At 40.7% G+C, this 239,060-nt stretch overlaps 6 protein-coding genes and 2 long non-coding RNA genes across 22 annotated transcripts in view; 5 read left to right on the top strand and 3 right to left on the bottom strand.

Moving 5' to 3' along the window:
- The window catches only part of RNF150 (ring finger protein 150), a 126,391-nt gene extending 93,120 nt beyond the window's left edge, over positions 1 to 33,271 (top strand). The window contains exons 6-7 of the mRNA XM_085057484.1: positions 2,734 to 2,944; positions 27,728 to 33,271. Of these exons, the coding sequence (XP_084913610.1) occupies positions 2,734 to 2,944; positions 27,728 to 27,846 (330 nt within the window). The 3' untranslated portion in view covers positions 27,847 to 33,271. The remainder of the gene's footprint in view (positions 1 to 2,733; positions 2,945 to 27,727) is intronic.
- Positions 33,272 to 65,702: 32,431 nt separating this feature from the next.
- Positions 65,703 to 114,300, top strand: TBC1D9 (TBC1 domain family member 9). Of its 4 annotated transcripts, none has more exons than XM_085057467.1 (21): positions 65,703 to 66,152; positions 79,932 to 80,042; positions 84,846 to 84,964; positions 86,619 to 86,847; positions 87,818 to 88,079; positions 89,193 to 89,400; positions 92,224 to 92,430; positions 93,916 to 94,086; positions 94,533 to 94,683; positions 96,217 to 96,431; positions 97,884 to 98,001; positions 98,907 to 99,192; positions 99,900 to 100,029; positions 103,553 to 103,651; positions 103,772 to 103,840; positions 105,119 to 105,359; positions 108,471 to 108,536; positions 109,809 to 109,895; positions 110,788 to 110,862; positions 111,001 to 111,101; positions 112,060 to 114,300. In XM_085057467.1, exons 1-21 carry the CDS (start codon positions 66,026 to 66,028, stop codon positions 112,780 to 112,782), a joined length of 3,795 nt encoding a protein of 1,264 aa, XP_084913593.1. In that variant the 5' UTR covers positions 65,703 to 66,025; the 3' UTR covers positions 112,783 to 114,300. The 4 variants fall into 4 exon arrangements, with proteins under 4 accessions (XP_084913593.1, XP_084913592.1, XP_084913595.1 ...); XM_085057466.1 differs by having other exon boundaries at positions 110,998 to 111,101; XM_085057469.1 differs by lacking the exon at positions 110,788 to 110,862.
- A 5,446-nt stretch (positions 114,301 to 119,746) lies between these two features.
- ELMOD2 (ELMO domain containing 2) lies at positions 119,747 to 130,447 on the bottom strand. The gene is made up of 8 exons (XM_085057465.1): positions 130,132 to 130,447; positions 128,944 to 128,972; positions 128,243 to 128,337; positions 127,331 to 127,460; positions 126,373 to 126,506; positions 125,740 to 125,808; positions 124,501 to 124,634; positions 119,747 to 124,090 (listed from the first exon to the last, which is right to left on the bottom strand). The coding sequence occupies exons 1-8, from the start codon at positions 130,274 to 130,276 to the stop codon at positions 123,933 to 123,935; spliced, it is 894 nt and encodes a 297-aa protein (XP_084913591.1). The 5' UTR covers positions 130,277 to 130,447; the 3' UTR covers positions 119,747 to 123,932.
- Positions 130,448 to 133,836: 3,389 nt separating this feature from the next.
- Positions 133,837 to 172,490, top strand: MGAT4D (MGAT4 family member D). 4 transcript variants are annotated; one of them, XM_085057482.1, is made up of 15 exons: positions 133,837 to 133,945; positions 147,431 to 147,592; positions 148,038 to 148,178; positions 149,189 to 149,322; positions 151,426 to 151,472; positions 153,140 to 153,253; positions 154,605 to 154,680; positions 159,580 to 159,691; positions 160,242 to 160,372; positions 168,078 to 168,185; positions 169,035 to 169,228; positions 170,538 to 170,616; positions 170,727 to 170,805; positions 171,101 to 171,213; positions 171,741 to 172,490. In XM_085057482.1, the coding sequence occupies exons 2-15, from the start codon at positions 147,445 to 147,447 to the stop codon at positions 171,765 to 171,767; spliced, it is 1,503 nt and encodes a 500-aa protein (XP_084913608.1). In that variant the 5' UTR covers positions 133,837 to 133,945; positions 147,431 to 147,444; the 3' UTR covers positions 171,768 to 172,490. The 4 variants fall into 4 exon arrangements, 3 of the variants coding, with proteins under 3 accessions (XP_084913608.1, XP_084913607.1, XP_084913609.1); XM_085057481.1 differs by lacking the exon at positions 133,837 to 133,945 and adding an exon at positions 136,704 to 136,983; XM_085057483.1 differs by lacking the exons at positions 133,837 to 133,945; positions 147,431 to 147,592 and adding an exon at positions 147,631 to 147,878.
- A 4,049-nt stretch (positions 172,491 to 176,539) lies between these two features.
- On the top strand, positions 176,540 to 200,788 carry CLGN (calmegin). Of its 5 annotated transcripts, XM_085057477.1 has the most exons (17): positions 176,569 to 176,681; positions 178,593 to 178,720; positions 180,946 to 181,124; positions 181,924 to 181,994; positions 183,699 to 183,757; positions 185,832 to 185,973; positions 186,162 to 186,243; positions 187,007 to 187,199; positions 189,036 to 189,225; positions 189,860 to 189,973; positions 190,541 to 190,697; positions 191,621 to 191,836; positions 193,335 to 193,454; positions 193,624 to 193,762; positions 195,566 to 195,643; positions 198,045 to 198,181; positions 199,781 to 200,788. In XM_085057477.1, the coding sequence occupies exons 3-17, from the start codon at positions 180,963 to 180,965 to the stop codon at positions 199,853 to 199,855; spliced, it is 1,935 nt and encodes a 644-aa protein (XP_084913603.1). In that variant the 5' UTR covers positions 176,569 to 176,681; positions 178,593 to 178,720; positions 180,946 to 180,962; the 3' UTR covers positions 199,856 to 200,788. The 5 variants fall into 5 exon arrangements, with proteins under 5 accessions (XP_084913605.1, XP_084913602.1, XP_084913606.1 ...); XM_085057479.1 differs by lacking the exon at positions 178,593 to 178,720 and having other exon boundaries at positions 176,540 to 176,677; positions 199,784 to 200,788; XM_085057476.1 differs by lacking the exon at positions 178,593 to 178,720 and having other exon boundaries at positions 176,540 to 176,677.
- A 1,736-nt stretch (positions 200,789 to 202,524) lies between these two features.
- SCOC (short coiled-coil protein) lies at positions 202,525 to 213,618 on the bottom strand. 5 transcript variants are annotated; one of them, XM_085057470.1, is made up of 4 exons: positions 213,422 to 213,618; positions 205,602 to 205,676; positions 205,422 to 205,505; positions 202,525 to 204,848 (listed from the first exon to the last, which is right to left on the bottom strand). In XM_085057470.1, exons 1-4 carry the CDS (start codon positions 213,483 to 213,485, stop codon positions 204,706 to 204,708), a joined length of 366 nt encoding a protein of 121 aa, XP_084913596.1. In that variant the 5' UTR covers positions 213,486 to 213,618; the 3' UTR covers positions 202,525 to 204,705. The 5 variants fall into 5 exon arrangements, with proteins under 5 accessions (XP_084913596.1, XP_084913597.1, XP_084913598.1 ...); XM_085057471.1 differs by having other exon boundaries at positions 205,602 to 205,673; positions 213,422 to 213,616; XM_085057472.1 differs by lacking the exon at positions 213,422 to 213,618 and adding an exon at positions 206,279 to 206,360 and having other exon boundaries at positions 205,602 to 205,673.
- LOC146437630 (uncharacterized) lies at positions 209,225 to 210,841 on the top strand. The gene is made up of 2 exons (XR_014851451.1): positions 209,225 to 209,498; positions 209,990 to 210,841. It is a non-coding gene; the product is annotated as an uncharacterized LOC146437630 (long non-coding RNA).
- A 19,911-nt stretch (positions 213,619 to 233,529) lies between the features above and the next one.
- On the bottom strand, positions 233,530 to 234,679 carry LOC146437628 (uncharacterized). The gene is made up of 3 exons (XR_014851947.1): positions 234,399 to 234,679; positions 234,027 to 234,285; positions 233,530 to 233,705 (listed from the first exon to the last, which is right to left on the bottom strand). It is a non-coding gene; the product is annotated as an uncharacterized LOC146437628 (long non-coding RNA).
- Positions 234,680 to 239,060: the final 4,381 nt, after the last annotated feature.

Below are 239,060 nucleotides of genomic sequence, written 5' to 3'. Positions count from 1 at the left end.
TCAGCGGCGTCCTCGTGGACCACGCTGATCGCCGGCCCTGGGGACTTGGGATCTGCAGCATCGGGCCGCTGCACCTCCACACCTGCCAGCTGCATGTTTGTCCTAGGGTTGCTATTAAAGACCTGGCTTGCATGTCTGTGGATATATTGTGCTTCATTTAGGAGAAAGACTTGGGATTTTCCAGGAAAGGATTGGTTAAACCCCAAATATCTAAATGTTTCCACCCAATTCACAACTAAACTCTCCATTTACTTTGTAATATAGACTTCAAATATTATCTACCCTAAGCTCAGATTCCCCAGGCAGCTGTGAGAAACCAAAATTCCTGAACTCATTTTCATGGTAGCTGAGCACACCAACATCTCCACTGTTCTCTGTGGCACTCTGCAGCTCCAGAGGGTTATTAACTAACTATATATCAGCAAATGGTTGGCCTAACCTTTTCCACTGTCTCTTTTCTGGCAAATCCAGCTCAGACTATACCTGCAATATTTGAAATGAGTTACCAGTGAAAATGTCTTTCAAAGAGCTACATTGCTATTGGGGCAATCATATCATATACAATAGTTTCCCTCTGCTTCTCCCCTTTTTCTGCAAACATCTGCTGGATATTCAGCCAGCTGCATTTTTGGCAGCAGACTATATGACTTGAAGCTATTCACTAAGAGCCTTAGCCAAGCCCTCAGAAGTCAGTACAAAGCCTTCCCTTGACTTTAGTGGAATTGTGCTCTCAAAGCACTTACATGCAGGGCACGAATGAAACCAATATAATTAAACTTAGCAAATGTATCTGAGTCACTCTGGCAGCCAAAGCCATAATGTTGTTTTTTTTCTGATCAGTCTTTCATATCATTAGTTTTACACCATGCTGCTTAGTTTGAGGCATTTTTTCCAACTAAAATAATTCAGGAGTAAAGGGATTAACTATATCAAGCAATACTATTTTTGCATCTTTAATGTTTGGCTTGGCTTTCAATTATAATCCCTCTTTTTAAACAGGTTTAAAAATTTGTGACAAAACCCCATTCTAGGAATAACTGGAATCAGAGCAAAGGACAGACAATTGATCCCCTGAAAAATCAAAATAGTTTGTTGAATAGGAGAAAAGAAAAATAGGCCTTTTGTGGTTTTAATGTACACTACCATCAGAGGCAAATTAAATTAAAAATGAAATTCTGAAAACATTGTTTTATAATAGCTAAAAGTGAGGGAAAGAGTGATAGATCTAAGGGGTAATTTTGGATCCCTGTCCTACAGGTAAGTGATTGATACTTCACTTGGAAAAGTACAGATTCAGTGAGTTTCATTAACACCTGGTATAGCTGAATGTGCCCTTTTTTATCCCAATTCTGAGGCATTCTTGCTGCTTGTGGATTAAACTGGAGCCAGACAACAATTCTAGTTTTCATTCCAAACTTCAGTTTGTGGATACAAGACTGCTTAAATTGCCTTTCTTTTTCATTAGGAACATTTGTGAAAAATGTACGTAAGAGGTGACAACAATCAGACAGGGAATGTGTGGGAAAAGAGAAAACACGCTAAGTTCCTGATTCTGGGGGGAAAAAAGTAAACATATGGTAACCTTCTCTGCCTGAATTCAAGGGAATTTCTCTTGTGCTTAAAGTTAAATCTCTCTTTAAGCCTTTGCTGTATCATATTTTGCTTAGTTTCTTGGTGCCTGCTATTGGAGATAGGCAGGTAGTGAGATTTTCCAAAGTGCCTTGGCATGTGAGACAACTAAGCATAGAAAAAAATCAGATTCAGCAGAGTACACCTCCTCTGACACTGGCCATCTGGATGTTGGATTTCCAGTCTAGCAGCTTAAGCCCTTTCTCTGCTTAATGCTGAGCAGAGGGAAGGTAGAGGGAGCAATTCATACCTAGGGGTAGGGGATGAATCACACAGCAAAACTCTCTCAAACCACTGAAGTTAGAGGACACCTAAGTGACTGATCCAGACTAACTGTCTGGTTCCTGGAGAATAAAGAGAAATGGAAACTAATTAAATTAACATCTCCTAATTTCACAAGTAGTCTGCATATTGCTGCTCAGTCTTGCTATGTCTCTCTGTCACTGGTCTTGCTTCACATAGCAAGAAAGACTATTAAGAATAGAAAGAATAATTATGTTCAATTTCCCATTATTGTCTATTTGTTTCTTTTCTCATAATTGTATTTTGTAGGAAACACAGTATTAGCAAAGGAAATGATCTTATGATGTTTAGAAACTTGTCTTATAAACACCTTTAGCTTCTATTTTTGCACGGCACACATAGATGCACCCACAGGCAATTCCCTTGAATTCTCATTCCTGTAAGCTCAGATATTGGCTCTATAAAATGTGTTTTTCAGGAAAAGATAATCATCCCAATTCAGCTCCAGTCTCTGTTTACATTTGAGATCTGACTCAGCAATCTGCCTATGTTGAGTAGATCATACCAATAAGTGAGTTACCTTTTTAATGTGCACTCTCCCCAACCCTTTAAAAAATATAAACAGGAATATTTAGTAAATGTAGGTGACACAGTTCGATATACAGTATTTCCACAGCATTGGAGTTCTCTTCCAACAGATTGTATTAATTTTTAAGTACATTAAGACAAACTCTGTTTATTCATTATATGTTGCCGTTTTCAATACTGAAATAAAGTGAAAAGATCTGAACAAGAGGGAACAAGTAAAATCAGTCTTTTTATTAGGTAGAAGCTTGATTTTCTTCTTTTTCTTCCCATTAGCCAAATGCAGATTGCATGGATGATATACCTCCAGACTTGGAAGCATCCATAGGAGGTGCACCAACCAACCAGATCACGGGAGCCAGCGACACAACTGTGAACGAGAGCTCAGTGGCCCTGGATCCCCCAGCCCGGGCCGTGGGAGTGCTACAAGTCATCCAAGATGTAGACTCCTTTCCCCAGGCTGGTGAGGGTATCTTCACAACAAACAGTAAGTTCCAATCTCTGGCAGGATTTGCACTGAAATAAAGGTCTAGAAACCCCAGCCACAAACCCATCTCTAGTGCGTGACCTTTGAGGGCTTATTTTAAGCCCAGCAGGAGTCTCTTACTTACCAGCAGGTAAGTAAATTTAATTATCATGTGTTCTGCTGTCCTGGATTGATGGTCAGAGTTCCTGTACTTGAAAGCCTGAGCGGAGTGAAACAACACTGTCAATTTGTACAAAAACAAACGGAGAATTTTATATGTTTTCAGTGTCTTTAGTTTTCACATGTGTAAAGGGTACCATTTGAATAAGTAATTCTCAAAATGTCTGCGTGTCTCTCTGTTCCTTAAAATTATGTTCTCTGTTGAAAATCTGCTTCTGACAGTTTAAAAGGAATGTTGTCAGCTTTTTTGAGTGAGGACTGTGCTAGTCTAAAATTCTCATTTTTAGGTAAAATAGCAGATCAGTAGAAAACACCTATCTGTTTGATACCAGGTGGTGTATTGACAATACTATTATAGAAAATCATCAGATATTCTTGAAGGGAGGTAGAAGAATGTGATAAAATATAGGTTTGTTTATGGAGTTCTGGAAAAAAATTATAGGTTCTGGAAAAAATATACATTTTCAGTTATTTCTTGATACTGCTATGGGCCTGGGCATGAAAAAGAAAAGTAATAATATGATGTGTAAAAGGTAGGAGAGACATGATGGAACTAGGCTGAAATGATTTTACATTACTCTTCTTACTCTGTGGAGAGACTTGATAATCCCATTTCCCCTCATATTGTAGCCAGTGTCATGGCAGTGAAAATAACTTCTGGAAATGCTGAACTTGTGACCTTAGGTACAGGTGACCCAGAAACAAATTTCTATGTTCTGTTTTGTGGGCTAGGTTCTTGTTTCAGGTTTGGTCCTTTTGCGGTCTGAGTCCTAGGTCCAGTGAGGGGTGAGCAGCCAGGTTCTAATCCCAGCCATTTTCCATGGCCAGCCTGTCAGATGGGGGCATTCAGCTTTCTCAAGTCTCCTTGTGTCGCTGTTGAGCCGCTAGCAGAGAAATAGAAACCCAGGTTCTCAGGCAAGAAAAGAGAGCTTTATTATTTTGATTTCCATATATATAGACTTTTCACAGGTCACCCAGATTGGTCAGTCAAAAACCTCCCCCTAGGCCTAATTTGCCAGGCCTGAACTGCCCAAATCTCGAGATCCAAACTTTATCTTTGTTTATAAAACACAGCAAAATGTTCTCACGAGAAAGACCTGTGCTAGCCACATCCTTGAGTGCTGGCAAGAGCTGTTCGGATCAAGATGAGATTTTGTTCCTTCCAGTAATTGTTTATAAATGCATTTGAGGCTGATTTAAAACACAAAGGAAGGATGGTACCACAGTGTAATAAAGACTGGGCTAAAGCTGGTCTCTGCTGTGCCCTTTGGCACTCCAGAAGCGAGTGGCTCCTCTCACGGATAGTGGTCCTTGTCCTGCGGTTCTCTGCAAGATCCACACTGCTAAGGTTGGGAAGGAGGGCTGTGGGGTGCCCTCACACACACAGCTGCATGGCACATGCTGGGAAAAGCCAGCAGCCTGGTCCAAAGCCCAGCATGAGAGGCAATCTCTGCTTTTCATCCAAGGATCTTGTCAAGCTGAGAAGCAGCTCGTCTGGTTTCTCAATGGTTTTAACAATGGTGTTGAGGCTTCCAGGGAGCACAAGAGCTCAGTAATTCTCCAGGCACTCTTCCCTCCAGATTTGTTTCAAGAGTCTGCAGAAGGAACAAACACGTTTTTAATTCATTTTCCAAGTTGCCAGCTAAGTTAAGTAAGTGGGTGAAAAGCTTGCTCAGAGCCAGCGGAATACTGCAAGGCCTACAGAGATGCTTGATTTTGCCTTGGTACCCTTTGTTTTCTGTGGTTAGCACAGGTTTTCCCATGAGAAGTTTTCTTGTGTTTTGTAAATAAAGATAAAGTTTGGATGTTTTTGGAACAGTGTCCCAGAACTTGGGCAGTGCAGGCCTGGCCAATCAGGCCTGGGGGAAAGCTTCTGACTGACCAATCTGGGTGACTTTTGAGAACTCTATATATGTGATGAAATCAAAACAATAAAGATCATTCCTTCTTGCCACTGAAAACCGATGCATTCATTACTCTACTAGCTGCTCAACAGCAACAGTTTTCCCCCTCACCCTCCATTTTTCCCATTACCTTAGATAACATTGGACAATAGACCTGAAAACTGGACAATTCTGAGGGCTGACAGCAGAGCCCTGGGACAAGGAACTCGCACCAAGGCCAAGCATACAGACAGCAAACTGCAGAGCATCAGGAGATGTCCATCACCTGAAGATACTGGCCATGCCTAGGGAAGGACTGTGAAAAGGGCTTTTCCCTGGTTATGTGAGAAAGAGCAGGACAAGAGCACAGCGCAAGAAAACTGGCAGATGGCCCAAGTTCTGTGAAGGTTGTGAACCTCACACTGTCAGAATGGTGGCTGGGGAAGCAGGCTTTTCCCATTGTTTTGTGAGGAAAAAGTCTTGTGGGGAGTTTAAAGCACCTTGGGACCTTCCAAATGCAGATATATACCCTCCTATGCTGTGGCTGTCACACAATCACTCAGAGAAATCTGGTTTAATGCTTGGTTAGCTGCTGTCACTCATTCATCATTGATGTATAGGCATTAATCTTCATCTGGATTTCTCATCTAAAGGACAATGCAATACTTGAATATTTGTCACTGATGGATGTGCAAGTTTCCCTGCTGTCATCACCACATCCAGGGTGGTGCATTTTGCAGTAGTTCCCAGAAAAGTCACTTAGTCCCTTTTTGCAGCAGAGCTGCAGCAAAGAAGAGGTCTTTGGTTGGGAGTTAGGGGCTGAGTTCCAGCAGTCATGGGAATTTGACTCTCTAGTTGTCTCATGAATTTGGAGAGTTCAAGCACTCTGGAAGGCAGAACTTGGCATTGTAGGCAACCTGAACTCTTAAGCCAGTGAAAGGGGAGCATCCAGGACCATATATGTGGTATGTTCATACCAGTTGTGGTATGAATCCAAATGCTAACTGAATCAGAGGGCAACTGTAGGCTAAATAACTGGGTCATAGCTGTTAGAGGAGATGGAACTTTATAGGCATTGTGTGTGTTTTTTGTATTTCTCATGTGCAGAATGCTCAGTTACACAACTGCAGAGCTTGCTGAGCGTGCCCTTTCTGTGAACTAGCCTGCCTGGGAATTTGTAAGTGATGATGCTGATTGCTCCTAGGAATCTTTGCTGAAGTTGCTAGGCTCTGGCCTCTTTATATAGCATTAGTGACAGGAGCCTACTCCAAGGCTGAATCTGCACTACAAGTTTTTCTTCCCCCTGTTATTGAGTCTGTGCAGACTCCAAGACTCCGGTGCAGCCTTGAGGTGGCCCCCTGCACCCGGCACCACAAGTCTTTGCATCCTTCCTTGTTCCTGGCAGAGTTCAGTGGTCCAGGAGGTAAAGGATTTGCCACCATCTTTCCACCCACTTCTGTAACACTTTTCACTTCATTGTTGTTACATTCTTTTTTGTCTGTTAATTAATCATTCTGGTATTGTTGTCTTGGTTTGGGTTTAATTTCCCTTTCTGTGTTTCCAGTGATTATTCAGAGCCAGAAGAGCTCCTACACTGTGTCTGGAGGGAGGGTATTACCAGAATACTGTTCACATTGGGTGAAATTCTGTATCTGTGGTGGCAAAGCTTCTGCCTACTTCAGTGGGGCCAGAATTTAATTTCTGGAACACTGCCAGAGCTTTTCTTCTTATTTCTGTGTGTATGCTTAGCAGACTTCTCCCCTTCTCTACCTCCCTTTTGCTCCCCATGCTCCTGATGTCTGTAGGACCCTGGGAAATGTAGTGTATGATGAACATCTGGATGGGACTAATCCCTAGGGTTCCTTGCCAAACCAAGAATCTCCTGTTAAGTAGCACTGAGCACTTATAAATGGACCAGCAGTTTCTCTCAGCTGCCTTTAACCAAGATCCAAGGCCTCATCAAGTCCTTTGGATGTATCCACAGCCCAAAGTCTGTTTGGTGTTTAGTCTTAGTGACTGTTTGCTCTCTGTGGTAGGATTTTGTGTAGGATCCTGGGATAGCAGCTTGTAATATATTTCTGTATCCAGTTGCAGAAAAGATATTGATGGAAAAAGTGAAAAACTGGAGTTTGGGAAAAAAGGGAGAGTGAAGGGGGGAAAATTTTGTGAAACACATAGTTCATCTCAGCTGAGTTTACTGCTCTGACTTTTCAGCTCTCCAGAGCATATGAAAGAAAACAGCCTACGGATCTTATCCACAATAATGCATCACAGCAATCTATGTTGCCTAATTTTTAGTAATGAGTTATGCAAAATGCTAACGGTTTTGGAAATCTCAGTGCAGGTGGTATTTCCTGATCTACACATGATAGCAATGTGAGCTGGACTTGGCTAAGATCTGAACTTTGAGGAGCTCTGAGCTACACCAGGTTTGAAGGGTGGATTTGGGATTTAAGGAGGACATTGCAACATTCTTTGGGTCAGGCTCATCTGGGATTGAATGATATGGCTAAAAAGGTAGTTTTCTGGGAAAGTAGCATCTAGATATTATAAAGGTATGGTGATACTGGCAGCTGAAAAGTAGTTATTAATTTCTTATTCTTTTATAACATTCATGGTCATTTATCTCCCTTAAGCACTTGCTAATTTCTGCAGTAAATGATGTGCACTGTCTTTTCCATCTCTTCATAAATACTTCTGGTTTTTCAGTTTAGACAAGCTTTTATATTTCATTCACTGGGATGTCTCATCCCACTGCAAAAGCCTCAGAAATCCCACTAGCACTATCTTTGTAGTTGGAGGAAGATCCATAAATAATTGTACTGCACACATGGGCAGGACTTTCACTGTGGAAAAACCACAAACTTTCCCTCAAGGTGTCATATATCACCTGCAAAGTCCACAGAGCTTGGCACAGTGTACAACAGTATGGGCAGCCTAGAGAATACCATTAGTTCCTTGTCTGCCTCTCATTTTGTTCCTTCCATAAAACCCTGCCAACATACAGCTCATCGTGACTGTTAGGACCCTTTCAAATGTCTCTGATAGCTCTTCATTAAATCTATTAATAGAACTTTTCAAGTAATTATTTTGATCTGTGTATGTCTAAAATCTCTTTTTGAAGAATAGTCAGCCTTTGGAAGTGCATGAAAGTGCATGATAAGATTCTGATCCACTGTTGTCTTGTAACCACTTGACTGTTCGTCTTTGCTATTAATAGTGGGGGGTTTTAGGCAGAATGTAAAGGAGGAGGGAAAGGTGGGAAAACTCCCTAGATATGTGTTAATACAGAAAATTATTAACACTTGCATTAGTAAGTCCTAACACTGTCCCAGCGAGAGAATGCTGATGGGACCTATGTAAAGACTGAGGAGACTGGGTCCCATGTGCCTGGCATGTGATATAAGTCCTGGTAGCTTTGTTAAAATCTTGTGTGGATATTGCACTAAATAGTTGTCATGGACTGAAACTTCCAATGAGCTGAGTTCCTAGATTTGTTTTGGGACTAACACTGGCACCAGCATAGCATTGGTGGTTTGAAAGAGTCACCAAGTGAAATGTAGCTGGCACTAAAAATGTGCCCTGGATTATTGCATACAGCTATGAGACTCCTGCCAGACTCTGAATGGACAGTGAAGCTTTTCTGTTATAAAACTGCTCCTCCTTTCCATATGTTGAGATGTGAAATACAGAGTGTTTCTGCACAGCAAAATGCAAAAAAAGAGTGTACAAACTGCTGTGAATCAAGGAGGAAATTTAAATTATAATTTGTTTGTTTGTTTTCTGTTTCACATCTTCTGTATCTATTGACCCTGTGTACAGAGCAAGGATGAAGCCTTCAGATCATGAATGTCCCTTGTCCCCACTGAGCTGTGATATGGCTCAGTCGGAGAGCACAGTAAGCACACACAGCAGTCTGGCCTAACCTTGGGTGCCAAAAAGGCTGCAGATGCCAAGAAAGTTGCTTAATAATTGAGTCTAGGAAGATATTTAGAAGAAAGTACTCACCTTCAGTAGTGGAAGCTCCATTTATAAGTCTGTCTGTACATCTGAAGTCTGTGAAGTCCCTAGCTTGCCTCTCTCTGTCCCAAATCACGTTCCTGCCTCCATGTTGCTTTTATGTTGTGCAGCTGCCTTGGGAGTCCAGTCCAGAAGCCAAGCAATTTCTTTCTGGTGGTTTTGTTTCATTTGGATCAGTTCCCTGATCCAGAAGTTGTTGTGCCAGTACAAGAGAAAGAAAGAAATGTGGAGCACAAGAGAAGAGAGGGACATAGAAAACAGCTTTCACAGCACGATTCCCAAAAGCAAGCACACTGTCCCCAGCACAGCTGGACCCTGCACTGCTGTCTGTTTTGCTTAGAAATCAGAATAAACAACAAGGCAAAGGAAGGATGAAATTTCAAATCTCATTTGAATGCTCACATCTGAGCATATAAGCATTTTACTAGTGTTCAGGGAATGCAAGAGATAGAAGGGATTTACTGTCTATGATGGTGAAACTAAGGAAGGAAATGTGCCCCTCTAAAAACCATGGGTATTTGGTTTGCTTGGGCAGATTTTGGTAGCAGGGTAGCTACCAGCGGTGGCTTCTGTGAGAAGCTGCGAGAGGCTTTCCTTGTGTCCAGTGGAGCCAGTGCCAACCAGCTCCAGGATGCTGGAGCAGCCTGTTCCTTAAGGACTGCACCCCGTGGATGGACCCATGCTGGAGCAGCTAGTGAAGAGCTGTGCCTATGGAAAGGGCTCACCTAGGAAAAGTTTGGAGGCCTGTTTTCCACTGGAGCAGCCCCATGCTGGAGCAGTGGAAGAGTTTGAGAAGTCCTCCCCCTGACAATGAAGGAGCGACAGAGGAAACGTGATGAACTGACCACAACCCCCGCTCCCCTATGCTGCTAGGGGGGGAAATGGGAGACTTTGGGAGCGAAGTTAAGCCCAGAAAGGGTGGGGAGACAGTGTTCTTAAGATTTATTTCTCCTTACTCTACTCTGATTTGATTAGTAATTAATTAATTATTTTTCCCCCATGTCAAGTCCCTTTTGCACTTGATGGTAATTGGTGAGTGATCTCTCCCTGTCCTTAGCTCAACCCACTTGCCCTTTCTTGTATTTTTTCTGTCCTGTCCAGTGAGGAGGTGAGGATAGAGTGACTTTGGTGGGCTTCTGGTGTCCAGTCATGGTCCAGCTGCCACAGCGTGTTGGCATGGGAGTGTGTCCTTGGATGTGTCATTCCCAATTGCTCTGAATGTGAATTGCATGTGTGCAGGGGAAAAGGGAGGTCTGAGGTCTGGCACCAGTGGTAACATAGCTTCTATCTTTCTCTGTATTGCACTGTCCAAAGCAGATAGCTGGATAAAACACTGAACAAAAAAGCTTTTAAAGCAAAAGTGACACTGTAAAGTAAAATACAAATCTGAACTGCAGAGAGACCAGATGACTTCATACTAGCTGATCTCTTTGAATTATACTTCACAATGAAAGCCTTGCCTTGCAAGAGATGTTCAGTATCTTGCATACAACTGACTTGATTATTTAGGAGTCATGTTCACATCTGTGTTGCCTCTGGAGTTTTTATTCTCATCAGTTTTTACTCAAAAGCCTCCACAGCAATCATCAGAAAGTGCTGTTTAAAATACAATGTGCTACTGTGATTCTGAATTTTTTCTTACCAATTCAACAACAAAACCAAGTGGGAGACACAAGGATCCAGCTTGGGTGAGCACCTGAAAATAAGGAATAAGAAGTACAGCCGAGCAGTGGTTCTGCAGTAAGGCAGGCAGAGGAAGGGGAGGATCCCAGGGTCAGTGCCTCTGGTTGCTACTTTCATTTCAGATAGGCAAGGCAAAAGCAGTCCTCAGCTGTACTGTGCAGACCCCAGAGACCCCCAGCAGGGTCAGGCTCAATCAGTGCATACACAGACAGTAGCAGATGGACACACTCCAGAAACCTGACAGGTAAGAGAAGATTACACCAAGCAAACAGGTCCTGTAAATTTAATGGGGAAAGAAAGGCAATGAAAAGGCAGCTGTGCCTCTGGGAGAGTAACAAAAAGAGGTGAGGTGCAGGAGGCACACAGAAAGTAGTGGCATTTCTGCAGCACTCACTCTAAATTCTGCTTGCATGGATTTTGTTCTGGCTGCATTGCTTCATAATGAGTGTGCATTTGCCTTAGTGCTCCACAGTGAAGGTAACTCAAATGAAAGAAGTTGGGCAAGAGCTCTGCTGATAAAATATTTCCAGTCATTGGTATATAATGTTTTTCTCCTTATTCATCCAGGCTGTGTGCCTGTGAATGTGCAAGAGAATCATTTGCACAAGGAAGCTGTCTGGCTTCTCACAAGAATTTAAAGGATTGTGTGCATTCTTACACCAGTACTTCTTGTGTTGTAACCAGCTGTTCTGCTTTCTCAAGAAACATGAGAGAGTTGCATTTAGAAGAGAATAAGGCAAAGGCGTGGGGTGCTTTTTTTGTACGGTAGAAAAACATGTCTTGCAGGAGATGTTTGGCCTGCAAGAAGCATCCAGAACTGCTCTGCTCTAAGTTTTCTCCAGACTTCTGTAGGGGCAACAGCTCAAACTTTCACATACAGTCCCTAAGACTCAGTGATTTCAGCCTCAAAGAAAGTCCGTGGTATTTTCTCATAAAATACTAGTGAAGTCCTACTCATTCTTTCATCACTTATCTCCAACTCCTGCAGAAATTTGGGTGCCTCAGGGATCCTCTGGGGTTCCCACAGTAACTAGGTCACTTCACCTAGAAGTGAGAGTTCTCACTAAATCCTTCATACCCGGACCTTCCCTTGTTCCGAATGTGGGCAGTTTTAAGTGAAGATAGGGCCTGAAGCTGATGCTTTGAGACTGATAGGCCAGATGGAGAAACTGGCTTATGAGGTTCCATTTGTAGAAAATGGGAATGATCAGAAGAGAAGGAGCTAACAGGTCAAGCCCAATATCCAAGAGCAAATACCCAATTTCTGGCACACGTGTTAGAGGATTTTCTCCTGCCTGAGAGCCTGGGGCCGGGAGAGGTGCGTCAACCCTCATATTTTGGGATGCTGAAAATAGGACTCACATGAATATATTCCTGCACGGCTAGATGAATATATTCTTGCACAACTAGATGCCATCTTTGCCACTCCAGTGGCAAGGTTGATATATGGGGAATATACTGGGGAATATACTCAGGCTGAATTCAGCACAGTGCGCAGTAGCGTCAGAGTTGCGTTAATGAATGTCCACCCAAATTGGCTTTTTATTGTCACTGTCTTTTGCAAGTGCCAATACATTTGACTTTTCATATATCTGTTCTTCTCACATGTCTGTGGCATTCACGGAGTAGGCAAGAGCATATCCTCCATTGTGTGGCAGTAATTAAGCCTTTTATTAATGCACACAATGCGCAACAAAATTTACCTGGAGATCTCTGTGAATTTTTGCTCTATTTGCACTCTCTAGGTAGCATAGTGCTATAAGACAATGAAAAAACATACCCTTACAGGAAAAGTGCATATAAAATATATAGAATAAGGTGCCTCTGGCAAAGTCAGAATATGAAAATCACTTAGCTGAAGTAGCTTTATTAAATTTATTAAATAGTAGCATCTTAGCATGGGGGGAAAAAAAAATCACACAAATGGGGTTTAAAATCTGCCAGCTCCTCGACAGGTAATTAAATAACAGTTTTCAGCTACTAAGGTTTCCTTGGGAGACAGCCACCAAATGTGGTGTGTCACGTATGCATGAGAAACCTGGCTTCAGATTTTGCCCCTGAGTGCACAGGGTATTGAATTCAGCTGAGGTGTTGCTAAACTTCATTACTTCTCTGTAATTGCATTTTGAAAAGGTAGTGGCACCAGCAAATCGGCTTTCTGCACATGGACAACTGTCAGTCTGTAAGACCTAAATACTCTTAAAGTAGGAAATTTTATAAAAATTACCCTCTGCCGACCTCCTCTGGGAGAGGGAACGTGCTCCCAGCTGAGGAGAAACCTACAGCCTAAAAGTGCACTTCCTAGGAAACAGTTTTGGAGTAAAGCTTTGGTAGAAAAATTACGGTTTTAGTTGTTAAACTACTGGAATGACTGCATATTCTACAGGGCAGAAACAATTACATTTGTTTGCAATAGTTAATTCCTTCTGTCTCTTTTTTTCCCCCTGAATTAATCCTTCAATTTTTGCTTGGTTGTGACTGCAAGATGCAAGTCCACCTCCCTTGTAAAAGCTGAAAATTTACTGTAAATTATATTCAACTTCTAAAAGCCCTTTGCCCAGACTAGATACATAATACAATAGTATTTTAATATTTTGTTTTCTAAAGGCTCCTGAGCTCTAATTGTTGTTCTGGAAGTGCCTGGGAACATTCTGGAAGCTACCTCTTTTCAAAGAGAGGAGTGGAAAGTGAAAAACTTGAATAAAAAAGGAATGGCAAAAGGGGTTAAAACTGAGCTTAATGTCTAAGAGTTTTGATTATAACTTTACAGTAGTGTACCCAAGAGAAATAACAATGACCAGTGCAAAGGCATTTGCATTTTTTGAAGTTACATGGTTGTTTTCCAGGCTTTTAGAGCAGTTTTGTTGCTTTTGTTTTTCTAGGGAGGTCTCAGTATATAGGGTAATAACTCTTTCTTCTGCCTCTCTGAGAAGTGTGAATGCTGAAAACAAAAGAAGGTGGAACAGGAGTGTATATTAACGCAAAAAATCGAAACAGAGGCAAAAAGTTTTCATGCAGAGAAACAGTGTTTTAAAATTATTCTGTTCCAATTTGAGTTTCACACGTAGAACATTAGGGAGGTTTTGATGCTAGTGGTGGTGTCCAAGTGACCTAATGAACATATTTTCCAGTGAAATTCCAGATGCAATTTGTTGAAACTTATATTGACCTTTCCCATCCACTGCTCTGAGAAGAAACTCTGAAAATGGATGTCTTGGGTTTGGCCTTTCTCATGTTCCCATAAGCGTTTCAGCAAGAGTCCCTGATAAAAGCTGTGGTTTGGAGAGGATTTTCTGATGTCAGAAGTTGTTCAGTTGAAACTAGATTGTGACTGGAGGCTTATTTGAAAGGAAATGCTAAGTGGCCCTAGATTTATATAGCCTAAAACCAATTTCTGTTGCTGTCCCTGCAGGATTTCCTAGCAGCCAGACCCAGACCCCCAAGGGCACTTGGCAAGGGAGAAATTATCCTCAGATGCCCTTTAAACCCTTTAGTGGCCTCTAGGTGAGACTGACTTCCCTCTTCAGTGTTAATTTCACTGCTTTTTGTCCTGGTTGCCCCTCTCTGGATTTTGTCACACCCAGCATTTTGCAATCCAGTAAATGGAACTCACTTTTTTGTTGTGTTACTTGTGTGAACCACAAGCAAGGAAGCAAAAGGAGGTAGGTAAATGAGGAGGGAGCATGTGTGCACTCTTGCTTTAGGCTGGAGAGACAAAATTCTTGGTTTCAAATCTCACATCAAGAAAAACAGTGTACGTTCTTTTTCATAAGGGCTCCTTTTGGACAGAAAGGGAGACAGGAAGGAAGGAGACTCAAATTAATTTAAATTCTTTAAATCAAAATTTTCAATTTGGTTTCAGTTGTTGTAAAGGCTGATTTTTTTTTTCTTCCTTACATAAAGCCATTTTCATAAATGTATTTTCAGACAAGATTTGAATGTAGCAGGCCTGGCCTGGAACATCAGATTTATTTTTAGTGGGGAAAATAAAAAGTTGAACTATTGCAGTGTTGCGGTTTAGAGGATGTTACAGCAGACTTTACCCTAGAGCTTCTCTACCCAGCCCGGTTCAGCGCCTCAGTGCTCCAAACCCTCTGTCCCAGGGCTGCACACTGCGCTCTCACCGGCCGGGGAGCCATAAGGCTAGCTCTGGTTCGTCTGCTTCCACAACCGGCGGTGATAAAGGAGGCGAGGAGGGTCTATGCGTTGTGTCCATGGAAGATGTTTATTTGCATGGTGCAGCAGAGGCCAACGACCTCCCCGAGGCAGAGATGCCTCGAGGGCGAAGGCCTCACATGCACAGACACATGTGGTGCATAGACGGCAAGATGGCGGAGGGTAAGGGGTTTTATAGGGAAACAGAGAGGGGCAGGGACAGCACACAGGCCCAGTGACCTCTGGGTACAGGGGAGGTACAGGGGCGGAGTTAGGAGTACAGGAACCAATAGGGGAAACCTGAGGGAGTGGCCAGGGCCACGTGGGGTTAGGGTACAGGAACTAATAGGGAAAACTGGGGGCGTGGCTAGGACTATGTGGAGTAGGGAAGGCAGGACAATAGGTGACAAGTAAAGTCGTTAAGAAAGGGGTGTGGGGAACTTGCAGCTATTATCACAGTATTGCAGGTTTGTCAAAGGAATGTTCCAATTAAAAGGACATTGGCTTCAACTGATTTAAATTTTCCAAAATGAACATATGAGATAAACAGTTCACCTCTTCCTTTATGAGAGCTTTTCTTGATTGTTGTTCTATGCTCATGCATTCTCTGTGAGTGTGCATTAATGTACACGAGCTTGTTACAATTTTATCTGTGCACTAGGCCCTGCCACAAGGCAAAGGTAAGATTTTGGATGTTTCTGTTCCAAACAAACAGTCGTTCTGTACATGTCCAAGTCATATTTGAATCTTCATTTCATGTGCTAGTGATAGGGTTTAAATGTGCTCATTTTTCTTTCCTGTGGAATGCTTCTCATTAGAAAAAAATATTGCTTAATCCTCTAAGTAAACTGTGGAAGCAACTTAAAGAAGATGTAAAGGGCAGTAAAGAGGTTTACTTTTCCAAAAGTAAAGGTTTTGATATAACCTCTGGGTTTGGGGTTTTTTTATTATTTCTAAACTAATGAAAAGAGATGTGTTTCTTTTAAAAACAACCATACATGAACTAATTAAACCGGGGGTTTTTGCATAAGTTTTCAGGAAGTCCTGGTGGAGATGTTTCTCCTGGAAACTATGGGCTGCTTCAGACTGCAGAAATCTGCTTTACTTTTCTGGCTAGTTTTCAGTCACAGTTATATGAAATTTATAGATTTCCAGCTGACAATGACATCTCCTACCTGCCAACCCATGTCAGCAGGAGTCTGAGTCATTCTGCACCCTCTGCACAAGGCAGACCCACAGACCTAATAGCACACAAAGACCTTCCCAGTACCCAGACTATCCAAATAGTGAGAAGTTACAAACTTTTAGGTATAGAAGTTCACATTCTGCTCTTGGGGGTCTTGGTCAGATTCACTTCTCAGTCAGAGAACAACAGGCCACGACTGTAGGTACATTACTGATAGTGAAACTATTGAGTAGGCTGCAGGGAAGATCAGAGCTGGGATAAAGCTGTTCAAAAGCTGCATAATTACACTGGAATATAAAATGTGTTGCCAGATTTGATAGGCTAGTGAGGTTTAAGAGAAAGGAGAATTTGCAGCTGAACTCAACTGTCACTGTAGGATGTTAAAAAAAATAAAATTGAATCTCTGTGGTTTGGTGTTGCATGAAGGGCTCTTTTGAAAACCAGGTATTGTGGCTTTTAGCTGCCACCGGTCTGTGGCTCTGCGCTGGCACAGAGATGAATGAAGTAGCTGGGGAGCTGGTGCAGTGAATGACGCTAATTGCTAGCAAATCTGAAAGGGATTGTGTCATGCAGCCATGACAATTGTGGAGAGGAGACTCAACTACCCAGGGCATCCCTTCCAGAGCAGGTTTCCTACAGCTTCCACTCTAAGTACAGAATAATACTCCCTTGTGTGAAAGATACTGTTTCACTGAAGCTGTTCTGAAGCCTGATTTCTGCACTTGTCCACCCTTTTTCCTGTTGTTGTTTTAAAACATCTCACTCCAGAGAAGATGAAAAATTGGAGAATAGTGAAGTATTTGAGGTTAATTATTTCAAATGAGACATTTTTGATAGCTCCAGAAGTTGGTAGTAACTCATCTTAAGTGTTTGTCAGTGGTCAGTGAAGGTCAGGACTGTCCTTTCTGTGTGTGTATGAGAGAGGATCAGATACAAGTACCTACAAGAGTGTATCTGAACAGGGGGCACTGGATGTTAAGTATACACTGTTTACAATTAGGATTAGAACTTCCTTCTGTAAGGATTCTGTGAAACTGAATGTTCAAGAAAGCTTCCTTGCAGAATTTTTAATTTAGGGGCTTCAAAAGAGGAAGTGTATGGATACTGTAAGAAGCCCATGGGGAGGAGATTTAAATCAGCAGAATGTGTTACTTTGTAAGCACCTAGAATTTATTTTAAAAAAACACTGTAATTCTAATGAAATCAAGGGGTGACACTTCAGGTTGTCACATTATTTTGCTTCATTACTAACAGACATATAAACAGCAAAGATGGTTTCTTCTGTATGGCAAACTGGCTGTTCTTACTTAATTTATCATTCTATAATCTGTTTGCCTATGTGACCATCTTAGAAGGGAAGAAATAGTAAAGTCGTAGGGTATGGCTGTAGTGATCTGTTCAGGTTATTACTTTGTTTCAGTATGTGCTTCAGCTCTGTCTGCAGAACACTGTGCTATTGCTGATGCCACACCATCAAGGAAGACTACATCTACAACCTGATGGAATTTGGGAGACTTAAAAGCATGTTTTGTGCTTTTAAACTGGGGTTTTTTTAGAGAGTCACTGAGAAATTGCTGAGGCTCTGTGATTTTTGTGTTGTTGGTTTTTTTTCTGTTGGTACAAACTGGTCTACAACTGAATTGCACTTAATCTTTATCTCTTGAGCTACAGTAAGTAGGTAAGCCATGTCCTGTGACAAAATATATAATTAAGCTGTCCAAATCAAATCACGTTAGACAGTCCTGTAAAGTTCAAGAACATATTTTCTCTGAGTTGTTGTGCCATTTCTGTCAAGTGTTCTCCATTTCTATGGACTTGGAAGAATTGATATTTAGCCTAAGTGGTGTACTTTAGTCCAGTGTCCCCCGGTTTTTTGGGGACATGTACCTGGCAGTCCTGTGAGCCTGTGGCAGGAGACTAGAAATGGTCACATTCTGCAAGTCCACATGTGTGAGCTGGTGGGAGTGGCACTGATTTTACTGTGAGGTGTCAGAGGGTAAAAAAAAAAAGTGACATCCAGTGTTATGGTGTCTGCACATGTCTTTTGTTTGTGGGCAGCCCTTGGGTAGCATGGAGGATGCTGAAGGGTGTGTGGATGGATGACCATGGAATGCTGTCCTGATCTGCCCTGCTTCAGGCACTGGAGCTGCTGCTGCAACAGAGTCAAGCCCATTTTCAGGCCTGTTGTTTCCTTATACTGAACAAAAAGGAAGGCTGCTCTTCCCTTAAAGGAAAAGCTAAACTTCAAAGTTGGTAACTGTTAAAAGTTGTGTTTTGCTAGTGACAGCAGTAAAAATTACTTACCCAGTAGGCAGGTTCTTCCACCACCTCTCCGGGGTTTTTCTCTTTTGGCTTCATGACTGTATTTATTATACATTATTATATATTATTAAAAGTACTGTGTATTTTTTTTTTTAATTTAATGAGAAGACATCCCTGGGTGAAATTTTTAACATGGACATTTCTAATGGAATTTAATTTCAGCCAACAATGACTGTCCCCAGTATGCATGATGAGGAAGGAGTTCCTACCAACATGCACAAAGTTAAAGCCCACAAAGTTCTGGGCTGACGACCTGCCCCTTTGTCCTGGAAATCCTCTGAGCATCTCAGGTGGAGCCTGGTGTTAGCAGCATTGGATAGGAAGGCATGATCATGTATGAGAGAGGCGAGCGAAGATGTACACACACTTCATTCAAGTAATTCCACCACTGTTGAGCTCTTCAGCCACCTCCTTGTGCATTTGCTCATTAAATCCTTTAATATATGCACAGGTATTTTTGTGATGCCTTTGCTCAAGGGTGTTTGGTGTAACTGCTCTTGAGAGTTTAGTATCTGATTGCTCAGTACTGTGCTTTGCTGGTGACGTGGGGCTTTCAAGAGCTTATGCAGTAGAAGGTATTTAAAGAGACAGATTGGGAAATCATGCACAAGGTGCCATGACAGACCGTCAGGCAGACTTAGGTGACCTTTTCCAACCCCTTCATTCAAAATTAACAGGAGCTGTCTTTGAGGCAAGCTGTTGTTCTCTGTTATAGCTGTGTGCATACTTGTAATTGAGGAGGCAGTTCATAGGGATTAGGCAGAAATATGGGGGATTTTGTTTGTCACAGAACTCTCATGTTTTACATCAAGTTCTCAGAATTAATTGCCCCTGTGTGGATTTTCACTGTGTAGCAGCCACCTTGTTCATGGCCTGAAGTGGGAGTGAGAAGTCTCTAACATCCTATAAAAAGCTGCAGGTCCTCTTCCATGTCCTAGTCTCTTTCTGTGCCTATGGTAGGTTGTTCTTCCAAGCAGCAATCACTATTTTGAATTTCCCTGCAGTGCTGAGGAGGAGAAATCTCAGCTGGTTTTGTGCAGCCGCTTTCTGCCATGGAGTCTCCCAAGGAGAGGTTACAGCTCTACAGCATGATTAGACCAGAGAAAAAGGTTTTGGAAACCACCACCTTACATTGAATCTTCTGGTTTAATATTGTGTCCAGCTTGGGAGCATTGTGATACCTCTGCAGCATGATTTCTCTGCGGGATTTGTGTGGTGTTGGCCAGTTAATCTCTAAATTACCCCTTCAAAGGATGTTCTTCCAGGTGTTCCTTAGAAACGCAAGAACTGAAATTTCTCTCACCCTTACACTCTTGCTCATTCAATCCATTATCTGAGAGGCTGTAATTTCTTCTCCTTTCAGGCTTGCTAGAAGCAGAGCACACTGCTGACACAGGTTTTTAAAATACAGGTAAGAAAGTTCAGTCACAATAGCAGTCTCCACGGTAGCCCATGGAAGCTGAGATGCATGGGACTAAGTTGTGGGATTAGATTTATTAGATGTAAAAGTCGCTTTATTCTGCCAGCCTGCCAATAGTCCATGTGTTGTATAACATGTGCTAGTACACACAGCATTTAGCTCTACTTTTGTCTCACACCTGCTGTCCCTTCAGAGTCTTGAATGGCTGCCAGGATGACTAAAGGTTTTGGTTCACTGCTGAAAGGGTGTTTGTCTCTCCATGTCTCATCTTGGCTACTGGGATAATCCTTGCAATATCCCTTACACACCATTAACATGACAAAGCATGATTTTTCTGTAACTTTATCACTTCATGCTCATTGTTTTGCAATAACACCAAAGAGCCCTGGTCATTCAGCAGCTGCTAAGAAAACCAAGTAAAAAGTAGTCTCCATACCACACCTGATGTTTTAGATGTATAACAGCATGGTTACTGCAGGGACAGCTTGCAGATGTTGAACGCAATAGTACATTACCAAAGGTAGCTAACGTACTTGAGAATCAAAACTGTCATGTACTTCTTTTTTAATCTTTTTCCTTCTTGTGGGAGATGTCGATTTCTGATTTTCAATTAAGTACATGAATAATTTTGCATGTTCTAAATAGTAATAATTTGTGCCAGTTGGTACTTTGGATTAAATATCTCACATTTATTTATGAAACATCCTGTGGGATCAGAAGAACATGCTGCCCTGATCAGAGGTGCACCTAGTGCAGTATTTGGGCACTGAAGATGACCAGTGGTGAACAGTAAAGGAGGGTGTGCAGCAGCATCCCACTGTCCCTCTCTCCTTCTAGACAGTAGGAAGGCCTCTAGGGAGAAAGGAAAAACACTTTTGCAAAGGTTTATGAGCCTGGATGTCCTGTTGTGAAAGAAGTAGAGTGGTTCTTGTCTGCCAGTGAAACAAGAAGACAGTGACTGAGGGACAGGGGTCAAGAGGAATGGGGTCAAGAGTGAAACAAGAGGACAGGGACTGAGGAATGGGGTAAAAGATGGAATAAAACACTTTGTAGTGAATAAGATCTAATAGGTGGCATCCCTGCCTATGGCATGGGGTTGGATCTAGATGATCTATAAGGTCCCTTCCAACCCAAGCCTCTCTATGATTCTGTGAAGACCAGATGTGCAGATAAACTGTGAAGGAACTTGAATATGGGGATGAGCTGATCCAAGAGCATAGAGGTCAGTGCAAGAGACAGTGCCATGACTCCATTGACTGTTTGGGTAAACTCTGTGACCAAATTTTGGCTGAGTTTCCACTGGGAAAGAGGAAAAACTAGTCAGGTAAAGAGAAAATTATGTAGCAGTATCTAGGCCACAGAAGAAATTTCCCTGCTGGTCCCAGGGCAGGAATATGATGAGCATGACCCATAAGAGTAAAGACAAAGAGGAAGTTTTACCAAAAGCAAAAATACTAGGTTTTCTTGTATCATACCTGGCAGGGGCATGTTTGCTGTATCATAGAGAGGGTTGGAAGCTCCCCACCAAGACAGCTGATCAAGAGTTCTCAAAATGTCAGCCAGTCTCTCACAGAGAGGAGACTGATCTCCGGAGTGTTGACTCCTATAATAATGTTAATATATGCTGTGAATTTCAAAGGCTGAGTGTTCTGATTCCTGGGTAAAATCCCAAGGATTTAGTATATTCTCATTAAAGATTCATCTACATATATATACAATGAAAAAAAGTTTTGCTTTTCCAGCCAGTTGGGCCCAACTGCTTCCATAAAATAACATCTGGGATGTGTTCTTCCCTTTTTGGTTCAGCTTTCTGTTAATGCATTTGCTGTCTGCTCCTTGTGTTATATGTCCTTATTTGGACAGATCTTTTTTTCTTTCTTTTGGAGAAAGCATTTGGGTGCTGATACTTTCTGTGCTCTCTCTGAAAATAATTTATTGGTCTTGACAAAGCACAAAATGTCTTCTCAGGTAACTGGTGTTAAAGTTTATTGCCTAAGTACAACATGCTCCAAATTTAGTTACATTACTAATAAATTCTCCATTTTGATGCTTGACTTGAGATATTGAGGTCTGATTTCCAGATAATGGTATGATGATGTAAAGCCCTTCATACTGCAAGATTTTGGAAGACAAGGAACCATGTCTTTGGCTGTGTTCCATTAGGAGATGCTGTGTGTTGTCCCAAACCACATATCTTAGATAAAGATTAAAGGAAAAAATGTTATTGCCCTTTTATTCAGTAATAAGAAAAAACCCCCAATTTTACTTTGGGAAAGTCTCTAGTGTTTTATGTCATATGCAGACCCATCTATCACATCTCTCAACCACTTAGCGGTTTGGTGCAGGTAAACACATTTTTGAAGTGTCATCTTGAATTAATATTGCCAGGTCACAGCATGTGGTTCTTTCCCTGTGTGCTGATGTCGAGGTATTCTCTGCAAATTGTTTCAGATGTGATCCACTTGACTTCCTGGAAGAAGCCTTGTTGCCACTAGTACATTCAGAGAGCTCTGGCTTGTTATTTACGGAAAAGACTCGAACCTTTCCTTCCAAAAGCAGTTACTACGCTCAAGTACTTGTTCCCTTTGCCGCTCAGATAAATCTCCCTCTGATGCTAGGGAACAGCAATAAAGTATTTCCCCAGTGCTCTGTTCTCAGTTGTAGCCAGCCAAACTTCTTCATCCATTTTACTAGCCTCTGTGTGCAGAAGGACTGCATTAGTAACAGGGGCTTTTATAACCCTTTCTCCTCAAACATATTCCCACTGCTCCTTTTGCATTAGAGTTTTGATAGGCATTTTTTTTCCGTGTATTCTATATTATGTTATGTTAGTGCAGTTATGGTCCATTCTAAAGTGTCACAGTTCTCAAGATGATATGGAAGGAATTTTAGATTTACTTGTAAAATTATCCAAGGAGAAGTATGGGGTGATTATTTTGAGAGTAATTTTAACAATCAGTAATGTTTTTAAAAGAAGGGTCATAGTGATAAATTTCATTGGTATTGTTGTGAAAAGAGTTGCCATTTGAGGTAATAATTTCATAAGATGCTCTTCCCCTTAGACTATAAACAGCAAAGTGATGCAGTGGCAAGGCTGCAGTAGAAGGTAGCAATAAACTCTGTAATGGTAAAGTGCATTCTTAGGCAGACGAACTAAAATAGAGGACTCTAGATATGTCTCTTTCTCTCTCATAAATCAAATGTGATGAATTGTGTCCTGGTTGTTCTGATACTGGAAACAAAACCTGAATAGCACTGCTTGCATTGGTATTTCTCTGTGGCTTCAAGCTGAGCAGAATGTACTTCAATAAAGATCTTATATCAGTGCCTCTAATGACCCTGGATATATTTTCTGATCAGGTCCTCAAAGCTCTAGGAGATGGTCACATTTCTGGTTTCTTCTGAAGCAAAATCCTTCTAGACACATCTGAATGTTTTCTTAGAAGAGATGAGCCCCAGACTGGAATAAGGTTCATGGTAATGCATGCATTCTAGATATTTTTGTAGATCTGGGAGCACAGCTGACACCAGGGATTTAATGATTTTGTTTAAATCTGTCTTCACAAACTGAAGACTTCTGAAATAAGGTATGTTTCACCATAGTGAGGATGTGAAATGAGTAGCAGTACTTCTCTGCTAATTCACAAATGGATGTAATAGCAGAGAGCTACCCAAAGGAAAAGGGGGAAAGTGCCATCTTAGACAAACCTTACATACATTCAATGCCCAGAGCTTTTGTTATTAACATTTTAGTGTGGTCTCATTTTTCTGCTGATTTCCTGGATGCAAATTGCTTAGGGACCTTTTAGCCCAGTCATGGGATTGTACAGTTTTTCCAGCTCTGTGAGCTTGGGGGAAGTCTCAGCCTCTGAGGCAAGCTGGAGCAATTTTAGGAGAGCCCCATGGCACTGTCTGTGTCCTAGGGACATCAGAGGGCAATATGGGATATGGCCTCCTTGGGAGAAGCACAGTGGTGAGCTGAAGTGAGGCCTCCATGAGTGAAACTCCACCAGAGTTCCATTAGCTTGCTTCTCATCCTTGAGTGGGTCGTTGCAAGTCTATCTCAGCTGGTGCCCATGCCTGTATGCTTGTCAGAGGAATGGGTTTGTAAGTGCACTTTTCACTCACTGTTCAATGCTTAGCTCCCTCCCAAGCCTCTTGCAAACAGTATCAAATTCTTAGAAACCCATCATCTGACCTCTTTCCTTTGTAATATTTATTAGTGTACAGTGGCTACCAACTTACACCAAGCTCTAGGAGTAGCAGCAGCAGTAGATAACTATTACTAGTGTGCAGTCTTACTGTTTCTAAAGCACTAGAGTAATTAGCTATTTTCATTCTTGTTTGATTGCAGTAATACTGACATAAACATCACTCGATACACTTTTCAAGGAGCATGGGCTGTACCACTTTTGCGTAGGCCACTTTCAAATCTATGTGGTGATATTCTTCCTGCACTAGCATAATTGAATTTAAAATAATATTGGCTAGAGAAGGAGTTTGGTTAATTTCAGCTCTCAAACAAATGTCTGTCAGGAAATACAAGTGAGTGGAAAAAAGTCTGTCTGATCAGGCAGCATGCTGTGGTGTATTGTGTTTCACTGACATGAGAGGAATGTGGCAGGGAGGTCTACAGTTCCCTGCTGTAGGCACTAACACTCCGGCTAGAAGGCAGCTTGGGATGTGCCTTTTGCTTCATTAAGCAAAAGACTTCCGGCCTATGGCATGAAGAGCTGTAAAACACAGTGGAAGTATTATAGAGTGTGTGGTTAGACAGGATTGCCAGTCTCAAGCATCTAAAATCACAAGTCAGATATTCCAGCATAAAATCTGTCTAGAAATTAGAGATTTAATTTTTAAAACTCTATGTTTCCTTTTCCCTTCTTAAGTTTCATTTATTTTTTAAGTGAAAGCTGAGATCTTCGCTGGAAGTTGAGATCCTCACCTGACTTCAGGGCTTTAAGAAAAACAGCAAATTGGAAAAAACTTGCAAAAGGGTCATAAAGGTTGTTAACAGTGAGTCAGCCATATTCTGTAGAAGCTGTGTGATTGTATAAGCTTTGTCATTATAAATGGGGTCTAAAAGGCAGGGATGCAAAACCAAGGCTAATCTCCTGGCACTTGCAATGTAGTTGAGGTTTGCTTACCTTTAACAAATAGCAGTAACTTTGCTGGCCTGTGTTATCGAGCAGTCAGCCAAAGAAAAGCCAACAGAACAAACCAGCAGAGTCTGGCAAGCCTGTGTTGTGCAGGGGAGCCACGGTGAGGCAGTTTGCAGACCTTGCAGCCAGAGTTACCTACAGCTGATCCCTGTCTGGTGCAGCTTCTGCAGCCTCCCAGAATTTCTTCCTCTGTGTGTTGGGGTCAGTAGTAGGATTCCTGTTTACAGGAGCCAGCAGGTAATGCTGAGGGGTGCATTCATTTCCTTATGTTGTCTACATCTTCCAAAGAGATGCCAATGCTGACACCTTCCCTGAAAGGAAGGGTGTAAGCCTGATGATGTCCAAATGTTCTCCCCACTCTGCTGAAGCTGTAGCTTTAGGGTTTTGAGCTGCGGCACTCGTAGCAAGCAAGGAGGGTGTAGTGCTCCTGTTTCTAGGCACTATCACCGTGCTGGAAAAGCAATGCCAGAGCGCAGGCATGGGCGTTTTTAGGATCCTTCCTTTGTTCCTTGTTCTGCCGACCTGCACTTCAGTTCCAAAGAAGATAAACTACAAAGCTCACACTTTGCAAAGACTAAGATCCAAGAATTTGAATAATTGTATAAGGATTTGTAATGTAAAACTCAAGTTTGCTGGTTTGGAAAGTGGGTGGTGCTGTACCTCCATCAGACATTAGGTACCTGAGCTGCAAATCTGGTTCTGTTCCATCTGCATGTCTCAAACCCAGTTGAGATTTTTTTCTGCTGTGCAATTCTGGAAGAAACAACAATTCGTGAAGTAACATTTCAGCACTATTAAACACTGCTCATTTGATGCTCTGACGTTTGGTGTTGGCAGCTCTGCCTGCCTCTTCAGCAGGCATCTGGCTGTCACCATTCAGGCAGTAGTTTTCTCCTGCATGGCTAGTTCAGATGGAAAACACCTTGGCTCTCAAGAGTGCTCCAAGTGGCTGTTCAATGTGGCTAAGCTGTCTTGAAAATGTAAACTTGCTCTTAAGCATAATTTCATTGTTTTTAAGAATCCTATTAATTATAGAGGAATGATAAATAATCCAGTCATCTGAAACCACATTATTCTGGCTCAGTGAGCTGTTGATGCTTCAGGTGTTGGAGGTGTATGAGATGCCGTGATGTACTCTAGGATCTAGCAGTTCACCTAAAGGTTCAATATCATTGAAGCCCACTGAAGTCTGCAGGATGTATCATTCAGCATTTAAATACTTCCTCCACCTCCAGTGGAAACATTTATTGTCAGAAGCAGTACCTTCAAATGTTTACTACTGTCATATTGAAAGGGCAAAAGAAGATAGAGATGTAAAGATGTTGTGTGCATTAATTATTTATCTTGCAATCAAGAAAGTATAAAAATAATCCAGGGTGAAAACTAGGAAGAATTGTAAAGGAAGACACTGACTCTTTTGATTTGAATAATGCAGACTCCATTCAAGCTTTCTCCACAGAACATGAGGTCTAATCCCAGCAAAAGTAAACACATGTGGGGGGGCATTTCTAGAAAAGATTTAAAAATCATGCAGCTCTTGAGAGGTGACCAATTATGCTCACTTAGCTTAAAGTGAGTAATTAAACTGTGAGGAGTTATTATTTTCCTGGTTTCTCTGTAATGTTTCTTACTTATTAATTCTTAGATATTCAACTTTTAGACTTTTTAGCATGAATCAGGCTCTGCTTCTATTGTCTGAAAAATAAAATATGTAAAGGAAAAGCTGACACATTTAAATACATTGTGTTGTTACAGTATAAATTCCATCATTGTAGTTAAACCACTTGAAAATATGAACCATCAATTTTTTTTCTCAGGGACTCAGCCACATATGAGGGTTTCATGCCTTTGAAAATCTCCCCTAGGGTGCTTTGTTTCTCCTGATTATTCTTGGAAGAAAATTGTATTTTAGTCCTTTAAAATCTGTTGGCTTTATTTGCTGCTAAATATACACATGGTAGGTGCTGTGGGATCAAAACAAAAACAAGTTGCTCTTCCTACATTTGTAGTTTCGATGTGATTTGCACTTTGGCAGAAGTCAATAATTCAACTCTTAGTATATTTGGGGTCATGGCGCATTAAGGTCCTTTGGCCTGGATCAAGAACCTGCGAGGTATCTTCAAATCAGAGGAAAGAGTGAATATAAAAGAGACTGGAAAAGGATGAGAGAAGGCATTTGAGAAGGCAGGTAGGCTGGTCAAAGTCCTGGGGCAGAACTAACAATGCCTATGTTGCTACTTCCCGACATTAAACTAGTACCCTCTTTAAAATGTCCTCTGACAGAGATTCTGTCACCTGATGAGGGTTTGGGCAGATTTTTTCCTGTTAGGAATGTTTTCCTGATGACTGAGTTGCTCCATCAGGTGCCTATGGCTTTATCCTTAACTTGTTCTCTTTGTGGAAAGGGTAGGATGATGCCATGTTGAGGAAGTGAAAGGGGACAGGGAGAGAAGTTCTCAGGTGGTGGGAGGAAGGTCATGAAGGACCTGGATGGAAAGCTCTGGGAGGGTTAGGAGAAGAAAGTGTTCTTCATCCAGGCTCTTTTTCAGCTCTGGGAGGGTTAGGAGAAGAAAGTGTTCTTCATCCAGGCTCTTTTTCATCATGTTTTTCACTATGATGGCTTGAATTTTGTGATATTTTTGAAGTGTTTTAGACAGATATTGAATAATAGCAAGGTTTGGAATCTAATCACAATCTCAGTGGTGGAGAGACCTCTGGGTTCCACCTGCAGAACTAATTAGTAATATGTTAATGGAATGACATGACCTTTTCCTGTCTTTTCTACCCTCACAGATGAACAGGAGCCAGCAGTCAGCAGTGATTCAGATATTTCATTGATTATGGCAATGGAGGTTGGACTGTCCGATGTGGAACTTTCCACTGATCAAGACTGCGAAGAGGTGAAATCTTGAAAAACAGACAGAGATCCAGCACTAAACTGCAGGGGAGGGTCACAGGGAGGGACCGAGTCAGCTTTCTAGGATTTGGACCACTCATGCACATGCCTCCAGAGCACTGTCACTCCTGCACACTCCATTCTGGGATGGTAATGAAAAGCAATAGCAACAGTTGTGTCTGCCTGGATGTGGTTTCATCATCTACATACCTTCGTTTGGTTCACAAGGGAGATGGGCACTTCCAGTTTACCCATGTGCTTGAGAGCAGTCATGAAACTCTCCAGGGGCTCATAAACACACAACTGAAATGACAACTTGAGTGTTTTCTACACTTGTTCAATTGAATTTTTGTTGGGTTTTTTGAAAAGACCTATGTCTGTTTTGTTTGGTTTTTTGTTTATAGTTTGTTATGGATGGACACTCTGTTTTTGTTGACTGACCCCAGCTTTTTCAAGAGTTCAGTCCAGAAATCTGAGTTCCCGTTTGCTGGTCACTTCATGATCTGACCAGGATCTATCGTTGCCTTGCTGTTTCTGCATGAAGTACACATGGCTTCAGAAGAACGGTGCACCAGCACCCTGCACTAATGTAAAGCCTGCTTTCACTAAGTTGGAGGCTTGGAAAGGGTATAGTCTGAAGGCCTTTATTTGTAAGAGAGCTCTGAATTAGCAGAGATTTGGGTTAACACTGCATTAGGTTGTCTTTTACTAGGGCTGTGTTCTAGACAAGTATTGTACAGTGTGAAGGAGGGAAAGAAGATTTTAAAGCGTCACTCCATTCATGTAGTCCTGTCCCGTATTTTACGCTATTAGCAGGTATCAGTACATTAGTGGCCTTCCTTCAAGTGACAATTCAGTAGCTGGAAAAAAAAAAAAGATCTAGTATATCATGTCTTTTCTTAATTTTACAGACTAAAACCAGATCAGTAGGCTAAAGGAGCATCTGAGAGGTTTTGCTTATGAAAGCTCTGCATTAAGCAGGTGGCAATATTCTTACAAAGAGTGTGGAGATACTGCTGTCAGTCGGAAATTGCTAATGGAGCAAGAGGCAGCTGGTTGAAATGTTTAATTTCTGTTTCGCTTTGGGTCTTTTCCCTTAGCATGTTTAATTTCTTAAGTTTTGACTGCAGTTTTTGTCTGCTTGTTGTCTAACACAAGAATTTAGGTGGTTTGACGCCCTCCAGAGACCTGCCAACATTGTTGGAAGCATAACAGAATACTTGCAACTTGTATACAGGTACAAATACCAAAATATGTTGGGAATTTGAAAATAAAAGAACTAACATAAATCAAAACACCCAAATAATAATGACCTGACATAATCATTTCGTTCATCCTGAGCTCTGCTTTCCAGATAAGAGCTTATTGTTAATTGTTCAGTGCATGATTTCATTTTTCAGTCAAAATACTCAACTGTGAAGAAGCATTTTTAGCTTACTGTTACACAAGAGTACATGGTTTCTGTTGAGAGTCAGATGATTTGAATCACATTACTGCCTCCTGAGTCAGTCCACAGAATCAACAATTCATTTTACATTGAAATTGCCTGCAGAGGTCAAACATTTTGACTTGGTGGTGTCATGGCAGCATCTTAAAATGCAACTGTTGGGGCTCTTGCTACATGTAATCTCCTTGTGGATTTGCTTGTTAGATGTGGAAACCAGCTTCCAGAGAAAATTTGTGTTTGTCAGATTTAATTCAGGAACAAATGTATTTAGAACCACCCCTAAAATTTTGGCTGACTTGCTGCTTTAGTACAGAAAGAAGGAAAAAATATTCTTCATGCTCTTTTGTCCATTTAGAACTAATCAAGCATTTAGTTTAATTTTGTTTTACGTTCTTAGTCCCTAAATTGCAGGGTAATCTTGAGGTGAAGGTTTTAAACTGAAAGAGGGCAGATTTAGATTAGCTATTAGGAATAAATTATTACTGTGAGGGTGGTGAGGCACTGGCACAGGCTGCCCAGAGCAGCTGTGGATGCTCCATCCCTGGAAGTGTCCGAGGCCAGACTGGAGGGAGCTCCGAGCAACCTGGTCTAGGGAAAGATATCCCTGGCCATGGTGGAGGGTTTGGAACTAGATGATCTTTAAGGTCCGTTCCAACCCAAGACATTCTGTCATTCTATGAAAATGACCCATAAATGTGCTGTTACATGTTTAGAAGCCATTTCAGTTAAAGAGATAGAGGCAGCTGGAAATCTTGTTAAAAAAGAAAACTACAGATTGTTCCAGTGGGTGCACCTAGGTCAGTCTTGGCAATATTTGTGGTTCTGTAATCTTGTTTTCTTTATTCTTTTATGTCTTTTTTCTTCCTTGCTGCTATGGAAAAGGCCTGACACATCAATGCTGAAATTGATTCCTACACAAGAGAGTTTGCACAAGGTACTGCATCAGCTCCACTTAAGCTCTGTAAATAAGGCTGAAATGGGATTTAAGTGGTGCTTACACCAAATTTTGGCCTAAGAATGAAATTCATTTCAAATTATGCAGGGGAAGGAGTGAAGCTGGTTGTATACCAGCTCCTTTCAGGACTCCTTCTAGTAAGTACACACACTGGTACAATTTCTTCTCCAGCACTGGAGCCTGGGTGCTACATGTCACAGGAAAATCATGAACATAATGTCTGAGTTGTCAATGATCGTTTCTCATACGTCCACTGTAGCTCAGCACTCAGGCAGAGAACTCCTGGCCAAACTGCTTGGGTTTCAGAGGAGCTGCCGCAAAGTCTTCGTTTTATTTCACAAACTGCATTAAATTGATCTCAATGGATAGATGGACCAATTAGCTGTTGCGATGGCAGAGCCACCCACAGCACAGCAGAGTAAGCAAGGTCTGTGGAAAAGCAAGGCAGGAGGGGAAACTCCTAGCTGATACTGAGTTGGGTCCTTTGCCCAGCAAAATCATTAAAGGGAGCTGTGCTCAAAAAGGCATCACAGTTACGGTAATTGAGACCTTGCATGTATTCCTGGGAGTTTATGAAGGATTTCATGGAGGTCTTGCGCTGTGCACACTCTTTCCCTGAATATCCCATACTAGATCTGATCCCTCAGGATCCACGGGCAGCCACTGGCAGAGGCAGGATGCCAGGCTGTGTGAGAGGTTTTGACTTACCACCAGTTAGTGATATGCCTTTCAGAAGAGGCATCCTAGCCAGTCTGGGTCAGGAGTCTTTCTGCCTTTGTTTTCCCAGTTCAGCCTGCAGGTCTACTCAGGGAAGATGTCATTCCATCCCTGTCTTCAGGTGTTCTGCAGCACTGAGCACCACTGAGTGATGATGAGGGCAAAGCCAGGGTACACATCACTGAAGCCTGAACTTAGGAAAGCACTTAAGTAAATGTTTTATTCTGTCCTTCTTCAGAAAAGCACTTACAGACTTGTACCAAAATCATGTTGTTTTCAACAAGTCTTCTATAAACATAATTAAGCCCCTGTGTCAAAAGGAGATGTTTTCCTAAAGCTTGACCTGAGTGATAATATTCTTTGCATATATAATCTGTGAACTGCCTTGGGAATTTGAGGTGCTTTATAAACATTCAGACCCCCTGATGTGTGTTTGTAACGTGTGAAAGCCTTAATTCTGCAGATCTGCATGCCCATGTACACCTTGGTACTGCTGCCCACTAAGCTTGGGCATTAAATACATGGGTTTCAGCTGCCAGGGACATAGTGCTGGCTGTTCAGAAGGGAGAACAGGCTTTAGCATGCAGGCAGGAAGGAACAAAATCCTCTGGAGCCCTCTGATAAGCAAGTGCTTATGGATTCAATTCTGCAGGCTGGCGCCATGACTGGGCAGGGAGGCACCTCCTGTGCAGGGACAGTGGCCAGGGGATTGTATGACTCCCAGGCAAAGGCACTCTTGTCATTAAGCTGATCTGATGCTCTTCCAGCAATTCCTGTCTTGTCATCTGAAGCACTTTTCTTTTCCATGAGCAAGTGGTAGGTGGGAGAAGCATTTGCCTTAGTGAGGTTCACCATCACTTGGGCTGGGTTGCAACATGAGACTTGGTCAGACAGAAACTGCACTCGGAGTATACTTGGATTTTCTTGGGTTTCACTAAGCTGCCTTCCTGAAAGTCTGTTCAATAGGTAGGATGCATAGAAAGTTATACAGGCAGAGTTTTGCACTCACAAACAACCTGATGTGTGCATGCAGGTGTGCAATGCACCAAGTCTACATCCCCTCCCCACAGCTCACCTATTCTGGGGTGGGGTTCAGATCTGGCACTTACTGAGTGTGTGGGGGTTTTTATTTTCTGACTGCTTTACAGCCTCAAAACCAGGATCAGGACTATCATAGCACTGCGGTTCATTCTTTAGCACTCTAGAATTAAATCAACATGTATGCATATAATGCATTGATGTGAGTATGGAAACTGTACTGTAGTGACAACAGAAGCAGTTGTCATTTTTAGGCATTTTATTTGAGAGAGACACACTAACGAAAAAGGCTTTAGAGAGGCAATTTGTAAAAATAAATTATTGAAACCACATATGATAATCAGTCCCTTGGATCTCACTAATGGCCCCTGGATCAAATCCCAAGGAAGTCATTACAGGGAGGGCATTGCTGTTGGGGTGCATTCATTTCAAAGGACTAAAATGGCAGAGAAGTCCAGCCTGTTCCTTCCCAACCCATCTCACAAGTGTTTGCCCAAGCGTGAGCCTTTGTTGCAGGGGAAGGAGCTCGTGGGATCAAATCTGTGTGGTGCTGCTGCTGCTACTGTGTTTTGTGCTGCCAGGATCTCTTGGAGCAGGTTGGAGAAGAGATGGAGGTGGCCCAAGTTAAGCTCCAGGGCTTGGTGAAAGACAGGCCGTGGGCTTTCAGCAGGCTTGGGGCAGCCAAGCTTCTTCATGGTCAGTGCTGACCCCAGGACTGGAACTTTGTTGATGAACACTGAGCCCATATGGACTCATTGGGTTTAGAAATGCCAAATGTGTGAGTGTTTTTGGGGCAGGCAGCGTGACTGCAGTGAATTGGCTTGGTTAGCGTGAGCAGGGAAACACAATGTCATGGAATATTTTAGGGCTGAGGGAAAAGGAGGCTGGAGGTGTTGCTTTCACAGGCTTCTTAAATAGGGGTAATTGATCCAAAACAAGCACTTCTTTCATTTTAACAAGCTGTTACCTGAACTAATTGATAGTTTCAGAGAAAGAGGAACGCCAGATGGACTGTTCAGTGAGGATTTGTTTGTGGCAGATGGCAGCTGTGGGTTGGGACAGAGAGCGAGGGCGAGGGCTGCCCCTCTGCGGTGCTGCTTCCCCCGCTGGGCTGGACGTCCACTTGGCCCCTTTATCTGCACATTTCTTTTTCAAGGAAACACCCTTCTGAGCAGGAGCTGTACTTCAGAGGGAGAAATAAAGAAATGAAAGATGTTGTGGATTTTGAATGAAAAGCCAATGGATGATTTTTCCATCTGAAATTAATCTTGCCTCTCGCAAGTATTTTAATTGTGAATTGGTGGAAGTTATTTCTTTTTGTAGTGAATGGAAAAAGAAATTAGAGGGAAAAAAGGAGAAAGAGTGTTTTCCCTTTCTTGTTTATTTCTTCAGTCCTGTGTAGCATTAAGTACAATAGCCAGATTAAGATGCTTGTTTGCTCTGAATGTATACAGTTATTTCAGATGTCAAATATCTAAATGTTTTGTGTGGCTAGCACAGGTTTTTCCCACGAGAATTTTTCTTGTGTTTTATAAATAAAGATAAAGTTTGGATGTTGTTAGAACAGTGTCCCAGAACTTAGACAGTGCAAGCCTGGCCAGTCAGGCCTGGGGGAAGGCTTCTGACTGACCAATCTGGGTGACTTTTGAATACTCTATATATATGATGAAATCAAAACAATAAAGGTCATTCCTTCTTGCCACTGAGAACTGGTGACTTCATTACTCTGCTAGCTGCTCAACAGCGACAGTTTTGTGTATGTATGTGATGCCATCCTCACTTCTTGTTTCATATTAGGAACCTGAAATGACTGTACCATTTTATAATTAGAAGTGTAAAGAGGGGACAGTGGGTGGGAGGGTCTGTTATTTTTATACCAAGATGTTCCTTGTATTTAGTGAATATTTAAAACGGTTTTGTACTTGTCAAAATATACATTCCATCCATTTCCGGAAGAGAATTACTTCTATTTGGAGCAGTTTGTAAGCAAACAAAAAAAAAAAAAAAAACCAAAAACAAACAAAAAAAGGGTAACATCCCACTTGTATACAGCTCCTGAACAGAGCAGTGGTATCCTGGTTTTCCGTGATGGCTACAGAGCTTTTTCCAGCCATGTCTCTTCTCACATGCAGCAGAGACATACCAGCAATTGCCAGTTTTATAAAGGGAAGAAAAATCCCAAATGAAATAAATACCACATGGATCAGTGCACACTTTAACGAAACAACTTCCAGTTCAGAGACAATGGTTTGTCCCAGTGAAATTCTCCAAGGTAATCAGTCCTGCTCTGGACAGAAGGAGCAGATTTACTGGGAGGCTTCAGCCCTCTGTCCCTGCCTAGCAGGGCCACCAATCCCAGCAAGCTGAGGGGACACAGGGTTGTCACACTCCTGCACTGTGGCTTTGGCTATGCTGCAGCTTCGGTTTGGGAAATGCCTACCAAAAGACCATGGCAAAGTCACACTGTGGCATTTCCATGGGCCATTCTTTTTCTTGTAGTTGGCTTTTTCATTCCCTCCCTCTCTCTACTACCTGTGACTTGCTGCCAAAACTGTGCAGTAGCAGTTTGTGAAGCTTTTCTTTTTTGCCTTTTTTCCTTTCTGTACAGTTTTGCAAATAAACTTTTAACTCCTCGCTGAAATTTTATAACACGTACATCTTCCTCTCCAATGCACTTTATCTCTCTTGAAAAATGTGGGAGTCGGAGAACTACCATCTTAAAGGGATTTGCCTGAAATCATGAGACACGTACTTGTTACTATTTTGTGTCCTTTTTGCTTTGTTAGATACTGTAAATGCTAAAGAGCATAGACAGTGACTCAGCTGGGGGAAGTACGGAAATGTTGAGGCTAATACTTGGAAGCATTATTCAGTAGTACAACATGGCTATTTTTGTTATATAGAGGATTATAATGTAAATATGTGAGACTGTGTTATTACGTACTAGTAAAATATTGCAACTCTCAAAGTTAAGATGATGAATTCCAAGGAATTTTATTGCAAGTTTTTTAATAAAAAAATCTGATTATTGTGTCGTATGTATTTTCTAACAGCCTGTGTAAACCTGGAGTTTCCTGATGTGTGAAGCTTTTGGGTTGTTTCTTCCTGCACTCAGCCTCTGCAAACTTTGGCATTTATGGGAGGCCGAAGGTACATTGGGAAGGGACCCAAGTGACAGCCTGGCCTTTGTGACATCTCTCCAGCTCTGGCCCTTCTGCCCTTCAGTTGCTTCTAATCAGAAAGCAGCAGCTGAGTGGGAGATAAGTGCCTCTGCTACCCCAAGGGAGAGCTGCAGCCTCAGCCCAAAGACTGGGCATGATGTGTTGAAAAAGCTTTAAGGTGACTACTCTGCCATGCCCCAGTGGAAATTGCACCAGTGTTGTGGGGGTCATCCAGCTGCTCTTCCCTTGCCTGAGCAGCTGTCACTATGATCCCTGGGAGCTGGGGGAGAGGGACAGCCCAGCGCCTGTTGTGTCATCAAGCATAGGTATGCTGCTTGCAAGAGGTTTGAGGCACAGTAAAAATCCTGCCTAAAGGTAATGTAAGAGACTTACAGAAAAGTTTCCCAGTGATGCAAAAGGCAGAGAGAAATCCCTGAAGGAGCCAGCTCCTGGCTCAAGCTGTAGCCCTGCCAGGGGTCCTATCCTGACCACATTTTGTGCTTTCTGGCTGGTGCTGCCAGCGCAGACACCTCTCTTTTCCAGCCACGGCGCTGCGTTCGAGGTGACAGCATGCTAAATGGGCAGGAGCCCTAACTTGGATTCCAGCCGGGAGGCGGGAAGGCAGCAGCTGTGGGCCAGTTCGCTGTCCGCTCCCCAGCCCCTGCTGCCTCCTTGCTCCTATGCACCACCCCGCCCCATTCATCTCTGCTCTGCCCACGGCAGAGGGGAAGCAGCTGCATCAGAGCAGGAAAACCGCCTGCGATTTAACGCGGCTTTATCAGCAACGCCGGGAATTGCTTTTCTCCTCCCATCTCCTGTCAGTCAGACAGCAGCACAGCCTGAAGTCCCATCCCACCAGCCCCGCTCCAAGGGCAGAAGCCCTCCAGAGTCCCGGGCTCTCTTTGGAAAGAGGATTTATGTCTTGCTAGCCAAGGAATCCGGTCTTGCTCTTCTCCACGCATCTCCCTGCCTGCCAGCTGCTTTTTTCCCTGGCTGGCTCGGGGGTGGAGCGGGACGGGTTTTGCTGGCAGGCAGCCGCGCACAGCTCAGCACAGCTGGCGGGAGGCTGAGCGGCAGTAGCGCAGCACAAGTAGCGGAGCTGCCCGAACGGAGCTGCCCGAACGGAGCTGCCCGAACGCCACCAGGGCTAGAAATAACGAGAGGCAGGCAATTCATTCCAGGATTCAAACATACACTCGGGGCTCGTGTTACGTCGCTCTCGGCTCTATAAGGAATTGATTTCTGGTCAAAATATAGAAATAAAGCTGTGCTGCTCTGTGCTCTCGTGGGTGTTTTTTCCAGAAGGAATAAGGCAGATTCTACTCGCTCCTTTGATTCAAGGAGGTCACTCTCAGATGCATCACAGTCAATGGAGAGGATGTGGGATTCAAAGGGAATTTATCCAGGTTTGCACTGCACAGCAATATGTACAATGCAGGATCCCATGATATCCAAACTATGCTAAGAAAAGAAATGCACTTTGAGGGTGTCTGAAATTCACCTGTGCTGGGTCTGGGGAAGCCACTCTGGAAAAAACACTGAGAAGGCAATTCTCTTACACAGGAAGATCAGGTTTGGGAGCATCCCTGAGGGTATAGGACTTCATGGCCCAATACAAATCTAATAGGTTAGTGTATTTATCAGAACTCAGCTGTAGGACATCAGTGCTTAATAGGTGAGGCAATAATTTTGCAAAATGCTCGTTCTTCAGCTTTGATCTCCGTGCAAAAAAGTTGCTGGCAAGTTCTGGCAGCAGTGGAAGTGGGCAGGGTCACCACCCTCACGTGCCTGGGCCACTCCCTGCCGCAGGCTGCCTCGTGGCTCCTCTGGACATCCTCCTGGACATCTGTATCTGCAGTTTGATTGTTTACGGTACATCCTCTCACCTGAGAGCAAATGTAAGCTTGCACAGGGAGGCCAGCAGCAACTCCTGGTGGCTGAAGCCCAGGCAGATGTCCCTTCTGCTCCAGCTAGGAAGCATGTCACTCCTAGTGGAGGGACTGAGCAGCCATCTGGGAGCAGTAATGCCTTGGATGTGTTGGCAGAGCCCCAGCGCTTATCTGGCAGAGCCCAGAGCTCAGGTTAAGTTGTTCCTCTGTCCCTGCTTGGGGCAGCCATGCTGGGTCCAACCAGCAGCCCACTTAGTCTGACTCAACCAGGACTGGGATCATACACCTACAAAGGATTAACACTGGGTAAAGTCACCTCCCTCCATGCCACACCTGGATTTAGAAATATGTACTATATTATAGCATCAGAATTGTTAAGGTTCAAAAACACCTATAAGAACATCAAGCCCAACTACTGAAATAGGTGTCAGTGCTGCCTGGCTGCAGGGGCTGAGCTCACTGAGTTTTACTTTGTGGGATGCTGTTCCTTGCCTTAGCATGTGTTCAGTTTTGGGCTACTCACTGCAGGAAAGACATAGAGGTCCTGAAGCACGACCAGAGAAAGGCAATAAGGGTAGGTCTGGAACACAAGTCCTGTGAGGAGCAGCTGATGGAGCTGGGGGTGTTTATCCTAGAGAAAAAGAGGCCCAGGGGAGACCTTATTGCATTCTTCAACTCCCTGAAGTGAGGGTCTAGCCACGTGGGATTTGGTCTTTTCTCCCAGCAACAAGTGACAGGACAGAGGAAATGGCCTCAGGTTGTAGCAGAGGTTCAGACTGGATGTCAAGATAAATTTCTTTGCTGAAGCGGTGGTCAGGCATTGCAATAGGCTGCCTAGGAAAGCAGTGGAATTATCATCCCTGGAAAAGTTCAAAAAGATGTAGATGTCCCACTCAGGGACACAGTTTAGTGGTGGGCTTGGCAGTACGGGGTTAATGGTGGGACTTAAATATCTCAGAGGTCTTTTCCAGCCTTAACAATTCCATAACTCTGTGATCCTATGTCCTCACTGCCTTTCTCCAGACCTCACTGCCCTTTCCTCAACTGCATTGCATGGGGGGCCCAGTCAGAGCACAATGTCAGGAAAGGAGGATGGAGACAAGCCCCAGGCAGTAACGGAGCGAAAGTATTGCCCAGCACTGTGTCAGGGAACACTCCCCGTTCCCACGGGTTTTGGGTGTTATTTGCACACCCCAGCCCCGAGCACCAAGCGGTGTCCCTCAACTGAGCACCCTGAGACTCCTCCAGAGGTGCCCAGGGGTGCCAAGCCTCAGCTCCTGGAGGCAAAGGAATAGGAGGAGATGGAAAGAAGGCAGGGGCACAGCCTTAAGGACTGAGGAGAAAGTGGTTCCGAAAATGAGCCGTAAAAGGTGTTTGTCGCTCCGTGGGGACAGCGGGCAGAGGCAACTGCACGTATGCTGCATCCCACATCTCGCGTCCCGCATCCCGCGGCCCGCTTCCCACATCCCGCATCCTGCATCTCGCTCCGTGTCTCTCCAGCAGGAGGCTCTCCCGCCTCGCGAATCCACCGCCCAGCCCCGGGCGGGCTACCCGCGCCAGGGTGCCTCTGGCACCCACCCGGGCCTGGCTTTATGTGTTGAGTCGCTTCAGTGAACAGTTACCGTGTTAAACAAGTGAAAAGTTGCACTGTGCGGGGCTTCTCTGCTCTCCCCGGAACGTTTCCCCTAGCGCACAGCCGGGTTACCCCCCGTGTCCATCGCATCGGTGGGGAAAAGCCCCCTCTGAGCGTCTCAGCGGGGGTGAGGCAGCACAGGGGGCCCCCAAACCATCCTCTCCACGTTTGGTGCTTGAGTCGCTGAATATTGTGCAGCAGCACAGCACCTGCGGGATGGGGACCGAGGGCTGCAGGTCACTGTATCAAAAGGCTGGAATTAGCCCTTGTCAGGCTCACAGAGAGATCCCCCAGACACCCAGGGTCTATTTGAAGGAAAGCTGTGTGTTTGCCCAGTATTCAGCACATTTGGTGGAGGGGAGCAGGACACCGGGAGACTGGATTCAGTAGGAGGTGAGCAGCAGGACAGGGACAAGAGTGTGGAGACCAGCACTGCAGCCCCCACCACAGCCCGATGCCATGGGAGAAGGCGATGGCACATTTCAGCAACTCTTTGGCTAAAAGATGTTTTTAAAGTAAATTGATTAAACTTCTGTTTGTACATGCCCTTAAACCGTTTCAAAGCAGGTTATTTTGGCATGGCTTGGGCTATGGATCAGACTGTGCAGGAGCAGATCCAGGCATGAATTGCCAGTTACCCTGCATTGAGAATTGCACTCAAATGGGAATGGAATTTTGAGGTGGGAAAAATCCCAAATTAGAGCATGATGGTCATTGTAGGATCTCAAGTCCTATTTCAGCCCAACCCGGAGGGGCCTCCATCCGTACATGGACACTTTTAACTGGACACGATTCCACCAGATCTGCTTCAGAGTCGTTCATCAGCTCAGCCATCACCCCGACCTCTCCAGGCTGTTTCATGCCCCCGAGGTACAGGGCAGGCTGGCGTTACAGCTTCAGGGTGTGAATTACTTCATCCCCCAGCCCTGGGGTGCACTCATTCACCCGTAGAGACGTGCTTGGCACCCGATCTCTCCTCTCAGCAGCGCTGCCTGGGAGCAAGGGAGGTGGTTCACGCCCAGGGAGGCAGGAGAGGAGTTTTGCTTTCAGCCTGGCTTGAGTGTGAGAGTCAGAAAACACCGAAGAGCAGGTGAGGAGAACTGCACAGAGATGTGTTGCTTACAGCACTGCTTTGATGAGGGTGGTGTCTTAAAATTAGTTGTCCCAAAGGACAAAAGAGATGAGGGTTTTCCAATGGAAAATTGACCCCGACTGACTTTCAGCTGTGAAGCTGCTCCTGAAAAGGATCATTATTCTGAAAAGGATCATTAGTGCTAAGGGGAAAAAAAAAAACAATCAAACCACTTCTTGCTTTGCTTATGCTTAGCAAAATCTTAAATAAAAGCAGCTGCCCAAATTCCCCAGATGCATGTTGGCAATGACTAGCTGGGGCAGTTCCTGATGAGCCAGGAGTGTGGGAGGGAGATGCTCTGCAAGCTGCAAGACTATTTGCCGTACCTCTGAGGGCTGCTGGTATAAACCCACAGAGCCTGTAAAAGGGGAGTACTGCTTGCTTGTTTACCTTTTGCTTGCTAAGCCTAGGCTTTGGTTGCCTTCTTTTTGACAGAAGAAAAGAACTCAGAGTAATGCTGGGGCCTTGTTCTTCAGGGTGTAAAGGACTTACCTGTGCTTTGACTGGTAAGATTTTTTTTTTCCTGGAGCTGGTTGTCCCTTGCTGGAGTAGTCTGCCTAGCTGTCCTTGTTTCACCTGGGATAGAGTCAATTTTCTTGTTAGTAGCTGGTACAGTGCTGTGTTCTGGATTTGGTATGAGAATAATATTGATAGCACACTGATATTTGACTGTTACTTAGTGGTGCTTATCCTAAATAAAGGACTTAGGAGTACTACATCCTCTGCCAGCGAGGAGGTGCATAGAAAGCTTACAGAGAGCATGGCTAGGACAGCAGACCCAAACTGGTCAAAAGGATGTTCCTTACTACAGAACATCATCCCTGGATATAAACTGTGAGGAGTTACACAGAAAGGGGCTGATCACCCTCTGGGAATGGGACGGGTATTCGCCAGTGGGTTGTGAGCAATTGTATCATGCACCACTTGTTTTTCTTCATTTTTTTATGTATTGCCATTATTATTTTTATTAGTTACGGTTATTAAACTGTTCTTATCTCAACCCACAAAGGTAGGGGTGGATTACTTTTTTTTACTCTTTTTTTTCCCTGGTTCTGTTCTCCAACTGGGAATGAAGGGGAGTGAGCAAGAAGTTGTGTGGTACTTAAATGCCAGCTGGGGTTAAATTATGCCACCAGTTCATGGTCTAAAATGCTCCCCAAGTGCACCTGTGCATTGCTACCCAGGACCCTTTACTATCCTCAGGTTTGTTTTGCATTCCTCATTATTTAATAAAAGGCCAAATTTCTTTTACCTAAAATAACTTGGGGTGGGGGACTCTCAGGAGGTTGCCTCCTTGTCAGGGTGAGGGGAGGGCATTACACTGAGCTGGGATCCTGCTTAGTTTGGGCAAATTGCGGACAGTGTCTAGTGCACCAACCAAGGTATGGAAACAGGGATGGCTGGGGGTGATGGTTATTCCCTGAGTGTTGTACGTGTGTTTTTTGGCCACCAGGCTCCATCAGTGGCAAAGCAGCTTCACTCTGACCATGAGGATTTCCTTCTCTCCAGTGCTAGAGATGCTAATTGTGTGCAGCAGTGAGATCTTGCCTCTTGAGATGAAACCTCACCAGCAAAGGAACAAGGCAAATCCATGGTACTAAATCTTGCTCCTCAGGCACTGGAGATATTAAACAGAGCAATTCAGAAATGTATTTGACCCTCTCAGGAATGTGAAGTCTGACTTCACACAAGTGACAAATTAAATAAAAACTGCATGTAAAGCATAAATATGATTTTGACCTTCTAGCAGAAGAATGTCAGCTCATTTTGGTTTGTCCTTGGTTGTAATGCCAGAAACCTTCCCAAATACAGCTGTTCTCGTTAGCATTAGGAAACATTATCTGTCTTGTTTATCCTCTAATGTGGATGGAAATAGGGATTTCTTCTGCCTTTTTATTTGTAGTGTTTGCTGATAGCCAGAGAGTCAAAAGTTTTTCCTTTTTTTTTTTTTTACTTTTAATACTTTACTGTAAATGTTGTCAGCCCTGTTGCCCCTTTCTCACTGCATTTGTTACCCTCTTTCAAAGGACTATCCCTCTGACACTGAACAGGGGGTATAGAAGCTGTACGCATTGCACTGCAGGACCTGATTGAGAGCTTGTATTAGCTTAAAGCTCAAAGAGTCCACGCTTCCATTTTTATTTTTCAGAAGGAGGTGACACTGCTGACCTCTTAAAAATAAGAAAGAAGGAAGAAAAACTTTTGAAAGCAACATGTTAAAATGCTTTTTTTATGAAGACTTCAGGGGGCAAGTTGACTGAAGGGAGGATTCAGTGTTGAGCATGGTAAGTGGGTGTGTTAAGGAAGAGGTGCTTGAGGGTTGTTTTTTTTTTTTTTATGAAAACCATTGGAACTGGGAATTGATTGCCCTAGACCATGGGTATGAGCTGTGAGAGCACAAGCTGCGCAGGGCTGTGTTGGAGGTGCTATTTGGGACTTTTTGTTGGAGGGATGCTGGTGGCCAAAGGAGAAGACCAGCAGCTCAGTCTGGGGCAGCATCTCAGCAGGACAGACCCCCTCTGGACAGATCTGTGATCTGCCTGCAGACCTGCTGGGTACCTTTCTTTCCGACACATGTAAGACAGATGACAATAGATGGTGTCTTCTAAATTTCCAATCCTTTCTATGATTTTTTTTTTTTTTTTTTTCAGCCTCCAGCCTCTTGGTCAATCCCAGTTTGCTGTTCCAACCCCACAGGCATTATTCCTGACTCCCACTCAGTGAGGTTGCAATCAGGTCATCTGTTCCTTGGGTTATGCTTGTATTTTCTTTATTGCTCACTTCTGCAGAAGCCTTAATGCTCAGGAGTATTTCCCCTCCTTCCCTGCCTTTTCTCCATTACCGCTGTAATTCCTTATGTTTACCTGACTTTGGCTTGTCACATGGCAAATCATCACATGAAAACAGCTGCAAACAAGATGTGCTTTAAAGAATTGCTCCTTAAAAATAGCTACAGTGGAGCAGAATATTTGTAAAAACCTGATATAGGTATGTTTGATACCTGATACGAAGTTGTTCAGCTTGCAAAGCAGAAGCAAGGAGGAGGAAAGAAGGGGCAGGACCTGCATGTGGCAGCTGTTGTTGCAGGACAGCTGACTGAGGAGGGAGAAGAGGCTGCTGAGTCGCATGTTAGTGTTAGAAAATATACCAGTTTAAAAATTTTGTATAACTTTAGTCAAAGGGTTCTGTTTGTCTTTACCCTGGGAAAAGGAATTTTGGGTTTCTTTCCAGGGCATTTTTCTGCCAGGTGAGGTCTGGTAGACTCAGCATATCGACAGACTGGGAGTAACCCAAAGATAAAGATCAATCAGCAGAACAGCAGCAGGACATCAGTGGCTATCTACAAACATCTACCCCAGACCACCTCCAGCAGGGGTGAAAACGTCTGATTCGGAAAGGACTGATAGGAAAAACTGAAGAATTAAAAATCTAACATCAGAGGCAAGGAGATTTGGCTCCAGTGGGAAACTGAATACTGGGGGTTTGCTCAACTTTGGACCAATGAACACTGACCCAATACTTTTCTATGTATTTTTACTGTATAAAATATCTAAAAGATCTAGTAAAATCATGTGTTATGGAATGATTCTGCACACTTGGGCTATATGTGGATGAGATTATTTCTGTGGTACATCCTGGCCAGATAATAAAGTCATGCCTTGACTTGCTAACACCAAAGATGTTGGAGAGTTTCTGTTTTCCTTTTCCCCACAGTTTTGGTGACATTAGGAGCAGTGGCTTGGATAGGGGAAAATGCAGGAAGCCCAGGCAATGATGGCTCAGCCTGCAGTAGCCCCAGAGCTGTGTGCTCATCTCAACAAGTGTATGGCTTTGTGTATGCAAGGGACTCTAGAGTGATTCTGGACACACGTGTTCATGGAACACGTGTGAAAACAAAACTGGGAAAGGAGCTTAGAAAATGTTCCTGAACAGCTGTAGCTTTATGGTGCCAGTGCTAGCAATCCCAGGAAGCAGCCCAGCTTGTTCCTTGTGCTGCAGAGGAGTAGCGCTGCAGTGCCTAGGGGCCCAGAGTTGGTGCTGCTGATGCACCACTGAAGCTGGAATGGAGGTGCCAGCTCCTCCACGTGAGTCCTGAGGCCACCATGTGGAAAGGTTCCTCTTCCCACTGCTGTCCCAGTGGCAGAAATTCCCCCCACCAGTCAGGTTTCTTGATGCAGGTGCATGCATCTGGGGAACCAGATAAATATGAGCATCATCTAAACCAAGTCAACAGGGAGTGTCAGGTACTGCATGGGCCTCCCAGTGCCTTTTCTAGCCCCTTCAGCAGGGTGCAGTCCCTTGAAAGCACCTTAGGCAGTCCATGAAGAATAAGGGCAGGAGTCCTCTGCAGTGTCCTTTGGAGATACCCTGGGCATGAGCACATTGCTGGTCAAAGGCAGCCTGTCTGCTTTGCTGTATTTTGCAGTGCACTTTTCTTCTCTCCTTTCAGTGCAAGTTCTCAACTCTTCATATTCTGATCAAGCATGAGGAGCTATTTTCTGCAGCAACATCCTTCTGTGCAGGCAACTCTGGCCTGGTATTTGATTATCACAAAAAAGGTGGAGAAAAAGATGTTTCTCTAGGATATATGTGAATGAATTTGAAGCATGGTAGGGTTTTCTTACTTGGAATTTGTTTTGCAACTTGTCTTGGGGGAGCTGCTGTGGGCAGAGAAGCCCTGGCTGCCTTCAGAGCTGGCTCCTGGGGTGGAGCTGGAAATCACATTGGAGTTCATGTTAGCTGGTGTTCTATGTCTGCTTTGAGCACTTCTAGCCAGTCCTCAGAAAACCAATAACTCCTATAAGAAGCACCCAGAGAGTCATAAATACTGTAGGATACTAAGCACTTTGTACCCCCATTAAAGAGGGATAGGAAAATGGGTGTTGCTTTGTTCTGTAGAGAAAGCTTAAGGGCTATGTAAAATGCCATTGCAGAAAACAGTCATGTAGTTATTTACTTCTGACTGAGATAAAGGTGTGGAAAGTGTGAGACCTAAAAGCAATGAAAGGAAATAACATAATGCAATATCCTATTGATCTGTGGGATTTGCTACTGCTTAAGATGATGGCGCCACAAGTAATATTTGTAGCTATACTAACTAGAATAATTACAGGATGGATACAAACCTAGACACAAACTCCTTAGGGCTTAAAGCTTTCTGCTTCTCACTTGTTGGCTGATGGGGTCCAGAGGTTTCTGCCATTTCTGTATATTGCTGCAGTGCCCAGTTACATGTGCTGTGAGTGTTTCATGTCTCACTCTGGCGTCACTGGTAGCATTTCTCTGGGCAGGCTGAGTGCCAGGTCCTTGGCTGATAGAAATTCATGCAGTGCCACTGACTTTGGAGACAGCCTGCCCCTGCCACGGGCTCAGCCAGCTCCCTCCCAGCACCAGTAGGGTGCTCACACATGAAATAAAATCAGAATATGTCCAGGTAAGAGGAAAAGAAATTAAGGAAAACCTTGCTTCTGCTAGGGGGACAAACAGCCTGGCATCCCAAAGCAAGCCTGGGAACAAGGTGCTGAGACTTGGATAGCACAAGGTAGCGGGGAAGGTGTGGTGTGATTATGAGTACTCATGAAAATAAGTACATGATTTCTTTTAATTATGGTGTGTTACAGAGCTGTAGTGGAAAGCATTTTTCTTAATTCCAAGCCCTAGTTAATACATGGGTGAAATCACTGGCCCAGCAAAACCAGCTGACACACAGAATCAGTGTGAGAGGTGGAGGACAGGTGACAACTAGGAGACAGCTTGATGTTTCCCTAAGCACAATTGCTGTGTGCACTAGAACAGCTTACTGTGGTGGATGTTGCTAAAATAGCTTTTATTTCTTCCTTTTGCAGAGTAAAGAGAGGGTCAGGTTCTTCAGAAGTTGGGGGGTGGGCTCCTGGCCTCACCATCCTTGCAGAGCTTCCAGGGTACTCATGTCCAGGCTGGGTACTGAGATGCCTTGCTGCCTATTTGAAGTAATAGGTAACAATTTAGATTATTTCTTTTCAGGATGTAGCAAAGTTTCCACTACACTTCAGGCCGGATATATTTTTGGCTATTAGAAAGAAAAAAAAAGTCCAGTGACTGGAGGAACCAGGGAATTATTTTTTCATGGGAAGATTTGACTGCTTTGACTTGCATTAAAGCTGATTGATGAGGACTCAGATTGCATCATCCTTCATAAGAGAAACCTGGCTCCCAGGAATACCTTCTTCTCCAGTGATGTGCCACTTCAACAAGCAGGTCTTTGAGACCACACAAGGATTTAAAAACAAGCCCACTAGTTTTCCCTGCCAGCCTTCTGTGAAATGATGCATAATGATTGTTAATGTGAGACCAAGGCATTCCACAAAAGACTGATGCCTTTCCTCCTGTATCTCCATTCTTCCCCCAACCCCAGCATCCTTCTGTACCCTTGGACCTTACTGAACAGTCATTAATCAGATCTGTGGGTCTTCACAGTAACAGCCGGTCAGGAGACCAGGCTGGAGCTGAGACTTGCGCCATGGACTTTCACACAGGCAGAGAAACAGGTTTCAGTTAATTACTCATAGGACTGGCTGTGGAAAAAAAGCCTTAAAATTTGTCATCTGGGTTTTGAGTTACAAATCTAGGAGCAGGCAGCACATCTAGGAGCAGGCACTCCTAAGACTCTGTGTTTTTATCTAGCCCAAAAATATGTGATGGAAATGTTCCTGTCAGAGCCAGGTAAGAAAATTTCCCTTTCAGTTCCTAATATCCCCTTACGTTTCCATAGTACCTTATTTTCTGTGTTTAGATGGGAGTCCCAAAGGCAGGTGAACAAAACCCTTTGCCCATTTTGACTCCCTTTCCCTTTTGTGTGATGCTTAAGCACAGCTTTGAATGAGGCTCTGGTATCAGCCCACAGGGATTTCTGCAGGCTCTATAGCGCAGTGTCTGAGTCATACTCTAAAAATAGCCAGGAAAATGTCAGCCCAGCCAAAGTCATTGGCTGATTAACAAGGAAGCTTCATGATTCTACCTACCTCCAGATATACTCCTGGTCTTAACTACAGAGCTGAGCTTTTTAAAAATAAATGAATATATAAGAAATTATGGGTAGTGAGTTTTAAAAAATCCTGACTGTTAGAAGTAATGAAGAAACAGCTTACCTTATTCTGCCCAGTGATTAGCAAAGGGCTAGAGAGACTGTTTGAAATGCAGCAAGCACCTTCTAGCAAGAAGAATGAAAAAGAAGTTTAAAACTGCACAGGACTAAAGATGAAGCAAATCTTTGGTCCTTGAGGGCTATGTAACTGGTCTGTGTGGAAGTAGGAATGGTCTGGGGACAACCATAAGCCAGGCTCTGGGACATGGTGGAGGATCAGTCATGGTGCCTGTCCCCAGCTATGGGAGCTTGTCAGGCAGAGGAGTGTGGAAAGCCCCTGGCCAGGAGGAGTTGCACTTGCCCAAAGGGGCAGATCTGCTTTACCAACCTGATGTAGCTAAAATCTCCCTCCAGCACCAGTGTGCAGTATCATCCAGTGCCTGTGGATGAGAAGCTGGTCTCTGAGCTGTGCTTAGGCATGGGAGCTGGGCCAGATGTTCTGATGGAGGCAAGGGAGAACACCACAGTTCCAGAAACATCTGTCTGCTGCAAGGGCTGAGGGCGTACCTGAAAGAGCACCTGGCAGCAGCACCATCAAGAGCCTTGGAAAATAAATAAAATGAAACTTATTTCTCCAAGAGCCAATGTGGTGGCAGAGCAGGGGTTGAACCACTGCAGCAGCAGCACACATCCCTTGGGCCTGGCACACCTAATGGCTTGTGGCCCAGGTGTGGTACAGGCAGACCTGAAATACCTCATCTGGAGAAACAAGGGAATGAACTGACAGTGCACAGATTGGGCACAGGAGCCTGACAGCTAGTGCCAGATAATGCTTTGCTGGCAGAGTTACCTGTTCCAATTAATTAATTCTGGAAAAGTATTTGCTCCTTATTGCTGATTTCTTATATGGGCCTTAGCCAAAGTCTGCTATCCCCAGGGGCAAGGGGAGAAGAGGAGGCATGCTCATGTGTGGCCAAGCTGTTGGAAATGGCAAGGACAAGGGTGGGGATGCCAACACATTGTCTGGTAAATTGGTCTGCTTTGTGTGCCAGGCAGGGAGCACTGCTTTCCTGCAGCAGCTTTGGCAGTCCCTTCACATCCTCCTGTGGGCTCCTCAGCAGCAATACCCAGAAGACTGGGGGTCAGGACCACAACAATAAAAGTATGAATGAGCACACTGCCCCTGCATGCAGTCCTTAAGTCATGCAGTCAAGTAAATAAGCTTTTCTATACATATTTTCAGTCAGTGTGTATGTTACTTTACATGAAAAGATGTCTTGCTAGGGCAAGTAGCTAAACAAAATTGCCATCAATGACAAGGAAGGGAGGGAAAAGCTTTTAGCCTGATATTTCTCAGGAACTTTTCTTTTAAAAGAGGAAGGAAAATGACTCTTTGATAGACCTCATCATGCTTGATGCAGCACAGTAGTATGCTCTCTGCAGGTACATCCTGCAACTAGCTTTTCCACCTTGGAAGTCATCACCTTCTCCCTGCACATCACAGCTCTGGTGGAAAGATGAGGGTGAAATCACATAAAAGAAACAGTGCTGGAGTGAGGTCCCCCTGTGAGAGGTCCTGGTGCCTTCACAACATGGATGTGCCTCTGCATCCAGCTGAGCAGATGCTCATGGGGATGCTGTGACATACCTGGCATCATTCCCTGTGTTGATGCTTTAAGGACTGACCCAAGGTATTGCCTGTCTGGGTCAGTGGGTGGGGGGGCTAGGGGCACCCATGGGCAAAAGGGTGACATTGACACCCAGTGGTGCTGCAGGGGTGTCCTGACTGAAGGCTGAGGTCTCTGTAGGAACAAGTTCTCTGCCCCTACATAGGTTCTTGTTCCTCCTGAGCTCACTGTCTCACTCCTTTGAAATTTAAAGTCACTGACCCATGCAGGAGTTACCTTCTTGTCAGCTTGCTGAGCCTCACGGATGAGCGAATACTGCCTCCAATGCTGCTGGGCATGCACAACAGTGAGGATGTGCAACGTGCTCTCCTGGATCCCTTCTTTGCCAGGTAAAGGTTTCCATTTCTTGCTCCAAACTCCTCTCCAAATACATCTCCCTCACTGTGCAGCACAAAAGGCTTTATGTGCCTCCATGAGGGAAGGGGGCAGAGCTTGGTTAGCTCTGTCTTTGGGTATCCCTGGTTCACAGTGCCATAGAAAGGAATATTTTCAAGCTAAGTGGAGTGGCACCCCTTTTCCAGCTCCTACCCAGACCCAGGTTCTATTGGAGATTCAAGAGAGGTGGAAGAACAGCAATGTGTTTCACAAAGCGGATGCACAGATGGGGGTGGGTAGATTGCTTAATGCACTCTGAAATCCAGATCCATTGGAGCAAGGGCGAGGCTGTGGATCAAACAGCACTGCAAAGCCCATGGAAGTGACCTGGCTGTTGTTGAACTAATGTAATTGTTAAAAAGAGGTTTAAACATTCAAAGGGATGAAGTGTTTAAATCTTTCTCTGATGCTACTTACCACTGACAGGTATGCTATGAAAAAGAAAATATTTCTTCCAAGTGACTTGTAAATAACTATTCTGTCATGACCTCTAAGCTTTAGTGAATGCATTTTCATAAGCTGGATAAATGCAAATTAGCAGTAATGTTTCCCTGATTTGTCAGTCCTTCCTCTTGCACTGAGGACAATAGAAATGCAGCAGATAATGGAGAGTGCAGCAGTTTCTCTCTGCTAGAAGATGCCTCTTCCTTAATAATCAAAGAATAACTTGTCATGCCATGCTGGTGTTGTAATATGCTCCTACCATCCATCAGTGTTCCCCTGCACTGTAGCCCTATCTGTCATCCCTCATAAATAAATTTGAAAGATGTAATTTGTTATGCAGGCAGTGGAGCTTTATCAAGTAAATATTTCAGGTCCATAGACAATAAAGCAGAGTGAATAATGAATGAAAATTTCCTCCAGATATCATTATTCTGGCCATTACCAGACCACTTTCCATGTGACCATGTGGGTGAACACCTGGAAACAAACATGGGGGCACCCATGGCTCCCAAGGCCATTAGCAGACAGGGAGACTGGCCATGTTGGCACATGTGGACACAAAACACCAGGTTTTAAATATAGATCATGATAGTCCAGAGACACATCTGAAATTCACCAGCATAAATCTGTTGATGTGCTGATTTGCACCAGGTGGAAGCCACTGTTATCTTCTCCATAGTGTCACTCTTGTTTTCACCCTGGTCTGGGTCTGCTGACCAAAGCAATGATTGGCAATCAAAGAAAAATCCCCAAAGCTCAAAATTATTCCTGCTCCCATGCTCATGAACTAAGATGCAGCTGCTAGCATCACTTGAAAATACTTTTAATAGCAATGATTTTTAATTTTGTCCTCCCTCAAAACACAGGTCTACACATGAAAATAAAGGTAGGTCATGGGAGGTGTGGATTTATACTGTAATATTTGTATCTTAAGGATTCCTTGGAGCATAATCATATTCTGGGAGGAAAAAAGTAGTCATTTAATCCAAATCAATATAATTTACTTTCAGAGTTAAGCTTGAAGAAGGTGAATTTGTTCTTAGATTTGTCTGAGGAGTTATTTTGGAATGATTACCCATGTTATCCAGTACATTTTGAGCCAAGCGAGGACAACTCTAAGTTTAAATAGAGTTTATTTTTTTGATGGTCATCTATTACAGATGATTACCGAGGGTGGCTCTGATTCACAGATCTCTTCAGTTTTGTTCTTACCCCAGATTGTGTTTAAATGTCTGAAGATGTCAAAAGTTTCCTTTATATTTCTGGGGGCACTGAGGACTCTCACAGATTTGAACAGAGGGTGTTAGATACTTTTGCAGGCGTAATCATAGGGGTCTAAAGCTTACAGCCAACTGTTGAAAGTTGCAGGTTTGGTTCCAAGAGGCATTTTCAACTACATGATCCATTTTTACGAGAACAATCACAGAATCAGAGCATTTTTAGGGTTGGAAGGAACCTCTGGAGGTCACGTAGTCCAAGCCCCCAGGTGCCAAGGCAGGGTCACCTGGCACAGGTTACTCAGGAACGTGTCCATGTGGGCTTGGACTGCCTCCAGAGAGGATGGCTCCACAATCTCCTCGGGCAGCCTGTTCCAGTGCTTTGCCGCCCTCATGCTGAGGTGGAACTTCCTGTGTTTGAGTTTATGGCCTTTGTTTCTGGTCCTGCCACTGAGCACCACTGGAAAGAGTCTGGCACCATCCTCTTGGCACCCGCGTTTGAGATATTTACATGAACCAGAAATCAATCTGAATGAGAAGAAAACACTCTAAAATGTAGATAGGCATGAAGGCCTGTGACTGCTTTGCTGAAACATGCATGCAACAGCTGGGCCTTCTGTTACCCAGAAATCATAGAATTGTGGAATGGCTTGTGTTGAAAGGGACCTTAAGGATTACCTAGTTGTAACATCTGGGTACGTGTTTGTGTGAGACTGTCTTCATCTCTATAGCGATTTCCTTCTGTATCAAGAGCTTCCTTCTTTCCTCCTCCTTGCTTTTTTTAGGAAAGAAAAAAAAAATCACTCTGATCCAGGCACACATGTATTTCCAATCTTGGGAAAGCTCCGTGTCTCTTCTTGCCTTGAGAGCAATTACACTTCATCTTTTCAGAGCAAGCCACAAATTAAGTAAGTCAGGAAGCTGTGCAGAGAATGAAAAGTATTTCTGGCTGCTTCTCTCTCAGGTATCAACAAATTGATTTCTGAGGTTTTTCCATTCAATATATATATATGTGTGTGTGTGTATATGCATTTTGAAATATGCTAGGGCTAATGATTATTTTATGTAAAACTGAACCAATCTTTTCTTCACCTTCAATACTTTTCAACCTAAAGTTTTCTCATTAACTTCCTTGAATTTCCACAACTCACATTCATGGCTACGGAAGTATAACTTCTGTGTGTAGACAGGAAGCCAGAAATGCTGAATTCTGAGATATAAAATAGCTATTTCTGCTAAATTACTTGTAAAATTTTTAGAGATTGAATGCATAAGCCTCCACCCCACACCACAAAATATGCAATGACACAGACTTTGGTCTTTATGTGAAAGCCATCTGTATGGCTTCTATGGTGGAGGGAAAAAAAGTACAATGTTTTGCAGTCATTATTTTCAATCCCAGTTTTCTATTGTCTGCAATCGCTGATTAGTAAAGAGCTATGAGCTGTGGACTTCTGAGCGGGGAATACTTCTGAGTGGGGAAGAAAAAATCCACAGGTCATCAGGTATTTCTTTAGCATTTGACAGCTTCTGGAAGGGGACAAACCAAAGTCATTAGTATGGGTTTACAAAGTTGGTTGATAATGCATGTGCATACAGTAGAGTAATACATCGTAAATTAACTCTACAGAGAAACTAATGAAATTTACCAGTGGGGGATCTTTAGAACAGTACAGAGAATCATTTCAGAGCTTCCAACTGGTAAAAATGTTGACTTGTTAAAAGACTGGCTGTTGTTAATAGAAAATTTCAGTGTTATGTACCTAAACTTGTTTCAACCTTGGAATCAGTTTAAAACACCATATGAGTTACTTAGGAGTTTTTTCTTTTTGCATGTTGCTGCATTTATGGACTGCTCTGCATAATTCATAGCTGATATTTTATGGGATAGTGTTGTATTTTCAAAACTGTGCTTAACTACCCAGCATAGCTAAAGACTAAGTAACACCTCTGGTGCCCTACCTGTTGTGAAACAATTTCATAAGTTAGTCATACATAGAAAAACTAATGAAAGTGCTGAAAGTGGTTTCCTGTTGTGGTTATGTGCCCTTAACAACTCTGGTCCTGGATGCTGCATAGAAAAAAAACCACAAAGCAGCTTTTTTTTAATTTTAGTGGAGTATATAATACTACTTGAAATGTGTATGTCTTGACAAATTATTTTGAAAGATTCACTCAATACATCCTACTTTTTTCTTTTTAGGACAAAACAGAGATTTCAAGAATAATTAATTTCAGTAAGATAAGTCTTTCTGTGTGTGAAGTGATCTCTTCAGAAGCTGCTCAGGAGTTTTTGGTCATTTGTATTTTGGGTTTTTTTCTTACCTTGCAATTCTGCAGTGAAATTAGGCAACTTCATTCTGCTGTGGTGGAGCTAGCCTGACCCTGCTCACATCCCATCATGATGGAGAAGGAGGAAAATAGTGCAGTGATAGAGAAGACAGTGGCATTCCTTTGATGCGGTGGGCCTATGCAATCACTACCCAAAGTACTGAGATTTGCCTTCAACTGAAATTGAAAGAGCAAGCCAGAAAGAAACCTCCCTGACAAAAAAGGAGTTTCCCAGAGGAGCTAAAACAAGGAGATGGATATATCTTTTTCCAGTGCCTTGCTTTCTGCTCATTGCCTGCACTTGCCAGGATCTGGCAGTGTTGATTTTGCATACACACTGGCATGAATTGCAAGCATGTTTTTGTTGACTGAATTCTCCTGTGATGCATGAAAGCAAGGTAGCAAGACACTGAAAGAATCTGCCAGTATTAAAACACTGTGATAGTTTGATGTGCTGCCTCAGTCCTTTAATTTCTTCCCCTTTGTTCGTCAGTTCTTTTCCACCCCTTCTTCCATACATTTCTATTAGTTGTCTCTTTCTCTGCCTCTATTTCTGTATTTACATATCGTTTTCTCTTTTTTTACCTTCAACCTTAAGCCATTTCCTTCTCCATTCTCCTTTCATTTCTCTCATCCCTTTCTTTCACTTTCATTTCATAGTAGCCAAGAACGGGTTGAAGAAATGATTCATCTTCCTCTCATAACCCTGGCACAGATTATCAGAACCGCTCCAAGGTATAGTTTTGCCCTGAACTCTGATGCTAGCAAGTGATGACTTACCACCAGTCATAGCAAATATTTTGCATATTTGTATCTAGACAGGGTATGAGCCTCCATAAGGAACATTTTTGTTGGAGTGCTTTTGCTGTTTCCACATGTGTGATTGAGAGTAGGTACCCTGGAGCTTTATACTAATATGCTTTGATCCAGAGCCATTGATAAGGGAAAGCCTGGTTTTGCCTTGATAAGGGAAAGCCTGGTTTTGCCTGAGAGGGAAACTGTGGAAAGACATCAGGATCTTTCTGGATGTCTGGAAAGCAGGCAGCTACTGACCTGAATTAACCTGGAGCTGGGCAGCTTACAGCCACTGAGGATATGTTAGGTCTAGCTCCAGCTCCAAACAGCCCTTATATCAGAGGCTGGCTGTGTGATGGTAAGGAGACTGGTGAAGAAGCTGTCTGAGCATCCTGGCTGCCACTGCTGCCAGGAAAAGTAGGCATTTTGTGTGGAGACAGAAATGCTGATCCCAGATTCTCAGCAGCTGCTTGGTGAGCAGCCAGGAGGAGTGGGATGGGGAGAGAGCAGCAGCTCACAGCCTGCCAAAGAGCTGCTTTTATTTGTTTGTTAAAATTGTGTGGTTTAATGTGGCCTAATTAACCCAAATGAAGACAAGCTCCCTGCAGCTATGGCTGTGCAACTTCTGGGCTGCATCAGCAGGACTTCTCCATCATCAGAAAAAGTAGAGGGATCTGGTTTTTCCTGGTGTGGCAGGACAAGGCAGCAAGGTAGGAAAACTGTGCTGATTATGAGCAGAACAAAATTACAGCTATTAACCTTTTAATTGGATTTTACTTTAAAAAAGAGCTTTAATTTGCTTTAGATGTATCTCAGTTACAATGGTAGTGTACACGCCTTGGAAATCTCTCAATTTTTATTTTTTTGTTTTGTTTTGTTTTTACATCTTGACCTTGATCTTCCTGTTTGTCTCAGTTTTCAGAAACCTCTGAAGTGACAAGTTTCCCCAAAGTGTTGCAGTTCAGGACTGTTGGAAATTTTACTGTGGCAATGTGACCACAGTATATATACCGATATTTTCATTTGGAAATAAAATTGCCAAATGATTCACTGCACACTGACTGTCACGCTTTAGTACTGGCATATGCTTCTTATACATTGTCTATAAATAAATGCATGTAGATAAATAAAATGTGTATCTGTAATTTACAAAAATTTATATTATGCAAATGAAAAAGTAATACTGAAGTAAGTTATTAAAATTTTCATAAGCTCAAAATCCTTAACACAAAGGTTGTTTGTGGGTGTCCACACCCCCTCGAGTGTAATGTGTAAAATTATCGTTTAAATCAATACATAAGGTTCTACAGATATAGCTTCATGTGCAGTGGCAAACAGGATGGGAGGGCAGCTGGGAGTATATCTATCATATATATGAGAGTTCTGAAAGGTTTAGAAAGAGATTTGGACATGTGCAGAATAAAGCACAGACATGATCCTCTCTGATACAGCAGATTTCATTTGTATGGTGTTCTAAAGGCCTTCTTTAATACAAATTTCCACCCTTAAAGTTAGAAATAAAGCTCTTCGTGCAGACATACTTCTTCCTGACTATTGATTTCTAGCATACCTCTGATACATTGCTCTCTAAGCTAAAAAAAAAATGTAGTGGGTGTTCAGAGCAAAAACTGTTTTAAAATATCTGATGTGTTGTCCAAAACATAGCCCCATACTCTCTGATGTGAAGAAAATTAACTCTCCCCCAGCTGAAACCAGCACACATTTTACAGACGTTTCTGGTCTGGAGCAGATCAACTTGTACATATCTTTTCTGCTACATCAAGGTAAGTGAGTAGAGAAGGGTAACTGAGATACATCTAAAGCAAATTAAAGCTCTTTTTTAAGGTAAAATCCAATTAAACGGTTAATAGCTGTAATTTTGTTCTGCTCATAATCAGCACAGTTTTCCTACCTTGCTGCCTTGTCCTGCCACACCAGGAAAAACCAGATCCCTCTACTTTTTCTGATGATGGAGAAGTCCTGCTGATGCAGCCCAGAAGTTGCACAGCCATAGCTGCAGGGAGCTTGTCTTCATTTGGGTTAATTAGGCCACATTAAACCACACAATTTTAACAAACAAATAAAAGCAGCTCTTTGGCAGGCTGTGAGCTGCTGCTCTCTCCCCATCCCACTCCTCCTGGCTGCTCACCAAGCAGCTGCTGAGAATCTGGGATCAGCATTTCTGTCTCCACACAAAATGCCTACTTTTCCTGGCAGCAGTGGCAGCCAGGATGCTCAGACAGCTTCTTCACCAGTCTCCTTACCATCACACAGCCAGCCTCTGATATAAGGGCTGTTTGGAGCTGGAGCTAGACCTAACATATCCTCAGTGGCTGTAAGCTGCCCAGCTCCAGGTTAATTCAGGTCAGTAGCTGCCTGCTTTCCAGACATCCAGAAAGATCCTGATGTCTTTCCACAGTTTCCCTCTCAGGCAAAACCAGGCTTTCCCTTATCAAGGCAAAACCAGGCTTTCCCTTATCAATGGCTCTGGATCAAAGCATATTAGTATAAAGCTCCAGGGTACCTACTCTCAATCACACATGTGGAAACAGCAAAAGCACTCCAACAAAAATGTTCCTTATGGAGGCTCATACCCTGTCTAGATACAAATATGCAAAATATTTGCTATGACTGGTGGTAAGTCATCACTTGCTAGCATCAGAGTTCAGGGCAAAACTATACCTTGGAGCGGTTCTGATAATCTGTGCCAGGGTTATGAGAGGAAGATGAATCATTTCTTCAACCCGTTCTTGGCTACTATGAAATGAAAGTGAAAGAAAGGGATGAGAGAAATGAAAGGAGAATGGAGAAGGAAATGGCTTAAGGTTGAAGGTAAAAAAAGAGAAAACGATATGTAAATACAGAAATAGAGGCAGAGAAAGAGACAACTAATAGAAATGTATGGAAGAAGGGGTGGAAAAGAACTGACGAACAAAGGGGAAGAAATTAAAGGACTGAGGCAGCACATCAAACTATCACAGTGTTTTAATACTGGCAGATTCTTTCAGTGTCTTGCTACCTTGCTTTCATGCATCACAGGAGAATTCAGTCAACAAAAACATGCTTGCAATTCATGCCAGTGTGTATGCAAAGTCAACACTGCCAGATCCTGGCAAGTGCAGGCAATGAGCAGAAAGCAAGGCACTAGAAAAAGATATATCCATCTCCTTGTTTTAGCTCCTCTGGGAAACTCCTTTTTTGTCAGGGAGGTTTCTTTCTGGCTTGCTCTTTCAATTTCAGTTGAAGGCAAATCTCAGTACTTTGGGTAGTGATTGCATAGGCCCACCGCATCAAAGGAATGCCACTGTCTTCTCTATCACTGCACTAACAGTTCATGGGAATTGCAATTCAAATGAAGAGCAAAATAAAATATTCATTGTATTGGAAGCTCTTGAGATAGCCCACATTGTAGTTCAATTGCCACTGAAGCTGTCATCCAATTTCCACAGCTCTGCATGTTCATGACTTGTTGGCTGTGTGACTTTCTCAACAGATTTCTGGTATTTTCCATGACTGCCCTCAGTGGCTGTTTTAAGCAAAGAGGAAAAATTCACAAGATCCCACTTGGTTTTTAAGCTCTACACCACTTGGAATATTCACCTGAAAATGATCCAAAATATAATTTTCTCTAGAAAGCTACTGCCCATACATGTAGTCTGTTGAAACATCTGATTTATTGTTGATAGATTTTCCTAGGCAGTGGGATGGAAGGGGAATGATTACAAATCACTGATGAATCATTTGTTAGTATTCCTCAGGGGAATATTCCTTATTCTTGCCAGTACCTACTGGTTCTTAATTCCCTCACTGCAAATTCTTCCCATACAGCTCCCTCAGGACAGGTAACTCCTGTAACCGGTAACTGAGCAACTCCTTCCATAGGAGCCATGACACAATCACAAGCAAATATGAATTAATTGCCCAGAGCCCACAGCAGAAATTTCTTTTAAGGGGAGAGAAAGCTATGAGTTGTTGTACTCTGAAGTTTACCACAAATTTGCATTTTTATGTTTAAACAGTCAACTTCTGTATTTTTCTGAAACTTGCACAATGATATGTGCTGGTACTCAGCCAGGAGCTGTGCAGAAATTGCATCCACAGTGTTGGTTCCTACATTCTTTTGGGTAGACACACTATTGTAATGCCAAAATAAACTATCACTCTCTTCTGCCTACAGGGAGAAGAGAGGGTTGGAAGAAAGTAAAGAAGATTCTAATGAAGAAATACCAAATTTTGCAGCTTGCACTCTAGAGGTGAGAATGACCAGATTTAACAAAAAGGCTGAGGGGTGAGTTGTCACTAGATCCCCTCCTTAACATCCACTAGATCATGGCAACGTCCCCCTCTGATGATCTCTGCAACTTCAGGTAGCTCAGGAGCCAGCCAGTGCTCAATTGAAGCAACATGCCTTCTGACTCATTTTCCCTCAGCTACCTCCTTGGAAGCAAGAAAGTTAATCCCACACATCAAATGGAGATGGGAAAGGTCTGAATTTCAAGCAAGGGAAGGGTGGGCAGTTGAGGTTTTTGTTTGGTTTGAGAGTAAGCAGAATAGGCCTTCCATGCTGCTTCACAAAACTGATTCATACCTTTTTCCTTCCTCTGATAATCAAAGACTTTTTTATCTCCCTCTGCCTAAATATTCCCTTGCAAAATTCCCAAGAAACTACAGATTTACTAAGGGTCCAGTTGACATCACACTGGGTACCACCTCACCCCAAAGTTACAGACATACAGTTCAAAGCCTCCGTTGTCCACACCTTTCTGGTGAATTCTGAAATATATAAGGGTTTTTTGATCTACAAAGCCAACAGTAATAACAAGGAAAATTTGCATTCTTTCTTCTTTTAGGTTTCAGAGAGCTCATGTATTCGGTGTGTGTAGCAGGGTGGCTTCAGTGGGAAGCTGCCCAAAGCTTCCCCTGTGTCTGATGGAGCCAACATGGATCTGCTGCTGGCCAAAGTAAAGCCCATCAGCACCAGTGGCAGAACCTTTGGGATAATAGGTTTAAGACAAGGGGAAAAAGCCCCTCAGAAGCACAATTGCAGCAAGGGAGAAGAGTGAGAATGTGTGAGTGAAACAACACTAAGGACACCCAGGTCAGTGAAGAAAGAGGGGGAGGAGGAGGCACCAGGTCAGTGTTTATTTGGTTTGGTCAGAAAATTAGCAGAAACCAATTCATCTACTTGGGTTTTTGCAAGGCTGTGTGGAACTACTCCAATGGCAATCCTCTCCTAAATCAGACTAAGTATAATGGCATTATTTATGGGGGATTTAAACGTATTCCACTGCAAATGATGCAATACTTTCAAAAGAATTCAGCTCTTCAGATTTCAGTGTCTTAACTAACCTTGATGCTGTCATGTTATTTTCAATAAGCAGGCAAGTAAGTGGTAAACTGTAAAAATGTGGTTTTTGAGGATTCCATGTGGCTTTTCTTTGTTCCCCTGCTCTGTATGTTATTGGCTGTTTCTGAAATATGCACCCTAATTTATCCGAAATCTATTGGTGTGTTCCCCTGCCTGTCTTCCCTTCAGACCTCCTGGGATAGGCTCTGAGAGAGCCAATCCTTCCCCCCTTCCCTTCCCTTAAAGGCCGATGCCGGCAGGAGCCCGGGGTCTCTATCTTTGAGCCTGCCAGCCCTTACTCCTTTCCCCCGCTTTCCTACCCCTTTCACTTCCCTGCACCCCACCTAAGGACCCTAATAAACTTCCCTGGCAGACCCGGAGATGGCTTCCAGCACGTTCTTTGCCTCACCTTCCATTTCCTGCTAGAATTTCTGTGGCCGGAGTCACATGCCAGGCGGAGCGTGCCCCAGGGGCCACCCAGCCCGGACTTGGTGGAGATACGTGACGGGGGACCTTGTTTTGGGAGGCTGCCGCTTCCTGCCATCCTCCCGCAGAGGGAAACATCAGTAAACAGTTTATTACCCGTCATTTAGATGTCAAACCAAGCATATTTTATCAGCATTTCAACAACTGTCTAGTTCCTTAAAAAACATGTAACAGAAAGTTCTAAGTGTCATTTCAGATGCCAGCTGCCACATAATAATTTTTTAAGTATTTAGTCACAGAAAGAAACATCAAAGAAGAATCTAGCTTCATTGATTGCACTGGAGTTGCATTAGGAGTTTCTTTGGTGCCACATACTCTTACATTTTGTAAGCAAGAGGAGGACATCTCAGAAAGTTAAAAAGAAAAATAAAATAAACTAGATAAAAGGAAAGAAAAATACACAGCACAATAATTTGTGAAATACTTAAGGTAATGATTATTCAACTATACCCCATTTGTCCCAATAACTAACTGCAAACTGAATTAACTCTGTAAATCCTTTAATACACGAATGTGTAAATGGACAGACCAGTATCTTGGTTTTCACTTGTTTCTGCAGGTAGGTTTGTTCCTCATTTTTCATGGAGTGTTGCTTCTCTAAATTATTTCACATCAGATGTGCACTCTATTTTAGGATAACATGGATACCAAAACCAGTGTATAGAAAAGCAAGGAACATCATCCAAGGGTAAACAAAATTTATTCTGAAATTAAGGATAAACAAACCTAACCAGTTTATGAATGGGCAATGCTAATTAAGTCTTATAACACATATCAAAGTATTTAAATTCAGGTAGTAAGCATAAATAATTAAAGAAGATATTCTGGGGTAAGTAATTAGTGAGTATTAACACTCTTAAAGCCAAATTAAGTCCAGCATTTTTTGTTGTCCGACATAGCTTATGTTGTTCCTCAAGAAATCTGACATCTCCAACTGGTTAAAATTGTTAATTACATGAGCATGTAATGAAACCATCAAAATCCTTGAAAGAAACTTCATTCCTTGTCAGTATTTGTCTTCAAACTTTCTCACTCGTGTCATGCTGAAGAAGCAGTGCCAAGGAAGCTGTTTGCTGAACTGGTTTGGTGGCTTCTCATCTGCCTGGCTGCTGGTGGCTCCTGAAGGTGCCAAAAGGAAGCTTCAAGATGGATTTGGGTCACTGAATCTGAGAAAAAGGGCCAGTTCTGCTGTTACCAAGATGTAACCTGCCTTTCTTTCCTAGCATCTCACTGAAACATGGTAATTGTGCCTTTTCCAGGGCACTGTTACATTAAAATATCAGCTGCCATCAAAAGTTTTTTGGCTTTCCATTTGTTAGTGACAGTGGCTCAGCTGTGTGTCGTCTCCTAAGGCATTCAAAGAGCTGGTTTTCTTCTCAGCTTTATCATTATGCCAGCTTTGTTATCATAGGAAATGTAATAACTTCTTTGTAGTTTTCATTCTTAAGCTTTTTCTTATTTCATTCCACTGGAAGATAGCAGATGTTGAAATTCTTATACATTTATCTGTATGGCGATGAAGTTCCCACTTTTAAAAACAAGCAGCTCTATTAATTAGCTAATTACACTTAACAAGCTATGGACTGGTTAATCTATCACTGAACTTTGTTACAATAACAGAATAATTAATCTTCCACAGTATTAACAAATAGTTCCAGGAAGAGAATATAATTGCATTCATTCTTGCACAGTTAAGGTATGGTTTTGTGAAAGCAGGTCCTGTCAAATAAAGCTTGTTTCTCTTTTGGCAGGGTGAAAGCTTTGGTCAATAGAAATAGTACGGTTGGTATCATATGTCTGGATTTTGCTGAAGAAATTTTAATTGTAAAGACAGATCATACATAAAATTAACTTGGTCATAATATCTGAGCATAAAACAAACCCACAGAGATACTGGAGAATAAGAAGATAACAGTGAGTGAAAAAGCTAGTAGGAGTCCATGTATAATTTTAATATCCTACATGATCAATTCTGTGCTGAAGAAACTGTGACAATTTTTCCAAATTACCTAGGGTTTGACGAGATAATAAAGAGTGATGTAAGGGCACTGCTATATCAGGACTCAGACCACCCTACTAATAGCCCAGTGCTTATGTCCGTAAACCAGACATAAGGCAAAGGATGTCAGTTATAACCAAAACAGGGATCACTACTTTAGAAAGTTTTTCTGCATGAGGATTTTGGATAAAGTGCTCAATGTGTCCCTGGTGCAGTGCTGTGAAAAAAAAAAAAAAAAAAAAAAAAAAAATTCAGACATAATGTCTCCAAACTAGCAAAGACTTAGCTTTTGTCAAAACAAAACCAAAACTGGTAAAGCTCTGACACCTACACTTCAGAAATTATCAGAGTTCAAAGGATAGGAGAGACATGAAGGAGAGCTGGAAAGTGTGAGTCTTATCCAACACACCTCAGGTAGCAGGGTAGCCCACAAAAAGATGTGTGGGCTGTGGACAGACACGTGCCTGAGCCACGGAGAGCCTGGAACACCAACAGGGCTTTATAAAGATTAAAGGGGTCAGTATGACACCTAAGGAGAGTTAAATATAGGGTAATACTTTTTACCAACCAGTTGCAAGTTGTTCCTTTGTAATGAAAGAACAGTAGAACCTCACATAAAAAGAACAAAAGCCTAAAAAACCATCATTCACAATGAGAGAAAAAGTTGTAAGTGGCATACTGAAGAACAGCTGTCCTTAATTACAGAGAATTGAAAACGAAACCTAATCTCAGAATATGAAACTGTTTTATTTAACCTTCCTAGGAAAGGTAAGTTCCTCTGAAAGGACTTTCCACACTGAAAGCTTGCAGACAGTTTGTTTCTCCTGAATATATACACCTCTTCTTCTAACCTAAGTAAGGTGTGTCTTTCTCAAAGCTAATGTTTCAACATTTTGATATCTTATCTTTGCTCCCAGTCAACTAAATGGCTGTCCTGAATCACTAGCAAATGCTAGTTTGCTGTGTCTAATGAAGAAATATATTGTAAGAAGGTCTTCTGGGGAATAAATGGTAAAATGTCTGATTTATTTCATCATTTTCCTGCTTAAGTAGTGTTAATGTCCATTAGTCTGATAATATTACACAGAATGGTTGTTCTTCTAGAATCATGTTTAATATCTTCCCTGAGCGGTTTATGTTATATGAAATAGCTACTCAGTTTGTATTGATATCTGCTCCTGATTTCTTTAATATATTTTTCAAGACTGAATTACGTATGTTGATGTTTTAAATCTAGTGGCATAGAGAACTTTAAACAGCCCAATTCAGAGTTAAAACCACACTGAGGTTCCAACCTTGTACAGTTTTTTCAACCAAATATTATAAAATGTCCAGGGGCAAATATTCTTTTATTTCCACTTCAGATTTTTTAAAATCCCTATTATATTTCAAGGACTAAAACCAAATTATTTATTTTGTTCCCAAACTACATGATGAAAAAAAATTGAAATTTTATAATTGAGCATTAAGATTAAAAAAAACCAAAAAAACCCACCAAAAACAAACAAAAAAACCAAACCAAAAAAACAAGCCAAACCACACAGACAAGCATTTTGCATGAGGGATAAAAATATGTGATAAGCATGCAGGAAAAAAAAATTTACATTGGTTTCAACAATGTGGCTTCAACAAGTCAGCCATGATAGCACAAGACCTATTCATTGCAGTGAAAGCAGATCAGGTTTCCATTTAAAAGTGCCTTGATACTATCTAAAAAAACAGCAGCAAAAAGACACAAAATGCCTTCATTTTCAAAGCCACTTACTTGACTGATGACATTTCATTTCTTTCCAGTTGTATTCAAATGTTTTATAATGCTCAACGGCAGATAAATAGAAAAGATGTTACAAATTATGTTTTTCTTTATGCCAGTAATATGTTACCCTACTCACATATAAAACTACCTAATTGGCACTAATGAGGTGCTTTCAGTACTTACTTTTCAGTACTTACAGCTTTCCATTCATAATTGTCTGTGCCCACTGCTGAAAAGCAAGTTAGGAGTGCTCAGCAGGAGTGCCCAGCTCCTGATAAAGCTTTCTTTCCTTCTTGAGGGCAAGTGCACTGTTTACAAAGAAAATTAACTTCATCGCTGCTTTTGACTACAGCAGAGTACCATGTGCTTATTCTTTCCTAAAATGTTGGTGTGGCTTTAGTAGTTCTGCTGCAGTTTGTTGGAGAGATGATATCACCAGTAATGCCATCACTATTCCTACAGGAACACAGGAGTCTTGTGTGTCCTGCCTTTACTAAAGGAAGTTACATGGAATTTTTGCCACTACTTTTAGCTGGGCTAGAATTTTACTTTCAAGCTATTTGACATATAGCTTTTAACTAGATCTGCTTTAAAAAAACAAAAACAAAAAAAACCCAAAACAAACAAACAAAAAACCCAAACAAACAAACAAACAAAAACACCCAAAAAACTAAACCAAACAAACAAAAAAAACCACTCTGAAATTTATTCTCGAAGCTATAAGAAACTTGCTTGTTCAAAAATTTTCCTAAAACATACTACCTCTAAAAACCCCCTTAAGAGCAAGGTCATTTCAACAATACAAATATTCAAAATAACCTCATTCTGTGATAAATTCAGACAGCCTGAAGAGGCTCTTCTGCATTCCTATTCAAGGTGCAGCTGTCCTCCTTGGCGATGACAATGAACATTCCCTGTGGTGCAGTGGAACTGAGAGCAGAACTGGCAATTTTTAATTGTACATCAGGGACAGACATTTCCCTCTCCTGAACTTTTTACCTACACAATAACAACCACATGACTGCTACCTCAGATGAAGAGTTATTTCTCCCAGGAGTGTGTCTCTGTCTCTGCAGGATGGACACTGGGTACCAACTCCATGCCAGCACCAGTTAATGAAAGGCTGAACTCTGCTATAAAGCTACAGCTTGCATGAGCAGTTTGAGCTCAGAACGTGGGTTTATGTTTTCTTTGGGGCTTAATTTAGCCTTATCAACATCTCTAATAGAACAAAGATACGTATCTGATTGGAAAGTAACAGTTTTACAACTAAAGGGAGGTCAGCGTGTCCAGTCCTTTCCTGGCAACTTGGAAATCAAATAGCACTCAGAGCTGCAAGGGTAGAAAATGTGTTATCTATACACACTAGTGCTCCCTTTGAGTGTGCTTTATTCTAGGGCTCTTCAGGTCCTCACTAATTACCCCCACCTTAAGCAGTTGGCACAACATGGTCTTCAGCAGCAGAGGTGAACTTCAAACATGGTGTGGGGCATGATAGAGAATGGGTACAGAAAAGGGACTGTGGCAAGAGGGCAATGTCACCCCCTCTGGTGGATGGCTTCCTTCCGAGTTGAGACCAGAGTCTGCTCTTCCTTTTAACACCCAATTTTACAAATTTCTCTGAGCCACGGGATGAAAAGGCCAAATCTTTCCAGGCAGGCAGTTAAAAGGGGAATCTTAGAATGGTTTGTGTTGGAAGGGACCTTAAAGATAATGGGCAGGGACACCTCCCACTAGACCAGCACAATCCCACCTGGCCTTGAATGCTTTCAGGGATGAGGCAACCACAGCTTCTCTGGGCAACCTGTGTCGGTGCCTCTCCTCCCTCCTACTGAAGAATTTCTTCCTTGTATCTAATCTACACCTGCCCTCTTACAGTGTGAAGCCATCACTCCTTGTCCTATCAAAAAGTCCCTCTCCATCTCTTTTGTAGCCCACTCAGGTACTGGAAGGTGCTGTAAGGTCTCTCTGAGCCTTCCCCTCTCCAGGATGAGCACCCAGAACTCTCTCAGACTGTCTCTCGAGGCGGCTGGGGACCCCAGAGCTGATGCAGCACTTCAGGCGGGGTCTCACCAGAGCAGAGGGACAGCATCCCCTCCCTCACCTGCTACGCACGGCGCTTCGGATGCAGCCCGGGACACACATTTGGTTTTCTCGGCTGCGAGCGCGCACTGCCGGCTCGGGTCCAGCTTGTGGTCCAGCGGCACCCCGAGACATGCCGGGCAGAGTGGCTCTCGGCCCGCGGCCCTTGTCCGCAGCGGCCGTGCGGAGCGATGCCGGGCGCGGCCTCGCCGCGGATGTGCCCGTGCCCGTGCTCAGGTGCGGGGGCGCGGAGCGCGCTCCCCGCGCGGCGGGCGGAGCGATCGGCGGCGCGCACGGCGGGTGCACGGCGCGGGTGCGCGGCGGTGCCGCGGGCTCGGTGCGGGAGGGAGCGCGGAGCGCGGCGGGGCCGGGCAGGGCCGGGCCGGCGCTGATGTCACCGCTGCGGCGGGAGCTGCTGACGCCCCGGGCCGCTACAGCCGCCCCTCCGCGCTCGGCAGAGCGCCGGTAGGCGGCGGGGGCCGCGGGGGGCATGCGGCTGCTGCCTCGGCGCGGTGCCCGCCGGTGCCCGCGGGGCTGCGCCGTCCGCCGCGGCGCTCGGGCATGGTGGCGCCTGGCGCGGGCGGTGCGTGCCTGAGCCTCCCCTCAGCCCGCCGGGCACGCCTTTGTCCGCGCCGGGAGCATGTGGGTGAACCCCGAGGAGGTGCTGCTGGCCAACGCGCTGTGGGTGACGGAGCGGGCCAACCCCTACTTCATCCTGCAGAGGAGGAAGGGGCACGGCGGCGATGGCGGCGGCGGCGGACTGGCGGGTAAGGGCGGCGGTGGGGCCGGGGCCGGGCGGGGCTCTGGCGGTTCGCGGGGTCCCTCGGGCCGGGCACGGCTGCGGCGGCGCTCCCCGAGCCTGCCGCCCGCCGGAGATCGGGCGCCTGGAGTGCGCCAAGGTTCCCACGAAGATTTACGCGCTGGAGTCTTGTGTGGGAGACCACCGGTGACCGACGGCTCCGTACGTCAGGGTGTGACTTGCCCCAGGTTCTGGGGGCGTTTTGTTGTCGAACCTTTAGCACGCGTTCCCTAAAATAAGACGACGTTGTAATTCAGAAATTTACAAAGAGAACAGATTTGCTTCGGCTTTCGTATTCTCCAGATGTCCTTGTGAAGTATGTTCCTGAATGCTTTGTTTCCGACTGCTGGCAGCTGGAGACGCTTTTGTAGAGGTTTGGGTCATACTCATCTAGGTCTGAATAATACTGTGCATATACATTCGTCCGGACCTTCCACCTTTTTTAGGCAATGTTTACGTATTTATATGAGATTGGAGAAACAGAACCCAATAATATTTCCACTGATACTTCTTGAATTGGTACAGAATAATCAAGCTCATTCTCCTGAAACCTGTGCTTTCTTCTTTACTCACTTCCATGACAACTAATACTTCAGGCTAAGCAAAATAAACACACGGACTACATCTGTGTTTGAGTCAAGGTTCTGTACATATTTGCTGGGAGATTAAGAGTTTCTTCAGCCCTTCAGTGCTCTATGGACTTGTAAATAGTTCATAATCTAAACTAAGGCGCTGCTCTGAAGTGTGTTTTCATGTAGTCTGCTGAGATCTTCAGTCTACTTCAGTGTTGTGTGTTGATAAACCACCTCATTCTTGAGTGGGAAGTGACCAGCAGCCGTTCCACATTGGCTGTAGATTTAAATTTTTTTTTTTATAATTTTCTGGAGTGGAATGGACAGGATTGGCAAATCCGTAAAAAATGTGTCTTGCCTCAAAAGTTCACCCCTGCTCTACTTACTGAAAAATTCTTCTCAGGCTCTCCTTTCATGGATTACCCCCTGGCCTCCCAAGGTCTGACAAAGCATTCTTCTACCTGACTTTGTTATCTTTGAATTAGAGATGGTTTGAGATAGCCATCAATCTTCCAGTCATTTCTCAGTTATTGGGGAAACATTTTGACGATTTAGGGTTCTGTTCTTCGACTTGTTTACACAGTGCGTACATACCTAATTCTTGTTGCAGTTGTATGTGTAATAGTCTGATTGGTGATACCACTGTACAGATGGAGAAAACACTTTTGGAAGATTTTTGTCTTTGAATGGAAGTTGAATTCATAAATGTGCACCCTTTTTTTGCAGAGGCTAGATAAGACTGCAGCATTTAGTAGAAGTTCAGAATAGAGGAATAGTTCTTTGTTTCTGCATTGCCCCCCTCCCTTTTGGAATTTAAATATTTGTGCATTCCATCCGTTATTTTAGTATGTGAATGAAGTCTGTATAGGGAGTATTATTTAAAAGGTGAAATTCTGCACATACTTTGAAATCTGCTTTCCATGTAGCTCTTAAAAGTGCCTGTGCTTTGCCTGGAATTGCAGCTGCATTGAGGTAGTAGCAACAAGTCTGTTTCCAGGCGTTTTGTTTGTTTTCACAGAAAAGGGCCGGTAAAAAGTTGTAGTTTGTTTCAGTGTGTTGCCAAAACCATGATTAATCAAACGTCTGTAACTAACTAAGTTATTAGAGTTGGCAGTATTTGAAGAATGTATGGGAACTTTTCAGACCATGTGCTAAAATGGTAAGGGTTTTTGACGCAGTATTCAACAAAAGTGGGAGAAGAAGGAGGGAATAAAGAAAGAAAGGGATGTAAGGAAGTCTCCCGGCCATTCCCATCCTTAACGGCACAGTAATAAGTGGAACATAGGTTTAGGTTTTTTTCATGTAAATACTGGAATTTTCTGCTGGTTCTTTTAACAGCTGTGGTCTGCCCATTGAGGGACAAAGAAGGTGGAGAAGAAAGCCAGTGGATTATTCTTGGTAGGAAAGACTGATTAAAAGCAAGGTATTGAGGGACCTAGCTGATCCTGAGTTAAAGAATAAATAAATCCACTGAAATGTTAAACAGGATACATAATTTGTAGTAATTATAGCATTTAGGATGACCCTGTGTAAGCTTTGTAGATGATACTGATCTTGTGACAAAGGTGGAGGTTACCTGGTCAAAAGTAAACAGGGAAAAAAAGAACCTTTAGTGTGGTGGGTTGGCTATTTTAATTGCCTTTCTGTAGTGACATAATGCTGAAATTTGCTCAGGTATAATCCAAGAAGTCAGCCACCCATTAATATGATACAAAATTTGGCCTGATTGCTCTGTGGGAAACCAACTTACATGTCCTTGAAGTTGAAATATTGTATACAAGATTTTTACCTGTCCTGGGGATGATCTGAATTCATATTTGCAAGAGAGCATGTAAATACAGCTGTCCTTTTTTTTTTTGTGATCTAACTTTTGCTGACTTGCACTTCCTCATTATTGACTCTTGAAGTAATTTGTCTTGAATTGTAGAATGAGAGTTGACTTTCAAATTGATGAGGCTGCGGGTTTGATGACATCAGATGGCTTCACCATGTAACTTAAGCAGTGGCTAGACAATGAGAAGCATTGATTCTCTGGCACTGCCCTCAAATCCAGGTTTGCTGTGAAATTGTCATCAGCAAACTGATCAGGGTAAGTGTAATGCCCTTCTCTCCGTCTGTGATCATGCCAAACTTTTTTTGGCATGTTTCAGTCTAAAACCAAGTATTTTATGTGGCCTTGGCGATGGGTAAAAGTAATTCTTGTTGGCTTTATGTTGGAGCAGAAGAAGTACTCATGTTACCTGTTCTGGATCCACTCTGAGTGCCCCAATGCTTTGCAGGAAAAGGAGTATCAGTCCCTTTGAGGGAACAGGTGACAAAGCAGCCCTTTCTGCACTGGTTCTCTCCTCTTGGCCTTGCTTTATGTAGCCGCTGAGCAGAGAAACCCTCTTATTTAAATACTTGTTTGGACGTTGGAGACATTTTCTTCACTATACTGTATTGTAACAAGTTAGGAGAATGATGATGATCCTGCTGTGTGTTAGGGCAGTGCTGGTTAGCAAGTCCATAGAAGTCATCTCTGCTAACAAGTTGTATTTGACCAATAGTATACTTCAGAGATACAGCTTTTCTAATAAGCAGTGTGGATCCATTTTTATACTGAATTAACCTCTGGACTCATTTAAATTATTGTATCTATGTCAGTATTAGTCACTGGGACTTTTTAAGCATGCTTTAATTGAAGGGTTGTTTGGGTTTTATTTTCCTTTTTAACAAAAAGAAAATAGGAAAGATTCTAAATTGGATTTTAAATTGGATTTTCATAGCTGTTCTGTGAACTCACATTATCGTGCATCATTGCATTAATCTTCCAGGACAAGACCAAAAAATGTACTTTTCTGCTTTAAAAGTATTTGATGGTTGGTGAGCTTTCTCTGTAATTAAATTGTTTCATGCCTTGCACATATTGCCATGCCCGTATTTTGCTTCTGTGTTACCCTTGGTCAGGTGTTTCATCTTCCTTTTGTTCACCAACAGGGAAAAAAGTATTTTATTTCTTCTTATTCTTCTTGCTCCCCTGGGCAGCCTGGTAGTTTGGCCTGTATGAAATAATTCCTTCTCCACAGGAATGTGACGTATTTATTTACTCAGCAGCCCACATCAGCTAAAGCAGAGGCATTTGGAGAGAACATGAACCCAGATCTGTACCATCATTTGGGCACTGTGCCCTGTATGATAGTATTACTTTTATGGATGTAAGGAACTTGAACGTGTCATAAAGTTTATAAAGAACTAAAAGGCTCATGTTACTAAGTCTATCTTGCATTCAGGTGCAACAAATAGGTTTAAAAATACCTTAACTGCTTTCTGCTATACTGTGATAATGTTTGCCAAACTCATCTACTTGGAGACCTTACTGTAAGGAATTGTGTCTGGCAGTGGATGGCAGAGCAATGTATTCACTTGGAGCTTACAGGAAGAGAGACTGAGGGTATGCTACAATTAGCTGTAGCTAATTGTACACAGCTGACTGCTGTGCTCCTCTTGCCTGTGTACATTTATGTGTGTGAAGTAGAGATGAAATTCTAAGTGATTTTGTTTAAAATACTATTATGAGATCTTTGAATCCCAAGGGAAGTAAGTTGTTCTTAGTTTTCAAGAACTGTTTTAGGAGTGAATTATTTTGCAGATAGGGTATATATGCTTACAGCTGGGACAATGCATGTGTGAGAGATGCAGTAGGAGTTGTAAGTCCATAAGATGTTGCCAAGGATGATTCAAATGTTTAAGCAGAAGAGAGCAGATGGAAATTTGCTGACTTTGGGTGATAAAAGAATCTGATGAAATACTATTTCTCCCCAGATATTTTTGCCAAAGGAGTTGTCTTTTAATTTCCCCATTGGAAAGGCAGAAAGGAGAGGTTCTGAAATTGGCTGGTTGATGTGAGCTGTCAGTGTCTGATCTAATATAATTTTTAATACTGTGACAGTGTTCTAACTTGAAAGGCTACTGCAGCCTTGCTGGACAACACAATTAGTAGCTCACATTTGGAGCTAAGATTCTGTCTTGCTCTCAGCCTGTCAATTCAGAGGGTTGATGAAGAGATTGCTTGAAAACCTGTTTATGCTTAAGATTTAGAAAAGCTTTTGGCCAGTAGATCATCTGCCTGAACAAAGAATGGTCTGTATTTTAACAAACGTCCTTGTTAACTTGAGCAGTTGGGATTTTGCGTGTCAAACTTGGTACACTTGAGTAGAAAGCACGTGTTTTCTGATACTTGAAATACAGTGTTTATCAGAATGGATGCAACTAGCATAATGGATAGGGGTGTTCAGTCTATCCATCAGCTGTCCATGATTGTTTTGGCATGTGGAGTGGAAACTGGTCTCTTCTGCTCAACTGTCATTTGTCAGTACACCAAATCTATCTTGATGCTCCTTAGGATCTGCTGTGGGTGTGTCTGCTTCTCCATACATTCTCCATGCATTTCCACTTCAAGAGAACATGCAGATGTCTAGGGCTGAACTGCTGTTTGATTACCCAGATTGACTCACAGCCTTTCTGTTGAATTCCCTGATGCTTTCCCATTTCCTCAGTTGGAAAGTGTCTCACTTCCTGCCTAACGCTTCTCTCCATCTCCAGCTGCTGCAGCAGTCCAGCTCTTGTTGGCGCAGACAGTGCCTGAGGTGTTGCTTGGTGTAGCTTTGCCTTCTCTCCTCTAATACTTCTTGGTCAAAGACTTTCCTTGAATGATACTTTATCTTCTACACTGCAAGTAGTGTCACCCACCAAGGCTTCTGAGCTGAGCTGCCTTTTGTCATTTTTTCTTCTGAAAGATCTGTGTTTGTTGGAAACCCTGCTGGAAATGTCACACAGGATCATGAGATAGTAAGCAACCAATGTTTAGGCCACTTAGTAATTTTCTGCCTTTTACTAAAGTTTGTATTGCTTCCAGGATTTTTGTTATTTCTTTTTGGCCCCACAGTGAAAGGTATAGAAGAAGTAGCATTTCTTCACATCAGTTTCCGTATTTCCATCACTCCACTGTCCAGTTACGCATCCTTGTAAGAATGTATCATATTTGACAGAGGTTTTGGCCCTTGATAGTTTCAGTTAGGTTCCGGCAGAACTAAAAAAGGTTCCACAAAGAATATACTCAAATGCTTTAGGAACTTAATTAAAACATGTGTATTCTCATATGGTATTTCTTCTTGTAAATATTTGGTGTAGGCAGAATCTAGTTGTTTTTATCCTTCAGAGTATCACACTTCATATGGCTTTTCCTGTATTAGACAGGAGTTGTCTCTGCCACTAATTTTGCTAAAGTATTGATGATACAATACGTAGAAAGAGCTGTGAGCATTTGACTAAAATCTTGCTTTTCTTTATTTCATTGACCACTAATCATACTTCTGTTATCTGATCAATATTGATATTCAGAAATTACATTTACGTGTTGACTTTGAATCTGGTGCTGCAGTGAATTTAGGTTCTAGAGGACTTCTGAATCTTTCAATTTGTTTTCTTTTCAAAAGAAAGGTTATATTTTCTGTGCTGGATTTGTGATTATTTTTTTTCCTGAAGTTTCCAGATAGGGGTATTTGAATTTCTGCCACCATAGCAATCTTAGTTTCAGCTACTATATTTTTAATGTTTTGGGTTTTTCTGTTCTTCCCTCACAGTCTGTCTTGTTCTTACCTTCTGCTTTTTCCAGTTTTTTATTAGTCAGGGTTATTGGGATTTTCTGTTCAGCATTGTTCATTTCCCAGGTAAAGTCCCTCCTCTAAAAGTTTATTGAAATCTGCTCTATCTGCAGGTATTCAATCAGAGCTGTGAGAATTTAAAATTCTCTTTTTCTGAAACTATTCCTTCTTTTCAGATTTGCCTTGTGTTTCAACATGCTTCAGAACCGTTCCTTCTGAGTTCAAGCTGAGTTTACTGTGCACACTTCAGTTCTCAGTTGATTTAATTGACTAGATTCAGTTTACTAGATTTAGTTCAGATTTTTTTCAGAAAATAATTTTTCTTAGGTTAACAGTGGTGATGTTTGGGGGTATTTTTCTGTTTTGTTGGGTTTTGTTCGTGCTTTTTTAAAAATTTGCTCATACTTACTTGATTTGTTCTTTCATCTTGTACAGTTTATCTGAATCTTCTGTTGGCGCTGATACAGATTTAAATTTTCCTGTTGGATGAAATCTGTTTAATTTGCTTATGCTATTCTGACAGAATCAAATACTTAAAAATAATTAGTTTTGAGTGAATTTTAGTGACTTCTCTGCTGTTCTGGTCTGTGACACTTAATTATGCTTTTCCTAAGTGTTTTTAATAAACTTATGAGTAATTGTTTATATCTCACCTAGAAGGCATTTGATAACTCCATCTGTCTTTTTCTCACTGTTTCTCCATAATTTCACATAGTCTGGTGTGATTGATATATAATAGAATTTTTTCTTTTTCAGTAGTGTGAGATAATTTGTTTTGGGTTTTGTGCAAATATCAGTTTTCTCTGTGTTGTAAGCCTTCACAGACTTGTAAATATGGCGTGTTCTGTCGGTGCTCATCTCTCTCTGTGGGCATCAGCTTAGCGGAAGTTACAAAAAGTTCTAAGAGCTGAAAGTCTAAACCAAATCAGATTTAGGTTCAAGTGAAGATACAGATTTTTTATGGGCATGGTCACCAAGTTGTTTGGACACCTTGACAAGTACAGCTGATCACTTTTAAATTAACATATTTAGAAGATAATCTGATTCAATCACAGTTGTTAAACTTGAAGGGTGGATGAAAGCTTTCTTGTTTGTTGCTGCTTTATCCCTCAGTAATCGGGCTTGATATCACATTGTCCCTTTCCAAGCTTTTTCTTTAAAGATTAGTGGTTAGGTTTTCAGTCTTCTCTCATTTGTGTTCACCAGCCTGAAGACAGAGAATGCAAGTCCTGGTTTTGCTGCTTTTCTTGCTAAGTATCAGTAGAGTGATGGTTCTTCCTCAAAATCAGTTTTGCTGAACATGTTTGAAAACTCATGTGGAAAGGAAAGGGTGGCTGGACAAATCAATGCTCTATGGAACTTTGTTGGTAGGAAGAGAGAACAGCAAAGGCAGACATTGGGGAAAACTTAACAAATCATAGTTTCAGTGCCTTAAGTTCAGAGGAAGAATATGGATTTCTTGATAACACGTTAGATGCCAATATAAGCCACATGGGAAGACAGTTATAAGTATTTAGAGGTCATTTTACCATCTTTTATATTAATGAACACCTATTAAAAAGTGTAGCCCATCATAAAGTTTTAGAGCCGGTGTTCACAATAATGGGGTTGTATTCATACTTTTGTGGGTATTATTGCCAGTATTGGAAGTTTAACACTCTAATTATTTTTGATGGTGTATACTATTTCTGATTTATATAAGCTTTCCTGTGAAATTAAATCAAGTAGAATTGACCCTCTCTTTTGAAAGGATTTGTCCCTAGTATTACACATGAGTTCAGGTTGTTGCTCTAGGTTGAGTTTTGACAGACAAGTAATGGAATGATCTCATCCTGTAATAACAAATGAGACAGCTAATCACATGAACTGCCTTGAGAAAGAATGGAAGAGTAATGATTCATTACAGTTACTACGAAAAACAATACCTTGTACTGTATGTTTTAGTTATGTGTTGTTATGAGTTACTGTTTTTGTAGCTCAGGAAGTAACACTTAAACTTTAGGAAGAGTTTATTCATTGTCCATTAAATCAATATAAAACTGAATGCTCAGGGTGCAAATATGACTTAAATCAACCCTATTGATTGAGGCTTCCTTGAAAATCAGCTGACATCTGCAATCTGAATAGGTTCCGTGGGTGTTTCAGGTTTATGACCAGAGCTCATTATGTGTCCATCTTACTTGAGTGGAAAGAGGAGTCATCAGCATACTTTAAACACTGAGGACCTTTTAAGCAGTATGTTTGTGATTCGGTGGTGGAATGTCATAGCACGTGTTTTGAAAAGTTCTTGCTAGTGACACATGTGACCATTTCAAGTTTTCCTGGTTGCAGTGTTGAGCTCCTACACAAATAGGCTGCTGACATCCACGGGACTGTTTGAGTGATAGCTCATGAGCATAAAAAATTTTGTTTTTGCTCTGTGTGCTAAAAACACATACACTCTTTGTTTAGACATATTTAGATAAAAATCTTCTAACAAAGGTGTTTTGAGGTATGCAGTCGTGTAGATCTGGGAGGAGGATGTGACAGGGCAGGGCTCTTCTCTCAGGAGCTAGGTAAATAGCATATGTTTGTACTCTGGCAAACTGGGGCAAGGGAGAACACAGCAGTGGCATCAACTGCAGGGTGACGTCCTTCACCTCGAGGCAAGATGTGACACAAGTTGCCTTTGTCACTGAAGAATGGATGTGTCACAGGCCCCCTGGTGCATGCTGAAAGCACCTCTGCTCTGAGATTAGAGCTGACTGGGAAGCATTACAGTCTGATACCATCCCAGGCTTTTTTGGTGGTGCTTTCTGTGCAACAAAAGGCACGGCTGCTGGCAAATCCTAAGCTTTGAAGTGTCATTATTTATTAGAATTCATTGGCTTCAGTGTTTTATTAAGGTGCACTAGAGGTAATATATAATCCAGAGCCTCACTCTTGAATATGTAATCCAATTTACTTTGAACAGGTAAAACACAAAGGCTCTCAAATATAATCATAATATTGCCGTGAGGGGGACTGTAGAAAGGTGATAAAGACTACTTAATTTTTTTGTTTTATTTAAATGAAAGCATAGCTTTCTGTGAAAGAGGGTTACTGTTTGTCATAAGAGAATCCTTTGCTAATAAATTATTCATGTGTACAGTGCATAAACTTGCTTTTCCTTTAAAAACACCAGTAATTGATGTTTCACAAAGACACTTCCAAATTATTATGAAAGATTAAAGAATAATCACTAGTTATATTTTAAAAGAAATAAGAGGGAGAAATATCCCTGCAGCAAAGATCTGTGCTATGCAGTCACAGATATTTTGACTTAATACAGGTGTTTCAGTCCATGTAGACTAAGGCGTGTGTGCTTTCAGTGGTAACTTAAAATGTACCAGGTTGATTCTACAAGTCATCGCTTGATTTCATTATTGTTTGTGGGCAGTTTGTAATCAGTCTGGACTGTAAGCCATCTGGAATGCTGGTCTCTAAGGAGCAAGGACTGCAGTGGTGCTTGGAAGAATCTCACCTGACTGAAGTAATTGGCTTAGTTTTCAAACCAACATGATGTTCCTTTTTGAAAAATACCCTTTGGTGAGTTAGGAATAATTTGTGAAGGGGGTCTGCGTTATTCAGGAGGTCAGGCTTCATATGGTCATAATCCCTTCTAGCAAAAAAAACCAGATTGGAAATTGGTTGCTGTTTTAAGGATACAAGTAGAGCACATTATAAATTTCTTAATGAGTAAAGATTATTAATCTGTATGTTTTCTGCAAGGCTTATAGGCTCCCCCTCCATCTTATGACTAAATATGAGCCACCACTGAATGTGGTCAGATAAGTAAAATGTAGTGTGCTTTCCTCCTTCAGCACGAAGTGCATCAGATAACTGAACCCCTTTCCAGTAATTCCCTCTAGTGCATTGTATGTCCTTCCAGTAACATGATACAACAGCAATTGCCCAGGCCCCCGGCCAATTGTGGCTTTCTATTCCCTGGTTCCAGATATTACATATCCCTGTTTTTCCTCTGCTAAGGCCTATCTATGTTTTACAGAAAAGAAAGAGAATACTGAACAATCTTCTGGACCTTCACTTTAGAATTCAAGTTTGCAAAAGAGGAACCTGACTTTATTAAAAAAGTTGTATCAAGCAAAGTGAAGGCATTATTCCTCCCTTTTCCTCTCCTGCCCCCTTGCATAGGTATGGTTGCTGCAGAAATTTGGCATGTGTATGTGGTGGGACTGTTCCTACATACATGGTTACTCATGCTTGAGTGCCTTCAGGATCAGGGCTGCCATCAGTTAGCCAGATGCTAATCCTACAAATTGTATCATGTGCTTTAAACCTTTTTTCATGAAAACCTCTTGCTTCAACAAGGACTTGCAGATTTAGTGTTCTTACATTGGAAATTTCTTCCCTTATATCATTATGCAACCAGAAACCTGATGAAATAACGGGAAAAAGATTTGCAATTGGTATAGTCACATGATTTGATGCCTGGGTAATTTACTGGCTCTTGCCCAAGGGCCAGTCTAATCTAAGGAATACGATTCTATGTTGCCTATTCTGTTTCTATAGAAACTCAATTACTTAAGCATGTCTGAAAAGTTACTTGCTACATGAAGAATTAATGAACAAATGAACAGTATTAAAATGCTCTTTTTATTATTTTTTTTAATTTTCATCTCTACTTCATGTAGAAAATCCTCAGATTATCAGTATGAACTGCTGTGATTTCATTCTGGTTGCGTTACGTGTCTGCATTGCAAAAAACCCCAAACAAACAACAAATAACCAATCCCAAAACAGCCAACACTGATCTAACAACACAAGAAGGAACAGTTCATGAAGGAGAGAAAGCAGATGTAGCTGCATGATTGCACGAGTTCTAATGTATAAAAAACCTTTTTTTTTTTGTGTTTGTTTTAATATCACACCTATTGTCTATCAAAACGGCTGTTGCACAGTACAAATGAAGTGTAACTGGTAAACTGTCAGTTGCAATTATCTTGGTAAGCTCAGATTTGAATTTCTGTGCAGTCTTCTGGAGGTCTGTGAATTTTGTTCCTTTAACCTCACTACACGGTTATTTTTTCAACCTGTTTCCATTTCTGCAAAGCCCCTGGGCAACTCCTAGTTACTGCATCATCGGAAAGTATTCTTTGTTTATTTTTCCTTTCCTACCTCCCATATATTGTTTCAGTTAGTGCTGGCTTCTCTCTTTTGTTGCTTTTTGTTTGTTTTTTTTTTAAATAGTGCTCTCCACATTTCTTGAATACATTGCTCTGTCTTACAGTGTTTGGTGGCATAGGGGCATGTTTCTCCCCTGTGTATTATATCTGAGGGAGAAGGGGTAGGATGAGAAACTCCTTTGAGCCTGATGTTGTTGTACAAGTCAGTAGGTTTGTTCCGACTTTCTGATCTTACCTGCATATCCCAGTTTTTACAGCGCTCCAAAACTAGGGGCAGAATTGTTTGGCAGGACCACCCATGTGCCAACAAATCTGGAAATACAGCAGGAGGAAAGAAACAAGCGTATTTTTAAAGAATTCAGGGAATGAACAGTTTTTCTTTACCTCAGAGAAGATTGCATTTAACCACCATACAACTTTATTTAGATATTACATCATGCCTATTGCATATTTATTACTGTCAGTAGTCATGTGAAATGAAAAGCACAAAGAAAAGATTCCTACTGTATTTGCAGCAAACCCAGATGATGAACAAAATGTAGTGTCTGCCTTGATCCCTACCCCAGTTAAGCAGTACTGGCAGCTTTAAGTTTTGCCCTTGGTTGAAGTGGCTTGTGCTTTCTGGACCAGGGCTGTGGTGTGTTTGTGAAGCTCAGATTGAGAGTATATTTAACAGGAAAAAAAAAATTAAAGGTACATTATAACCTACTTCATTCTCCTGAGTTTGGAAGGACCCAGGGTGTATCTAGAAGGGCTGGTGGAGGATCGTTCAGAGGCAGCTTGTCAGTGTACAACCAGTAATCAAAATGCGTATGAGAGATGAAGAGCAACTAAAGCTTGTGAGACTAATGTCCCTCAGGATATTTTACATTCATATTTTGTGTTGGTATTCTATAATTGTCAGATAGCTTTGGTAACACACCTTACTAAGGACCTGATGTCATGCGCAGACTTGTTTCTCATGTATTTCAGAATTTTTGCATTAAGTGATGGATGTTAATTCATTGAGCAGAAAGAGATTACAGTTGATCCAACCCATGAAGATCTGTATAAAGCAAAATACAAATAAAAAGACATACAATGGGGGAAATACAAAATCACTGGTAGGTGGGATATTTCTCAGTACCAGTTTCAGTTCAGATTTGAGGGATCTGCTGAGATGGAAAATGGGTAGTGCTTTTATATCTTTATGATGCACAGCAATATCTGAAAGAAGAACAGCGAAGGAAGCAGTATTCTGTATACCAGTTATGACGTGAGGAACTAATAAAATGAGGAACTAATAAAATTATGACAATAAAAGATGAAAACATGAGACTTGAAAGGAGAAGAGAACTTTTAACAGGAAGGTTTTAAAATTTTCTTGGTGTATGCAGTTTATTTTATTTATTTATTTATTGTTTAAAAAACCCCTAATTTCTACCCCAATAAGTATTTTCAGAAAAAAAAATCTTTGAAAATCTTCATCCATTTGTTCTCAATATACTTTATTTTTTTTTTTCAAACAAGTGAAACAATTTGCTGAGAACTTCAACGTGGTAATTTAAATTTGACTCCGGAGGGGAGATGAAAATTCTTTGTCGGGATGACAAGGGGAAAAACTTTTACACAGTTTAAAAATAAATAGGTCTTTCTTGTGGGAGAGAGTTTGGGGGACTAGAGTTTTGGTTTGTGTGTAGTTTATTATAAAAATAGGGTCTAGAATTTGTGGAAATACAGTTAGGAATTATTGGTAGCTTTTTGTATGCAACTGTTGGTGGCTTCCTCAGTAGCAAAGAATTTTCAAAGCTATTTCTGGAAAACAGTATGGCTTTGTCTTTCCTCAGTATCCTTTCATCTGAAAAACAGCTTGACTCTAAGGCATTTTGATCCTTCCTACCCTAAAGAATCAGACTGTTAAGTAGCACAATTATTTTTGCTGGGAGTCTTTCGTTTTTCCTAGCTGACATTTGGGTTTTGAACCTTATAAAGTGTATTGTCTGGGATTTGTTGATGATGTTGGAGGAGGGTTTGTAGTTGGTGGTTTTACTGTTAAGGGCTCCAACAGCGTGTGAAACACAGGAAAGAGCTAAATAACTTTTAAACTTGATTTTATGACACGACTACCTTCTGCTTTGCTTCAATTTGTCTGTCTTTATGTTAGCATTGATGTACATTTAAGAGCTGAAGCCTTGTTGAAACTGAAGATGTTTCCTCATTAAATCATTCTTCCTCTTTACAACATGAGACAGCAAGCATGGGGATGAATATATAGGTCTGCATTTTGCTGTGGAGGGTGAAATGGAATGAGGAGGGGCTGCAGAGCCCCCTCCTGTGGGATATTGGATTGTCCATCACTGTGTGTTCATCAGAATTTCCTCTTCCATAGGTCTCCTTGTGGGTACTCTTGATGTGGTGTTGGACTCCAGTGCCAGAGTGGCGCCATATCGAATCCTCTACCAAGCACCAGACTCCTTGGTGTACTGGACTATTGCCTGTGGTAAGGACAAACAACACTGACATGTGGATTTTTATTCTTCCTGGGTACTGTGTCACATAACTAAGAGAGCATCCTTCCTGCTGAGCACAGTCATCTCAGGACAAAAAAATGGGTCAGGATGAAAACCTGCTTTAGTGGTAAAATTCAGAAGCTCCTGAGCTTCTGATAGTCAGACCTTAAATGCTAGCATGGGGGATGCACATTGAGTGAAACCAGAAATGGCCATGGAGCAGGAACAAAAACATCTGTTATTTCCCACTCTTCATGTCCCAAAGGTGTTCCCAGACCAGTTTCCATTCTCCTTCTCACACGCTCTTCTCCATGCCCAGGGCACACTCCTACAGCACTTCTAAGTGCAACATTCCTGAGTGATGGGGTGTGTCTAAAGAGGGACGTGGGAGGAGTAACTGGGTTAGAGCACTCCAGTTACCCAGACAGGGCACCTGACTTCCCTTCCAGTAGTAACCAGGAAGAAGGGGCAGCCCCAGCACTCACCTGAATACTGAATAGCAAGCAGTGTGGCATTTCATGTCTCCTCTAGGAATAATACCATCTAGATTCCAGGAATGCCCACCTCCTGGGTGTTTATTTCAGACAGTGTGTTCTCTTTCTAAATATGTACTTAGAAATTCAGCAAGATGCTAGCTAGATTCGAATTAATAACAGAAGTGTATGTGCTTAAATAAATGCAACAACTCTTTAGAGTTTTGGTCTGTAATGCTCGAGCTTGGACAGATCTAGCAGTAAGACTGTTCCTGTTGTCACTAAAGCAGTGAAAACAATTGAGTTGGTATTTTTGTACATTAGATAGGATTTTTGCATGCATCAGATCCTGTACTAAATGCGTATTTCTGTGGTCAGGTACCTATTGCAAGTAGCATAAAACAGAATGGAGTTAGTATCTGGTTTTTTTGCTGTCTCGGGAAATAGCGTCTGGAGCTAAATGCAGAAGATCCAGGTCATTTCGGCTTTGATTGGCCAAGCTTGTCAGGTCAGATCCTTGGTTTGATAGTGTTGCTTTTCAGTCTTAGCAAATGGAAACTTTTCAATGCAGCTCCTCCAGTGCAAAACTTTTACTGGCAACAATGTTTTTGGCAACAGCCTAAGCTCTGTTCATTTGAAAGAAAATTGCGAGAGAGAACAAATGAGAAGTGCATACATGTCTCTCATCTCTTTAATGGCCTGGTAACTTCCAGCACCCCCAGTGCTGCCTGACTTTCAAAAATACTGGTTAATGAAGCTATAAGCTTCTTCTGGCCTAACTGTGCCACCTCATCAGTGCCCAGTCTCCCAATAAAATTGGACATTAGATTATGTGGATGACTTTTCCTCCAGAAAAATCCTCGTTTGGCAAGAGAAGGAGGAACAGATGAAGGTTTGCTATAGATCTAATAACTTTAGTTCAAAGCAGGCTCTGTTGTTAGGAGCATATGATTTGTGTGTCTGACAAAAGTGATATCAAAGCTGTGTCACCTTCTCAATCCAACAGAAAGTTTTTTTTTTAATACCTCGTAATAGCACAAGTATTTGTTACTACTTTTGATAGGATCAGACCTGAAAGAAGGTATCAGTTCAAACAACCTTTTCCCCCTCTACAGCTGTTAGTACCAACTCCCTGAAGATTTTAAAATCCACATAACATAATTTGCCTTTAGTGATGGCTAATAGTCAAACCAGATATTAATGAAGTTCTCAATATTATGAGGGTTGTTCCCAAATCTGCATTTAATAGCATGCTTTGCACTGTCTTCTATTCTTCTGTGACCATAATAATGCATGTCAGCTTTCCATGGATCTCAAAAGAGAAAGAAGGGTAAAAAGACTTGCCTGAATGTTTATTTATTTTTATCCAGATGTCAATGCACAGCAATTAGTAACCACCCCCATCCCATAAACTTGAAAAGGGGCCGCTGAGGACACAAGTTTTCTTACTCTTTGCACACTCCCTTCCAAAGAAAATAATGTGTCACAAAGCTCTCAACAAAACAATGTTTCTTCTAAGACCCTTGTACTGTGCATATATTCAGAAATAATTTTTAAGACTTTGGAAATAGGCCATGTGACTTCTCTTTAGGTTTTTTTGCATTACACCTGTAGATAATTGTGGCTAGCACAGGTTTTTCCCATGAAAAATTTTCTTGTGTTTTGTAAATAAAGATAAAGTTTGGATGTTGTTGGAACAGTGTCCCAGAACTTGGGCAGTGCAGGCCTGGCCAATCAGGCCTGGGGGAAGGCTTCTGACTGACCAATCTGGGTGACTTTTGAGAACTCTATATATGTGATGAAATCAAAACAATAAAGGTCATTCCTTCTTGCCACTGAGAACTGGTGCCTTCATTACTCTGCTAGCTGCTCAACAGCGACAGATAATGGCTGTAATTTTATACCTACAGTGTGTGTCCTCAAGATAAGTAGGGGCATAAAAGGCAGAGTTATGGTCCCAGAATAAATAAATGTAGCATACATGTAGAAATTTATGGCACTACTGAGCTGTGAGACTCTTGTTCCCTTCTGAGACAGATATTGTGGATTTTATGTAGAAATAATATTCTGTCTATATTTAAGCTAGTATTAATAAACATGCTCTTCAGTTATGAATTTTAGCCCTAACTGAGGTTGCTAATTTGGTTAATGTGTATATCTGTGATTCCATTTTGTTGAGTGTTCCTTGAATTTTTAGATTCCTAATACCTGGTTGATGGCTTAGTTGTTTTTGTTAAATTGTAAGACTGCATTAGCATAATCATGTCACCTGAGGGGGATAGCGTGGAACTTACAGGGAGGTAAAATTTTACAGAGAGCAAATATCTATGCAACCTTGAAGCTGAGCAGCCCAGCTTTCCCTAAGGCTCTGTGCTGTGGTTATTTTATGAATTTGCAACTAAAGCACTTCCTTCTGAACTGGTCAAGGGTTGTTAAAATTATACAGGTTACTAAGGGCTTTGGCTGCATTTAGCTATGCAACTCTGATTTGTCCTGCATTGTCCCTCCCTGTTCCCTAAGGGTAGACTGCTGGTTATTAGGTACTTGTAATCTCTTATTTTTACAGAAATTTTTTTTTCTTCTCTGCCTGCAATAAAGAAGTAATCTCCATCTTCAGTAAGTAGCTGTAGAGAGTGACTCAAAGAAATTGGATTGTTTCATGGTTTATGACATTTGGTCTTGCTCAGTACAAGACTATTCTGAGGGTGAAAGTAATCCAAGGGGGTTTGTCTGCTCTAAAATGACTGTTTAGACCCCAGATTTGTTCATAATTAGATTTGGATGTGAATTTTCTTGGATAATAACTCTACTGGTCTAGGCTATGTGAGAACTCTTGCTGGTAGATCTGAAGCATTACAGTTCTGCAGAGGAGTCTTGTTAACAGCCAGCTAACAGTGCAGTGTTGGGTTAAATGCGTCATGGCTTAGAGTTCTGTCTGCTGGAGAGTTGTTATTGGTAACCTTTCAAGAACAATTTAAAGCATATTAATGGTCTAGGAATGCAAAATGTTGTACACAATCAGCCTTTCATATTGTTATAGCCCTGCTGTGTCCCATGCCAGTGTCTGCCCCCCCCGCCCCCCCAGTCTGCTAGTGCTCATTTGAAGGGGGAAATGGTGGTATATGTAAACTGTTTGTAAATGAACAAGTTTTTTAGATCCTTCTCCACTTCAAAAATCAGTCATTCTTACAATGGCTTTGTGTGTTTTCAGGTATAGAACTGCTGTAGAGTTTTTGTGGTAATGGTGATTGTATGCATTTTCATGCAAGTTTCTTGCAGTGTTGTAGCTATTTTCCTTTTTATTTCCTGCTAGTCTTTAGGACTCTTTATGCCAAAATGCAGTGTTTTAAGTGTTGCACTGTATTTTTTCCCCTTCCCTGGGAGTCAGAGGTATTGCTCAATTTGCCTAAAAGGCCAGTGATGGCAAAATGGTGAATACTTTTAGTATCTGATAGGCAAAAATTTTCCAGTTACAGAGATAAAATAACCTGTAATTTAAAACATTGCAGCAAATGGGTATTTTAATTCTGAGTGAACAAAGCAAAGAGAAAGACCTAACCTGTGATGATGAATTGTTGAGAATTGGGGTGTAGGTTTTGGGCTGATTGCATGACTGGGGAGAGTGGGAGAGTATGTAGTAAGATAATGGAGACAAAAAAGCAGTGGGAAAAAACAGATGTATTGTTACAGGTTGAGAATAATCAACCAAAGCAGTTCCATAAGAAATGATGAAAAATAACTAGTGAACCACAAACCAGAAAGTGACAGCTTAAAGAAATAATTCATCATGATAGTGTGTCCGTGCTGCTTGTCACTGCTCTTACGAGCTAAGCAATTTTTCTGATGACAGTCTAGTTTTATATACATAGCTCATGCATTTCATCATTGCTCTTTACGGCAGTATAAAAGCCAACAAGAAATAAAATAGTGTTCAGATCACCTTGAGTTCCAGACAGGAACTAGTTGCATCCAGTAGTTTTAAGGAGAAGCAGCAGTGGTGATCATTTGTTGTTCTGAAATATTGATTACCTATGCAGGCTGTTCGGCAACACAATTTATGTATCTGTACTACAACCAGAATTGCAAAATTCCCCTGGAAGCTTCACAGAATGTTGCATTCTGTTGCCTTCACTGGACTTGTTAAATTAAATACAATGGGAGAAAATTTTGGAATTTCCAGAAGGACAGCATCTAATGAAATAGTGCATCTCCATTTACTGGGAAGTTTTCTTAGAGTTTTAGGTTTTTTATAATTAAAAGGACATTGACACTGGTGAATTATTTCTTTTGTGACTTTTGGTTTGTTTTCTTTTTATATAGGTTGCTCAAGGAAGGAAATCACTGAACACTGGGAATGGCTGGAACAGAATTTGTTGCAAACTCTTTCCATCTTTGAAAATGAGAATGACATAAATACATTTGTCAGAGGAAAAATACAGGTAGTATATATATCACTATCAATGTTGTTAATGTTAAATATGACTGTAGAAGGAAAACTGATGTGAATTTGAAACTAATTGGAACTGGTAGTCCCCATGCTGCTCTGCATTTTTGAAGGAATATCAGATGCTAAATAGCAACGTGTGTATAAAAATAATGGAAACTGGGATTAGTGCTCATAGCTACAGCAGTGTGATTTTTTAGAAACCCCACATAAATGTATAGGCAGGGCTTCAAGCATTGAAAGTTCTAAAATTACTTGCACTGTTGACTCTCTTAAACTTTGACATTTGACTATGGAAGTGTTTTTCCAGTGCAAAGCTTAGTTTTAATTTTTTTTAATGCACTCATAATGTTTCCTTCCTCTCTTCTGCGTAGTTACATCCTGTAGTATTGGCACTGACACTTCATATAGGTGTTAGGGGTTGCTGGTTCATTGATTTGTTTGCTTGGTGAAAAGTGGGGGTTGTTTCTTTTCTCAATTTTTTTTATAGGACAGATAATAGCTATACTGGTAAAAAGTACTTTTTCTGTACTAAGAATAATCTAAAAATAGATATGTTGGTAAAAGATTGATTGTAAGCAAAATTACTATATTTACTGGGTGTGTTCAAAGCATTGGCTTTGTCTCACTCCTCTTAATATTTCATATAGCAAGTCAGCTCTCTTGAGAATCCCGCAGTTGCTTGTATTTTACCAGTGAATTAGATATGAGAGCTCTAGATGGTCATGGAAATACCTCACATGTGAAGACATCTGTGTTTTGAAATATAATCCTTTAAGGACATTGTTACTTCTCAGTGTCGGATAAATACTAAATCTGAACGATGCTTCTCTGTCTTACAGTCTGCTCTTCAAGTAAATATGTAGCAAATTGAAGGCAAAATGTCACTTTCCATTTTATACCTTTAATATAAAAAACAATAGAGATGATTGTGAAGGAGCTTGGGAAAATAAGTAAATAAAGCAAAGCTTCAGTATAGAACAGAAGGAACCATAGTCTTTGGGATATCAAAAACCATCTTTTTACCCGTTGCCACTTCAGATTTCGGGAAGGTCATCTGCACCTGAAAGTGGGAATGTTTTTTCCTTCCTGTTAGTTAATCTAATAGAAGATTTCTTTTTTTTTCTACTTCCCTCCCCCCCCCCGCCCACTTTTGCTGCTCTTCTTTGCTCAAGGTCCAATAAAAGGGGTCATAGAAGTAATTTAATATTTTCCCTAATGAACAACTTTTCTCCTTTTTACTTTTTTCCTTACCTTAAGAAAAATTTCCTGAGAAAGCCTATGTCTGTCTCCTCAGGGAGCATATTTACATGGAAGAGGAAAATACTGCAGATTATTAGGTGCTTCACGGAGCTGTTAAGAGTATTTGAGTTAGGCTGGTTAATTTAAAACAAGGCAGTGGCAAGTGGTTGGTGTTTGGTTGCTTTTGCCATAGGCATGGTAGGGAGGAAGGTCATCAGAAAGAAAGCTGTGAATAAAGTAAATAACTACATAAGCCAAAGGATGAGCAGAACAATAAGAGCTCACTGGAAGGCTTCCTCGGCATTGCAATAACTGTTGTGGCCTGTAGCTTGGACAGCAATGGGAATTATGATATCTGATAGCCCATGGCCACTAACAGGATGTGTCCTTCTTTCATTTCCTACCAGGGCATCATTGCTGAGTACAACAAAATCAATGGCATCAAAGAGGATGACGACACAGAAAAATTCAAGGAAGCCATAGTGAAATTTCACAAGCTGTTTGGGATGCCAGAAGAAGAGAAATTAGTGAACTACTACTCCTGCAGTTACTGGAAGGGGAAGGTTCCCCGTCAGGGCTGGGTGTATCTCAGCATTAATCACCTTTGCTTTTATTCTTTCCTCATGGGCAGAGAAGGTATGTTTTCAGTGGGATGGTAATTTGTGCATCTAAAAATTGTTAGGAAATCTCCTGTAGTTTGTCATTGTTCATGCACTGATCACTGAGGGTACAAAGACACTGCTGAGGAAAAGTGAAGCAGGGAGCAATTCCCTGATTTGTCACACTGCTTAACTGTGTGCTTGTTCCCTTGTTTGTTTAGTCTTTCTCAAAGTCGTTCTCTGTAAAACAGTACCTGGCATTGTCTAGAGACATGGTTCACCTCAGGGACTGTGCCCAAAAGGGAATAGGGACGAGATCACACCAGTTCTGGCTCCTTCTTCTCTTACACAATCCTGCAGTGTACTCTGGCAGACTTTCCAACCTTAAATGACACATCTATGTTTGTACAGTGCCAGAACATCAGAAAGGTCTCAGAGGAGACCCAGAATAAAGAAGTGCATAGTGTGGATACAACCAATCTGCTCTACAGGGAGTTAATTCAAAGCAGGGGGGAGGTGAACAATTCAACAGTGTTTGGTTATGGGCAATGGATCAGTCCTGGGATTTAGCCCCTGCTTTAAGGACACCACTTGCATTGGTGTTGGAAGAAAAGCCAAAGATCTATCATGGCTGTAATATTTGAAACATTTTACTGTATAAAAATAACACAGTGTGTTATTTGTCTGATGTGTTTCTGTAGGAAAAGGGGACATCAGAGTCTGAGCAAGTGCAGTGACAGTGATAAGTCACGTTAGCTCACCTAGCTTTGTAATGCTTGTGTGGTGTTCTGTAAATGAAGTAAATGATATTTAAATTCTTTTATCTGCTGTTTGTCAGGTGATAGTGGTTTGTTTGTACAAACTGGGTCTATTTATGCTGTGCTCCCAAGTTTTCAAGATGCAAGAAAAAGTTAGCTGAATGCATTTCATAGGAAGAGGAAGCTAAAAGCTCCTGAATATGCTCATTTTTGTACTGAATCTTGGTTTCTTTGTTTGCCCCTGTGCAGCAAAGTTAGTTATCCGCTGGGTTGATATCACTCAACTTGAGAAGAATGCTACACTGCTCTTTCCTGATATGATCAAAGTGAGCACAAGGTCAAGTGAACATTTCTTCTCAGTATTCCTTAATATCAGTGAGACATTTAAATTAATGGAACAGCTTGCCAATATAGCTATGCGACAGCTTTTGGACAATGAAGGATTTGAGCAAGACAGGTCATTACCCAAACTGAAAAAGAAATCCCCAAAAAAAGTATCTGCTCTAAAACGGTAGGTAGCACGGGCTCTTACTCTTTTATTCTTCCCCAGCCTTTTTACATGCAGGATTTTTTCCAAAAGTTTTCTGATGTTGCTGCCATTTACTGTAACTCCAAAAGGAATGATTGATTCAAGCAGTGGAAAAATGTGAATAATTATTTTAAATACAATTACTTGGTGTCTTGTTGAAATAGGAAAGGGAAAACACTTGAATACGAACATGATGCAAAAATAAACATACTTGAGCCAAATGCTCATTTGTTCAGAAACTCTTTAGTGTATTTCCTGACACTGGCTGCATTTAGGTATCTCTTGTAAGGCCATTTTATGTCAGTATGGGAAGGTAATAAAGTGATTTATTTGTTAGTAAGAAATGTGCCTAACATTCTTACTTGGTCTTATCACTGGAACTGAGAAATTACTCTAGACTATTAATTCTATCTAGAACTTAGTTTAGGTAACAGCGAAATAAAAAATGACATAAAATTCTATGGGACGAAAAGTTATCTGGAAAATATTTCTACTTCTTTTGTGTCATACTTCAGCTTGTTAGTTTCTTTTTAATTTTTTCTTCATATTGTACATGTTGGTGAACCATACAGAATTATAGCCAGTGCTTGTTTATATTTCTCATTACTTAGTGACATCTGTCATGCATTTTATCACTTTTGTTTGTCCTTCTTACTATTGAATGTTTTGCACTGAGTGCATTATCAAGACTAAGTCTTGAAATTGCTAACAAACTCTAACCCTAAGGCTTCCATTGTGTTAATAAATAAACCTCAAAGGTGTATTTTTTATTACTATTAGCAAAAAAATGGATTCTCTGTATATATTCTCAGAAAGTAGGGCTGGATATTAGGATCACTCAGTCTTTCCTCTCTGAGAAGTCAGGATGAATATCTAAGTCATTCATGGCAGGTTTTTTTCTTCATGTAGTTTTAGAGCCTTCTGAAAGTGAAGAATATACTTCCCCTGCATGCAAACTATTTCCACCTTTTTGCCCTACACTCCTTGCTTAGCTGAGTTATATGTTGCAGGAACTTGCAATGACTTGCATAAAATGGATCTTTAAATGTATTACATATTTCTTAAAACAAGAAAATCTTTCTGTGGGCTTTTTAGGGATCTTGATGCCAGAGCAAAGAGCGAGAGATACCGTGCATTGTTCCGACTTCCCAAGGATGAGAAGTTAGATGGACACACAGACTGTACTCTTTGGACTCCATTCAACAAAATGCATATTTTGGGTCAGATGTTTGTTTCTACAAACTACATTTGCTTTACTAGTAAAGAAGAGAACTTGTGCAGCCTTATTATCCCTCTTCGAGAGGTAAATATATGTATTTTTAAATTTATAGGGCAAGTAATAAAGCAATATCTTATTGGATATTTCAGCCTAGCTTTGATTTTTTTTTATTTCGATGGGGTTTTTATTATTATTATTAATTTTTGTTTTGTTTGTTTCTTTTTGTTGATTGTTTTTGGAAAAAAACCTCTTTTCATCCTTTTCATCTCTTGTGAGCATGCTGGTTTGATGTGTTCTAAGTAATATTTAATGACTGTATATCTTAGTTCACAGTACCCACTACTATAATTCACAGGGAGTTTTTTCCATCAGTTTTCATAACCTTTGTGAGTTCTTCCTCTCTCATACTTTGTATTCTGATTTACAGCCCAATTTTACATTTTCTGTGCCTCAAAGGGAAGAGTGGAGGGTGAAACTTCTTAGATTGATGAGTGGAAACTCTGTTAAAGAATCTGTTAGATAAGATTTGCTTTTGTCAGATGGAAAATTATTCACAATCTTGAAGTTCTGAATTGCCTCATCACACAGACTTGCAATTGTTTTTTCTTGTATATGGAAAATATTTTGTCAGTGTTTTTCACACTGGTGTGTTTCCCTTTTTAAAGCTGGTTACTTAAAGCAGATGTTCAGTAAGAAGAGTTTGTTTGAGCAATAAAAAAATAATTATGTTGGGGGGGGGTTTCATGGTTGACTTGATTTGTGGGTTAATGGAAAATTGTGTAAAGTAAAATTTGGAAGTACTAGCAAAGCTGATGTAACCAAGGACTGTTTGGCTTGACTGAAGAACCACGGAATATTTCAAGGCGCTGTTTTCCCCCAAATCATTAAGAGTAAAACAATACTTGTTCATAAAATTTGAAGTACAGCTTCTCAGCAGCATATTGTGATGGCTTTAGTTGTTTGGGATGAGACATTCAAGTATGGTGGCACTGTTGTCTGGAAATCAAAGGGAATGGCAGTCTTGCAGGTAAAGTGCTGGAGGAGAGCAAAGTCTTCATTTAACGGGACCTCTTTTCCTGGATGCAGATTCAGCAACTACTTTTGATAGCCACAGTCACAGCAGCATGGAATTCAGAGCAGCTCTAAAGCTTTGAGAGAAAGAAGTAGCTGAGGGAATAAGTGCTTCTGTGTGAGCAGCTTTAAGTCTCAGCACCAGCAAGGAGAACAGTAAACCAGGGGATAGTGCCAATCGTCGGAACAACAGATCAATGCCATTAGTAATTAAAGGAAAGCTTTCTATTTAATTAAAGCTTTGGGTTAAGACCTGAAGTTAATTCCAGTATTCTGCAATATCCTGGAGGTGTTTTGACACCTCCAGGTGTCATACAATAACAAAGTATTGATTCAGAAATTATGATGAGGAAAGATACTTTTCAGTGGCTGACTGCACTGCTCACTGCACCTACAGCAGGTGCCCTCTCCAAAACAAAGCACTTCAGATGTGTGTGTCTTTATTAAATAGGAAATAGATGGATATCAGCTCTCATTATAGCAGAGCTTTAATTAAGCTTGCTTTAATAATGACTGTCCTGTGCCTTTAGAACTTGTTTGTCTTTTGTGATGATTGCAGTCAGTTTTTAAGTGGAACAGACAACATATGGAACACTTCTTAGCTGATTTCAATATGCTATAGTGAAGTCCTTTAAGTTAACAAATAACTAGTAGATTTGTAGTTAACAAAAAAATAAAAGGAAGTGAAGAGAACAGAGAAGTGGTTTAGCACCTGAGCGGTGCACTGCAGTGTATAAATCTTCAAAGAAAACACATGAAAAATGGTTACCCTATCCATTTAGTTGGAGAGCTATTAATGTTATAACACTCATGTCTTACCATTGATTTCTGTTTTAAAAAGGGTTAAAGGAGAAAAAGTAAATGTCCTAGCAAAATTAAATGTGCCACTTTCTATTCTGAAGGCAGCAAGTCAGTTTTCATTACGTAAGAAATCATCCAAAGTTGTAAAGCAGTGGTTAAAAGTATTTACAATTGTGATCTGTGTTTTGTTCAATGTATAAACTGCACAAACTTGATGGATTGAATTGTTTTTAAGGCTAATAGTTGGTAATGTTTAGAACACACAACTGTTACGTAGTTCATCAACACTGTATGATTTATCCCCGAGACTGCTTTGTGTTAATGTGCCTTACCGAAACCTCAGGGAACTAACTGGTTCCCTGTACTCAGTAGATTGTGGTATGAGTACTCTTTACAGGTTGGAGTTCAGTTAGATTAGTGACCACTTCCCTAACAACTGAAGGCCATACGGAAGCCTCCACCTCACAAGGTTAGATGTTTTCCTTTGTAAGGGAAGACATGGGGTTAGTTTCCCTTCGTTGCATATTTCTGTGTACTGTGAAAATGCAGTTAAAATAATAGTATGCAACTGTTACCACAGTATGCAACTATAATATAGTTGTACAGGAGTGTCATCTCAAAAACTGTTTATTCACATGTATTGGCAGTAAAAGGTAAGCAAAAGTTTCTGTGGGTTCAGCCTGTGCTGATGTGTGGAAGCAGGAGAGGGATTTGGAAATCCTACAAAAAAGTCGATAGATTTGTGTCCCACAGAGGAAATTTTGTTTTACTGATTATTTTAAAATACAGCCTGAGGAAAATAAACTAAGTAGTGCAGGGCAGTTTTACTAGAGAATGTACTGAAGCCAGTTGTTTGATGGGTGACAGCCTTCATCTTTCAGACTTGTATGCAAACCATGTTTTCTGGCAGAGGGGTGTCCATAGGAATTTGATATAGTGCAGAAGGAACACGAGTTAATTGTATTGTGATGGTTTCTTAGACCAAACAACTTGATTAACTAAAGATCTTAAGCTGTAGCAACTGTTTCTCCCTAGGTGACGATAGTGGAAAAGGCAGACAGCTCCAGTGTGCTGCCCAGCCCACTGTCAATCAGCACGAAAAACAGAATGACATTCCTCTTTGCCAACTTGAAAGACAGAGACTTTCTTGTACAGAGGATCTCAGACTTTCTGCAACAAACCACATCAAAAATATACTTGGATAAAAATATTTCTGGAAGCTATATGAGCTCAGATGATGAGGTATGTGGAGGAACATTAATAATTTACTAGAAGAAGGGGATTTTAACTAGAATTTACTAGAAGAAGAAGGGATGTGAAGAGAGAGGAGCCAGAAAACACCTTTAAGTTTTTGTAAAGCTAAACCTTTGTGCACAGAAATGTTACCTCTTTTGTGTTAATGCCTTTGAGCTGAAGTGTTAAAATTTGTCAATTAGGATATCTATCTTTTTCATGTTAAACCTAAGAGAAGTCATCATTGCTGAAGAAGAGCTACTCTAATTTTTGCTGCTACATTCTGAAATTGCAATTATCTTGTTGTAAAGCTTCATAGTTAATTAACTGGTTAATTGAATAATACTTTTAATATCTATTAACTTGTCCAACTCAAGTGTAATTGTGGAATTTTAAAAACTTGAAGAAATTTTCAGTTGGTATGCAACTCCTTTTATTCAAGACTTTAGCTGCTAAATCCCATCCTTTGATTCTTCTGTAAACAATGTCTCAGCTGAGCAGGTTTGCACATACACTGCTAGTGAACTTTGGAACATTTGAACTAACAGAAAAAAGCCAGCCTGGTCCTGGACATCAAATTGACCCTGTTCTGAACAACCTCCTTATTTATGTGTACAAAATAAATGGCTTTTAAAAGATATTATTAGATACACTGTCCTTAGGCACTTTGAATGTCAAGCCTTCTGCCAAATTCCAGCTTTTATGTATGAAATTCAAATGCTTCATGTAACAACCTCATCAGTTTTGTTAAACCCAGTAAAGTTTAGTAGCTCACATCTCAAAGCAGAAAATATTTTTGTGGTGTATCATTTTGGTTTTATGTAGGTAGCTCTCACATTCCAAGTCTATACTAAGCCATACCTTAGTACTGTCCTGAGTACCCCTACCATGTTTGCCATGCGTGTCATAAAAGAATTTTTTTAGCTTGCTTTGTTGATGATGTGGTATAATTGCTCTGTTGTTGTATACCAGAACACACAGGCATGTACAGTGCTGGAACGTCTGCCCTAAATGGATCTAAGTATTCTCCTTACTGAATTATAAACACAAATTAATAATTGCAAGCATTTACTACATTTTGTAATATGACTACATATCTAATATGCATGACTAGTGCTTGCAATTTCAGGCATTTGGTGTGAGCTACTCTGTGAGATTTTACTGTGATGCAGTTTCAAAGCTGTCCAAGAAGTCAAAAAATCCTTCTTCTTCAAAATGCTTTTCTTCTAAATCACAATCTAATGGTCCTAGGATGTTGACATACCAAAGGAGCTGGTTCAGTTGCCCAGGGCTATTTTAGGTTAACATTACCTTAGCAGTTCTAGTTCTAGAATTTGTTTGTGTTTCAGGAAAACTATTGAGAAACTTGAAGCTATTTCATTATTCATATTTTTGTTAACTGTTAGCATGTATAAATTTTGAAGTAAAATGAAGTTAAAAGCCCAGATTCTGGCTCACCCTCATGCCTGTATTGCTTGTGACTGCTTTCTACAGGTGTTTTCAAGGTCAAGTAGTTTAATTTCTGCCAGCCCTCACAAAAGCCTGAGCTCCGCGTCAGAGGGAGAGCGCCAATTCAACCTCAATGACAATGGCATTCCAACAGCAACTCAAGCTTTAATGACAATGTATCGACGCAGGTCACCCGAGGAGTTCAACCCTAAGCTGGTAAAATACACCTCTGAGTGCTCCACCTGACTGAAAAGGCTGTTAAGATATGTTTCCTTTAAAATCCCTGGTTCTGACCCAGAAGAGCTTTGTTCTGCCAGACAGTTAAGAAGAGGCAATACTTTTCACAGAAGGAAAGGGTTGAACATGTTGTTTTACCAATACAAGTAACTTGACTACATAAAAGCAAAGTTGGATGTAGATCAAGGAGAGGTTGTATTTCTGCTCTTAAGTGTAACTGCTTCTCTTAACAGCAAGGTCTACTGGCATAGAAATTAGGAAATGGGAGGAGGCAGCTCGTTAAGAAGGTAACTGGACTGTGGCCAAGTTATTTCTTGCTCACTTGGAAAGTTAGAACATTGCAGGCTTTTTAGCACTCATGATTTTAGTGGGTCAGAGTATTAGAAAGAAGCTGCATCTTTATGCCTGCCTTTCTCTGCTTTTAGGCCAAGGAGTTCCTGAAGGAACAGGCCTGGAAGATTCATTTTGCTGAATATGGCCAAGGGGTCTGTATGTATCGTACAGAGAAAACCAGAGACCTTGTGCTAAAGGGCATTCCAGAAAGCATGAGAGGGGAACTTTGGCTGCTCTTTTCAGGTGGGTTTTCATTTGAATGTGTCTGTGGGATATAAGCAAAAGCATGAGGGAAGAAGGATTTCAAAGGTGATTAAAGGTGCAGATAATAAGTGTCTGAAAATATTTGGAGTAAGTAAGGCTGTGATTGTTAGCAGGCACCAAACAGGTTTAGACAACATTTCTGTTCAGACCAGCAAAACCCATTCTCAAACAGGCTCACATAATTAAGGAAGAACATAAACTAAGCAGAATGCACACTCTGTTACCAGAAGCCAGCAGTGTAGGGGCCTTCTAGAGGTTCAGCAGCCACCAGCAAGCCTAATTCCCATTTATTTAATAATTTCTGAATCCAGTTAAACTTTTGGGCTTCACAGCAAGTTGTTGCAAGGAATTCCAAAGTTTAGGCATGTTGCATGGAGCCGCTATCTTTTTTTTTTGTTGTTAATAATTAAAAAAGCTACTTTAACATTTTATTAGGTACTCCCATTATGTGAAAAATGGTAAGAAAATACTAGTCTGTGATTCTGTGCCATAAAGGATTCTCTAGATCTGTGTCCTCCAAGGGGTTTTTTCTGAAGTTGAGGAACTTTATTAATTTTATTACTAGTTATATCAATCCTATCTCAGGCTTTCTTCATAACTTATCACCATATACCTTCTTTAGCTCTACCCTCCCCAAGATAGTTAGCACAGGTACCCACACCATTTAGGATAAGAGCACACCAGGGCCTTTATCTGATGACTTAATGATGCTTTCAAATTTGTTTTCTATTTCTTCCCTAGTAATACATAGTCATGTACATCTTCTCTTTGCTGCTGGGCATGAAAGAAACGTTTTCAGAAAATACAGGAACGCACAGCTTTGTTTTGTGTCCTACTAAGAGCAATTTGGACCAATTTTCATGGTGTATCTATAACTTGTATTTTCCATGTACATTCCTTTGTGCTACTGACACTTGATTTTCATTTCCAGAGAAGTTGTAAAGTCAGTAGTAAAATCTCATAGCAACTCTGTGAGCATGCAGTGGTATCCCTGAGGCTGAGTGCCCTGCCTGGGATGACAGAGTCATTTTCAAAAGTAGGACTAGAGCTCACGAGTTTCTTTATCTTGCTTTTGGCTGACATATCATACTTTCTGCAACCAAACATTAATCTACTCTCTCCTCAGGGCAAGTAGCTTTCTCGGAGACACGTTTTGAGTTATCTGGGATAACCAAACCCACAACCAGCTCCAGAGGGAGCTCATGACACCATGTGACTGCACAGCTGGTTTTTCTTCGTGCCACCTGTTTTGTTGTGGCTGAGAGAGATTTTAACCTCATTATAAAAATGCCTGTAGAGAAGACAGGAAGAAGTGATAATCGATAATCACCTAAACACATCCTTTTTTCTTTTTTTTTTTTAAATCACCTCTACAGAAATAATATTTCATATTTACTTTCAAAGTTCTTGATGACATGCAGGATGAAAAGGTAGCAGATCATCATGTTGGGATACTGTACCTACTAACCCTTCCTTTTCCTCCTTGTTTTAATACCCTTCTCCCACTCCTAGGAGCCATTAATGAAATGGCCACTCATCCTGGCTATTATGAGGACCTAGTGGAGAAATCAATGGGAAAATACAATCTTGCTACAGAAGAGATAGAGAGGGATCTGCACCGCTCCCTTCCAGAACACCCTGCATTCCAGAATGAGATGGGTATTGCTGCTCTAAGGAGAGTCTTGACAGCTTATGCTTTCAGAAATCCAAACATAGGATATTGTCAGGTAATTGAAATAGCTTGCACTCATTCATTCTCTGCAATTCCAGTTCTTTCCCTGCAGTCCTATTTCTTCAGTCATGCGTGTAAATGTTTGGCTGTGTGAAGTACTCCGAGGTGTGGATGGAGCTGTAAGCTCACAGCTCACTGCTGCAGAGAGGCAGCAATGCTGAGGCTAGAGTGATGTCACATAAGGACATGCTCTAACAGCAGCATTAGCAGCACATGCTGAGAGATGTTTTCTGTAAGCATATTTGCTGCTTATATATCTAGAAACTGGACAGAGGATAACAGAGCTGTTTACAGAAAATGACAAATGGACCCTGAAGAAAGGTTCTTTTCTTTTTAAAAAAAAATCCCCTCAAAACCAAAACACTTTGTGTTCAGTCCTAAAATTTTATATATTTTATCTCTTCATCTTATCATGAATTATTATTCAATGTGTTAGTTATAATAACCCTCCAGAACCTCCTTTCCTCTTTCTATGATTCCATGCAATCATTCAGAACAAAACTAAAAGAAAGAAAACAGCCAAAAAAACCCAGCAAAAATCCCCAAACACTTGGCAAAAAATAAAGCATCCTAGGAGATATCACTGTGAGTCCCAACCATGTATCTGTAGAGTTAATGCTGACCCCAGTGCATGGGTTTGAGGTTCTTACGCCCATAATTCAGGTCACTTCAGTTTCTGGTCCTAAATCATTCTTTCTTGCTATATAATTTTGGTTTATCACCTGGGCCTTTTTTTTTTGCCTTCCTACATACTTTTGCAAAGAGGAAACTTGAATTCATTAGTACTGTGAAACCTGATTAATGTCTGACTGTTAAGACTTCAAGGTACAACGTGAGTAAGTGCAAGCAATTCTAGCAGATACCATCATAAATTATTGAGTAACAAATGTAGTACTAGGTAATCACTACAACATTTGTAAAGATTATTTAACAGAGGAGCGGTAGAAAGACACTTCAGTTCTGGTCCCTAAAACTGTCACAGTAATTAATAACATTGAGATTTGGTCCAGCTACACTGACAATTCAGGAACATCACTAGTGCTGTGGGAGGTCTTTTGGCTGCACCAGATCCAGATTTCCCAAGAGCACTCATGGCAGAATATCAGTATCAGTGTAACAGGGATGCTTGCAGACCTGAGTCAGCCTTTGATTAGGAAAAAAAATCTTGATACCTTGAAAAAGATCTGCAACACAAAACCAACCCAAAAAAACCCACAAAACCCCCCAGTAAAACAGCAACAACAAAACTAAAGAAAAAACTAATAATTGTTTGTGATTTGAGGCTTTCATAAGCCTTTCTTTGAGCACTGGGAGAACACTGCTGTTTTTACAGGGAAATACTTGAACAGTTTGGGATCTGGAAGGAGGGATGTAACTAATTTTCTAGGCACTTATCTGCCCCGGCATGGTGCTAGATACTGAATAATTGTATTTATCTTTCTTTCAGGCTATGAATATTGTCACTTCAGTGCTCCTCCTTTATGCAAAAGAGGAGGAAGCTTTCTGGCTGCTGGTGGCTCTGTGTGAGCGTATGCTGCCTGACTACTACAACACAAGAGTTGTTGGTATGCTATGGGGATATTTTTGAAATGACACTACAGAAGATAACCAAATTAATTGGCGGCATTTGTACTGAAACAAATATATGGGTAAATGTATCTGTGCATGCTAGTGACGAGGCAGCTTGTTCAGGAGAATAACGGCAATTTCCTAAAGAGTTACTGTTGTGGTTAATAGTTCATCACTTACTTAGGTTCAGATGGCATTCTAAAGTGGACTTAAGCAAAGTAGATTTTTAAGAAGAGATGGGAGGCCAAAATTTGAGTTTTAGAATACCCAGTTAGCTGTTCAAGATAAGGTGGAAACTTTATAAGGAGCTTTAGCAGATTGCACTAGATGTCTTTGTATGAAATCTGTTGTTGTCAGTTGAGCTTCCGTGTGTATGTGGAAGTGAGTAACCTCAATTTGTCATGGAAACTGTTTTTACTTTATCTCACAAATACTTGAGATACTCAGCCTTAGAAATTATTCTTCCTGGCCTGGTTAAAACACTGATGTTAAAGTACAGGAATGTATAACATGGGGTTCTCTTGAAGTAAATCTAAATCTTCACAGTCACCCTGGCCTCGTTCAACAGCTGATGCTGAGGTCTTACTCCAATTAGTAACAGTAATATCAAGCCACCATTTAATTTCTGTTCTGGTGGTAGACCAGATTAATCTTTTTTTATTTATTATGGAGTGTACAATTAAAGCAGAAAAAACTTTATTGCAGTTCAATGTGTATGTACAGCTCAGTAGTGTAATGGAATCTGTTACTTACTTGAAAGTGAGAAAATGTGCATAAACACCATGCAAAATATTCTTAGGCTTTTTATTTGTATATATAGAATATATACATATTTTTTCTCCCCTAAATGGCAATGTGTCTGTTGCTCCTGAATTTGTTCAATCTTATTTATCTTTAACAGGAGCATTGGTGGATCAGGGTGTCTTCGAAGAGTTGGCTCGTGACTACATTCCACAGCTTTATGACTGCATGCAGGACTTGGGTGTAATCTCCACCATCTCCCTGTCCTGGTTCCTCACCCTTTTCCTCAGTGTAATGCCATTTGAAAGTGCAGTGGTGGTTGTGGATTGTTTCTTCTGTGAAGGAATAAAGGTGATATTTCAGTTAGCACTTGCTGTCCTCGAAGCTAATGTAGACAAGCTGCTTAACTGTAAAGATGATGGAGAAGCCATGACAGTCTTGGGAAGGTATTTATTACAGAAAATTAAGTATCTTCATGTTGGTTTTCTTTTTGTTTGCTTTTCTGATTTGTGTTCTCTGTTGAAATACTAAATTAAAACCCATACTATATATGTAAATCTTTTACGTGCTTTTAGTCCCCTTCCATCCACATAAGCTATTCTTTATATTATCTTGAAATAATGGTAAGTGACCAACAAGCTATAAATTCTTTTTTCAAGACATTAAAATAAACTTCCCAAACCTGGTTATAGAAATTTGATTTGATTCATTGTTTTTGTGGATTACATGAGTTTTGTTACTTCAGCCTGCTACCTTTTAAATGTTACTAAGAAAAAGACTTGATGTCAAGAAAAATTGTTTGGGGAATAGATCAAGTAGAACTCCGAAGAATTAGGTAGGATCTTGAACTAATAGATTTCAGTGAAACAGGAGGATGATGGAGTGACTTGAGTAATTTAATAGGAATTAATCCTGTTTAGAGTAACATCTGATTTCCTTGTGTTTGGTAGTGGTGTGTAGTTTTCAAGATGCTGCTGAAACTTTGGAATTTTTTCAAAATACATTTCAGTAGCATAACCCTCTTACTAGAGAATGGCTTGATCATTTTTACATGTAATAATCACTATGTAACCCTTACGCTGTTAACCCTCAGAGGGGAGGGGGTACAGATTTATCTTGGGTTTCTCATTTGTTCACATTTTTTCTCCACCAGATATTTGGACAGCGTAACTAATAAGGACAGCACTCTTCCTCCCATTCCTCATCTTCACTCCCTGCTCAGTGATGATGTAGAGCCATATCCTGAGGTGGATATCTTCAGACTAATCAGGTCATCCTATGAGGTAGGATAAGATTTCTTAACAGGAACTTGCCAAAGCACACAACTTCTGCTTCACAGAGGAATTTGATACTCTGTAGTTTGGCTTTGCTCAAAACGGAAAGAACATAAAAGAAATGCAGACTCATCTCAGAAGGCTGAAATGGGACAAGGAAGAGGAGTTAGATTTTCTTCTTCTTTTAACCAAAACTTTTAATTGGAGCTGTTCCATAGAGAAGTCTGAGGCTTCAAAGGAGAGCAACTCACAACCAAAAAGTGATTTACAAACAAAAGACTGAACTTGTTAATTTGAAAAATGTTAATTCTCATTTAAGCTCTCTTATGCTGTTGCAAACTGAAATAGTAGTGAAATCTGTATGGTTTCAGAAGACCTTTCTGTTATCAGTGGAACTTCGTTTCTTTTGCACTTTTTTTTCTTAGCAAGTGCTGATTATGACCTTGGGCCACTATATTCTCTACTATCACCAAAGCTAAAAAAGAAATCCAAGTGAAAGGAGCTGATAATAACTAATATCTATAAAGCACAGGACAAAGCCTGTGAAACCAACTAAAATCTGCAGACTGGTTTCAGTGTCCTTAAATTTTTTAAAAAGCCATCAGTTAAAATACCTCTAGGATGGTTACCCTGACATACCCATTTTTTAATAAAAATTAAGGAAAAACTATAAAGATTTGTTCTCCTTAATTTCCTTTTTTTCCCTGCCATTGACATGCAGAGTAAATGAGTAATTTTAGTTCAAGAAGTCAATTTACACTTAGCAATAGCACAGCTTTTTCAAAGGCACTTCCTATGTCCCTATAAACCCCTGTTGCATCAGCATATTACATTTAATAAGGAAGTAGGCAGTCCTTAGTGTATCAGGGTAGATGGATGTTTCTTGTATTTCCCACAATGTCAGAATGGCAGGAGGACGTTTATGTGAAATTCTGTTTCCCTGGCATTTTTCCATTTTCCTCACCATGAGGACTGCTTGCATTGGCTTAGCTGCTCTAAGATTAATAACCTGACCCTGTGCAGAGGCATTCTCTCTTTTTGGGGCTTCTGTGGCGCTGAACCTTGTACCTACTTCCAGATAAATAACCAGCAGCACTCCAGTATAATTAGGCAAAACAAGTAGTGTGGGGAGTGAAGAACTGTGAGGAAAGCAGAAGCTGGTTGCAAAGATAGAATTACTTTCAAGAGAGTTGTTAATCAATTTGATTATTTTAAAAAACCCAACAATTCCTTAATAAACTATCAAGATTCAAAAACTTTAAGACATGTGTTACACTTGTTATGTTTCTTGATTCGTTATATGCAGTCAGGGCTGGGAATTCACTGTTAGGTTTGTTACAGCTACAAAGAAGGAAATATCAACTAAGTGAGTGTGCTTTTGTTATTTTTTAGAATTTAAACTGTTAAAAGTACTTAGATCTATTCTTAATCTTATAGAAATTCATTGTTTAAAAAAAATAGGAAGACCTACAGCTGAAGAAAATGTGGGGGTTTTTTGGAGATCTTTGCCTTCCCTCAAGCATAACACACACCACTCCCAAGGAGAGGTGAAAACCTTGTCTCTTTCAGACTGTCCTATGATATTTGTCACCGGAATGTGATGAGTCTGAGTAATTGACAGCACTTGCAAAATCACAATATTTGGATTGTTTTATGAAATTCTGCTTTACATCATGCTCTGACAGTGTCCAGCTCCTAGATAATCATGTTAGGTGCATATATGAGAAGTCTCCAGTGAAAGCTGCAGTGATGCAGAAGAATTTTTGGTAAATAAGCAATTAACTTTCTGTGATGATATGGAGTAGACTTTCTATTTTCAAAGGAGAAACAGTCTTTAAATTAGAGAATATACATAACAAGTGCATTTTGCACTGCCAGTACTTTCTTAATTTACTGAAAATAGTTTTTAGTAAGAAATCGCTTTTCATTCAATTTTACATTTAATTCAGAAGCCATAGATCCTGGTGTCATAGTAATTATAGTAGAAATGGCTGAAATAATGGATAATCACTGCAGTTTTAAAAGCATGTGCATAGCTCACTAACTGTCAGTGAAGTGTAGACTCTATTAAGAGCTGTTACATGCTTAACTCATTTGATTTGTGTGTCAGGTAATGTGGAAAAAAATAGGCCTTCAATACTTCAGCTGAGTGTACAGTGTTATCTGGATCTTGGCCATTTTAACTGAAGAGTTGATGCTCAAAGGTCTGTCCTGTGGAAAGGTTTGATACAGTTTTGACCTAGAACAAGTGACACCCTTCCAACAACTCCTTGTACAATTTGAAATTTAGCGTGGGCAAGGGATCATTCCCAGAAGGTAATCACCTGCAATCTTCCTTTTTTGTAGGCTACATGAGTTTTAGTTTAATGGATGTGCACAGACCTTCTTATTTGGCACCCAGACCAGTGAATAAACTCTGATTACTGGAATAGGTGTGGTCTCAGAACCACAAAAGCCTGTCTTTTCAAGGTTTTTTGACCTCTGTGATGCTTGATATTCATGAATGTTTATCTACATTTCATTTTTGTCAAAAGACTTCTTTATTTGCAAAATGCTCTCTAGTACATGAAGCATCTTTTTACTCCCAAGGTACATGATAATGGTAAACACCTTTATAGATAAATGCAGCTTTAGCATAGATTTTATCTTACAAGAATGTGCCAGCAAATTATGACCTACATACATAGATGCACTTGCACTGGAAATACAAATCCATCTTGGATGAAAGTGTGTCCTGCCACCCCTTTACAGCTTTACATGTAATGTAGTTATGTCTGGCATTACTGTTCCTGCTGATCATCTGTCCATTCTTAAGTGTTACAAGTGGGTTTTGGATGGCAAGAAACTTATGCTTAAAATACTTCTACAAAAAAGAATCTTAGGGATTAGGCATTTCTCTGCATATGAAAACATGGAATATTGTTCCTAATAGGTTTTCCCCCTAGGATGCATCTGTAGTATATGCAGGAGCACCCTGACACTGTTATGTGCATTGTGAAAAAAACTTCTGAAAATAAAGCTTGGGTATTTAAGAGAATATTTTCCTAGTGGAAATTGAATTCTTGCTACTTGGTTTCAGATCCTTGGAATATAAAGACTGCTGTACTGTCTCAACCATTTGAGATCCAGTTAGTTTAATATCCTCTTTCTGTTGTGGTTGTAAGGCATTCCAGGACAAGCTGAAAAAAAACTCTGCAGGAGGAGTCATGAAATAATCTATTCATAGAGATTTGAAATACAAATCTCTATGCAAGCAAGAAGTTTCTGACTACTGAGATTACAGTTTGAAATGGGAGAGTTTGAAATTGAATAAAGAAATTTCAAATTAAAATAAGTTCTTGGGAAAAATAAAATCTAGTGAAATATTCCTAAACTCTTTGTAACTTTGTAATGCGTTAGAAAAATGCCTTAACAGTAGTTCCATTTGTGGTCTATTACATAATTAAATTAATTTCTCAAATACATTAAAGGCAAGGTAAATATTCTGAATATTAATACACAGACAATCACGTACTACTTTCTGTCTTTTAAGAAATTTGGAAGTATCCGGGCAGATTTAATTGAACAGATGAGGTTCAAACAAAGACTGAAAGTCATCCAAACCCTCGAAGATACTACAAAGCGCAATGTGGTAAGTACTGAAATAATATTCTTTGCAAATAATAAGTTCAATCAGTTTTTGAAATTTAAATTAGCTGTTCAGTGAGATGTGGATTTCAAATCTGTAACTGTTAATGTTGTGTTTCAAAAGGTACGAACTATTGTGACAGAGACTTCTTTTACTATCGATGAACTGGAGGAACTATATGCTCTTTTCAAGGTAAAGCTAAGGGAAGATAAGATCATGTGCCTCCAGGAAGTGTAAATGTTCCTTTTTGATGTGAGACTCTGTTTTTTCTAAGCACCAAGTCAAGCCTGTCAGTTATTATTGGTTATCTTGTTACAAACTTGAATTAGCTGCTCTATTACTGATATACAAAAAAAACCCTCAAGCAGTTGTTAAGACATCAGGAAAGGATTAATTCACTAAATGATTTGTCCATGGGAAAAAAGTATGTGCTGATGAAAACTATTAAATGAAAAAGTGAATAGGTAGAGGCTTTTGATCAGTCGTTAGAAACTAAACATATGTCTCTCTCTACCTGACCCAAGTTTTGGAATTTATCACAAAAATGTGTTTATTCAGTTATCTCAGACAGTTAATACTTTCATGTGACAATAGCTGATTTTTGGCATTGTTAATGCTTTAATGTATTACATAGGAATTTAATGCCACAGACTCATATGTCTTTGTAAATTGGTTGTACAGCAGTGCCACTAGATCCACAAATTTAAAGGTGAGCATTTAAATACTTTAGCTTCACTTTCACATACGTCTTAAAACAAAATACTTTCTTCCTCTGTTTTAACAGAGATTTTTTTAATACAATAAAGAATTTATTTCCTTTGAATTTCTCCTCTCTAATGACAAGTACAAATTGTCCAAATCCTGCAGTGCCTTCTTTCAGTCTTCCATTAAATGAGTCCAACTCAGACAGTCCTCTGTGGTTGATCACTGTGCAGTGCTGAGATCTTTTTCTCTAAGCTTCTGAATTGCTTTGAATTAGATTCTGCCAAAATCAGCTCCAGAACCTCTACTGATTTCAGTAAGACTGAAAGAATAGTACATTATTCAATATTTTTGAGAATCTACAGTGCAACAAAAAATATTTCAAATAAACAGCTATTTTCATATGATTAAAGATTAAAGACTTCATGAGACTTCTGACTTCACTCTGTGATGACGATGCAGAGGGTGACTAAGCACAACAAGTCATTGAAGTCACAGCTCTGGCCAAAACAGGTTTTTCATGTTTCATCTGCCTGGGAGGCAGAAAAAAGTTTTGCTTTTTTTAATAGGGGGATGCCTTTTTATGCTGATTAGAGGAGAAACCTCTTGCAGAAGTAGAAGGGCTGGATAAATTGAAATACATCTGTTACCTTGCATTGTTTTAAGAATGTACATGAAATGAGTTGTTTGGAATTTGTTTTTATCATGGAGAGAGATGAATTGTTTCTAGAGGTGCTAATAATCTCACGGTGTTTACCTTCTGTTCAGGCAGAACACCTGACCAGCTGCTACTGGGGAGGCAATAGCAATGCCACAGAGCGGCACGACCCCAGCCTGCCTTACCTGGAGCAGTACCGCATTGACTTCGAGCAGTTCAAGGGCATGTTTGCCCTCCTCTTCCCCTGGGCATGTGGAACTCACTCAGATATATTGGCTGCCCGCTTGTTCAGGCTTCTGGATGAAAATGGAGACCTGCTCATCAACTTCCGTGAATTCATCTCTGGGCTAAGTAAGGAGGATCCACAGCACCTCCAAAAGAGCGTGACAAACCAGTTTGTTTCTGTTCAGCTCATTTTATCATGCCTGTGACAGTGGTTCCCTCTGGGGTTTAGACTGCTCTGAGTAGGTGCATCTACATTAGCCAATGGTGTATCACACTGGGAAAATGGTAGTGTATGACCTACACATCTGTTAGGATCTGAGTATTTCCCTGACAGCTAATTCTCAGCACAAAAATTAACTGCAATGCATGTGCTTAATGGTATATTACTCCAGTCATAGCTACAGTGTGAGATATTACCTCTGTTACTTCTGAAATCAGTTACCAAGACCACAGAAAGCAGGTTGGAAGTCCCCTGAAAAGGAGAAAGTGGAGGTGCAGATCAGACGGGGAGGCTGAATGTTTTTAGTCTTGAAGAAGCAAGATTTCAGGACACAAAAGTCACGAGCCCCAGGATTAACATGAAGCAAAGATGAGGCAGGAGCTGGCCACTCCTTTTTTAATGTAGCAGGAATTGTTCACTGTAAGTTAACAGCATCTCATTACCTATCATGTACTATTTTATGGCAACCTCGAATTTCCTCAAGCTCTACATTCTGATCCATTTTGAGAGTGAAAAGGTTTCCCAGTCTGCCTTTCATCAGCTCTTTGTAACAGTATGTTTAAGCATTAGGGTTCCAAATGCAGTCTTGCATTAAAACCTCTGTATAGCAGTGGTAGCATCTGTTCTCTTGTAAGTGCAAAATAGCTGTGACAGTAAAATTTGCTGCACACCTCCCCTTCACACCACCCAAAAAATCCCAGTGCTTCCTGCGATGCAGCGATTTGTATTTGAGGTACCGTTTGCTGGGTAACACCCAATGGCTTTTGAGGACCCAGAAATTAACTACTCTTATTGTTTACAGCATGCTGCTGATAACAATCAACCAGTTAGTGACTGAGACAGTGTGTTTTGGAACCAATAATGAGTAATAAGAACAAGGGCCAGTGTTGGGCACTGTGAGCAGAAAGGAATGTAAAATGCACAAATGTGGCTATAACCCAACATGACTAAACTAAAATCCTCAATGGGCAAAGCAATCAAAAATGCCCATTCTGCAAACTCACATTTTTCAGAAACTAAGCCAAATATGGGGTAATTTGAAACCTTTTATTTTTCCCCTAAAAAAAAAGTCAACCCTGCTGACTCCTTGTTTTGTTTAAGAAGCACATGAATAGTAGGAAGGACAACACAGTCAACAAAAGAACAAAGGATCTGTTTGAGTATATTTCACCATGCCCCAGGACTTTTAATAATTCCATTTCCTTTTCATTGTCCCTATGACAAATAGCTCAAGAACCTCCTAGTTCAGGTGCCTCTAGGACCTCAGCTGAGCAAAGATGGAACAACCTGGTATATTCCTCATGTTTTCTCTGTGCCCTTTTACAATAATATAGTCCAAATAAAGGAGTAATCTTGATTAGTTTACCCAATGAGTTGTGCTGCTCAGAAAAGGTTTTCAGCCTTGGTTAGGAGCTGTTTGGGTTATTCACTCATGACAAAGCTTCCCTGCACCTCTGTGGTACACTGGATTATAGTATGACAGTTGACTGCATATCCTAGTAAGCCACCGAGGTTCCTGCACAGATTCAAAGTGGCCTTCTGCCTCCCATCATGTTTTTGCAATACTCTTTCTCAGAGCATGCAGCTCTCCCACTTCCCCAGTGGCTGGTGCTGACTGCAGCACTCATTGCAGCCTCCTGCTGAAGTCAGCACCATGAAAACTCTGTTTTGCAAGGAGTACCTGAGTGTATATTCTCTTTTGTAAACAAGTTTTTTTCAACCACAGAATGCAGGAGGATATTCAAAAAGCAGAGTGTTAACCTCACCACTTCTCCAAGCCTTTCAGGGAAGGATCACCTTCCCCTGACCTGCTGGCAATGCTCTTCGTAATTTTGAGCAAAAAGGAAAAGGGCCTAGCATTAGGAAGCACGCAAAGATTGATCTAAAATAGTAGCTAATGAGCTTTTTCAGTTCTCTTCACATCTGGGTACAGAGAGAGAGGAACAAGCCTACACATGCCACTCTGTGCCCTGAATCCTATTTTGGTGACTGCTTCCCTGCAGTTCCCTGTTGGTGGAGGATGGAGAAGTGCAGCCCATTCCATGCTTTGGTTATTGCATTTTGCCTTCGCCAGAAGGGAAAGCATTATCTACATGGTGTGATACACCAGATAGGAATATAACGAGGTTTTGTGCTTAAAAAGGACCATGTTGAAAGTAAAATGGCTAATGTAAATGTACTCAATTCTTTGGCCTAACATCTGTATTTATTGGAGTGTTAAGCATTACAAGAGACTGTGATTGTTAGTACTTGCCACACCACACTTTGTAGTTTGCATAGCAGAGGTAAGTTAACACAGTCACCTATAAGGTAAAATAAATCTCTGCACAACCTAATTATTGAAGGTTAATTAATTTGTTTATGAATGGCATGTCACAACAAGTGAGATATATGAAAAAGTCTTATTATTGGTTATTTCATTACTTTAACTACTATCCATTTAATTAATTGGAAGGGAGGTCTTCAATAGACCTCTTCGGTTTCATACAGCTAATTGTAGTGTAGTCCAGAAAGGAATAGGGGGTGATGTGGAAAAATCACTAGAAAGTATTGCCTGAACATCAGTTAACCCACAGCTAAGCTGTGATAAATGCTGTTTACTTGAATTTCTGTTTTTTTTTTTTGTAAATGTCTTACTGCTCTGAGACATGTGATGTTGTTACTGGATCCTCAGATCAGAAAGTTTGAAGTCCACACAGAAAGGTCCTGTTAAATTCCAGCTGGAGGCCTTTCTGAGTGATAATGCCATGGTTTGAGTGTTATGAAATAGGCATTTAATGAAGGACTCAAGATTGAAGTATGAAATTCAGGGTAAATTTGTCTGTTCTCTCCTGCTATTTGTAGTGCAGACCATATGATCTTAGAAGTCAAGTGATTGCCTTATGATCTCGAGCTGTTAAAGGTTACAAAATTTCCCAGAGTGAATGAAGCAGCTTCTAAACCAAAATACTGCATCAATAATAAATAATATGGCATGAAATGCTAGGTAGTAATGTACTGCATGTAATGCTGTTTAGGTGCAGCATGCCATGGAGATCTTACAGAGAAGCTGAAGCTACTGTATAAAATGCATGTTTTGCCTGGTAAGTAAGTGATATTAAAATAGCTCTTGTTTCGCTGAGAACAGGAATGTGGAGCACAGTTGTTTATGATGGGCTTTCCCTATTAAAAATTAATTTGTGGGAACTATTGTAGCTGTTTATGCAGCAGTAAAATAAAGGAGCTTCTGCTATAACCAGACAGAAGTTTGGAAATTCTGAAGGCACCCTCACAGCCCTCAATTGCTCCCTCCACAAGCATATAAATGTGTCTTGCCTGTTATGCTGGGGTTGGTGATATCCCCCAGGCATAAATCCAGTGTTCTTCAGCATTTGTTACCATAATGCACTCTGTTTAGGAGTTTGAAAATTAAGCTAGTTTGAAATGTTCCTGCATGTCCTGGCCCCTCACTTCTGTCCCCAGGCTTTCTTCTTAGTTTTCCCTCTGGGCTGACACAACTGTTTGCAGAGGGAAGCTCCAGGTCGTTTCATAGATGTGTTTTCCAGGGAGCTGTGCAAACCTAGTCTCAGCTAAGTGAGATAGGTAGTTAAGGGTTGAGAGTGGATGAAAACACCTCAAAACAGTTTTGAAAATGCTGTACTGGAACTGTATTCTCTCTGGCTTGTCACACACATGCTGTGAAGAACCTGCTGCTGTCCTCAATGAACCTGTAATTTAGGGGCGTTTTAACTGCTTGGGTAGCTTAATTCTTGTGCACATTTACATGCTCTGGTAAACATATCTAAAAGCTTTGAGAGGACATTCACCTTTATGTGCTTTGAACATGCATCCCTGATTGCTCTCAGCTGGCTTTGCTTGGAGGTAGTAGGTCTGAGTGATTCACTAATTTAACTGGGGAAAAATGCTTTAAATACTTTAAAAAGTACTTCAAATAAAAAAAAAACAAAACAACTATTACAGAAAAGATCTGTTTTTAAGAATGCAGCTTCTCCATATTTGGGACTGGTAAGCTCCTACCAAATGATGACAGACTGTTTCCAGCTAGGAAAGAGTTTACACCCTGCTTAGGACACACTGAGCTTCACAGAAGAAAGTAATGGAGGTAGACATGGGAAGATAGGTAAGCCAGCATCTGAAAGCAAACAGCTCCTTGTGAGACAGTATTGGGTGTTGCGAAGGAAGGAGACAATTCAGCTCCAGCTGTTCATCTCCTGTGAGTTAAAAAGGATGATTCCTAGCCCATCACACCCTCATACTTCTGGAAATCAACATTCTAAATGTGTCAGTGGAAACATCTTTCAGTTTTTAATTAAAGGGGGGAATTTTTAATGGAAGAATTTTACTGTGTTGCTTAGATCCGTCCCCTGAGCAAGAAGAGCCAGACTCAGCTTTTGAAGCTACTCAGTACTTTTTTGAGGACATCACACCAGACTGTACACATGGTAGGCATCTTTTGTCTTGGGCATAACAAGATGAGGTGATGCATTTCAACCAACATGTCTTTTTAGGGAACTGCTTCTTAATTGGATTACACTTTGTAAGCAAAGTATTTGCTGTAAGAAGAAGTATGAAGCATCTGTATATGTGTTGATACCTTTAGAGGTGTGGGCATGTCCACTAAGGGCTCCCCTGAATTGTGCATTGCAGAAGTACTCTCAGAATAATGCCATCATTATTGTAGATGTAGTGTTGTTGTATAAGTAATTTTGTGGAGAACAAGAATAAATAGATTGGCTTTCAAGATGTATTTGGATCAGAACCTAAAACATTCTAAAAAACAGAGAGCAAAAGATATATCAAAATGTAGTTCAGAGGTTTGAGATCTTTATATGTCCTAACGAGAGCCAGCATCTCATCACTGCTGCCTTAATGCCTGTCTCTTTCTGATATTTGATGTGACGGTTCTCTCTGATTCAAGAAAAATATCCTTCAGGTTGTAAGTAGGAGGAAAGTTGTTTGAAAATACAGATAAGAGTCAATAGACTAGAAATTGCAATTTTAAGTGCTGCCTGAGATGCAAAAGTGTAGTGTAAAACTAGTGTAATCACCAAACCTATATGGTGCTAGAAGTTGTGTTGTGTTAGCACAGGTTAATCATTGTACAACAGAAACAAAATCTGAGATGGTCTCAGCCTCTGTAGTGATATTATAAATCAAATGGAATTTGTTGGCAGGTTTAAGAATAAGCAAAAATCATTGCTCATTCCTATAATTTTTACTCGGCATTTTTTGCAGTTTGGAAACATTTTGTTATATTGCACTGTACATGTGAAAACAATGTCTGTATCTAAACCCACACTGATCTCTCTCTCCCCCTGCCCCTCCACTTCGTAGTTGTTGGCCTAGACAGCAGGAACAAACACGGAGTAGATGATGGGTTTGTTACAGTGAGTCTGAAAACAGACAAAGGTATGCTTGGTGTCTCCGTGTGAGTTACATCTCCCTTTTGTGTAAAGATGCTCCTTTTGAAAATGGGAAAAAAGGGTATTCATTTAAAGTTTCTTCATGGACTTTTTCCTCCAACTCTGGGTAATTTGTTGGCAGTAGGAAAGAAGAGTTCACAAGAGAATCGAAATTACCTGAGAATGTGGAGTCAAGAGAATAAATCCAAAGGAAAAAACACAAAGGACTTGCCCAAGCTGAATCAGGTACTTCTGCTGACACTTAATTTTCATTAACTTTAAACTTATTTCACATATGTATAAAGTCTCTGCATTAATACTGAACAATGGTTTTATTTTGAGCATATATTTCTTTACCAGAGCAGCAGTCGGCTGATTGCAAAGCTCATTGTTTACTGGCATTCAGCTCCCAAAAAAATCCCAAAAATGAAATACACTCTTACAGGAATGAGAACATATTACTTTGATCTCTAGACGAAGGGTGATATGACATTGACTATCACCAGCCAGCTCTTAATGTCTAATAAGCATAACCTGAAAGAAGTATTTTATGTTTTGTAATTGGTACTGCAAGTCTCATTCACCTTAGATCCACAGCTGCTAAGGAGAAGGAAACCCATTGGAACAGCTGTTTCCTCCAGAGCACACAGGGAAGGTTTATTCCCTGTAGAACAATGATTCTTACTTCAAGTAGCCATGAGCAAATCTCCTTCCTATTTAATTCATCTGTTTTGAATTTCAAAAGACTTATATCCAGCTAAGTTAGCCCTGTCAGCTCAAGAGTGCTTTAGGTCTTGTTTCATTTTTCATTACTTCTGATCACTTTTAGCAAACCCTTAGTTACACTTAGCATCATTCCTACAAGAAAATCCACCAAAGCGAATGTGAAGTGTCTCACTGCTCACCCTCTGTTGCCCTCCTGTGGCTGCAGAGAATTACACTTGTGATATGTTGGACAAAACATCCAACAATTTATTCTAAATAACTTTGTTGCAGGTCAATTTATTCTAAATACCCAGACGCAACACGTCTTAATGGCAGTCATAGAAAATGCTTCCTAGACTGCACCCGGGTTATTTCCAATTTCCCTGTGCTCACATAAACTCTTGTATCATCCCTCAATCCCAAACTTTTAAAACTGATTTGATAGATGTCAGCATGACTTTTTCCTGCTCTTGTTAATGTTTCTTCCTGCTGTGTTTAGGGGCAGTTCATTGAGCTATGCAAGACCATGTACAACATGTTCAGCGAAGACCCCAATGAGCAGGATCTGTACCATGCCACGGCTGCCGTGACCAGCTTGCTGCTGGAGATCGGTGAGGTTGGGAAGCTCTTCAGCACACAGCCATCCGGCGACACAGACGGCAGCAACAACTGCAGCAAAGCCATTCAGAATGAGCTGTTCCAGAAGAAGGAGCACCAGCAGTACCCCCTGGAGCAGCACAAGGCGTTCCAGGGCAGCCTGGTGGCTGGCGAGGAGGAGGCTGTTTGCACAGACAGCACCCTGGGCATGCAGATGGAGGACATTAAGCTGGAAGACTCTTCTCCCCGAGACAATGGAGCCTGTTCTTCCATGCTCATTTCCGATGACGACACAAAGGATGACAGCTCCATGTCCTCCTACTCGGTGCTGAGCGCTGGTTCACACGAGGAGGAGAAGCTGCACTGCGAGGACATCGGGGAGGACACAGTCCTGGTGCGAAGCAACCACACCCCTGCCCTCCGCAGGAGCACCAGCATTGACAGGGACTGGGCCATCACCTTCGAACAGTTTTTAGCCTCCCTTTTGACTGAGCCAGCACTGGTCAGGTACTTTGACAAGCCTGTGTCCATGATGGCTAGGATTACTAATGCTAAAAACATCAGGATGAGGGGTAAACCCATAACCTCGGCCAGTGACTATGAAATCTCTACTATGTCGGGATAAAAGGTAGTCAGGTTTTTTATTTTTTCTTTTTATTCTCTATTTATTAGTACCTGGCAGAGGCCCTGGTATTTTCAAAACATGGTTGTTTTCACAAATGTGAAAATGTTGGGGTGCAAACTTAACTATCTTCAAGTATAATCACTCTTTCTGTGGGAAATGTTACACAAATGCAAATTTTATTCAAAATACAGAAAATAATGTTTGTCAGTGAAGTGTGTGTATTATTAATATTGCTGTCAGTATATAATGGTAAAGATTAGTTCTTGATTTCTAAATGTAAACTTAATGCCAATATTTATGTGCATTTCTAAAATAGACGTATATAGAGATCTGATTCTTGGGTAAAAAATTACCAGAATGGGAAGAACCTAAAATTTAAAGGGACACTGTCAACCTGAAAAGGACCTCAGGTGATAATAAGTTCCAGGCAACATCCTTGATGCATAATTTTATTTCATATAGTTATTTTCCAAAGAGGCTTTGAATGTATGCTTTATTTTTTTTTTAATAAATGAAAGACCACTTCAGTGACACCTGCCTGGCTCCTAACTTCCTCTGCTTGAGACTGGTATGCTCAAGTAAAAGAGAGAAGTGCATCCCAACCCTAGCTGGCACATCAGGCAAATGTGGATAAATGTGATGGTTTCTGCCTCTTTGACTTTCCCTGGGTTCAGCAGGGAGAAAACCCTTTCCCAGCTGTGGCCGCCAAAGAAAGATCTCCAGCATGACCTTCCCAGGGCTGTATTCCTAACCAGTGGACTTGGAAGCTTTGCTGGTGTGCTCCAAAAACAGTGTATGCAGGTCCCAGAACAGATTGGTAGAGTCTCTTTTCAAAATTTGAAGTCTGTTTTTAAAAGTTGAAAAAAAAAAAGTACATATATCTACTTCTAAGGCTGAATCTACAGAAGTATAGCTTAGTTCTTAAAACTAACCTTTACCACCAACCTATTATATCCTTGTTAGAATAAGAAAATAAAAGCCTGTATTGCATAAGTCTTTATTTACTACAGTGTAAAGCAGTAGTAATGAAAAAAATCTGCAAGATAATGTAACTGAATGTTTAAATCTTACTGAGAACACTGTCACTTTATATGAAATGAATAGTATCCTGTATCAACTTACTGAATAATATGTTAAAATGAAAACTGGAGCACCTGCACTTTGAATCCTTGCTTTTTTTATACAGATATTCGGGATTTTTTTCTTTTTTTGGTTAGCTCTTTTTTAATTTGTATTTGTTTGTTTCAGAATCATGCCTACATGCCTAATCTTTATTTGCTGTTTTGAGAATATTTTCTGTAGAATACTGTTGATTTTTTTTATACTCCTGTATAATACTGCATCCATGTAACTTGCGGATTTTTTTAGCACAAGCTATGTTTAATTCTTTTGTTTTAAAAGAATGCTTTAAAACTGTCAGATGAAGTGGTTTTTAACCACAAATAGGTAATGTGAACAAATAAAGTACACTCTGCACAGATTTGATTTTTAACTATTAAAGTCATGCTAGAGGGAAAATGAGGTGGTTGTGTTTTATTACACAGACTAACACTAGTGTGTCTACATATAACAGTAAGAAAAGGCACTATAGTCTTTGTGCTGTGACTGTGGATTGGTTTATGCATGTATCAAATAATGACATTAATTTGAAGCCATAATCACCATTACAAAGACTATGACTTTGTTTTAATTTAAGATGCCAAGGGCAGTGTGGGGTGCTTTATTGTAATATCTGGCTGCTGAATAAGCTGCCCTGGAAATCTTCAGCACTAAAAATTAACATCCTTAAGTGGGCTACTGACCTTTTTAAGTTTGCAGAACCTTAAAATATTTCTCTTTTAGGTGTCTGTTATGGTAAAGGGAATTCAAGCCTATCAGCAAGCTTACACACACCCCTAGAGACACACAGAGCACAGCTCCAAAACATTTACCTTTGAAGGACTCACCAGCTTTGTTCCCACCCCGCCCGCAGGGCAGGGGATGCAACAGTTCACAAGAATAATTTTGCTGTTATGGCTCCTGTAATAAGAAGAGGCATCCACAAGTGGATCTCTGGTGTAACAAGAGCCACTTTACATAAAGCAACTTCTTTTTGTTTTGCTCTAGTAGCCTTCCTTACCTTCCTGATCATGTCAGAAAAGTTCCCAGGTGTGAGCCAGGTGCTCTTTAAGAATGGCTTTGCTATAGGTAGCAGCGAGGTGAGCTGATCTCCAGCTTTGGATGAGTCTGCTCACCTGATCAGGACCACCTGGCAGTTGCCTATTTGAGGACAAGATCTGCTGTGACCTGTTCTTTAGTAGCCGGATGAGAGCTAGTGAGCAGAAAGCTGCACAAGAGTTCAGCTGACCAGCATATGATGGTGTGAAACTTTTGGGAAAATGTGTGTACTTTTGAAGTCTTGCTGTATGTGCAGATGTGCTACACAGGAAGTGAGCATGGCTTTAGAAGTACCTATGTCTTGTGCTTTTTGTGCTTGGAGATACAGTCTCTTTGTTCTGTGAATTGTAGAGTTCAGTTGGGACTGCTATTTTATAAAGCTTTTTAATAGGCTATTTTATATAGAACTTTCACTACTAGAAAAAAAGAAAAAACTAAAAAACTTGAGTAGACTATGGCTTTTCTTCCAGTCTGTCTTTCAGCTTAGTCAGATCCAGGTGCTGATAACACCTGGAAGTTTTGTGGCACTTACCTCCTTCATTGTAGCATCTTACAGCTCCTGAGTTCTAGGTGTCAGAGCTGAGGGTTGTGTTTGAGACTTGCAAATGTTTGTGTTACATGAGTTGTGTTACACAGGTAAGAAGCTCATTATGTGACTTATAAAACCTACTGAAAAACAGCCATCAAAACTGCTGTAAAGAGAAAAGCACCTTATGAGTTCTTACACAGTGATGCTGGAGCTTCTGTTACAGTAGAAATCAGGTTTTAGTTATAAATTCAGATGGTGGAGGCTGGTGTGGGATATATGGTGTAGCATGTAAGGAACTGTGGGAGGGAATGGGAGCAGCCTGAAAGCAGCTGGTAAGGCAAAGAGATGATGCTTTGATTGGAAGGCTGTGCTGTCGCTGTTGAGCAGCTAGCAGAGTAATGAAGGCACCAGTTCTCAGTGGCAAGAAAGAATGACTTTTATTGTTTTGATTTCATCACATATATAGAGTTCTCAAAAGTCACCCAGATTGGTCAGTCAGAAGCCTTCCCCCAGGCCTGATTGGCCAGGCCTGCACTGCCCAAGTTCTGGGACACTGTTCCAACAATATCCAAACTTTATCTTTATTTATAAAACACAAGAAAATTTCTCATGGGAAAAACCTGTGCTAGCCACACTGTGCAGCCCGGTCTGGCACCTCCTGGGTACTCCACAAGCTTCTGGATCCCTCCTCGCAGAGGGCCTTTGTTACTAATCCTTAATTTTGCAGCATCATAATGTAGCTCTGGTAGTTGGGTTCATCAGCAGTAGGTGTGATACAGTAATGGACAAAAAAGTGTCAGGAAGAGTTTTAATTCCATCAGAACATTTAGAGCAACACAATGAAGCTGCTGCATAAGCACTGTAAACCTACAGCCTAGCTGAATGGAGAAGTAGTAGGTCAGAGAAAGCTGTGCTAGTGTGTTAAAGGCAGGAAGCACAGCTCAACAAGTCTGGGTTGTACTTGCCATGGTGAGTCCCAGTGCTTGTTGCTCTGCAAACTTCTGTCATCCCTGTGATGCATAGTCCGCTCCAGTTCTTGGTAATTCAGTAATGACAAGGAATACTTGTCTTAGATTGATGATATGATAATCCTTTATCCCCTATCGTTGGCTTATATGCCCAAGAAAGAAAAAAAAAATGTGTAAAAATGTGTAGTCCTGTCTCTTTAACTACACCCAGCCGCAAAGAGAAACGCAGGTTGTTTTGAAAACATTTTCTCCAAGCCTCGCTCCGGGGGAAGATTCGTCGCCCGGCAGAGACTGCGTGCTAGACGGGGGTCGGAGTGAGCTCTGTTCCCGTTTTTTCCATTCTTCTTTTTTTTTTTTTTCCTCGTTCAGACCCCTTCTCTTCGATCTGCTTTGCCACCCGGAGACCCAGGAGGGCCAGAAGACAGCAGAGCTCTCCAGGGAGCTCCACCCGGCCCCGGGTGGGGGGCGAGGAGGAGAGGGACTGCGTCTGAGAAAAGGACTTTTTAATCAGGTTAAATAACTGCCTTTCACCTTGTTTTTTTCCCCTTCCCCTGTGCCTTGTAGGGCACTCTGCGTGGTTTTGTTAAATAAATAGTTTTTTCTTCACTTCCATCTAAGAAGTTCAGTTGTGGGTGGGGGAGGGGGTGTCGGGGCCCTTCGCTCTCGGAAGAGAGAGTCTTATCATTAACCCGGGACAATACTGTAGCTAGAAAATGCCTTTTATCAAAAATTAGGTATTAACACTAAAAAGTAGTTGATGTGTTGTACCCATTTTTGTAAGAAACATGGACTAACTGGGCTTAGGGTAAAACATTTGTTCCAAATGAGAAAATACAGAGGAATTGTGTATGAGTTGGTAGGTCAGCTCAGCCAATAGCAGAGCATGCCATGGTAATCCTGGCCTTTTGCTTGGTCAGGGTATGAGGTTCCAGTGTTCCTTCAAATCCTGGTGTCAGCTGCTGGTGCTGAGGGAGAAGGCTGGTCTGTGACTAGAGCTCACCAGTTTAAGTGAGCAGAGGTGTAATGGTGAGAATGAAAGTGAAGCAGCTGTGTCTATTTACTGAGCCTTATCTTCTGGTTGGAAAAAACATTCCTTCTATGCTATTTCTGTTTCTTTCAACTAGAAGATAGTCTTGAGTCAAGTATTAAGTATTTCAAGCCACAATTGTGATTTCTAACATTGTGGTTTAACTCCAGGCAGCCACCAAGCCCCAGGCAGCCACTCTCTCCTTGCTCCACCAGCAGGATCAGGGAGCAAATTGGAAGGGTAAAAGCCTGAAAACCTGTAGGTTGGGATAAAGACAATTTAATAGGAAAGCAAAAGCTACACACACAAGCAAAGCAAAACAAGGAATGAATTCCCTGCTTCCCATGGGCAGGCAGGTGTTCAGCACCTCCAGGAGAGCAGAGCCCTAGCACAGGGAACTTGGGCAGACAAACACCATCCCCACAAATGTCTTCCCTTCCTCCCCCTCTTTATATTCTGAGCATGATGTCACCTGGTCTGGAAGGTCCCTTTGGTCAGTTGGGGTCACCTGTCCAGGCTGTGTCTCCTCCCACCCTCCCAGGCACCCCCAGCTTCCTCACCAGCATGGCAGCAGGAAAAGCAGAAAAGGCCTTGGCTCTGTGCAAGCCCTGCTCAGCAGTGACAAAAATATCTCTCTGTTATCAACCCTGTGTTCAGCACAAACCCAAACCACAGCCCCACACCAGCCCCTGGGAAGGAAATTACCTGCCCCAGACAAAGCCAGCACAATTTAAAATGCTGATTTATTCAATAGCAAAACCAGAAATTGGCCTGACAGCAAATAATAGCAAAACAAAAATGTGGTAGTGACCACTACACTCAAAAATGGCTAATAATAGAAAATTGCACCGTGCTGATAGCAGCAGCATCATTATGTGAGAGTAACTTAGAGCTGGGAATACAAGCTGTGAAATACTGTTTAGTCAGTCTTAACTGCAGTGCAAGATGTTCCTGATAAATGGTGGCAGATATATCAAAGTATGTCACTTCAGAAGACAGTTAAGCTCTGGTTCTTCCCTTTCCTGTGGTACTCAGTATCTCTGTTTAAATTTCCTGAATAGCTGCTTGCTCATCCCATTTTCTAAAATAACACATTTGCATAACTGACCAACCTGATGTTTGGGGCTTGGAGGACTGAGATGTTGCCCTAATGCAGGGCCTGTTCTGTGCTTCAGTGGAAATAAAAAATTGCTACCAGTGAGATCTTGTAGTGACATAGCGACGAGAGGGAACTCATGGCAGTCTCAATATGAGATATAGAGTAAGCTCCATTTTATTTCACCACACGAGAAACTTATATACTGTTACACGTTACTAATTATAGTTACACACGTATCTGCAGTTTGTTCTCACACATTCAGGGATCCTCCTGGTGACTCCCTTATTCTTTCTCATAACACTTCTGACTCCCTATTCTTTCCCATGACATTCTTCTCACAGAACATTCTCAGAAAAACAAGCCACTGTAGCTTGTTAGGATTCTAATTAAGGTCTGAGTATGCTGAAGCCCTGCTCAGGTGTGTTCAGTTAGCATAAATTTAGCTGGAAAACTGCATTTTCCAACATTGTAGTTCTCATGGAATGGCACTTTAGTACATTAATAGAAGTGTTTGTTCTCCAGAATTCAGGAGGAGAAACAAAGGCTGCCTGAGAGATACAAATAAACTGAAAAAACCATGCAAATTATTTCATATAGCTTGTATGGAGGCATGCCAGAAGATACAGTTTGAAAAAAAAACAACAAACAATCAACACATGAGGTTTTCTCCTTCTTTCTCCACAGTTGTTCTCCAGCTCTCAAATTTTGTTCCTGGAATTTTGCTCTCCTGAACAAAAGTGCTCACATTGCCTCTGAGAGTTAACATCCAGGTCCTTCAAACAAAATAATTGTTGAGGGGTTTTTGAGAAGTTTGGTTCAGTTTGGTTGGGTTTTTTTGTGTTGTGCATTTTTGTTTTGATTTTTTGGGGGGGTTCTGGGGTTTTTTTTGTTTTGTGCATGCTTCTCCTTTTTTAAAAAATCTTAAGACAGCTTCTTTTCACATGACGATTTTAAAAGCAACTGAAGTGCAGCAGTAATAAACCTCTGCCACTTGCAGCAGAGTATGGCAGCCCATCTGAGTAACAGGCTCAAGAACCATGAACCTCTAAGTAAGCTGGAGGCAAGTAGGGAAGACAGGGGGATGAAGAAGGTAGGATAAGGCTTTCACTCATATCCCGGTGCAGGTGTATGAACTGAAAATCATTACATTTTCTAGCAGGCCAAAACCACCAATATTGACAATGTTTTGGAATAACCCGTTCTTTATTTGCCACAATTGTAAACATATCTATTACACAGACATCACAGTTTACATTATTGCTTTTATATTGTGGTAAACAGGAATTCCTATTAGTATGCAGCTATCTAAGCACAGTGTCATAAGAAGAAACTGCCCACAAGCTGTCTTGGGCTGGGTTGCTTTTAATTCCCTAGAGAAAGACAGTATCTAGACTGGCACAAGAAACATCAGCCCAAAGATGGGCCACCAAGGTACTACAGCAACACAAACAAGATTGAGAGAAGGAAACCACAGGTCACATCTTCACCACACATCACTAGCAGTATTGTCAAGAATACTGACTGCTCAACTCCCACCTAACTAAACACAAACTTTTTCATCATAATTCCTAAAACAAGGCTAAGTAATTGTTTTGGTGAAATTTTATTTAAACTAGAATGGAAAATCTGGAAAACGAATGGGGCTCTGTGTGTGTGTTTAATTTTTGTTTGCATTTTTGTTTTGCTTTGTTTTTCGAAGACTGCAAATCCAAAACTATTTATCTGAGGTGTTTAAATTGGCCCCTTTTCCTATTGCCCTTCAGAACAAAATGCCCTATTCTTTACATGGCTGTATCAGATGACAGAAGCACAACCAGTTTACAAACATTCTGTTCTTCCTAAGTAGCACTGTCTTCAAATAGCTTTCCAATCAAGTTAGTTACTTCTGAAACAATGTGCTTACTTAGTGAAAGACTAGATTTTACATTTGCTTGTGTAAACGTCTACTTCAGATTAATTTGTTCAAGGAGGGGCACTGTGTTTTAAGTATACACTAAACAACAGAAGTGGAGGTAGTTCATTTAACAGTTGCTACAGGAACAACAACAAATTTAGGGAACCACCTTGTTGTCTCCAGTTTTAATTTTCTTTTTTCTTAAAACACTATTGCATACAAGCTTTCACATAAATGAATGTTTTAAAGAGGCAGCAAGTTAGAAAACTAACAGCACTTGAAGTTCTATTAAGATAATATGTACTTTACACATGATGGTTAATAAATAACAATTTACTGAGTTTTTAGGACTCTTACAATAACCTGTGAGCAATAAATTCTGATATTAAAGATTATATCAACTTGCAGACAAGTGGCCTACCTCCATTTCCAATCTTCCATAGCCTTAGGATTGTCACCCTACAGGAGTTAGCATGAAATACCACTGACTCATAAAGCCTTGTTCTTGCCTTCTCTAAACACAATTTAACCTTTTTCCATATGTTTTCTATCTACCACCATAGTACAATTAGCCTACCACTGGTGCAAACAGGGACATCCAGTATTAGTCTACATATAGTAGACTACTACTCCTAGACAGAATTACTGGGCTAGTTGATCATACAAAACCACATGCAAATTCTAATTGTTTACTGGGAAGGTGCACTGGGGCCTAACATTAACATTCACCTGAATTACTACATGCAAACTAATGTATTCCCTTATGTCTTATTCATCTGATCATAGTTCGGTTTACTTTTTCCCCTTGTATACTGCCACAGTTTACTTCCAGATCACCCACTGATTTCAGAAGAAAAAAAACTAGCAAAGATGCATCTTATTATATGCTTGAACTACATTTGACACTAAAATACCTCAGGTATGTGATAGGAATCCTGAAACTCCATAGCTGGGCTTTAGAAGCTTCAGCAATAGTTAAATGTCAGTCTCCCAGTGAACAAGGAGCCCAGTGAAAGTTTCAATGTGAAAGATAAGAGTGTAGATTATTTTTGCAGGTGTTGCAAAAAAAAAAAAAAAAAAAAGCTTGCAGACAGCTCAGGGGAGCGCTTAGAGATGGCTCAAGCAATTTGGTTACCAGCTGGCAAGCAGTAGGTGAAAACAAAGGATAGCATCTCTTTTCCTGCTGCAGCCAAAAACAATTGGGGTGACTTCTGAAATTCAAAAAGTCAGTCTTGTGTTGCTTGCAAAGGAGATCTACAAGCAGTAGCAAAAGTTATTACTGAAGACAAACTCAACAGAAGCTGGGACTAGAAAGAAACCACTTGGCCACAGGGAAGGTGTCCACTTTCCATGGGTGCAGTGTCTGCAAGGCTCAGAAAAACAGCTCCACCACCATTCTGAATCCCAGAATGGTCTCCACATGATCTCAGCTCTTAAGTGGTGAGAATTCCAGGATCCAAGTAGTTGGGAGTACCAAAAGAATTGGGCTTCCCATGGTCAGTTTGTATCTAATCTGGTCAGTTCAGCTGTTCCATTTACAAGCCAGGGCATTTACCAAAAATACTCTCCCTATAAGCACCTTCACTGTGATTTTTTTTTTTTTTTAATAAATATTGGTAGAACAGCATCAACCCAACCCAGGTGAGACTGAACCCTTCCCCACCCTGTACCCATTCAACTTGTTTGACTCTTGTGTGTACCTAACGTATCATGAAAAGAGAACTGTGTTACCTCCTACACATGTACTACACTGTGTACCCTGATCAGGAGCTGCCCCACAAGCATTTAGGGATCAAGAGCATGGGGGTGGATGCAGTGCAGCAAGTCACTACTTATACAATACAGACTCACAGAATGACTGGGGTGGGAAGGCACCTCTGGGGATCACTAAATCCAATCCCCTGCCCAAAGCAGGATCTCTTAAAAGGAAGCTGCTTAGGGCCATGTCCAGGTGGCTTTTGATGATCTCCAAGAAATGCAGTATTACATATTATATTTCATACTTATGTAGTGTAATAACACTGCATTACAAAAAGGGGGTTGCTTCTTTTTTCTTTTTTTTTTCCCTTCTCATGATTTTATTCATTGTGTTCAATGCTTATATTCTTCAGGAATCTCTTCTGCACTAGTCATTGACTAGAAATTTAATTTACCTGAGATGATTAAAAAAAAAAGTATCAAAGCTTGTATTAGCATACAAATTTTGTGCCACTGTGAGCTATTTAGGTATATGGTTAAAGAATCTCAAATAACTTTCTAAGGCTGTGATCTAGTTAGAAGGATGAAAATAAAAACTGATTGAAAAAAGCAGAAGGCACTTATTTAATAGAAAGTCTTAGAAAACAAACTGATGGTCATACCAAATCCACTTAAATTTGCTGTAAGCAATAATTAGTAACAATACAGACATGAAGTTCTATCTACTAGATTGTCTGAGGATGGCAAGATTAAAGAACACATCAAACTTGCATCCCTTCCATGGAAAACACATCTTTTTAGACTTGTACTAAGAATTTATTTTTACGAAATAAGGATTGCAGCTGCAATAAAGGTTTTTCTTCAAGCTTTATAAAAGGGCTAAACTTGATCTGTTGTACCTCCCACTAAGAATACCCCCTTAGCTGCTAAAATAAAGGGCTGACAACAGACACCAAGTCAATCATCCTCAGCATCTGAAGTCAGATTAGAAAGAATCAGAAGTAGGAATACTTTTAGAAGGAGTAGCTTTAGGCTGAGGATTTTATCATCATGTTGATGACATGGGGTTCTTTTTATTTGTTTGCAAACTAAACATATTCCAAGTATCGGAACTGGCTGGTACAAATCCATAGATAAACTTCCTTATCCAGAAGTAATTTCTAGTTAAGTACACCAATATGCTGATGGATTAAGCCTCTTCTCCAAAATTATAAACAATTAATACATCCCCTCTGAGGACCTCTTAATTACAAAGACATTAACACAAGAGCACAAAAAACCTAAAATCACAATAATTTCAACTAAAAGCTGAACTTCAACTTTTGCGTTAAAAAGTTGGAATTTAAGTTCAAATTTGAAAAGCTGAACTTAAACTGTCTTTTAAAAGACCATTAACAGTCAAACCTATTCACAGAAAACATGATGCAGCATAAATACCTGCTTCATGCTTCTGCACCAAGAAGTATAAAAGAAAATATGAAAGTAAGCAATCCAGAGGCTCTTGAGATATGTGGGTTGTTTTTTGTGTTGGATTGTTGGTTGGCTTTTGTTTCACTCAGTTTTCAAAAAGCTGCCCTTTGGAGAATAGCATAAAAATACCTGTAAACAGAGGTTGATTGTCCATGCTTTTTTAACTGAATTTTGCTAATTTCCTTTTTTTTAATGTTTAAAAAAAAAAAAAAGTTCCATTGTTGGACAGTTTTTGGTGAAACACACAAAACTTCCATCCAAATGCATCACTCAGTTTTTGATGCAGAACCTGACATACTGCAGAGGAATTAAGGTTTCTTTGCATCTTGTAAGGTCAGTACCACATTGCAATCCAGTAGAAGTCCCTTAACTTTTTCATGGAATTTCTCTCTGTACTGGTTGAAGTGCATAATGCTTTCTGGTTCCTCTTCAAACCAGAACTTGTCAAACTCATAAACTAGATAACCTGTGAAGAAAATACAATATAGATCTGCAAAAATTACCCCCACAATTCCCTGCCTTGATCTAGCCAGTCTTAGAGTGATCCTTTAGATCTCTTCAACCCCTTAAAACAAGGACTGTCCCATCCTGATCTACAGCAAGCTTTTGGATGCTGTAATAGAATAAAGAAATCAATCTGCAAACATTGAGTTTTCATACTGGAGTCTCTAAAATATAGAAAACCACAGAAATTATCCTTAAATGTACACTTCTCCAGCACAATGTTTAAGCATCAGGTGCATTTCCAATACCTGATCCAGAAAACAAACAGCTTGCTCTGACCAATGAGAAAAGGCTGGAAATGTACTCCCAAGAGATCAAACTCCATGTGGCCTCCCCAGAGTAGTCTGTACAAGAGAAGCTACAGATACTTACAGTAAAACTCATGGAAGTGCTCCATCTGTGGCAACCCAGAGACCAGGTTGTAGAGATGAGCCTTTAAAGCACCATTCTTGAGCAAGCTGTATGCCATCTCTGTCAGATTGATCCCAACTATGGCATAGGAGTATCTGCAACACAAATCATGCTTTTACCTTATGGACTCAAAGACTTAAAGCTTCCCTGGCAAACTGCTTTACAGTCAAAATTTTTCCTATGATACTTATTGATGAGCTGATTCCAATCTACAGATCATTCCCTGGTGCATCCACCCATGTAAAAGTTACTGTAATATTTAGATGGCAAGACTAATCAACGGCAACCTCAGCTTGTTCATTTGAAATCCTTGTATCTGCTGGACTATTAAAAATTGGATGCGAAAAACACTGTTGCAGTGTAAATGAAATGGCTATTTCAACCTGTTGTTCAAGCTGAAAGAATCTGGTTTTCTGTTGCATGGTATAAAAAGCATCGTAATAGAAATTCTTAAGCAACAGTTAAAGTGTTTGTGGAGGAAGGAAAAGTAAAAATTAATTAATTTGTGTCAATTATATGGTTATGTATTTGAGCAAAAAGTCTCAGATACCCTGTCCATGACAGAGTTGTACAGGGTAATGTTATTTACAAAGTCATGAAGGACTCCTGTGTTTGGTAGGTCATCAAGTTAACTGGGGGCTAGATGGATCAGCATATTTTATCTGATTGGTTTGAGAGTATATTTCCCTGTAAAATTAGTTACATGTTTAAATATGCAAAGTTTTCAAAAACAAATTTAAAGTTGAACAATAAAACATCTTTTTGTAAATATTTATTGTAAATACAGAGCAGAAACCTAGCAGAAAAAAAGAAGGACTTAAGAGGTAATCTATACTATCCCAACACACAATCAGTCAGAAGGTGAAAAATAAGTATGAATTCTAAATCTAATCTAAGTCTATTACAAATAAAACTAACTACAATGTTAAAGGTGCCCCCTCTGTTAACTAAAGACAGTATTTTGCAACATTTTTGTCCCAACAAATCCATCCTGAAAAAAAAAAAAGGCTGCACTTAGTTCCCAGCTAGAAATGGTTTTCTGTTTGGTTTCTCACACCTTTCTATTCTGGCCCTTTTTTCATTCTTTAATGGAAAAAACTCCACATATATTTTCCTCTTTACTTTCTGGACACACATTTGGCAGTCTCCACATGAGTTCTTACACAGAAGCAGCCAGAAAAAAATCCTACAGTGACTTACCCCAGCTTTGGGTGATTTGACCGAGAAAGGATCTGATGAGCTTCGTTGGTGTAATGCTTACTGAAATACCTGGCAGTGTAAAATATGACTTTAAGTTCACTAAAAAACAATACTGTGTTCAACATTAAAATCTGTAGCTTTAAACTAAAGCTGGAAACTACTCTGTAACTGAAAAATGGCACAAAATGAAAACCAAGGAAAAGGTAGCAAATTAAATTATATTACGCATGAATTAATACCATAAAAAAATATTGTGATCTGAACATCAAATATGAAGTTTAACCTAGGCCACAAATTAGCTCAGGAAAGATAAGGTAAACTTGTCTATCTTTCATTACAGTAGGAGTTATTGCATTCAGGAATTTGTAAATCTTTTGACAAGTTAAGTAAACCCACCAGCTCTATCATATGGCATCAAAAAAATAAGGTGTCTTGGGCAAATTTCTCCCTTCTCTCACCTGTTTTCCTTACCCAACCACACCACATGTTTACAATGTGCAGCCACTAGAAATGTTGAACATACTGGTTTTATTTGCTTCTATTCTGTTTTTATTAGAAACAGCACTAACTAGAGAAAATACACAGATATTGAAAATCAGTTACAAAAGAAATTAAACGCTTGTTTTCACTTACACCAGATTCACTAAGCCCAGCAGCCCCATTCCTCTGAAGTCTGTTTTGGGATCATCGCCTTGGAAGCCAATGTCACACCACTGCTTGCTGATTCTGGCCTTCAGATTCTCGTGGGGCATCAGCAAATTCCAGAGCTGCACAAATATGCTTCCATGTTATGCTGCTCAAGTATTTCAAGTCACATAATTCAGAACACTTGCTGCTGCACACTAGAAATCATTCACCAAGGAACAGGATACAACCTGCATGCTGCTCTTTTCTCTTAGTGGCAATCTGGAGTCTGCTTGAATGGCTCACTTCAGCAATTATGAAAGTTATTACATTTAACTTTAAATGTGGTGATTTCCCTTCAAAATGATGCTGTAAGAATACCAAAGAAATAAAGACTTGTTTCACCTCAGAAATTCATTTATGCATCATTTTGTGACAGGACAGCTATGAACTGAAATACAAATTCTCAGTGAATACTTAATTACCATGTAAATGCATAGCAAGCTGAGATAATTAAGAAGTGCTAAGAAAACAGTTTTTATCTTCCAGCATCAAACTATCTTCCTTGACGTTGACTGGGATGCTGCAATGAGAAAACACTGGTGTTTTGTTTTTTTTTAATTTAGTAGTTAGTGGTTTACAACGTCAGACGTGCAAAAAGTTAACTACCTTTTTAGTAGTGATTCTTCAGTGACCCATCACAAACCTATTTTGCTACTTACATGTTGTTGTTATGTCAGATTTCACACAAAATAATTCCATTGCAAGTAACTCTAGTTTACTTTTTTTTTTGCTTTGAGGTTTTATTTTAATGGGTCACTTCTATAATGGCTTTGCACGTTGTAAGTAGAAAAGAGCTTTAAATAGACCAGCTGGTAAGAATGCTACCAATAAGTTCATTCACAGTGTTGGACTTGGAGGGGAAAAAAAAAAAAAACCAGCACTTGTATTTAAAAAATTATTTCACCTCAATTAACTGTTCCTCGTGTTCTTCATTTTCTGAATCATATGGGACCTTCCTTAGGTTTTCCACATTCAAATACAGTTTTCTATAACCTGATATCTGCAGCAAGGACATATGCAGATTTGTCTTAAACCTGAAATAATAACAAAACACCATAGAGAAGCTTTTAAATAGGCCTACTTAGCCATAAACTCTTGCTTGAATTACCAGATAAGACCTTTCTTATGTTAATGAAATGTAAACACCAGAATTAGGAAGTGCTTTACGTGTATCTTTCACACTGCAGCATACTGGTTAAGTACACTGCTACGTGGACCTTATATACTTTAAACATCACTAGCTGATTCCAGTCCTGCAGTCAGACTCTTATTACCTTAAATTATGGAGGGGGAAAAAAAACAAAAAAAAAAGCTAAAATCTCTTATGAAACAAGAAAACTCCAATATCATCTTGACCCCTGTACCTCCACCTATCCCCAAACTTTTTGTAAGTCTTAAAGTCAAACTTTGTCAGAAACTTTTACAGTTTCAAAGAAAAATTTCATTAAACTTTAAAATTTTGATTAATCCCTATCCTTCACTAATTACTTATGCAGATGAATGCAAACATTAATCAGGCATCACTATACTCTCTCAAATATATCTAAGGAATTAGATAGCTCTTGTAATCAGCCTATGCAATAATCATATTATTTAGAACTATGGAGTAACAGAAGGGACTTGCAAAACAGAGATGCAGTAATCCCAAATCCACACCAATTAAACTTTGCAATTTGTTTTCCAGAACTGACGAGGACATAACCACACCTTATTTTCAGATGTCATTGTGAATACTTGTGTTGAATGGCCTAAATATTGCATCAGGTTAAGCAACTGGAAGAACATGCTAAGAAGTGAGAACAGAGAGAGAACATACCCTATATCCTTCTGTTCAATCTTCTTTTCTTTCATTATATCTCTGACACACTTCTCCACTTCAGCTTCTTCAACATGTACAGCATTTCTTAAAACCTAGGAAGTTAACACAGTAAGTGATTTCAGGAGGAATACAGACATCATCTACTTTATTGCTATTTCTCAGCTTCTGTATATCTGTCATATGTACTGTTTACTATAAGAGGAGAAGGGTCAATTTATTGCAATTACTAACAATACACTGGTTCAAACAGCATATGAAATATCTGCAGTCACATAAAAGCATAATTTGTAACTCTGTCAGGTTGTAAAAAAAATATTTACACAGAAGTTGCAAAAGAATAAATAAAAAGCTGGAGACTAGCTTTGTCTAGGTTCTCATTTGCTTTCAGATGCTGAATTGAAACATGCTGTTCCTAATGCAACTGGAACAAGTGGAGCCAAGGAAATAATACTTCAGAATTAGGAGACAGGGAGCTCATGAAGCTGAGGTTTCAATGAAACAAACATTTGAAGGGACTTGGGCATTTATTTTTGAGAAACCTTAAATAACCCTAGCATATAGAAACCAAAATTCCAAGTTTTTTCCTCTCTGCCTTTTACTCCTCTACAGTTCTCCACTCTCAAAAAGAGTGTTATTTTTCTGGGATCTATCTCTGTGAAAGAATGTTTTATTACAGTTTCATCTCTAGTATCTCTTACCTTATTCTTTGATGATTCCAGTGAATGTTCTGCAATATGGAAAAAAAGTAGACATCACAGTTAAATTGAACTGTTTTAAATAACTGACAATAGGTCAAATGCAGTATGTAAGTATTATAAAGTTTCACATCCCTTTTATACATGTAATAAAAAATTAGTCTTAAAATGAACAGGTCATCAGGTAACAGGGTGTCTTAATCAACACAAAGTTTTTTATAACTCTTCAGTACAATGCTAAAAGCACACTTGGATTTTTTAAAACATCAATTACATGTAGAAAAAAAGACAAATTTGAAAAGGTGTCAGGAGACAAGTATGTCAATTGGTGTTCTCCTGTTCTCAGAAATTATTTTGTGATAATTACTGCAGAATAAGGAAGTAAGGTCACTTCTGCAAACTACTGTAAAACCACAAAAGTGTTCAGTAGTTTCTTGAATTGCTATTTTAGATCAGAATTCTGCATCAAGCAGACTTGTAAGTTAAATCACTCTTCCTCCCACACTTCCAAAAAAATGTTTATGTCTGTGCAATGTGAATTTTTTTTAGTAACAAGAAAGTAAAAACATATACTCAAAGTGATGGTAAGTCTCTGGGGGAAAAGGTATGATTTCTGATCCACTTTTTGATGACTCTTGAACTGCCTTATCAAGCAGACAAGGAAACTAGCTCTGGCATTGATTTAGAATTCTCATACCATAACTGGGGTGAAAGGAAGAGTGCAAACACAATTCAGGCGATGCATACCAGGTACTTGTTTCCAGCCACTGGAGAGCAGGAGGCTCGGGGAGACCTGATTGCTCCCTAAAACCACTGGAAAGAAGGCTGTGGACAGGAGCGGGTAGGTCCCCTATACCAGGTAAGCAGTGACAGGAGAGGAAACGCCCTCAGGTTGTGCCAGGGGAGGTTCAGGTTGCATATTATGGAAAATGTCATCACCGAAAGGGTTGTCAAGCACTAAACAGGCTGCCCAGGGCAGCAATTCAGTCACCACCATTCCCTGAGGGATTTAAAACATATGTGTGAATATGGCACTTGGGGACGTGGTTCAGCGGAGGGCTTGGTGCTGGGTTAATGGCTAGAATCGATGATTTAGGAGGTGTTTCGCAAGCTAAATGCTGCTGTGTGTGACTCTGCTGCTCCTCACGACGCTGCCGAGGCTGTCGCGGCCCTGCCCAGCCCCTCCATTACCTACGCTCAGCGTCCGCCGCGCGCCCGCCTCCGCGCCGCCCAGGACGCGCTGCAGCTCGCACTTCCCCGTCAGCAGCCGCAGGATCCACTTCAGCCAGAACCGAAAGTATTTGCTGTACAGGAACCCCCAGACTTGCCCCCACATCTTCCGCGGGCGGCGGGGCCGCGCCAGCAGGGCCCCAACCCGGCCTGGCCCCAACCCGGCCTGGCCCGGGCGCTGCTCCCGCCACGCGCTGCCGCCCGCGCCCCCTGGCGGCCGGGCCGGCGCGGACCTCGGAGCAGGGCGGGCAGCGAGCGCGCCAGGCCGACCCCAATGCCGCCGGAAGCCAATCCCGACCTGGAAGTGATCGCGGCACGGGACGCGCAGGAAGTGCCGCCTGGGAAGAGGCTTTCCTCTCCCGGGAGCGGTTGCCGGCTTCGGCCGCGCCTGCTCCTTGGCGCGGCGCCCGCCCGCCTCCTGCCCCGCCGGGCCGGGCAGTGCTGTCACTGCTGCCCGCGAAGGCCGGTCGGTCACCCCGTGTGCAGCGAGCCGATAACTACACACTGGAGACATACATCGATTATCTCTTTCAGAGTTGCACGACCCTGGATGCTCCCTGATAATCCACAGATCGAACGCTCCAACTATCAGAGCTTTTCCCCTCTTTGTACATTTTAGCAAACAAAGGCGTTAGTGTTCTTTGGCTATAAGTTACAGAGTTCTCTCACTAATTAGTGTTCTGCCTTCTACTGGTTAATGATTCTCTCACTTCCCATTCTAATTAATCCCATGCTCAGTCTTTCTCTCCTTTTGGGCCGGTGGGTTTTTGGGTTGGTGCTCTGTGAGATGGTTGGGATCTGCCCTGCCGGAATTACTCACTTGGAGCCAATTTCAGCACAATTACTGAGATGTCTTAATTTCTTCTTTATCTTGGGAGTTCTGCCAGATCTCCTTGTGGCCCCTAAATTCTGCATTATTTGTGTCCGCTATGGGACATCCACTGTGTCCACTGTGGCACATCCTTCTTCCCAAGCTTTGTTGACCGCCCTGAGATCACGGAAGGTCTGAAGCCTGCCCAGCCCTGAACTTTGCGAGGCAATTCTACCAACAAGTAATTAATTTTCCTAACACCTGGATATCACCTAGAGCTTGTTGGCTGCTCTCTGTTTCGTAGGTTAAATCTCCCTTCTTGTTGGTTAGGCTGGAAAGTGGATGATCAAATCATCAGAGGACATTCTTTGTTAGAAAATTTTTACACATCCCACATCTTGCAACAGTTGGGCTAGATGAATTTAAGGAGTGTGTGGCCAAGGTTCCTGCCTTGCCTTTGCTGAATGGTGGTTCAGCCTGAGTGTTCCATTTAGTTCCAGTCACTGCTTCCATTGTATTATAATTAATGATTGTTTCAGTGAACATGGGTTGAACACAGCAGAATTGTATGCAAAATCTGGGGTGTTAAAAGGGAGCTGGCAGACTTTCTTGACCACATTCTGGTACAGTTTTTGATGTGTGGAAGTTGACATACCTTTTACACAAAAATCAAAAACCACACAGCAGGTCTGATGGCCTATGTCCCACAGAGGATTTCAGAGGGTGGATCAACATGTTTCAGAGGGTGGATCAACACTGATCAACATCAATCCTCTCTCTGGATTTCTACACTCATAGGGGTGCAGAGTTTCATGTGAGGAAACCGCTAATGTGTGAACTTCAACTGTTTGCAGATTTTATTCCTACTCTTAAAAACGATGAGAAGAGGTGGTGCATGTTGCATGTTAAGAGGCAATGTAACTGCTTATGGGAGCAATCTGACTTTCAAAGCGTTGGAGCATTGTATGAAAATAAGCTTGAAAGTATTTAACCTGTATTGGAAAGTATTCTTACTTGGTGACAAGGTGCCATGATGGTTTTGTCACGTTACCTGTGTATAAATTGTTCCAAGATAGCCAAACCCCAGAAAATATATTGAAGAAAAAATCAAAGATCCAGTGCCTAAGAACTGGTAGCAGAAACCGGAGGAAAGAAATTTGTCTGTATTGCAGGGCCTGGGTGTAGGTTACAGATCCCACCTACCTTGGATGTGAAATAACTCTGAGCAAATACTCCTAGAAAAAAAGATTGTGCTCCCATCTGACAGCTTGGCAGAGCACTGCTGCTGTGGTACTTAAACACAGCCAAGTTGAAAGCTTCTTGTCAGAGGAGTCCTGGCTACACCAGCAACAGAAGGGTGTTAATATTGGGAAGGCAGAAGAATTGCAACAACATGAAGAAATGAAGGGGTGGTGAGGTTCTTCCTGTCAGTCCTTGTGCCCACACATGGATTGCGCTGAGATAGTTAATTAAAAGCATGAGCTACTGGAATTTTAGGAAGTCCAGCAGGTGCATCCTTAAAGCGTGGGTCTGCACAAGTAACACAGGGCAATTTCTAGCTGATGAGACTTTTGTTGATCTTTTATACCAAAATTAAACCATTGTGCTGCTTCAAGGGTTTCACTTTCCATGGCATCTTTTAATGGATTAAACAGCTTCATACCAATATGAATATTTTTTCATTATATTTATATTTCAACAGAAATTACTTCTTTTATGTGGATTGTGAAGAACCAAAGTAACTTCTACTACGTGGTTTGGAATTTGTTCCACTTCCTACGTTGATTTGCTTGAACAATACATACACATAGTACGGGATTATTGTTTTCTCAGTTCTCTTTGCTCCCAGTCTCCAGGACAGATGAGTAGAGTATCCGGTGCTGACAATACATTACATCACACTTCTTTGTGATATAATTCGGTTTGTTGAAGTATGCTTAACAGTTTTTAAGGTCTTGCTTCAAATTAAGCATTTCTGTAATGTGAGAGTTTAAAAAATGCAAGTTTTAGTCTAGCTTTTTTGCTCATATTATGCTTTCTTAACTTTAAATCTGTATTTTAAAGTAAAAGCCAGTTAAGTAAAAACCAATTAGTTATTTTAAAATATTAAAACATGCTTTTTTGACAGTTTTTTCAGCTTTTTATAAATTGCAAAACAGCAAGCATGTTTGATTTTACACAAATGTTAGCACTTGAAGCATGCAAGGTGCTTCTGTGTCATCATGTTCAGTCAGTTCATAAATTATATTAAGACAGTCAAAGATACAATTCAGTAGCTTTAAAAAATTTCTACCTTCTTTTTGTGTTCAGTAGTTGCCTTCAAGTCTTACCTCCACAGAGACTGTGGTTGAAGTAAAGATCATGACCTGTTTACCTTTTAAAATCCCATTTCTTGGGTGATAGCAGGGGAAGTAAGTTGGATCTTTCTGTAGTCAGAAAACCTTCCATGGCAGTGACTATTATGTATTGTTACTGATAATTATTCTTTGTTCATATACCCTTGTAGATGAAGGACATGCAAAATAACCCACTGCTTGGCTCACCCCTGAACCTGTATTTTGTCAAATATTTATTTTAATGTTTCTTATCTGTACTCTTACACACAGATGTGTGAAAACAGTATTAAAAATGTGGAACAGTCATCTGAGCAAGAAAAGACATTCAGTTACAAAGCACAAGGACAAGCATAGGAACTCTCTCTTGCAAGAGAGAACTAGTCCACTGAATCACTAGCTCAGTGTTAAGTATTACAGGTTACTCAGCAACATATTCTTCTATGGAGTATTCTTAAAGGTGATCAGTTTGCCAAAAATACAGAAAGTCTGGGGTGGTAAAACTGCTCTGAAACAATTAACACCCCTCAAAAACCCCAGCACAACTTATTCCAGTCCTTGAATATGTGAAGAGAGCCCTTGGAAGGAGAGACCCTGAAAGTGTGAAGCAGATAAGGGAGCCTGTTTTCAGGTAAGTCCCAGTGCAGTGGAAGCTCATGACAGTTTCAGTTATCAGATTTTTGATTTTTTTCTTGAGGACCCCTTAATGCAGCTAGTGTATGAAGTGAGCCTCAAGTAAATGGTCACCACAGCTCAGCACTGCTGAGCAACTGTATCTGCTGCCTTAATAAATAACATCAAATGCAGTCAGAGGCAGTCTCCACGGACATTCCCCACGTACTGTGTCAGTTTGTTATTAGTTTCTGGAAATATGTGATAGTCTTGGCTTTTTTTTACTTTTTCCTTACTGTCTCTGAAAATAAGCTAAAATTAAGCATGTTTCAGATTTGTTAATCTTATCTTCAGCAGCCCTTCTGCTTGACTACATCATTTATGTGTTTGCTTTGGCTTTATAACAGATAGAACACCAACCAGTCAATTAAAAGGCATTTTATTCATGACTTGGAACATATTTAGTGCTTCTTTGTTCCTCTTAGTTCTAAATCTTTATTTTACTGCAAATGTGCCAAAATGTACATTGACCCTCCATCAAAATTAGAGCCCTGAGCTTTTAGTTTATTAACTGGGAGAGGGAAATGGTGATGGGGTAGCAGTAGGAGAAGAGGATTGAGCTGTCATTGCATTGCATCTTATTAGCCAATTATAAATGCATATTCAAAGTGTAGCTTAAAGAAGATTTCTCAGTAAAAAAATTTAAAGGCACAGAAACAGAAGGTAGAGGGAAGTTTATAACAAATGAGTACAGGACAGCAATAGTGAGGTCTAAGTCAAGGCTTCACAGTGATTTATGGAGCCACACTCAGATTTTTAGTTCACCATATGTATACTGATGTAGGCAGCTAGCAGTCTCCTGCATTATTAATGAATAATAACATTTATAATTCAAAGTAATTAGTAAACAGGGAAGCAAACCCATCCATATCATAATGTAAACACAAGAAGGTCACATTAACTTTGCCAGAGCAGCAATATACTATTTGTGGGGTCTAATATTTCAAAAAAGGACATAGTTATACTGTTTGTAGTATAAAGAGTGGCACATAAAGGCAGCATTGACATTGGGACTCCAGCACACCTGTGTCTGGACACCACTGTTGTAAGGGTTTGGGATTGCATTACACCACACCATCACAAATGATTTGGTGGTTTGATACAAAAAGAGACAAGTTGTTAGTAAGCAAATAGAGCAAAGGAGGGAAGAGATACTGTATTAATAATAAAAGCATATTTTTATAAAACAAATAATCTAAAACATTAAGTCCTCTGGCTAAATAAGGTAATGAATTATATATGCTAGTAATACAATAAGGAAGTAGATAACAGTTCAGATAGCAAAGAGCTTACTGCTTTTATGAGCAACGCAAGTCCAGTGTGATTTCTGAAGCTGTCCTTTGGATGTTTGCAACAACAGAACAGGAAACCATATTTTCTTTATCATAGGTGTGGAATGAAAGGTAGATTCGTGAGCAGGTAAAGAACATGTCAAAGCAAAAGCCACGAAATGTCTGCTAATCGGGTATAAGAAGGAGGAACATTTTTTTTTTATATAAAATGTAGGTGGTTCTATTAGAACTGTGTCACTGTAAGTGGTTCCAGGAACCTTGGTAGATAAGGTATCCCTTTCCTTTTTAAATGATCTTATAGAAGATGTATTCTAAACAGTGACTAATTTTTGTTTTCTTATGGATTGCTGAAGACCTAAAATGCCAAAGGGGTGTGCATGCCTAAACAGAAAGGCGTGTGTGTGAAGAAAGATTCAATGCCTGAAGTACAATACCTTTACCAGCATACATTAGACTTTCTTCAGGTTAGATTTTGCAGCTGCTTGCCCTCCTTCTTCTTTAAAGGTGAACTGAAAAGCTTGGTTTATTTATCTGATTCTGTGATTGTGCTAAATGCATGTATTAATTGTACACTACAGCTTGGCTTCCTGATATGATCTTATAAGCAATATGTAAATGAGCAAAATAATGTTAACCATTACAATGCTGTGCAGAAAACATTCACATTGCCAGAGGTTTATGTCCAAAAAGGAGACAGGGGCGTCCTGTAACTTTATTGAAGAACAAAGGGAGAGGCCGTGGGACATTACCCATGGAGTCTTTCAAATTGTTGGAGGACACAGCCTCCTTTTTATCCTAATCTTCCTGGCCAATAGATTAAGCCAGTGACCTTTAAACACCCTTTCCCCATTGGCTGAGGTACCTGGAAAGTACAGACTTCCCGATTCGCCTGCTACAGGTCTTCCTTAATATGCACCTCCACCACCCTCCTTGTATAACATAGTTCTATGAAGTCGTTCTTTTTCTTGAAGTTTAGGAATTTTGCATGACCTTGTTTCAGCAGTAGTCCCTGTCAATTAGTAACATTTTCTGAAACTGATAGTTTCTTTCGTTATTTCCTTATCTACAAGTCTCTGGCCCTATCTGCAAGCAGATTCACAGCACCTGTTTGTTAAGACATATTCATCTTACTCATTTCAATGTGGCTAAACAGCACTTGCCGAAGTGCCGGTCCTAGACGTTTTTGCCATGAAAACACAGCCTATACTTGCCGCAGTCAAGAGGTTTTTCATTGTGGGTCCGAGCTTCGGCAAGGCTGAGGGCAGGGGAGGGCTCTGCCAGGGCCTTTACAGTGGACATTGGCGCGGGCACTCGTTCATGAGGCTGGTGTGTTCCGGGGAAAGCCGGGCGGCGGAGGAGCGGTGCCCGTCGGTAAGAACACGCAAAACGCAGCGGGAACACCTGCCCCTCGGGGGACGCCGATGTGCAGCAGGAGGGCTCGGTGGCCCCGCCCGGCGGGTAGCGGGGCAGGACATGCCCCGGCCCTCGGCGTAGGGGGCGGGCAGGGCCGAGCAGGGTAGCCCGGCGCGGACACGCCCGGCCCGCACACGGCCGGCCCGCGTTGCCCGGGCGGAGGCGGTGGCGCGGGGGTCGTGCGGGCAGTGCCCGCGGGAGATGCGGCTGAGGCTGGGGAAGATCCTGCTGGCGCTGTGCCTCGGCGCCGCCTTCCCCCTGCTGTGGTACGCGGCGTGGCAAGGGAGCCGAGGTGAGAGCGGGCGGCCGGGATACCGTCCCCCGTCCCGTCCGGTCCGTCCGAGGCGCGAAGGGCGGGCGGCGCGGCGGCACCTGCTGTGTCCCTGTCGCCGGGCCGTCGGGGCAGCGCGGCGCTGGCTGCCGCCTCGGTGCGCCCGCCTGGCTCTGCTCGCCCAGAGCGGCACCCGACAGCACCGGGGGCAGCGAGGTCGCCCCGGCCGTCCTGCGGCTCCGTCCCGCCGGCCGAGGCGAGTCCGGGCACGGCACGGCCGGAGGTGCGGCGGGTCGCCCCATTCCCTCCCGGAGCTCCGGACCCGCCTCGGCTCTCCGGGGGTGCTGGGCACGGGAGGAACCTGCGTGGCCCCGAGGCTTGGCCGCGTGTGAAATTGAGGGTGCGGATCTCGTCTGTTCCCCCGGGGTCTCGGCTTAACTGCACCCAGGCACAAGCTTGCGAAACAGCTTATAGGATTGGATCCTTGGGCCACACTTGTCCTATTAAAAATGCACCCCAAAATTTAAGAAACAATAAAAGTTTCTTTTAAACTTTTTTTCCTAACTTTTTTCTCCTTTTTTTCTAACTCTTTTTCTAACGAGCATCTGGCATTAAGATGGAAAGAAAAATCTAAAGGTGATTGCTGTGGCTGTCATTTTTTAAGTGTTTTCGATTTTAATATCAGGGAGGATAAAGTAGCATTACCCATGCTGCAATTGTATTAGTGCCTCATGTAGAGTCACTTTTTTCTGTGCATATTTTCAGGACCAGAATGCAGTGTTCTAGAGAAAAATACCTGGATTTTAATATTTTATTTCTAAACTTTAAAATGACCATCTTTTTAATAGGTTATGTAGGTAACACATGCTGGATAGATCTACATAAAGCCATGTCTCAGATTCTCTGTGTCAACATAGGAAAGATAAAACTGATGATATTGTCCAAAAGTAAATGAGAAGGTCTCTCCAAATAGTATCTCTGAGACTTGCAGACATGGCTTTTTGAGGGTGAGGGGGTGGTTGGTTTGGGGTGAGGGAAAGAGAGTGGATCTTGAAGTGGTTTCTTTATAATAGGTCTGGTTTTATAGATACAGAAGAATTAGAAAAAAACAATTAGTAATTTCTGTGATGAGCACAACTCCAGCTAGTGGGTAATTTGTTTATAGTAATTGTTCCTGTAACAAATAGAAGTGGTGGTAGAGATCTTGGCCCCACAATGGCACAGTGATTAGAGTCAAGGCAGTGCTGATCATCCGGTCTCTTAGCAGTTTTTTGTCAATTCTGTGGTTGTTTATATTACAACACTTCATGTTTTCTTCAGTGGCACTCCTGCTAAGAGTGAGGAAGGAAAAATGAAGGGTGTGTCTTAAGAAACTAAGATCCGAGAGATGTCAGAATGAAAACGTTTGCCCAATCTGCAGTTACCACTGTGTTGTCTGGTAGCTCGCGTTTTGGGACTCCTTATTACTGACATTACATTTTCATTTCACTTTCTTTTTGACCTTTCTTTGATGACGTTCCATGCTGGGCTGTTTTGCTTTGGGGTTTTGTTTGTTTGTGTTGGGGAAGAGAGACGTTGTGGTGTATATGTGTTGTCTTAACTTCTCTTTCCACAGTTGTCTCATCCTCCACATGTAAACTGAGTAACTAATTCCTCTCAGTTGGTATAATTTTCCTAATTACTATTATTATTAGCACCTGTTTTTTTGAGCAAACTTTTAACCATTTTAAATGTAAATATGTAGTCTTCAGAGACTCAAGCTTGGTAAATCTCACAAATGTGTAAATAAAATAGTTGATACTAGTAACTAAAGGAGGAAGTGGCAGTACGTGGTGAATGACTTTGTATTATGTTTACTTTACTGAAACATACAGTCCTTGCTCCCAAGGGGTATTAGAAGACAAGCCCTCTACCCATCCAGAAGACCCCAAGAACAGCCAGCCAAAGGCAGCAACAACAGAAGCTGATACCTTTTTCCACAGAGAGAGAAGCACTGGGAGCAGTCCAGCTAATGCTCTATTGTTGTCACAGGGTATTTGTTTAAGAAAGTGGTTTGGAATTAGTCTTTTGCTCTGAAAACAGGCAGATATCTATGCTGAGATGTTGTTAAACATCTGTTTTTTCCTTCTGCACTGCTGAATTTGCTCTCCATTGTCTTGCTTAGAGCACTACAGGAGTTCCCACTTTTGATACATCTCAAACTATGATGTGTAGTTTTTTTCCTAATGCCCTTTTTACTTAGCTCAACAGTTACTGAGAGGTCAAGTACTGTTGCAGCTTGTCAGCTCCTATCTCTTTCCCTCATTTGTCAAATGTTTTCTGGCTCATTTTCTTCCAGACACTTGTTAAATCTTCCTATACTTTTGTTCCCTTCTTTGCTCTGCCCACTGAAAAGTTTAGGCTGCTCTTGATTTTTAAATACAGTCTATCACACTAAACAGCAGTAGTCTGTAATTTTCCCTCAGGTTTCTATTTAGGTAATTGTTTCTTAGATAGTAGTGATTTTGGGATAGCAAATAATTGTACAACTAGGACAGGGAGCCCAAGCTCAAGACTTGTTGTCTTAAGTACTTCTATAATATAAAAAGTACATAATAGTCCTCTAAAATATTGTTCAGTTTGTCCTTCAGCCTTTCAGCCCTTGAATATTAGACATGTAAATTGGATATTGGCTCTGTCCTGATCTTTGTGCAAATCAAAATCAATAGATTGAGCCAGTGACTTTTCAACACCTTACAGTAAAGGTAGCTTGAGAGATTTGAGTTGAAATGTGTTTGCTGTCAATGATAGCCATAGTAATTGGCTGCTTGGTTCTGCTTCTGACTATTACGTGCAGCCTGAGTATTGACCTGGAGTTGTGAGACTAAAATCAGATATAGATAACTCAAACTGGCATAGCAGGGAAGATGCTCCTCACTCATTGACTTAAAAATAAAAAGTCAGAATCTGCCACAGCCACTAGACTTCAGTTATTGTGGATAATATGGTGTATATTTTAACTATGGTTAGAAAGATTTTCCTGTGGTCACTTTTCCCATTGCTTTATAAATATAAGCAGAAGCTTCATATTAAATATGCTGATATTTTTGTGGCCAGAAAAAAAAAAGAAAATAGATAAAAGTAATTATGGAGACAATTATGAATGATCATATCTTCAGCAAAAGCTAATACTGTGTCTCAAGTTGCATGGTGATTCCTTCATCGTCCTCTGGAGCGCTTGTGAACACAGGCTGCCATTAGTGAGCAGTCAGCTGAGCTGCTGCAGCAATTCCCGTTCCACCTCCTGCGTGGTTTCGATATGAACCTTTTGGTCCCACCCCAAGCCCTGAGCCAAACCTGTCTGAAGAAACAGTTTGTATCTGAGCATAGGAAAGGCAGCTGTTAGGATGATGCAGATGTTTCTGCTTGTGAAACTAAGTTACAATTCACTTGTTCATTCATCTGACCAAAATTGTTTGCTTTCATAAAAACATACTTCATATAGATTTGTGGTTCTGAGAAATAGTATACAACTTACAATATATGCAGTGATTTTCTCACACAGTTTTAACTACTGTTTTCCATGTAGATATTAATCCACTAAAAATCATAGGTATATAAAAATAATAAAGTAAATGTAAGGAGGTAGCAATTTTTCCCCCACTTGAAAAAGAGAAGGCAAAACCACATTATAAACTCATTAAGAATTTACATAAAGTTTCTTCAGAGGAAACAGTATTCCTAAATAAAAAGGAAATTTTCATGTCTGCTGAATAACAGCAAAATTTTTGTAAGTCACAGCAGTGAGGTAAATTGGATAATCTCTTATGGCAGTGCTTCTTCATGTTACTCTCAAGGGTTACAACATTAAATCTCTGAATTGATTTGTAACATGTTGCTGCCCTCTTCACCTAAATTTGCAGGATATTTTGTCCAAGTAAGTTAAAAGTAAGCTTTGAATGGAAGTTAGGAGAAAGTGATGCTGAAATATGGTGTCACAAGTATGTAGGCATGTTACATGTTGAGTCAAACGTTGTGAAACCTGAATTTCTTTGTTTATTCTTTTGAGGTGAGGGAACAAGATAGAAACTGTTCATACAATTGCATTCACAGAAGTATGTGTAAGGATTATCAATTTTTTTAACATCTACATTTTAAATTTTTTCCACCAATTGGGGGGGGGGGAAAGGTTTCATCATTACAAAGGGTTAAAGAGGTATTTCTGGTAAAAGGTTTTTTTTCCCAGTTGAAATACATTAATGTACATGCTAGCCCAGGCAGCATGATTACACATTCCTTGTATTTCCAGTAACCTTCTGCTTGTGGTGTGATGCTTTGTTTTAGCCGTGCAGCCGAACACAGATCCCCAGGAGATTATCATTTGTGATGGAGTTCTTTGCAGATTTCCTATCCAGTCCCAACTGGCACACTCTGGCTCAAAGCTTCAATTAAATAGTGGCAAATTGACAGATTTGATAAGGAAGTCTTGAATTACACTGCTCTCACTTCAGCCAGTACAGCCTATCCAGATTTCTGAACGTGCAGAAGCCAATCTTCCTGCCTTCTCTAGGACTGCTAGGCTACTACCATTTAACCACCTTTTTTCCCAGCTGTCCCTGCTGACTGGCAGGCTGCATCTTCCCTCCATGTGAATATTTCCTTCCAGTGACACTGAGCACATACAGAGGTTATTGCATGTCCAGGTTTTGCCTCAACGTGCAGTTGGGATGTGGCTGAAATGCACAGTGTGATAAGGAAAGAGTTTTTCCAGTCCATTGATTGCTTACTCGGTTTCTTTGTGAAGTTCTGCATTTTGGCACTAAAAAAAAAAAAAAAAACCAACAAAACAAACAAACAAAAAACAAATCAAGCAACAAATTAACCCCCAACCAAATACAACAGCTACAAATGTCCCACTTAAAGCTTACTATTTACTGATCCAAAATTTTATATCAAAATTCTTATGCAAGACTTAGAAAAGCTCTGCAGTTTTACTGGCTTCTAAGTGTGTAATTTACTACATGAAGAGTCTGCTGCTTCTTACTGTTACTTCAGGCAGGACAGTGCCTAAAGAGTAGAGGGACTGAGCCATAAATCTTGTGGTACTAAAAGAGACCAGTTATTTTTGCGTTTTGTAGAGAAGGAGACGAGGGAGCATTTCAGGCTTCTCTTTGTTTGCTGTACAGTGTCTCATCACAACCTGGACTTAAACAAACGTAAACATATGACCTTTGTGCTTTCCTAGCATTGTACACTGAGTCTTGAGGAACAGAGTTTTATCTAGAAATACCTTAGTGGCTAGGCATTTAATGAAATGTGTGTATAATTGAGTAATTGTTGATACCTCAGAAATGGGAAGTAAAATATTTAAAATACCAACCAGAACAAAGCAATAGCCATTGCTTGAAGTGAATGAGGACTACCTTAAAACCAAAGTATACGTATTATGGGCAAACACCATGCAAAATCCATTCAATTTCTATATTTTTTCACTTATTTTAATAATATTGATTTCCTATATGGTGATGCTCTGACTGAATGTTTTAAGATCACTTTTCACTACATTCTAATATAGGAAAAGACTTGGGTCTAAAATGAGGATTATTTGCCAACATTTAAGAAAATATTATTAGAGTTTAAGTTATATTTTCTTTGAAACAAGTTTGCTAATCTATTTTCAGTTGGATACAGTATGTAAATGGTTCAGTAAAGAGTATTCTATGCCAAACCCAAGAGTGAGTCCATGTTCATTAGACAATGGTGTGAGTTTTTAAAATCCAGTTATTAACTTTGATCTCCCTTTAACTCTGTAGGGTGTGTGTTTGTTTTAATACTGATTCTCTTCCTGGTATGCCCTGTATGGGAATAGAGGAACCCCGTATCCCCTGCCCCAAATTGCTGGCACAGTGCTTTTCTTTGATGTCCTGGGTTAATGCAAAGTCCCTCCACTGCCTTGTAGCTCCTGATGTGGATACTGTCAAAGGCGACTAGATGTCTCTAAGGTGTTGGAAGACACATTATACTGTACTGAAAGGCTCTAAACAAAATAGTTAAAGGTAATGCACATTGTTGAATTTAAGTGTTTGCCTAAGAAATGGCTGCTCTGACCTGAGACAGAGGCATTGTTTGGGGAATTTTTTTTTACTTCCTTTGTGCTCTTTCCTTCAGAGAGCACAAAACCTGAGCGTGCAAAGCATGTAACAAGATTCAAAAAGGTCTCTCATATTACATCAGTTATGGGGAAATAATAAACTGCCAGTTATTAGTGCAATGCATGCCTCAGTGGTTTAATATGCCTCATTAACCTGAACAGTGAGCAGTGGTTCCAAGCACAGAGTATAACAAGATCTTTTGCAGTTACTGTGCTCATACAGTTTTCTTTTAAGGAGGAGATTGACCAAATTTCAGTTTCTTCAAAAGAAACAGTCTTTTGGTATAATAAACAGTGTAGCTTGTAATCAAGAAATAGGAACAAGATTCACTGCTAGACTTTGGAGTGTTTTCTTCCCTCCTTTCTGCCACTGCAAATTCTTTTATTTTCTTTTCTGTTTGAGTGCTAGGAGGAGATAGTGATGAATTGTTCCACAGCTCTTAGATATTGCCAGAAATCATTAATGAAACTGGAAGCATTTATGATAATAGAAGAAGTGTATGTATGTGAAGCTAAGAGAAATATCAGTTGGATTTTAGAATGAGTATTTGCTTTAGAGATTAGTATTGTTTCTAAACAGTTTCAATTGCCAGTGCAGAAAGTTACATATATAATGTATCTATTAGTAGATAACACTAATTTGCATTTAAAACCATTTTAAATGTTGCTATCTTAGAATTACAGTATCCATAGGTATACATGCCAATGTGTAGTTAACCGAGGAAATGCTACAGTAGAGCTGAATTCCTTGCAAAAGCTTTGAGTGCTATCACTGTGTCCTGGAGGTGGCTGGGTCTTTTTTTGCTCACGTGGCTTGTAGCCAGTGTAGCCCCACAGACTTTTCCTAGAAGGGAAATTCAGTGAACCGCTCTTAGCACAGCAGAGTGACTCATCTTCAGCTCACCAAGGCAAAAAGAAGCCTTTACATAGAATCACAGAATATGCTGAGTTGGAAGGAACCCACAAGGATCACTGAGTCCAACTCCTGGCCTTGCATGGAAGTCACACTATGAGCCTGAGAGTGTTGTTGAAAAGACTTTTGAACTCTGTCAGGCTGGTGCTGAGACCACTGCCCTGGGGAGCCTGTTCCGGTGTCCAACCACCCACTGGGTGAAGAACCTTTTTTCTAATATCCAGCTTAAACCTCCCTGACACAACTCCAGGCCACTCCCTTGAGTCCCGTCACTGGTCACCAGAGAGAAGAGATCAGTGCCTGCCCCTCCACTTCCCCTCATGAGGAAGTTGTAGACCACCATGAAGTCTCTCCTCAGTCCTCTCTTCTTCAGGCTGAACAGACCAACTGACCTGAGCCACTCCTATGGCTTCCCCTCAAGTCCCTTCACCATCCTTGTGGCCCTCCTCTGGACACTCCCCAAGGGCTTAATGTCTTTTTTATATTGTGGCACCCCAAAGTGCCCCCAGCACTCGAGGTGAGGCTGCCCCAGTGCAGAGCAGAGCAGGACAATCCCCTCCCTTGCCCAGCTGGCGATGCTGTGCCTGATGCCCCCCAGGACACAGCTGGCACTGCTGGCTGCCGGGGCACTGCTGACTCACATTCAACTTTGCACTGACCAGGACTCCTGGGTCCCTTTGCAGAGCGTTGCTCTTCAGCCTCTCATTCCCCAGTCTGTCTGTCCATCCAGGGCTGCCCCATCCCGGGTGCAGAATCCAGCACTTGCCCTTGTTGAATGGTTGATGATGGCCCAGCTCTGATTTGTTGGGGTCTCTCTGCAGGGCCACCTTTACCTTAATTTGTTTTAGTAATTTTGCTGTAGGTCCTCATCTTGCTGTTTTCTGGTTTTGTCCTGATACTCCTTACTGCTGGTGGAGCCATTGTTAGACACGGCATTGCCAAGTCAGGCTATTGCTGGGCACAGAGAGTGTTTCATGCTGTCCCAAAGCTCCTTCTCCCTGGCTGTCCTTGTTCAAAGAGCATTGTACTTGTAAAAATGCCCTGTGTCTTTCGAAGCAATCTCTTGCAAGCAGCTGTTTTAGTTCTCTGTGGATCATTAGATACTGAAGGAACATTTTCCACATGCACACAGACACAAATCCATTTAAACTTCATGACTGTTGAAATATTTAAGGTGTTTAGCTTCATATTGCTCTCTAAACACACATTTTTGCCAAAGGTTTAGTAACAGTTAATGTTGCTCATTTACATGAGCTCTAGTAAAATTTAGAACATTTCATGTTCTGTTTCAAATTATATATTTTTATAATAAATTCATTCTTTACTAAGGGTGAGTGAATATTATGTTCCTTTTGTCAAACCCTTGCTTCCTGAGCTATCAAAATCAAGTGAGATAAGTGATTATGGAGAACCTTGTTTTCTTAACTGAAGAGAGGCTTCAATTCTGAATGGCTTAAAAATGTAGTTTCCCTTTTCTGGCCTGAAGAAATAGATAAGGCTGATTACACATGCCAGGTTCTTTGGGTGCACTCAGTGATAGCTGAGTGTTGACATTTTATTTTCAAGAGGCACCTGTGACATTTTGGTAGGCTCACTTGTAAGGAAGCAAATAAAACTACAATTACTTGGTGCTTGCCAAAATGTCAGCCCGGTGGTGACACTGGTGATTTTGAGTCACACTGACACTGCATAGCTGAGAGAATTGTGAAGAGAGGGACTATGATAATTTTTCTGCAATTTCTTTACTAATTCCTTCTATAAATTGGAATGAAAAGAAAAATGCACATCCATTACTCTATCTTTAGCTTATATCTCTGCATTTGTCTTGGAATTGCAGGATAAATCTCCACCATGTTTACATGTTCTATTTGGAATCACTTGCTTGCTACAAAAATAGTGTGATGATTTACCTGTCAGTCACCTAAATCAGCTGAAACCTCCTGTTTTCATTTTATTCATATACATTCTAAAGAAAAAGAGCTAAAGATTGCATTATGACATTGGAAACAAAGCTACAAAAGAAGAGCATAAACAAGAAAGTATATTCCTACATGGCAGCTGGTGCAAGGGATTTTCCTTAGGTATCCCAAAAATTTAGCTTGTTTGGGTTTCTAGCTCTGTAGCCTGATGCCTTGTTGACAGATTTTTTAATTTGAAATCTATTTAAATCTATTTTATATTGTTTAAATATAGACCCTTTTTCTGTTTTGGTTTTATTTATTCTCCAATTTTTTTAGGAAAGCCTACTTCAATCAAGTAGAACTGTCTTGTTAGATGCAGCTGAAATAATCCAGTTTTTCCCTCCCTTCAGAAATGCTAAATTTATGTTCATAGCTGCATAGTATAAAATACTCATAGATACAAATTCCTCTCTTGCAAGTCAAAACATTTTTAAGAGTGTCAGAAAATTTTAGGAAGCATTCATTTTATGGGCATTTTACAAACATAGTTTAAAATTTTAATGAGGCAAGTAATGATAATACAGATCACATGTTTACTTCTATTTATCTAACCATTTTCTTCCTAGATGTTTTAAACTTCAGAGTCTTCCAATCACACATTTATTGATTAAATTAAGGACTTGTGTTTAATGCAAATAAAACCTCCTGTTAACCAAAACCCAAATTAAATCCAGTTTGAAACTCACAAATCCTCACAAATTTTTATTACCTCTGCATTTTGCTCTTAGTCTCTTTTACAGGTTAGAATCCCTGGAAATTCACTTTTCCAGAGAGACAGTGTTGGGTCCTAGAAAACAAGAGCTTCCACAGATAAGACTCAGCACAACCTATGAATAGAATGGTAAAAGTCTCTAAATAACAGCATTTAACTAAAGACGAAAAACCCCAACCAACTAAACCACGGCAAGACCAATAAAAGAAGCAGCATTATAAAACATTTTTAAATGGAGCAGAAGTGCCCTTCTACTTTCTTTACGCTCTGTTACAAAGGGGTGACATTATTGAAGTATTGCTTTGTATTAACCATCTTTACTAATAGTTCTTAACATACTCCAGACACATAGATGAAGACTGAATGCTTTTAATGTCTCTGTCTTATTCTTAATAGTGTTTGATACAAAAGATAAGCCATTACATAATTAAACTTTTCAATGTGAAAAGGGTCATTGAGGTTTGCTATTCGGTGAAAAAATGTAGCACCTTCCCCTGCAACTCACTGTCTTTCACTTATTTATCCATTATTATGGATTTCATATTCTTGATTTTGCCTTCAATTTACCTTCACCCAGATGTGCTCCCTAAATTCTACCTTCTTAATACTCTTCCAGACTTCTTCTTCTCTTGAAGAAGCTTTATTATTGTTTATATGCTTTGGTGATGTCAGCTTCTGGACCATCTCCCATTCTTAACTTCATTCCATCATTTAAATCACCTTTCTGAAAAGAAACTATGTTCTTATTGCAGGAAATGACTTAGATATGTACCAACACCAGTTGCTGGGACTTCAACAAAGGCTATTGTATGCTGAAAAGGAAAATAAAAAAAGATCACATGAACTTAGCAGTGCCCTAGTTGAAATTAAACATATAATTGCAAGAAGAATGAACATGACAAAAAATCACACAGGTTTGTAGGGCATTTCTCTGGGGGGGGCGGGGTTTGTTGTTGGTTGGTTTTTTGTTTGTTGGTTTCATTTACAAATTGTTTGCCAGCTATGTAAAAAAACCAACGCCCAAACAAAACAAACTGCTGTCTTCAAAGTAACTACTTAGTGTGTTTTAAGGAGACTCAGTTCTGGAAGTGTTTTGACAGGGAAATACGGATGGAGTTCCCAGGATGTTCAAGCTTGGAGATCTCTGCCATCATCTGGGTGGGAAGGGGTTGTGCTGGGAAATTCTCAATTTAATATAATGTAAGATATATGACATATAACCTCTGAGCAATATTTCTGATTGAATAACCTTGTGTGTGGTAATCTGCCACTGTTCAGTTGAGCAAAGCTGGTGAGGCAATAGGCTTCTCTGCTGACTTTTTATTTGATGTGTATCTCTGTGTTTGTGGCGTCTTTAAGATGATATGAAGTGGAAAGAGTTAAACCTCCCCAGAAAACTGCCCATGCATTTTACAAACACGTACTACTATCTACCTCACCTTCGAGAACATGAAGATGCAATTTTCCCAAATGTTATTTTTGGGCAACAGAGGACTGGAGGTAGGAAATAAGTTTGGCTTATAGTTTCCATATGTTTGTACTTTGTATATAATTCTAGCAATGAAGCATACTCAAAAGTTTGGAATGGGTTTTCTGTCTTAACTTTATAATATTGCCAAGCTGAATGAATTTTAATGGACATAGCAAAAGTTCTTTTAAAGTGCCCACCCCTATTTCAAGTCTTTGTCTCCAAGTACTCTGAAAACCTTTTGAAATATCAATAAAAAGTAGTCATAATTGAAAAACAACATTATTTTTTGTTTCCATCACATATTCATATGGCTAAGATGCAGTAACTGGCATTTTTTTCCCCACAAAATTAGTATGGATGAGGAAACTGTGAAACCAAGTTGAATTTACAATGCACTCAGTTTGCCAATGTTAGAAGCAAAAGAAGACGTGATGCAATCCTTTAAAATATAAGAATATATAATCAATCCTTTCTTCAAATCTTTCTCATCCTTGCAAGAAATCAGCTGACACCTGTAGAAATCATAGTGAATTCCAGTGAACTATAATACAAATTATAAATGTATTGTCCTAACTGTCATGTGACAGGTAAAAGGAATATGCAAAAATAGTAAAAAAAGAAGAAATTAGTCAACCATTTTGCTGAGTTTTGTATTTTGTTGAAATTTTTACTTTTCTATAGGGTGATTTTATATGAAGAAACATTGGCAGCATTTTTGCTTTAACTAAAAAAAGCCTTAAACCCTTGGCCATGCTCATGACAATGGATAACTTTCTAAAGACTTTTCATTAGTAGGTGCAGCTGTAGCAATGTGGTCTAGTGCTGTGGTTCTCACTGGAGTGCCCATAGATCAGTGTTACTAATAGAAGAATGCTCCATGTTTGATCTTCTTTTATTTGTACAGGAAAATCACAATAGCAAGGCTACAGTTTACTATGTACAGGCTGACCTTCAGTGTTTCATTCACATCAAATCAAAATAAAAATGTAATTTCAGTTTCCCTTAAAATTACATGGCTTGAGGCATTTTCTCTTTGCAGTCTCCCTGGTGATGGGTATTCCTACTGTGAAAAGGGAAAAACAAAATTACCTGATTGATACACTGCATTCCCTACTATATGGACTTTCTGAAGAGCAAAAGAAGGACTGCGTAATAATCATCTTTATAGCAGAGGTAAGTTTGCATGGAAAGGTGCAGTATGCTGATAAGACAATATGGAGATTTATGTATACGTGTAATAGCACAGGGGAGGCTGCAAAATACTGTCAGCTTGGCCTTTGGGAGGGATTTTTTTGGGGCTGGAGGATATGGTGAGCAGTAAGTGCCTCAGTGTTCATATGTGGAAAAAAACCCTGTAATGCAGATGATCAAAGGGTAAAAAGTCATATTGCATTTACCAACACAGTCATTGGGTCAGATTTTCCTACAAAACATAAGAACTCATTATTTATCTCTGAAAGTAAAGTTTTCTGCTTTCAGAATGAAATGTAAGTCCTCCACAGAAAAGTGCCATAGAACCTGAAGAAAGTAAACTTAGTCTAACAAAGTCTATTTATCTGCTGGTTTGATAACATATATTTTGCAAAGCATCTTGACATATTGGAGCCTTCTGCATATGTTTTGGCATTTCCCATGCAAAAGAAAACTGTTCAGAGCCTTGAACATGACTGGGAATGTAAACAGTGCTCAATGTAAGATATTAGGGATAAATGCATTTTTTTTCTCACTCAAAAATATTTTGATTACATCAGAAAAAAAAGCTACAGAAGGGAATTAACTAGTGATAGCTTCTTGCAGGTAAAATGACTGTGCAATTATTCATACTTCATATTTATTATTCATATTTATTTTTTCTTCCATATACAACATTAAATTCATACATGTATTCATTAACAGTTACAATTTCCATTTTTGTGGTTTAGTCATCACTTTTACAGGTGTAAAAGTGCAAAACAGAGTATAGTTCACTTTAAAAGTTTGGCCATGACTTCTGCTTTTCTCTTTAGATCACAATGGTGAGTACAGAGGACCAATTTTATTGGCTATAATTCCTCTTCAGCATAGTTTTTAGGAGCTGAAGTTACTTTGCATTTAGTATTTCCCAATGAAGAGCCCTGGCAGTGATGAGCTTTGCCTGGCTCCCATTGAGGTAAACTTCTTATTGCAGGGCTTCAGAGGATTCTGTGAGTTTTTAAGGGTTAACTTCTGAATAGTTTCCCACTGTGGAGAGTCCTAATGTGACACTTCAAAGAAACAGGAGCTGTGATTGTAGTAATCATCCATTTCGGCCAATTTAGGATTAAACTACCATTTTAAGAATTACCCTCCCTTTTCTCCCAACCCCAAAGTCATGTTCTCACAGCTTCCATTTTTCCAGCCATGCAATAAATTGGAGCAGATAACCATGCTGATATGAGAGGTGATTAGAACATTTTATTATGAGAGGAGGGCAGGTGTGTTCACTGGTCATAAATCCACACCTTCCTTTTTCCCACAAAGTTTTAAAAGGTCAAGGTAAATGTTTACATCATGGGTTGAGTCAGAGTAGCTTACTGACTGAGAGTGAGTTGTAAGTTCTGGGAATTTTTTCTTATCACATTTCTTTACATCACTTTCTTTTTGCTTATTACAAATTTAATATCTAACTGGTAACAATTACTCATTTATTTAAAGAAAATATCTGAACTGCTAAGACAGATATTGTGTTTGCTTTAGAAATCACATCCATAAAACTTTGCACTCTTAATGTAGTTAACAGATGTTTTGCATACTAGAACTGTTACTTTTATGAAACAGCAGTAATGAATAAGTATGTCCTCAAAATTTCCAGACAAAGATCCATAAGTCTGTTATATGAGGAAGAAACTAGGTAAAATTGTAAGTATCGCTCACTTTAGAGTATTTTGCTTAGGTGATTCTTCTCATCAGCCTCAGGCCTCTTTTGTGATTTTTGGATGATTGACCCAAACCAGCTCTTTTTACCGACAGTTATATGGCTGTGCTTTATTAGCATAACTGAACAGAATTTTAGTCAGAAAATAGCCTGGCCTTCTGTAAAAGCACTGAAAAACAAAATGCAGAAATGGCAGCTGGAGATAGTTGGAAGCAAAAGTGAACTACATTGAAAGTTTGGTTGGCTTGAAAAGCCCATGTTGTCCTTTAGTAGAAATGCTGCTTTAACATGCCATGTTTGTTTGGAAGGAAAAGAATTAGAATTAAATTTTTGCATGTAATACAAAAATGGGTGACTTTTAATGAAACCCTCCTTTTCTTTAGGTGGATGCAGAGTATGTTAAGACTGTTGCAGAAAGTGTTAAAACCAGGTAAGGCCTACAGAGTGTAACACCCAGTGTGTAACCACCAGTGTGAGCACATTTTGAGCTTTTATGGAAAGAATTAGAACATTTCAACACTGAAATGGAGCTGCTAAGTAATGAGACAGAGGTGCACTCTTAGTATGTGTGCCATAACACACTGTGAAATTCACAACAGAAGGATGTATATCAGTTTAGGTTTAATTTCTTATTTGATAAATATGCTTTAACTAACCAGTCAAAGTCTCAGCTTAAATCTCTGATAAATATTTACTTGAGCCTCAGTCTTTTCTCAAAATTAATGATGCAATTCATGCACCTGAGGCTACATGTATTAGGTCCCCACTGGCTACACAACCCTGCAGTGTATTCTGATATCTGTCATAGAATCATAGAATCCCTTAGGTTGGAAAAGACCTGTAAGATCAATGGAGTTCAACCACTAGCCCAGCACTGCCACCACTATGTCTCCAAGTACCACATCTACATGTTTTCCCAGCTGTCTTTGTTTGCTTTTTTAAACTATTTTTCAGGAAGGCAATAGACTTGGGACAGCAATGGGATTATATTTAACATGTTAAATGCATGATGGGCAACATGAGATGGGTATTGTTTGCCCTGCCAAATTAACCTTAGAGATGTCAAATGGAAGTTTGACTCCCACTGTAGTTCTGCTTGCTCTTAACTTTCTTGAACAAGATCCCTAGAGGAGTTGACTTTTCCCTTCTCATTTGAGGGTTTCTGCGCATCCTCCTTCACTCAAAGGCTTCCCCCAGAAGACTCCTCACACTGAGCCTGTTAGCTAAGTAATATTCATCATTTCCTGCTTCCAGAGGGTTTATCTCAGCTGGGAGTTCTGCAGCAAGGACAAGGGGAAGAGACGCTCTTTCTTGGCACTGCCAAGGTACAATACCTACAGCAATTTAAACAGCTACATAATTTTTATTATTTCTTTAGGACTATTGAAAAAATTCCTGCAGAGTAGATGCTTTGTCAGGGCTACACAGTGAGATTGAGATTTTTTTTTCCATAATTCTGGTACTCTGATATGCTTAATTGCATTTTTTTAACGGGTGTGGAGGTTTTTTTGTTTGGTTGATTTTTGTTTCATTGGTTGTTTTGTGCTTTTTTTTTAGAGGAAGGGGGAGATTTGGCTTCCAGGTTTGGCTCCCAAAGTAGGTTACATTTTTTCAATGTCTCTTTAAATGGAAAATTTGATCCCTGCAGAAGAGACTAGACCTGGACTCCCCATATTAAAGTCCTGCTCTGAGAAAGTATCATTTTGCTTAGAAAGTTGAATTAGAGTTGGAGCAAGGGTAAGGACCCTAGGAGCTCTCACACAAGGAGAAACAGTTGTGTGTTCTGCTAGATAGTGGATTTGGTTATAAATTACTGCTGCATTTTGGCAACCATCTCAGGATTGTCAGTAAGCATCTATATATGCAGGAGAGGCATGATTTCAGAGACACACTTTTCTCCAGCGTTTTCTGAGACTTGGACAAATTCCTGATCTGTTATTAAAGACACCTTCTTGGTTCCAAATTTGCAGTCAGTTTTTTGCTAGAGTTGTGAATTCCACCTGTGGAGGAGCAGACCTAACTCTGGGGACCTGCTGTCTGTGGTTGCCCTCAAATGTCTTTATGAGGGATGGGGTCTCACTAAGATTCTCTTCACAGCTTCCCCGGAGAAGTCCATTCTGGAGTCCTAGAGGTTATTTCTCCTCCTGCTTCTTATTATCCAGATCTTTCTAACCTGAAGAAAACACTTGGGGATTCTGAGGACAGAGTAAGGTAAGATGGCTATATAAAAGCTAAGAGTTTTTGCTAAGGGTGTAGAATGGAAAATTCAGAAGAAGTCAACGTTGTTTGAGCTGATAATGTTTTTGTATTTCAGAGCTAAAGGACCTCAATCGTACTGATAAAAAAAAATTAATTACACAAGGGGATCACGAGAAAAGCTCTGCTGCACAGCAGCTTCAGGGTGAGAGCCAAGGCTTCTGCTTTGGGTCTTGACTCTAGGAATCCAGCAGGTTTTAAACAAGATGGATAGTACCAACAACCAATAGGCTATATGAGCTGGTCATATAGGAAAAAATAGAAAAATCTTTAATGTGACCAATAAGGGAGAGGATCTGTGAAGACACAGAGGAAATGCCATGTGGACCTCTAGCTAACTACTGACAACTACTGTGGGTTTAATTAATGACCTAACTTTTGGTGATCATGGATGTATTATCTACTGTTTATACATCCTAAATGTGATGTGATTTCATTCACTCATGTGAACGAATGGTGATATCATTCACTCATGTGGCCCAAATTCACTAAGAAAGACTGTTTTTAATGTAAAAAAAAATTTATTGGAGGAAAGAAATTTACTTTCAATGAACAATAACTAATGTATCAGAAGCCACTGCAACAATGCAGCAAGAGACCTGTAGTACTGACAGTTTAGGCTAGAGGAAATCAGCAAGTAGATGTATATATATGTCTGTATGTATATTACATATGTATATTACGTATGTAAGGATAAACCTTATGTGTTTCAGAGCATAAACAAGTTTACATACTTATACTTTCGTTTTAGATATGATTAGATTTGAAGCCGATACCCTTTTATGCTAATTAAATACAGAGAAATTACCCTCTAGTCTTTCAGTGTTGATTATCAAACATCAGCTTCATCCTCTGGTAAAATGAGAGACTGTCCAAAATCTGTGTTTGTATATTAACCTGAAAGTTAAGTTTATCAACTTGCCTTTGTGCTGTTCATATGTAAAACCACCTACTTTTTCATCTTTAAGTAATCCATGCGCATTTGTCTCTACTGTTCATAAAATAATGAGTAGAATCTTTTAAGTAATTTGACATAAATAATTTGTTAGGTATTTTGTTTCAAGCTCCAAAGACATAGATCAAATTCTTTTATTTAATGTTAACTTTTATCGGAAAATCAAATTACTTACAAACGTTTACACTGATTGTAGAGGAATGCTTTTGTACTTAACAATGGGTTAGAATACGCAACCGTATAATTTTACTGTAGAGACCAAAAATGCAGAGCATTGGAAGTTCTCTTATTATAGAAATAACTCTTGCAACCCTCTCAAAAAGCTTATCAGAATTTGTTGCTTATGTTTAGGTGGAGAACTAAACAGAATTTGGATTATAGCTTTTTAATGCTGTATGCTCAACCTAAGGGAACATTTTATTTACAGGTATGTCCATATTATCATTAAGTAGCAGCAATACCTCTGTACTGATGATTAGCTTTGGCAATTTTACTTTGTTTCAAAGGCCTCAATAAAACCAGCAATCTGTAGTCATTTTCTGAGTATTTTGCCCCTGCTCTTTCCAAGCATCTGCATATTTCTCTATTTATATACATGTTGCAGCCAGGTACTATTTGACTGAAACCATCTCTACCTTCCTGTCATTTGTGAGGTTGAATAGCAAGGTAATTGAATCTTATTTGATTAGGTTAAGAATGTCAGGGCTTAATATTTTTTGACCTGCTGCAGCCGGGAAAAATAGTGGTGATTAGGTCTGGATTATAGCCCAGATCACAATGAACTGAAATCTTTCTGACAGGGAAAGATCAGTAGAGTGATACATGAGACACTTGTCAACTACAAGTTGGCACAGATCCTAAATTCTTCAGAAGATTTTGTGTTAGCCTTTAAGAAGAGCCTCATGTAGCTTTAACCATCATTCTAGATTTGTGCTAAAATTTGCACTCCATAAAGATCACAATCACCACCAGAGAGTTCAAAATTTATCAGAGCTGTTCAATCATGGAACATATCTATAAAATTTCATGTAGCTCATTAATGTCAGTAGTTTTTAAAAAAGCTCAGAAGAGCTTTTTGCCTTAGAGTCTGTGTCACATAAGGACATCACAGGATTCCTGGAAGCAGAAGACAGCAGGAGCTGCCATCTCCTACAGTTCTTCTCAGGATTCAACACAAACACATTTCAGCTGGGCTACTTAAGAGTCCCCATGCTTTGTTATTAAATGTGGCATAGGTGCTCAGGAGGCAGGTGGACAAACAAAAATGCTGTCTGTTGAACAGTTACAGTTTTATGGAAAATGAAGTATTTGCCTGTGGCTTTTGCATGTTTTTAAGAACATTACCCAAGTTTACTAAGTGCACTAGAGCTTTAAGGTGTAGGAAACCCAGTGAAGTGAAATGTTAAGATGCTGCCAGACATTTAATGTCCCTTCCTGTTACAAAGTTCTCCAAGCATTCTTGTTTGCAACACAATGACTTGCGTATTTGTATTTTTAAAGGAATTGGAGAACATGTGTTTTCTTATCTGAGACATTATATGAGGACTGAACTGTGTTATAAGAGCAAAGCCTGGATTGTGGTGGTCTGGTGGAGGTTATGTCTGCTTTTACAATTTTCTCAAAAAGAAACTATACTTTGCTCATATCATGCCTCATAGTGTTCCTACTATATCCTGTTCTTCATTTCTATGCCCAGCCTGGAGCTGGTCCTGTAGCACAGATCCTGGTCTGCCCAAAAACTACTCTGTTGAGTGCAGGTGAAAAGAATGAGCAATTGCCGCCATAAACTTAGTTATGTCCTCCCTCTATTTGGAATTCTTGTATTAAAGGAAAGCAAATAACTTAAAAAATACTTTTCCTTAGCCTGGTATAAAGATTTACTTCAGTTGTCTTTAGCAAAACTTGAGCTAGCTTAGATTTTATTTACAGTTTAGTCAGGAATAGTATCGTTGTGGTGGCTGATATTAACTCCCAAACCCTGAAAGAAGATAAGCATACGTACTTAGACTTAAGGTCTACAGAACAGTTGATGTCATGAGTCAGACAAGATCTTTGTTGAATAAATATTTTTTCTAGGATACTGCTGAAACAGGATTTAAACAAGTAGTTTTGCGAAGTCCTTTGAAGTTAACATGGTTTAGGGTTACACTGGGGATGAACCTTACCCACTGATCAACTTTTCTACTTAAAGCATCTCTTCTCTCCCTTGTTTTGTTTTTTTTTTGGTTTCTTTTTTCGGTTTGTTTTTGGTTTGGTTTGGTTTTGGTTTTGTTTTGTTGTTGTTTGTTTTCATGAAGTTTTTTTAATCAATAAAAAGATTTGGAGGTTCTTGTTTCCACTTTCACTATACCTCCTGGCATCCACCAGATCCCCTTGAAGCACTTACAATACTGGGGTCATAACATAGCCATAGCCATAAAAGCAGTCAATCCAATCCCAGCTTAGTAGTGGAACATGCATTTGTTCTTTCTGTCCATGTAAATGCAGTTCATTCTGAAGTAATCAAACATTTCAAATCTGAAAGAAACACAGATACAGTAGTTTTTAAGTGTTTTCTATTAGCACTGAGATGAAGCACAAATAAACCATTAAATAAATATTTTTGTTTCTTTAATTAAAATTTGTTATAAAGTTCTAAATTAACTGAACTACTGCTATGCTTTTTTAATCAACTCATGTGGAGGCTGGGGAATCTATGTATTTATATATAACATATATATATATATATACATATATGTGCGGGTAATATACATTGCCAGCAGCACTTATCTGTACACTATTATTACAAATCCTTGAGTGTGTTTCTCTAATGGATTTAAAGTCTAAGCAATATCTCAGTGAGTTCATTAGGAGTCTTTATATGGACTTTTTTTCCCCTCGCTAGATTCTAGGTCAGGCCTGTAATTCAGTAGAGCTCCTGAAAGGAGCTTCGCAGCCTCGTCATATCCATTGTCAGTGAGTCAAAATGTAAAAATACTCTAATATAATTCAGAAAGGAAGACACTTTCCTGTCTGATGCCTAAACTTTCATTTTATACTTCCACTTTTTTGTTACTACTTTGTTTTTACTTTTCTGAGACAGATAACCTGCATAAGAAAAATGAATGGAAACCCATTTGTTACCTATCATGTAGGAAATTTTCATAGTCTTGCTGTTGTGTGTGTGTATTTTTTCATTCAAAAGTACTGATGAGTGAAGGGAAGTTAGCAGTGATCATGTGTTTTGCTGTCCTTCCAACGGCAACAGGGCAAGTGGATTAGACATTTCATGTCTTAAACTTCCTGACCCAGCTGTGTGCAGCCACTGCACAACCTCCTTTGGTAGATAAGAGCATATGAAAAAACAACCGTTTGTAAGCTGAAGGCAGAAAAAAAATTCAAATTCGAATTTGTGTGCAAAGTATTAAACATTCAGGATAATAAAATATTGTATAACATACTGAAAAACATACTGAATCTCTAAGCAATGGCAGATGTTCTCCAAGAAGATGTGCTTTAGTTGAACACAAATTGTGGGGTTAAATAAATAACTTTTAATGGCCTGTGCTACATGGGATGTCAAACTACATCCTCTAATAATCACTGTCAGCTTCAGGAAAGACCAGTTCAGACTTATCACTATTCAAAATTACTTTCTGTTCATAACCACATTCCTTGTCCCTTTTCATCACAGCCTCTGTGCTTTTAATCTTCACTGCTTTTGGATACTTTTCTATGGTGTTTCTTGATATGCTGGCCTCCCTAGGTGTCTGAGATACTCCAGTGTGTTTTTCCTCCCTTTTTTGGTGCCCCTCAATTACTCTTTAAGGATTCTCTAAAACCTTCTTTGATTCTTTGCTCTTCTCCCTTTACATCTTGCTTCTGGCTAATCCTCTAAACTCATTTAATTTTATGTAAGATTTCTTGTAAATTGATGTTTTGGGGTTTTTTCTTGTTGTTCTCTTCTGCATAACTGTCAACTCAACTCGATCCCCAGATCTCAGAATCTGTTAAGAAGTATTCATCTTGATGAGTTTGTCTCTGTGTATTTTTTATCTTACCATCTGCAAAAGCTGAAAGGGTCAAAACAGATCTCTTAGTCTCATCCTTCTAGCTTCATTCTGCTTCCTCCTGAGTTCACTGCTGCCAACATATATCTCATCAGCCAGCCCTACGCTTGTAGTGATGCCCAAATTCAGCTACAATCTGTGGGCCTGATCTCTCAAGCTCTTGATGATGACTCTGTGCTGAGTCAGTTGAAGACACAAAACCAGCAGGAAATCATGTTTTGGTTTGGGTTTTTTTTTTCCTCAAAGCATTAATTCTCAAGCAATTCAGCTTTGTGAAGCAGATTCCAGCACCACCAGGCATGCAGAAGGGCCAGTGAAGTACAGCAGTTTGAATAAATTACTGTATGATTACACTACACCCCAGCAGTATTTTCCTGAAGCCTTAGCCTCCTCTTCCTGTGTTTTCACACCCATGCTAATTCAAACCGTGAATTACTTGCTCCTTAATTATTTCTGGAATACATTTATATCCTTTGTGTCATTGCCTCCAACCTCCTTGTCTGGATTCATAATCCTCAGCTTTAGTAGCCGCAACAGCTTCTGGCTTTTCAGATGCCCACTTCTTCCCTGAAAGCCAGGCAAAAATACAGCCAAGGCCTTTCCCATTTCCTTGATGGATGTCAGTCTCTATTTCCAAGTACCCTTTAGCTGGCTCTACTGCTGTACTCTGTGCCAGGCTTTCCAACTCATCAAAAGCTCTGTATATTCCTGTCCTTCAGTGGGATTCACACAGCACATTTCTCCATTACCCAGTTTTCCCTGGGACAACTTGCTTTCTACTTGCATGTCAGTAATCATCCACAGTCCTTCTCAGACATCTTGTACGAATGACCAAGTTTGCCCAAGCTACCAGAGCTTTTAACCATCTGCTTTAGACACCTTTCTTTTCAGACAGTTTGCTCCTGTTGCTTATCAATGCTTATGCAACCTGGGTACAAACTGTTTATTGTTGTCTTCTGTAACCTCTTTTTGCTTAATGTTTTCTTCTAAGTGAGATCTCTTTAAGGTAGGGAGTCCTCTATCAAAAAAGGGAGAAACACCCATGGTGTTATGGTCACTCCTATAGATAATTACTTATTGAGTGATACTAAACCAGAGATATATGTAGAGGCTAAATAGCAATCCACTGTAGTTTGGCACAGTTTCAGTACGTGCACTACAGCAGTCAAACACAGCACAGTTTGCTCTTGTGTGTGGCAATGTCACCACCCTCTCTGCAATCAATAAAATCACTGCTTGCCTTCTCTTTTTCTCTGTTGGTTTTTCCCCCCCCCCAGCTGGAAGATGATATTATAGCCAAATCTGATTATACTGGAAATATAAAAAGCTTTGCTGCTCAACAGTCTGAAGACTGGATGGTTCTTGAGTTCTCCCAGCTTGGATTTATTGGTAAGTATTAAGACCTCAGCAGGATCAAATGGATGCAGTGCTGCTGTGTAGTTCAAAAAGGTCTCATTCAGAATTATATCTCAAAGCATGGAAGGACCTGCTTATCAAAACTTCCTTGGTTCTTCAGGAAACATCCCACTGGAATCTTTTGCTTCTTGCTCTCTTTAAAACTGTCTTTTTAATACAGTGTCCTCAGCATAGAATATAGAGTTTAGTTCCCGTAAGAAGGAAATTGTTCCACCTCAGGGAACTATGTGCCCCTCTAATGTGTAGTCTTCTTTTCAAGAACGGAATTTGAAGAATCTATTTTAAAAAGTATTGCATCCTTTCCTTTTTGGAGGAGAATATGCATCCCATGTCATAGGGCTGGATGATCAGGAACTCTCCAAAGTCAGAATCTGTGTGGAATTTTTCATTAAATATCAGAATCACATTTATGTGTGTAAGGCTGGTGTGATACTTAAGCATTTATTTAGATAAATTACCTTTAACCATAAAGCTGGGGATTTTTGCATAGAAATAAAAACATAACTTCCTGTCTTGCTTTCAGGAAAAATGTTTAAATCAGAAGACTTGCCATTCATAGTGGAATTTTTTCTCATGTTCTATAAGGATAAGCCAATAGACTGGCTTCTAGACCACCTGCTCTGGGTTAAAGTGTGCAATCCAGAAAAGGATGCTGTAAGTATGACTGTGAATTTATGAACATAAGTAATATTCAAACAGTCTCAGTGACAAAATTTATTTTCAAAAAGTGGAATATAAATCTCTCAAACAGGAGTTACTTTGGACTGACCAGAGCTTCTGCTCCTTTTTGGGTTTTAGGGTTCAGGAGTTTTCACTAGTGCAGCCCTGCTCCAGGATTTGCACGTGTTACTTTTGTGTTGATAAAGGAGCAAGAAGAGACAGACAGAAGTTGTGCAGAGCAGGAGATCAAGGGGAGCAGAACAAGCAAGCTTGAAGTTTTACCCTGTAGCACAAGTAACTTCTGAAGATAGCAGAAGGTCCCTGGTTTTACACTTAGTAATGCACTGCAGAGTGTCCTTACCCACTTCACACAGATAGGAGCAAGCTTTTAAATCCTACTCTGTGGGTTAGGCCAGCTCATGGGAGTTAAGAATGAGCCTCAAGGAACTAATTTAAGTTCTTGCCTGCTTGTGATAACAGGATAAAAACCAGATGCTATTATGTGACATCACCCATTCCAGCTCTAACGTGTGCCAACTTCCATCCGATAGATGAAACATTTTACTTTTATTTTTTAAATGGCTGTTCCACCTTCTAAGACCTGATTCATATCTAAAATGAAGCTGTGTTCCTGAAAGGCAGGCAGGCAGCTCGTGGAAGTCTGCTCTGACCAAGCCAAACCAGAGTTGTGTCCACAAGTTTCTAATGAGTTTCACTTCTGCATTTGCAATTTCAATTGCTGTGGGTAGCAAAAACCTGTTGGAAAACGCAGTTTTCCAGCAAAACTTAACTGAATATACCTGAGCAGGGCCTCAGCATACTCAGGCCTCAGTAAAATCCTAACAAGCTACAGTGGCTTGTTTGCCTGAGAATGTTCTGTGGGAAGAATGTCATGGGAAAGAATAGGGAGTCAGAAGTGTTATGAGAAAGAAAAAGGGAGTCACCGGGAAGATCCCGGAGTGTGTGAGAACAGACTGCAGGTGTGTGTGTAGCTATAATTAGTAACTTCAGTAACAGTATATAAGTTTCTCGTTTGGTGAAATAAAATGGAGCTTACTCTATATCTCATATTGAGACTGCCATGAGTTCCCTCTCGTCGTAATGTTAAATGGTGACCCCGACGTGATACGGAGTTAGCAGGATTTAGAACCGACGACTACGGACATTAACAGCGGAGTTTTACGACCCTGCTTCTGAGAGCGGCAGGAACGGAGAGGCGCCGAAGCCATGCAGCGACGGTGTGTCAAGATCTTCGCCCGAATCGGGGGAGATCCAGCGGCACAGGCCGAATAGGACCTGCCTACCGTGGGGGCTACACTTCGGTGAACTGCACATACTGTGGCGACCGCGAGCTCCAGCAGAATGTGGACGGCGGCGACCAGGACCCTGAAAACCAGCTGGACCATAATGGAAACAGAGGTAGCCCAATTTTTATTGTTATGCTTTTTAGAAAAGCACGGACTCAGTATAAGTGGCCTATCACACTTAATGGGCCTGATGGTGGTAGGACAAGCTTATGGATTTTTTACAAATCCTATTACAGTATTCGATGTAGGAGAGTTGTTGAATTATGGAGCTACTTTACTTTTGGACTGTGATATAATTGCAAGAAAGCTTGGCAAACCATGGAGTAAAGTTGTAGCCTGCTTACAGAAACATGCCACGGAGCAAAACCTTGCGTGGCTCACGGCACAGGACATAACAGCCGCATGGAGCAGAGAAAAACCTGTGAGTTACTGTGCCGCTTTTAATATGCGTAAAACTTCGGCAGCCGCAGCGCAGCCAGGGAAGCCCCCCCCGCCAGGGAGGGGGGGGGAAAGAGGGCGCTCCGTGCCGCTGCCGACAGCCGAGAGTACAAAGTTACTCAATTGGATGAAAAAGCTATTCCTGTTTCAATATATCACAGAGCTTGGCAATTTTACAACGAAAAACATCTTAGCTGCTTTGTTTGAGAGAGTCACTGTTGAACTTTTGCCAGAACAACTGAATACAATGTTAGAAAAAGCTCAAATATCGCGGGTAAAGAAACAGAGTAACCAGAAATCATCCCGATGTTATCGATGTGGGAGTGAAAGACACCTACGAAAGAACTGTAACGGAAAAGTTTGGTGTTCCCGCTGCAACAGAGATACTCACAGCACAGAAGCTTGTAAAAACAAAAAGAACAAACAGAAAGTGACCAGTGACCGAGTAGCAGCAACGGCCCCTACCCTTCATCGCATGCCGCCTGAATGCCACCAAGAGAGACCTGTGGTGGAAGTTGCTCCAGCCATGGTTTCCGGCCGAATGACGGCGAGAGCAGAGGTCCCAGAGGGTGCCCCAATGGGCGGAGCCACGAGCCATCCACGCCTCCTTCACTGCCCCAGCTGTGATGTCTATGATGAGACTCTAAACTCTACTCCTCCCCAAGGATGAGGAAATGATTGACAGCTTCAGCAGCGAACCAGAACTAACCAACAGCGTTGCCAGCAGAAACAGCAGTCTGATACAGAATGGAGTTGTTTCTTTTGTAGTCATGGAGAACTTTTAAGAGTTTCAAAGATGCGAATCTTCTTCAGTGCTCTGAACTGGAGATCCTTCATCTCCCGCTCGGGAATCACATCCATGTCGTTCCCCATGGTGGCAGCGGTCCCGCCGCGCTCTGCAGCTACAGATACAAATCTTTGAACACGTTCTCCAGCTGTTTTCTCCAAAACCTCTAATTATTCGCTTTGCCGGGTGAAACACCCATTGCCCCATGTTAACCAGCAGCACAGCCTTGCTATGGCTGATCCAGTGTAACTTTGGGACTTTTCAGCTTTTCCAGAGTTTCAGGGAACTGTCTCTGAGCTTGGCTTTTTCTGTAAGCACTTGTCCTGGCAAGCCTTCACCACCTGCTGCAGCTCAGCAACTGAAACTCCCTGAAAATGTTCAAGCAGATGGAGCAGATCGGCTCTTCCTTCAGCCTGGCTGCACTGACACCGAGACCAAAACCTATTTCCAGCGTTTTACTAATAAAGAAGCATTGTAACAAGATATTATCCTGATAAAAAATAACACCTTGAATACTAAAGCCTTGAACGAAAGTTAAATTTTGCTAAAGCATTGCTTAAAAATAGAGTTTGTGTGTATGTGTGAATATTGTAGGCCTACTGAGAGTGTGTCAAATGCTTTAATGTGTAGATGAAGCCTGTGACTGATGAGAGTGTGATTTTGATTTCTTGAGAGTTTTAATGTGTGAATGAAAATCTGTGAGTGAAGTTATACTAAATAGTCTAAACTACCTGTTAAGTACTTTTGGTTAAACATAGATTCTGTTAAAGTTAAGTAATAGTGAATTTAAATTCTATTAAGTTGTAAATTCTGTTAAAGTTAAAATTCTGTTAAGTAATATTAAGTGATGTTAATTTTAAATTCTGTTAAGTTTTAAATTTTGTTAGAGTTAAGTTGTTAAAGTGATATCAATTTTAAATTCCATTATAGTTAAGTCCTATTTGTTAGTTTAAAATCAGATTTATTAAGATTAAGCCTTATTAATTTTCAGTGATATTAATTTTAAGTTTTAAATTTGTTAGTTTATATTATTGCTCACAAAAGCTTTGCAGTTTTATCTATCTTAGTTAAAGTCAAATGATAATGTCCACTGTTTTCAAATATTCATCTTATCTTATATAGTTATCTGCAAAAATAGTAACATGTTAAGACACTCTCCTTATTGATATTAATCAAAGCTTGTTTATAAGATGTTCTAAGAAAACCCTTCCACTTAGCACCTAAGCTCTGGCCAAGCTTTGGTTCTAACTGGCTGGGAAACATGCCATGAGTCCCAAGTGTTCTGCATCAAAATGTGATCAAATAATTTTGACTTGCCAAATTGAGTTCATAAAAGCTAAACCTTCTTCCAAGTAAACTTGGAGTCCTTGTCCGGAAAAGGTTCTCCAAGCTTTACCTGTGAAGTGAATGTTTTCAGCAACGACAGTTCCTAGACCATGGCAACATATCTAAATAACTAGTGAAATTTCCTTAAGTAAATTTATAACAATTCTAATAATAAGAATTACTTATAGCAAAGCAAATTAATCTGATAACAGACAACGTCTGTTCTCACAAGCGAAACGGGGGAACTGTTGGAAAACGCAGTTTTCCAGCAAAACTTATGCTAACTGAATATACCTGAGCAGGGCCTCAGCATACTCAGGCCTCAGTAAAATCCTAACAAGCTACAGTGGCTTGTTTGCCTGAGAATGTTCTGTGGGAAGAATGTCATGGGAAAGAATAGGGAGTCAGAAGTGTTATGAGAAAGAAAAAGGGAGTCACCGGGAAGATCCCGGAGTGTGTGAGAACAGACTGCAGGTGTGTGTGTAGCTATAATTAGTAACTTCAGTAACAGTATATAAGTTTCTCGTTTGGTGAAATAAAATGGAGCTTACTCTATATCTCATATTGAGACTGCCGTGAGTTCCCTCTCGTCGTAATGTTAAAAACCTACTGAGACAAGTCAGTCTCACATGGCCCTTGGGTGGGAGTGACCAGTGGCATGACCTGCTGGGACTGTTCGTGGGAATGCAGAAAATGGAGACTGGGAGAAGGCTGGGGATCCCAGCTGCTGTACCTTCTCTGTTTGACAGGTTAAAGCACTGAACTTTCCTATAGGCACCAGAGAAAGCATGCTGACAACTCCTCATACTTTCTCCTTTCCAAGCAAGTAAGAGTGTCACAAAGTGATCACACACTATGCTTCACAGGAGGGTCAGCAGGGCACCTGTTTGTTGGTTTTTTTTGTGTCATCATGTGGTGATGGATGTTTGGCATCTGTTTACATAGAATCATAGAATTGTCTGGGTTGGAAGGGACCTTAAAGATCATCTTGTTCCACCCCCCTGCCATGGGCAGGGACACCAGGTTGCTCAGAGCTCCATCCAGCCTGGCCTTGAACATCTGCAGGGATGGAACATCCACAGCTTCTCTGGGCAACCTGTGCCAGTGCCTCACCAGCCTCACAGGAAAGAACTTCCTCCTAATATCTAATCTAAGCCTGCTCTCTTTTAGCTGGAATCCATTTCTTCCTGTCCTGTCACTCCAGGCTCTAGTAAAAAGTCTCTCTCTTCCTTGCAGGCTCCCTTCCAGTACTGGAAGGCTGCAGTTAGATCACCCCAAAACCTTCTCTTCTCCAGGCTGAACAATCTCAGTTCTCTCAGCCTTTCCTCACAGGAGAGGTGCTCCAGCTCTGCCCATCTTTGCAGCCTCCCCTGGGCTCACTCCTACAGCTCCCTGTCCCTCCTGTGCTGGGAGCCCAGAGCTGATGAGCACTGCAGGTGGAGTCTCAGCAGAGCAGAGCACAGGGGCAGAATCTCCTCTCTCCCTCCCTCCCTCCCTCCCTTGCTGCCCTTGTGGCTCTGGATGAGCTCAGGACACGTTTGGCTCTCTGGGCTGTGAGTTAACATTGCTGGGTCATGTCCAGCCTCTCCTCCAGCAGCACCCCCAAGTCCCTCTGGGCAGAGCTGCTCTCCATCTGCTCATCCGCAGCCTGCAGTGACTCCAGGGGTTGCTCTGATCTAGGTGCAGTACCTTGTACTTGATCTTGTTAGACCTCATGAGATTCCCACAGGCCCACTTCTCAACCTTGTCCAAGTTTTCAGCCTGGTCTAACTATTAACATATCAAGGTTCAGCTGCATCTGCTCACCAAGTTGGAAAAGACAGTTTGTGATGATCAGAGCCATCAGATCTCTCCATCGTTAAGAAACCTCGTGATACTTACGTCCTGTGAACCATCATCCACTGCTGGGGTCCTCAATAAAAAAAAAGCCATGGACCTGTTAGAGCAGGTGTAGAGGCCACAGAAATTATCAGAGGGCCATAGACAAGCTGAAGGAGTCAGAGCTGTTCAGATTAAAGAAAAGAAAGCTCCTGGGGAGACCGTATAGCACCTTCCTGTGTCCAAAGGGGGCTTAGAGGAAAGACGAAGACAGTCTTTTTACCTGTTGTCACAAAACAAGGGGCAACAGTCCTAAACTGAAAGAGGGTATGTTTAGATTGGATATAAGCAGAACATTTTTTATGGTGAGGATGGTGAGTCATTGGCCAAGTTGCCCAGGAAAGCTGTAGGTGCCACATTCAGTGTTCCTGACCAGGCTGGATGAGGCTCTGAGCAACCTGGTCCAGTGGAAGGTGTCCCTGTCTGTGGCAGGGGTGTCAGAATGAGATGATCTTTACAGGTCGCTTTGAACCTAACCATTCTGTGTTTCTGTGATCATAAGCAGTGATCTGTGTCCATCATGTGCAGTGGGGACTAGCAGGCTGCAAGGGTGAAAGCCCTGACTCAACAAGCAGCCTTATCTCAGCTATGCAGAAATGATCACACCTGCCCTGTGTCACTGATTATTCTCAGCTGCTGCTAGGAGCAGCTCTTTTGATACTGTTGCCACAGCATAAAACAAGACATTCCAGAGCCTGCATTTTTACAGGGGATGAATTGCAAACCCTGTCAGTAGAAAGATCACAAATTGATTTTCTTTGAATGATTTCTTCTTTACTGTAGTATAGTGTGCCTTTCAAAGCAATAGCTGCCAGTAAATCAATTTGCACACAATGTATTGTGGTTTTACATTGTTTTGCTGAACATCTGCTGCGGACAAAAATAAAAATATTTAGGGGTTTTTTATAGCTTTCCAGGTAGTTTTGAACTTTTAATTAGTACTGCTGTGGAAACGATAAATTCCTCATGAGTTTTGGTGGTTTTAAGCCAGCTGAGTGGTTTAGAAGGAATTGATTTAGTTAATGTAACATTTTTCTTTTATAACACTGAAAGCACTTGACAGAAAAGGTAAGCACATTATCCTCGCAAATTTTAAGGTATGAGACCCAAGATACAGAAAAGTTAAATGATCTTCCAAACTCATATAATATCTCTGTGGCAGCACCAAGAGTACAACCCCGGGAGTCTCATTTTAGCTCTTTGCTCTGTTCCGTGCCATTATGCTTCATTGTCTTATTAATCACTGTGGCATGTTTGTGTCATTGTATCAAACGATGATACTATATAGACACAGAAAAAAAAAATCACATTTAAATAAGTGGTTTGCTATCATTCAAAAATCAAGAAACTCTAAAATTAGTACCAATTACAGTTATTTAATTCCTTGGTATGTGTCATGTCACAAGTGTAGTAAACTGGAAAATTGTGGTGGAAATACAGTATTTAAGGGCTTTATCTAATTATATGATAAAAGATCCATAACTTATAGTCCATTAAAAGCCTCCCAAACACAACAGAAAGAAGCAAAACTATAAAGATTGAAATGTAACCAGTATCTACCTTAAGAAGGTCAGTTTTGGTCAAAATACTTTAATTAGAATGATATGGCAAGGCTAAGAGTTGAAACAAAATTTGCCAGAAACAGCTAAGAAATCAATCACTTTCAGATTTGAGTCCATTTTTGTCACTCAGAGATGTGATTCATGGAATAGTGTGCAGAAATCCCTGAATTACTGGTGGTTGAGCCTTCAAATCTATATAACAGCATTAGTGGAATTATGAGTTTTGGTCTAGAAACAGTTTATGTGACAAAAGGTGACTGTTAATTTAAGGATTACTCATTTAAATATGGATAAAAAATCAGGACACCTACCCTCAACTACATAATGAAATTGCCTAATGGAATGTAGTTTGTCTTTCCTCGGTTTAAATAATCCTTTACTCCCTTTTACTTTCTTTCCAGACACACTGTGAAAAGGAAAAGTCAAAGATACGTATCCGTGCTAAACCATCTCTCTTTCAGCATATGGGAGTTCATTCATCGTTGGCTGGGAAGACACAGAATTTGAAAGTAAGAATAAGAAATTAATGCCGTATTTTTAAATTATATGCTTGTGTTCTGATTAGTTTCTCAAATGAGTTTCACAGACCACATCTTTGGCATTGGATGGTATTTCCACATCCAAGCATGTTGTTTTACAGATTTGGTAAAGAATATTGATCTGGCATCTAAACTGCAGATGGGGCACACAGCTCCTGTACAAACACCTTTGAACCTCTCTTCTGAACAACAGCATTTCATGGGGTGTAGGAACACTCTTCACAACATAAGTTTTCAGATGCTCTACTCCATGCAAACAAAGCCATGAGGGTTTGTTTTGGCTGAGGAGTTCACAATCCCAATATGAGGGACAATTAAGAAGGTATACTGGTAGTATTGGTGTGCCTAATGTGATTGCCATGGATTTTTGGGGAGAGTTTGGAGGGCAAACCACATACATGATAAGGACAAGAGCAATGATGCACCAGACTTCAGGAATCTCCTGATGGTGCCACCTAGACTAGTGACAAGATTTCTCAGTTGGATCAGACTAAAGATTCATATAGCTTTTAGCAGAGACCAGCATCACATGTTCTGGCAGAAGGCATCCTACATCCTCCGCAGCTAGGAAATTGCCTCCTGTGGAGATTTTATTTTTAAATCTTGGCAAATAAGAAATAATCAGCTCAGTCTACAAATTTTAACATTGACTCCCAGTGATTACACTGAAATGAATATTCTATATCTATTAAGAATAGATTGTATGTCTTTTGACACTGAGGTAATTATTTTCTGGAATAGCTTCCCGTGATAATTACAGATATCAATTCACTTTTTCCCCATTGTATGTGCAAAATTACATTTCTTTATATCCAACAGGATAAAGATTTTGGAAAAAGTCAGTTACATAAAGCACATAATAATCCGCCTGCAAAAGTGGATACAAGCCTAAGAATATACCAGCAATACACCTTGGAAAAAGTTTATAAAGGACAAGACTGTTTTTGGGCTTCAGCTCCAGTGACAGGTGACTACATCAGGTTCACATTTTTACATCCACTAAAAGTTGAAAAGTAAGTATTACATTATATCGAACATGGAAGCCTACATATATCCATTGGAATATATTCCATATAATTGGAAATGATTGAGTCTGTTAGAAATTTTTAGTACTCAGCTGTTCTCATAAACCTTGGTACTGACAAAAAAATCCATGTTTTGCTATTTATCTGCTCTTCTTCTTGAACTCCCCTCCTGAAATAAGTTTCTTCCTAGGAAATTAGTGAGCTTCTTCATTTTTTCCCTTTTATTTCTTCAGGTAAATATTTTACACTCATGATACTTCTCAAAGGAGTTTGTTTTTAAATGATGAATTTCATCAATGGAGTCAGTGAAAGCTTTATTTGTGTAGTTTGACATGCTGTTTGCATGATGTCAAGTCTGTATCTCCACCTAGTGAGCTGCAGTGAGGGGCTGTTGTTATAATAAACACTGGTGTTCTGCGTTAATTAACTGGTTTATGCTTTATGAAACTTGGGTCATCTGTAGATTTGCATGTTCCTGTTACTGGGAAGCTGCACTGGATGAAGCTAAAAATGATGAAATATATATATATATATAAAATAAATACAATATTAAATATAAATAACAAGGATGAAGCTAATAATATGGTCTAATAGCTGTTCCCAGCCCCATCACATTGCTAATCTGTCAGAACGTATGGTTGATCCTATAATATTTGATGGTCTTAGGCCTTGAATATTTGATACCAGAGAAGAGAGTTTGATGCTTTAAATTCTCTTAGTTCTTTTTGGATCTCAAACCCTAAGAACTCTTAATGCCAGCAATTTAAAACCAAACAGAGATTTTTACTTTCAAATGTTTTTGCTTGGATTCTTGTTTTGTCAATGCTCTTGCTTATTGGCTATAAAGGAAGTTGTTTAGAAGCACCTGAATTGATCAGTATTGATAAAAAAGGGGAATTCTCCTGTCATGTCTAGTAGTCTAGTAGAAACAGAAATTTTTGCTACCATTTGCCTTCCAGAAGCCCATCCTACTTCAGTCTTACAATTTCAAGAACAGATCAGAGGGCAGATCTTCCTTGGCCATTTAAACATGGGAAGTTAATTTATTTGGAACTTGAGCACTAAAAAGGGGAAACACTTGCACTTGTGGCTCCAGAGAAAGATGGTTTAAATGTTTGTCCTGTTTAAAATAAAAATGCTCTATTATGGTTTGGCTTATAGTTTCAAGGCCTATTTCTGTTCCTTATAGCTCAAAAATGTATAAAGAAAAGATATCTGAAACTTTCCTTCAAAACTGGAAAGGATTACGTTAGAACACTTCCAAAGTATAAAATACCTGGAAATAATATACCTACAGGTACTTGTTCAGAAGTGGAAACATGGAACACCCTGGTGATAAACTGTTTAACACTACTGTGGAAGTGTTGCCAGCTGATGTAAGTTTCTCATTTCCAACTGTATTTCATTTTCAGAATGATATCCAGCATAGAATGTCATACCCTAAAAAACACTTCTGGAAATGTTATTGTTTGGGGTTTTTTTACAGAAAATGCTAAGAAAAGAACTGGTTGATAATGGAAGCAAATTTAACTACCCAGCAACCAAAGACGGATATTTAAAAATAGGTAAATTGTTTATTGTCACTGCAAAATTTGGGTTTCTTTCTCATTACCCTACTCTGATACGAATAGTAAATTTTTTTTCCCCAGTCAAGTCTGGCTTGCCCATGACAGTAATTTGTGACTGATCTCTCCTTGTCATCATTTCAACCCATGAGTCTTTTCCAAAAGATTTTTTTCCCCTAATGTATTCCTGGATTTAATTTATAGTTTCTAATATAGAGCTTATTCACAAGTGCACTTGGAAGTGTGTTTCATTCTAATAAATGTTCATATGGGTCTTGTTTTATTTTTTATTCAGGGGCTTTTGAAAATGGGATTGCAGAAGGCAGCATCAATCAGTCAATAGGAAGAATACAGGCTATTCGTTTATCAATCAGTTCTGATTCTCCTGTCTGGGCAATACTGAGTGAGGTAAGCATGTCAATAAAAGCATTTTTGCTATTCATTATGAAATGAGTTTTGGTTATTCCAATAATGTAATATGTATAATCAATAATTTTATTTAATTTTTAATGTAATTTTGTGTGGAAAAACTCACACAAGTGGAGAATTGTATTAATTATTTTCAGGAGAGATTAAATTTACTTCATTGAAAGTGCTGAAAATGCTAAAATGGGATGATTCTCCAGTTTTGCAGCGCTGTAAGTGTAGTTGCTAGGATTTGGGTTTTGGCAAACAAAGCTTTTTTTAGTCACAATCTTGGATATTAACTACATTATGTCAACATTTTCAGATGAACATGTGCTTTTTTAATTCTTCCAGGTTTTTCTCAGGTGTTTCAATGTCAGTGAGTCCATAAATAGAAAATGCTCAGCAGAAGTTGGTGAAGAGAATTACTGCAGCCTTAAACCCCAGCCATAGCTGGAGAAAGGGAAAAACTAAAGTCTTAGGCAAAGCTTCTGCAGACTTTAGAAAATAATAGGTTTTTTTTTTTCCAGGTACTCATCAAGACATCTGAAAACTGAAAAAAATACATTTTTGATGTATTGTTTGAAAACAAGGCTGACTGCAACAAAAAAAAAGGACTGGGTAAAAAGATCAATTCCAAACCCATTTAATTATTAATACCATTATTAATAGCTCTCAGGTCTTTATATGAAAAGATATAAAGAACACAATTATATTAGAAATTTCAATTAAATGTTCTTGAGTAATATGTCATACATAAAAATCTCACCTTAGCTTGGCAACATTAAATAGATACTATTATAAGCAATTGATAAGACATTACAGCCTGCCTCAGGGACTAAAGCATAAAGATATAAAAAGTTTCACCAGAAATAAAAATACAGGCATTTTTGAAAAACATTAAGGACACAGTTTTTCAACTCCATTAAAAATACTGGTCAGTTTTGTAGGGAAATTAAAATGGAAGGAAAAGTTGTCAATATTAATTTCAAGTATTTAAAGTAGCTCACAGGAACTACTTAACGTTATGAAAATGGATCTCAATATAAGTGTGTTTCAGCCTTAATGTAGCATAAGTTATTTTTTTAAATGAGAAGTGCCTACAAGTTACCATCTGAATAACTTGAAACTTAAACAGGTACTGTTTAGAAGATTGTAAAACTTCTCAGTGAATTGTGCATTGAATGAATTACAGGAAATAATAAGGGTATTATCTGTAACTATATTTTTGTAGAAAGAAAATCTATTTAAATAAAATTTTGGATCCTATAATTAGATAATCAGTGTGTACTGATACTTCAATCCTTGTCACAGGTCAAAATTCAACATAAATTCGAAAATAAAAAGTAAACCACTGTAGTCTCATTTGAAAAGCTTTTGGGAAATGACAATCCATCTTGGACATCTACCTGTTAATGTGCAGAATTCAGTTTCACTTCCTCAGCACTTGAAGCACAACTGCGCCCTCATTCCCCTGCACAGGCATTGCATCCTGACAGCAGGAATGTACTGCAATGCGTGGATTTGTACTGAATGGGTTACATTATTGTAGAATTGTATTCTTAATGCCAGAGTGTTTTTCATTTAGAATGAGATGAAGTTCATTTTTTTACATTAAAACAGTTCAGAAGAGTGGTTTTGTAAAGACCAGCTCTAATGGTAGCTTGATAATATTACTTAGAGGATTATTGTTTATTTTACACTATTTATTTAGATTATTATTTACAGGACTGTTTATATACTGTGGTGCTATATATATATGCATGTAGATAAATATTCATACCTACATGTGCATATATTTCTTAGACCAAATATTGCAGCCTTCATTAGGTTAGGAGTTTAAAGCCAGTTAAGAATTAGTGCAGTAATCCAGCATGCGTAGAGATACACTGGGGGACACTTTATCCATCAGCACTTACAGTGAAAACATAAAACCTTATTTTGCCATTGCTATCACTGCAATAGCTTCACTTTTGGGAGTAGTGTTTGCATTCAGGGTGCCTTACACTCACTTGTTACAGGGCAGTGTCCCTAAGGAGGAAATTCCAGGGCAATTATTAAATCAGTGAAAACACAGACTATACTAAGGTAATAAAATTTGCTCCCAAAATATCTTCTTTTCACAGTGAAATCAGATTTCACTCTAATTGTTGAAGCATACTTTCAAAAACCTCACCAGAATACCTGAAATTGTATTAGGACTGGACTTTAAAAAAAAAAAAAAGCAATTTTTCATTCTGTGCTGCCAGCTCGGTGCTCCATTCACTGTTTCTGTTTTTACATATTTTACATAACTGTTGCAATCACAGAAAACCCTTCCCATCACTGTGATGTAAATGGGGTTTTAGTTGACATTGTAAATAGTTAATTCTTTGCAAGAACCATTAATTCTTCCCCGTGCTTTTGCAAGTGCAGAGGTTTCTTGCGTAGTCTGGAGGTCCAGGGAATTACGGGTGACTGGTTTTGAAGTCTAGGCATTGTGATTGTAACTTACGTGACCAAAGGTGGTAAACCCTTAGTGAAAAAAACCCTCCAAAAAGTTTCCTGTTGCTAACCAGATCAGCAGGCTTACTCAGTGGGAAATTTTACTTCAGTACGTTCATGTGGTTTAAAACATAAGTCTCAAAAATACTGTCTACCTCAGGCTCATTGTACACATACTTAATCAGGTTAAGTGCCTGTGTGGTAAGAAAGCACAATTTTCAAGCTAGTTCTGTTACCAAAATCCTCCAAAAACATTGGGAAAAATAAGACTCCCTAAACACTTGTCTTGTTATTGTTAGGGAGTAAGGCATTACTTTATTCTTGGCCAAGAGGTGTGTGTGGCTGACAAGGTTTCAGCCTCCATGCTGGCACAGATAAAAAACCTTTTCACTTATTTACATGTTTTTAGCAAACAAATGAATTAATGCTCATTGGTTCCCAGGTACATAATTCTCTTAATTAATTAGTATTCTGCCCACTATTGGTTATTAATTTCTTGCTCTTCATGCTAATTTGGTCCATATTCTTCAGTCCTTTTCTTGTCTTTCTCTCAGATGGGGAGTCCCCAACTTCTCAGGTGTTAATCCCCTATCTTCTGGTTACTTCAATATCCTTGAAGGGCCACAAATTTCAGATCCCAGTTGTCCAATCTTCAGTTCCCTTTGGCTCTGTTTATTAAAGCTCATCAGGTTAGTTTTAGCAAACTTAAGGTTTCAATGATTTAATGGTCACAGTAGTAACAAGAGGCTGTGAAGAAACTTAACTAGTGCTGGCTAAAAGTGGGAATTGCTTACAATTAATTAAAACAACTAATTAAAAATTAGTTAGGAAGCATATGATTTTCAATATTTCAATATTAATAATGTTTTGTTCAACCCATTTTGATTTTCAATGGAGCACAATTATTCATTTCCCAGAATGATGCCTCCATTCTCGTCTTAAATCTTTTGAGGGACTTTTGAAAGGGGCATGCCAACATCTCTCTTCAGTACAAAAGCCAGATATGAACTTGGCTTTAGTGACCTATTTAAAATATTTTTTTTGCTCTGCTTCACGGTACGTATATTGGAGTGTTAGACTGAGCATCCAATTGTAACAATGGGTTTTGTTAATTTGAGGTTACAGGTGTTGGAAAATTCTTTTTCCTGGCCGATCCCTGGCAGCATGTGTGTGGGACAGGGCGATGGGCGATGGGGATGGGGATGGGCGATGGCGATGAGCGATGGTCGATGGCGATGGGTGATGGGGATGGGCGATGGCGATGGGCAATGGTGATGGGCAATGGGGATGGGCGATGGGCGATGGGCAATGGTGATGGGTGATGGGGACGGGCGATGGGCGATGGGCAATGGCGATGGGCAATGGCGATGGGGATGGGCGATGGCGATGGGCGATGGGCGATGGGGATGGGGATGGGCGATGGGGATGGGGATGGGCGATGGGCGATGGGCGATGGGGATGGGGATGGGTGATGGGCGATGGGGATGGGGATGGGCAATGGAGGATGGGGATGGACAATGGCGATGGGCGATGGGGATGGGCGATGGGGATGGGCGATGGGGGATGGGGATGGACAATGGCGATGGGCGATGGCGATGGGGATAGGGATGGGGATGGGGATGGGCGATGAGGATGGGTGATGGCGATGGGCGATGGGGATGGATAATGGCGATGGGGATGGGCAATGGTGATGGGGATGGGCAATGGCGATGGGGATGGGAATGGGCGATGGGGATGGGTGATGGCGATGGGCAATGGCGATGGGCGATGGGCGATGGGGATGGGCGATGGGCGATGGGGATGGGCAATGGCGATGGGGATGAGCAATGGCGATGGGGATGGACAATGGCGATGGGGATGGGAATGGGCGATGGGCAATGGTGATGGGCGATGGCGATGGGGATGGGCGATGGGCGATGGCGATGGGCGATGGGCGATGGGCGATGGCGATGGAGATGAGCAATGGGCGATGGGGATGGGCGATGCGGATGGGCGATGGCGATGGGCAATGGGGATGGACGATGGCGATGGGCGATGGGGATGGGCAATGGGCGATGGGGATGGGGGATGGGCGATGGGGATGGGCGATGGGGATGGGCGATGGCGATGGGCGATGGGCGATGGCGATGGGCGATGGGGATGGGCGATGGGCGATGGGGATGGGCGATGGGCGATGGGGATGGGCGATGGGCGATGGGCGATGGGCGATGGGGATGGACAATGGCGATGGGGATGGGCAATGGCGATGGGGATGGACAGTGGCGATGGGGATGGGAATGGGCAATGGGCAATGGCGATGGGGAATGGGCGATGGGGATGGGTGATGGGCGATGGGGATGGCGATGGAGATGGGCAATGGGCAATGGGCGATGGGCTATAGGCGATGGCGATGAGCGATGGCGATCACCCCTCCCGGAGACCGCGGCCATAACGGCGAAGCCGCCGTCAACGGCCCCGAATGCCGAGGGGCGGGGCCAGCTAGGGGCTGCGGGCGATTGGCTGCGGCACCCCACGCAGGGCGGGCCGGCAGCCGCGGACCGAGCTCTCACTGGCTCCCGCCTCAGGGTGAGCATCGCCGATTGGCGCAGCTCGCTGCCCATCTCCTGCGCCCACACACGCTCCGCATCGGCTCCGCTCGGCCACGCCGTGCACGCGGGCCGGGCTGGGCGGCGCGTTCCGCGCCCCGATTGGCCGGCTCGGCGCGGCACGAGCGGTGGCATCTGCTCCCGCATCCCCGGGAGCGGCGGGGGCGCTGCGCGCGTGCGCGGCCGGGGATGCGCCGGGACGAGCGGCCGGGCCCGGCTCCGGCTCCCGCCGCCGGTAACCGCCCGCCGCGGGCCGGGCAGCGCCGGTAACCGCCCGCCCCGAGCAGGGGAGCGCCGGGCCGCCGGTAACTGCCCGCCGCGGGGGCAGCGGCGTCGCGCTGCTTGGTAACCAGACCGGGGGAAGCGGCGGCCGCCCAGAGCCGCGGTATCGGTGCGAGGTACGTGTGGCCCCGTGTGGCGAGGGGAAGGGGGTGGCTGCCCTGCTCCGCCCTGCTCCGCCCCCCTCGCTTCAGTCCCCGGTGGGCGGTGGCGCCCCCGGCCCTCCCGCGCCTCAGGGCCGGCGGCCGGTGCCGCGGGTGGGATGGGGAGGAACTGGGCGAAGGCCTGCGGAGAGGGGTTTGGGGGCTCGGCCCCTTGCCCCAGGCCGGGCAGGAGGAGCGCGGCCTCTCGGATGAGCGGCGGGGCCAGCGCCTCGCTGCAGCCCTCGTTCTCCATTCGAGGTATCCCAAAAAGCGGGCTCGTATTGGATGCTGAGAGAGCACCGCCTGACCGTTTGACCCAAACTTCTATTTTTTCAGTTGGAAAATAACGTCTTCTTGGAGGTTTTAGTCAAACTCGCTGTAGCAGCAAAATACCTCGAGGCACCTGCAGGAGTGCGGCATTGCGGCTGGAGTAGCTGCTGAATTACACATTCGGCATCCATTCCAGCACAGGGTCCTTAACACCTCAGCTAAGGGGAGGGAAGTACAGTTGTCACACCCATAAAGAGAGAATTACAAGTTGTGTAAGAATTCTTGCATGCTTTTCATGGAGCAGTCTCAGCTGGATGTTGACAGGTTGATGCCAATGCAGCAGAATGGGGGAGGAAAAAAGCTCACGGTTAGGGATGGAAGAAGGGATGTAGGGAAAAACCTTCCACTTTTTGTGGTCCTCGATGGAATTGATGTTTTACCCTGTGTAAAGCCCATGTGTTGATACTGAACACAGGAGCTTTGGACTTCCAATAGAGAAAGGCTGTTAATGGCTGTCTTACTCCCTTTCTGCTTGAGAATGCAGAACTCAGAGTTACATGGAAAAGGCATTAACGTTTTCAAAGTCCAAAGAAAAGTTAGGAATAATCTAAAAGATCTTGACCTCTGTTTAGTTCTGCTGCAAATGGAATAATGATGCCACTAACTTAATGGCACATGTAAAATATGTGAAAGCCCATGGTGCAGAGGTCTGAAGGTTGACACATTTGCACTGTGCAACCACAAATCAAATCGTTCAGGTGGCAAGGGATTCCAGGAGAGGCTGGTCCAGCTTGCTCAGAGCTTTTATCTGGACTATCTTGGAAGACTCCAAGGACTGAGACTAGGCGGCCTGTATTGCTGCTTACCTGACCTCATAGGGGAAAAAATTTCTACTATCCAGTCAGAATATGCTTTCAGCTTATGCCTGTTTGTCTTTCCTAAGTACTAGTATGTGTCTCAGAAAAAGCAGCTCATTACTTTATGTGCAATATTCTGCTGATGTTGCAGCACTGTTGCTGGTCCCTAGTGCATGCTTTGTGATAGTACTGCTGGCTCACATGTCCCTTCTGATGTGTAGCTGTGCTGTGGTTACCCATGGTAAAAAGTGACCAATCTGTGCAAAATGTATGTTTAAAATTACAGGTCTGAACTTAGATACATTGCCAAGACTGCTAGCAAACATGTTTGAGGTTTGTGTGAGATCCAAAGACTGGGATAATTTGCTTTGTTCTGCTGAGGAGATTTTAACAGTGGGGATCCTTTTGGCTTGTTTTTATCGTCACCTTGAAAAAAAGAATAAGAAAAGTTTCTCAGAGGTCTTCATGTGTTAAATAGGAAAGTTTAGTAGGTGTTAAAGATGATCAAATGGGTAGCATGAGGTTCTGTTTTGAGACCAGAAACTCGTTGGCTTAGTTGAAAGATATATTTTATATTCTAAGACTGTAGTGTGGCAGAGTTCACAAAAGTAAAAGATGTCATGGGTTGGTTAAGACCATCTTTGCCTGGCAGTTGAATGATAACTGTAATTGGCCTTGATAACATATTTCAGCATTTCTGGGATTATTTTAGAAGTGTATCAAAAGGTCAAAGGTTAAAATGTACTTTCTCTTCTTGATGGAAGAAGTAAGAGATACAATTGAAGGCTGAAGGAAATTAGGGAAGTCCTAGGTAGGATCAGGGAGTAGTGAAAAGATTCAGTGGGAACAAAATGAAAGCAGCAGAAATTTTGGAAGGGAGCTGTTTGGAAAGGTGAGTACTAGTCTGTTTTTTTGGATGCCCTTGTTACTCTGTGTATGGAATGAAAGTGAATGGGGTTAATTACAAAAAAATTACAGCTATATAAATGAAAAGCATTTTGGATCATACACAAATACACTTGAAATGTACTGAAAGAGGAAATTGTATCTCTTCGTCTGCTTTAGGGGAAGCAGAGACCATCTGCATGACAAACCAGCTAAATTAAGGGAGGCAAGCTGTATGTTAAAAAATCAAGTCTGCTACCTAGTTATTATATTACACTATAGCTAGGAGCTAAGGAGCCCAAAAGGTATTGATGTGGAATTCTTTGATTGCTTTTCCTAATATGATGATAAAGGAACAAGAAAATGGGGTTGGTAAAACTGATACTCTCCAGGCAAAAGTGTTGAAATATACACCATAAGATTAAATGTTCACCTGTGATAAACTGAATTACTTTAAATCTTCAGGGCAAGTTTATTTTAAGTTCTATAATTGCTAAGGAGGTCTATGAATTAACAATATCTCTATTTTTTTCTACTAAATTTTTTTAAAAAATCAAATACAAAAACACAGTAAAATTTGCAGATAACTGTTGAAATGTATTACCTGAAAAACGAGGGAACCACAGATTTGCCATCTTCAAGCAAGGTTGTAAGGTTCCATAAAGAATGGCAGGGATTGTGGATAGTAGTGGGGGAGAAAAAAAGAATGGTAATACAGTTAATGTAGTTTTGTGGAAAGTAGGTGTCCCAAACAAAGAGGCTTTTGATTATTTCCTAGTATTGACATAGTGTGTTTATAGTGTGTATCACTTCTTTATGATAAACCTGTATTTTGGCTCTAAATATAATCAGTGCAGTTAAATTAATAGATCTTAAAAGAAATAAAGCCCTGATACTGTTTGATCTCTATATGTGTTGCTTGATAAAATTTGCAGGTGTTAAAAAATTAATGATTAAGTAATTATTGGTGCACTTCTAATGTTTAAATTGCTTAGCAAATTTGATAAAGACAGGAAGAAAGAAAAAGACTCACATTTCCAGTGTAAGGTAGTATCTAGAATTGCTGGGATATTTAGAGTTGTAGTGGTAAACAGTTTAATCTCTAAGCAGTGATGACGTAACTGAGAGGGTAGCTGCTTTCTCAGGTGCAGAGAGCACCTCAGCAGCAGAGCGTTTAGTATAACTAAGTAGTGGCTAAAAGTAATGCAAGGTTTGAATAAGTCTTACAAAAGCAAACTAAATATCAGCTTTTGTTTTTATTTGAGCTTATTGTGAATAGAAATTAATTAGCACCAAGTGATATATACCGGTGCAGAGGTATCTAGAATCTGTCTTCATTCTGTTTCCAAATGCAGACAAAAATAATTTCAGAAAGAAGCATTTATTGCAAGACCTTTGAGGAAACTTGCATAGGCATATTTTTTGACACTGCACTGCTTCAAACCACTGGATACTCTAACATAAAATTGGATTTGTATGTCTTACAAATGTGAAACAAAAAGTACTGGGCAACAGTCTTTTCCACAGCAGGTTGTCTGCTACTGACATTCACACTTAAACAGATTAAAGATTTTCAGGTGTCTCTGAAATTAGGAAGGTATTTGCATTTAAGCTTAAACTCTTACTCTACCTAACTTAAACTTGAAAGTTACTGGATAATTTGAAACAGAAAATATTTTCTGAAACCGTCTTATATTTTCTTTTGGCACTTACAGCTGGAGTCAATTTAACTTTGCACTCATCTAAACAGGGTCATTGGAAGTAGAGCAAATACAAATGCAATTCTGGCAGTGGATAATAATACATTCTAAATCTATCATTTTATTTTTCCTAATGGAAGGGGTGTTACTTATTGCTATGTTGTAGAGACTGATTCAATTACTTGTTCAGATTGTTTAGGAATGAGAAAAATAAAAGCAGTCTTGCTTAGTTTGTAGAAAAGGATACATACTCCAGTCAGATCCTTGCTAGATTTGGCAGGGTGAAGAACAGGCTACAGGCACTTCCATAGGGAAAACAGGAGGGAAAAAAGAGTCTGAGTCAGGGCTCAGTAATTAAAAAAAAAGGCAAATAATTGATACTAAGATAATATTATAGTGACAACACTTTCTGATAGTTATTTCTTATTTTTTCCTCTGGGTTTTTTTTTCCTCTTGTAGATAAAGTTTGGGATAACACTGAAATAGGATTGATAATATCCTTGCAATGATGTTTAAAATCTAAAACTTTCAGTTCTTCAGATAACCAAGATGCACTTCCAGTGGGACTGGCTGTGCTTGAGTGTTCTGGTAATTAGCTCAGTGACTGCAGGAATGGAAAATGAAGAAAATCTGGATGCAGATGTTGAAGTGGAGGATTTTGACAAGCAGTCCCAAGAAGCTGATGTTGACAGAGATAAATCTTCCATAGAGGTAAGATTACAGAAGTCTTTAGTTAAAGCTGGTTAAATACAAGATGCATAGTTATAACTAGTAGAGAAATTTGTGGATAAATGCATTTTAAAAGGAGCAAGCTAATCTGCATTTTACAACTGAATGGGTGTCAAACACAGCAGTCTGAGTTTTTCAGTTGCTATATGCGACATACAGAAGAAACTTAATGATTCTCTTATGCCAAAGTGTAAAATCTGCCTGTGGTGGGATAGTCATGATAAAGGTTTTACTTCAGTCTAGGTACAGAACCTTTTGTTGAAAGGCCTAACATTCCACTTGTAGAGCAGAAAATGGAAAGCATCTTGGTCTTACTTTGACTTTAGACCAGTTTCTTGATTTCATCGGTCACAACTGTCTTTTGACACTGTCTGTATTACCAGAAGAACTTCATGCTGTACTTCAAAATAGATATGGGCAATAGATGGAAAAACAGAAGAATGGAAAACATGCATAGAAAGAAACAGGGAGAAAGCAGAATTGGTGCAAGCTCAGAAATTTTTCTGGGGTTTTTAACACATAAGATGTAACAATGCTTTAGTTATGAGCTTTGAACAGAGGAAGCAACCTTTAAAATTCAGAGATACAAAATTGCTCACTGTTGGAGGAATGTACCCAAACTGTTGAAATGTGGGTAGGGGAGAAGGGGTTTTATGCTGATGGTATTTCTAATGAACATCTGTTGGTCTGCCTGGGTGTATTACTTCTAGAGGTATGCGAGTGTATTTCAAATGAAAAGATATCATTTGTGTTGGAATATGTATCTGTCCATCTCTCTTAGGTTGTGTACCAGACTCCAAAGCCAACTGGGGAAGTGTATTTTACAGAAACCTTTGATGAAGGATTGTCTAGGTAAGCTTATGCCTTAAAATGATGAATTTTTACTTTCAGGAGTTTAACCTAAAATAGCAGGACTCATTTTGTATTTTTTTCTGCTAGTATCTTTATAAAAATTAATTTTTACAGGGGTTAGAGTTGAGAAGGCTGTTAATGCTTGCTCCAAATACTCCAAATAATGTTAAGCTGGATACATAACATTTCAGATACATTACTTTTTTGTGTGTGTTTTAAAGAAGCTTTTAATAAACTCTGGGTTTGTGAACATTAAGAAAAATAATATAAAGATTTAGCCAGTTGAGTTTAACTGGCTGAGTGGTGAAGTGCCATTACACTTCAGTAGCAAGCTCTTTCTTTCTTTTCACATGATCTTAGCTGTGTTAACATTCTAAATGTTAAGTGCAAAAGCAGTATCCATGATGATAGGAAAAAATATTAAATAGGTGATTATGATCATTAAAAAAAACCCCGAAATAAACCACTGAATACCTTGATTAACAGATGCAAGGATTTAGTGGGGGTACTTGAATGATCGCATTCATCCAAATTTCTAGCTTTTTGAGATCTGTTCAAAGATTAGTTTGTCTTCCCACTAAATCTAATATTCAAAGTTTTAGCTGCAATGCTTGGGATTTTTTGGTCTAGCTATACATAATTTACATAAGAGTAAAGGGCATGGAAGAAAGATTTATGAGAAAGTAAGCAGCATTCTTCCCTAAACTGTGGAAAAGAGTACATAAAAATTGAGTAGATAAGAATAGAGTAGCTTTTTGAGAATGAACCTTGAAAATCTTTCACATGACTTGTAGAGATGTTTTATTTCTTCACTGGTCTCTCTCCTGGTAAACCAAGAACCTAGTTTGCTATTTATACTATGAAGCTTTTCCAGCGTCTCTGTTAACAGTGGACAAATGTGACTGCAATTCAAGCAGAGAAAATAAAGTATTCATCTCTGAAACACTCCATGCAAAGGATGGTTCAGAATGAATGAAAACAGTTCTTTTCAGAATTAATGATGAGAATGTATTCTTGTAGATGATACAATGAAGAGTTCAGTAGCGCTGTTGGCTTAAGATATTCCTGTGCGTGGCTCAGGATGGAACCACTGTATATCCAGATGAGGGTGGACTGCCCTTTTCCTTTTTTTTCTCTCCAAGTGAGCATTTTGTGTGCATATCTTTTTGGTAGCCTTAATGAGATAGATGAGTTTGCCTTGCTCTTAGTGTCGAGGAGATCTGGAGTGTGTTTGGCCTGTTGGATCTCCTGTGTGCAGTACACTTGGAAGCTGTTAATTGCATTTGTCAATTCCCTTTTGTACTCTGCTATGCCTGTGTACTGTTACTGTCAGATGAAGTTAGGGTTCCTTTGGCTGATTTCTTATCATATTGAAGGTGTTATACCTGAAACTTACGATATTTTCTGTGCATTTTTTACATTACATGCATATTACTTTCTGCCAAACTCCGCTTGTATATAAAACTGAAGTTTATTCTTATAATTGTATGTTCATTTACATTTTTAGGAAATATTTTGAAATGCTGTATTAATCTCCTGTAATTTTTCTTTGCATGTTCTTTGAACTACACTGACTTCCATGATGCTGACTCAAAATCACTGTAACAGGTTCACAGACTAGAAGCAAAGGCCGTTTTTCCTGTGCTTATTAAATAATGCAGCTTTGCATACATAGGTCAGTGATCAGTACAATTTTTGTTTTAGGTGGGTGTTGTCTGTAACACTGAAAGAAGACATGGATGATAACGTTGCTAAATATGATGGTAAGCAGTTTTAATGTTTACCTCCACTACATTGTTTGTGATGTTCTGTTGCTCTTTGAGAAATAACTACACCTTACACTGAACTTACCTTTGAATAGTTAACTGGCATAGGTAAAAAATGTTAGTTTGTACAATGACTGTTACCCTGCAACTGAGATGTGAAATGTTGCTTATTGCTTTACTTAGTGTGAAGATAACTTTTTTTTTGTCATTCCAACAATGTATTGCCATGGATGGAATGATACCAGAATACTGTCTGGCATCTGAATATTTAGTACTGTTTGTTTATGAATATTGTTTCTTGAGAACTATCTTCTGAAATCATTTACCACTTCTGAGAGATTTACCATGTCAGTTTCAGTTACTAAACAGGTTTCTAAAGCATTTTGTTCCATCTTGCTCCATCTGTCCTACTGATTCATGGATTGGTCTCTTGGTATAGCCTCTGAAACAAGAAAGTTAAAACTACATGACATTTTTCTAAAAATACTTTTCCAGATTGCCTGTGCTTGAATGCAGGGCTCTCCTGTGGTTCTTGTACAGTTTAGTTTTAGAGTAGCCTAAAACAAATGATGAAAAAGTTGTGCTGGTGGTTTAATCATTGCAGTTTTCACTTGACTTGTGATTTCCTAGTCTAGAATTGGCTGCCTAAATGTAATTTTAAACTTTTTGACAGATGCGTGATCTGTGGCAATGATTTTGTGACCTGAGTTTATTTCATTCAAGAGGGAGTGGGGAGAACACAAAAAGTTTCTGCTGCAACAGAGAAGTATTTGCTACTGTTCTTATGTCAAATAAAATCAATTAATGTTAATAGAAAGGGGTAAGCAAGCATAACTTGCAGAACTTTGGTGTGCAGAGTAGAACAGATGATTTAGTGGTTATCAGAAATAAATGGTAAAATTAAAAAGTTGCAGAGGAAATATTCACACAGATGAGATGCTTATGAGAAATGAGATCTCTCTGATTACTTGGCTCCATATTAGATAAAAAATTGTCGTTAATGTCAGAACAGTTGTATTTGCTTGAAGTCAGAAAAGTCAGCATTTAGTAAAGTCTGCGTTAAAGACACATTTTTTTAACCACTTTCCAATTGTTTTTTTCAGTCCTGTTGTTTTGCCTTGCATTATTGTTTGGCCTTAGTTTCCAGGAAGGAACACTATTGAAGAGGATGGAGTTTTCCTCCTTCCTGTTTATCAGGCTAGAAGAAACTAGGAATTTGTTATTGACTTACCTGTCTGCCTTTCCTTAGTGACTTTTCACAAATCACATTTCAGTTGAATAAAAGTAAATTGCTGCTTCATTTGAATTTCACAATTTATGAATCTTCTCTAAAATACATGCTGAGGAACTCCTGATGTTTTCTTCCTTTTCACATTGACAAAGGCATTCTTCAAGATTACAGTGGATTGTAAAAGTAGGCAGTTTTGTGCTGTGTTCATTCCTGGAAAAAAACCCCAGTGAATCTTGTCCTTTTAATCTCTGAGAAAATATTACTGCCCTTTTAGAAGAAATCTTGTTCTTTGGATATTGGGCACATGTGTATTCAACTGTATTTCTCCCAGACTTGGAGAATGTATAAGTATAAAATCTTCTATATTTAAAGCTGTAGGCTTGATTTGGATGAAATCTGATAATTCTTAGAAAGATTTTGGGGAGGAGGAGGGAGTTTCATCTACGCTGTGATTGGATTTGACTCAAGAGATTCTAATTCTGTGTAAGCAGAAAAAAAATGCAGCTATTTACCTTTATACAGTGCTTTGTGACTAATATTTTTAATGTGATAATGGTAGGAGTCAATCTAAAATCTGGAGACATATTGTATGTTCCTCTAGCCATTGTAGAATACACAAGCTAAAGATACAGATCTGCAGTAATAAAGTTTACTTACAGGTTTTTTTGAATTCAAGAACAACAAGGAATGACATCTTTGACATCAGATGCCAACATTTTTTCCCTACTTTGGCAACTAGTTTTTATTTGTTACTAACTCTTTGCTTTCAACAAGGCTGTGATTTTCTACTTCAGACTGCATTTTTTTCAAAGACATTGTGTGTGTGTGTGTGTCTTTTAGGAAGATGGGAAGTAGAAGAGCTGAAAGAAAACGCAGTGCCTGGAGACAAAGGATTAGTGTTAAAATCAGTGGCAAAGTATCATGCAATATCAGCAATGCTAACAAAAGCATTCATTTTTGATGATAAACCTTTGATTCTTCAGTAAGTAATCCTTGAGATTTTTTACTTTATGTTTATTAGTAAATTACAATGCTTTGCTTATATGGAAGTGTTTGACAGTAGTTATTAATACGCAGTCTTAATATAGTCATAATTTCAACTGCAGATTAGAAGTTTTATTTGTATTTTTCTGATGCTTGGAATGGTTTTTTCACTTTCTCTTTGCCCAGATATGAAGTGAATTTTCAAAAAGGCATTGACTGTGGTGGTGCATATATTAAACTTCTCTCCAGTAGTGATGACTTGAATCTCGTAAGTCCTCTTGCTTAACATTTGCTATCAGTTATTCATTCGAGGAGCAACTTGATTCTCCATGGGTGATGTCTGATATCCAGGACAGAGAACTTCTGTGTATGTTTAGTGTGACTTTCTGTATCAGTGGAAGCCATAGGATCTTAACTCATAACTTGTGAAACAATTTTTTAAATGAACAACACATGCATGTTACTGTGTATTCCAAAACCAGAAAATATAAATCGTTAAAAGATACTGACATAACTATGTAATGCAACATACTTTGAGCAAGAATAACTGTATCTGATATTTTCAGGGTTGTTTGTTGCTGTTACTTAATGTGGAGAGAAAAAGATACTGATAAAATACTGGATATTAATATGCTGGAGTTTATCTTTTTTGGAAAATAAAATTGTTTTGAAGAACAGTAACTTGTTCCCTTCCATCTTTTAGTGTAAGGTTTTTAGAGGGATAGAGATATTTGGGTGTTTTGATTTGTGACAGGCATTCCTACTTAATGTAAGGATAAAATTTAAATATATATAAATACATATATATATATTCATCTTCCTTGAACAGACTAAAAGAGTTAGTCCATTCCCTGAGAACAGAGAGCACCCAGCAACTCCAGAGGACTGTTGAGTTCCTTTGTGATTTACCCTACCACTTTTCATTTATGTTTTAGAAAACTAATTATGCTCTATGCCAAGGAAAAAAGGTAACAAAAATTACTTAATAAAATGTCCAGTATAACACATGCTCAGCTTTCTTGCTTTTACAGGAATACTTTTTTGACAAAACACCTTACACTATTATGTTTGGGCCAGATAAATGTGGAGAAGATTACAAACTACACTTTATCTTCAGACATAAGAATCCTAAAACTGGAGAGTATGATGAAAAACATGCTGAGCGTCCTGACGTAGACCTAAAAAAATTCTATTTGGACAAGAAGACACATCTATATACTCTTGGTATTGTTTAATTCTTAAAAGTTTAAAGTGGAAGGAGGAGATTTAAAATGTGGTTTTGTCTGCTGAAGCTTTGTAATTGAGTCTGCTTGTTTGTTTGTAATAGCCTGTTAATTCTGAGTGGTGGTTGCTTATTGATTTGGCTTAAATGTTTTAATGACTGGGCTTAACTACAGAACGTAAAAGTAGCTTTCAGGTGCTACTGCTTAATATTCAATTACAGGAAAAAACGTATCAGCCCTGACTAGCCTTTACTAATAAATGCCCTCATATTTATTATGATAAAAATATTTTTACTGAGAAAGATATTAAAACATACAACTGCCCATCATTCTAGGAAGGTGTCAGAGTTCAGAGAAATTCAGTTCTATCTCTGGTGTGCCACACACCACTCTCTTCCATGTGTTAAAGGTTCTCACCAACACCTGCACCTGAAGCACCATGCATGAACAAATAGGTCAGCACAGACTCTGAAGTGAATGAATATGGGCTGGTTTTAATTCATGTGACTGCTCTTCTCGTACCAGTGAACTGTTCAGAGAGGTGAAAGTCTAGTTCATTTTTACCCACTTTTTCTAACTTCTGAGGAAGAATATTAATTAGAGAAGAGCAGTCTAATCTCTAGCATGGTGCAAATCCAGCCAAACTGACTGTAATTAATAACTTCCACTGAAGAATAACAGAAGGGATGTTCAAGTACTGTGCTATGGGAACTCAGTGGTTTCTAAAATAGATTGCTGTAGTATGCCACAGTAAACTTTCACTTTTAGTTAACAGAAATCTCATAATGGAGGAATGTATGCATTCTGGTATTTGGGTTGTTTGTTAGAAACTATGAATCAAGGTGCTTAAATGTGGATTGCATTTATTCTGTTATAATTTTTCTAATGGACTCTGTAGAACTATGTGATTCCAATGCATTATGTGACTGATAACAGGAGTTTAAAAATTAGTTCTTCATATTTTATCTAAAAGTGATTTGGGGGTTTCATATTTGCATTCATGGATATTTTAATACTGTTGAAAACTTTCAGGCTGGAAGGCCTTCATTAGATATTAGCAAACTGTTACAAGACTTCTCCTCTGGTTTTCTTAACCTGTCTTTAGAAAACTGTCATAAAAGTGCAACAGTAATAGCTTTTACTTCATAATCTCCATTATGTTAAATGGGCAGTTGAATCTGCTAGTTAAACAGTGGGCACATCTATAAGTGTTTATTAGAAATGGATCTGGATACATCTGGATAATGAGTCTGACACAGCTCAGTTCTGTGACCTTGGCTTCTCAGTTACTCACACTTGCTAACAGGAAGTGTACAGGAAATTGTCTTCAAATACTTAAGCATTTGCAGTGTGTCATTTGAGTAAAATGGCTGTTAGAGATTTGAATCTGAGTGAAAATGCTGCTTTGATCCTTCTGCTGTGTTACTGGCACAGTTCTTGTGTTTCCATGCTTTCAAGTGTGAGATTGTAATTTAGTAGCAGAAATGGCTTTTGAGGTAGATTCTTTTCTCACTGTCTGTGCTTTTGAAATAAAAACAGAATTTTGGCCAAGCTGTTAAGTTTTTAAAAATCTCTTAGAATGTGTTTGGATGTTTTTCAGCAATTGAGTTCTCTTCAAGTTTCATCTCTGGGGGCCTGATGCTGGTCATACATCCCCTCAAGGGCAATGTTTTGTGTCCAGATACAGTGCCTGAGTGAGGAGTCTGTCTCCTCTGCTACTGAGGATCTTGTTTGCTGTTATTTGATGAAGTCTGTGCTTATTCTGTAGTTTTGGTTAAATATATTTGTAAAATGAAATGGCTCCCTTATTTCTTTAACATAAATTTCTTCAATTTAGTGCTAAAACCAGATGATACATTTGAAATATTAATTGACCAAACAGTGGTCAGTAAGGGAAGTCTTCTTGAGAATATGATTCCTCCAGTGAACCCTTCCAAAGAAATAGAGGATCCTACTGATAAGAAGCCCGATGATTGGGATGAGAGACCAAAAATAGCTGATCCAAATGCTGTCAAACCAGATGACTGGTAAGGGCAACATTTTTATTTATGCAATGTCTTTTACATAAATATTTACATATTTATTTGAAAGATTTGACTGCTTTTATTTTGGGGTTTGTTAATGACAATTGGAATACATTTCACTAAAAGCACTGAAGTTTGAAAATATAATTGAGGTGGGTACAAGGATCTGGTCATGTTCTAAGGAGACAAATAAAAATGGTTATTTGCTTGGTTTTGTATCCTGCATGGTTGTAATTAGTAACTAAGATTGCTACACCTGAATAAAAAGCAGGTGTTTTTTTCCACCATATAGTCTTAATTTGCAATGAGTGATTTCTATTTCTGTGTGAGCTACTGTTCTTGTGGCAACAGAATAGTAAGAGTGTCAGTCAGGTCTTCCCTCAGGAAGAGTAAGGAAAAACTCAGTGGGAAGACCTGACTGACACTTGCCACTTGATACCAGTAGCACTATAACACGATGTAAATATAATTCAGATATTTATAAGCAGATAATTATATGTCTGTTTCTCATGATCCGTGAGTCTAATTCTGCTATGTCTTTGAAAATCATCCCTTCCATGCCAGTTGTAGTCCTCCAAACAGAACATTTGCTCAAAGTCAGGCTGCTCTGTTTTCTAACGTAAGTCTGTAATTGAAGGGATGAAGGTGAACCTGCCAAAATAGAAGATCCTGATGCTGTTAAGCCTGAGGGGTGGCTTGATGATGAACCACAGTATATTCCAGATCCTAATGCAAAAAAACCAAAGGACTGGTAAGTGCAGGTTGTTCTTGTGTCTTGTAGATAACTATTCTCTGTGGCAGATTATTAGTTGTGGAAGTCAGACCGAATCTCATTGTCTTTTGAGGTAGTAAGTTGGAATGTGTAAGGTGTAGCCAAATGTTTGTTGGTGTGAGGGACTGCTTCTGTGAAAACTTGAACTTGTCCTTGCCTTTTGTTTTCTGAAGATATATAAACAAAACCAAAATATGAAGGGTCCCTTTGAAAGAATTTGCTACAGTTCCAGTTGATAACTTTAAACCATAATATAAGTTTCAAAGGGATCTCTAAGCATCCTAGGTAAAAGTGTTTTAAGCTGTCTGCAGAAGCAGGAATGTAATTGAGGTCAGTCATGCTCTTGTAGTTATGAACATGTGACCTTCAAATAAGGTGTAGTACTCCTTAAAAAAAGTGTTTCTACTTTTGGGTAAAGTTCTGTGAGCTGGTCAGAGTTCTGAGGTTGTTACAGCAATATACATGGACCCTGATTTCAGACTGCCAGTGTTTCAGACCTGGCTGATCTTAAATCAGTTGTTTGTAATTTTTTTTTTTTCTCTCTAGGGATGAAGAAATGGATGGGGAGTGGGAAGCCCCTCAGATCCCTAATCCAAAGTGTGAGACTGCACCTGGTTGTGGAGAGTGGGTGCGTCCCATGAAGAATAACCCAAAGTATAAAGGAAAATGGAGAGCACCTATGATAGATAATCCTAACTATCAGGTAATAGCCAAATTGTAAGTCATGGTTAAAAGACACAGAGTTCAGCAGAGCAAGCAAGCAAGTCAAAGTAGTATATTTATCAAGGCTTTTATAAAGTATATTTATATTTTAGAATTAGTCTAAATACCCTCACTAATTTGAGATTTTTTTGCTTTTAATTTGCTTTTTTTCCCTTTAAGTATACTGGGAAACAGTAATGTTTCCTGTATTAAAACAATTTATCTGTTTAAAGTTACCTTTTGTATAATTTGCATTGGTACCATTTATTTAATACGGTCTTCAGAATTGTATTCTGAATTACATTGGGGTTTTAAACGTGACTCTTTCAAACTAAATTTTTTTTATATTAAACAATGAAGCCTTTCAGTAAGCAGATTGACTTACTAGTTCAATTTTAGAGGAAGCATCAATTTTGGACAATTAAATTCCCTTCCTCCCCTCCAGAGAAAAGAGGTAATCAGTTGGATATTAAAGAGAGTTACTTTGTATTAGTTATGGCTGTGGAGTACTTGAGTCTGATAGCTTTGAGTGTAGGATCCTAAGTAGGTTTGAAAACAAAATTTGGCTCTAGTTTGAGCAGGTATCATAAGGCTGAATTTTCCTTCCCTAAAATTCTCCCTAACACTTCTTGTAAGAGTCAGTTATTACTGTAACCTCTAGAGTAAAAAAAAAAAACCAAAAACCAAAACAAACAAAAAACCTCACTTAAGAGGTCTGCTCTAAGCCATAAAATTGAGACCCATCTGCCAAAATCTTGTAGGCCATTTCCAGTTCTGTTTTTATGTAGGTTAACTGCTTCAGCTTGTCTTTTTAAATAATGCATTCAAAATAGCTGTGAAGTTCTTACTATTTTAAAATTTCTTTCACAAGTTGTTCTTTTGGTGAGCTATCAGTAATATGATTACATTTGTTTCCATTAACAGGGAATCTGGAGCCCTCGGAAAATACCAAACCCAGACTATTTTGAAGATCTTCACCCATTCAAGATGACCACTGTCAGTGCTATTGGTTTAGAACTCTGGTCTATGACATCTGATATCTACTTTGATAACTTCATCATATGCTCAGAAAAAGAAGTGGCAGATCGCTGGGCAGCAGATAGCTGGGGCTTGAAGAAATTAGTAGCGAGTGCTAATGAGGTATAAACTTCACTATGTTCTAGACAGTAGAAAGTAGTGAGGGAACTGTGGTGTTGGAAGAATTTTCTGTCAATGCTGACAAAATGCTAATGTGTCTGCAATTAATAATTTTGCTGAATAACTCTGATGGGTTTTCTGTCTTGTAGTTTGCCTTTTTACCTTTCCCAGATCAATATTTTCTTGAGGTTAAATGGGCACTGTGTTTTACTTAAAAATCCTAGTGAGAAATTGACTTCCTATTAAGCCTTCTGCTGTTCACATTTATATTAGAAATTCAGTACCTGACAGCAAATGAAAGAATGAAGGCTGACTTACTCACACTCAAAGACTTCCCCCTTCCCCCCTGCTATTTTCCCTTGTGGCTTTATCCATAATATATATTCTTTAGATGCTTCCTTCCCATGAGGAATGGATAGATAATCTAGTGTTTGTTTCTGTTTAAAAATTTTAGGCCTTTGGCTGCTTAGGTGTGTTACACAGCTATGAAAACATCACATGTATGTTTATAGAGCTGCATCTGTTCTGTTTGTATGTGTGCATCCACATTTTGCTTGTGTATTGAACTTTTCCAGCCCTCAGTTTTTCCTTTTTTCCCTAAGCTGTGGGATGGACCTGCCCTGCCATACGGGATCATGAGCCCCTCTAGTGGCTGCCTGCTCTCCTGTTTCTGCCTAACAGTCCTCTGTTCTCTTTGACTAAATGGCAACAGCAGGCTGCAGCTGTGGGAGAGAAATGATGGGCTGGTGGCAAATGTGGCCAAATCCTTACAGCTGCTGTTTGTCACAAAGAGACCAAGTAGCAACAGCATCTCTGCCCATGAGTGCAGGAAAACGATGTCTTCCCACAGCCTTGCCCTTTTCCAAAATGTTTGGGTTTATGTCTGAACCTTTATCTGTACCTGTACATACAATGTAAAAAAAATTCCTTTGAGTCCCCTTGTTCTACTGTGCCTCTCAACTTCCTTCGTTGCTGATGTACCTCTTCTAGAGATACACCAGGCACTTGACTAAGTGTCTCTACTGTAGCAGAACTGGGCTGGGAGGACAGTTTACTCCCTGAATAATTCGTTGTCAGAGAAGAGAAGGTGGCAGTACAGCTGGAGCCAGGATTGCTCCTCAGGGACTGCTGTCCTCAGGTTCTTGATGCATTGGAAGCTTTCAGCTGAATTGGCACAGTGTGCAGGAAAAATAGAGTAGCTGGGAAGGGTGTAAAGTGTGAGGTTGTCAACACTCCAAATGTCACTTGAAAAAGTTGAGTTCTGGCCAGTCTAGTATGTTTGTGGTTCTACATCTGTTCCTACTTACTTAACACTTGCCATTTATTTGCAATTTGTAGAGTTGTAACTTTACTAGTATTGAAATGCAATATTGTTTTAGTAATTAAAAAGCAAAGGTAAAGAAGGGTTTTGGACAATATAAGTATATACAGTACATTTCATAAACTTACATAAGTATTGAGAGGGATGTAAATGCAATTTTTGAATTTTTTTTTAATATAGCCTGGTATGTTTAGTCAACTGGTGACTGCTGCAGAAGACCACCCATGGCTTTGGGTTCTTTACATCTTGACGTTAGCTCTCCCTGTTGGTCTAAGTGTGTTGTTCTGCTGGCCAGCAAAGGTTAGTGAAATTTAGTATATTTTTATTTGGTTAATACTTTATTTGGAAACTCTTGAGCATCTGTGCAACAACATGCACTTTTAATGCGTCAGTGGTATTACATAGTTTACAGTGCCTGTTTAATTCGTAATTGGAGTTGAAATGTAAATAGATTTTTAATTTGTTGTAGAAATCAGATGAATATCTTGACTTCAAAAAAACTGATGTATCTAAGCAAATTATAAAGGGAGAACTAAAAGAAGAGAGAGAGGAGTTCGAAGATGATGAACTAGAAGAGGAAAAAGAAAATGAAGATACTGGTGAAGATGGTAAGATGAGTGTGTCAGCTTACAGTTAGGTTAAAGACACGAATAGAACTCATTCATGGGTTACATTTGCCATAATTACAACCTGTTGTCTTGGACTGTGTGAAATCCACCTTGCTCTAGCAGGAAGTAAGGCTCTGCTCAGTATTTCTTCACTTTTAAGAAATGAACATGCTTCCGACAGTATTTTTTATGTTTGTAGGCAGTGATACATATTTTATCCCTTCTAAATACTTCATATATTGAACACATTTTAATTATTCAGCTAGAAATACCTTAAGCAGTTAAAGTCACTTTATTGTCTTTAAAATGTGTGTGGAATAGCTTTAGGTCTCTAACATTTTTCTGCTTACTCCTCTCTGGGAGGATTATACTATTCTGTTGGTCACTGATTTGAGTTATTCTTTTTAAAGCCTGAAAATACAGTAGGCTTGAAATACTGAAGTCTGCTGCTTCCTTTATGTTGCTGTTTAGCAACCTATTGCAGGCCTGCAGAGGTATGTCCTGCTGCCCAGGGGAGAAATCAATGACTCAGTAGGTTGAGCGTACTTCAGCATCCAAGGATGAAATCATCTTATGTTACTGTATCAAAGATTACTGGGTGCTACTCAGCTATAGCTTTGAGGTGCTGTTAGCATTTCCCTGTGCCTATATAATGAATAAATACCAAAGCACCTAACTTAATAGTGCATTATCTTGATTTTCATGAGAAATATTTTAGCTTCTGAACCTGCTACATTCTGCCTCTTACTTCACTCTTCCTTGGTAAGAACAAATACAGTGACAAGGCACTAGCATGGATAATTAGAGGCGTAGCAGACACTCATGTTTTGTTGGGTTTTTTGTCTTGGTACTTCCATAATTTTGTATTATTAACTGAAACTTGGTGGGATTTGTCTCTCTTTGCACCATGTTCCATGCGTATTGATGGCTTCTGTCTGTATGACTTAAAAGTTTACTCAGCATCACCTGTTTTCATGCCAGTACTGACAGAACTGAGTACATTTTTGGCATAATGCTTGCCATGCCAAACTTAGTCCATCTGCCTTGCTATTGGAGAGCCTTACCAAGGCATTTAATTATTCTGGTTATGCTACATACATTCTTTACTTTAGTATAAATTGTAGGTATGTGATTTCGGCATTGTATCTTCCTTCCTTTTCCTTTTGATCTTACTCTACTCCATCTGTTCTTTGCACCTGAATTATAGACTCTGTTTTATTCTACCCAGTCTTGATGCAGATCATAGATACAGTTTGCACCTAATATGATGCTGTTGCAAGGCTGCCATTCCTCAATTGCAATATTCTTCTAAGTCAGTCAGTTAATTTAGTTAACTACAACACATCACTTAGTAAGTAACACATTAAAGTGTGTGTTTCAGTGTTAGAAATAAGGCCCAGGCAATTGCAGAGGAACACTGTTCAGCTCCTACAGCTTTCTTAAATTGTACTTGGAATGGCTGTTCATGGTGTTGCCAAAGGTAGGTTCTATTTTAGACCTTTAGTTTTAGTTACTAAACAGAACACAGAGTAAAACTAACCTAGCTAGCTTTTGCATGACTGTTCCAGGGTTTTCAAATAAATTCTAGGCTTCGGAGGGAAGGATTACACTTTGCTGTCATAGGACTTCATTGTTTCTTTTTTTAAGAAGAATTGCTTAGCTTCCCTTAACTTCCTGCCACCTTTTACACTTGCAGGCTGAAATCTTCCCTTTTTTTTTTCCTATCACTCTTTTGCCTCTTCATATCTGAAAGCATTAGAGAATTTGTCTTCTGCCTCCTTTTCCTGATTCTTTTTGCTACAGAGAGAAGAGAAATGGAGGAGACAAAAAGAGAGCTTATAAAGGATACAAAGAAGATGGGAAGGGAGGCTCCTGTTTCAGGTACTGGGAAAGGGAAGTAATTTGGGCCAAGACTTGCAAGTGGGTCTCTCCTATCTGGTTTCTTCCCTCTGCTTTGTTGTTGATGGTAGAACTTCAAGCTGGTGGATGCCAGCTTTCATCAGGTGCAGATGCAAGTTTCATCTGAGATTTCTCCCTATGGTATCTATAGTCATAAATATTTTCTGCTAATATCTTTGCCTCCTTATGGTTTTTACAGTTCCTTCATAGTCATTATCTCCTTTGGTTTTTTTGAGTTGAAGGCAATGGGGCTTGACCCGTGAAATGCTGAACTACTTGAGATCCACATTGTATCACGAGACCATTGAAAAAAGAAAGAAAAAGCTAATGTGGCACATTAGCAAATTTTAGAAACACTTGGGAGACTTCTTTGACACCAGTGACAATGAGTTGCTGGCAGAGTTCTTGAAAGGCATTTACTGTTTTATTTTGGTTCTGTGTTAATTTTTGTGGCATTGTCTATTTGTCTGCTTTGTCTCCTTGCTTTTCTTGACCCCTAGAAAAATATTCCAGGAAGAATGTTGCTACAAAATGGAACTTCAGGGGCACAGTCTGAACCTTATTTTTCAAGTTCTGCATTTACTTACATGAAATACTATTTAAATTAGTATTTGATTGAATTTAAAATTATAATTTTAAATTTAAAATTAATTTAAAATTTGAATTTAAAATTATATAAAATTATAATTTTAAATAGTATAGTTGTCCAGTTCTACGTTTTACAGCTTCTGATGTCTAAGTTTTTTTGTTTTGGATTTTTTCCCCTCTATTGATATTCATACTGTGGGAGGAGCTGGATTTGCATAATTTATCATTTCCAGTTTCTTCACTAGAATGTTGTGGCTAGCACAGACCTTTCCCGTGAGAATTCTTTCTCTCTTCTTCCTGTGTTTTTATAAACAAAGATAAAGTTTGGATGTTTGTTGAAACAGTTTCTCAAAATATGGACAGTTCAGGCCTGGCCAATCAGGCCTAGGGGGAGGCTTCAAACTGACCAATCTGGGTGACCTTTGAAAAGTCTATATAAGTTGGAATCAAATAATAAAATCTTCTTCTTGATGCCACACTTTGAACCTGGACCTTTTTCTCTGCTAGCGGCTCAACAGCGACAGAATGTAAGCAAAGACTTTGTGAATTTCTGCCAAGCTCTTCTGTTAAGAGTATATTTTTAGGACAGAAATCTTTGTCTACATTTTTCTTAAACCATGATCTTCGTTATTTGGTCATATTTCTCTTTTTGATAATAGAAATAGAGACATATTGTAGACATTTACAGGGTATATTGACAGATGGCAAAACTAACTTCTTAGTTCATAACAATTAGTGAAGCACTATTTGGCTCAATTTATCGCTATGCTGCAGGCAAAGTTTTTGATACTTCTACAAAAGTCTCAAATGTTTTAATAAATTAGGCATTTCTAGAGGTTTCATCACCAAGAATCAGGAGAGTCTTGTCTTACATGTGACTACATTCTAAATTTGTATGGATACTTTAGTTTGAGTTTTACTGAGATGCAATAGTAAGAATTTGGGTGTGGATACAGCTTTTTGGTATTTGTTTTTTGTTTTTTCCTATTCTTTTCACACCTAAGTGAAAAAAAATGTAGATGTGACCTGACAAGGACAGAATTGAGCACTACTTCATTGCTGTTTTTAAATAAGCCACTAGAAAACTGTTGAGTTGTAAAATGCCAATGTATATTCTTTCTGTCTGATTTAAGATTTCTTGTTTACTCTTGATAGAAAGTATTGCAAAGGGTACTGGTAGTACTGGTAGTGCACTAGTAGTGCAAGCTGGACATACTTTGAGTGAGCTAAGGGGAGTACAGTGCTTTTCTGACTAGTTTCTGCATTGCAAAAATGCACAAGAAGGGGGGAAGAGCTGCTTATCTCTCAACCAAAGCAGTGTGCCAGAAGAATTTCCTGCTGAAAAGGGGAGTACTCTTAGGATGCAGGTGTCTCCCATCCTAGATTGACTGGTAACTGCAATATTGTACTTTCCCATCTAAGTAAGAATTTAGTCAGGTTTGGGATGCCCAGGTTGTCCTGTTTTAGACTCTGCTCTCAAAACTGTCCAATACAGTAGTTGGTTTTAAAGTAAAGTAAATCAAGTCCTTTTAGTTAGTAACAAGTCTGAAGACAGTGTAATGAAAAGAGGCAAAGTTGGAGCTATTAAAATTGGTTATTAAATCTGACAAGTTACCACTTTCTACTAATTAATGAGAATTCTACTCTCTGTATCACAGAGATGTTTTTATGGGTTTTTCTAAACTAGCAGTTCATTCTAGGACTGAAATTGGCTTATTTTCCTTACTATTATGTCTGGATACAGTGTATTTTTAGTATAGTTCTGTTTATGAAGTGAAATTAACTTCTTCTGCAGAAGATGAAGGTGAAGGTGTTGAAGATATTTATGATGATGAAGAAGAAAATGAAGTTCCAGATGAAGAAGAAAATGAAGTTGCAGATGGAAGTCAAGAAGAAGGTGATAGGTCAAATAAATCTGATTCAGAAGATGAGGTAAGTTTGCATTTTTCCCTGTTTTCTCCTTGCCCTTGTCTGCCATCATACTTCTAACTAAGCCCAGTTACCTACAAGTGTTTTTTTTTTGTTGAGCCATAAAACAAATCCTGAGGTAGAAATATGTTTTCCTTTGAGTTTGACATCTCAAATACTCTGCATAAATACAGGTATAGTATAGAAGTGATCAAGGAGCTTCCTGAACATGACATGTTTTTACAGAAGTATAATTTTTAACAGATTATTAAATGAATTGCCAGTCTTGAAAATTTGGATACTGCAGCAGATTGGTCAGTCTTCACTGTGCTTATTAATTAATAGATCATGTGCTTCCAACTGAGTAGCCTTTTTCTGACACCTGGGAAAACTTTAAGCTTTTCAGTTACCTTTTCAGTTTTTTATTCCAAAATAAAGTTTTAAGCAAAATGACAATACTGTTTTTGAACACAGCACCTGCAGTTCCATTTTACTTGTGTAGATTAATCCAGTCACCCAGATAATCTACAAAATGTTTTTCATAACATCATTGTAGAATGGAATTGGTGTGTGCTTTTTTGTCAACTACTCATTATCCTTTCATTTAGAAACTGGTGTGTCCAAACACTTTAGATCCACCCATGGGTTATCTTGTGTGTGTCACTCCCTAAATGAGTCCCTTTCCAGGTTAGGGAGTTGGTTAATGTAATGTTAACTCCTTTTCATATAAAACGCTTCTAGGAAACTGTACCTTGCATGAGGTTGTGTTGTTTCAGCACTAAAATTCTTTGTTTATTACCCCTTATTCTGTAGTTTCTCTTCTTCCTGTAAGAAGTTTTCCTTGTGCATTTATCCAGGAATACAGTGTCTGCTGAACCCTGTTATGATTCACGTGACTCCTTGTGAAAGCAATAGCAAGCTCTGAATGTGTCTGTGACATTACACAGTGTCACAGCGAGGCCATGGCTTGCTTTTCCCGGAGTGTTTGCAGCATGTAGGCATTTCAGTTGTGAGTTAGCTGGTGACCTGGTTGGGACATGTCATGTACCCCACATCCTCAGTCAGACTGGGCCCCATTCTGTGAGCTGTTCCTTCTGAAGGAGGTGCCTGCCATTAGGTAATGGAGGAAAGTGAAGAAGCAATGCATGGTCTGAGAATGGATTTCTCATTGGAAAGGCTTTTCCTGTGCCTCTGGGAACACCACATTTGATTTAAGAACAATTTGCTCTATTTGTAGCTCTCTGAAGTGGACAGTTAAAATGGTTTAAAGGCCTCTTGCTTCTGAAGTGGAAATTAAAATTAGCAAAAGGTGCACTTTAATTAACTTAATTTAAAAGTTTTTCAATTAAGCTTTTGAACCAGCAAATACATGGGCAAACCCAAAATTTCTGACATCAGTTTAGACATACTATAATTTTCCTTCTGAATATAGAAATGAAAAGTCTTCTACCTACTCTATTTATCATTAGATTAGTAGTGTGGAAAAAAAAAGTCCTATCACTTAACTGCTGCATTTAGTGATAACATGACTGGGGGGTTCAGGAGGAGGAATAATGTAGCATGTCAGTTTCAATAATTAAAATAGGATTAAAATGTTAATGCTGATTTTTTTTTTTCCCCCAGAAGAAAGAAGCTGATGAAGGAATGGGAGATTGTCCACCGAAATCAGTGCGCAAAAGAAGAGTACGAAAGGACTGAGTTATTTCCAGCTGGTGTTTGCAGGTCTAGAGACAGTAACCTTTGGTGTGCCACCTCACTGGGCCTGGCAAATTCCTGAGCTTTGAAGGGAAGAGGGGGGCTCATTGCTATTTAACCTCCTATTTTAATTCTCTGACCTCTTTAAATATCCCAAACCTCCTCAATTCCCTTTTTTTAGGATACGCATTATATGTGAAGAGTTAGCTGGTATTTCAAATTCAAAATAAAAGGGAAATTACAAGTTAACCAACTGATTTTTAGGTGAAGATTCTTAAGATTTGAAGTTTCTTAGAAATTAGCATTAGTTGGAGATAAACCTACTCTAAATATTTTTTTTAAATGAATACATTATAATACTTCTGCAGCTCTAGCACAAAATTAGCTGTTTACAGATTTCAGCTAAAAGAGGATGGTAGTATAGATGTAGCATCTATAGCAGTTCACATTGCTACGAGAAAAGGTATATTTTTCTGTGCAGAGCTAAATGCAATAATTGTTTTTGTATGATGATTTTGTGCTAGCAACAATTTTTATTGTAACAATATCAACTAAAATAAATAATTTACATGGGCAGTCACCTGTTCACTTTAAGCATCAGTTACAGTAATTTATTTTTAAGATACATTTTAAAATACAAGTGGTAATTGATGTGACTTGTTTTACTTTTGAATGCAGATATCAAATCTGCAAAAGTGATATACAGATTATTTTTTCAAACTTTTATAGTTCCTATGTTCCAAACCAGAGTGGTATAACCTGTTTATAGAATACTTGCTAAGTGTATATTGTCACCTAAAAATATTTATTAATTCTTGCTTCATATGAAATTTATTGATATAGATAAGAATTTTTGATGGATTAAGTTTTTTACAGATGTGAGTACCTTGGGCATTCTCATAATACAATTTAAATAAACTGCATATTATAAAGAAACTTTGTTTCATTAAAATTCAGCTGTATATTAAAATTTCAGTCACCAGAAACATATTGCTGCTTGGCAGCTGCCTACAGTAATAGTAGGATGTGTAAAATGCTAGCAGAAGTGGTCACACACTACAAACAAGTAGAAATACATTAATTAATTAGCAATCTAACAGATTTTCTTGTGCCTGGCAAAAAATTGGTTCACTTTAAAATGAAGTATTTTCATGGCAGATTCCATGGTAGTCTCTAAAAAATGAATGCTTAATCCTAATGAAGAAGCCAGTGTTCTCAAGTGTTTGTTTTGAAGTGTTCAAAAGTTAATGATATTTTACTCTTATTTGGTGTGAATTACATGGAAAAGTCTCCAGGGTTTTTTGCTTAATTTGAGCCTTTTTGTGTCTTTAAGTGCAAGTTCGCACCTCTTTATTTAGGGTCTCCATGCAAAAGTGAAGTGAAGACTCCAGCTAACTCCTCAGCAATAGAGAAAGGCTGTTACCAGTGTAGTATCCTGCTAGTAACAGCTACTGTGAGCTGTCAGGGAGCATTTCAGCTCTCCTTTTGAATGAATTATGTCTGAGCCTGATAAAATTCCATTGAATTGTTACAGCATTTGGGTGTGGTTCTGAGGGTGGGTTTTGGAGATTTTTTTTTTTTCTGATACAGTTAGCCTAGTTATCAGTTACCATAGTTTCTTTGATGTGATTTAGTTACTCCAGGGATTGGCCACCCCATGGGGGAGACGCTTGTCTTCCCTTACATTTTTGAACTTTAAGATCCCATACAGTATTGATTAATGCCCCATCAATCTTGATCACTTAGAACCCAGAGATAGTTCTTCATCTTACTTGGATCAGCTTATGCTTCATACTTCAGCTTACTTGGATCTAGACTTATGCTGGTAATTAGAGGAGAAATACCAGAGATTTGGGGATTTGAGGCTCTATAGGTAGGAAGCCAGGCAAAAGGGCAACCCCTGTTCATTGATACAATGTAACAGTGAGAGTTCATCCACACTTCCTGTGCATTGTCCATTTTTATCTGAACAGGTGTTTCAGGAAAAATACTTGATCTTGCCTATCATGGCTGCTTGAAAGAGCCTTAAAATTAACAACGTGATAATCTTCAATTCCAGCATGCCTTGCTGTTCAAACTGTCAGTCATCTTTGGAACTCCGTGAGTATCACAGTTCCTCCTGCACTCCTGCTGGCTACATGGTAGCTTGTGAAAGAATGAGCGCTTACTGAGAATGCCAGATCCCAGACTAATCTGGTAGTGTTGAGGCCCTTTTATTTAGTTACAGCTGAAGCTACTCTTCAGTTGGCATTCACATGCATGAAGGCATGATGAAATAATAATTCTGGTTTTTGTCTAATGTAGAGCTCACTAACAGTGTAGGAAAATGTAACATTTCTAACTTGGCTGAATGGTCTCCCACATGGAGAGGTGCAAGTTTTACCTTTTGGACAACACTGGATGTGGTCTACCAATCCTTTTCCTTTTTACTTTAGCAGAACAGACTACAAATTTAAGATTCATGGCTGAAAATAGCAAGTGAATCAGGAACTGAAGCTTTGATAAAACTTGATTCATTAACTCAGGTTTAACCTCAATTACATCTAGTTTTTCAGACAGTTCAGCTATGTAGAAACTACAAAGATGGTCACAAACCCTACTGCTTTTCCACCCTTTGACTACAGATAGTTATGAGAAGTTTTAGGATTTACAAATATTAAACCAAATTAATTGAGACAAATGAAAATATTTTATTTAGTGTAAAGTCAGAAATACAACATCTTTTAAATGTTCATAAGTTAAATGAAGGCCACAGTAGTGGGATGTAAAATGGCATGGAGATGAAGTAACTACTCTATACATACTGATGGATAAAATACCACTATCCAATGTACAATACAAAACCATGATTTTAAGATTACTTTATCCTGGGAATTGCTCAAGTCTAACAAGCGCATGCTGTGTTACCAGGTGATCTCCTACAGTGCAGATGGAGATGGCAGTGATGTGGCTTCAAAGCTATGATGGCTGTAATGCAAAACAACCTTTAGGAGTCAAGTGCTTGCTGTGATTGTTCTTCCTTTAATGCTCAAACTCTGGACTAGCCATGTGATCTACTCTACTTGCTAGCAATTCTTGGATTAATTTAGAGTTCCAGTAATGTGAGAAAGTAGTCCATAGAAGATTAAAAATATTTTTCGAGGTTGACAAGGACCCCGTGACACAAATGGTATCATCATCCATTTGTGTCTTGATGGGTAAAACATTTTTCATCCTAGCGTTTCATGACCCAGACTTGTAAACAGCCCTCAAGACCATACTATTAGTGCTTTGTTTGCAGTCTTTTGACACTGTTTAGTCTTTTGACTCCAGTGAGCATTGTAGAACCATTTTAAATGGGGAGAAATGGGGAGAAATGGGAAACCTCACCTTTGGAAGGCGGGAACCTCACAATGTCAACTTACACTTGAGACACACTAGTGCCTAGCTGCTAAGAAACTTGGGATTTTAAGAGGAGTTTATCCTTCTATTATACTGATTCATTCACAGCACACTTGAGAGAGATCCTTGAACTAGTAGTTTCCTGCAAAAAGGTCAAGTAAAATGGCTTCATTACTGATGAGAGACCTCAGTTCTAGCTGACATCCATAAATAAATCTGTAGTACTGATGTAGAGCAAGATAAAACAGATGCAACTAAGTACTGCTAAAATCTACATACTTGTTTGTATTTCAGCTTCTGCTCTTCCCTTAATACTGATTATGCTGGACATGCTGCCTCCATGGAAAGTGCTCAGACTCGTAATACGGGCTGAGTTCCCTTACCAAACTTGCTAACAGCCAAACCAGTAAAAAACCAGCACTCAGACACCAGGCAGTGCTCAAAGCAGCACAGTTTTGAGTGGCAAAATCTACCTTTGTTCCACTGCATCCTTCTGCCTTAGATGTTTTTAAGCAGTGCCTCAAGAAGCACTTCACAAGCTCAGGCTCTGAGGCAGAACACCGGCTCTAAGGTCTGAAGCAAAAACAAGTTTGGCACTTCAAGAGGAAAGCAAAAGGTGGGAAGGAAAGGTTTCTTCTCAGTTTCTCACTGCAGATTGTTCACAAGCATGAGGAGCATTGCTGACCTCTTTCTGGAAAGCTTATGACTCAGGTTTTTACTTAACTCTGTATCACACAACAGAAGAACTTCAGGAAAATCATACATAGTGATGCTGTGCCTGATCATGCTTCAGGGAAATAAGAAAGTGGCAATGGTTTCAAGTGTACATATTACAACACTGATACTTCATCAGTTTGGTTTTTCCCTGATTAAATTGTTTACCCTTGTTGCTCCTCTCTTACCCTCCCCCTTCCCAAAAAATCTGAAGTGTTTTCCCGTATGCAAGACCTGCAAACAATGTCATACTGTTTCTACTTCACAGAAATGCTTAACTGGTTTACAGCATTTGGGTTTGTTTTGTTTTGCAGAGCTATGAACAGTACTACATAGTAAACACATCTGAGGTGAAAAAAGTGATGCAATTAAACTGAATATTTTTATCAAATGGGGTTTTAACACAATATTGTAACTGTTACTTGGCTAGTCAAGAACTCCACCCTAAGACCTCAAAATGCCAACACACCTTTGTTTAACCTGACAAATTGAATCCACTTTTTAACAAGATATGCTCATTTTTAAAACAAATAGAATTTTGTAATTATCTACACTACATTTGCACATTGCTTAATCTTAATACACAAACTTCTGTCTCCTGCTCATGATAATGCTCTTAATTCTGTTTATTACGAAAGTTTATAATCTTTAGGTATCCAGTAAGCCACAAACTAAGGTATTTTAGCTTATGTAGCCTATGCCAGTTAAAACAAAAAAAAAACAGCAGCAATACAATGACATAATCTGTGAGTTAACCCTTACTTTCTTTTGCTTTTTGTGTCAGTTGTTTGGAAAACACTAGATGCTGACATCAGATTTTCTATATACTGTCCAAGAACTTGGTTTTCTGATTTCAGTTTCAAGTTTTCTTCCTTAACAGCATCTACTCGTGCTGAGAGATCTGTGAAGGTGATATTATAAGAAAAATATTAGACACTATTGCATACAATAATGAATATGTTCTATGGGCCTACATCAGACTATTCACACCTTTAATGCAGAAAACATTACTATAGGGTATTATGTTATAAAACATACTCCTACTCAAGTTTTACCTAAAGCACATTTTTCCTCTATTATTTTGTGGCACCGTATTCTGACAAACTTGTTAAGTTTACTGCTAGTCTGTTTCTTTATTACTTTCTTGAACTTTTGAATTAAGCTATTGCAAACTAAATTACTTGGAAACAAGAGTTCAGTGATGAGCAGACTCAGATGTGTCTTTTAACAAGCCTGGACAAATTGGCTGTATCACATTCTGCTTGCTGTGTATTACCAAGGTCGAGCAAAAGTAATGTTGCATAAAGAGGAAGAAAAACCCAACTATTTCCAAGACCTTGGTTTTGTACCTTCTGCTGCTGTAAGTGACATACTTCTGGACACTGTGACTAAGGTAGGGTAGAGAGCAGTCAGATTCTCTTCTTTTGCTTATTAGTGTGTGCTTGTAAAAAATCTGATGTGTCAAGCTGCTAACCTTCAAGTGTGTGCTGCAGTTCCAAAACTTGATTAATAAGCCGTGTTTTCTCTTCTAATTCCACCTGATTCTCAGCCTCAACAGCTGCAATAAATCATGAGAGTTTTAGTGCAACCTCTGTTAACAGTTAGAAATTATACTAAATAGAAAGAATAACAATGAAGAACATTAAGATTATACCATCCATGTCGGCATTCATCATTGCAGAAGGGGCTCTTTCCACTTTTGAAGAGAGTTTTCTTGAGCGATGCTCTGCTTAAAGAAAAAAAAACACGGAGGCAGCAATTAATGGAACTTCCGTTATATTTGGATTTTAGATGGATTTTTGTAATTGGTGGTGAAAGGCTTTAGCCTAAGGCAGAGCAACATTTTACACCATTCTTTAATTATTTTTCCTAGGCCTCATGTGGTACATACCTACGATTCGCTGAGCAACTCTGCCTCTGTTTACAAAAATAGCTGCTCTAGATTACTGCAAAGCACGAAATATCGTTGTTTCAATGATGTAATCGCCGCCTTCCCAGCTCCGATCATTCTGGAACAGGCTATTCCTGAATGCCGAAGGAGAAGAGCCCTGCATTGTCCCCGCACCCCTGCCCAGCGCACGGGCCTGCGGGACGGGGCTGTCGGTCTCGGGCCCCGCGCATCCCCACACCGGCCCATTCCCATCGGCGCCTCGCACTGCGGGACGGGCCGGGTGCAGTGACAGCAGCGCCCGCGGGCCGGGGAGCGCCGCCCGGCCGGCTGCCAGCACTGCCGAGGGGCTTCCCCGCAGAACCCGGCCGGCAGCCCCGCGGCCCTGCCCGCGCACCCCAACCCGGGCCGGCCCGCTGCCCCCTCCCGCACCTTCCCCGCACCTGCCCCGCTGCCGCCGCCTCCCGCGGGCTGCGCCCCGGCCCGGCCCGCTCTGCGCTCCCAACGCGCCTGCGCCGCGCGCGGGGCGGGGCGGGGCCGGGCCGGGCGCGCGGGGAGGCGGGAGCGGCATCGCCCCCCATCCGCCTGAGGGCGAGGCGAGGGGCGCGCGGCGCTGGCATGCCCCTCCCGGCTCCTGCTGGCGTGCCCTGCCCGTCACATCGCGCTGAACGGAGACATCATGTTTCTGATGAATTCGTTCTGTGCTCGTGCATTGCCAGTGTTCCAAGCAGCGGTCCTCAATGGCTGGTCGCTCTGCGTAGCGTTCAGAAGAAATTAAGACAAGGCATAGGTTCGCTGGTGTGTAACCCCTTCATGTTCACGTAGGTTGGCAAAGCCCGAGGAAGTCCGAGACAACAGCATGTGTGTGGCTGCTTTTAACTCCCAGGTGCTTGTATGTGCAGCTCCGGGAGAGAGGAGCCTCCCAGCCGGAGTCCAGCAGGGTATCTCTGCCGCAGCTCGGTGCCGTGTACACCTGCCCCAGCTGCTTCCCGTCTGGCACTTTTTCACAGCAGTGTCCGTAGTAAGAAACTTGTGATTTAGCTCCTTGCCTCTGTGTCTCACAGCATTCGAGATCACATCACACGACAACCTGAGTAACTTCAGAGTTGCTCTCGTCTAATGGCTCAGTAGCTCCAAAACATCACTCCAACTCTCCTGTGTCTTTGTCCTTTCCCTGGTTCCCTGGAGGGAATAATCCTTGCAGTACATGCTGCACAGGTCCTCACTATCACCTCGTAACACAGTCTATGAGCCACAGTAAAGGAATTAGGAACATTCATGACCCAAGCTAATTTTAGTGGCTTCGCTGAAATGACTCCACTGCATAACCTGTAGTACGTAGTTTGAACCATATGTTGCAGTGAAATATATCCATAATGTATCTGTAAATTGCAGTAATATATCTAGTTATAAATAAATAATTCAATGTTTTGCAGACATCGAGGAAGATAAAGGCATTTGGGAAGTGAGCCCTCTACTGTATTTTTAAATACACTTCAGAAATTGTATATTTCTAACATCTACATCTTCTGGCTGCCTTCACAGTATTATTATCACTGTGTCAATGACTTTTTTTAACCTTACTGTAAGATAAATTCAGATGAGACTGAATGCTATTCAAGGTCTGAAAATGTACTGTAGTTAGAGTCTTGCTGTCCATCTTTACTGGAAAATGAGTCTGTTTCCAGTTCCATTAGCTAGTTTGCTTAGAAGTATATCACCTTCTCTACAAAGGGCATTTTCAACACAGCAATCCTCCTTATTCCTTGCAAGGAGTCCTCTCAGCTGGTGGCTGGGCTTTAGGAGCTTGTTGGAAAATCTCCTTGATTGCTGTTTTTAAAATGTCAGGTGCTTCTCACACTGTTTTCATGTTGCTTGCTGCACTGGCTATGTGGCAAACCTGTTGGTCTCAGGCCAACTTTAGGTTCTCCTAATTCTTTCTAATGAGACAATCCTCAGCGCTTTGATTAACAGGAGAAAAAAATTACAGCCAGATTCTGCAGGTGTATGCAGATGGATGGAGACCTTGCTTACCTCGTGAAGAATGTGCTGTGTTACTATGTTGTAAGAGGGGGAAAGATTATTGTGGTCTGATCTTTCTCTGCTGTAGAAATTCCACTTTTCTGGCTACATGACAGTTGGAGATTATTGTTGAATCTGTCCCAAAAGGAGCAAAGGGAGAAAATCCTTGGTGTTAAATTATGGGACAGAATGGAAACCAGACATATTGGCTCCTGTGCTGTTGTAGTCAAACCAGTAGAAATTTGAAGAGCTCCTGGTTTACCTCCTGTTTCCTTTTTGCTATATGTACAGTTGAGTGTTCTTTCTACTTTGCCTGGTTGTGGTTTCTCACTGTAGTACTTTCTTTTGATTCATAACTCTGATGTTTGAGCATGAGCACCAGGATGAACTCCTTTGCAGAAGTCAACTTCTGTGAGAGGTTTTTTGGTTTTCCTTTAGAGAAAGCTGTTTTTCTGAGCTTCCACTGTTGGCAATGCAGAGGGGTTATCAGCAGAGAGCAGGTGGCATTTTTAGTCTACAGAGTGCTGTGTGTTACTGGGTTAGCATTGAACAGTCCAGGGACTAAAACATTTGGATTGATACTGCTGGATGTAAATTCCTCAGAGAGAATGCCTAGATCATCCTGCATTCCCTTAAAAAGGCTTGCATTCCTAACCCTCCCTCTATTTTCCAGTGCGAAGAAAGCAAGTCCAGAATTCCAAATATCCAATGCATCACTACTTTTAAACAAACAAACACTAAAAAACACACACACACACACACTCAAAAACCCCAAAACACAAATGCAAAAATGCCCAAACCCAATATATCACAGAATAAAGGTCCACAGCCCAAAGTATTCTTGTCTGAGAAATCAGCCAAAAAACCAGAAGCTTAATGTATCCCGTGATTTACCTACTGGCTTTTCAAATTCCTTACCTCACCTGTCTTGCATTATGTAATATATTATCAATTAAAATTTTTGTGCACTTTAAATGTAAAGTTTAGGGACTTAGGATCTATCCCCAACAATCAGATTCCTGTTATAACGCAGAATGTGTCCCAGGGAAGGCACCTCTGCATCTTATGACACCAAGTTGGGTGGGAGTGTTGATCTGATGGGTCCTGCACTTGGGTCACAACAACCCCAGGCAGTGCTACAGTGTATTTTCTAAAGTATTTGGTTAAATCAGAGGACACATTCATAGTATTGTCATTATATTAAATTTATAGGAATGAGTTTCAGTTTACAAATGCAACTATCAATACTTACTTGTAAGTTAGATTTTCTAAAACTAGCTGATGACACTGGCAAAGGCAATTAATTTATTCAATTTCACTGAAAGAGCATTTTTTGCTTAAAATATAACAGTCTCCCTAGAATATAAAGTATCATTAATAGTTTACCTGAATTCATATACAGGTATAGTTACAAACTGAGAGGAGAGGATTTTATTGCTCTGCACTCAGACTCTCAGTCATTGCTGCTACTAACAAATGTTTGCAGATGTTTTATTTCTAAAACTCTGGTTTATATCCTGTTTTTTCCACGGCACACAGTGCAAACCAACGAGCCTCTGACTTCCCTTTTGGTGATGTTCCAGGCGCCTGCATAAGCTGACTGATGACAGAGGCTTCACTGTTCCTCACTACAATAGAAATGTATCCTTTTTTTCACTAACAGAGGAAAGCCTTGTACATACTTCTGAGATTACTTTGCTATTTGAACTGTACTGTTTGCTTCTTTGACTAATTATTGCCACAAAGAAAAACACAAAAAGGAACACCTTAAGTCTTTTTCCTTGCAATGCTAACTCATGAGACCCTTTACATCAAATCTTCATCTTTTTGTTTCTCTGCAGAAATAACAGACTCTGAGGTTTTTTTTTTTTTCATGTAATGCTGCTTTACACCAAATTCTCTGCAATTCTTATTACTCTTTTAGAGTAACCTCAAACATGTTTTATAGCCTCATGCATATCCTTGTGCAAATTTACAACTGGGGACTCATGTTAAATACAGAATTTGAGTGCTTCTTAGACTGTGCTTTTTCCAACCAAGTCAATTTATACAAAATGAGCAAATACTTTGGCTTATATTGTTCTAACTTGTCTGTGTCCATATTTATTGTGCATGTCTTGATTTTGCCTTAGGTCCTGAGTGAGAATGGGACCTCATCAGGTGATGTGACCTGTGAGCATAAAGTTGGAATGAAAAAATGCAGTCTCTTTAGAAAGTCTACCAAAAGCAAGCCTCATAAAGTCATAATTTCTCTTTATCCCTGAAGAAGCCTGCCTTCATATAGCCACATACATACATAGCTACAACATATAGCTGCATCCTATCCCTTGCAAGATTGAGCATGTGTGCAAAGGTTCTGGTTTCTACTGACTCCATAAAAATGCATTTTTAAATAGACTGAGGAAACAAACTCTTAGCAGCTTTGGGCTGTGAATGCCAACACATATTACATAACATTATCCTGTTAACTGTTTGATCCTCATCAGTTTGCTACCTGATTTTGTGGAAGGATATTTAGCAAGGTTCCATAAAGCTTTACTGGTGATTTAATGAGATGAAAAACTGCATTTTCTTTCTGTAAGTTAAGGGTTTATGTCTGCTTTTAAAAGGATGGGTTTACATGAGAAATGTAGTCATTAGTGTTGACCTTCTGTAAAGCATATTTGAAAAAAAGAATAAAGACAATTTCTAGGTCTTCTACAATGAGGGTAGAGGGCCTTGATCTGCTTATTCAACATTGATTGGAAATACAATAAAGAAACTGTTGCAGAGGTTGGACAGCATCTCACTGTTTTGTTTTACTTTTGGTTTAATTTCCCCTGTGCTTTTGTTTGAGAAGGTCATTTTTGAGGGAACTTTATCTAGTGCTATGGGTTTCTAAATTAAATAATATTTCTTTCATTAAAGGTGAAAATATTTTCACAAATGCTTTCCTTGATTTCATGCGCTGTTAATATTGCTATTAAAATACTTATCAGAAAGTTTCTATCTTGTTACCATTTTGTGTTTGTCTTGATTTACATGGAAGTGTTTTATTTTTAATACCTGCAAACTTAATAAATAGAGAAACACTGCTGTTTTGAAAGAGCAATAGTTATTAAATATTCATGGCTGGTTAATCAGGCTCAGTAACCCCTGATGCTTTGACACAATGGCTTTTCACTGTACCAAAGAAATTTTGATATGAAGGCTGTATTCTAATTATCCTTCAGATTGTACATCTGTGGCATGTTGTACTACTTGCCTGTTTAGTATCTTTTGCAGTATGTTTTAAGAAATGGGGGGAAGATCTTATGCAGTAACAAACATGCTCAAGTTCATTAAAACCAGTGCACCTTTATGAACCTTTTTAATATTTAATTAAGGAACACTTGCATGTAAATCATCATTCTCAGACGAAGTCCACTTAGCATCTACATATTGCAAGCCTAGTTTCCTTACTCCTTGCTTGAACTTGCTCATGTCCATCCTAAGGAATCTTTTTCTCTCCCTCACTGTGTAGACTTTTAGCTTCCCTGCTCTTCTGGAATTGATGTTATTCTCCAGTCTTACTGTTAGAGACGTAAGTCCCACTCTGTTTGTTAGCTTTGATGCCCCAGAGTTACTGTAATTAGTTTTAACTTCAGCTGGGAGAGTTAAGGAAGACTGTTTCCTGCAAAGTATGCCATAGTCTCTTCCTATTTTAGGTTAGGAATTTTCTTATACCTTTCTAAACTCCAGGTGTTGTCCCCTGGCAGAAGAAATGGACCAGAGTTATCCTGTTCACCATGACTCTTACTTTATTTACCCTCTGTGTCTTCAAGCTATAAATTTGCCTGAAAATGTCACTTACTTTCAGTTATTCTGATTTACTTCTACTTTCTGAGTGGTGGTCCCCACCTCTTCACTACCAGGGGAAAAGGTGTAATACTGGTAGCAGCTCTTTAATAAAGAAGCCTCTGTATTGTGAATATGAGCTTTCTCTGACCCTGGGTGTTCTGCTGCAGTCAGGAGTCCAGCAAAGTTGACTTTTCTGAGTGCTCAGTTTCTGAGATGCAGTACAGTCCTATTTGCTGTGTTACTAAGGAGATCTGTTTTATAGCAGTGACATCTGTCAGGTCTTGGCTTTGAGTATCAAGCCCCAGATGCCAGGATTGACTTGGAAACCCACTGGTAGTTGGTGCTTGGATAAGAGAGTTTTTAACCTTGTGCCTCTGTTTTCTCATGGGTGTTAACATTTTCCAAGCTGCAGGGTGCTGAGGTTAGAGCAGGGGAGGAGGCTGGTGGGTGTTTGCCTTCGGAAGGAAAGTGACTTGACGTCTCTTGAAAGACTAAGAAAGCCATTTGGCAAAAATACCCCTCTATGAGACAGAGCAGATTGAAACCCATCCAGTATTATGGAGTCATCCCTAACTCAGCTACTTGTGGATGCTTTGCAAAGACAAGACAGTTGTACCACTGAATGCTGCCCCTCATCTCTTCTCAATACGTTACCAGCTGTGCAGCAGATGACAAAACAGTGTCCTGTAGGAGACCTTTTCTCTACTCTTCTACACCCTGCTACAGGAAAAGAGTGAGATTCACTGTCAGGACAACCCTTCATTATTGCTCAACTAGGACCAAGGTCTGTCTTCTTGCAAATAGTTTGAGCTGACCACATCTTGGTGTCAGTAGCCCTATACGATGTGCAAATGAAGTGCATTCAAACATCTAGCTCAGCCCCATCACACTAATATGGAATTGTTAGGAAATTGTGTTCTAAAAACAAGATTAACTTAGTGGATTTTGTTTTGTTCTTATATAGGAGCTAAATACAGCATGCACAATGACATACTTTATGCAAAAAAAGTAGGGGGGCAGAAAGGAAATGTGGGTTGTATTATTCAAAAATAAGTCATCCAGATCCCTAGCAGCGTAAATTAGCACAGCTCTTTGGCAGCCATGCTGACACAATCAAGTTGATACTGTGGCCACACCTTTCTAAATAATTTATTATCAATTCATATTAACTCACTTCATTTTCCACTATGTAGGACTCTCCTTCTCCTTCCTCTTCCAAGTAATTTTTATTCCATAAGGTGGGGAGGAGGAGGGGGGAGGGATAGGCAGTCTTTGCTTTTGTGGTTTCTTTTAAAACAATTAAATCCCAACTTACTAGTGGGGATAAAATGTCACCTTATTTCCATTACCAATTAACTTGCATCACTTCTTGTGTGCTCTCATTACAATATGTCAGACTTTTATTGTTCTGTATACAGCATTATTTGTATTTTTTGATAGTAGTAACTACTGAGTTATTACTTCTGTAACACTGTCCTTCTGTGAAAGGCTCTATGTGCTCAGATGATAAATGTATATTACCATATGCTAATATGTGAAAACTGTGGTAGCCTCCATACCCCCAAACACTCAATTCTTAACTCATCACAAGCCTTATTCAACCATGCAACTGAAAAAGTTTGCTTGAGGGCATTTGCTAAAAATACCTTGTACCTGGTAATCAGGACAAACTTTCCTGCTTCCGTGGTGCTGTTATTCAGCCTGTGGAATTTGCATTGTATCTGTAGAGTACCGCAGTTTCTTACCTGAATCATCTGCCAAAGAAATGTTGGTGAACGTGCCATCCTCCTCGTCCAAAGGTAACTCCATTTTGCTGCCTTTTCCCAAAGTTTTTGAGATGTGTGTTAAGCATGGCAGTTGTCAGCCATTTTTGAACGCACATGTGACTTCTCTGGTTAAATCTTTAATGAGTCCAGCACAGGTGTTAGTGGCAGCTGCACACGTCTTGCTCCGTGTCGTCTTCTCTGAACTTTGAGCTCTTTTCCGGAAATCATTCCGCTGGAAGGTTTCTGACTTCTCACTGCTCCGTCAGACAAGTGCTGAACAAACACTGCTGTTACAGGCCCTTTCTGTAACAGAATTGAATCCATCCTGGCTGGCTTTTTGTTATCATTGTTCTTTATTTTCTAGGGTTGCATATGGGGTTTTCTTGAAGAGGTTTTTGTTAGAGAAAAGAGCAAAAGTAACTTAGTGTTCAAAAAATGTTGCTTACAGTCCAAGAAAATGCTACAGGCAGACTTGGGAGCAGCAAATTTAAAATACAGTCTTCAAATACTTAGCAATGTGATTTTATTTACATGAAACAGCTGCATCAAAACCAATCAGGTAATGTGAACATGTGAAGTTATGTGAGTGTCCGATGTTCTGTGGTAGAAGACAGGAGGAAGGACATCAAGCTCAAAGAAAACTCCACTGTAGTCATCTTGTTTTGCTTCTTAAAAAACGCTGGACATAGTTTGAACATACAAATTAGAAATTCACCTCAAACTATGTAGTTGTTTAAGAATAGCTTTCTTTTGTACTCCTGGAACAGAATGTTTTCTTGCAATTAGATTGAAAATATAAAATGGCTGTGGCCTTGATCGAGGACAGAATAGTGAATAGTGGAATCACTTCATTTTCAGGGCAGTGCATGTTCAGAATCTACCTGTATTTTAGTTTTTTAATTTTGTATTTCCACAGGGCAACTTTCCAGCCACTCTGCCTCCAGCCTGTGTTGCTTTCTGGGGTTGTTGCAGCCCAAAACCAGGACTCAGCACTTGGCCTCATTGAACCTCGCACCATTTGCCTCGGCCCATCAATCCAGCCTGTCCAGATCCTTCTGCAGAGCCTTCCTGCCCTCCAGCAGATCAACATTCCCACCCAAGTTGGTGTCATCCACTAGTTTACTGAAGCTGCACTCGATCCCCTCATCCAGATCAACGAAGATATTAAACTGCACTGGGCCCAGTACTGAGCCCTGGGGAACACCACTAGCAAATGGCCACCAAGTGGATGTGGTACCATTCACCACTCTAATGACACCCAGCACTGGAATTGGTGTAGCTTATGGAAATTATAAATGTAATGCTACTTTTTAGGTTTTTTCTTCTGTTTTTTTAATTGCTTTATTAAAGTTTTTCCGTTGGTGTCACTGAAATTATTGTGGGGTGCTTTCAGACATTATTGAAAACCAAGCACATCTTGTATTTTCAGAACTGTGTTGAGTTACTCAGTTTTTGTTTCATACTGATCAGAACCAACTCAAAATTTGTCTTATTGGCCTTTGGGTTCTCCTGCCCAGGGCCAGGGGTTGGACTAGATTATCTTGATAGGTCCCTTTCAAATCAGCATATTCTATGATTCTTGAATACTTTGTAAAGAGACTTGCTGGTTTCATTCCAGATCCTTGAGTATCACAGGGGTGTTCTAGATCAGTTGGGCTTCTTTTCTTGTTTCAGTGATGCAGCAGCATGCTTCAAAGCTCTCATGATGATGATAAAGCTAGAAAACATTTTGGTCTTTTGTCTTTATTATGCCTTTTATTGTTCTCAGACATGTTATGTACAGTAGAAGAATTTCAGCAATTTAGTTTAGAAGGTCAGTTTCTAAAAACATATGCAATCATATGTTAATCTGCTACCTCTGAACATTTTAAATTGCATGCTTGTGGAACCTAGGGGCTGTATCTTGTCTGAACTGTGAAGCCCCACTCTGATTGGTTTAATTAACTTTAGCCTGTATCAATATTGTTCTATTATACTGGCTGTGCAGGTACCCTCTGGTAGATACAATTTCCATGTAAATTATTAGCTGGTTTTAGACAGTCTGTCACAGCAGCCAAGTGAATATGGATGTTGTGCAGTTGTTATTCATGTCTAGATCAAAGCCATTAGCAGAAGCGTTGCAGAGTAAAAGCTGTATTTTAATAAGAGTCAGTAAGCAAGACTCCTCCGGGTGAAGGAGAATATGATTCAGGGAGGAGTGGGGCTGTCTCCTGAGATAAACAAATCCTTGCAATTTATAGAGGGAGTCAAGCTCTTCTATTTGTGCCAAGTGCATTCCACTCCATATGGTGCCAAAGACCAGGTTACCTGAGGAGTTTTTTGTCCTGCCTTACAGTCAAGACTCCAAAGCTCAAAAGTAAAGATCTACAGTGTGATCTTGTTTCTTTCTTGCCCCAAGTATTCTTCATATTTAAACATACACTTGTGTTCTATAACTTTAAAGACACTGTAGAATTAAATATGTGACTTGCTTGTTTCTGTGAGGGCTATGGTGAGAAACATTTTCTTTGATGGTAGCCTGATATTTTACTAGTGGAAAAAGGTCTTTGGATGGAAGATGTCATGTTAATGTAAAGTAGAAGTACACATTTCTTGCTGTCACTGTGTTTCCTTTAAAAGGGGGAACATAAAGGAACAGTAAGAGACAGAGGAAGAAAAAAGCTTAAAAGAAAGCTATATGGTGGAATTAACTGTCAGAGCATAGAGAGTTTAGTTATTTCCATGAGTGAGTTATTTTCACTGCAGTAATGGACATTAATGTAAAAGTTAATTTGATTATAAAATACCAATTCATCTTTCTGAGGGCTTCCTTACAAAGTTGAACAGAGGTCGTGGAGTGCTGAGCAGTTGTCTGGCTGCCTTTTTATATAGGTGTTAGGAACTGTCAGAGGAGTTTGAGAGTAGGGAAAGTATGGGGACAGCATCTTCTACAGCTGCTCCTGAGCTTTTTTGTTTGACTTTTTATCAATAACATCAGTTCATGTAGCCACATGCTGGCCAAGTCTTGATAAGTGTTGATAACAAGTACATCAGCAGATCACTGACTGGATATGATGGCCATGAAAGCAGTAGATAAATGTCCAAGAATGTCTTCAGGCTTGGTATTGAAATGAAGCTCAGGATTTTGGTGTTGGTCTGTGCCAAGGTGTGGTGGTTTTGATTGGCCCAAAACATCAATAAAGTATTTTTTGACATCTGGGAAAAATTTAGACCCCTCAGAAGCTGTTGTGGTAGGTCTGGGGAGGTGTCTGAGGGGTGGGGAGTGGCACAAAGATGGCTCCTGTGTGTCCTGAGTGAAAGTTCTGGAAGTTTTTACATCAAGTCCAGCAGAGCCAATCTCTGATGGCTCTGAACGTGATGGACATGCTGCCGACCAAGGCTGGGCAAATTGGAGGTGCTAGTTATGCCTCTGTGAAAACATATTTAAGAAGAATTCAAAACAAGGTAGGCACAGACTTCTTTGTAGTTAGAGGAGGAGGAGGAGGAGGAGGTAAAAATATGTGAAGGGAGAACAGCATGGAGATGCCAAGGTGAGTGGAGAAGGTGGGGGAGGAGGTGCTCCAGGCACCGGAGCTGAAAACCCTCTGTTAGCCGTGGTGAAGGCCATGGGGGAGCAGGAGGTCCCCCTGCAGTCCATGGAGTCCACAGGGGTGCAGAAATCCACCCACAGCCCATGCCAGAGGAGCAGGTGGATGCCTGGAAAAGACTGTGAACCAGTGGGAGTCTCATCGAAGAGTTAAAGCTGCAAAGGCCTTGCAAGGGAGAGAAAGGCCTTTTCCTTGCTCCTGGGATGGAAGCAGCTTGGCCTCGGCTCAGGAGAGTCTGCGCTCTATGGACAAGGAGACCCATGTTGCAGCAGAACTCAGGCAGGATGTTGCTCGTGATATTGGACCCACGCCAAAGAAGTTCCCAGAGGACTACCTCTTGTGGGAGGGACCCCATGGCTAGGTAGAGAACCCCTCTCCCTGATGGACTGACCAGAGAACCCCTCTCACCCTGCCCCCTGTCTGTGTTGTTGGTTTGGAAAGAGGGAGGGGGAGTGAGCGGAGAGACTGCTTCTTAAGAGGGTGGAGGTGAGAGCAGAAAAAAACTGTCTGGAGAGAGACAGAGATAAGTAGAGATAAAGAGTATTTGTAGTAGAAGAGTTGTGGTGATGAATAGATTTATGGACCTGCTCTATGGACTGAGAAAATACCCCACACCCTGCCCCCTACCTGAGCTTGTTGGTTAAAAAAGAGGAAAGGGGTGAATAAAATGGGTTCGTAAGAAGGAGGGGGGGAGTGAACAAAATAGTGTATGAAAAGTTTATTTTTGCCTTGCATTTATCCTCCAACTCTGTTAGGTAATTAAATCACTTTTTGCAACTTTAAGTTTGGAGCCTGTCTGCCCTTTTTTCTTCCGTGCATCCTCCTACCAGTGTCCTATCTCATTTGACTCATGAGACCAGTGTGTATTTTTGCAGTTTTTTTCTTGCAGCAAGAGAGAGTTGAGGTGCCTGGTGTTTAGACAGGGTAAAACCCTGACACAAGGCCACAGTTGCAGGAGGGTGTACATCCCTAGATTTAAAACACCGTAACTAAACCTGCCTGGTAGAAGGTTCACATTTTTATTACTGTAAGTACTGCGTAACTGTTTTCTAATTAAAGTGATTTAATAGTGACCTGAAAAGGAAGTTGGCTCTGAGTTAACTATGGATCTATGGAGTATTTTAGCTAAACCACAGCGTGTGCTTTGACTCCTATTTATAGCAACAGTGTGACAGTGCTTATAGCAGCGTGGTTGCGGCAGACTTCAATACCACTTTTTTTTTTAGAATTCAGCCTTGCACCTACAAACTGAGCTACAGCATCAAAACATTCAACAGCCCTCTTCACCTGCTTCCCTTGTTTCCTATTACAGTGCTAATTTCTTGTCTCTGTGAGTCCACAGCTGCACTGCTTTTTTGGAAACAATTTTCAGTGACTATTTCAAAGAGGGAAGAGTTTAGTCGTTTGAGAGACATTTTTGCTGCCTGCAGCAAAACCTCACTGGCAAAACCTCACTGACTCCCTATTCCAAAGGTGTGTAATCCCGTAGATATGCCTGCTGTTGCTCTGATACTTTCTGTGTATCAATAAGAGAGTTTGTGGATTTTCTTAAGTAAGAAAAACAGTCAAGTAAAATAAGGTTGCAGTTGCTGTCAGAGAGCACTAGGACAGAGTCAGAGCACTGTAGGTAGGTAAGATTCTTGTTGCAATGCAGGTGTAATGGGTGATCGTCCAGCAGGTTGCACTGTGCAGTCCTAATGTGTTCTTCTGCTTTTGTTGTACAGTGGTTTATCAAGAGTCTAATGTGAACACAAGTTTTGCAGTTGTGTATGCTGTAAGCAATGCAGTGTAAAAAGCAAGCCACTAAATGATTCTGAACTAAGGAAATGATGTTTGCATTCTTAGGAAATGTATTTTTCTCCTTTTATTCAACACATTAAAAAACAAACCTAAAAATACTCCTTTTGATTTTTTTTTCAAGTAAGATAATAAGCTCTGAGCAAAGAGTAGTATTTGAAATTATTTTTCTTACACAAAACATTATAAAATGTATCCAGTGTATCAGTTTCCCACTGTATATAAACCACAGCATTTTAAAACTGTCTGCCTTGTTAGGAAATGGCAGCTGCCAATGCATTTCTGTTTTAATGAACTTTGACAGAAGGCAACTGTGGCATGTATTTATTGCATGATAATAAAGCATTAGTCATACTAGTGAATTCACAGGATATTCAATGCTAGGATGACTGATGCTGTGGGACAGTAACCTGATTGCAAAACAACAGTTTACTAAGGTGGTGACAGAAATGTATTAAATGGGTCATGCACAGGTTTAACCTGTAAGCTGAGGTGTGTTTATACTTGTCAGTAAGTCTCCTAGGTGTGTATTTTCTTCCTCTGCTTCCTTTGTCACTCACCCCTTACCAGTTTAAGGTACTAACAAGCCATATTGTGGCCAAGACAGTCTTCTAAATTTTGAGAAAGACTTTTGACATGCTCCTGTTATGCAGATGACCATCATTATTTGCAAATACTGCTTTGTGGCTTCTCGCTTTCGAGTTCAGGCGGCACGCCCCGAAGCCACACAGAAAGGGCGAGCCGCCACGCCGCCGCATCTGCCGGGTGTGCCCTGGTAGAGAGGCTCACTTACCGGTCTGCGGAGTCCCTGGGGGACGGAGGCGAGCAGGAAACGAGGTGGGGCAGAAGAATGTACGACACGCAGTCTGCAGGCTTCCAGGGATTTATTTGAGAGTCTTCAGGTGAGGGTCCAGGGACGGCGAGAAGGGACGGAGAGACGGAGACACGCGGAGGACTGAAAGTCCGGAGGCTGCGGGGCCCGAACAGCCAGTGACAAAGGGTTATATGGGGAAGGAAAAGGGGAGTGGTTTGGTGCGCAGACCAACCGGGACAGTCAGAGGGAAGAGGGACAGGGCCGCAATTCAAATGAACCAATGATACACAACTCAAGAGGGAACAAAGGAGAAGTCTCTAGAAATAATTTCTTCAACCGCAGGGGCTCATGGTTGGTTTCCACAGGTCTCCATGACCTAAACAGTCCAGGCTGTCACAGCCCCATGCAGCTGGTCTCTTGAGCACTAGAACTTGCAGGCATGCACTGCAACACTGCTTCTGAAGCTGCATCCAAAATCACCACCTGGAAACCATCTACAACTTCCCACTTGTACTCATATCCCCTGATTCACTACATTTGATTTTTATGAATGCATACATATTTTTCTTTTCTGCATGAGTAATTTTTTTTTTTTAATTTGGATCTGCTTTCTCAAAATGAGTGACTTGTTCATAGCATCTGGTAGGTATGTCTTAAAATAGACCCACTTTCCTTCACACTTGCACATTCTACCCTCAGATTTCCTGTTGTGTGTCTTTCTAGACTTGGGGAACATCTTCCTGCTAAATGGAAAAAAAAAATCTAGGGCTTCAGACTTCTTCAAATACTCCTTAAAGTTTAATTCTGTTATGATTCCTGTAAAACCAGACAGTGTCAGGGCAATGGGTGAGCCCACATATATTTCACTAGTATGTGCTTTTCCATTTCCTGTGCCTTTCTCTTTCATCTGATACATCATCATTCTTAACTAGGTGCCTCAGCACATGTGCACTGTGCAGCAGAGCAGGAGTCTTCCCTGGGCTTTGGAATGATCAATCTGCTCGTCTCTTGTAATGAAAGCCCTTTCTGCTTCAGTCCATTGATCTATGATTCTAGAGATGGCAGTAATTCAGAAACAGGCCTCAAGTAATTTCTACTTCTCTGATAATATTTCACAGTGTTCATTAAAGACACTAAGAAATTATTGGTTAGTTCACTAGAGGGTACCAGTGTAGAAAATGATGGAACAGTTTTTTCTTTCATCATTCTATAGTCATACTAAATATTTCCTCCATGTCTTTGGAATACAGAGATGTAGAGCATTTGGCAGTGGATACCCTGTCCCAGGGTGTGTGTTCCTTCTGCTTTTGACACTGTATCTGACCACTAGCATTCTTGTGAAGTGACACATCAGAACACAGGAACTTTTCCTTCTTCTTGGGTGTCCCTAGGCCCCTCCAAGTCTGTAGCCAGCTGACCTCTTTGTTTCTTCTGTTCCATAGTGCAGGTAAATGCGAAACATTTCAGTTTTGAAATGTGTAGTCATTAAAATTGTCATTGTTAAATGGATGGGAGAGGCTTAATCCAAAGAAAGCTTGTTGAATAATAAACAATTAAATGGATTTAATACTCATAGATTTTACTTTGTCAGAGGATTGCAAAAATGGGTGGATCTCAATTCAGCCACAGAAGCTTTCTGCACAACAGTTCAAGTGCTGAGATCTCTAGTTTGTGTTCTTAAGCAGTTGTAATTTGAGTACAGATTTCAGTGCTGGCCTCAGATTAGAGCTGCTTGCAGGAGCAGAGTAAATTGCCTTTCACAAGCCCTGAGTTGCAGCATCATGGCAGATATTGGTACGCAGTCCAACAGGGTGTCAGCCCTCCAGCTCTTCTGCATCTTCTCTCTGAACCTTACCACTTATCACGGGGCAAAATAGGAGAGATGCATAGAGTATTTTGCCATTTCAAACCTTTTTTGCAAAATCAGATGTGATCTCTTCATGGCCCAAATCCTGCCTACCCTGGGCTTGATGAGCTCAGGGCTGGCTGCTGTTGCTGCAGGCTTTGAAAGGAAGGATCATGTGGAACTGCATGTGCTGGTCTTAGGTACTTTGTGTCTACCAAGGGAGGTTTTCTCTGCAGGGCATTTTGGCTTGTTCATAGCCCTGTAATGTGCGACTGGTGAAGAGGACTGGGTCCAGAATACCAGGCAGAATTCCAAGCCCTTGGTGACTTATTAGCTGAAACAAATATGGCATTTGTCATTTTCTTTGCTGAAACAGTAACCAAAGCACATAAACAGGCTGCTGCCCCTCACATAGAGCACTTTGCAGAATAAGGCATGTCAGTCAGCAGTCAGAGGCTAAAAGGCTGACAAGGAGAATGATAAAGTCAGTGCATGCATATTTTTTCAAAGCCCCACACTTTTATAAATAATATTGTTGCTTGCATGCAGATGCCCCATTTGAAGATCTCAACTTTCCTGTTTTCACATATCTGGTTTCTAGAGGAATCTGCCCTGGAATACAATCATGTGACACACTTGCTCAGTCATTTGTTTCTTATATTCTTGGATGTTGTCTATTAGAGCTGCAGCTATGCTGGCTTTTCTTTAGTAAAAGTCTCCTGAAGGGTTGCTGCTGATGGCATCTGTGGTTAGAGCTGGTCTGAAGAGATGAATTATTTAAGGTGACTAATGCTTTTAATGGACTTCTTGATCCATAGTACTTATAACAACACAATAGCAGGGAAATCTCAGTTGAGAGAGAGAGATGTTTTCATGGATGATAAAACAAATTTCTGGAGAAGGAAGGGATCTTTGGACATTTTTTTTTCCTCATAAAATGGGCTATTTCCCAGTGACTTTAGTAGAATTGTGCATAGGTCTTAGTTTTATTATAGTAAAATAGTATTATACTTTAAATAGTTGGTTTCCTTTAAAAAAAAAATCTGAAATTATGTGAGCATCTTCATGGTTTTTGTTTTTAAAATGCATAACTTGTGGTAAAGAATGAAAGTTTAAAAGAATGATACCTGTGAACCCTGGCAGAAGTTGAACAGAAACCTGAAGTATCTGAATGTATTAAGGAAAAATTCTGTTACTTTAAATCTAAATCTGTGAGTCACAGCATTTAAATGGTGGAGCACTTACTCTGTTCCCATGTTTCACTTAAAAATGTTTTATCAAGGCAAGGTGGTTTTTTTCAGATGTTTAATATTTTTTATTTTTCTGAGACTGTGGAAGTGGTTACAAGATATTATCTCTTATGTTTGTGTTTGAGTGGCTTTGCTTGCCAAATTTCCTGTGTGGGAATTGCATCATCCTGAAGAGAAGGTTTTCAGTTTTGATTTGAGGAAGCTGAAGTGGAAGGGGAAAAGATATCTATTCAAGAAGGAAAGAATGAAATTGTGACAGTAATGCCAAACTCCAAATTTCAAAAATGCTACTCTGTAAATTGTTCAACCTGAAAAAATAATAAATATTTGGATTGTTTTATTAGCTTTTGTGCTCTTTAGCCATGAACATTAATGCTTCTAATATCTCCTTGGGACCAAACAAAATTTTTTTTATAGGGCATCAAAGCTAAGATGTTATGAAAGTCTATCAGTTGAAGATACAGAAGGAAATACACCTTTATTTGGACACAGTCCAGGATAAAATTGCAAAAGTTGTAATGATACCTCATGTAATGAGAACCAGCTGCAAGGCTTGTGCAACAGTAACAGGACATATTCTATGTGAATGTCTGCAACCAAAAAAAGTCACCAAAAGTCAACAAGTTTCGCTCGGAAGTTGCAAGTCTAAAGATGCAATTATCTGGCTGTGCCAAATAAGGGAGCAGGTGAAGGAGGAGTAAGAAGCCTTCCTCTGTCTGTGCCTCAGCTGAAATTTCTGTATAACATGAGGAGGACGTGAAAGCTCTTCTCGCATCTCTGTGCTGTGGTTCACAGCTTCCTAGGCTTTGATCATAAATATAAGGCACGAGCCAAGTACCTGCTCTGGGGAGAGGGACGGGTGGAAAATCTGGCCTTATTTTTAGGAAGATTACGCTGAACAACTTAATAGGAAATGATACCTTCATAATGGAAAGCTAAGATGTACATTATAGTTGTCTTGGGTTTTGTCCTTTGGGAATGAAATGCAGTAACTTTAAAGGTGTTCTGGTGGAGCAGCGTCAGACAGAAAGTGAAGATGTCTGCATGTACAAGAAATTAATGGATGAAGAGCTTTCCTAAGCTCCATGGATTCCCTGTAAAAAAAAAAAGGATTTATTAGTTCTCCTCATCTAGTGTATGAAGAGCCGGATCCTAAGATACACAGCTGGTTTTCCCTTGGACAAATTCTGAAGAAAATTGTGGTTAGGAAGCAAACAAACAAACCTGTCTAAGCATCCTCTCAGGATGTGACTCTTTATAGTACTTTTCTCATTAGTCAGACCAAACTGTAAGAGGATGTATTTGCCTTAAAAAGGGAAAAGGAGACATTTTTTCCTTAATAATCTTTTCGCAGAGGGTCCTCTTCATCTTTGTCCTTCCCAATACACCTCAGTCCCTTCCCTTGTATTAGTTCCCAGTGGAGCAGTAGTTCCACACTCCAGCAGTGCTGTGAATCAACAGCCAGGCTTCAGTGATGAGTTTAACATCCATTAGTGCTAATTATTCATGTGTTATATGCTTTGCATGTGTATGGACCCCAGATCTCGACAATTACTTTGTTTGATTAGCTGAGAATTTTCTAAAATTCATTGCTTTGTATGCAGATTATCCTTTCTAATGAAGGTAGGGAAGACATTGCCAAGCCATTTTGTGATGTCCCTAAATAAGTGTCTGGAAGTGTGTCCTTTGTCATTTAGATTGAGGCAGGTTTGAAGGACAGCTGCATAGTGTTAAATTTAATAAATATTCCCCTCTCTGGGTCCATGGGAAGCGTGGCATGAGGCATTTGGGGTTTTAGGGTGGTATCTTTCAGATAAGATTTTAAATCATTATTCTTTTGGCTAAATTCCAAAGATGGACCCATGGGTATCAGCTAAAAAATGCAATACCAGACTTGACTCCTCCAGAAAGGATTTTCCTGCTGTATTCTGAATGGGAGAGCATCGATATCTGATCCAAAGGAGGGCAGTGTTTTATTCTTTTTTTTAAAAGGAAGCATTTCTTCCAGTCTGTTTGAAAAAGAGGTCTGACTGAGAGAATTTTCTAGCTTTTTTTTTAAATTAAAGTTGCTGTGACAGCTGTTGCTTGAGTCAGCAGAGTGCATGGTCAGCTTCCAATTACCAGCAGCTAATGGAAAAATACATTTTACTAAATCATTGCCTTGATATAGAGTCATTGATTTTAAATTATGGATGAAGCAATGAGTATTCTCATATGCTCACAAAGCAGCTCACCAAGGTGAGCTAGACTAACACATAGTGCTCGTGGCATACTGGGAATGCATCTGTCATCCGTTATTACAGACTCACTTGGGAAGTCCAAGGGTAGTTCGGTTGCATTTCATTCTGCTAAATATGCCTAATATTTATGTACAGTTTTTGTAAGTTTTGGGGTTTTTTTTAGTTTGTTTGTTTGTGGTTTTTCATAGAATGTATTTCTGAGCAAAGTAGAGGAAATGGAACTAAATAAACTAAACTAAATTAAAGGCTCCTGTTCTGGTGGGAATATTTGCTTGATTCTTGGAGGGCCAGAGTAACAAAACTCAGCAACAAATTCTTACACACACACAGAGCAAGGAAATAAAACTTCAGCATTTCTAGTTCTGTTTTTTGTTGTTGTTCACCCCTAATTTTAGTACTTTTATGCTGTGAATCTAATATCCACAGCACATATCCATAATTTAGGTCAGTTTTGTGTGATGAGGCTCAAGTAAGAGATGCAGTTGTCATCTGTGCGCACAGATTTGAAAAGCTTGGCCTTTTGATATATAAATAAATATTAGGAATTCCATGTCTCTCGGTGGCTCAATAACATAGCAACATTTATAATGCTGAGTTTCCCTGTACCTTAGTTGCCTTCACAGTAAAACTTAGCTGTGGAGTGTAGAGTGCAGTAATTTGTGAGGTTCTTGCTTACAGCTGTGCCAACAGCCCTGCAAAAATGCTTTTTCTTAACTTTTTTAGCTCTAAAATATTTTTTATTTGTGACAAAATATATTTTTAAATAACGTTTTGCCAGAAATGCCATCTAGAAGTATTACAGTTTCCTTTAGAAATGAAAAAGTGTGCCAGCAAAATTTACATAAGTGTAGTCCTCCATAACAAATATGACTCGAGCTTTACTGGCATTTCGTCAGGCTCTGCCCTGAAGTATTTTCTCAAAGAAACTGTGAACCTGTGGAATTTCATTATTGTTTATATTTATGTTTTGTATCTGATCCTTAGCCACGGGCGGAGAGTTCGCTGTGGAGTGGAGTGTTTGATGCTGTACAAATACAGAACAAAAAGGTCACTGCTCCAAAGAGGCTGCAATTGTGAGAAACTTAAAAGAGGTGGAAACATGAAGAAGCAGTGGGATAATGCTGACCATATGCCAGGCAGTATTTTCAGCACACTCACTATCTGACTGTTGTCAAAGTTTTCTTTAGAGCATCAAGGGAAAACTGGAGAAAGGTAATGAGACAGTATAGTCGATATGTTGCAACTGTCTTTAGGGAATCACCAGTCTGGAAATAAACCAGTTAGGCATACAAGCTTTCATGACAGTGTGATCAGAGTGGAGCATCTCAGTGAGGCACAAGAAGGTGAGGCAGGAAAAGAACTGAGAAACCTGAGCAATCAAAAAGGGTTGAGTTTGTAGTTGAAAACTCCAGGCAGAGAGATAGCCTGGTCAAAAAAAAAAAATGCGATACAAGAGAAATCATCTTTGCAGTGGTATTTTGAATGAAATAAAACAGACAAGATTGCATTTGCCAAGGCCAAGGAGAGGGATGTGGTAATCAAAATGAGAATCAGAGTTTCAGCTGTGTGGATGAGTAAGAAAAGTCATGGCTTAGATTTGTACACGACCTACAGGTTCTCTGCTTGTGCTGAACAGATTAACTTCTAATGGAAAGTACAGATCGTCTGCCTCAAACAGGTGTTTATTAAAACAGTTGTCAAACTGTTCATTTCAGAGGAAGTGGGAGGAAGGGTGAAAAGACAGATGAAAGAGGTAAAGAATAAACTGTAATAAGGTTTTTCAAAGCACTACTTTCGTATGTCTCCACACCACAGTCAGAGGCTGATGGCATATATTTGGTCATAAGGTGAAAGTTGGATTTTTTCTTCTCTGTTTCAGTGCTTCTCAAATCAGCAGCCTTGGTGCTATAACATTGCAGGAGTGTTGTGCATCCACCCTAAGAGGTGATGATTCTCACGCAATAAACTGAACCATCAGGGCCTGCAGGACTCAGGATACACCTCTGCCTCAAACTCCAGCAGAGCGGCTGACTGAGCTTAAATTATTAACCAAGCCCTGTTTACTGATTTATGGGTTTTCACCAGCCCTCTCTTGTGCTGACAGTAACCACTTTCCTAGTGAAGTTTGACTTGATTCTTCTTCCTTACTTCATAACAACATTTGGGTCTTTTAATTGTTATTTACTGAAAAATGCCATTGACTGGAGAAACAAGTACATATTTTCTCCTAGTTCCTGTACAAGTAAATCAGCTTATTTGTTAGAGTTGAGACTGCAGACAGAATCTGGCAAACACGTGATTGCAGAATTTGTTGCTCTCTGGAATATCCAGGGATATTTTCTTCATCTGACATTCAATCCATGGAATAAGGCTTTAATGTAAATTGATTTATATGGTTAAAAAGAGACATAATTCTGTCTCAGTATTACACTTCACAGATAAAAAGCATGAAGTCCTAGCTGGATCATAACTATGTTCTGTTACCAGGAATCTTTCCTGTATGGTCCCCAAACAATCTTTTCTATGTAGTAAATATGAGTTCATGTGAAAGATACTTGTAGCTCAGAGAACTTCCTTGGAATATTTCCCCATGAAATCTTGCTGAGAATGTGAGGGAAGGATTGCTCCAAACAAGAGAATGCTTTGATAGCTACTCCTTTTCCTTGGCTGGGTGATGAAAACAAGTCCCGGGTTCACAAAAGCTGCAGTTGCATGTTGTGAGATTTTGGAAATACAAGAGAGCAGTGCTGAGAACTGGGAACCTTTTAGGCAGAGTGACTTTGCTCCTTAGAGGGGAAAAAAACCACAAAGTGCAACACATTTATTACAAGGGGAAGCAAGATTTACATTTCTGATTAAATGTGTGGCTCCTTCTGTTCCTGAAGATGGTGTAAGTGGCCTGTAGGTGGTGTAAGAAGAGGAAGGAGTACAAGTAGAGCTCAAAGTCTTGCAAGGTTGTAGATGACATGATACCTCTTTTCTGCTAACACTATCTTGTTAAGATTTCACAGTTCAAGGAGGCAGACAAGGTCTTCTACAATCATTAGCGAAATTAAAATGCTTTTCCTGTCAATTCTGTTACAGAAGAAAAGTGTGTTGTCCTGAATTATCTTTGAGGATCTCAGGAACCTGTTCTTTCCTGAAGTAGCTTATGGAAGAAAAAGCATTGAATGTTCATCAGGTGAAATAATGTTTGTTTCGTTAGTATAATCCTTGCTTCTTGAGTGACACCTTAACTTCACCCGTAGTTCCAATGCCACTTGAGAGACTTGAATAATATTTAACTCTTATATTTTCTTGGGGTCAGTTTACACCTCGGTCTCCTATTTCAGTTAAAATTCAAATAGGAATAGCAATTACAATTAAACATACTCAAATTACAGCTTCCCTTTTGTGAAATTACTGCAACAGGCAGCTACATCAGGAAAGAGAATTTGCCATTTGTTGTTCATTGCCAGAGATTTGTTACTTTTTTTACTTAAAGTTTGAAACTTTCCTGTCACTGTTGAGCCACTAGCAGAGAAAAAGACCTGGATTCTCAGTGTGGCAAGAAAAGAGAGCTTTATTATTTTGATTCCAACTTATATAGATTTTTCAGAGGTCACCCAGATTGGTCAGTCAGAAACCTCCCCCTAGGCCTGATTGGCCAGGCCTGAACTGTCCAAATCTCGAGACACTGTTTTTAATAACATCCAAACTTTATCTTTGTTTATAAAACACAGGAGAAAATTCTCATGGGAAAGACCTGTGCTAGCCACACTTTCCCAACTATATTTTGTAAATATATGTTGGTTTATTACCAGTTAAAATACTTGGTGTATATTGTTACAGACCAATTATTATTATACACATAACATGGATCACTGCAGTTGTTATACTTCTCTTCTTTGGGTGTCACAGCTGGAAAGATGAAATGTTTTAAAGGTACTTCAAAGTGCATGCTCAGGTCCTTAAGAGCTATTCCATAAAAGTAGCAAAAACATCTGTGTGCTTGTTTGTTGAAGTGGTCCCTGAGTTTGTAAGTGGTCCTGCATTCAGGCGGACATTTTCTTTTCATCTGTGCTACTGTGGAAGCAGAGACAGAGGAATGCTTCTTAGAGACTGAGACACGAGGAAATCAGAAGACAGAAATTCAAGCCGTCACTGATAAAAATGTCTAGGATAAGTTTAGGCAACATCTGGTGCTCTTCTCCCTTTTTCTAATTTGGGAATATCTCTTCTCCTCTGATCTTTCTGGCTTATCTGTTTAGACTGTTTGCCCTACTCTGGAGAACTGTTTGTTATTTTATATTTTACAATACCATGTTTAGTTTGGGTTAATTTATCCCGTTACTCATCTCTGTTCTCATTTGATGTTCAATTGCTTTTCCTTTCCAGTACTTGGCAAATACTAATTTGCACTTGTTTAAAAAAAATGTCCAGTTTTCTAGTGAAGATTTCAATTTTTGATCAGCAAAGTTTGAGCACAATTGTCTTCAACATCTCATTTCTTTGGCAATAGAAAGCAGGCTTTGCTCCAAAAGAGAAGTTGCTACTGTACTATTGAGGGCTATAGCACAATCCTGTAAATCAGACTTTACCTGAAAAGGATCTAGCCACTACTGTGTGACTGTCAGGATTTTTAGATTTTTGAGGAATGTAGAAAACCTCACCTGCCTCTCCATGTTTTCCATTTGCATAGCTTTAGATTATGACCTTTTTTTGGTACTTTGAAATTAAATTCAGCTGTGTGGTTATTCTTTTGGGGAGTAGATTGTAAGTTTTCAAGCCCCTGATCTTTTGATTTAATATTTCAGTGCACAAAATATAAATCCATATAGCTGCTCTTCCAAATACCTAAGCCAGCTGACTGCATCCTGAATCTAATGTTGTTGATGACTTTCCTAAGATAAGTTATGGTTTTGATGCCTATGTAACTTGGGTCAGAGTTACAAGGTGCTTATATAGCTTTAGTTATAAGATATCAATATAACCTGAATTATAACTTTTCTATATCAGTATAACCTGAATCATAGCTTTAATACCTATATAACCTGAATCATGACTTTCTATACCATTATAACTTCAGTTATAATTTTCTATACAATGTAATGTCTATTATATGGTTACCTAGTTGCTTAATGCAGCATAGACAAAAACCTCACCAGGTAGATAGTTTCAAAGGTGGACAAGTATAGCACTAATTAGAAATTGGCAAATGTAAAGCCAATTAGCCACAGAATACAAAATTTAAACCAGTTAGAATCACAGAGACCAAGGAACACCATAACTGTGCATGCTCCAAAGACAAAGGTGAAAAGTTCAGATGTGAGAAAGATCCTGGAAGCCATCAGGGAGATCCCCACGACCACCAAATTGGGGAGGCGCAAGCACAGTGCAGAACTACTTATAACCATGAGATCATGTTATGTAAATTAGTTCCAGCATGTATATGATGATGTTATAGTGACATAGTAACACTGAGCTTAATTTACCGTGTAAATAAACCACAGCATTTGACAAAGGTGGGTGAGTTAGGTAGAGAAATCTCCCTCACCTACAGCACTGCAATAAAGAAACACCTGCTCTATAGACACCTGTCTATGGGGTTTTATTGCCAGCCTATCTTTTAGGGCATCAGTATCTCGATTTCTTTTCACTAGTCATATTTTAAGCATAAGAATTTAGGAACTTACCTCAAGGTGAAGTTGCACAAAACTGGAAAGGTTACAGATCAGTTGTGTGTACTGATCTAACAGAGTATTTGAAGTAATTAGATTGAAGCTGATCTTATTATGGCTAGGTATTACAAAGAGCAGGAGGAGAATGTTTCTTTTTTCATAAGATTGCTTTGGTAGGTTATTGTGACTTCTGATTTTTTTTGAACTACATAAATTAGGTCTGCATCACTGGGAAGCATCCAGAAAGTTCTTAAGTATAATTGTTGACCTTTAAAAAATATAAATTTAAATCTACATTCTTGTAGATGAGCTGGGAGTGCAGAGGTTTCTGCTAAAGTCTCTATTTGAGTGCTGTGGAGAAAAGCTGCTGAAACTACAGGGGCTAGAGAAGTTATCATTAATTTGAGCAGAGTATCTTGGTTTGACAGCATTTTTGTGTTCACTTGCCTGAAGAGAAACCTGTTGTGGAGGGTACAAGACAAAGGAAAAGCATCCAAGTGAAGAACATTTATTTTATAGAAAATTTAAATTCTCTGCCTCTTTTCCTGCCTCTTCCTCTTCCAGAAACAAATGCATATGCCTTTTGCTCCAGATTTGTTTGTTTGCCAGTAATTAATGCTTCAGTATTCCATAGCCTTGGTTCTGCCTGTGGATCAGGACACTGGAGAGCATGACAGCTAAAAGGAAAAAAGTGAGTCCATTCTCATCACCAAGTGCTAGGAACTGAAATACTTCGGCTTATTTTCTCTGAATTCCCTCTCTTTCCTTGGAAACAACAACAGGTAGGGTACGTAATCTGCTACTGTCAGGGTTTGACCCTGACTAAATGCCAGGCACCCCTGCTCTCTCCTGCTACAGACATGTAAGAGAGGGGAAAGAAAAAAACTGTTAAACACACACTAATTTCATGAGTTAAATGAGATAGGACACTGGTAGGAGGATGCACGGAAGAAAAGGGCAAGCAGGCTTCAAACTTGAAGTTGCAAAGTGATTTAATTACCTAACAGAGTTAGAGGATAAATGAGAGGTAAAAATAAGCTTTTTATACACCCTTTTGTTCACTCACCCCCCTCCCCCTTATGAACCCATTTTCTATTCACCCCCCTCCCTCCTTCCAACCAACAGCTCGGGTAGGGGGGCAGGGTGTGGGATATTTTTTTGGTCCATAGAGCAGATCCATAAATCTATTCATCACCACAGCTCTTCTACTACAAATACTCTTTATCTCTACTTATCTCTCTCTCTCCAGACAGTTTCTCTGCTCTCACCCCCTCCCTCTTAAGAAGCAGTCTCTATGCTCACTCCCCCTTCACCCTTTCCCCACCAACAGCACAGGCAGGGGGAGAGTAAGGGGGTTTTATCTGGTCAGTCCATCAGGGACAGGGGTTCTCTACTTAGCTGCTGGAAAACGCAGTTTTCCAGCAAAACTTGTGTTACTTGAGCAGGCCTGAACAAAGCCTCAGCATGCTCAGGCCTCAGTAAAAATCCTAACAGGCTGCAGTAGTTTGCTTCCCTGAGAGCGCTTCGTGGGAAGGTGCCGGGGGGATGCAGCTGTGCCTGTATGCTTTGAGAGTACCGTGAGAAGTATGCTGGGAGTGAATTTGTGATTAACAAAGAATGAGGGGGAAAAACCTGTAGATGTGAAAACAGACTGCAGATATGTGTGTAACTATAATTAGTAACATCTGTAACAGTATATAAGTTTCTCGTTTGGTGAAATAAAATTATATCTCACACTGAGACTGCTGCTTGCTTCCTCTTGCCGATCGTCATCCTCCCACAAGAGATAGTCTTCTGGGAACTTCTTTGGCATGGGTCCAATCTCACAAACAGCATCTCTCCCAAAATCTGCTGCAACATGAGTCTTCTTGTCCATAGAGTGCAGACTCTCCTGAGCCGAGGCCACACTGCTTCCATCCCAGGAGCAAGGAAAAGGCCTTTCTCTCCCTTGCAAGGCTTTTGCAGCTTTAACTCTTTCAATGAGACTCCCACTGGATCACACCCTCTTCCCGGCATCCACCTGCTCTTCTGGAACGGGCAGCTCCCTACAGACTGAGGGTGGATCTCTGCGCCCCTGTGGACTCCATGGGCTGCAGGGGGACCTCCTGCTCCCCTCATGGTCTTCACCACGACTAGCAGAGGGTTTTCAGCTCTGGTGCCTGGAGCACCTCCACCCCCAACACTCTTCACTGACCTTAGTGTCTCCATGTTGTTCTCCCTTCATATATTTTCACCTCCTACTCTAACTACAAAGAAGTGTGTGACTGCTTTGTTTTCATTTTTTCTTAAATATGTTTTCAAAAACACGTAACTAGCACCTCTAATTGGCCCATATTTGACCAGCAGCATGTCCATCACTTTCAGAGCCATCAGAGATTGGTGCTGCTGGACTTAGTGAAAAACTTCCAGAACGTTACCTCAAAACACACAGAAGCCATCTTTGTGCCACTAACCACCCCTCAGAAATTTCTGCAGCCCAACTGCAAAAGCTTTAGAGGGGTATAAATTTTTCTTAGATGTTAAAGATACTTGATGAGATTCTGGGATAAGCAAAACCACTACACTTGTGGAGTGTGATGAGATCGGTCAGCAGCAGATCGCAGGTGTCCCCTTGCCCTGGACCCCATGCCATGGCTGTGCTGGGATTTGCCTCTACAGATATCAAGTGTGTCCAGAGACATCGCAGGGACAGTGGGACCTCTGTCAGTGGAGGCTCCCCATGCGCAGGGACCCCCAGCCCTGGGGTGGCCGTGCCAGCAGCCCCAGACACCTCCAGCCCCAGGAACCTGGAGCGACCCCAAACCTCCACACTGCGTGTGGTGCTGTGCCCAAAGGAATGGCAAAGAAAGCTGGGGTGTGGAAAATGAATGACAATTTATTTACAGAAGAGCAGCAACAACAACAAGCTGCAGAATATATTTACAATAGAAGAATCTCTGTAACAACAGCAACAATCTATAGAACGTATTTACAGGAGAACGTTCTATCTAAAAAACATATTTACAAAAGATGAGAACAACAACAAATAGAACATATGTACAGGATGGTGTGCCATCATCTCCATCAGTCCTGGAAGAAAAGGAAGCAGCAGGGTCACTCCAGCCCGGCCCTGAGGGCTGTTCCCTGTGCCCCCAGGCCGGCACACACTGGCCCGGAGGCACTCTGCTGCCGGCCCTGAGCCTGGCTGGGGCAGGGAGCCATGCCTCAGGCACTGGCACAGGGCTGGTGTGGCCCAAAGCAAGCGCAGGGCAGGCCGGGGGTGGTGCTTGTGCCACCAGAATGCAGGGATGCCCCGGGGCGCTGTGTCCCTGAGCAGGGCCACCCAGCCCAGCCCCAGCCTGGCGGCAAGGGACCCGCTGTGCCTGTGAGCAGGGCATGGGGAGCACCTGCCTGTCCTGCTGCTGGGGCTCCATCCTCATCCCAGGACCATGGGCTCCTCCTCATCCTCCTCATCCACCTCCATATCCTCTTCCTCCTCTGTCACATCCACCTCCATCTCCTCCACATCTTCTTGCACCTCCATGTCTTCCTCAAAATCCTCCACATCCACGTCCATCGCTTCTTCCACATCCTCCACATCCACCTCCATCATCTCGTCCTCCTCACGCACCGTGTCCACTTCCATGTCCTCCTCAACATCGCTGGCAGGCTGCATCAGGTAGCACAAGCTCACAGTGGGGTCCCTGTCCCACACCACCCCCACAGGGCCCCAGCCCGCCCGGGCAGTCGGGGGGTGCCCAGCCCCATGGAATGGCACTGTACCTCCACTGGGACAGGAGTGCACATCCTGCTGGGGTTGGGGGTGAGATCCAGGCAGCAGGATGATCTCAGGACTGATGGCAATATTTGGGAGCAGCTGAGTAAGGTGCAGGGTGCAGGGTGCAGGGTGCAGGGTGCAGGGTGCAGGGTGGTCTCCTAGCTGGCTACAGGGTCAGTGGTTGTGTTGTGCTCAACAACAGGTGCTGGAGGCTGCACCTGCAACATGGGCTGTGACATCACAATTCTGGGAGCTGGGATGTCACAGGAGTTCCAGGGCCACTCGGCGCTGGGAGCTCAGGATCATGGAATGTCCAATTCCTCAAATGGTTTGGCTTTGACAGGACCCTTAAGATGGTCTCACTCCTACCTGAGCAACCTCCCACCAGACCGGGATGCTCAGGACCACATCTAGCCTGGCCATGGATGTTTCCAGGGCTGGGGCATCCCCAGGCTCTCTGCACAGCCTGTGTCAGTGTCTCAGCACCCACCCTCTTTGGGGAAAAAAAAATTCTTGTTCGGCTCAGACCCTAACCGAGCTCCTTCATTTCCCAGCAATCCCCCCTGTTGCTGTTGAGCAGCTAACAGAGTAATGAAAGCACCAGTTTTCAGTGGCAAGAAGGAATGACCTTTATTGTTTTGATTTCATCACATATATAGAGTTCTCAAAAGTCACCCAGATTGGTCAGTCAGAAGCCTTCCCCCAGGCCTGATTGGCCAGGCCTGCACTGTCCAAGCTCTGGGACACTGCTCCAACAACACCCAAACTTTATCTTTATTTACAAAACACAAGAAGAGTTCCCGTGGGAAAAACCTGTACTAACCACACCCCCCTTCTGCTCTCGCCTCACGCCCTGCTGAACACTCTGTCCCTATGTTTCCTCTGGGCCCCTCCAGGTCCTGCACGGCCACAGTGAGGACTCCCTGGGGCCTTCTCCTCTGCAGCCTGAGCACCCCCAACTCTCTCAGCTTCTCCTCAGAGCAGAGGGACTCCAGCCCTTGCAGCATCTCCATGGCCTACTCTACACTCCCTCCCACAGCCCCAACACCTCCTTCCTGTGCTCAGGAGCCCAGAGCTGGGAGCAGGCATGAGCCCTGCAGGGACTGCAGCTTCATGGGCAACAGCAGGCAATTTGGTGTTCTCCAAACAGAGCAGCAGAGCTCGTCCGGAGCTAAAGCACGCTTTAGGGCGAGAAAGCCGCGAAGGGCTCACTTCAGCCGGGGAAGGCTGCGTGCGGAGGGGGGTATTGGAAGAAAGCCTTCTCTTCACCTGCTTCCTTCTGGGACAAGTATATCTCCTGCAGATATGCATATCTGAAGTCGTGGCAAGCTCCTTTTCGTTCCTTTTAGCTGCACCTTATGCCCCTCAGTGCAAACGCTGCCAGGAGCTTGCTGAAGCAGAAAGAAGCATTGTGAGCACATTGTGGCTGAAAAGCAGCATTCTGGTGTAATTTGAACGAGTTCTGACACGAACACTGCTGCAGTGTGCTCAGCCGCTGGTTTGCTCGCTTTCTGCGCACAGCCGGAGAGCAGCAGAGCTTGTCCGGAGCTAAAACGCGCTTTAGGGCGAGAAAGCCGCGAAGGGCTCACTTCAGCCGGGGAAGGCTGCTTGCGGAGGGGGGTATTGGAAGAAAGCCTTCTCTTCACCTGCTTCCTTCTGGGACAAGTATATCTCGTGCAGATATGCATATCTGAAGTCGTGGCAAGCTCCTTTTCGTTCCTTTTAGCTGCACCTTATGCCCCTCAGTGCAAAAGCTGCCAGGAGCTTGCTGAAGCAGAAAGAAGCATTGTGAGCACATTGTGGCTGAAAAGCAGCATTCTGGTGTAATTTGAACGAGTTCTGACACGAACCCTGCTGCAGTGTGCTCAGCAGCTGGTTTGCTCGCTTTCTGCGCACAGCCGGAGAGCAGCAGAGCTTGTCCGGAGCTAAAACGCGCTTTAGGGCGAGAAAGCCGCGAAGGGCTCACTTCAGCCGGGGAAGGCTGCTTGCGGAGGGGGGTATTGGAAGAAAGCCTTCTCTTCACCTGCTTCCTTCTGGGACAAGTATATCTCGTGCAGATATGCATATCTGAAGTCGTGGCAAGCTCCTTTTCGTTCCTTTTAGCTGCACCTTATGCCCCTCAGTGCAAAAGCTGCCAGGAGCTTGCTGAAGCAGAAAGAAGCATTGTGAGCACATTGTGGCTGAAAAGCAGCATTCTGGTGTAATTTGAACGAGTTCTGACACGAATCCTGCTGCAGTGTGCTCAGCCGCTGGTTTGCTCGCTTTCTGCGCACAGCCGGAGAGCAGCAGAGCTTGTCCGGAGCTAAAACGCGCTTTAGGGCGAGAAAGCCGCGAAGGGCTCTCTTCAGCCGGGGAAGGCTGCTTGCGGAGGGGGGTATTGGAAGAAAGCCTTCTCTTCACCTGCTTCCTTCTGGGACAGGTATATCTCGTGCAGATATGCATATCTGAAGTCGTGGCAAGCTCCTTTTCGTTCCTTTTAGCTGCACCTTATGCCCCTCAGTGCAAACGCTGCCAGGAGCTTGCTGAAGCAGAAACAAGCATTGTGAGCACATTGTGGCTGAAAAGCAGCATTCTGGTGAAATTTGAACGAGTTCTGACACGAACCCTGCTGCAGTGTGCTTAGCCGCTGGTTTGCTCGCTTTCTGCGCACAGCCGGAGAGCAGCAGAGCTTCTCCGGAGCTAAAGCGCGCTTTAGGGCGAGATAGCCGCGAAGGGCTCACTTCAGCCGGGGAACGCTGCTTGCGGAGGGGGGTACTGGAAGAAAGCCTTCTCTTCACCTGCTTCCTTCTGGGACTGCTATATCTCCTGCAGATATGCTTATCTGAAGTCGTGGCAAGCTCCTTTTCGTTCCTTTTAGCTGCACCTTATGCCCCCAGTGCAAATGCTGCCAGGAGCTTGCTGAAGCAGAAACAAGCATTCTTTGCACATCGGGGCTTAAAAGCAGCATTTCTGGTGAAATTGGAAGGAGTTCTGTAGGAACCCTGCTGCAGTGTGCTTAGCCGCTGGTTTGCTCGCTTTCTGCCACAGCCGGAGAGCAGCAGAGCTTCTCCGGAGCTAAAGCGCGCTTTAGGGCGAGATAGCCGCGAAGGGCTCACTTCAGCCGGGGAACGCTGCTTGCGGAGGGGGGTACTGGAAGAAAGCCTTCTCTTCACCTGCTTCCTTCTGGGACTGCTATATCTCCTGCAGATATGCTTATCTGAAGTCGTGGCAAGCTCCTTTTCGTTCCTTTTAGCTGCACCTTATGCCCCTCAGTGCAAATGCTGCCAGGAGCTTGCTGAAGCAGAAACAAGCATTCTGAGCACATTGTGGCTTAAAAGCAGCATTTCTGGTGAAATTGGAACGAGTTCTGTAGGAACCCTGCTGCAGTGTGCTGAGCCGCTGGTTTGCTCGCTTTCTGCGCACAGCCGGAGAGCAGCAGAGCTTCTCCGGAGCTAAAACGCGCTTTAGGGCGAGAAAGCCGCGAAGGGCTCACTTCAGCCGGGGAAGGCTGCTTGCGGAGGGGGGTACTGGAAGAAAGCCTTCTCTTCACCTGCTTCCTTCTGGGACTGCTATATCTCCTGCAGATATGCATATCTGAAGTCGTGGCAAGCTCCTTTTCGTTCCTTTTAGCTGCACCTTATGCCCCTCAGTGCAAAAGCTGCCAGGAGCTTGCTGAAGCAGAAAGAAGCATTGTGAGCACATTGTGGCTGAAAAGCAGCATTCTGGTGTAATTTGAACGAGTTCTGACACGAACACTGCTGCAGTGTGCTCAGCAGCTGGTTTGCTCGCTTTCTGCACACAGCCGGAGAGCAGCAGAGCTTGTCCGGAGCTAAAACGCGCTTTAGGGCGAGAAAGCCGCGAAGGGCTCACTTCAGCCGCGGAAGGCTGCTTGCGGAGGGGGGTATTGGAAGAAAGCCTTCTCTTCACCGGCTTCTTACTGGGACAGCTCTATCTCGTGCAGATATGCATATCTGAAGTCGTGGCAAGCTCCTTTTCGTTCCTTTTAGCTGCACCTTATGCCCCTCAGTGCAAAAGCTGCCAGGAGCTTGCTGAAGCAGAAAGAAGCATTGTGAGCACATTGTGGCTGAAAAGCAGCATTCTGGTGTAATTTGAACGAGTTCTGACACGAACACTGCTGCAGTGTGCTCAGCAGCTGGTTTGCTCGCTTTCTGCACACAGCCGGAGAGCAGCAGAGCTTGTCCGGAGCTAAAACGCGCTTTAGGGCGAGAAAGCCGCGAAGGGCTCACTTCAGCCGGGGAAGGCTGCTTGCGGAGGGGGGTACTGGAAGAAAGCCTTCTCTTCACCTGCTTCCTTCTGGGACTGCTATATCTCCTGCAGATATGCTTATCTGAAGTCGTGGCAAGCTCCTCGTTCCTTTTAGCTGCACCTTATGCCCCTCAGTGCAAATGCTGCCAGGAGCTTGCTGAAGCAGAAACAAGCATTCTGAGCACATCGTGGCTTAAAAGCAGCATTTCTGGTGAAATTGGAAGGAGTTCTGTAGGAACCCTGCTGCAGTGTGCTTAGCAGCTGGTTTGCTCGCTTTCTGCACACAGCCGGAGAGCAGCAGAGCTTGTCCGGAGCTAAAACGCGCTTTAGGGCGAGATAGCCGCGAAGGGCTCACTTCAGCCGGGGAAGGCTGCTTGCGGAGGGGGGTACTGGAAGAAAGCCTTCTCTTCACCTGCTTCCTT

Source organism: Lichenostomus cassidix, chromosome 4, assembly GCF_008360975.1.
Source record: "Lichenostomus cassidix isolate B80296 chromosome 4, HeHo_3.0, whole genome shotgun sequence".
In the NCBI taxonomy this organism is placed as follows: Eukaryota; Metazoa; Chordata; class Aves; order Passeriformes; family Meliphagidae; genus Lichenostomus; species Lichenostomus cassidix.
The sequence above is the reverse complement of the archived record's forward strand: the minus strand, read 5'-3'. Positions and strand labels throughout refer to the sequence as shown.

What these genes read in the sequence shown, in the direction of transcription:
- TBC1D9 (XM_085057466.1), top strand. Translation starts at nt 66,026, where the DNA reads ATGTGGGTGAACCCCGAGGAGGTGCTGCTGGCCAACGCGCTGTGGGTG. An exon ending in CACACCAGACTGTACACATG is followed by an intron (nt 109,896 to 110,787) that starts GTAGGCATCTTT and finishes TCCACTTCGTAG; the next exon opens with TTGTTGGCCTAGACAGCAGG. An exon ending in GAGTCTGAAAACAGACAAAG is followed by an intron (nt 110,863 to 110,997) that starts GTATGCTTGGTG and finishes ATTTGTTGGCAG; the next exon opens with TAGGAAAGAAGAGTTCACAA.
- ELMOD2 (XM_085057465.1), bottom strand. Translation starts at nt 130,276, where the DNA reads ATGTGGGGGCAAGTCTGGGGGTTCCTGTACAGCAAATACTTTCGGTTC. An exon ending in CTGGGCTTAGTGAATCTGGT is followed by an intron (nt 125,809 to 126,372) that starts GTAAGTGAAAAC and finishes TTACACTGCCAG; the next exon opens with GTATTTCAGTAAGCATTACA. An exon ending in TCAAATCACCCAAAGCTGGG is followed by an intron (nt 124,635 to 125,739) that starts GTAAGTCACTGT and finishes TTTGTGTTGCAG; the next exon opens with ATACTCCTATGCCATAGTTG.
- MGAT4D (XM_085057481.1), top strand. Translation starts at nt 136,893, where the DNA reads ATGCGGCTGAGGCTGGGGAAGATCCTGCTGGCGCTGTGCCTCGGCGCC. An exon ending in GGAAGACACAGAATTTGAAA is followed by an intron (nt 168,186 to 169,034) that starts GTAAGAATAAGA and finishes TATATCCAACAG; the next exon opens with GATAAAGATTTTGGAAAAAG. An exon ending in AGACGGATATTTAAAAATAG is followed by an intron (nt 170,806 to 171,100) that starts GTAAATTGTTTA and finishes TTTTTTATTCAG; the next exon opens with GGGCTTTTGAAAATGGGATT.
- CLGN (XM_085057476.1), top strand. Translation starts at nt 180,963, where the DNA reads ATGCACTTCCAGTGGGACTGGCTGTGCTTGAGTGTTCTGGTAATTAGC. An exon ending in TAGATAATCCTAACTATCAG is followed by an intron (nt 190,698 to 191,620) that starts GTAATAGCCAAA and finishes TTCCATTAACAG; the next exon opens with GGAATCTGGAGCCCTCGGAA. An exon ending in TGTTCTGCTGGCCAGCAAAG is followed by an intron (nt 193,455 to 193,623) that starts GTTAGTGAAATT and finishes AATTTGTTGTAG; the next exon opens with AAATCAGATGAATATCTTGA.
- SCOC (XM_085057470.1), bottom strand. Translation starts at nt 213,485, where the DNA reads ATGGAGTTACCTTTGGACGAGGAGGATGGCACGTTCACCAACATTTCT. An exon ending in GATGAATGCCGACATGGATG is followed by an intron (nt 205,506 to 205,601) that starts GTATAATCTTAA and finishes GATTTATTGCAG; the next exon opens with CTGTTGAGGCTGAGAATCAG. An exon ending in ACTGCAGCACACACTTGAAG is followed by an intron (nt 204,849 to 205,421) that starts GTTAGCAGCTTG and finishes TCACCTTCACAG; the next exon opens with ATCTCTCAGCACGAGTAGAT.